This window comes from Dipodomys spectabilis, unplaced genomic scaffold, assembly GCF_019054845.1.
Source record: "Dipodomys spectabilis isolate Male_0828 unplaced genomic scaffold, ASM1905484v1 ptg000019l, whole genome shotgun sequence".
Taxonomy (NCBI): Eukaryota; Metazoa; Chordata; class Mammalia; order Rodentia; family Heteromyidae; genus Dipodomys; species Dipodomys spectabilis.
Window position 1 is genome coordinate 14,860,941 of NW_024870696.1, and position 271,977 is coordinate 15,132,917.

General features: G+C 41.0%; 4 protein-coding genes, 1 long non-coding RNA gene and 1 pseudogene across 10 annotated transcripts; 2 read left to right on the plus strand and 4 right to left on the minus strand.

Moving 5' to 3' along the window:
* Window positions 1-32,312: 32,312 nt before the first annotated feature.
* Window positions 32,313-77,117, minus strand: Tdrd5 (tudor domain containing 5). Of its 5 annotated transcripts, none has more exons than XM_042674678.1 (18): window positions 77,052-77,117; window positions 76,418-76,655; window positions 74,711-75,115; window positions 73,471-73,661; window positions 67,210-67,293; window positions 65,120-65,176; window positions 59,498-59,651; window positions 56,179-56,387; window positions 55,063-55,283; window positions 49,594-49,806; window positions 48,564-48,630; window positions 44,802-45,002; window positions 44,133-44,291; window positions 42,344-42,502; window positions 38,357-38,539; window positions 37,601-37,744; window positions 36,811-36,940; window positions 32,313-33,249 (listed from the first exon to the last, which is right to left on the minus strand). In XM_042674678.1, the coding sequence occupies exons 2-18, from the start codon at window positions 76,647-76,649 to the stop codon at window positions 32,969-32,971; spliced, it is 3,090 nt and encodes a 1,029-aa protein (XP_042530612.1). In that variant the 5' UTR covers window positions 76,650-76,655; window positions 77,052-77,117; the 3' UTR covers window positions 32,313-32,968. The 5 variants fall into 5 exon arrangements, with proteins under 5 accessions (XP_042530612.1, XP_042530611.1, XP_042530610.1 ...); XM_042674677.1 differs by having other exon boundaries at window positions 36,811-37,006; window positions 73,471-73,607; window positions 77,052-77,116; XM_042674676.1 differs by having other exon boundaries at window positions 36,811-37,006; window positions 42,344-42,499; window positions 77,052-77,116.
* Window positions 77,118-86,918: 9,801 nt separating this feature from the next.
* Window positions 86,919-103,781, plus strand: Nphs2 (NPHS2 stomatin family member, podocin). Its single transcript, XM_042674391.1, has 8 exons — window positions 86,919-87,244; window positions 89,522-89,625; window positions 93,804-93,876; window positions 95,556-95,638; window positions 98,007-98,210; window positions 99,929-99,984; window positions 101,619-101,697; window positions 102,900-103,781. Exons 1-8 carry the CDS (start codon window positions 86,953-86,955, stop codon window positions 103,176-103,178), a joined length of 1,170 nt encoding a protein of 389 aa, XP_042530325.1. The 5' UTR covers window positions 86,919-86,952; the 3' UTR covers window positions 103,179-103,781.
* Window positions 103,782-107,148: 3,367 nt separating this feature from the next.
* Window positions 107,149-112,612, minus strand: LOC122103791. Its single transcript, XR_006146834.1, has 2 exons — window positions 112,497-112,612; window positions 107,149-107,420 (listed from the first exon to the last, which is right to left on the minus strand). It is a non-coding gene; the product is annotated as an uncharacterized LOC122103791 (long non-coding RNA).
* A 5-nt stretch (window positions 112,613-112,617) lies between these two features.
* On the minus strand, window positions 112,618-175,210 carry Axdnd1 (axonemal dynein light chain domain containing 1; the record flags this gene model as incomplete). The annotated part of the gene is made up of 24 exons (XM_042674636.1): window positions 175,141-175,210; window positions 174,165-174,337; window positions 171,917-172,020; window positions 167,487-167,607; window positions 165,541-165,626; window positions 163,917-163,973; window positions 163,056-163,158; window positions 161,954-162,075; window positions 156,854-156,994; window positions 155,790-155,894; window positions 149,683-149,803; window positions 146,717-146,818; window positions 143,898-144,061; window positions 143,231-143,306; window positions 141,603-141,837; window positions 134,989-135,187; window positions 130,899-130,992; window positions 128,765-128,973; window positions 127,315-127,411; window positions 123,061-123,171; window positions 119,952-120,068; window positions 116,508-116,612; window positions 113,903-113,985; window positions 112,618-112,846 (listed from the first exon to the last, which is right to left on the minus strand). Coding segments are annotated over exons 1-24 (3,024 nt in total), but the record flags the coding sequence as incomplete, so codon positions are not given.
* A 12,482-nt stretch (window positions 175,211-187,692) lies between these two features.
* On the minus strand, window positions 187,693-238,736 carry Soat1 (sterol O-acyltransferase 1). 2 transcript variants are annotated; one of them, XM_042674579.1, is made up of 16 exons: window positions 238,621-238,736; window positions 231,714-231,839; window positions 220,034-220,092; window positions 205,749-205,900; window positions 204,157-204,216; window positions 201,317-201,424; window positions 199,983-200,265; window positions 199,020-199,098; window positions 198,463-198,544; window positions 197,849-197,894; window positions 195,828-195,957; window positions 194,956-195,053; window positions 192,994-193,092; window positions 190,763-190,898; window positions 189,922-190,067; window positions 187,693-188,635 (listed from the first exon to the last, which is right to left on the minus strand). In XM_042674579.1, exons 2-16 carry the CDS (start codon window positions 231,829-231,831, stop codon window positions 188,579-188,581), a joined length of 1,653 nt encoding a protein of 550 aa, XP_042530513.1. In that variant the 5' UTR covers window positions 231,832-231,839; window positions 238,621-238,736; the 3' UTR covers window positions 187,693-188,578. The 2 variants fall into 2 exon arrangements, with proteins under 2 accessions (XP_042530513.1, XP_042530512.1); XM_042674578.1 differs by lacking the exon at window positions 238,621-238,736 and adding an exon at window positions 235,644-235,667.
* Window positions 220,813-220,891, plus strand: LOC122104014 (annotated as a pseudogene).
* Window positions 238,737-271,977: the final 33,241 nt, after the last annotated feature.

The following is a 271,977-nucleotide window of genomic DNA, read 5'->3' on the forward strand; positions in this document are numbered from 1 at the left end:
CTGCCCTATAGTCTTTCGAATCTTTTCCCACTTGGAACGACTCTCTGGGGCTCATCGCATTCATTGCATTCACATTGCCACATGTTGTCAATCCTTCATTTTATTACTGGGTAGTATTCTAAGATATGGGTGTGCCACTACTTCCTTTATCTCCCCCCACCCTTCCCCTCCTCTTCCTTCTTTTCTGTTGAATCAGGGTCTCACTATGCAGCCCAGGCTGCCTTCATACATGACATCCTCCTGCCTGCTGGAATTACAGGACTGCACCCAATTGATACCACACTTTCTTTATTCATTCATCTGTTGGTGAGCATTTGGGTGGTTGCCCATACCTAGTTTAAGGTAGACAATGTTTGTGCATATAAGCCAGAAGTGGAGTTGTCCAATCATACCATAGTTTAGCTTTTAAGATTTTGAGCAGTCTCCATATCATTTTATTTTGTGGCTGCATGATTTTCTGTTCCTACAACAGTGACCAGATGTCCCAGTATTGTTTCCAGTATTGTTCCAGTTACTGTTTGACTTGCTGATAATTGTCATCATAACCAGGATAAGGAGATATCTCAGTATAGTTTTTGTTGTTGTTGTTATTGTTTTTTGTTGGTTATGGGGCTTGAACTAGGCCTGGGCACTGTCCCTCAACTCTTCAGCTCAAGGCTAGCCCTCTGCCACTTGAGCCACTGTGTCACTTCCGGTTTTCTGGTGGCTAATTGGAGATAAGAGTCTCACAGAGTTTCCTGCCCAGGCTGGCTTTGAACCGTGATCCTCAGATCTCAGCCTCCTGAGTAGCTAGGATTACAGGCGTGAGCCACCTGCACCTGGCTTCAGTATAGTTTTGACTTGTGTTTTCCTGATTTTTAGTGTTGCTGAGTCCCTTTTCACATACCTGCTACCCATTTCTTTGTCTTCTTGGGAGAAATGTCTACTCAACTCTTTTGTCTAAAATTTTAGGATCATTTATCAATTTATGCAAAATATGCCATTGGTATTTTGATGGAGGTAGCATTAAGCTGCCATTGAGCACTATGAACATTTCAACAATATGTACCCCCCCAATCCAGGAACACAAGGTATCTTTTCATTTATTTACATTTTCTTTCATTCATGTTTGTAAACTCATCTCCTTGGTTAAGCTTATTTTGCTAACTATTTTAGTCTTTTGGTTGCTACTGTAAATGGAGTTGTTTTTCTGATTTTTTTTGAAAAAAAGGTTCACTGTGGAAGCATAGAATTGCTTTTGCATGCTGAAACATTACTGAATTTATTGGTCCTATGGGGTTTTTGTATGTGTGGAGTATAGAGGAGTCTTTCTATATATTCTGTTTACAAATAATTTGTTAAACAGATTTGCATTTATTTCATGAGAAAGAATTGTAAAGTGTTTCCTCTTCTTAGGCTGACTCTTATCTCTGCCTCCCAAGTAGCTGAGACTACAGTTCTGAACAACTGTACTCGTTGCATCATGAATGTAATTTTGTAGGATATTTTAAATACTCTTCCCCACAGAGTGCAGCTTCTTAATTTGACAGATTGTTCGATGGTTCTATGTTCTCCCTATTTTCGCATCCATTCTATTTTGCAATATGACCTTGCTCTTTTTCCAGGAAGGGGTCAGGTCTGAATCTGGCTGCACTTACCAACAAAATATGCTGGAAGTGAAAGTGTCCTTGTTTGAGTTCCAAAGTTAAGCCTCAAGAGGCCTTGTATTGTCTGCCCCTTGACTTCTTGGAGTCCTGAGAGCCCCAAAGAATCAGAATAAGAGAATCTAGATTGCAGACCGTGTAAAAAGGACATCACTTCTGCTGAACTGTTCATTAGAAATGAGTCCTAGTGGGCATGGTGGCTCACCCCTGTAATCCTAACCACTCAGGAGGCTGAGATCTGAGGATTAAGGGCTCAAAGCCTGCCCAAGGAAAAGTCCATGATACTCTTATCTCCAATTAACCACCAAAAATGAAACAAAAGCTGGGTGCTGGTGGCTCATACCTATAATCCTCACTACTCAGGAGGCTGAGATATGAGGATCCTGGTTCGGAAACCACACCAAGCAGGAAAGTCTTATCTCCAATTAAGCACCAAAAAATCCAGAAGTTGAGCTGTGACTCAAAGTAGTAAAGTGCTAGCCTTGAGCACAAAAGCTCAGGGATAGTGCCCAGGCCCTGAGTTCAAACCCTGCGGCTGACAAAAAATAAAATAAAGCTGGAAGTGGAGCTGTGGCTTAACTGGTAGAGCACTAGCCTAGAGCAGAAAAGCTAAGTGACAGGATTCAGGCCCTGAGTTTAAGCCCTAGTACTAGCACACACACCTCCCAAAAAAGTGAGTCCTACACCAGCTCTCACCTAAATGCAAGTTCTCCTTTTCCCAGTCACCATACCCTAGAGTGTAACTCCTTTAGAGTCCCAACCCATAACGGGGGAGATTTGACAGCACTCATATCTTGGCTTGGACATAGAATTCAACTTTTGACCTCTAGGCAGGATTACCAAATATCCTTGTGATGCTAAATCTAAATCACCTCTCTGATCCCTGTCTCCTCTTGGGGCTTAAACTAGTAATCCCTTTATTAACTTATTAACTCTTTGATTCTTTTTTATTTTAAACACATTTTTATCCAGTTTTGAAGTTATTTTCAGCTTATCTTTCAAGATGATGGATCGGAACTATTTATTCTTTTATTACCAAAAGGTCTCCAGTTGCATGTGTGCATGTGTTATTTAAGCTGGAAGATCTGAGAAATCTGTAGGGCTTTACCACCCCCATATTAGGGTTGAAATCCTAACTCCCAAGGTGGTAGCAGGAGGAGGTAGGGCAGTGGGAAGGGATTAGGTCATGGGGGCGGAGCTTATCAAACAGGATAAGTTACAGGTGCCTTTATAAAAGAGAGGCCCCTTGGCGGTTTGGGCTTGTTCATTCCTTCACCCTGAGAAGACAGAGCAAGAGGGCAGCTTGTCTCTGAAGCAGGAAGTTGGCTCCCCCAGACACCGAGTCTGCCAGCATCTCGACCTGAGGACCGCCCAGATGACACCATGAGACATCTCCGTTTTGTAAGCTCCACCCCCACCCCCCAATTCATGGTATGGTTCTATCTGCTCCAAAAGACGGGCAGATGCAGATATGAAAAAGAAATATCAGTTTAATTTCTTGTGATTGGCCAACTTTGCCATCTGCCACTCAAGCCATAAATGAAACCAAAGCCAGGATTCAAGTTTCCCTTTTTAAAGATGTCAAGTACTGTTTAATCGGTGATTAAAACCACGGCTTTCTCTAGAGAGGAGCCAGATTATTAAGCTAAAGTGAGGGGCTGTCAAGGTCTTTAAAATTTTTTTATTTTATTTCACTCGTGTTCATTTTGTTGCAGAAACATACTGTTTGCTCTTGCAGACTTGAGAAGTGTGTTACGCTAGTGCACAGGAAATGTTTCAAATGACTTGCTTAAAGCTGGAGAAGGGATTTGAGGTTTTAAAAAACTGCTCAAGAGGCAGGGCTTTGTTGTTCGAATATGAGGAGCAAGAAGAGAAAGGCTGGTGGGTACAGGCGTGAGGGTACAGACTGAGCTGTGTGCAACCTTCCCCCAAGTCTTCAGCACATTTTCGAAGTGCTGACATGTGTTTCTGTGTTTTTGTGGGCATGCAGGAACAGGTGAAGAGAGTTGACTTACCGTCTGTCTCCCTTGTAGATCAGAGAAGAGGCAGGGTGGGGCTGCCTGGGCACAGGTTGAGGGAAATTTAAGGAAATTGGGGCAGGGAATGCCTTCTCTCACAAGGCCTTGGAAACTGATTCTGGTAAGATGTAATCAGTCATCTAAAGATCAGGGCTGTGCTAACCCTGTGAAGGTCTGGATTTCATCTGGGTGAGAAATGTATTTAGCCTTGCATCTTCTTTGGTAATTTCCTCTGTCTCCTGCTCTCCCTAATACAAGTAAATTATCTTTCTTCCCTTGAGACCTAATCGTGCATTTCACAGTCATTTTGGGTGGGAATCATGAATTGCTTAAATGCATTTCATATAAGCATACTGTAAAAGCAGTATAGTCAGTAGGCAAATGATTTAAGTGCTTGAACCTTATAACCAAACTGACTTTGAATCTATCAGACAAAGGGGACATAAAGCCTGCCTACCTCTTACGGGTGTGCCTATGCGAGGGCAGAATGTGAGGCATTTAGGATGCACAACGGTAGCTTTACATAAAGCACAGCATGGATCAATTTCTGACTCCCCTGAATCACTAGTCAAGTGTCCCCCATTTTCATGCTGTAGGTGACCCTTTTCATCTATGATCGGGGCTAGGGTTTGAACTAGTAGCTTGGGCGAGGTCCCTGAACTTTTTTGCTCAAGGCTGGCACTCTGCCTCTTGAGCCATCTCCCCTACTGGCTTTTTGGGTGGTTAATTGGAGGTAAGAGTCTCATAGACTTTCCTGCCCACATTGGCCTTGAACTTCTGTCCTCAGATTCCAGCCTCCTGTAGCTATGAGTCAAGGCCTGAGCCATTGGCACCTGGTTTTGTAGGTGGCCCTTCTGAGCAGGTCTCTGTTTCTGTCCTCTTCTCTGGCTCCCATCCTCAGCAGTTATCAGGACAACACAATCACAACCAGCACAGCTGCTCTCAAGGCTGAATATGGCCTATCTGCTCTGTTGTGAGAGTACAAATGTTACTCATTAATGCATAATGCTGCAAAGTCTAGCCATCATGAAGTATACCTTCTCTGAGTTAAAGTGACTGGTGTAGTAGCAAATATAGGGTTAAAAATGTATGTGTGGCCAGGCGGCGGTGGCTCATGCCTGTAATCCTAGCTACTCAGGAGGCTGAGATCTGTGGATCACAGTTCAAAGCCAGCCCGGGCAGGGCAGGGCAGGAAAGTCCATTAGACTCTTATCTCCAATAAACCACTAGAAAACTGGAAGTGGTGTTGTGGCTGAAATGATAGAGTGCTAGCCTTGAGCTGAAGAGTTGAGGGACAGTGCCCAGGCCCAGAGTTCAAGCCCTACAACTGACATACATAAATAAAATGTGTGTGTGTGTCTTTGTGGGACCATAGTATCAGGGCCAAACCCAATAAAGCGCCACTTAACACCAGAGTTTTAGGGCATCTGTTTCCATATAAAGCAATGCTGACATTCAATTTTCATTGTGGCTTTGTCACTGGAAGATATTTCAGGCTAAACCAGTTCTTGAACACTAAGTCATGAGAGAGCTATAGGGTAATTCAGTAAATGAAGAAGGAACAATTTCATGTTCTGATTTATAACCTAATTGGTTTGTGCAACTGTTTCAAAACTGTAAATCAAAAGAGAATTCTTTTAGGAAATAGAATGAGTTGAATTTCCAGCTGTTTTCAGCCACCCCAAACAGAGATGCCCTGAACATATTTATGTTTTCACAACACGTCACCACAACAAATTCCCATGGTTGGCGTCTTCTCGAGGGAGAATTTCCCCACAAGAAATAGGGTTGTTACTCCATTTTCTACTTCAGAATCAAAGTATGAGGTGGTTAACTCCGAATTTTGCCAAAAGATCTGAACAGACTTGGAACGTTGTCATCAATCACGTGATCTCTCTTTGTTATCAAGGATGTCATATTTGTCTTCAGTGACCTCTCTAAGGACAGATAATTTCAAATACGACTTTATATAGCAGATTTATAAACAGATGGGTGGGCACAAGGGAGAATGGCATTGCGCAATTGGGCCAATGGCATAAAGTCATCATAGTCCCGCCATGATGAAACTGTTGTGAACACGGCCACTTGAGCAGTGCCTAGCTTTGACGGAATGTCCTGTGTCCAGGGTATCATTGATTTTGCCCAAGCGGGGCGCCACAAGTCAATATTTTCTTCTGATACCAGAAATGATGTTAAATGCTCACCACCTAAGTTTGCTTATTGTCTTGCATTTCACATCTTAGAGAGCCAACTGCCCTCTTCCCCCGGAAATCTCGATTGCTTTCAATGCTGTCATCGCCATCTAGAGAAAAGCTATGAATCACTGGCCATAGGTCAGCTCTGCTCTCTGAGGGACGGACTCACATTAGAAAAATAATTTGCTCACTGTCTCAAGGGACTGTCCCCACTTCTCAGTCCCTGCCAGGCTCCTCCTCATCTCCAGTAACACTTGTCATATTTAATAGCTTGTTACCTCATCCATCTACCTTTCTCTCTGCCCAAGTTATTCGTCTCAACTTGTTTCTGACCCCCAATGCAAAATACGTTTGTCCAGCTGATTGTCCACATAACACTAAGGAAGGAAGACAATTAGCCATTTCACTAAAGAGAAGTGTGTCAGGTTTGTATCACTAAAGTGTCTTGTAGGCACCAATATCCAAATTAATTGCAAGTTCATTTTGATTCTAAATTAAAATAATTAAGTGGAAAGAAATTAAATAATAAAGAAATTAAATAAATAGCTGTGGAAGAGACGATAAGGGATCAACATTCACAGTCTTTCTCTTTGCTTTTGTTTGTTTGTTTGTCGGTCATGGGGCTTGAACTCTGGGCCTGGGCGCTGTTCCTCAGCTCTTCAGCTCAAGGAGAGCACTCTACCACTTGAGCCACAACACAGCACCACTTCCAGTTTTCTAGTGGATTATTGGAGATAAGAGTCTAACGGACTTTCCTGTCCTGGCTGGCTTTGAACCGTGATCCACAGATCTCAGCCTCCTGAGTAGCTAGGATTACAGGCGTGAGCCACCAGCTCCTGGCTTTCTTTGCTTTTTGAGCCAGCACTAATTTTGAACTTCACATCCCATCTATTTAGTCATTGTTCATGTCATTTTCAAGATATGCTGGATGTAAATCAGCTCTTTTACACAAAAAATCCTTTAAGAAAAAAAATCTCATAATTAAGAACTTTAAAAGTCACATGGACACTTATGCAGAAACTCACACATGGTGATTGTACATCTAGCTTCGGCAACGAAGTTGTTCACTTTGATTATGGATATAAATACTTTAGAGTCCTTCTATATGCTGTATTTTGTTCTCTGTATGTGTGTGTTGGTTCTGGGGCTTGATCTCAGGTCTTCTACACGGTCCTTTAGCTGTTTTGCTCAAGGCTGGCACTTTAACCATTTGAGCCAGAGCACTTCTTTGGCCTTTTGGTGGCTAATTGGAAATAAGAGTCTCACAGACTTTCTTGCCCAGGCTGTTTTCTGAGATCCTCAGATCTCAGCCTTCTGAATAGCTATGATTATATTCACTGGTGCCTGTGTGTGTGTGTGTGTGTGTGTGTGTGTGAGTGTGTGTGCGTGTGAGTGTGTGTGAGTGTGTGTGTGTGTGAGTGTGTGTGTGTGAGTGTGTGTGTGTGTGCGTGTGTGCGTGCACGCGCGTGTGTGTGTGTGTGTGAGTGTGTGTGTGTGCGTGTGCGTGCACGTGTGTGTGTGTGCGTGCGTGCGTGTGTGTGTGCGTGTGCGTGCACGCGCGTGTGAGTGTGTGTGCGTGTGTGTGTGCGTGTGTGTGTGTGCGTGTGTGTGCGTGTGTGTGTGTGCGTGTGCGTGTGTGTGTGTGCGTGTGTGCGTGCACGCGCGCGCGCGTGTGTGTGCGTGTGTGCGTGCACGCGCGTGTGAGTGTGTGTGTGTGCGTGTGTGTGTGCACGCGCGTGTGAGTGTGTGCGTGTGGGGGGGGGGGCTTTTCTCATTGCCAGTCCTCTGAGACAAGAGTCCGAGTGTTGCTTCAGTCTCACCAAAGCTGCCTAGAGACCAGGCATGCAGCTCATACAGCTGCCGCCTCTGTGGCCCCTGATCATGCATTGAAAGAACGACTTTGCGTACTTGGATGGAGGAGGGGATTCATGAATGCCAGCCCAGATCTGTATTCCCAGACAGAGGAAACACATTGCTTGACTTTGATCTGCTGTTTTCAACCATGTTATGGCTGCCAGCTCTGGCATTCTGCTGGGCTTTCCCCGATGGCCGTCATGGCTTGCACATAGGTGAACGAAGGGTCCGGGTGCTGTGTAAGGTGGCGAGGTCTGTGGTAGTGAGTCACTCCTGGGCTCTTTTCTACCCTCAGCCTGTTTGGCTTGTTGATCCCAATCTTAAACACCACCTTGGTTTCAGCAGGTGCTAATGGGAGGCCAGGCCCCAAAGGTAGGAGGCTGACGCTCCAGGCTCCTAATGGAGCTTGACAGCGGCTGGATTAAAAGCAGGAGTGCAGCAGCCGGGAGCAGCGCAGGGAAGCATCTGCATTCTTGCCAGCCAGGGCTGCTACCTGCGCTGAACCAGAAAGATGAATCTTTTCATAGAAACAGAGGTTGGGGGATACAGAGCGGCACTGAAAGAGGTTTGGAGGGTTGGAAAAGAGGACAGAAGTAAAGTTTGCTGTGAATGTTTCCAGGGGCCAGACAGAGCTGGACTTTTGGGAAGCAGAGTTATTGGTGTGCAAAGAAGAAAATGAGAGTTAGCCTAATGCTACCAGGCTAGTTGGATTCATTTGCAAAAACCAGGCCAACTTTGAAAGCAGCGACTGACTTCTTCTCTAGGGCAGATAACCTAGAGCCTGGGAAGTAGCTGGGCCTGGGCCAGACCCACGCTTCTCCTCTGCCATCCGCCACAGAAGCATCCTGGGCTTATATTTTGTATTTGGCACTAAATTGTCATCTCTTTGCCCTATTTTCTTTTTTTTTAATTGTCTTTCCTCCCCAGTGACATTCTTAAGATCCTTGCAGTTAGAGAAAGGCATTCAAACACTAAAACTATTTACAGAGCAGCTGAAAGGAACTCAAAAGAGATTCCGGGGCTTGCAATTACAATGGGTAAAAGAAGGTACACCAGGGATAGCTTTCTGGCATTGTAAAGCAACTGACTGACTGATGTCGCAGGTCCCTGGAGACATGTAATGGACACACACACCAAGTGGCTTTGGAAGGAGACCAGGCTGGAGAGAGAACAAGGGAGGGATCCGAGAAGCAAGGACTCCTGAGTGGAAAAGCTTCGGGATGCCGAGAGAAGAGGAACAGAAGGCCCGCGTCTGCGCTGCCACCGGGAAGATGAGAAGGCCAGTTCTCTTTCCACCATAGAGAACCGATTAGCCAGCAAGATGCCTTTGCTGGGAAGTTCAGTCACCTGATTTCTTCAGCAGGATTTACAAGCTGCTCCTGTGCCCCTTAACGATGACATAAAGACCGCCTGGGCTTTCCCTCGGGCGGGGATGATTGGCTTTGCCTGCAGGGGTCCAGCTAGCTTTGTGGCTGTATCCCTGTGGCTAAGCTCTGGCTGGGAAAATGTGGCTTCCTGGTGGACAATTAGCAGACACAAGGCCCAACACAAACCTCAACCCACAAGCACAAAGTCTTTCCCCAGTGGTCCCTGGAAGGTACAGAAGTGCCGGCAGACCTGTGTGGAGATGAGGAATTCCCTGGGTGCACTCATTCTGTCTTGTCCTGTGACGGATCATGCTGCCAGCACCAAGTGCGTTCCAAAGGGCACTTCGGCCCACAGCCCTACTCTTCACAGTCCCTGGAAAAGAAATCTTGTCTGTGTTGCTCACACACTTGATCCTTCATAACTGTGGGTGTCTCTCCAGCCACCCTGTACATTCCCACCATGGGAGGAAGGCCTCATCATTTGGAAACAGTTGGAGGAAAATACATTTGAGTAGAGGTAGAAAGGACAGGGTTAGGGAGTGTAAGAATGGCCAGGCCACACGCACTGGGCTCAGCGCTTTCTCTGTGGTAGTTCATGGTATCGGGCAGACACCTTCTGACTGCCTCCCACTGTCCTGCCCCCTCACTGCAAGATCTTGGACCAGTGCCTAACGCCATCTTGTTTCTCTTCATTCTTTCATGCAGTAGAGCCCAGCTCCTCCCCCTATCCACCCATCCTCCTGTTGGCAAATCCTCCTTTCTGTTCCTGAGAAAAATGTAGTGACAGGCATATCTGCTCTTTGCCTAGAAAGTTCTCCCACTTCACCATAGCGTGGGTTCCTTTTTAATATTTGTTTAACTTAATAGCTCTTCCTTGCAGTGGCCTTTCCTGACTGCCTTGCCTAAAGTATTTGCTTACCATCTACTGGGTTTGCCTGTGTTCCCCCCAAAAGTTGTGTGTGGACCTTGAATTCCCAAAGCAGTGGTCTTAAGGTGTGGTGAGATCTTTGAGGTGGTTAGATCATGAGGGCTCACACTTCTAACACTTCTGTGGTGGGGCTGGGTTCGGCTCCTGGGAGTTGGTTTGTCTCTTGAGAGTGGTTTGTTACAAAGTGAGTCTGCCCTTGTGTTCTAGTCTCTTCTGCTTTTTACTGTATTTGGTCACAGCACACAAGCCCCTGGCAGATATAGCCACTTGATCTTGGACCTGTAGCCCCCAGAACCATGGACTAATATATGTATGGAAATATCACAGTGAAAGCCCTTTCTACCGTTAATATGCCAGTGAGGGAAATGTATAGAGAAAGTTCACAGCCAAGAAAATATAGAGGCTGAATGATGCTCAACCTTGTGTAATAAGATACATGCAGCTACACCAAGAGATAAAATTTTTCACCAGTGAGACTGATAAATATGAAAGTGTTTTGAATACTGAGTACATAAGACAGAAACAAGCCTGCTAATATATATTTAGGTTTCTAAATTAGGCACAATTTGATAAGTTCCCCAAATTAAAACTGTCCATTCTGTTTGGCCTAGCAATTTCATTCTTACTCATTTATTCTGCAGCTACACCAAGATCTTTGTACAAAACAATTCATTAAAACATTATTTGTTAGCGAGAAATACTGCAAATGACCAATGTCCATTACTTGAGGATTAAAAGTAAATTATGATGTAATAATCAAGGGTAATATTTGTTAGGCCCCGGCCCAGAGAAATGGCCCCTTCCCTTGGTTCTTGTCCCGGGTACCCTACAATTCCCCACCACATCTGTAAAGTGGGAAAGTGGCATGCCTGGGGCTTGGGGGCCCCCAGGTTCTGATTTCCCCATCCTCTGAGGTCACCTCCACATCTGCTGTGACCACACCCCCTCCCCCTCCCCTTCCACCTGCCATAAACTCTCTTGCTCCCCACACCTCCATCTAGTATGCTCTGTGGTTTGGTCTCTCTTCTCTCAAATAAACCCTCTTCCCCTGAATCAAGTGGGAGTTTTCTTTCGGCAGTCCCCACAATATCATGCAGCTATCAAGAGGAATAAGAAAGGCACTAAGTATAAATTCAAATACATTGTTTTTGTTTTCAAGCAAGAAGCTGGGTACTGTGTCTCAAGATTTTAATGCTAGCTACTTAGAGAGGTAGAGACTGAGGGATTTATGTTTGAGGCCAGCCTGAGCAAAAAGTTGACACTCTATCTCAACCAATGGCTGCATACAATGGTATGAGCCTATCATCCCAGAAATAAATAGGAGATCCCAGTCCAGGCCATCCTGGACATAAAACAACACCCTATCTCAAAAATAACCAGAGCAAAAAGAGTGACAGCTGGACGCTGGTAGCTCACACTTGTCATCCTAGCTACTCGGGGCTGAGACCAGAGGATCAGGGTTTGAAGCCAACCCAAGCAGGAAAGTCTGTGAGGCTTTTATCTCCAATAAACTACACAGAAAAAGCCAAAAGTGGTGCTGTGGCTTAAGTGGTAGAGTGCTAAGCCTTGAGCAAAAGGAGCTCAGGGACAACACCCAGGCCCAGAGTTCAAGCCCCAGGACTGACCAAAAAAAAAAAAAAATGCCTTAAACGGTGGAGCATCTGTTTAGATGCATGGCTCTGAGTTCAAACTCCAGACCCATTACCAAAATGAAGCAAAATATTAAATAGTATATGGAGCATGTTGTTATTTGCTGTTTGAGTTCACACAGACACACACATCTGTGCATGTCCTGAGAAAGGGTGTGAGGCTTTAAAATGAAAGGTATATGTAGCTCCTCCCAGAGCCCAGCCTCTTGTGCCCTGTTATCCTGGTGCTTCTTCCGCTCATGTATTCAAGGACTTTATTTCTGAAGTTATATCTTTTCTCTCACGAATCAACCAATCTTCTGAATTCTTTCACAGATATGGAAACATGCCTTGATACATTCTAAGAAAAACATCCTTTGTTCCACAACAGAGAAGCCTTTCTCCTGGGTTCTCTCTCGGTCTTTTACTTATTTTTTAATCATTATTACTCCCAAAAAGATTTGTTATAGTCTTGATCTGCCCTCTTCAATTGAGCTTTGCATCACAGAAGTCTGCTGGAATGATTCGCACGATCACTCGGTCCAAAGCAAGTCCCTCTCTCCTACTATGTCAGCCACCTTCACGCAGTTCTTGACATGGTGGGCTGCCCCACGTTCCTCCCTGGATAGCAGCTGCTCCTTGGGCTATTTTACTTTTCTCACAGGGTTCCCCAGTACCCACACCTTTCTCCTGTCTAGAGGACAGAGGAGCTCATTGCTCGATCCTGGAGACAGGAACAGGATCTGTTACCAACACTGTTGAGACAAGAAACTAGAGGATTAAAGGCAATGGATGAATGGAGGCCTTTCTCTATAGACTTAAATAATGATTGCACCACATTCCCAAACATGAGCATTTGAAGATCATTTGAGGATCATCTTTCCTTCCTCTTGCAGGACAATGCCTGTTGTCCAGTCTGTGTTATTTTTGGAAGAGGAAGTGATTTTTTAGATCACTGTGATAAGTAGTTAATTTTAGTTTCCTTCCCATCTCACTCAAACACAGATGTATTAGGGTGGGGGGCATTTTTTTTCTTTCTTGGTGCCAGTCCCAGGGCTTGAACTCAGGGCCTGAGCTGCTTTTTTGCTCAAGGCTAATGCTCTACCACTTGAGCCACAGCTCCACTTCTGGCCTTTTTTTTTGGTGCTTAGTCTCACAGATTTTCCTGCCTGGCCTGGCTTTGAACCTCAGGTCTCAGCCTCCTTAGTAGCTAGGATTATAGGTATGAGCCACCAGCATCTAGGGTTAGTTGATTTTTTTTATTAGCAGTGGTCCATAGCCATCCATAGATCTGAAAACGAGCTATTTTCATCAGCCCTGTCGTTTCAGAAAAGCAAGCAGGGGGAGTCCCTGGTGTTAACTGACCTTGGAAACCCCGGCCAGCTCAGGTGTCATGAAACCTGGCTCTGGTTCCTGGCCACAGATGCAAACTTATCTTCCCTAATGAAGCAGCCAGTGACTTTGAAGGGAAGAGAGGTGATTCGTGAGCTCAGTGAGCCTGATGAGCCCAAGATAGATTTGGAGGGTACATGCCTGTCCTTCTGCTAAAGTGCTGCACACAGCCTCTGGTGGTCTGGACCAAATGGTGGAGTCATTACTGAGGCAAAGAGGCCGTAAATCACAGAGTGAGATTGATGCACTCCTCAGGGCTCCCGTCACCAGTCATCCGTCTTCTTTCTGGAACCCACTGTCCTTGGGAAAACCCAGGAGATTTCATGTTGTAATATTTGCCAAGAACGAGGCTGTGAGCCATGGACTTATATAAGCCCGTCAGTGATGGAGATTTCTACTTCCTTTTTTATTAACAATATTATTCTTTATTTTTTCATATTTCATGTTTTAAAGCTACTGTTAGGAAACTTCATTGCTGAAGGTTTGGAGGGGCAGACATCCATTGATGTAATGAAGGGGAAGTGAACAGCCTTTATTGAGGCCCTCTAGATTCTTGATGCAGTGAGACTTTTGACATGAATTTGGGAAAAGAAGGATCAGGATCAATATCATTTGTAAAGAGGTCTTTAGTGAAATGAGAAATCTGGATAGCAATTACCTGTAAAGTATGGACAATAAGGCTTGGCATAAGATCTAATGAGTTATCATGAGAGACATTCAAATTTCCTGATTTTGATATTTAATACTGTTCTATAACAACTGTAAAGTCCTGAACACCAAAACCAGAAAGGGCCAGCCTTACATTTTTAATGAAGTGGGGACAGGGCATGGAAACCGTCATGGAGCTATGCAATTTCTGATGATCCCCTGGGATGATCTAGGCCTGCTATATCCAAAAGTTTGAAAGTGGGTTTGTACATCTTCCTTCTACGCCTCCTGTGGAGTCTGTGAAATACCAGCTCCCTGCTTTTGCTTTCATCCAAAGGCTATTTTTTAAATGAATTAAAAATAACAGAATCGCTTGGGTACTGGTATCTCACACCTGTACCCCTAACTAGTGAGAATCCTGTGATCTGGAGGAGAAATTCTGCATCCACCAGCGGTTGCTCCTCCATTTCCTCTCCCTCCAGGTGCTGGCTAGCATTACTCTACTTTGTCTTATGGGATTGGCTATTCTGGATATTTTATATAGATCCAATATGTATCTTTTTGGCTTCCTTCATTTACATATGGTTGTAACAAAAACCAGTACTTCACATGTTTTTGTTTTGTGTGTGTGTGTGTGTGTGTGTGTGTGTGTGTGTGTGTGTGTGTGTGTGTGTGTGTCGGTCATGAGGCTTGAACTCTGGGCCTGGGTGCTGTCCCTGAGCTCTTCAGCTCAAGGTGAGCACTCTATCACGTGAGCCACACCACTACTTCTGGTTTTCTGGTTAATTGGAGATAAGAGTCTCAGGGACTTTCCTGTCCTGGCTGGCTTTGAACTGCGATTCTGAGATCTCAGCTACGTGAGTAGCTAGGATGACAGGTGTGAGCCACTGGTGCCCGGCTTCACACATTTTTGAGATTGAATGATATTCCATTGTATGGCTATATCACTTTTTTTTTCTTTTTTTGGTGGGTCGTGGGACTTGAACTCTGGGCTTGGGTGCTATCCTTCAGCTCAAGGCGAGTGCTCTACCATTTGAGCCACAGCGCCACTTCCAGTTTTCTAGTGACTTATTGGAGATAAGAGTCTTATGGACTTTCTTTGTCCAGGCTGGCTTTGAACCGTGATCCTCAGATCTCAGCCTCCTCAGTAGCTAGGATTACAGGTGTGAGCCACCGGCGCCCGGCCGGCTAACCACTTTTTATCCATTCATCAGTTGTCATGAGTCATCTGAGTTGTGTTATGCTTTGAATATGAAATGCCTCCCACAAGTTAATGTGTTGAAGTCTAGGTCCTCAGCTGATGGCACTATTTGGAGAGGTTTTGGAAACTTTAGGAGTGGGACCTAGCTAGAGAAAATATATCACTGGGAAGATAATCCTTGGGCTATCTTATCTCTGGTTCCAGTCTGCTTCCTACCTGCTATGGATTGAATAGCTCTTCTGCATGTTCCTGCCACCATGTTCTGGCCAACTAAGTGCATTGGGTTAAGCAACCATGGATGCAACCCTTTGAAACAATGAGCAAAATCAATCTTTCCTTCCCTTTAGTTGCTCATGTGAGGTCTTCAAATAGTCACTGTGAGACAAAAGTTATCAAAATAGAAAGCTGACATTAAAAACAAGAGTTGTTGGGACTAAACACAGTCATGTAGTTCCTAAGCCTTTGGGTATTTTGCAGGATGAACTTGGAAACATTTGGGGAAGAAAGCTAAAGAAAGCCTACTATCCTGTCATGGGAACTTAGTGGGACTTCAAAAGACAAAACACCAGGAAATGTGAACAGTGAAGGGCAGGCTCATGAGGGTTCAAGGGAGAATGAGACCTTTGTTGGGACTTGGAAGAGGCCGTTTATAACAACTTATAACGTCCACATCCGACACCATGAGGGGACTGAATTTTAAAGTTATGGACTAATGAACTGGGCAGAGGAAATGTTAGGACACTATAGCATTCAGGTGTGGTATGGGGATTGCCGGCTGCTTTTAGTAAAATTTATAGTGAGACTTGAGGCTTCCCATTAATAGGAGACAGCTTTTGGGGTTCTGTGCTCACCCAGGGACACCTGGGAAAGTGTTGTTACCAGACTCACTCACATAGGCACTCAAGCTCCTGCAGCCATGGTCTAAGGGGGCCACTACTTAGATGGGTGCCAGGCCTTGGCATTGTCCATATAATGCAGGCATGTGGAAGGCAAGAGCGACAAGGCGATGGAGGCTTCCACTGAGCCATCAAATGAAGCTCCGTGTAGCCTGGCCAGGCAGCAGCCTGAGTGCAGTGTGCAAAGCTGAATCCTAAGCTGCTGGGAAGATAGAAGCTCTACGGAGGATAGCCACAGGCAGCCAAGGAAACCAATGAGAGAGGCTGAGTAGGTGGTAGGACTCGCTGGAGGAAATAAGTCTTACTAGAGGTCGGGCCTTGGATATGTCATGTCCCTGGCCCCTTCCCACCCCCATTCAGAGGGGTGGCTCAGCAGTTAAGTTCCTGCCTACCAAGCATGAGGCCAGGAGTTCAACCCCTGGTACAGAAAAAAAAAATCGCTGAAGTGGATAATGTCAGTCTTCCACATTAGCAACCAGTGAATACACGTGAAGGCTGTGCTGAAATGAGGGGGAAAGAAGAAACAGAGGTTTTGAAAACCTTCTTTCCCCAAGATATTTTCCCCTGCTTTTTGTGCGTTCTAGTATTAAGGAGCAATTGCTTCCCAGGGGCTGATGGCTCACATAGCTGAGGATCGAGGTTGGAAGCTAGCCCAGGCAGGAAAGTCTGTGAGACTCTGATCTCCAAAGTAACCATCTAAAGGCCAGAAGCAGAACTGTGGCTCGCGTGGTCGAGCATCAGCCTTGAAGAAGAAAGCTAAGGGACAATACCCAGGCCCTGAGTTTAAGCTCCAATACACACACACACAACCTATACAGACAATATTGCTCTAATCTATCATTCAGGAAGATTCAATAGTTCAGAAATAAGGTGGGTCAATACAGAGCTATTGAGTAAACATTATTATCAGAGTTCTAATGATTTTTCCCCCTCCTGGGGCTTTCTGGGGGAGATGACTTCTCAGCTGCCAATCTGCTCCTGAGCTCCACTTTCCTGTTGGCGTCAGTGGAGATGAGGCCACAGGCTTCCTCGCTGTAATTCACTGCTGCTGAAGCCCACACAGGGTCACGGAGAGGTTGCAGCACACGGGCCTCTCAAGGCTCCTGCTTAGTATTCACATTGGATTCCTCTTGAGGATTCTCAGAGTAGGAAACAGCTAGTAGGGGTAGGGAGAGTGGTTAAAGGATATAAGGAAATGTGGCTTTTGCAGTGGTGTTGGTCAGTTAGGCCCAATTCCCTTTGATCAGCTAGGCAAGAGCCTCGATGCATTGTGTGCCAAGCGCTTTGTTCTAGCACCTCAGGATACAAGAATGCACAAAGTAGACAACATTCTTTGTGCTTCGGAGTTTAGATTCTGCTGGAGACCATGAAAAGAAGTTCGTCTGTGTGTTAGAAGTTAGAGGGAAAAGGAGGTCAGGGAAGTGTAGGGGCGAGAAGTAATTTTGAAAATACATTTTTTGCTGGAGGTGTAGCTCAAGTGGTAGAGCACCTGCAGGCAAGTATAGGCCCCTAAGTTCAAGCCCCGGTGGAGCCCCCAAATTCCCTCTTTGAGAAGATGCAGCTGTCAGAGGAAGCCAAGCTGGGGTGGAAGGTGGGAGCTACTTGGGAAGAGGTGCTAGCGATGAAGCATCTGTGCTGCCTCTGCCAATGTTGTTTCTTGGATTCTTGTCTCAGGAGTTAAATCAGTAAGATGCACCGACAACCAAAGGTGAGTGGAAAGAACTTCATTCGGAAGTGTCTCAGTCTATGGCCAGCTGCTGCTGCTCTCTACCTAGGTGGCTGAGTCTAGGGGGTTTTATATTCTAAGGTGTGCTCTAATTAGCTCCTCTATTAATAAGTAGGTGTCTGGACGTTGACTTTATCCCCTTGTCATTCTGATTGGTTGTTAATTCCTCATTAGTTCTGCACAACCCCTCCCCAGAATCCTAGGACGGTTATTGAAATTTGAGCTAGATGGAGCTGATACAGAGCTGCGCAGCATGTTGTGTTTCCTGCTGGAATCTCTTTTGAAATAATGTTCTATCATTCACATTCCCCTCTCCCCCCAAACCAGGCCATGCTGCTGTCCACATGCCCTGGGTCCTAACTAATCTACCCCCTTTTTCTCTTCCGTCTGTCCTTCCTGCCTTCTTTCTTTTCTTCCTTCTCTTTCCTTTTTTTCCTCTGCCTCTCCTCTCTCTCTCCTCTCCCTCCTCTCCCTCCTCTTTTTCTTCTCCTGTCTCTCCCCCTTCCCTTCTCTGTCCTTTTGTCCGTTCCTTTCTTGTGCTGGGTTCAATCCCATGAGCTCATATGCAAAGGCCATGTTCTTTTTGTCCTTAGAACTTTTTTAGTGGAGCATTAAAAATGGCATCTATGGTGTGTAGCTTCCAATGTGATTAGGGGTTTCAGTAGTTTTAGAGTCATTTAAGAAGGGCATTTTCTGGCTAGTTGCCTGAAGGGCAAAAGCAAACTTCCAAAGAATTCACTTGAGTTGGTTATTTTTTTTTTTCAAAAATAAAGAAGGGGCTGGATGAAGTGAGCTTAAGCTCCATTCCCTGCAATGCTCATGAAACACCAAATTCATCATAGAAGCCCGCTCAGCAGCAAAGATCTTGTCCTACAGCGCCACCTAGCAGCATGGAAAAAGCAAACCCCAGCTTTTGAAAAGTAACTCCATTTGACTTTTGTAAACAAGTTTAAAAACAAATACAGCTTTGATGAAATATTCCCCTCATCAAGTCTGAGCCAAAGAATAATTAAGTAGAGAAATCCTGAGATACTGCAACCTGGATCTTATTGTCCTGTGTCTAAATTCTTGAATCTCCCTTGCTGGCATTCTTCTACCACATAGGCAAAGATTTACTGTGAGTTTTATAAAATAGAATGGTTTTTTTTTGTTTGTTTTTGCCAGTCCTGGGGCCTGAACTCAGGGCCTGAACACTGTCCCTGAGCCTCTGTGCTCAAGGCTAGCACTCTACCACTTGAGCCTCAGAGCCACTTCTGGCTTCTTTTTGGAGTTGGGTCTCATAGACTTTCCTGCCTGGGCTGGTTTTGACCCGCAATCCTCTGATCTCAGCCTTCTGAGTAGCTAGGATTACAGGCATGAGCCACTGGCACATGGCTATAACAGATTTTTGCCCTATGCACAATGGCGTGACCCCCTTGGTGACCCTATTACAAAACCACCATTTCCATGTGCTACCCAGTCCTTTTCATTGTTTGGGAACCATAAAAACTTAAGACACATCTGTGTCTTCCCACAATGCCTATGCTTATTGAATAACAGATTCACAAGCTATCAACTTCATTGGGTCCATTTGCCAAGTACTACTAATTTTGCTTCGTAGGCATGAGCCAACTGACACACACTTTCTTTTATTCTTAACCTTATATTTCACAATAAGGCTACAGAAAGCTTAGAAAGATTTAAAGCTGCTGGAGGGTTCAAAGAGAATTGAGATCTGATACCAATGCAAAGAGAGTCACTGAAGGTAATGGGATAAGGTAGAGGAAGGAACCTCACAGAGCTAGTGAGGAAGGAAATGAGGTCAAAAGGAAACCAACGCTAAACAGAGCTAGCTCAGCGTATAATACTGGTTCAAGGTGCAGCATTGATTCCAGGATTCCTGGGTCCAGACAGTAAATTTAAGTCGAGAAAGGAATTGATCTGAACAGTAGCCCTGGGGACACCTGTCTATCCTGGATACATAGTCACTGTGTGACACCATAGCCCCGTGTCCTGCCCCCTCCAGGTGAGGGGTTCACATTACTCCTGAGGGTGGTGTGTTCCATTGGTCATGATATGGCTTTTTCTGATAGAGTCCAGGTGTTCTTGATTTAGTTTGATAGAATCAGTCTGTTCTAGGGTTTGGACTGAACCATTGTTCCCTTGCACAGTAACAATTTAACCATTCTGTCTCCACCTATGCACTGAAAATGCAGTGGAATCACTGAAGGCAAGACAGAGCCCGAGAGCCACGGCTCCTTACTTCCACAATTGATTTCATATTCTCTTTGAAAAGAGTGGCCTGGCATGCCAAGGGCACTGGCCAGGGGGTCCGGGTCACACTGTCCTGGGCAAGAGCTACTTTAATTCATCACTAACTACAGTTGAGGCCTTCCAGGAACCAGCAGAATAAGAGAGAGAGCAGGCAAAGGCGTGTAGAAACCTCATTAGACTTTTCTTGGGATTTGTTTTTAAAAAATGACTGCATAGCAATTCATTCTCCACCTCATTTCCACAGCAATGTGTCTGAGGGACAGAGCATTTGATTGGTCCCACACTTCTCCACTTGGACAGTGAAACCAGGACAAAGTGGGTCAGGGGCGGGCCGGGGAGGAAGGCGGGGAGTTTGAAAATATCCGCATCCTAAAGGCCAAATGTTCTCTCGTCCAACCCCTTCCCTGAGACCCACCACCCTGAAGTCTAAAGCTCTGGTGGTAAGGCTCTCCTGGTTGTAGTTTTCTCCTGCATGGGCTCCTCATTCTGCACAGTGGCCCTCGGCTCATTAAACCACAGGAGAGCAATTATCAGATGCCTGGGGTTACGTGGTCCACAGCCGAGGAAGTTTCTTAAAGTTCCCCGTGGAGGAAAGGGCAAGGTTAAACTTGCGAACTGCTTTCGCGGCGGCCGTGGTAATGATTCTTTCTTTTTGGCTCTACTGGGATTGGGTAAGCAGGTGTTGTCAACACGAGCTACTCCTCTCAGATTTGTTTTCATACTTAACACAAAACTGCACGTATTAATGGGGGGTACTGCATAATAGTGTGTATACTGCATGTTTAAATCAGATTATACACATTTATCTCCTTTTTACCACTTTTTTATGGTAAAACTTTGAAAATCCCTTCTTTTGTGTTTTGGAATGCATAATGCATTTTTCCTTTTATGCACTTTTTTAAAAAATTCATTTACTTTATTATAAAGGTGATGTAAAGGGAAATTACAATTAATTACATGAGTATATTTCCTTTTTTTTGGTGGGTCATGGGGCTTGAACTCTGGGCCTGGGCTGTCTCTCAGCTCTTCAGCTCAAGGATAGCTAGTGCTCTACCACTTGAGCTACAACACCATTTCCAGTTTTCTGGTGGTTTATTGGAGATAAGAGTTTCATGGACTTTCCTGCCTGGGCTGGCTTTGAACTGCGATCCTCATATCTCAGCCTCCTAAGTAGCTAGGATTACAGGCGTGAGCCACTGGCGCCTGGCTAGTACATTTCCTTTCATACAGTGTCTTCTGTTCTCACTCTCTCCCAGTATGTTTTTTCTGTTTTTGTTTTTCTGCTGGTCGTGGGACTTGAACTTAGGGTATGGGCACTGTCCCTGAGTCTCTGTGTGCTGAAGGCTAGCTCCTCTACCATTTGAGCCACAGTGCCACTTCTAGCTTTTTCTGAATAGTTTATTGAGGATAGGAGTCTCACGGACTTTCCTGACTGGGCTGGCTTTGAACCACAATCCTCAAATCTCTGCCTCCTGAGTAGCTAGGATTACAGGCATGAGCCACCAGTACCTGACTAAATACTTTTTTTTTTTGAAGGGGGGGTTTAGTTGTGGGGCCTGAACCCTGGGCCTGGGCACTGTCCCTCAGCTCTTCAGCTCAAGGCTAGCACTCTACCACTTGAGCCAGAGTGCCACTTCTAGCTTTTTCTGCTTATGTGGTACTGAGGAATCGAACCCAGGGCCTCAATGCATGCAAGGCAAGGCAAGTGCTCTACCACTGAGCCACCTTCCCAGCCCCGCTTTTTTTTTTGGGGGGGGGTCTTCCGTGGGGCTTGAACTTGGCTTGGGCACTGTCCCTGAGTTTTTTCCACTCAAGGCTAGTTCTCTACCACTTTGAGCCACAGCTCCTCTCCAGTATAATGCATATTGTCACCTGACTCTGTGACAGCCACAAGATCTTGCTCCTCTCTCACTGCAACTCAGTACCCAGTGATCAACTTCCACCTGGCCCCTTCCCATCCCCACCGAGCCGTATCCTTTGGTAGCCATATTGAGCGCTCTGTCAACTTCTACGGAAGCAACTCTTGTATGTTTTTTTTCCTTCTTTTCCTTTTTTCTCTTATTCTCTTCCTTTTCTCTCCACCCCCCCCCCCCGTTCCCTTCTCTCTCTTCTTCCCTTGAGATGAAATTTCACTTATTTTGTCCAGACTGATCTCCACCTTGAAGGCTCAAGCAGTCTCCCTACTTCAGCCTCCAGCAGTACGGACTAAAATGCACTCCATATGCACTTCGCTTTGTTTATATGCCCCGTATTTTGTGTATATGTTCCATATCTGTATGTGTGTATATGTATCATTTTTGTTTACCCACTTGTCAAGTGATGGACACAGTAGACATTTGGTTATTTCTGTTTCTGAGCCATGGTGAGTAGTGCTACAGAGAGCCTGGCAGTGCAGCTGTCTCTGATTTGCTCTGAAGGTATTAGGAGTGCGATTGCTGGATTATATGGTCACTCTGGTTTTCCCTTTTTGAAGAAGCTCCATGTTTTCTGTAATTTACATTCCCATCAGCAGTGCACCAGGTTGCTTACGTTTCTTCACATTGTCACTAGCACCAGTCATCTTTAGTCTTTTTTTTGGTAAAAACCATTCCAACTGGAGGTAATTTTTGTTTTGCTGTTTATTGACAGAACCAGCATTTTAACTGCGAGGCCCCACTTGATCAGCTTGCTCTCTTAACTATCACCCTAGCAATTGAGCCACATCTCCTGCTTCTTGTTGGTTATTTGAGAAATGGAGTTTTTCTTGGGCACAAAACACTACCAAGCTGGCTTTAAAACTCAATTCTCCAGATCCTCCGGCACCTGGCCTTCCTGTGCTTTTGCATTTCTTTGACGATATTGCTGGGCATTTTTCATATAGTTGTTGGCCATGCATAGATCTTTTCAGAAATGTGTATTTAGTATTGTCCATTTTAAAATTGGGTTATTAGGGTACTTTTATAATTTCCTCTTGAGTCTTTGGAGTTTTTTTTTATACATTCAACCTATTGTTAGATGAATAGTTTGCAAATATTTCCTCCCTTTCTATAGGTTGTCTCCACAATCTAATTTGTTTCCTTTGCTGTGTAGAATCCTTTTATGTAATCCCATTGTCTATTTTTAATTTTGTATCCAGAGCTTTGGAGTCTTAAAAAATGTTTTCCTGGACTGGGAAGGTGGCTCAGTGGTAGAGTGCTTGCCTTGCATACATGAGGTCCGGGTTTGATTCCTCAGCACCACATAAACAGAAAAAGTCATAAGTGGTGCTGTGGCTCAAGTGGTAGAGCGCTCGCCTTGAGCTGAAGAGCTGAGGGACAGCGTCCAGGCCCAGAGTTCAAGCCCCACAAAGGACAAAAAAAAAAAAAAAAATCCCATTTCAATATCCTGAAGTGTTTTCCCTATGTTCTAGTAATTTTATGGTTTGGGCATTTACATTTGTAAGTCTTCAACTTTGAATTGAAGTTAGGGATCCAATTTTTATCTTTCTACATGTAGATAGCTAAGTTCCCTACCACTATACATTTAAAATAATTCTCGTGTGTTCTTAGCATCTTTGTCAAAAACTAGTTAGCTACAGATGTATGGGTCTGTATGTCTGTCTGATGCTAATACAAGCTATTTTGGACTTCCATTTTGATTTGGTAGTATGCTTTTGTTCAAAATGGCTTTCACTAGTCATGTTTTTGTAGCTCTATTTAAATTTAAGATTTTTTTCTAGTTCTGTGAAGATGATTTTGATATGGGTTGATTGTCTGGATGGCACTGAATCTTCCACTCTTTGGTGACAGAACACTGGTTCTTTCGATGTGTAAGCATGGTTGTCTTTCCACGTGTGTGTCCTCTTTAGTTTCTTTTTCAAATGTTTTAAAATTTTTGTTGTGATCTATCACCTGTTGGTTCAATTCATTCCTAGATTTTTTTTGTAGCTATTTTAAATAGGATTGCTTTATTTCTCTTCTAGATACTTTATTAGCATGTAGCAGTGCTACCCATTTTATGTTGATTTTTGGATCCTGCAACTTTGCTGAAATCATTTTGTTAGTTGTGAGTCTTGAACTCTGGGCCTGGGCACTGTCCCTCAGCTCTTCAGCTCAAGGTAAACACTTACCACTTGAGCACGGCACTACTTCTGATTTTCTGGTGGTTAACTGGAGATGCGTCTCATGGACATTCCTGCCCTGGCTGGCTTTGAACTGCAATCCTCAGATCTCCACCTCCTGAGTAGGTAGGATTAATAGGCATGAGCCACTAGCGCCTGGCTTGAAATCATTCTTTTAAAAATTTGTGGTTTTGAGGATTTTCTGTATATGAGATCATATCTTCAAAGTGAAATTTTATTTCATTTGCACACTTTGAATACCCACTACTACTTTGTCTTGCCTAATTTCTCTGGATAGGATTTTAAGACCTATATTGAATAAAAATGGACATCATTGTCTTCTCCTATGCAAGATGTTAGCTGTTGGCTTATTATAAATGGCCTTGATTATGCTTACATTCTTTGTAGGCCTAATTTGTTCAGCATTATCATAAAGTATTGCTGAATTTTATCAAATGCCATTTTTACATCAACTGAATGGACCAACATTGGTTATTTCTTCTGTGTTCTAGTGATCATGTATATTGAACCATGCTCACGCCCTTACATGTTCTCACTCAATGATGGTGAATAATCTTTTGTGCTTTTTTTGTTTTTCATGGGACAAACTGAATTTCACTGAATTATATATATATATATATATATGTGTATATATATATATTTTATGTGTTGTTAGATTCATTTTGCTAGTATTTTGTGGAGGGTCCATGTGTCTATGTTCTTCAAGAATATTGGTCTGCAGTCTGCTCTCTTCTGTCCTTACCCCCTTCCCCACTGTATGTTCTTATCTAGTTTTAATATCAGAGTAATTCTAGACTTGAAAATATGTGTGGAGGGCTGGGAAGGTGGCTCAGTGGTAGAGTGTTTGCCTTGCATGCATGAGGCCCTGGGTTTGATTCCTCAGCACCACATAAGCAGAAAAAGCCGGAAGTGGCACTGTGGCTCAAGTGGTAGAGTTGAGGGACAGCACCCAGGAATTGAGTTCAGGCCCCACAACCGACAAAAAAAAAAAAAAAATATGTGTGGAGGGGCTGGGAAGGTGGCTCAGTGGTAGTGCGCTTGCCTTGCATGCATGAGGCCCTGGGTTCGATTCCTCAGCACCACATAAGCAAAAAGAAAAAAGCCGGCAGTGGCGCTGTGGCTCAAGTGGTAGAGCGCTAGCCTTGAGGTGAAGAGCTGAGGGACAGCGCCCAGGCCGAGTTCAGGCCCCACGACCAGCCCCCCGCCCTCCCCCAGAAAAAAAAAATATGGTGAAGTATTCCTGGGTTTTTTTTTTCTCTTTAAATAACAAGAATTGATAGTTGTTCTTTGAATGACTAGTAGGATCCAGCAGTAAAGCCTGCTGGTTGTGGGTCTTGAAATTTTCTTTGGGACACTTTTTGTCAGTGGTGGGTCTTGAACTCAGGTCCTGTGTGCTGTCCCTGAGCTCAAGGCTAATGCGCTACCACTTGAGTCACAGTACCACTTGTAGCTTTCTAAGTTTATTGGAGACAAGAGTCTCACAGACATTCCTGCCTGAGCTGGCTTAGAACCACTATCCACAGATCTTGGCCTCCTGAGTAGCTAGGATTACAGGCATGAACCACTGGTGACCAGCTAGGAGACTGTTAGTGACTCATCCTCATTGTTATTGATCTGCTCAAGTGAATATATACAGGAATTCTAGGTCATCCTTGATCATTTGTATTTCTATGATGTCAATTTTTTCATTAGTCTTTTAAAGGTCTATCTCGCATCTTTTTGATGAGTCAGCTATTTAAGAAATTTAGTCTGTATTTCCTTTATTTTTTGGTATTTTTTTTCCTTCTAATTTTTGGTTTGTTTTTGTCTTTCTAGTTCCTTGAGATGTAGTAACAGGTTGAGATTTTTCTGCCTTTTTTTGGTTGTTTGTTGGTTTTTTTGTCAGTCGTGGGGCCTGAACTCTGGGCCAGGGTACTGTCTCTCAGCTCTTCAGCTCAAGGTTAGTACTCTACCACTTGAGCCACAGCACCACTTCCAGCTTTTCCTGCTTATGTGGTGCTGAGAAATCGAACCCAGAGCCTCAGGCATGCAAGGCAAGCGCTCTACCTCTGAGCCACCTTCCCAGCCCCTTTCTGCTTTTTTTTTTTTTTTAATGATTGAGTGGTATAAAGTATCCTGTTTGTTATGTTGTCCCTGCATCTTCATTTGGTTCAAGAAAATTTCAGTTGGATGCCAGTGGTTTAAACTTGTAATCCCAGCTATTCAAGAGAATGAATGTTTTTCCTGTGTTCTAGTTTTTTTTTTGGGGGGGGGGGGGGTCGTGGAGTTTGAACTCTGGGCTTGGGCGCTGTCCCTGCGCTCTTCACAGCTCAAGGTGAGCGCTCTACCGCTTGAGCCACTTCCAATTTTCTAGTGGTTTATTGGAGATAAGAGTCTCATGGACTTTCCTGCCTGGGTTGGCTTTGAACTGCGATCCTCAGATTTCAGCCTCCTGAGTAGCTAAGGATTACAGGCATGAGCCACTGGCGCCTGGCTTGTTCTAGTAATTTTATGGTTTAGGGACTTATATATTTTTTTTATTTTTAAAATCTTCAATTTTATTTTTTTATTATGGGTTGAAATTAGGAATTGAGGATCATGGTTCAAGTCTGATCTGGGTAAGAAAGTACATTGAGCCTTTCATCTCCAAGTAATTGTGGAATTGTGGCTCAAGAGGTAGAATGCTAGTGTTGAGCAAAAAACCTCAGGGACAGTGCCCAGGCCCTGAGATCAAAACCAGGACAGCACAAAAAAATTCCTTTTTTTAATTTCTTCTTGGTTGCTTAGAAATGTTTGAACGACAAATATTTGTGGTTTCCAGCATTTTCTGTTACTCACTTAACATCATTCTATACTGTCTAATGACATATTAATGCAATTCTTTAATGTTTTGAATTGGTCTTCATACTAAAGTTTGAATAACTTATAATAATTTTTTTGTAGAACAAGTCTGACAGAGATACTCAGCTTTTGTCTGGGAACAACTTTATCATTCTTTCATTTCTAAAGATTAGTGATTCTGGGTACAGTATTCTGTCGACAGTTACAAATGTCATGACACTCTTCTGGCCTGTAAAGTTTCTGCTGAGCAGTCTGCTGTCAGGTGCAATGCTACATGTGGTATTTGTTCCTTTTGTTTTAGAGCTTTGGGAATCTTTTCATCTTTTAAGAGCTTCATTCTATCTTGGGGGTTTGGATGGTGACCTCTGATCGTCCAACACCTGGATACTTGCATCCTCCAAGTTTATTATTCCTTTTGAATAATCTTTTAACCCTCTGGCATTTTTAAAGTTTTCTTGAAAATATGAATATTCTGCCCCCAAAGTTCCTGTGAACTTAAGTCTTCATTTTTCTCCTTTAACTGACTGGGTACTAAGAACCTGTCCTTAATTGAATTTTTCTGTTTTCTCTATCTTACCATTGATGCTTCCTATTGCATTTTATTTCACTGAGTACATTTTGTAGCTGAAGAATTTTTAAAATTGTTTCTACTCTGTGAAGAGTATTTTTGTTTCCAAGACCATTGAATTTCCTTTCAATGCCTGCTTTAAATTCTCAGAGCATTCTCCCACACTAACAGTTTCTGGTACTATTTATTCTGTGAGATCATAACTTGTGGAAATTCTTGATGTAGGTGTGCAATGTTATCTGGGCACTTCCTAATCTGCTTTTCTTGTACCTATCTTTCCAGAGTTTCTAAGTAGGCTGCTTATTTTCTCTATACCTGCACTTACTTTTACATTTCATGCTTGGATGTGTTCATAACCTGAGTTCAAATTACCCTATTGTATTATTCAGAGACAAGACAGCACCTAGCAAGAGTAGTCTGTTGATATTAAATCTCTCTGGTGCCGAGGCAGGATTTTATGATAATTTTACCCTTTCTCAAATCAACTTTTTGAGGCACTCTTGCTGAGCTTCAGAATTCTACTGGGCTTTGGGCAGTTAGTGTGGGCAGACTATTTCCAGGTTTCTGTCATATATATTTATTTTTTACAATCCCATTTTTTCTGGGGGGGGGGGGTAGTCGTGGGGCCTGAACTCTGGGCCTCGGTGCTGTCCCTGAGTTCTTCAGCTCAAGGCTAGTGCTCTACCACTTGAGCCACAACACCACTTCTGGTTTTCTGTTACTCCACTAGGAGTAACAAACCACAGACTGGTGATATCCTGAGTGGTGGATAGCTTTTACACACTGACCTAACTTGGAACTCATTTCCTCTTCTACCATGGATCCCAGGCCTTGATACAGTGGGGCAGGCCTTCAAGTAGAGTCCTTAACAAGTTCCCCCATAAGCCTTTTTAAAATCAGAAATAGCCCCTTCCCTACCCAAGCATGGCCAAACAAAAACAAATAAAAAGGCCTTAGGCCAAGACTTGTGGTTACTACAGGAACTCAGACTCCAAGGTGCCAGGAATTGATAGGAGAGGATGCAAAGCCACTGAAGAGAACCTACTTGTCCCTTTTGCTTTCTCTAAATGGCACTGTGATGGGAGTGGAAGCCACAGGCTCCTCTTCCTCAGGGACCTAGTCTCCACTTCTTGGCTTGACGGTAGAGCTCATGCACATTAAATTCACGAATCACATTCTCCTCAGAGAAGGATCAAGAGACAGCTCATCCTTTCTTGTCTTGATATCAATGTGTCCATATACTTACCACACTCTGAGCCCACAACCTCCTGAGGTAGAACCAAGATCCACATTGCTGGTGGCTTATTGGCCCAAAGCCCCTGCAATAAGCCACAGGTGATATAGGCTGGCATAGAAGTCTGACAGCAAGCCATGTCTCTTCCCCTGGCACTGGAGCTATTCCAGAAGCTCAAGAGAGAAAGGAACAGGAAGACAAGATACATCATTCATCAAAGGCATGCTCACAGTGACCTGCTTCCTCATAATAGCCCATTCCACTGTGACTCATCAATGGATTACATTGATGCTAATACCACAAATACTAAGCTCCTTGGTTGCACCAACAGCTGGAGAATGACATTTTCAACAGATGACCTTTGGGAATGGAATTTTATATTGAAACTGTGTCACAAATGGGTTCTTACAATATGTTGATGACTCAATCTGAAAAGACCCAAAGCCAAGCCAGTATATCATGCAGATACTGATAATTACATGACATTTGATACAACAAATTTGGCTTTTGATGTAAACTATTTTTTCTCTTGTTTCTGACTTGGCTGAGCCTCAGGAGTATGGGTAATGACAACTAGATAACAGTTCCAGGTAGAAGCTGGATAAACTTCATTTAATTTCTTGGAGGTTTTTTTGTTGTTTTTGGCCAGTCCTGGGGCTTGAACTCAGGTCCTGGGCCCAGTCCCTGAGCTGCTTTTGCTCAAGGCTAGCAGTCTACCACTTGAGCCACAACGCCACTTCCAGCTTTTTCTGTTTATGTGGTATTGAGGAATTGAACCCAGGGCTTCATGCATGGTAGGGAAGCAGTCTACCACTAAAGCACATTCCCAGCCCCTTGGAGTTGTTTTTGAAAGTGAAAATTTTCGCAAAGAAGGTTGCTACAAAGCACATTTTCTCTACCTAAGCAGATGCTCTATGACTTAAAATATGAAATGTGTTGCCCCTCTCTCAATTTTTCTCTCCTACTCCAGGACAGTAAAGTTCCTACTTTTCCATTTCAGAAAGGAAAGTTATGCTTATAACCAAGGAAATATGAATACTTGGTTTTGATGTATGGCCAGTGTACCAGTTCATGAAAAAGGAGCCCAGAAGTCAATTATAAGTGTCAATTATAATACTAAATATGGGAGAAGTCCTCAACTAGGCAGATAAGTCTTTCTGTGATGTTTAAAAGTGTTTAAAGTATTGTGGTGCTGGGAGGTGAGTAATACCAAAAACTTGCTAGGCTTTCTAGTGACAGACTACATTAAACATATGTTAGGAATGGGCTTAAATGCAATGTAGATGGGCAGAATTTATTACTTCGGTTAACATCTTAGAAAAGGTCTAGATCTCATTGTGATCTAGGAAATGAAGTATTTTCAATGTGTGATGGCTCCTAGAAATTTAAGAATAAGACACAGTGCATGCCATCTGTGGCATTGAGAAGTATTAATTCTGAAAACATAGAAAATACATTAGCAAAGATGTATTAAGTAACATCAATGTTAGCAGGAAACTTCAGAGAGATTTCTCTAAGATGCTGGCTTCATTCCTCATGGTATTGCCCTCTTCTTCACTGTTGGCTGTTATTTTAATTATTCTATCCATATTCAAGCACGGAAGGTCTTTGGCATTGGTGAGGAGGGTTGATTTACAAAAGTTGTCCACTGTCAAATCTATTTTTTTGGACTAAACTATTAGATCCGTATCTTTGGCACATATCATTTCAAGCATACAAGATGGAGTTGCCCTATTTTGCTGTGGAAAAGGTCCTTGGATAGGAGTCAACAGATACAGAGAGTCAAACTCTGACTTTAGGCAAGCAAAACTTTCAGCCTTCACCTTTCCTCATCAAAACTCTACAGTTCTAAGTTTCAAGGTTAAGAATAGGTTAAATGCAGGCAGAAGACTTTGGTCATTTCTATGCCTTGAAACTGGCAGCTGGCATCATGGATGTGAGGTTCTGAGGGAAACGGGAGAGTATTAGTCTTGACTGTGGGCTACTGGAATTGTGCAACCTGAGTGGCTAACATTTATAAGGGTCAAGAACCAGGATATTCCTCTATGTTCTTACCCTGCTCCCTCTCTCTCAGGCTCTCATTTCCTAGCCAGCATTCCTGAGGATTTTCAATACTAAGTGCTCTTTCACACATGTTTAAAGGGTAGGTGTCAATCCATTTTTAGACAATAAAATGTAACTGTATGTAAACCACAGGGCATCTACATACTTCCCTCCCTCCCTTTTTTCAGATATTCTCATTATGTAGCTGAAGCTGGCCTGTAACTCTCAATCCTCCTGCCTCAATTACTGAGATCTGGGATTACAGGTGGTTTCTTCTGTACACTCATTCCTGGCCTTATACAGAAATATTATTTTCAGATAGCCTACTAAATTTGATGTTTTGGGTGAGTTAATTACCAAACAATGCCCACACTAGGGACAAAATAGGTAAGCAGGTTCACATAGTCAAAGCCAAGTAATAAAAATATATATGTCTGTCAAAGGTTCATTCTTAATTCTAACTTAAGATGTTGCGAGCTAACCACTCACCAATTTGAGATGGCTCTAAGATTCTCTACCCAACAATTTGCAAAAGAATAGGAGCCTGGAAAGCCCGAGTGGAGTTATTTCCTAATTTCTAACTTTCAGAATATACAATTAGTTCCTGTCAGGTTATAAATTCAATTGTCAGATTTAGGCCAAATTGAACATAGTGGCTCTGTCTATGGCCATACCACCCTGAACACGCCTGATCTCCTCTGAACATAGTGGCTCAAGCTTGAAATTCTACTTTAAAGAGGAATTTCAAAAGGCGTTATTTAAACATGAAAAACAGCATTTCATCTCATGAATATTGCATATGGTATTTAACCCTTTAATGACCATACCATTCTCTAATAACAGTGTTTGACAAATAATAAAAATCCCCAATGGGAGCCCACTGAAACTGTTGGAACAACTATTAGTGCTATATCCGGATACTTTATAGTCTTTTGTCAGTGTATCATCATTCTTATATTTATATATTAGACTGAAAAGTAAATCTGGAGTTTAGAGCTTAAACATTCTAAGGATTAAGAAGAAAATCAAGGATTTGGGGTTTGGCTTTATGATTACTTAACTTGCTTTGGCAAGTGTGCTTCTATATTTATTGCTATCCCATTTTCTTTCTTGGCATGTGTATAACAAGCAGTATTCTCATTTTACAAAAAGGAAACCAGGCATGTCACATTATATGCAACATGTTAGCAATTTTATTTTCTCCATGCCAGTTTCTGGGGCTTGCCCACATCTGTTCTGGATTCTGGCTGGCTAACTGGCCTTGAACTGCAATCCTCTAGGTCAGAGCCTCCTGTGCACAGTAAGAAATGATTCTATACTAGAAATAATCTTTATTAAAATTTGGGGATAAGTCTGGCATTTTAGCACAAAAACGTCCCTCAGTTTTACTTGTCTTTGATTTGTCAGTCTTTTGCACACTATAAGAACATGTCTAAAGCCAGGCAGGCGCTGGTGGCTCATGCCTGTAATCCTAGCTACTCAGGAGGCTGAGATCTGAGGATTGCAGTTCAAAGGCAGCCTAAAGGAAAGTCATTAAGACTCTTATTCTCCAATAAACCATTCAGAAAAGCGGTGTTGTGGCTCAAATGGTAGAGTGCTAGTCTTGAACTGAAGGGCTGAGGAACACACCCAGGCCCAGAGTTCAAGCCCTACCACCACCACCAACAACAAAAGTCTAAATGCTTAAAGAATACTACTGCTGCTGGGCATAGTGGGGTATGCCTGCAATCTCAGCTACTTGGTAGGCAGAGATCAGGAGAATTAGTATGAGGTCAGCCAAGCAAAAAATGGGACACCAATCTCAATCAAGATGGTTTTATTGTTTGTTAGTCCCCGCTGCACAGGAAGCATAGACAGGATTGTGGTGCAAGGCCAGCCCCACACACAAAAAAATAGACCCAATCTAAATAACACAAGCTGGAGGCATACCTCAAGTAGTAGAGTACCTGTGGTCATTAGTTCAAAACCCTTGTACCATAAAAAGTGACAAGCAAGGAATTTTAGACATGACTCAACTATGTCTCAGGTATTTATTCTGAAAAATAGCCTTTCTTAATTTTTAGGAATGGGGGTACAAAGTACATGGACAGGTTTAGTTGACATAGTTACATAGTTTGGTTGAAATAAATGGTGCTCTATGATAGAAAACCTAAGATTTTAAAGATTCAAACATTTTAAAGATTCAAACATTCTCTTTCTGGAGATAGGTAAGAATACTTTTGTCTTGCTAAATATGGATCACAAAACATCAGATTTTCGGTTTTCATTTATCAGTGATGATATGTACAAGAAACATTTATAGAAACAAAAACTCCTTTGAACTGTTGCATTAAAAATAAAGGTGAACAAAATCATACACAATGAAATAAAATCATGAAAATGAAATAAAAATCAACATCCACGCAGCTAAGTGAACAGCAAACTTAAACTAGAAGACAAAACCTCACTACAAATGCTATTTCTCTCCAGCCGCCTCCCTGCCCTGCCCCGCATGCTGCCACCCTTTCATACTAGGGTACCAGTGCAAGAGGCTCGTGGATGTAGCCAGCCGGGCAGCAGCTCCTAAGGCAGCAGTGGCTGTGCTTCGAGGAATGTAGAGCTTCTGAGAAATCTGGTGCGTGGGAGACAAAATCAGAGAGAGCTGGTCTATGCCACCTTGACTCTTGTCCTTGAACACAGTGACAGCATCATTACTAGAAAAATCTTCATTCTTTATGCTCCCTGGAGAGCTCTCCACTAAAAATGAGAGAAAACAGGAATCTTTTCAAGAGGTTTTCAAATCAGTCTTTACCAACATGTCGTACAGCCACCATCTGTTAGGTGGTGATAGCAACCAATAGCCAAGCAGAGAGGCTGAGCCAGAAACCAGGCAACAAAAAGAAACATGAATCAGAAGAGTATTTCAGAATTGTAATAAATTCATATCCAGTAAGTTCTTTCAGCACTGAGAAAAATGGTATCCCCTAGGCATTTCTTATTGCCAGTGGTTCCAATGAAAAGTCTCTCTCAATAAGAACAAAATCATACTAGACTGTGTACTAACAAGAACCAGTCATCACATTAAATTATCACCATACCACACACATTAGTGTGTAATGTAGAAATGACCAAGGAAGAGGATGTTATACATTCTTAGAAGGTGAAGTAGCTGGTCTGTGTGCCTGCCACCACAGTGAGAGGAGGAGGAGGAAAGTAGTTCTTCATCTAAGATAACATGCTTCTTATATTAGCTTGGCATAGTGGTACATTCCTGTAATCCCAAATCCTTGGAGGAAAAACCCAAGCTGAAGCAGGAGGATAATGACTTTGATTGAGCCAGACTTGGGGGGGGGGGGAGAGGGGAGAGGAGGGTACCTGCTTTAAAAGATTCAGCAACAGTGCCATGGCAAACAAAGATGGGCACTGCTGTCAATCTTAAAAACAGATTTCAAAACTTTAGAGCAGGGCTGGGAAGGTGGCTCAGTGGTAGAGTGCTTGCCTCGCATCGAACCTGGGTTCGATTCCTCAGCACCACATAAGCAGAAAAAGAAAAAGCCAGAAGTGGCGCTGTGGCTCAAGTGGTAAGAGTGCTAGCCTTGAGCTGAAGAGCTGAGGGACAGCGCCCAGGCCCAGAGTTCAGGCCCCACAACCGGACCCCCCCCCAAAAAAAAACCAATTTTAAAGCAGAAGTAGGCATAGTGCAATCCTTTATAGTTTTTTATGTTCAGTTATGTTCAGGATTTGTTCCATTTGTTAATGAAATTCTAAAGTACAAAACTAATGCTCACAGAGAGAAAAGGAGATATTTCTAATGAAAAAATGTAGTTTTATAAGAGATACTAGATGAGTTCATATTTTAAAAGGTATCTATCTATCTGAATGAATGGAAGCAAAGACAAATGGCCAAAATGCCTACGTTCAGCCAGGTTGAACAGGAATTGTATATATTCTCTCCCCCTACAGAACTAGGAACCTGGAAGGATTGTATGGAGCAACTTAAGACAAGTGGAGGACAGTAATGCCTAAGAGAAGGGAAACAAATTAGAGGCACCTTCACTTACTCCTAGAAAGAATGTTCAGGAAAAGAAGTGCAGGCTGAGTGTGAGGCCTTCCTCAGAAGACAAAGTTCAATATTCAGGGAGGACAGCTATCTAGAATTTGTGAGTATAAAGCTCCAGGAAAGAGCAGCTATAGAGGGCAAAGAGCGGGGGACCTATAGCAAGAGATCTTACACTTAAGACTGAGCAGTGATCTGCTTCCTGTGCAAAAAACTGCTCAGGCCAGCATAGGGTACCACCTCAAAATAGTGGGAAAAACAATTATAAGAACTTGCATCAAGCCCCAACCGTTTTGAATTCTCACCTACTACAGTGGAAATGACATGGTCATACATGTGACATCAAATCCCAACCAGTATCCTGAGAAACAGCAGTTAGTACCCAGACTAAAAAGTCTGTCCCAGTAGAGCCTAATTTAAAAAAAAAAAAAACACAAAGAATCTGGGCAGTTGTGGCTCACACCTCTAATCCTAGCTACTCAGGAAGCTGAGATTTGAGGACTACAGTTGGAAGCCAGCCCAGATAGGGAAGTCTGTGAGAATCTAATTAATCTCAGAAAAAGCCAGAAATGGCACAGTGGCTTAGTAGTAGAATGCTAGCCTTGAGCAAATAGTAGCTCAAGGACAGCGTCCAAGCCCTAGGACTGGCAAAAAAAAAAAATCCACAAAGAATCAAACCAATCGAGACCAAACTGCATGTCATTTATACAAAAATCTATTGATGCAGATAGGAAAAATGAAATATAATCAAAGCAGGGTACTACCAAGAGGGTGAAAAGTCCTAATAAAGCTTCAAAATATTTGAAGCAAAACCTTAGAAAACTGACAATCCACTATAATGGGAAAGTTCAACAATTACATCTTTAATACATGAGCAAAAGTTATATAGAATACAACACTATCAATTGATCGATCTACCCATTTTCAGTTTGTACATTGTTCTATAGAGCATGAAGTAATTAAAAAAAATAGAACCTGCTGAGCGCTGGTGGCTCACGCCTGTAATCCTAGCTACTCTGGAGGCTGAGATCTGAGGATTGTGGTTCAAAGCCAACCCAGGAAAGGAAAGTCTGTGAGACTCTTATCTCCGATAAACCACTCAGAAAACCAGAAGTGGTGTTGTGGCTCTAGTGTTAAGAGTGCTTGACTTGAGCTGAAGAGCTGAGTGGCAATGCCCAGGCCCAGAATTCAAGCCCCACACCCGACAATTAAAAAAAAAAAAAAGAACCTACTCTAGGCTATTAAATTCAACAATTAAAAGGGTATGAGAGAATTTTTTCTTTGATCACAATGAAGTTACTTAGAAATCAATAATTATAAAAAAGTAATGATTGACATCTGGGATGGAGAAAAGTATATTATTGGAAGGTAATAAGGAGTAAAGATGAATGGCAAGTACATGAAAGATTGTTATTGGAAAGTAATAAACAAAGATATGAATGGCAAGTCCACAAAAAGATTGTCAATATCATAGTAAACAAAAATACAAATTATAATACTGCTTCTGCCAAAATTAAAATAGATCAAAAATACCATCTGGTGGCTGGAATGTGGACCAACTGGAACTTTTACTTCTGACTGAAGAAATGTGAATTATAAGGCCATTTTAGAAAACAGTTATTATATGGTCCAGAAAATTTAGTTACAGATAAATGAGATCATAACATTTTGGTAAATGAAAGAAGCCAGACATAAAAAGTATTTACATGATTCTAGGCAGTGACAGGTTCAGAGGCCAGTAAATAGGTGGGGGACCGACTACAAAGAGGTGCAAGGGCACTTTTCAGGTTGCTGAAAATGCTATGAGCTATGCACTTGTTGAGAACCATTTGAAAATGGGCACATTTTACTCTATATAAATGTGAAACCAGCTATAAAAACAGTAGTGGCTCACGCCTATAATCCTAGCTACTCAGGAGGCTGAGATCTGAGGATTGTGGTTCAAAGCCAGCCCAGAAAGGAAAGTCTCCGATTAACCACCAGAAAATCAGAAGTGGCTCTGTGGCTCAAGCGGTAGAGTGCTTACCTTGAGCTGAAGCGCTCAGGGACAGCACCCAGACCCCAGAATTCAAGGCCCATGACAGACCAAAAAAAAAAAAAAAAAAGCCAACAACAACAACAAAAGATAGGTCTTAGGACAAATGTTTGTTAATGTCAGCAATCTTTCAAGAAATGTTCCGAGAAAGGTTAAGTGAAGATTTTTAGCAACACAGCTACAATGTATTTGTCAAGTGTGAGCACACAATTATATGTAAACCTACCAGATGGAGAGAATTTTTCTGGAGAGTCATCCATTGCAGGAGTTGAATTGGACAACTGTGTGGACAACTGACTGTATTTTGGTTGAGTCTTAATGTGTCTAGTTTCAAACTGGATCCCTTCTGTTGATAGCTGTGATGGGCTAAGAGAGATGTAGAGTTCCTCCAGTTTAGGCAGTGTGGAAGAATCCAAAGGACCCTTTTAAGTTTGTTACAAAATGGAGCAAAGAAAGTGACATGAATTAAGTCTTTTTTGTTTCCTTACACCAAACACAAATATTTTCATATAATAAAACTTTCAAAAAGCTAGATGTTCAGATCAAGCTCTTCTCAACATAATAACGTTCATAATAATGTTCACATTACAATATATGCAAATACAATACATCAGTGAGGGGCAGTCAGATCACAGAAATGATCATGAAAGCTACTTAGCCATAATTAAATGATCTAGAGAGGAAATGGTATAAGCTGTTCTGCTGGTTTCAAGATGTTCCTTATATATTTGAGAAACAAATGGATTTTTGCCATGGTTAATGCTTTCTGCCAAAACAGTATGGTACTGGTCTATACTGAGGAAGATACCTAAGTTATGGGAGGAACCTATTTATCCCTATGTGAGTTTAATCAACTTTTTAGTTCTGGGTCTAACACTATCTTCTGAAGGAGACAAACTATATTAAAATTAATTTAAATCCCATTATGTATTTTATGTATCAGTATCCTACCCAAATGCTAAGAGCCATCATGTTTACTCTGAAAACCATCACAGTAACACTCACTACATATTTACCATTTCAATTCTGGCTGTGCCAGTATTTTTTTCTTGAGCAGCCAGCCCTTCTGCTTTCTGAATTTCTATATTCATTCCATTAACAAGGCCTGAATGTTGCCCCGAACCATCCCATACATCTTCAGATGGAGAAAAACACCAGTCCTAAAGAAAGAAAAAAATATGCAACAATAAACAAGTAACAGTGATTCCCCAGCCTAGAACAGAATGACTTGTGCATGGAAGGTAATGTGACTTTTCTCATTGCCTTACTGTACCCAATATCTTAAGCCCTTGAGTCTAATCTCATAAAAATAAATACAGGGTTTACTACCACTTTTCTGCCTAGATGCTTTTTTTATGATTATCTAACACTTAAAAGGTACAGATAAATACTAAGGAACATTTCTAAGGCCTATTTCTTCTTTCTTATAACTGTAGGAAAGTAAGTTAAATTTCAGTCATACAGTTAGGTACAATTAGCAACTATCCTGACTACAGAAACTCCAAGAATAATCCAACAAAAATAAAATTAGAGAAAATAATTAAATTGCTAAAGCTCTGACTAGAGGTCAATGATAAAAATAGAAATCATTAACACTTAAAATGTCAACTATTCAAATAGTCTTTATTCTAGCCTTTACTACTGCCACTTAAAAAACTTTCATAAATTCTTTTTAATTATAGCCTGACGAATCCTCATAGCTTTCTCAAGGCCAATTAAATATGAATTTTCTTTTTCCCAGTATTGATCTGCTGTTATTCTTAGGATCCAACCTTCTGTGGTATTTCTTCACATGATGAGTACTGTTCCTTTCCAGCAAGGCTTGAGGTGAACAGATGGGGGACAGCAGCGTCACCTTTTCCCATTCTAGCCCGCAGTGGTAACCAGTTCTCATCCCAAATATCATCACCTGTGGTCACTGATTCCAGGCATGGCATTCCAGTAGGAATCTCATCCTAGAAGGCATCAGAACACAAAGGAAAACATGGTTTATACTTCTTATATAGCGTAGTTTAAAATTTAGGTTTACAATTTTGTCTCTTAGTAGGGAAGACAATATAAATACACCAAAGTGTCAATTGATTTAAGTTACAAACCCATGGTCAAAAAGGATCCAAAGGAAAAAATGCTATCTGCATCCTGGATATAGGAAAGCAAACAACTAGTTAAGGAAAACTCAGAAAGTGCAATAATCTAAATTCAGGAGAATTTTAGAAGTGAAATTTTTAGGAGTGCAAAAGGGAACTGGAAATTAAGAGCTGTACTATCTAGAGACAGCCTTCGCTAGCCAAGAACTCAAGCACCTACCTCTCTTCCAACTGTGGAAGACCAGAGGGCCTTCTGGAGAGTCAAAAGGTTTCTAAAGGGTAAAACTGAGTGTGACACAAACATAAGAAAAATTTTGGTTGTTACATAGTTTGCCACAGTGATGGAAAGCTAAGAGAAACAATGTAAAAGGAGAAAAAGTTTATTTTGCTTCATGCTTTCAGAAATTTCAGTTTCTGGTCATTTGCATCTATTGCTACAGCAAAGCACAATATACAGCAGTGGGCAAAAAACAAAAAAAACCCACCACCCTTCAAAGACATGCCCCCAATGAGCTATTCCCTCCAACGAGGGAATAGCATCTGAAAGTTTTTACCATTATATTTGATATACACTACGTAAAATTAAACTGCATAACTTGAGGGTAGAGATAGGATGGGAAAAGATGAGGAAGAACACCAGAGAGATGACATTAATCATGATGCATTGTGTTCATAACCTTACTTCTGGAATTGAAAGCCCTTTATACAGCTATTTAATAAAAATATTTTTAAATTACAAAAATATTCAGCCTCAAGATTTTCCTTCCTGCTCCAATCACTCTCCCAATTGAACCCTTCTGTCTGCAAGTTGAGCAGCTTTCTCACTGTACTTCATCTATTGCTATGTATCCACCCACAATCCTTTGTTAGCTATGTAATTTGTAGATAACTGGATTGCCAGATCATTTTTGTTTACTTGTTTTTATTAGTTGGTTTATCTTTTATTCTCTTTTGCTTCTCTTTCCCAGTATATCATTACCTAGACTTTTCTACCTATTTTTAACTGTCATTACCCTACCACCACCTTCTAGTAACTGTAGCTGCTACCTTTTCCTAGTCTTCTAATAGCACATACCTTGTGACAATAATAGGCCTATCCCCCACTCACCATTCCATTACCATGCTTATTATTAAAGGTCTTCTTTTTCACACACGTGCATGCACGCGCGCGCGCACACACATACACACACTTTGCTTCTGTATTTCAACATACTGGAACAGTAGTGATGATTTGTCATTACTAGGAACTGTTGTAATCTCAGGGTGTATATTATCTGACTTCCTCCAAGCTACGCTTCTTCTCCCTGAATAGCACATTGGACCCAGCACTTAATGAGGGTGGCCAAATCTTTGACTACTGAACCATGACCTCTCCCAGGATAGCAATAAGAATTCACCACAACCCTGTCACTACTCAATTGTATCCCAACACTAGGACATTTCCAACCAAAAGATCCTATGAGATTACAATCTCCCCCAACCCAAAACCTTGCATGCAAATGTATAAATACCAACATAGAAATACTAGTAAAACGAAAAAAAAACTAAGGAAACATGTCTCCTTCAGATGCCAACAATTTCACAACTAAATGAAAGTGAAGTGGATTAAATTTCAAACAATGTACTCCAAAGAATGACAAGAATGATAAAAGTGGAGTAATTAAAACGAACAGGTGACAGAATTACAACAAACAAATGAACTAGACAATGTAAAAGATATAGACATCCTGAAAAAAATGAAATTTTAAAAGAAAAAACCCTAATAACCCAAATACCTAAAATCTTGCTAGTAGATTAGAACAAGTTGAGGGGGCTGGGAAGGTGGCTCAGTGGTAGAGCGCTTGCCTTGCATGCATGAGGCCCTGGGTTCGATTCCTCAGCACCACATAAAAAAAAAAGAAAAAAGCCGGAAGTGGCGCTGTGGCTCAAGTGGTAGAGCGCTAGCCTTGAGTTGAAGAGCTGAGGGAAGGACAGCGGCCAGGCCCAGAGTTCAGGCCCCATGACCGGACCCAAAAAAAAAGATTAGAACAAGTTGAAAATGCAGAATAATGATAAATTAGGGAAACCAGCTTAGTTAAAACACAAAGGAAAAATAAATGAAACATGAAAGAGCTATGGAACAGCATTGAAAGACTATGAATTATGGGTATAGAAGAGATAAAAATTAGGCAAGATAGATAAGACAGATATTGAATAAAATTTTTCCTATCTTGAGACTCTCACCCAGGTACTAGAGGTTCTACAGAAAAAAAACACCCCAGGGGCTGGGAAGGTGGCTCAGTGGTAGAGCATTTGCCTTGCATGCATGAGGCCCTGGGTTCAATTCCTCAGCACCACATAAGAAAAAAGAAAAAAGCCGGAAGTGGCACTGTGGCTCAAGTGGTAGAATGCTAGCCTTGAGCTGAAGAGCTGATGGACAGGACCCAGGCCCAGAGTTCAAGGCCCCATGACACACGAAAAAAAAAGAAAAAAGAAAAAGAAAAAAAAACACCCCAGACAAATTAAAATGAGAACAAATAAAGAATATTAAGGCAGGTGCTGGTGGCTCATGCCTATCATCCTAGCTATTCAGGAGGCTGAGATCTGAGGATTGTGGTTCAAAGCCAGTCTAGGCAGGAAAGTCTGTGAGACTCTTTTCTCCATTAAACTACTCAAAAAAGCTAGAAGTGGTACTGTGGCTCAAGTGGCAGAGTGCTAACCTTGAGCAAATGAAGTTCAGGGACAGCACCCAGGCCCAGAGTTCAAGCCCCAGGACCAGGGGGAAAAAGAATATTGAAGCTGCAAAGAAGTGACAGGTTATTTGTATCAACAAACTTAATAGATTTCTCAACACAAACTCTAAAAGAGCAAGGTATATATGAAATGACATCATTCCAGCCCTGAAATATAATTACCAACTTCTAGTGTTTTGTTTTAGTCAGTCATGGGGCTTGAACTAGAAGGCTGAGCACTGAGATCTTTTGCTCAAGACTAGTCTCTACCACTTTGAGTCACAGTGCCACTTCTGGTTTCTGGTAGTTAACTGGAAATAAAGTCTCACAGATTTCCTGCCTGGGCTGGCAACCCCTGAGTAGCTAGGATTATAGGTGGGAGCGACCAGTGCCCACCTCAGCGTAGTGTATCTAGTAACGCTATCCTTTATAGTTGAATTTACACAGTCATAATGAACAGAGATTAAGTTGTAAGCATGTTTCCTCACTGAAGTTTTTTTGTATTTTGTTTTTTCTGTACAGTCCTGGGACTTGAACTCAGGGCCTGTTCTGAGCTTTTGGCTCAAGGCTAAGTATTCTATCACTTGAGCCACAGTTCTCTTCTTCCAGCTTTTTGGCGGTTAACTAGAAACAAGAGTCTCATGAACTTTCTTGCCCAGCTGACTTTGAACCACAATCCTCAGATATATTCGTTGACTTGACTCCCAGCTTCCAGCTTCCGAATAGTAACCTGCACATTGAAGCTAGATAATGCTTTCTCTTTCCTGTGTTATTTTGCATTGCTTTAGTCCTGGTGACTATCAAAGAGAGACTGTAATTCATCTTTGAGAGATGAGGTATGACACCAAAAGTAGTGGTACTCAGTCATTTTATTCTAAGTCCTCTTCGTTTATGAATTACTTATATTAATTACATTTTTAAAAATAAAAAAGATACTACCTTTCCCCTTTCCTTCTCTTACCTCATTGTCTTCCTTCAGGTTGTTTGGCTCCAGGATGGCCCACTTAGGATCTTCTTCACAGCTCTTATGGGTTTTCAATGGATTAAACTCAGAATCATTTAATAGTTCCATTGGCACAGATTTAAGGTCACTTAAAGACTTTTCATTATTAACATCCTGCTAGTAGCACAAAAGAAAAGTTTTGTTTTCAATATTAATGCTGTTTCCAAGCTCTATGTATTTATATATTTTAGAGGGTATCTTTTACTTTAGTTCATAAAAATGTGTGTTATTCTAATTTATCATGACCCTAGGTTTCCCATCTGTTAAAGTATTTCAGGCATTTTTTGAGCATGTATTACCAAATCTCTTAAAGGAAGTAAAAATATAAAGGAAAAGCAATCAGATAATCACAGCGCACAGTCTTCTGAGTACAGTCATCATAAAGATATGCTCAAAATATTACTCAGAGAGAAGGGGAGGTGGTTGAGAAGTTGCAATGAAGAAGATAATGCAAACTGGAAAGACACTTAAAACACAGGAGGAGTCATCAGAGGACTAGGTCTACTACACAAAATGCAAACTGAGGTAACAGAAGAATTTTCTTTCTTTTTGGTGGAAAGGGTAGTCATTTCTAGGATTGAATTATGATTATCTGAAGGTATCAGATAAGGAAATACTCTAAAAATGTTAAATTCTTAAAAAAGGTTAAATTCAATTAACTGAAGAAATATTTTTCTTTAGCAATGATACTTAAGTAAAATTTGGGCTTGTCTGATTTCAACATTAACTAGAAATCTAAAATTCTTATATTTTGATATGTGGCAGGAATAGTCATATTTTATTTGTGATAAGGTTTTTTTGATGTACTGCCCAAGTTGATCTTGAGTTTATAATGCTCCTGGGATTACATGTGTCCTTTACCAGGCCCTAGCTCACACTCTGTCTTGACATTTTACCTTTTATAATTAGTATCTACTGAAATCATACTAATACACACATATGTAATTCATACTGAACATTAATTTTTATTTAAAGAACATACAATGCTTTGTTATATCAACAAACAAAATATTCTTGGACCTCAGCTACCAGTATCTTTTGTCCTAAGGAACACAAGACTCAAGAGGATTGATTTAAAAAGTGGCATGCTGGACAAGCACAGGCCCTAAGTTCAAATGCTAGGCCAAAAAAGAAAAATAGGGAAAACAAACCAGAAACTGGTCATAGTGGTACCTGCCTGTAACTCTAGCTTCTTGGGAGGCATACTTAGAAGAGTTCAAAAACAAGATATAAAAAGGAGAGTTCTGAGGAATGGTTCAAGAGGTAGAGCACTTGCCTAGCATATCCAATGCCATGGGTTCACAGCATGCATGAAAGAAGGAAAAGCACATAAAAAACCCCTGAAGTTTTTACTATGGTGTCACTTTCCCTTTAGCCTGGGTGAATTGTTATGAAGATTAAATTAGCTAATATATTGTGAATGTATGACAATGCCAGTGATGTAATATAACACATCATAATATTACTGTGGAGGGAGAATTGGCAACATTTTACATGACACAAACAATAGTTGAGGAAGACCCTGGAGTAGTATAGAAGAACACATGCAGGAAACAAGGGAATTCAGTATATGGCAGGAGGAAACAAGACTAATGAAAAGGTTAAAACCAGCAATAGTGACAGACTAATTGTTCCTCTTGTGCAAAAGTCCCAATATTTCCTAAGTCTGGAAAGCCTCAAATCTCTCATATATAAAATGACCACTATGCTTAATAACAGTAATTATAATATTTGTGAAACCCCTTACCAAGGTATGTAACATGTTATCTTTGGTTTGTGGACTTTTCTCTGGGTTCTCCTTTAAACAGCGCTGCTGGGAAGGATAACCCAATTCTGTCAAGACCACATCATCTGGCTCTCTACCGGCTTTCGTATATAAAGCTAAAGGGTTTAAGTTTTTGAAACCCTAGGATTAAAAAAAAGGAATAGTATTTAAATTACATAATCAAAAGAGAAAAGGTGAAAAGGTTAACACTTCATAGAAATTTTCAAATGCTATGAAAGTTCATTATCTTCTAAAAATCTCATAGAACATTTCTCCATATTGAAATGTTTTAGTTACAAAAATTAAGACCAATATGTGTAGTGATGTAGCTACCACTCTCAATAATTGCAAAATAAAAGCTCTTCTTCTCTAGTATATCCTTAACTAGGGACTTTGGGATAAGAGAGTATTTGGTCATTTGTTTAATATAAACATATTCACCTCTAAAAGACAATTAGTCAAATTTTTTGCAAAATGTTCATTTATGGTCATCTGAAGGTTAAGTGATGCTTTCCATTAAAAAGCACAAAGTTAATACATGTCTCTAACATTAAAGACTAAGTCAAATAACCTTCTGTACTAAAATTCTCTTACATCCTAAAGTGTTTGAATTAAATAAAAATATGTTAAAATACATCCAGACTGCTCTACCTTAGAAGGTACATTTTCTCGACATATAATAGCATGGCCCTCTGTTTTTAAGACATGATGGAAATAGATGTCTTCATTTGATGATGTATCACAAAGAAAAATGTTTAGGATTCCATCTATGTATTCATTCACCACTCCCACTAATGGCTTCAAACCACACAACTTCTGGAACTGCAAAATAGCTTGGGATGTCCAGTGTTCCTGAAATATCAAGATATTTCATTTAGGTTATACAGTAGATCTAAGCATGAATAACAGTAGTCACTATGAAAATGGATTACTGGGAAGCTAAAGCTTTAAGTGGAAAAATAAAACCATAAAATAACAATAGCACATATGATTTGTTGAGTCAGACTAGATTGTGGAAAATTATAATCATGTCATGAGAAACTCCCATTTTCAGAATTAATGAGCTGGATCATGAGACCGATCTTCCCACAGAAATAAAACCTAAAACTTCTAGGTAAAGTGTTTTTAATGTGTCCCAAAACTAAAAACTGGTAAGTTAATAACAAATTATTTGGTTAGAATCAAAGGTAGGACCTATTTTACTGTAAAGTCACTTGCTATTCTAGGCAAATCTAAACTTTGGTTTTGGTTCTATAAAAAGTTATCCCATACTAGACCATAAATAAGCTACTTTATGTTTTCAAGGGCTGATATTTATCTAGTGATTCATCAATAAATCAATAATTTTAAATTTAATTCAATAATTTGTTTAAGTCAATAATTAACGGTTGAGAAGTGGTCTTGTGAACTTTCTGCCTAGCCTGGCTCAAACCACATTCTAGCTGCCCAAGTAGCTGCAATTACAGGTAAGACCCACAGTGCCCAGCTAAAATTAGAAGAATATTTCAACTAAGCAGTAAAATGTATTAACAGAAAAACTACAACATCTACCAAAAGAAAGGCTAGAAATTAAGAATCTAAGTTTCAATATTGGAAAAAGAACAACAAAGAAAGTAAATAATAAAAATAAGACAAAATGCAAAACACATGCTTCTAAAAAGGACAAGAATAAAAAAATTTTTTTTTGCTTTTTGTTGGTTGTGGGGCTTGAACTCAGGGCTAGAGCTCTGTCCCTGAGCTGTTTTGCTCAAGGTTAGTGCTCTACCACAGTGTCACTTCTGGTTAATTGGAGAGAAGAGTCTCTCAGACTGTTCTGCCTGGGCTGGCTTTGAACTGCAATCCGCAGATCTTAGCCTCCTGAGAGGCTAGGTTATAGGTGTGAGCCACCAGTGCCAGGCAAAAGTTGATTCTTTAAAAAAGCAAAACACAGCTGGGTACTGGTGATTCACACCTGTAAACTTAGCTACTCAAGAGGTTGAGATATGAAGATCTTGGTTCAAAGCCAGCTTGGGCAGGAAAGACCTTGAAGACTTTTATGTCCACTAAAAACTACAAGACAAACCAGAAGCGGAGCTCAAGTGGTAGAGCACAAAAGCTCAGGGAAAGCATCTAGGCTCTGAATTTAAACCTCATGACCAGATCAAAAAAAATGAAAGAAAAAGATAATCAAAATGGCAAGTAACACTCTTTAAATCATAAAAATAATGGCACGTAACACTCTTTAAATCATAGAAATGAGAAATGATACAATTAAATAGTATTTGAGATATAAAAAGAATGCATCATTACAGGTGTAGACATCAAAAGTATTGAAAAAGGGTAGGGTGCTGGTAGCTGATGCTTGTAAATCAAGAACCTGAGATCTGAAGATCATGGTTCAAAGCTAGTCCAGGAAAACAAATTCAAAGGACTCTTGTCTCCTTTGAGCTAGCAAAAAAACAGAATTAGAGCTGTGGCTCAGGTTGTAGAGTGCCAGCCTTAAGCAAAAAACATGAAGCTTAGAGTGCAAGCTTTAAGTTCAAGCTCCAATACTAGTACAAAAAAAATACACTACAACAGACACTATCCAAAAGGGAAAAAAAGCTGGGTGCAGTGGCACACACCTGAAATCCCAGTACTCAGGAAGCTGAGGCAGGAAGCTGGCAAGCTATAGGCTACTTATGGTGACACAGTGAGACTCTGCCTCATACAAACAAGCCTAGAGGATATTATCAACAACTTATGCCAATAAAATTTTAAATTCAAGACACATTCCTTTAAAAATCATTTCAAAAAGGAAAAGAAAAGATTCTGTATATTTGTTGTTTCAGTGCCTCAATTATTAGGCTATTCATGTTATTACCAAGTTAAAAGTTAGACATTCAGTGTTTTTCAAGTTGGTAGTATTTGTATTTCTTAAGTTAATAAATGGCATTAAGACTTTTGGGATACATACAAATCAACACAGGATATACACTCCAAAATATGAGGTCATTATTTTATTTTTAAAAGTTGTATGTTTCTTAAATTCAGAGTACATAGAAATAATCTTTTTTTTTGGGGGGGGGGATCCAGTCGTGGGGCCTGAACTCTGGGCCTGGGCGCTGTCCCTCAGCTCTTCAGCTCAAGGCTAGCGTTCTACCACTTGAGCCACAGCACCCCTGCCAGCTTTTTTCTTTTTGCTTATGTGGTGCTGAGGAATGGAACCCAGGGCCTCATGCATGCAAGGCAAGCACTCTACCACTGAGCCACCTTCTCAGCCCAGAAATAATCTTTTTATTTGCCCACATATTAACCATTTTCCATAATCTTCATTCCTTCCTATAGATGTCAGTTACCATCTGGCTCGGTTTCATTTTCTTTCAGAAATGCAAGAGATTCCCTTAGCATTTCTTATACAACGTATCTTTTGTGTGGCACTGCTGAGGGTAACTCAAGGCCTGGCACATACTGGGCAAGCAATCTAACACTCACCAACCGTGGCCAGGGCCCTGCCCACTGCCCTCCCACTTTTTTACTTACAGCCATGTACTATATAACTACATATACCACTTTGGTTGATGACATACTACATATATAATCGTGTTCCCATAGATTATAAGGAAACTGAAAAATTCCTATTGCATAGTGATGTTGTAGCAGTGCTAGCACATTGTAACACGATATATTATTCATGTGTTTGTGCTGACATTGTAAAAACAAACCTATTGCACTGCCAGTTGGACTGAAAAGTACAGCACTTATAGTTATGCATAGTATATAATATTTGGTAGTTATTGGGGGATGAATTTATTTCTAATTATTCTATATGCCAAACACAATTACAATTTCTCCAATTTGTAACATTTATGCTATTCTACTTTGCCTGGAATGTCTCTTCTGTGTATAGTATTCCTAATCTTCCAAGTCCCACTCAAGTGCCAACCCTTTTCTGAGACCTTCACTTAATACGCTGTTAATTTTGCCTTCAACAGAGTTAGGCATGATTTCTTTAGGTCTTTCTAATCACTGTAAAACCTCTATTAGAGAAAATATGGCATGGCACAATTTTGTGTCCATATCTACCTTGCATCCTCAGGATAATGATATTGGGGGAGGGGGGCTGGTCCCAGTGTTTTGTGTGGTTTTGTTTTTTGGCCAGTCTTAGGGCTGGGCACTTTCCCTGGGCCTTTTTGGGCTCAAGGCTAGCACTTTACCACTTGATCCACAGAGCCTCTTCTAGCTTTTCTGAATTGTTTATTGGAGATAAGAGTCTCATGGGGACTTTTCTGCCTGGCTTCAAACCACCATCCTCAGATCTCAGCCTCCTGAGTAGCTAGGCATGAGCCACTGGTGCCTGGCCCAGTGTTTTATTTTTGTATCTAAGAACTCGGAACTATTCTTGACACACACTAGTCAAATGTCTTCTGATTAATGGGAAACACGCAAACATACCTCAATTGGTCTCACCCAAGCCAAAGAACAAGGGATAGCTTGAGCTGGAAGCTTTGTGTAGCAGCACCTACAGTAGAAAACAAACATGACAAAGGAGGGGGTAACAATGCTCAATAGAAAATGTACTCATTACCTTACTCATGTAACTGTAACCCCTCTGTATAGTATCTTTACAATAAAAAATATATATTAAAAAACATGAGCTGGGAAGGTGGCTCAGTGGTAGAGCGCTTGCCTTGCATGCATGAGGCATGGGTTCCATTCCTCAGCACCACATAAGCAGAAAAAAAAGCCGGAAATGGTGCTGTGGCTCAAGTGGTAGAGTGCTAGCCTTGAGCTGAAGAGCTGAGGGACAGCACCCAGGCCCAGAGTTCAAGCCCCATGACCAGACCCAAAAAAACAAACAAACATATGAACATTTAATATGTGTTTAAACTGAATTTTAGGGAATCTAAATCATTTAATGACTTGTTATTTCCAAGTATTTAATTCATAAAATTTACAATTAATGCCCTGCTAGTTATCATGAATCATGCCTAAATGCTAGTTACTAGGGAGGTAGAGGTAGAAGGATTATGAGTTTAAGGCCAACTAAAGTTAGCATTGAGACTCTATCTTCAAAAGAATAAAAAAGGAAGGGTCTAGGAACATATATTAAGTGGTAGGATGATTGCCTATCACATATAAGGCCTTGGGTTCAATCCCTACATTGAATCAAAGCCTTGTTCTTTAAAGCAAACTTAAACTTTTAAAAAACACAGTAAATGCCTTACAATGCAATTAAAACACAGGTGTGGACAGTACTACTTTCATGCCATACAAATCTCTTAGCATGGTTCAGTTAAGAGACTGAAATTTATTCTTATGGTCAAGTAAAAAAAAACATAAGACTATAATCTGTGAAATTAAGCAACTAGTTGCTAACTCTCCACTAAGAGGGAAAGGTAGGAAGGATGGAAGGGAAAAAGATAAGGAAAGTGCAAGCGAGATCCCAGCTCCAGACTTTCAACACTGCAATTCAAAATCTTACTTGAGGAACCTCAGAGAGGATTTCTGAACAATTCCAATATTTCCAAAGTCTGGGTAGAACACTTCAACTTCCTTTTTACCAAGGATGCGATGGATAATAACTCGATACCACCACTTATCCTCAGAAATCTTTACACAACAGAGATGTCCTGGTTGGATAAAATATTCTGGCATGATGTATCGATCAGAAACCAGCTGGTTGGAGTAACAACGCCTGTAGAATACCATAATAGAGAAACCCATGGGGAAGAAAAAGATTAATTTCTATTCAAGCATCAAGAACAAAGTCTTAATAAAGCAAAGAAAAAAATCTTTTTTTCTGATTTATTAATGCCAGTTTTCTTATTCAAATCATTCATCAATAAACTTCAAAGAGAAAGGATGAAAATTATACACTCATTTTCTTATCTCACATTCTTTGAAGAATCCAGGTAGGCGACTCATGTCTATAATCCTTGCTACTTGGGAAGTAGAGATCCGCGAGATCATAGTTCGAGGCCAACCAAGGCCAAAATGTTTGTTGAAACTTGCTTCCCAATCTTAACCAATAAAAAAAGCTAGACATGATGTTGTACATCTGTAACCCCAACATTGCAGAAACAGGAGGAACATGGTCTCTAGGACAGCTTGAGTATAATGGAAGATATTATTGGGGCTGGGAATGTGACTCAGTGGTAGAGTGCTTGTCTAGTATGCATGAAGCCCTGGGTTCAACTCCTCAGTAACACATAAAAAAGGCCAGAAGTGGTGCTGTGGCTCAAGTCAGAAACTCGAGCCTTAGGTTCAGATGCTGACCTCATCACTGACAGGATGTGCTTCAGCTTCCTTGTTGAGTCTGGAGGCAATAGTAAAAACTGTTCAAATGTGTAAAAATTTAAGAACTGAATATAGTAAGCACTCAAATACTATTGCTGCATATCATCTCATCCATTTTTACATCATCTACTACCAATAATCAATTTATTTTCACTATAGAAAACCTTGCATCCAGGGGCTAGGAATGTGGCTTAGTGGTAGAGTACTTGTCTAGCATGCATGAAGCCCTGGGTTCGATTCCTCAGTACCACATACACAGAAAAAGCCAGAAGTGGTACTGTGTGGTAGAGTGCTAGCCTTGAGCAAGAGAGGCTCAGGGACAGTGCCCAGGACCTGAGTTCAAGCCCCAGGGCTGGCAAAAAAAAAGAAAGAAAATCTTGAATCCTAATCTTCAAAACTTGTTTTGGCAGACATGCTAGTGAATACCCAATATCCACTGACTTTTTTCTTAGTAATAAGAAACCCATATTGAACTGAATATATAACCATTCAGAATTCTCAGGATATAGGTGCAGCGATGTGAATACAAAGTTCTAACCAACTGTAACAAAAAAGCGTATATAGTTAATGGCAAATTACTGAAAAAATTAAAAATTTCAGGTTGTGCCTTTCAAAGAAAAGGTATTTCAAATAAAAGAAAAGGTAGTATTTTTCTTCTTCCTACTGTCTAGAAGGAGCCAGTGGGTATGTGGCAAGCCACCCTGAGAACCATGTGGATTGGCAGTACATTGTCTATCACATGGTGATAGCAAACACTTGAGTCCTTGACATCATAGAGCTACACATTAGCCTGTACCACTTCTATTGGGGCTACTATGGGAAGAAGAAATAAACTTTTTTTGATGTTACTATGATTATGTCTTTGTAACTATAGTAGCAACAAATAGCTAGACACAATCCTAGAGTCACCTATTTGGTGCTGCTTATTTTAGAGGTACCCTGGCTCAAACCTAATCATTCTCTAAGCCAACAATTCTCATATTCTTTTCTCCCCCCTCCTTTTTTTTTTGTCAGTCATGGGGGTTGAACTCTGGGCCTGGGCACTGTCCCTCAGCTCTTCAGCTCAAGGCTAGTGCCCTACCACTTGAGCCACAGCGCCACTTGCGGCTTTTTCTGCTTATGTGGTGCTGAGGAATCAAACCTAGGGCCTCATGCATGCAAGGCAAGCACTCTACCACTGAGCCAACTTCCCAGCCCTCTACCTTATTTTTCCCAACTCCATCAGTCACCTATTTTACTTAGCTAATTTCTCTCTAGTTTATCTCTATCTACCAAAAATGTCTATTTATAAGTAAATTACAATATAGCTAGAGACAAATGTATAACACTACTTCAAGGATTTTTACCTATCACGGGATTCTCTGGAACATAACTGCTGCAATAGGTGAGGGATCACTGTACACAGCAAGTCAGAACTCCTTATAGTATTCAGAATTTACCTCTACCTAGCATTCCAGTTTCAAATTCAGTCTGTTCCCAAGTACTCCTGACACTTCCTGCATTTGTTGTCACAAAGTGCACCACTCCTTTGCTAATAATGCTGCCAGTCCCAAGCCTCAGGCCCTGAACAGGCCCTGAATGTTCACACCTCAACTAACACACTCATTTGTTTTGGAACCTTGCTCAAACTTTTCCTCTGTGAGGCTTTCAACCTTGCCCAGGCAAATCTACTGTGGCCTCCAATATTCCACTTAACCCCTTACCATGTTCACAGAAGCCAATCCATGACTTACAGTGCCAAAAACATCTCATCCTTGAGCAATTATATTATTGAGAACAGCAGTGAACATTTGAGCTAAACTCTTAATTCCCATAACTCTGCAGTAGATACTAGTATCATCCCACTAAGAAGATAAAGAGACTGGGTCCAGGGAAGCCAAGTAACTTCAAGGTTACAGAGATGGTAAGTCTGCCTTAAAATGTATTAACTTGCACAAATAAACTGGAATAAAAATATATAACATAAATTATACATTATATAATATGGTATATACTATATGTTATATATGTATATATTACTGAGTATTATGTAATTAAAGTATGCCCCAAGTTCTTAGGCCTGAATTCAGGACTTTGCATTCTTGTTTAACTTTTTTCACTCAATGCTGACACTCTACCTCTTGCTCTGCTTCCACCTCTAGTTTTTTGTTGTTGTTGTCTGCTGCTTAATTGGAGGTAAGGGTCTCACAGATTTGTCTAGCGTGGCTAGCTCTGAATCCCAATCCTTGAATTTCAGCTTCCTGAATAGCTAAGATTACATGTATGAGCCACTGGCACCCAGCAACAAACTGTTCCTGACTATGATGCAATATAAAACTCAAACATTTTTCACTGGACACTATGTTGAAAATGAACTACAAACTTGGTAGGATGAAAGGGAAAAACTGGGTGAGAACAGGGAAAAGAGTGACATTTTTCCATAAAGAATGTACTCTTTACCTGACTTACATTAACTGTAACACCTCTGTATATCACCTTTATAGTAACAATAAAAAATTAAAAAATCAGACATTATTTATAAATGCAAAATTCCAGATCTTACATAGTTTTTCAGCAGAGAAAAAGAAATGAATAGCAGCAGTTTCTTAAAAGTGTAGCCCATAAACCTCTGGGACCTGAATACCTTTCCAATATCAAAACCATCTGCATAGTAGTATCAAAATCTTATTTGTCCTGATTGCACTATTCTGACATTTGCAGTGATAGTGTAATTCATGAGGGTCAAACTCTAGCTGCCTTAGCTAAATCAAAGCCTTAGCATCAAACTTATAGTCACTTACTTGTCACTGACTCACATTCACTGACAACAAAATACAGCCAATGTTACTTTCAATGCCCTTGAAAACCAAGTAAGAGGCTCATGCTGTAATCCTAGCTACTATTGAGAACAGTCTGGGCAAAATGTTTGATAATTCTTTTCTTAAACAATAGCTGGATACAGTAGCACATGCGTGTCATCCTAGGTAGGTAGGAGGTTGAGATTAAGAGTATATCTGTTCCAATCTAGCCCAGGCCGCACCCCACCCCCTGCAAAAAAGTTCTTAAAACTCTATCTCAACAAAAAGAGCTGGGCTTGTAGTACATGCCTGATACTGCAGCTACAGTGGGAAGCACACATTAGAAGATTGTGATCCAGGCCCGTCTGGATAAAAAAGTGATAACCCATCTCAAAAGTAACAGCGCAAAGAGGGCTGAATATGTCTAGTGGTAGCGTAGCTTCCTAGCAGGCACAAAGCCCTGAGTTAAAACCCCAGGAGTAAAAAATAAAATGCTTATTAAATCTTGCCAAGTGACCAAATTTTCAGTATTCTCTGTGACAAAAATGGAAGTGCATATACTTTCTAAATTATCTCAAGTCATGAGATAAGCCAGTCATGATCTAAACTAACCTTTCCTTTTGGATAAGGGAGAATAATTTTAGTTGGAAGATTGCTAGCCACCTTTTCTTTTTCTTTAATTGAACAGCAGTTTTGCTCAAAGGAACCACTAACAAACTATGATAATTCAGAATAAGGTATTTGACACACTCTTTAAGTGAGCCTTGTTATCAACAAGTAAATTCAAACCTTCAAATCAAAATCCAGATTTTGGAATGTTCCATTTAACATGGGCTATAGATTCCCAAAAGCTCAGGAAATAAGTGTCTTGTTTTAATAATGTGTGTCAACATTTGGAAAATCTGCATAATTCAATAATGTAGTATTTTACAAACGACCAATGCATAATTTTATAAAATTACACATGGATCAACATTTATTCAGAACTGGTTTCATTTGAGCCTATACTCAAGTAGACTCTTAGATTGCTTAAATGCTCTATTATTGCCACATTAAAAAAATCTTAATTTAATGATGTGTGTCTCATTACTAGAGCGTGAACTCAGGGCCTTGCACTCTTGCTTGGCTTTTTTACATAAGGGCCTACCACTTGAGTTATGCTTCTGGATTTTGCTGGCTAACTGGATAAAAGTCTCTTGGAGTTGTCTGCCTGTATGATTTCAAACTGCCATTCTTATATCTCAGTCTCCTGAATAATTAGGACTAAAGGCATGAGCTACCAGCACCCTACTTATACTTTAAGCTCAAGTTTTAAGAGTCTCAGACTTTCCTGCCCAGTTTGGCTTCAAACCATGGACCTCAGATCTTAAGCCTCTTCAGTGGCTAGGATTACCATCATGATCCACAGGTGTCAGGCTAGTAAACAGTTAAGTTTAAAATTTCACATGACTGTTTGCAGCATGATGATTGTGCAGCACCTGCTCCGCCAGGATGCAGATCATCCCTTTATCCATGCTATACATTCTGTGATAATTTATGAATTAGTCATTAAAGGTATGTGTACTTTAGAAACTATTATTTATACATAGGGTTTTGTGTAATACACAACTTAAGGTACTTGTTCAAGGTCTTGAAACATATCCCCTGCTAAGAATATCTCAATGATTGTATAGTCGGATTGGAAAAATGTGATTTTTTTCTTAAAGGTACGTTATTTATAATAACACATATAGGTTCTTTTTTGACATCTGCAGTCTCAATTTCTGCATAATAAATATCAATAAGCAAAAGATTTCTTGAATCTTGTCATTTTTTTAAGATTCAGAGATTGATTAGTGATACATAGAAAAGCATATTGAAAAAAACAAGACTCCTACCGCATTTCAATCATCATGTCCTCAAGTAACTCTGATGAATCTCTGCTATAGATTCGAATGTAGAATTGACTAGGAGAAACAATATATTCCACAAAGACTCCTACAAGAGTGCTGGTATCCAGTGGGGGAAGTTTGCATAATTTCTTTTCCCGGGCAGCATCTGGTGGAATATCATGATTTGCGATTGCCAAGTTGAGCTGTGATTTGTCTGCTTCTACTTGCTATCAGTTAAAGAAAAAGAATAAATTATATCTTTGGGTGACAGTCAAACCTTGTGCCAGTTTTAAAGGTACTTAATGTCTTTATTAAAATTATTTGAAGTTATAAAATGCAAATTCTTGTACTCAGAACAGATTCAGAATACTTGAGAATGGAGCTTATGAGTATAAATTTTAAAACTTCACAAAGTAATTCTTGCTCATTTGCTTTATATCCTAAGAGAACATGTTCAATGCAAAATTGACAACACGATACTTCAAATAACCAGACTGAATAAGGAGGATTGTCATCCTAACCCGGCCTATCAATAGTCAAATAATTTCCTTTATGCCTTCCTTGAATCCTCCAAAAAATATGTCAGGCTCTCAAATATGTTTTCATTCCATGAAAAAGCTAATTTCAGTGAAGAACAATGTACAATGAACTCGTTAGCAACAACAAAATAATGAGAAATGAAAACACTAAAAGGAAAGATGGAAAGATGAAGAGAAAAATTTAAAGGACCAAGTAACAGGATGGGTATACCAAGGCAATTGCAAATGTTGTGGCACAGAGACAAAACAGAGCTCCTCCACTCTCCCTTCTAAAACTGAGGAGTTTCAAGCTTCCACTTTCAAACTCATGGATACTGAATCAGCGATGTTATCAGGACCTAATTCTCAGAACTCAAAATCATCTGGACACTTCAAAATGAGGTAGGAGGGAAAGCTACTAACATAAAAAATTGAAAACTAGAAGAAACCTCATGTAAGATGACTTTGAACAAAATGAGACCATTAATTATTAGAAATGATCTACCTAAAAATAATATTTTCCTTAGAGAATTTTTAGTTTAAAATTTAGTTACTTTCTGCAATGATAAATCTCTAGCACATCAAGACTTTAAACTTCACTCACCAGCTGTAAAGGCTTTACCACCAGATTAGGCTTCTTGCAAATCTTCTGTTCTGGGTCTTTACAAGTTTTCAAGAGGCCATCCCATGTAGTCTCCTTTACAGCAGCAGTAGACAGTGAATTTCTAGGGGGACTGGAGACCCAACCTTTGGCTTCTACTTTCTTAGTTGGTTGAACTAGCCATGGGTTTTTAACTGATGAAATAGTGGTATCTGAAATGGCCAACAAAGCAGCCTATGCATATTTATTAGAGTAATGGTAGAACAATTACTAAGCCCTTCTATGTGCCAGGCACTAGAGAGACAACAAGAAATGAGGAATGCTAACCTGTTCTTACAGATCTTTCAATATGGACAGACTCAAGGGATGCTCAGTACGAGAATCCTAAAGTTTTGTACTGAGGCATGGGAACTTACAATCTGGGAAGACTTCTAAAATTCTAGTTAAATGCCTTTTTCAACACACAGATTTTTATTAATATTCTGTTCCAGTTAAGAAATGTACACAGTGTAGGTTACTTAATAGTCCATAATATAATGCCTTATAATTAGAAATCAACCACACACTTTTTTTAAAATTTACATATGTGTGATACCTATAGACCCGTGACCACAGTGGGTCCTGAAGAAGTTAACTCATTAGAGTTTATTTCCTATAAAGATAGGTCCAAAAATATTTATCACAGGGCTATAGCTCAGTGGTAGAGTGCTTGCTCCATCTCTCAGGCTTTGAGTTTGATTTCCAGTACTCCTCCCCAAATAAATACCGTTTATAATTATATTTTTGTAATGGTGAAATGGAAACAATCGAAATAGTCAACAGGCTAAATGGATTATAGTATGGTTACATAAAAGAATTACAAGCCATGTATGCAGGCTCTTGTCTATGATACTATAATACTACTTGGGAGGCAGAGATTGGGAGGATTGTGGTACAAAGTCAGCCTGGACAAAAAAGTTAACCAAGACCTTATCTCAAAAATAGCTGGTTGTAATGATGCATACTATGATAATACTATTAACATAGGAGGCTGAGATCAAGATCATGGTTCTAAGGCAGTCTGTGCAAAAACAAAACTCATAAGACCCCATCTCAACAGAAAAAGATGTGTATGCCTGTTATCCCAGCTACAGTGAGAAGAATAAAATAAGATCATAGTGTAGGTTGGCCTGGGTAAAGAACAAGGTCTTGCGAGAGCGAGCGAGAGAGAGAGAGAGAGCAAGCGAGAGAGAGACAGAGACAGAGAGAGAGACAGAGGGGGGAAAGAGGGGAGAGAGAGAGGAGAGGTGGAAGAGGGGGAGAGAGAGAGAGAAAGAGAGGCTTGAGTGACAGCTCCAGTGATAGAGTGCCTACCAGCAAACCCTGAGTTCAAACTTCCCCCTCTACTCAAAAAAAGGAAATAGCTAAACAATATTTATATAATATTTCTTTGAGCTGGGTTCTGGTGGCTCACACCTGTAATCCTAGCTATTAGGAGGCTGAGATCTAAGGATTATGGTTTTAAGCCAGCCCAGGCAAGAAAACTCTGTGACTCATATCTCTAATAAACTACTCAAAAAACCAAGAAGTGGCACTGTGGCTCAAGTGGTAGAGTGCTCGCCTTGAGCAAAAAAGCTCAGGGACAGTGTCCAGGCCCAGAGTTTCAGCCCCAGGACTAGCAAAAAAAAAAAAAAGTATACATGTGGTGGTAATTATACTACATAGAAGAGGTCCACAAATATACATACTAACTATTCACATTATTACTTCTATAGTGTTAGAATGGTTTTGAATAAGCTTTCGTGATTTAGAAAAATTTATGTTTATACATACATTGAAAAATATCTGGAAGCTATCTAAAATTCTAAGCATCATTTCTAGGTCACCTAAAATGGTAAATTTTCATTTTATACTCATCTATATTTATTTTTAAATTAACATGAGTTTTAGATCAGAAAAATCAATAACAATATTTATACTTTGGAAAAGTAACTGTGCATTATTACCACTTGTATATGACTGTAAAAAGTATCATTTTCTGAGCCGGGTGCTGGTGGCTCACGCCTGTAATCCTAGCTACTCAGGAGGCTGAGAGCTGAGGATGGCAGTTCAAAGCCAGCCCAGGCAGGGAAGTCCGTGAGACTCTTATCTCCAATAAACCACTAGAAAACCAGAAGTGGCATCGTGGCTCAAGCAGAAGAGCATCATTGATGCGCTCCCATCATTTTCTATGCTTTGCAAAGTGTCACATTTAGCAAACAGAGTTAAAAAAGTGCATGGGAGAAATCTGTATTATTTTTCATAACTGCATAAAATATATTTATCTTGATAAAAATTATTAAAACCAAAAATCAAACAAAAAACAGGAAATCAATGTGGTGACTTGAGTATATATAAAACCAGAAAAAAGACATTAATGGAAAAATTGGTTAACATACAAATAAAGTTTGAAGTTTGCCAAATATATCCTGGGAATGTACTAGTAGTAGGGAAACTGAAAAAAGCTATGTGGAACTGTGTACTATTTTTGCCAATTTTCCATAAACATTTATTAAAAATCTAAGTATGGAGTCCTAATACTTACCTATTATGTATTCTGATTCTCCATGTATCTGTAAAAAAAACTTTTGATACATAATTAAGAGCTACTGAACTACCTTTGTACTATTGATGTATGCTAACTAAAAAAATAAATGAATAAAAATGACCTATTGAACATTTTTTTCTATCACGCTAATCAATTCAGAAAAATTTCTCCAGAATTACCAAAAATTTTTAATTTCAAAGCCAGGTACCAGTGGCTCACACCTGTAATCCTGTCTACTCACGGAGGCTGAGATCTGAGGCTTGTGGTTCAAAGCCAGCCCTGGCCAGAAAAGTCCCTGAGACTCTTATCTCCAATTTATCACAGAAAAAGCCAGAAGTGGTGCTGTAGTTCAAATGGTAGAGCACTAGCCTTGAGCAAAAGGTGCTTAGGGACAGTGCCCAGGTCCAGAGTTCAAGGCCTGGGACTGGGGAAGAAATTAATTTCAAATTGATTTACAAAAATATGGGTTAACCTTGCAACAAATATTTCCAAAAAAGGAGGTTATTATTTTCAACACATGCCATGCTAATATGTGAAGTATTTGAGTTGATGCACTATGATGACTCTTCCTTCACTAATGATTTCTCTTTCTGTATTTAGAAGGACACTAAAGAGAGAGGGAAGGGGTAACACTGTCCAAAAAGAAATGTATAATTTACTTATGTAACTGTAACCCCTCTGTACATCACCTTTATAATAATACAATTTCTAAAGGACAATTACGCATGGGGTTTGCATTAATGTGGTTCAACTCACCAGGCTGTACCGGCCTCATCTCAGCATCAAACACCAGCAAGTCTTGTTCTCCTTCCCTAAACTCAACGCGAAGAATGTCACTAAGAGCTCCAACAAGTTCTGTTATGTTTAAGAAGCCCAATTTCTTTGGTGAAAGCTGTTCTTTAAAAACTATCTGTCACAAAAAAAATTAAATGAAAATATGTAACAGAAATAGATAACATATGCAGATGCCTTTAGACAATGCTTAAATTTGGATTTTGTCAAGCTAAAAGTCAATGGGTCAGTAAACAGAATTGTAAAGGTTTGTTTCAAATAAGGCTCTTATAAACTAAGAGACTAACACTTTTCATCTTGTTAACTTCTAGGTGAAGTCCCATTTTTCCACATTTTTATTCGTATGAGTTTTAAAAGGAGTTTTGTTATTGTATATAATGTACCTTTGGTCAGACATCTCTCCCAGTCTCGATAAGCTTCACCATCCCATTTTCACACACGTACAGAAAGTATTTTGACCATCACACTCCTTCACCCTGTTTGTCCTCCTCACCCCCGACTAGGCACGTTTTACATCCCTGTTACTTTTTAAAATGTATCTTAATTGTTCAAAGAGGTCTTACCCTACCAGTTCACACAAGCCTTATGCTATAATCAGATTAACTCTTAGCTTACTCTCACTTTCCCCATATCTACTACCCCATTAACAAATTTCAGTATTTCTTTATTCCTCATTCACAAATGCAGTGTATTTTAGTACTATTTACCCTCTAATCTCCTAAGTCTCACAACTACAAATGTTCAATGTTTGTAATATGTATATATTCACTCCTATATGTATTTACATATATCTCCCAGGTTTAGCTTCTACATTTGAGAGAACATGCTACCTTTGTCATTCTAAGCCTGGCTACTTCACTTAATACAGTCGTTTTCAGATCTATCCACTTCCCTGCAAGTATTTATTATGGCTGAATATCCAACTGTGTATATACACACTTTCTTGATCCAGTCATCAGTTAGTTGTAGGGCATGTAGGCTGTTTCTACAGTTTGACTATTGTGAATGGTGCTGCAAGTACCAGTATTGTATCCTGACTCTGGTTCCTTTGGATATATGCCTTACATCATATGGTATCCCTGCATCATAATGTAGATCTATTTTGGGTTTTTGAGGAGCTTTATTACTGCTAATTGCACTAATTTACATTCCCAACAACAATATATAAGGATTTTTTTCTTCCATACCTTATCAGCATTTACATTCTTGATTGCCATGCTGACCGGAGTAAGATGAAATTTGTGTTTTTTTCTTTTTTCTTTTTATTTTTTTTTATTGTGAAAATACTGTACAGAAAATACTGTACATGGGCAAGATAATGAGAACATTTCTTATCAAGCATTGTAGCCTCCTCCTTTGTTTTGATTTGTATTTCCTTTATGGCCAGGATACTGAACATTTCAAGTGTTTCTTAGACATCTGTACTTCAAGAGCTGATTGTTCTGTTCATCTGCACATTTATTAGCTGAGTTGAGTCTTTGGGAATGGGGTTTTGAGCTCCTTGTTTATTATGGTTATAAATCTCTGGTCAGATGTATAGCTGGTAAACACATTCTCACACTCTATAAGCTATCCCTTCAGTCTAGTAACTATCCCTTTTTTTTTCTAATTGCAACCAAAAGTTTATTGATTTTACTAGTACACAGCAAATAAATGAATCATCAAGGATCACAGTTATACTTTAGAAACAAATACTGCCCAGATTTACAGAGAAATTAGATTAAGATTAGAAAGAGTAACATCCTCATATTGAGTTTCTTGATAAAACCAGCTGTGATTTTAACATAACAAACATTTAAGTGATTATTCAAGGATTAAAAATCTTTGATCACTCGATCCTGTTAATAGTTTAAAAGCAGCACTGGAAAGTTTCTTCCACTTAATTTGAATATTTCTATTAACAGTTGAGAGATTGGCTTGATCTGGTTTAATAAATAGAACACGGACCAAGATTAGATCATCTCCAGTGAGAAAAAATACAGAATGACTTAGTATACAAAGGACTAATATACAGAGGAAAAATAATACAGAATGATTTAGTATAGAAAAGTCTATATAGGGTTGGAGGAACGGTACAGTTGGTAGAGAAGGCTTTAACACTCCCCTTATAGCTATTTAAGTCTACAACTGCCCATAACCACCTCAGAAACTTTTTACCTGGGCTGTTGGAGGAAAGCTATGGCTCGAAAGCCAATGTCCCTTCTATAAACTACTCCCTCAAACTTTTATCACAGTGAGTCCCTTCTTGGCTTCTTCCAGGGCCAGTAGATTCTCCCAGCCGGCCGTCACTGTAAGGACTATGCCCCCACTGGTCACCACTTTGCCATCCTTAAGAGCAGTGCCAGCATGGAACACCTTTAGTCCTAAGGCTTGACCCTCAGAAAACCCTGTTGTCTCTTCACCCTTGGTATAGGCTCCAGAATGACCTTTACTTGCCATGACAACCGTTATGGCAGTGTGGCTTTCTAGCCAAATGGGTAGAGATGCACTCAGTTGGCCATCTAGGAAGGACTGAATCACTTCATAAAGATCACTCTTAAGAAGTGGATTACTTGGCACTCTGGATCACCAAAACGGCAATTAAATTCCAGAACTTTTGGGCCATCCTTGATCAGCATTATGCCAGCATAGAAAATTCCTCTTTATGGTGTACCCTCTTGCTGCATGCCTTCTACTACCCTCTGCAGAACAGTGTTCTTAACTTCCAGTAACAATCCTTAAGACAGATACTTCTTCAAGATGTTCTTCAATGACAATTGTACTCCTGCAGAGGTCAGGTCTCCAACAATTCCAGCAGCCCGAGGTGCCTCTGGTCCAACAACTACAAATTCAATGTTCTTGTCTTTGCAGAATTGAGCAAGGGCAGTGTGATCACTGATGGGGAGAGCAGTATTTGAATTCTTTTCAGAGCAGGCAGTGCCTGCATTTCCTGGGGCAACCAACACTTGTTTGACATGATCAGACTGTGCAGGTTTCCAGGCCAATGTATGCTCCCTTCTGCCATTGCCAATTACAAGTACTTGGGCTGTCATTGCTTCCTGCAAAGTTGGAATTTAAAAGGAAAACAAATCGTGTCCCGCAGACACGCTGCTTGTATTCGCTGGCCGGAAGTCAGACTATCCCTTTACTGTAAAGATTTTTAGCTTGATGTAATCCAATTTATCAATCTTTGCTTTTATTTGCAAACCTACTGGAGTTCTAGTCAGGAAGTTCTTGCCTTATGTCAATATGTTCCAGTGTTTTCTCTATTCTTTCCTGTAGCACCTTCAAAGGTTTCAGGTCTTATATTAATATGGATCTACTTTGAATTGATATTAATATAGGGCAGCAGATAGGGATCGGCCTCCTACAGGTAGATATCATTTTTCCAGCACAGTTTGTTGAGGAGACTGTTTTCTACAACTTACATTTTGGGGCCCTTGGTCAAAACTCAAACGGCTATGGCTGTATATATTTCTGATTCTTCTGTTTCATCTGCCCTTATGTCTGTTAGTACAAGCATTATGTTATTTTTTTACTATGGTTCTGCAGTATTATTTCAAGTCTGGTATTGTGATACTTTCAACATGGCTTTTTTTATGCTCAAGATTGCTTTTGCTATTTCTGTAAAGAAATATGAGGATTTGTATGAGGATTGTGCTAAATCTTTACATTGCTATCAATAGTACAGCCATTTTCATTCTGCCAACTCATGAGCATGGGAGGTCTTTCCATCATCTTGTTTCTTCACTTTCTTCAAGGTTTTATATTTTTATTGTAGCGGTCTTTCACCTCTTTGAATTTATCCCTATTGTTTTGAGACCACTGTAAGTGGAAATGTTCTAATTTCTTTCTCAGTAAATTCACTGCTAGTATTCAGAAAAACTGATTTTTGTAGCTTGGTTTTGTATCCTGCTATGTTGCCTAAAGTGTTTATCAGATCTAAGAGTTTGGGAGTGGGATCTTTAGGATTTTTTAAGTACAGAATTTCATCTGACCTCTTCCTTTCCTATTTGGAGCCTTTGTATTTCTTTCTCTGACTCATAATTCCAGGACTAGATTGAATAGTTTAGTATGTAGAAACCCTTGTCTCATTCCTGATTTCAGAGGAAATGATTTTGGTTTTTCCACATTTAAAGTGATATTGGCTACCATTCTGTCATGTATACCCTTAATTATGTAGAGGTACATTCCTTCTATTGCTAGCTCTAAAGCTCTTAGCATTAAAGGATGTTCAACTTTGTCAAAGTTTTTTTTTTTTCTGCATCAACTGAGATGATTCTTGTCTTCAATTATGTTTATATACACATTACATTTATTGATTTAGGTATATTGAATCAACCTATTATACCTGGAATGAATCCAACTTGATGATGGATATTGCCTTTTTTCATGTGATATTGAATTCAGTTTGCAAGTATGTTATTGAGAATCTTTGAGTCTGTGTTCAGAGATTGGTCTTTTTGCTGTGTCCTTATCTGGTGTTGGAATAAGTGTAATGCTGGATCTATAAAAATGGCTTTGATAGTATTCCTTCCCTATTTGTATCCTTATTCTTTCTCTTGCTTTATTGCTCTGATGAGGAATTCCAGCATTGGATTGTTTTCTTGATGATTTACCATTCTGACTGATTATAATTTTGATTTCTATTTCCTTTATGGCTAAAGATGTTGAAGCTTTCTTCATGTGTTGATTGGCCATTTGTGTTGCTTCATTTAGGTGATACTACGGTTTGAACTCACAGCACTGTGCTTGCTAGGCAAGTACTCTACCACTTGAGCTATGCGCTCAAGACCTTTTTGCTTGATTTTTCCAAGAGTCTCACTTTTTGCACTGGCTAACCTCAAACCAAGATCCTCCTATATCTATAGTCTCCATGTAGTTGAGATCACAGGCATATGATAGGCTAGGTATGGTGGCATGTGCCTGTAATCTTAGCTGTGCAGGTGTTGTAGATGTAAGTGTAGGTAAGCCCAGGCCAAAAAAAAAAACAAACTGAGGCCCTATTTGGAAAATAACCTAAAGCAAAAAGGTTGGAGGGTATGGTTCAAATGGTAAAGTACCACCCTACCAAGTACAAGACAAAGTTCAAACCTCAGTACTAAAAAAAAAAAATCTTTTATGACAATGATGTTAGAACAGGAAGTGGCAAGAATATCCTTTCCATGTTCAATCAAGTATCAGTATGGATATTCTCAATTTTTAAAATAACAAAAAAAACATTAAAATGCAAAACAAGTGTTGAGAAAGACTCACAGAGGAGGGGGGAGGAGGAAGGAAGAGGGAGAAGGGAGGGGAAGGAGTTGGAAAGGGAGAGAAGGGGGAGGAGGGGAAGGAGGGTCTGAAGCAGGGGGGAGGGGAAGAGAAGGAGGGCACCATAAAAAAATTCAAAGTTGGAAGAGAAGAAAGGTGTGACAGGGTCCAAGAGGAGGAGGAGGAGGAGAGCGCCATAAAAAGATTCATAGTTGAAAGAGAAGGAAGAGGTGACAGGGTCCAAAAGAGAAATGCAGGCATTACCTGAATTGTGAAATGGTAACCCCTCTGTACACCTTAATAATAACAAAGAAAATTATAGTTTAAAAATCCAGGGTTGTTAAAAACATTTACCTCAAACTCTCCAAGCAGTTTAGAAATAAACAAACCCTCTGGAAATTTAGCCACAACCTAATAAATAGAAAACAAAAATAATTACATACAATAGGAATGCTAGGAGACAAAATGTTTTTTAAAAAGCATAAACTTAAATAATAATAGCAAAATTTCATTTATCCACATTAGTGAATAGTAAAAAATATATGTTAACAGTCACATTCAATCAGTTTTATAAAACTTTATAATACCAGGGCTGGCAAGCACTGAGGCCCTGGGTTCGATTCCTCAGCACCACATAAGCACAAAAAGCTGCAAGTGGCACTGTTGCTCAAGTGGTAGAGTGCTAGCCTTGAGCCGAAGAGCTGAGGGCCAGTGCTCAGGCCCAGAGTTCAGGCCTCATAACCGACAACAACAACAAAAAAGACTTTATAATACCAATAGTGATTTCCACCATTCCCAGAGCCAAGAATTTTACAATATTGTAATGCTACAGTTCCCAGAAAGCGCTACAGATTTAGCTTCAATTCATATAATAGTTAATATTTTACTGTGCAATTTTAAGCATTTTAATTATCAGAAAAGAAATGCAATGGACACCATGTACAATTTCATATCATTAAGCAAAAATATGTATAGCCATTATCATCTATATATAGATATAAATATAGATATGTATATATAAGAATATATATTTAATATGGAGATAAGGTCAGTACATATCCATAAATACAGATAAACATTTTAAGGGCTACAAACTCTTCAAAACAACCATTTAAATTTATTTCTTTGATCCTCTATGGCTGTTATTTTTCAGCCTAAGTATTGCAATGAATGTCTTCATACTGGCATTTGTACTAATGATTTTTTTTTTTTAGGACAGGTCCCTAAAATTGCTCTATCCTAGTAAAGTATGGAAAGCTTTGTGTTTTTTCCAGCTTTTTCTAGGTATTGTTTATACAACATTCTAATTCAATCATTAGAGAAGAGATATAAAGTAAAAATTTCAAAACCCTGTGACTTAGAGACAGCCAGTGCTGTACTTCAGAAAGCATCCTTGCAGAATGCACACACCTGGCTCACCTTCCCCCTGACTTTTATGAAAAGACAACACTAAACAAGGTATTCTCTGAAACCCAGGTTTTAGGAGTTCAACAATCTGTAAAAGAGATACTCCTATGTAATCTAATAGAGACATATATAAACTTCCTTACAAGCCACACCAATTCTTTACCCATCAATACTTAATTTTCATGTTTTTATATAAAAAAAAATCATAGTAATTATAAAAACAAAAATGAGAGCCTGTATATGCACCAGAGCTTTGTGTCTCACAGCAAGTCCTGCAGAGGAAATGGGATGATATAAGGCTGTAACGACATCTAGATTACTCAAATCAGAATAGTCCTACCCAAACCATAAATGTACATATCCTTTAGCCCAATACTTAACAGCCAAAGAGCATTACACAGCAAGACCACAAACAAGGCAAAACACACAAAGGGAAATCACACTGAAAAATCTAAGTGACTATTAAGCATATATCAAAATACTTAATGTAAAAAAAAAAAAAATCAACACTGGATGGTGAGACACTTCACTGCCAGTGGAACTGTAAATTTGCTCAAATCTTTTGGATGGCAATACAGCAGTATTTATCATCAAAACATCCAAAGCCTCTGATTGGAAATCCATACTACAAAAAGGTTCAAGGACATTAACTGCAGCACTTTTTTTATAGCTAAGCGCAAAAATCAATCAAAACTCAATCATACATGAAACATGACATAAATGTAAAGAAATACTACACACCATTGAAATGAGATTTGATGTACAGGGATATAAAATTAGAATTGAAAGGATCCTGGATTGTTTGCCAATTATTTAAAGGGGGTAAGGGTAGGAGGAGAGGAAGTAAGAGCATTTACAGAAGAATTTATATTTTCAATTTTACATTTCAAAATGTTACGAGTATTTCATGTATTAATTTTTCTAATTTTAAAAGCTACTCCATTTGCAATATATTATGAAGGTCAGGTATAAACATAAAATGAAAGTACTCTGAGGCATTGAAAAAAAAATAAAACTCAGGCATTGAAAAAACTTACAAATTTTATCTTATGTTTTAGTTCTGGATTGATAGTCCCTCCAGGTCCAATTTGTGCAATAACTGATTTGAATGTGTTCTCCAACTGTGAACAAAAGAAGAAAATGCCAAATCATATCTTTCCTCATGCAAAAGTTAAAGATAAACCTAAACAGTCCAAAAAGATATCTAAAAGGAAATGTATTTTAGTTAAATACATTTTAAGAAATGACAATGTAATATTTCATACCATATAAAATAGGTGTATGGGGGCTGGGAAGGTGGCTCAGTGGTAGAGCGCTTGCCTTGCATGCATGAGGCCCTGGGTTCGATTCCTCAGCACCACATAAGCAAAAAGAAAAAAGCCGGAAGTGGCGCTGTGGCTCAAGTGGTAGAGCACTAGCCTTGAGCTGAAGAGCTGAGGGACAGCGCCCATGCCCAGAGTTCAGGCCCCACAACCGGAGGGAAAAAAAAAAATAGGTATATGGAGTTTTCTAGGATAACATTCTTATAAAACATTCTAGAATCCTTCAGTTAATCAATCCCATACTTACCTAGAAGAAAGTTTTTAAAACTAATTTTTTACTTAAAACTGTATTCAGATGTAGGGGCTGGGAAGGTAGCTCAGGGGTAGAGCACTTGCCTTGCATGCATGAGACCCTGGGTTTGATTCCTCAGCACCACATAAGCAAAAAGAAAAAAAAAAACTGTATTCGGATGTATGTGCATGTATGTGCATGTACCAGTCCTGAGTCTTGAATTCAGGGCCTAGGTTCTGTCCCTGAGTTGCTTTTACTCAAGGCTAACACTACCACTTGAGCCAGAGAGCTCCACTTCTTGCTTTAAAAAAATTTTTTTTCAAGCAGGTATTAACAGAGAGCAGCCCTTTTTAAAGTGGGGGGGGGGGGAAGGGCGGGTGGCTTGGCAGGGGAGGAAGCGGAACCAATCACTGTCAAGGTCACACCCTATCATGCACCTAAGCTTTCACGGGCTGGTTACGCATGGATCACACTGATCGTAAGGCATATGTTTTTAAAATGTTTTGTTTATTGAAGATATGGAGTCTGGGGACGTTCCTGCCTGTGCTGGCTTTGAACCTTGATCTTCAGATCTCAGCCTCCTGAGTAGCTAGGATTACAGGTGTGAGCCACTGGCACTCAGCAATATTCAGATATTTAATTGAACTCTCTAATGCTGGGCAGTTATATACAGACAAGTCCTAACCAAGATCATGGGCAACTATTAGTTTGTAAGAAATCACTTTATTAGGTATAATTGACATAGAAGGACTATTGGAGCATTGCTCAAGTACACAGCATTTATCTAACACAAGGCCCTGAGTTCATGGAGAATGGTAATGCACTCATTTACCATAAACAAATCAACAGGTTTTCCTAAGTATATGGCTCTGTAATTAAGCATCAATACAGATATGATGTAGAGGATGTCCATCGTTGTAGAGGATGTCCATCGTTTCAATAAGGTTTTTCAGTGTTTTGCTTTTTTTGCATCAGCAGCTAACTAGTCTTTGCCCTGGGAAGACAGTGACTTATTTATGAGTTTTTTTTTTCTTTTCTACCATTCCATGTAAATGGAATTAACAGTTAACATACAATAGAAAAAAAAAAAATCCAGCAGGAAGCACAGGTGACTGTGATGAGAAACCTAGCGTGGCGCACATCCATGCTGCAGGCCAAGGGAAGAGCTACAGCAGAGGCACACTGCTGTAGAGAGCACAGAACATGTTCACTCAAGTCATTGAAGTTAGAACTTTAAATTGAGCTCTTTGAAGATAAAAACTTTAAAAAGTCACAAAGCCATAAAGGAAAATACAAGCTATTTGAAATCCTATCACCTAGACACAATCACTATGAATTTTTTTTCCTGCTGAACATTTTTTTTTTTTGTCTGTCATGGGGCTTGAATTTAGGGCCTACGTATTGTCTCTGATTTTTTTTTTTTTTTTTTTTTTTTTGCTTAAGGCTAGAGCTCTACCACTTTGAGCCACAGCATCACTGCTGGTTTTCTGATGGTTAATTGGAGAGAAGAGTCTCATGGACTTTCCTGGTCAGCCAGGCATTGAACCATGATCCTTAGATCTCAACCTCCTGAGTAGCTAGGATTACAGGTGTGAGCCACCAGCACCCAGCTCTGAACTTTTTTAAAATAGTCTTTTCACTTGCCCTGTCAAAATTATAATCTTTTGGTCTCAGCTTCCCAGTCTCTCACAGGGTGGTGTGAAAACTAAATAAGGTAAGCAACCAGTATAGGGTGTGCATTCAGTATAACCCTGTCCTGCTTCTTCCAGCATGGCAGTGTTTACCCTAACAGCATTTGCTAAAAGATTGTGGGTGGGAAGACAGCTGTAATTATAGAGGGAAGAGCTATAACTATGGAACAAAAATTGGGAGGTCATCAATGACTGATATGGCCAAGTGATCAAAAGGCAACCCTGATTTCAACAATGCTTTCATATTTATAGATGCCTACAGATTAAACACAAAGGATGGTCAATCAAGTTAATGAGACAGAATAAAATGGAAAATAAAAATATAAAGTAGCTAAGAAAATTATATATTCAGAATAGGAGCCTACAGAACCAAAGAAGAAATGTGAATACATCAGAGCTGGAGGTATAGCTCCACAGTATGGACAGCCAATTTAGTAGGCATGAAACCTTGACTTTAATGCCTCAGTCCTACACACACACACACACACACACACACCTATATTCTACGACTATCCAAGAATAGCAATTTTTTTAAATCACATAATAAAAGTCTGCAATTCAACCTCCAATAAATACGTATTAGTAAGATACTTACAAGATACTAAATAACAATCAATTATATGTACAGAGCATACTCTATGTGATTCTCACTGCAATGAATGCTGGATATACAGGGGTAAATAAACTTTCAAAGCAATTCAGTATTTTCTAGAAATATGCCAGCTACCTGCTGTGGTCCTAATGTTTATGACCCTCTCTTAAATCCTTATGTAGAAGTCCTGTCACTTTTTGGGAGGTGATTAGGTCTTAAAGGCCCTTATGAAAGAAACCCTAGAGTCATTTACACATATTACATGACCAAGATGATTAATGTAAATACAAGAGTGAAACATCTGTGCTGGAAATGTGGCTTAGTGGTAGAGTTCTTGCCTACCATGCATGAAGCCCTGGATTCTATTTCTCAGTACCACATAAACAGAAAAAGACAAAGTGGCACTGTGGATCAAGTTGTAGAGTGCCAGCCTCAGGCAAACAGAAGCTCAGTGACAGTACCCAGGCCCTGAGTTCAAGACCCAGGACTGGCAAAATAAAGAGTAAAATACCATAGTTAGATCCGGTGAACAATTATCAGACAGCTAACAGAATGGAGGGAAATCGAGAAGCTAAACCATGTTTTAAAGGAGGAAGGCTAGTGGGAGAATGGAAAAAGGACTATTGACAAGTACAGACATAATACATATGCATTTATGAACAAGGAAGTGTGAAGCTGGATGTGACAGGAAGGGGTAGTGGCAGAGGGAGAGGGCAGGAGGATGAGGCAACGGGCGATTCTGATCAAGATGCACAATGCACATAGTGGACATGTTAAATTGTATCCCCCTGTATAGCCATTTGAAGATAAAAAATGAAACTGTTAAAAATGCATTAAAGAAACACATAGAAACTTTTACATGTTCACTGTATGAAGATATAATGAAAAGACTTCCACTTGAGAAGGAAGCAGTCCCTCACTGGCAATATCTGTCAGTACCTTAAATGGATGTCCCAGACTTCAAAAGCTGAGATCTGATGTTCACAGTGCAAAGCCCACCCAAGCTGGCTATCCTAGAGTGAAAGCTAAAATACAACACCTAGAGCCTGAGTTGTTCATGCCAAAGGACACACACACACACACATTTCATTGCAAACTAAGATCAGTCCTTATATTCATTTAAGATCTAGCTTTGAAAGAGGCATTCTTTTCTAAAGCTGAATTTGCTACTTTAAATCTCATGACTAATGTTAAACCCAGGATCCACACATATCAAGCAAACATTTTTACCATTGAAATAAACTCCCAACCCCCAACCCACTTAATCAGAGAAAACATTTCCACAAAGAAAACTCTGGGTCACGTTTGCTTCACTGATGAAATCTGTGAAATATTTAAGAGGAACTAATATCATATGAACTTACAGAGTAAATAACTAAAAAGAACTTCCCTCTCATGAAGTCTGTATTATCATTCCAAAACCAATAAAGATACCATAAGAAAACTACAGAATGATATACTTTATGAATACAAACACAAAGATACTTAAAAGTTAGTAAATTGAATGCAAAATATAAAAAAGGCTAAAACATGACCAAGTACAATTCATCCAGTAAAGAAGAAAGACAGAAGTTTAATAACATATATTCAAATCTTTGCTCTGCAAACCATGAAACACTGCTAATATAATTTAAAGACGTAATAAATGTACCATGCTCTTCAATCAGTTGACACTATCATCATGGTATCACTTTCCCCAGAACTTGTCAATACATCCAGTGAATTTTTTGTTATGGCATTACCTCATTACATAGTCCACACTGTCCTCTTCACACTTGCCTTGTAGCTGAGGCTGGCATCAAATCCATGATCCTATCTCTACCCTCCCTAGTGTGCTACCACATCCAGCTTATCTTCATTCTAGTCTAATAAAAATGACAACCTAGTTTTCTACATGAACAGATTTAAACAGATATGTCAAAGATCACATAAAATAGCAAATATACATATGAAAAGATGTCCACCACCTATTAAATTATCTAACTAAAAAATGAAATGGTATAAAACTACATACCCACTCAAATAGCTAATATTTTGAAAACTGACAAAAACAAATCTTAAGATGAGCAACTAAAATGTGAATGTTTGGAATATAGCTATTTCTTATAAACAAGTACATACTATATGAGCCAGTAACCCAACTCTTAAGGATTTATCCAAGGGAAGTTTATGTTCATACAGGTGGTATGCAAATATTCATAAAGCTTATTTATAATAACCCCAAACAGGAAAAAAATATAATGAGGAATAAATAACAAACAGGAATATCAGTATAATGGAATAAAACTTGAAGTGAAAAAGGAACAATTTACTGATACATGAAACTTTGATAAGTCTCAAAAACATCCTGCTAGGTTAAAGAAGCCTGGCATAAAAGACTATTGCTTGATTATATATGTGTGTTGTGTATCATTTTGTCAAAACTCAAATTGTACACTTAAAAGGTGTAATTTTTACTATGTCCAAGTTGTGTTACTATAGTTAATTTTCTTTTTATGTGCCAATCCTGGGGTTTGAACTCAGGGCCTGGGTGCTATCTTTGATCTTTTGCACTAAAGGCTAGTGCTCTACAACCATGAGCCCAAACTCCACTTGTGGCTTTTGTGGTCTAACTGGAGGTAAGAGCCTCATATACTTTCCTTCCTGGGCTGGCTTTGAACTTCAACCCTCCAATCCCAGCCTTTCCAGTAGCTAGCATTACAGGAGTGAGCCACTGGTGCTGACCTATGGTTAGCTTTTTAAGTTACAGAAATAAGACACTTGAACAGTCTTGAATTTGATTGCTATGGCTTATTCTGAGTTTTGCACACGTTGTCATGCTAATTTGGGGCCTTGTACTTGAAAATTGATATTATGGTGAGCTACACCTAAAATAGGCAAGTGCTCTGCTACTTGAGCTACACATCCAGCCCTTTTATGCTTTAGTTATTTTCTAGTCTGGGGGTGGCCTTGGGTTGCAATACTCCAATTTAGGCCTCCTGTGTAGCTGGGATTATTCATATGAGTCTTATTAAAATAAGGTCTTAACTTTTTTTCTCAAGCTGGTCTTGAAGTACAGTCTACCTGATCACTGCCTCCCAAGTAACTAGGAGTACAGGCATAAACAAGTGTGCCATGCTAGTTTTTCTTCAGCCCTTCAGCATTATAGTCACAGCAAAACACTAGGATTATGGTACTCAGGGTGAGCCATTCAGGTGAAGATATTCATAAGGAAGCTACAAATATGCTTCTATCACTCTGGTGGAAAGCTGGAACTAGAGACACACATTTGGGAATCATTACCAAAAACAACAGAAACCAGAGAATTGCTCAAACTTTCATCTAACTGTCAGCTCTCAAATCTAAAACAAATGAGTTCAATTTTTTAAAGGTCAGCTTCTCTATCATATTTAAGTGGTAACACCACTGGACTTAAAACCATATTTTTGATTTGTTGCTATCTCCAAGCTCAGGAACCTTACCTGGTTTAATTTTTCAGTGTGGTTCAGCCTTGAAGTTTCCATTGCATTGAATGACGTCTTCTCGGGGGCCAGTATTTGCTTTGGTGATTCCATGTTTGAAGTAGGTTGTAAAAAGGGTGCCTTTGCAACTGGACAGCCTGTGGGATATGCCCCCTGCTGTTTCATTCTAAATGGCTGACTAAAATTTTTACCTTTTGTAAGTAACAGAATAAAAAAAACTATCACTATTAAGCAATTGCTTATTTGATTGAGAAGTAAAGCTTGAAGAAAACTTACATTTTTATAGTAATAAAAAAGTACATACAAGTTGTTAGTCATACATAGAAGAAAACCAAGAAATCCTAACTATGTTACAAAAAATGATTGGCATGTTTGAAACTCTAGATTATCTAGACGGCAGGACTATACAGGTAAACACCTAAAAGTTGTACCGAAAATTCTCCCAACTATGGAGTGTGCTTAGAATTGTGCTTCTCATATCAGCAGCTGTGGTTCACAAGAATAAATCTTAAAGACCAAAAAAAAAAAAAAAAAAAAAAGAATTGTGCTTCTCAAACTAGATGACCGTTTCATAGTATGGGAGAGGGAGAAGGAGGAGAATCTACAAAGCAAAGATTATTGTTTGTTTTACTCAACTCAACCTCTGCAAAGTCTAATAGCATAATTTAGTCTTAAGTTTGAGCACGTGAAGAATATTGATGCTGAGAGAGCTACACCTGACAGTAGCCTCCACGGCTTTCTGTGACTATGGCAATCCTTCTATCATCAAACTTCTAACTGGCCAATTTAGACACTGTTTTGGAAACCCATAGCACATGGAAGAATCTACATACAGATTTTGGGGAAAAAAAGAAAAATCACTAATACAGTTGTAAAATTCAGAGTCCTCTTCTGCTCAATGTTAAATTCTACCTTGTTCAGGGTCTAGGGAGATGATGTATGAAAGACTGCATTGGCGTTAGTCTTGAGTCTTTATAGTGACTACTTGTTACAAGCTCTTTACAGACCTCATCTCATGTAAGGTGCTCAGCACAGCTCCTACGGACAAGTACCTCTAATTCTGAGATGGGGAAACATGGACAGATGGGAGTAACTTGCATACTCTTGTTTGCAAGGGGCCTAGAAAGCTTTTTTAACTTTCACAAATTCAAGGAGCTTAACTCCTGATTGTAGCACATTTCTACGTGTCATGATTGCTCCACATGTGCTTCTCTACAATTATTATTGCAAATATGCTTACCTGCTGGCCATCCTCTATGCTTTTCCTCAGACATATTCTTCTTTAGCATCAGTAAAGAACCTGCTCTGGTCTGCTCTACGGCAATGATATCTGAAGCTGCATTCAACACTTCAAACATAGAGAGAAATCCATACTGCACATATTGAAATGATCGTCCAAATCGCTTGACAAATGCCTTTTCAAAATCAGAAAGGAGAACAGGAGACAATGCCAAGAGGTCTTTCAACTCACTCTTCACAACAGCTGGGAGAATGGGAGGCACCCTTCCCCGGTAAGGCACTCGACGAGAGGTTGGCCCAGAGCAAGCACTGGCTCTTCCCTTTTGTATGGAGTTTCGAACCTTAGTGCTGCTCCTCTGTTTTGCAACTAAATTTGCTATTCCTTTTGTGGATTCATCTGGAATGGCTAAGGAGAGGTGAAAAAATAAATATCTAAGTGAATAACATCCTCCTTTTATCCTTGGTATCTGAAGTTATACAGAAAATATTCAACTCCCCAAGGAGCTGTTTATCTAAGTAGTAGAATACACATGAAGTCCCTGTTCCATCATTTCTTGCTTTTGGACAACAGCATGCTAAATGCTCTAAGATGAAACCTATTGTATCATAATTACTCCTAATTGGCTCCTGAAAAATTTGAAACTCTTCAGATGGACAACAATCTTTCCTACAATGATTTGTGTGTATGCTTCAAAGAATTTAAAATGAGTTCTTGCTGGGTACTGGTGGTTTGTGACTGAAATCCTAGCTACTCAGGAGGCTGAGAATTGAGGATCTCAATTCAAAGCCAGCCCAGGCAGGAAGTCCATGAGACTCTTAAAAAAAAACCAGAAATAGAGGATTTGGCTTAAGTGGTAGAACACTAGCTCTGAGCAAAAGAAGTGCAGGGACAGCACCCAGGCCCTGAGTTCAAGCCCCAGGATCAGCACAAAATAATTGTAATTTCATTGTTGTTTTTTCCTGATTTGAGGTAAGAACCTGCAGTCAGGCTCTTATGCTAATGTTATTTTTATAAATGAACATTTTGCCAGCCACCCGTAGCTCACACCTCTAATCCTAGCTACTCAGGAGGCTGAGATCTGAGGGTCACAGTTCAAAACCAGCCTGGGCAGGAAAGTCAGTGAGAGTCATCTCCAATTACCCACCAGAAAACCAGAAGTAGCACTGCGGCTCAAGTGGTAAAGCGCTAGCCTTAAGCTGAAGAGCACAGGGACAGCACCCACGCACAGAGTTCAAGACCCACAACCAAAAAAAAAATTTAAAAATAAATAAAATAAATGAGCATTTTTCTGAGAAATGGCTTGTTATTATTATTATTAGGTGGTACTGGAATATTGGGGTTTGAACTCAGGGTCTGATGCTGGCTCGGCTTGTTTGCTGTCTGTCCATCACCTAAGCCACACCTGTCCAGCATGTTGCTAGTTAACTGGTAAAGGAGTCTACAGAACTTTTTTCTGCCAGGCTGGCTTCAAACCCAGATCCTCCAGATCGCATCCTATTGAATAGCTAGGATTACAGGTGTGAGTCAGCAACGCAGGGCTGGCTTCTTTTAGAGGTGTTTCACTTTGCCCACAAACGTAAAGGCACCTGATTCTTTCAACACTCAAATTAAAATCCACTGCCTGGATAACCGTCGAGGTAGAACAATTCTATACTGTGTATTTTTAAATGACAAAACTTAAGAGACCCTGAGAACTCTTAAACCTACCTTTCAGTATTATGGTACCATTTCCACAGGGGCAGACACTGACCACATCAGGCATGTCTAACACCAACTCCATGGTGGACCGATACCCCAGGATTCGGAGGGGCAGGTGATTGCCAACCATCAAAAGGTACTCCTTTTCCAACTGCTGCGGGGTCAAACCATTTTTGGTAGAAATAAGAAGTGATCTTATTTCTTTCCTCAGACATTCCTGTATACGCTCTTGTTCAGACATTGTACCCTGCAGGATTTAAGACACGAATATAGCTCATTGCTCATTGGCGGGGGGGGGGGGGGGGGGGGGGGGGGGGGGGAGCAGGGGAAAATACCCTTAACCGACCCATAGTGAAACGATCAGTCATAAGCCTAAACTTGGATGCAGCCGGGGCTGCAGAGGTGGACACGCGCCCCCTCCACTCAAGCCTTACAAGTCAAGCTGTGGGGCAGGAGCCCCCGGCTCCCCGCCTGGCTCGGTTCAGGGGATCACTGGGACTCCCTTGGGGGTGCTACCTGGTATCCCAACGACTCTCGGGGAACGGGGTGGGGCTGGGCTGGGAAGCCAGGACAGTTCCGAGGAGGGAGCCGCCCCTGGAACACCGTGGCCTACAGTTTCCAAGCCCAGACCGCTTCCCCTTACCTCAAGGCAACGACGTCTCTCGCCAGCCTGGCTCCCCCTCACTAGGCCAGAGTGTTGGGGTCCCGCGCCCAACGGCCCCTGCTGTCCCTGCCCCCCACCCTGGCGGAACTGAAGAGCAGTCCTTCCACCCGCCTGGGGGCTCTCGGGGGCCTAGGCGGGGAACCCGGATGTGGAGCAGGCCTCACGAGGCCTGGAGGCCGTTGACCAGCGTGTCCTCCTGAAGCCCGCTGGTGGCTGCACTGCGCATGCTCACGCACCGCCTTTTCCGGGACGTTTGGCTTGGGGTGCGTGCTGCTGCGTGCGTGGGTGGGACGGTTGGGTGGGACCCGCTGCTGCGGAGGCCTGCCTGGGCTCCCTCATCCGGGTCACTCTGCTTATCTCCTCCCTGGGAGTGGAAGCAGCCAGGTGGGACCACGGCACGTGGGGGTCCTCTGCGTTAGGGGAGGGAAGAAGCCCCCCACCCCCCTTCCCTGGAGGAAGCACCTGATCAGAAACAGCCCAGCACACGAGGCTGGGGAACCTGGCTCAGGTGGTAGCACTCCTGCCTCGTAAAGCGCAAGGTTCCGAGTTCAAGCCCCAGTAGCCCCACAGATGTTTCTGACCAGCAGAGATTTAGAGGAAACTAAAATTCCTGATAGAAAACCACTGCGAGTTTGGGTGGAGAACATGCCGGGCTCCACTACTTATAGGGGACTAAAGAACAGAAAAATGCCAGAAAGAAGTAGAAAGAAGCCAGACTTGCAGGGTCCTTGGCAAATAGCCACAGTAGTTCGTGAGCGTAAATGGAGGCATTCTGAGCTAAGGGGAAGTGGCGCTGTGGCTCGCGGGGTAGCGCGCTGGCCTTGAGCTGAGAGCTGAGGGACCGCGCCAGGCCCAGGGTTCAAGCCCCACCACCGGCAAAAGAAAGAAAAATGTAAAAGCTAATTAAACAGGACAAACCAGCACCCGTAATCCCAGGGCTTGCGAGGCTGAGCAAGAGGATCTCAAGAACATGGAGTATCTGGTTACATGGATAAGCCCTTCATTAAAAAAAAAGAAACCTACTTTCTTCCTGAAGTCCCATGTTCTATGTTATAACCAAAACCAAAATATTCCACCCATGAATGAAGAATAGTAACAAGAGGGACAAGATTTATAGCTGGTTTGTAGTAGGATGAGTGGGCCTGAGTATTAAGTCAAAAAGAAAGTACATGGACGATAAATGCACATGCTGCAACACGAATGACAGAAGCTATAAAATAAAACTGTAATGAGGGTAGTGGTAGTGAGGTTTGGATAGTTTTAAATGTGGACAAAAATATCTCCGGATACAAAGGGGGTGTATAGCCAGCATGGCCCCTGGGGCTGGCCAGAGGGGGTGGGGCGTCGAGCCCCTCACGGTGAGCTGTTAAGTGATTGGGCAGTGGGCAGCTTGGGCGAGGGGCCTGAGTGACAGTTGGAAATAATAGGCCGATGAACCCTTGCGGCCTGTGGGAGTGGGGGAGAGGCACGGCCTATAGGCTGCGCGTGTTCTGAGTGTAGAGGCCACAGGAGGGGAAATCAGACAAGAAGCACCTACCGGAGCAGGGCAGGGCAGGGCAGGGCAGGGCAGGGCAGGGCAGGGCAGGCCTGTGCAGAGTGGAGAGGCCTGCAGAAAAGGAGGAAGGAAAGAAAAGGAAAAAGCCTTCCTCTTTGGAGGTTTGGAGGTCTGGGGTTTGGAGGTTTGCAGACCAACTAATAGCGGTCGGGGCTGCCTTTTGGAGGCTTGGTGGTCGAGGCTGCTCTTGGTTTTGGGTATCTAGCTCAGGGCAAGGTAGTCGCAGGCCCCCTTTCTGGTGTAAATAGTGTAAATAAGTTTATTATCTTTAACTGTGCCTCGATGGATGGTCTCGCTCTTGAGAGGTCATAATTGGGGCACACGGAGTCCTTAGAAAAATTATTTTTTTTAGAATAACCTTAAAAAAATCCCCCAAATAAATGAAACAAAATCCCATCTTAAAGCGGTTTTTATATGGAAATTAGTTGCAAAGAAGATATAGCCAATAACTTAAAAAGACAGCCTACAGAATGGAAGATTTTGCCAGCTACACATTAAACAATAGCCTAATATCCAGAATATACGGAGAACTTATAAACTCTCATGAGGCCAACAACCTGTTTAATAATAGACAAGTGAGCTGAGACTTCTCAGAAGAATCAATAAAAATGGCCAATAGAGGGCTGGGAAGGTGGCTCAGTGCATGCATGAGGCCCTGGGTTTGATTCCTCAGCACCACATAAGCAAAAAGAAAAAAGCCAGAAGTGGCACTGTGGCTCAAGTGGTAGAGCGCTAGCCTTGAGTTGTAGAGCTGAGGGACAGCGCCCAGGCCCAGAGTACAGGCCCCACAACTGGACCCCCCCCCCCAAAAAAGGCCAATAGCCACGCACAGAAATGCTCAACATCTCTGTCCATAAAGGAAATGCAAATCAAAACAACATTGAGAATACCTCACCCCAGTTAGAATGGCCATTATCCAGAGAATAAGTGCTGGCAAGGATGCAGCCAAAAGCAAACACTAATACACTGTTGGTGAGAATGAAAGGTATTCAACTACTCTGGGAAGCAGTATGGAGGTTCCTCAAAAAAAAAAAAAAAACCATAGAGCTACCCTATGTTCCAATAATTCTAACCCAAAAGATTATAGGTCAAAATTCAGCCAAACCACCAGCACAACCAATTATATTCCAGCTATTCACTTGGTAACTAGGGCCATAATCACTACATGAACTCAGTCCCACCAGCCTCCATCTGAATGTGAACTTGGACTAAAATTCAGTTTGTCTCCAAACCCTATCAGTTCAAAATGTTAATGGCAAACAGGGACATCTTGGGGGACCAGAAATGGGTATCTGTTTGTGAATGCCAAGTGGTAGTCACTAACAAGTTTGGATATTTTCTTTTCTCCAGAGAAATTGTACATAAGGGATTAGAAGTATGAAATGAGTTTGCCATATTAGGTACAGTGTTTCCGCAGCATCCTTCAAGACAGCTATGTTCAGAAATGGCTATGGATCTCTGACATTGTTTATTGCTAGGAATCAGATAACACGTTCTATCCCTCTACCTCATGAGAGGGCTCTGTTCCTAAGACTCACAGCCTGTGGGTTTGGTGTTTTTGTTTTTGGCCAGTCCTGGGGCTTGAACTCGGGGCCTGGACACTGTCCCTGAGCTTCTTTTTGCTCAAGGCTAACACTCTACCACTTGACCACAGAGCCACTTCTGGCTTTTTCTGTTTTTGTGGTACTTGGGCTTCATGCATACTAGGCAAACCTCCTACAACTAAGCCACATTCCCAGCGTGAGCCTGTGTTTTAAAGGGTTTTGTTGCTCCACAAATCAAAAAGGCCTGTTAGTGAACTGTTGGGTTCATTCCTTGGGATCCTAAAATTAACTATAACCAGAGGACTCTGTGGGTTAAACCAATATGATCCCCCACCATCTGTTTACTATGATGATCAGGATCTGTTTCTGCTAGTAATTACCTGCCTCCAGCTGGTCTCCTCCCAGCTCTGCTTATATCTGGGAGTATATTTTAATTACAGCTGTTCCTAAAAGCATTCTTGACTTACAAAAATAAGAGTTTTGCTTATGTTTCTAAAGTTCCTAGCATTTCAATATATGCTTTATGACAGGAATGAGGAAAAAAAATTGCAGTGTTGGGGATAAAACCCCCTGGCCTTGTGCAAGATAAGCAAGCACTGTATGTGTGAGCAATATTTCTGGCCAAGAGAATCTTTTGAAGACCAGAGGGAAGGAGTGGACAGTTAAAAACACACGATAGAATCAACACAGCATTCCTGTCTTCCAAGATCTTGAATATTGTACCTAGTTTGGGGTCATTCGATATTGTTGATCAAGCCTGTTGCCTACAGTTATTGCTCCAAGTTTTTGCCATCTAACACTTCTTTCCCAGGTCCTGCCCTACCATTAAAAATGACTTTGCTCCCCTCTATTGAAAATGGAAGGACTTATACATGACTCCCTTCAACTTCCAGGTCAAGACTATTTATTAACCTTATCATATCTTTCCTTCTAGCATCCACGTGAAGGAGTCATCCATCTGTTCTGATTCTGTCCCCCAACACAACTAGGACAATGACCTTGCCCTTTGGTTATATTATATGATCCTCTATCCTCACCATCTCTTTTCAGATTCCTTTCATATAACATCATTCTCTGATGGTTTTTATCCTATGTACTCAGACCCAGGAAGAGAAAGAGAGTCAGGGAGAAACAAACACTTCCCTTGACCTACATTGGCCTAAGCCTCTCCTTCCCAACCAAATCAACTTTTTCTACTTTCTCTTCCACCATTTACCTTTTAATCCAAAGCAATGAGCCCACTTCTCAGGACATCTTTTTTTTTTCTGTTATTTTTACTGAAATTAATGTCAGATCTTCACGTTGACAATTTGTATGGATGTGTCAATAATTTTATCTTAGATTATCTCTGCCCTTTACTGTTGGTATTCTCCAAACCTTTCCCTCAAACATGTAATCCTAGCTTCTCAGGAGGCTGAGATCTGAGGACTGCAGTTCAAAGCCAGCCCAGGCAGGTACTTCCGTGAGATGCTTAGCTTCAATTAAGCAGAAGTGAAGCTCCAATTCAAGTGGTAGAGCAGTATCCATGAGCACAAAAACTCAAGGATAGTGCCCACACCTTGATTTCAAGTCCAGGGACCACCACACACATACATACACACAAAATCCTCTGGTCAAAGGACATTACACACACACACACTTTTTCTTTGTCTCTCTCTCTCTCAAACATAGATGAAGAAAACAAAATGAAACACACCAATCACTATTTGAATAAGGGGGAGGAGGGAGAGAGATTAAAGAAACATAACAGATGGAATTAATTTATTCAGAGTACACTGTGCACACCTATGTACTTATCACAATAATTAATGTAGCTAATAAAATGTATGATAATGTATCCTAAAAAATATGCTAATAAAGATTTTAATCCTGTCTGGGATTCTATGAAGAGGCTTCTTGGAGCCTGTTTCTGTTACTCTATTCAGTGAGCATGTACATTTAGTAGATCTGATCTTTTAACTCTTCCCCTTCTACCTAAGTGTTTGTTTTTTTGTTTTTTGTCAGTCATGGGGCTTGAACTCTGGGCCTGAGCACTGTCCCTGAGTTCTTCAGCTCAAGGTGAGTGCTCTACCACTTGAGCCACAGCGCCACTCCCCCAAGTGACCTCTTTAATGCATGGTTTCAACTTTGGTGTTGCCTTCTAAAAGGCATGTTCACTCAAACAAACGTCTACTATGTGTCCTAGGAGATAGGACTACCACAGTGAGCAAAGTAAAGTGACAATCTGCCTAGATAAAACAAAGACAAGGGGCTGGGATGTAGCTCAGTGGCAAAGCTCTTGCCTAGCAAGTGCAATGTCCAGGGTTCGATCCCCAGTACCAAAAAAGACAACAAAAATACAGTTAAAACAAAGACAAGCAATATTAGATAAATACATAATGCCCAGTAATGATGATTTTTATTTTATTTTTTGCTGGTTGTGGGGCCTGAATTCTGGGTCTGGGCACTGTCCCTCAGCTCTTCAGATCAAGGCTAGCGCTCTACCACTTGAGCCACAGCGCCACTTCTGGCTTTTTCTGCTTATGTGGTGCTGAGGAATCAAACCCAGGACCTCATACATGCAAGGTAAGCACTCTACCACTGAGTCACCTTCCCAGCCCCATGAAGTGATTTTTGAAAGCCCTGAATTACATGAAATATTCAGAAAACATGTTTAACCCTTTTCACAGTAGTTCTCTAAGTATGGTTCCAGACAGCAGCATCACCTGGAAATTAGTTTAAAAATGCAGATTCTCACTGGATACAGTAGCTCAAGCTTATAACCCTAGCTCCTGGAGAGGCAGCTATCAGGAAGATTTATGGTTTGAGACTAGCCCAGGCAAAAAGTGCACAAGACCCTCACCTTAATTAGTATAAGCTAGTGGTGAGCACATCACTAAACAGGAAATATAAATAGGAGGATCATGGTCCAAGGTGGCCTGGGGTAAAAACTAGACCTTATTTGAAAAATAATGCAAACATCATTGGAAGTATGTCTCAAGTGGTAGAGGGTATCCCTGCAAGCACAAGGCTGTAAGTTCAAACCTCAGCACTACCTAAAGAAAAAGGAAAATCCAGATTCTCAGGTTGCACACACATAGGGAGGGAGAGAGGGGTGTGGGGGAACGTGTGTAGAGTCTAACAATCTTATTAAGACCTCTAGGCGATTTTGATACGTGTCCTAGAGCAGCTTTCCACAGTGCTGTGAATAGCTGTGTATTCTAATACTGATTTTCTCAGCATGTCAAGGAAGGCTGGGGTTAGTGCAGAAGGGAAGTGCTGGGAACCCCAATTTTAAAGTAGCCTTCCCCCAGACTTTGTACAAGGCACTCAAGTAATCAAGTGGGGTCAGCTGGCAGGCTCCGGGATGGCACAGTTAAAGCCATCTACCCCCTGCTTCTCCAGGAAATGCATTGGGAATGCTTGGAGTCTGTATACTAAGAAGCCAGAAGCCAGCTGCAGTTATAACCAACTGCTCAGCCTAAGATGGAAGTCTCCATTTTCCATCTTTCTCAGGTCCTGTCCTATAGTCCCGCAAGATCACCAGATTCTGCTAATTCTCACAGATTTACTTTGGGAATCTAGGACATCCCTCCTGCCGAAGCCTTGGGTCAGGCTCTTATACATTACTTCCCTACACCACTCCTGCACAGACCCACAATGTCTCTGCCATCCGCAAATTGAGGTCAAAGTTAACAAATTGTGAATTGTTTCCAGCTCTAAAATGACAAGGTTCGCAATATCATCTACTGATGCCTGTGATCATTAAAGTTTCCATTAAGCAGTCAATTTACAAATCAATATTTATTCCATTAATCTATGTGAATTTCAACATAGAATAACCATAATAATTTTTAACATCTTGCCTTCTTTTAGGACCTTCCTTCTTGAAAACAAACCCAAAAGTCAGCAACTTTACTCGGTCCTCTCCTTCACAATCCTATTCCCACAAGCAGCATAGGAGTTAGAGTTTAGCAATGTGTGCAGAGAACACTTTCAATTAAAAAAGTATCTAAAAGAAAACAGCAGCAACATTGTAAGAGTAGAAGAGGCCAGCTGCACCCACATGCTGACTGCCGCACACTTTACTCCCCAACTTCTCCATCTTTCAGAAATGCTGGGTTGGCCTTTTTTCCATGGAATGTGACGTATTTTCTCAGATATTATCCTCGTCATTCATAATCCCAACCAACTTGTTTTGTAGGCGGATTTTTCTATTTTTACATAGATATCGAAAATGAAGCAATGATTAAGGAGTTTGCCTGTGGTCAAATGAACAAGGAGGACTGAAAAAAAAAGTGCCTAGCAGGAAGTTCAACACTCAACAGCACCTGCTCTCATTGCATTTTCTCTTACAAGAAATTGCTCTTATTGGTGGACAGCATAGTTTGAAAGATATCATCTGGCCAAATATTTGTCCTCCTTTACATAATCTGTGAAATTATCAGTTTTGAAGAGGTAAAAATAAAATTAATTTCTTAACAGTTAATTACTATTTCCAATGACCTAACTTGGGCCTGTGGAATAAGCTAGTGAGATAGTTTCTCTAGATACAAATATTTTGGCTGCTCAGTCTTTAAGACTTTTGAGAGAGAAAAAAACTATCTCTGTGTATACTCAATAAACACTAGAAAATAAAAAAGTGAGTATTATTGTCACTAGCACAAGATCTGAACTATTTGAGTAGAATCTTAAATCTTGCTTGAAGACATCTAGATCAATCTCTCTCCTTCAGTGAAAAACAATTTATAATAAAGTATAAGAAAAATCTACTGAATGTCTCAAGTTACTCCTAAATGGTCATTAGTTTGCTGTTAGAAGTAGCCTAACCTGTGAGTCTTGAAAAAGCAAAACAGAGCCACACACTGGTGGCTCAGATCTGGAATCCTCACTGCACAGGAGGATGAGACCAAGAGGACTGAGGAACAAAGCCAATCTAGACAGAAAAGTCCATGGGACTCCATCTACAAAATAAATCGCAAAAAGCAGGGCTAAAGCATGGTTCAAGTGGTAAGATTGCTAGCCTACATAGAAAGCTGACAGAGGCTCTGAGTTCAAACCTGAGAGAGAGAAAGAAAGAGAGAGAGAGAAAGAGAGAGAGAGAGAAAGAAAGAAAGAAAGAAAGAAAGAAAGAAAGAAAGAAAGAAAGAAAGAAAGAAAGAAAGAGAAAGGAAAGAAAGGAAGGAAAGAAAGAAAGGAGGGAGGGAGGAAGGAAGGAAGGAAGGAAGGAAGGAAGGAAGGAAGGAAGGAAGGAAGGAAGGAAAAGAAAGAGGGTTGGGAAGGTGGCTCAGTGGTAGAGTGCTTGCTTTGCATGCATGAGGCCCTGGGTTCAATTCCTCAGCACCACATAAGCAGAAAAAGCTGGAAGTGGCGCTGTGGCTCAAGTGGTAGAGTGCTAGCCTTGAGCTGAAGAACTGAGGGACAGTGCCCAGAGGCCCAGAGTTCAGGCCCAGGACCGACAAGGGAGGGAAGGAGGGAGGGAGGGAGGGAGGGAAAGGAAGCAAGGAAGGAAGACAAAGGAAAGGAAAGGAAGAAAAACCAGCTTTCAACCTACCTACATGGGGACAGGATGTAGGTCTAGGTAGGACAAAAGTGACATTGTCCTGAAAACAGAAAATTCAAGAAGCATAACATTATCACCAAGAGTAAACATTATTGGCTTGTTGGGGTGGCTCATGACTATGACTCCAGCTAATTGGGGTGGGGAGGGGATCCAGAGGATCAAGATTGGAGGCCAGCCCAGGTAAAAAGTTAGCAAGACCCCATCTCCACAAAACAAACTGGGCATGGTAGTGTGTACCTGTAGTTCCAGCTATGAGAGAGACCTTAAATAAGAGGACAAAAATGAAGACCCTACTTAAAAACTGAAAAGCAAAAGGACCAGAGGTGTGCGTCAGTGGTAAAGCACCTACCTAGCAAACATTAGGTTTAAGAAAAAAAATGTAGGAAGTGGTACTGTGGCTCAAGTGGTAGAGTGCTAGCCTTGAGCTGAAGAGCTGAGGGACAGCACCCAGGCCCAGAGTTCAAGCCCCATGACCGACAAAAAAAGAAATGTAAAGAGAAAAAAAAGAGTAGGACCACCAAAAGTTATCATTACGAGATCATGCACTGTACCTTGTCTTTAGCCTAAAGTTTCTGTCATATAATAAATAAAAATAAGTGGTGGGGGGGGGTGAAGGAGGGAAGAATCAGCTAATATTATTACTTTAATACATTGGGAGAAAGAAAAATCAGACTGATATAAAAATAAGAAATAAGCAGAGAGATGGAAGATGCATTCTTGGAAAAACAAGGGGGAAACAAACAGAGGGCTTGAGGAGAAATAGCTAATTCCACCTACTTCAATGACATTTCCTAGTGCAATGTCCTAACCCTAGCATTCCAGCCCAGGCATCCCGTGTCTACAGAAAGACAGTGGAAATATCAGGTGTTCGGCCATCTGACCCCACCGTGCTAGGCTAAGAGTCGCACCAGCCCCTCTGGGAAATGCTGTGGGTTTTCCAGTGAGTAGACTGGGCCTCTCACCCATCCCATCCCAGGCTCCACGCCCTGCTAAGCCGTCGGCCCCTTGGGCATCGCCCGCCCCGCCCCGCCCCTCGGGCATCGCCCCGCCCCCCAGGCATCGCCCCGCCCCGCCCCTCGGGCATCGCCCCGCCCCTCAGGCATTGCCCCGCCCCGCCCCTCGGGCATCGCCCCGCCCCTTTCCCTGCCCTGACCCCGCCCTCCCGTCCCTCTTCAGGGGCCAGGTCGGGCTGCACTCTCTGCCGGCCTCACCTGCCCCGCTGCTGCCCTGCATCTGAGCATGGAGAGGAGGGCGCGCAGCAACTCCAGAGAGGCCCCGGGAAGAAGTGGGAGATCCTCCCCCAAGGGAGGCAGGAGCGCTAAGGCCGAGAAGCGCAGCCGAGAGCCCGGGCGCCAGGATGCGGGGCACCAGCGGCGGAGCCCCGGACGGTCAGGAAGCCCCGCGCGGGCTGCGAGCCCCGGGGAGCCCCGGGTCCCCGCCGCCACCGTGGTGGACGTGGACGAGGTCCGCGGCTCTGGTGAGGAGGGCACCGAGGTGATGGCGCTGCTGGAGAGCGAGCGACCTGAAGAAGGTAGGACCGAGGGGGCTCCGGGGACCTGGAGCCGGCGTGGGGAAGCTAGCAAGCCCCGCGGGCATCCGGAGAACCGCAGCTAGACGTCCCGGGGCTCAGGGCCAGCCACGCACTGAGGCCAGGGAGAGGCGAGAGGGGCGTGTGCTCCAGGACCAGCAGCACGCGACCCAGCCAAAGGCGATGCTCCTGGCCGTGGAAGGGCCGATGGAGACATAAAGTACACTGAGATGCCAATGGGAGCTTCGGGTCTTGGTTAGGCACCCCCACCCCGCAGGCTTAGCTAGATACACTTCATGTGTTCTTCGGGTGGGCATTCTTTCCAAAGGGCAGAGCCAAATAAAGAAAAGACAGGCCTAATTTAAATATCAACCGTGCAATTCTAGTTAAGCAGTATGAGAATAAAATGAGATGAGCTTGGGGCAAATAAGATGTTCAATTGCTGTTGACTCCTTGTAGCTAAACAAGAACATCAGCTCCAAGGAGGGAATGAATGCACAAAAAAGTGACCATTTCACTTCTGCAGGTGAAGCAGTTTCTTAGAAACAAAGGCATGTAATGAATGGAAGACATTCATTATACCTGAAATAGGCGGATGGTAGACATTGAAAGGAAAATAAGGAATAGCACATTACATACATAGCTTTCTGCTGGCTATATTTTCACATTCCCTTATTATTAGCAATGTGATATATGCCAATTCATAGAAAGCTACAAGTTGAGGAAAACTCCTACAATTGGGATGTAGTTTCAATGGGCTGTATTAATGCCAAACCAATAACCCTTTGTTATTAAGGATGGTTGGGTTCAATGCTACTGTAGCAGGTCACAGAAGTCAGGTTGGCGAGGAAAGGATCCTCCTCTCTTCTGGAGCCCTTTCTATATGCCAGGCACACACTGGCTGTTACATTGTTTCAGAGTCCCTTATCACAGATGAGGAAACATATACTGAAATTTTAAATAATTGGTCCAAGACCTCTGCCTAGGAAGTGGAGAGTGGGAATTCTGGAGTAAAGCCATCTGACTCAGGTGCCCACCCTTATGGGTGCTGCTTCTGGTTTCTGTCATGGTATCACTGCTAACTGCTACCAACTAGCCATGGCCTTGGGTTAACAGCATCACTTCTGTGGGTTTCCATCTCCTTAGCAGCTAGAACAGAAGACACCTAAAGTGGGGTGACAAGTCCCCCAGGATGAGGCAGTTTTGCTGAACCCTGGCCAGGGAAGTGTCTGAGGCTCCCAGGAAACAGAGACCGCATTCTCTATCTCAGCACCACACTCCAAAATCAGGTTGGGGGGGGGGAATAAAGGGTCACCTCCCACCTTCCCTCCTTTCCTCCCTTCTTTATTCACTAAGTATTTATTGAGCCGGTATGTTGTATCAAGCACTATGTTAGGCCATGCGAACACAAAATAAAGGAAAACCTGCAAGACCTTGTGTCCCACAAGGTTAACCATCCTTAACACTATTTCATTTACCATCCTGCAAGTTCTGCATCCAGCTCCTTAGCACTTGCTTTTGCAGATGCTCAATTACACCATGTTCTGTGGTTTTCATAGATAGAAATCAATGAAGGAACTCTAGTGGAGGAATTTCAGACTTCAGAGCTGGTAAGGGATTGGGGAAGTTATTTCATGGAAGGTAAGACCCTGAGCTCTGTCTTTATCTGTACATGTGATTTCAGCCTTACATGATATGAGACATTTAGTATAACTACCTCATTGTACAGATGAGGAAACTAGGTTTAAAGAAGTCCTCTGAGCCAGGTGCTGGTGGCTTATGCCAGTAATCCTAGCTACTCAGGAAGCTGAGATCTGAGAATCGCAGTTCAAAGCCAGCCTGGGCAGGGAAGACCGTGAGACTCCTATCTCCAATAAACCACTAGAAAACAGGAAGTGGCGCTGTGGCTCAAGTGGCAGGGTGCTCACCTTGAGCTGAAGAGCTGAGGGACAGCGCCCAGGCCCAGAGTTCAAGTCCCAGGACCGACAAAAAAAAAAAGAAAAAGTCCTCTGCCCTGCTAAATGTCATTTGTGGACATGAGACTTACTGGGACTCTGGTAGTGTTCCGGGCTGCCTGTCCCCAGAGCCTGCTCTACCATCCACCAGCCCACATGGACCACACACCCTCAGTCTTGAGAACTCTGAGCACTCTTATGTCTGCGTTCATTCCAATATTTCTGAAACCTCGCCAAACTGATCTAAGGCTGGTATCAAATATGTACTGACAAGTGAATACAGTGAATATAGGAAGGTTTCAATATAATTCTTTTTTATTTCAAGGAATCAAGTCTTCCGGTTTAGGGGCCTTCGAGTGGCTTCTTGTCCTTACTTCCCTCCTCTTCATCATCCTGACTTTCCCCTTTTCTATCTGGTTCTGCATAAAGGTGAGTTTCCATGATGATTCAACAAGTAATTTCCTGGTGCCTCTTACTGACCAAAGCAGGCCACCTTTGCTGTGGCTCTGTCTGGGATGCCTGTGATACTACCTACCCTCCATGAAACTTTAGTTCCTTCAAGACCAGGCTCAAATGTTCCCATGAAGCCTTTATGAGTCCTTCAGACTGACAATCCCTTCCCTGTGCTCCTGGGCCACTTTGACCCCCACTCCTCCATTTGCCACATGCATATTTACTGAGAGCTTGTTATCACCCATTAGACTGAGAGGCCCTTTAGGGAAGGGGTCATGTATAGTTCATCCACACCTGGTGGTCCAGAATAGAGCGTGACACCTACTCATCCACTCCTGACATGGAAGGAAACTTCTCAGGCAACTTCTATAGCTCATGGACATTCACCCATGGCAATGACACATGCCAGTCCCTGAAGTTAACAAGTCCCAAGGCAGTTCAAAAAACACATACTGAGGTAGAATTAGAAATGCTGGGTATTTATTGGGAGGCATTGCCTAAGTAGTTGAGAGACAAACAAGACTAGGGAGGAAAGACAGGGAATATAGATTTTTATATCTATATTCATAAGATATATGTATAGTTTTCTTGTGGTAGCTCTGACTTGTTTTGGTGGCAGGGTAATAATACTAGCCTTAGAGATATCTCAGGAAGACTTCTTTGTGCTGCGGTTTTTTGGGGAGGAGGTGGGGAATTTGAGAGATGTTAATAATTTTTCATCTCATCAGGTATCTGGCAGAATTCACCAGTGAAGCCAATTGGTCTTGGATTTTTAGTGGGAAGTTTCCATTTTCTTAAAGTTGTTTTTAATTTTTCCAGTTTTATTGTGATATACTTGAAAAGTAAAAATTATGTATATTTATTATACAATGTGTTTCTTTGTGGTGCTATACTTATGACCTCTGAAAAGCAAGACCGTCCATCAAGGCACAGTGAAAGGTGGACAAAAGAGGTTTGCAGGGCTGGGAAGGTGGCTCAGTGGTAAGCGCTTGCCTTGCATGCATGAGGCCCTGGGTTCCATTCCTCAACACCACATAAGCAGAAAAAAAAAAGCCAGAAGTGGTGCTGTGGCTCAAGTGGTAGAGTGCTAGTCTTGAGCTGAAGAGCTGAAGGACAGCGCCCAGGCCCAGAGTTCAGGCCCCATGACCGGACCAAAAAAAAAAAAAAAAGTTTACACTATTTACACCAGAAAGGGGGCCTGCGACTACCTTTTCCTGGGCTAGATACCCAGAACCAAGAGCAGCCTCAACCACCAAACCTCCAAGCCTCCAAAAGGCGGCCCCAACCTTTATTAGTCGGTCAGCAAACCACCAATTAGCCAGTCTGCAAACCTCCAAGCCCCAGACCTCCAAAGCTCAAAAGCTCCAAACCTCCAAAGGGGAAGGCTTTTCCTTTTCTTCCCTTCCTCCTTCTCTGCAGGCCTCTCCACTCTCCACAGGCCTGCCCTGCTCTGCGCTGGCAGGCTTTCCCCTCCTGCCGTCTCTCCCTCCACTCCTACTGCTGTCCATCCCTTCCTTCCTCAGGACTAATAGTTGATTCCCACCCCCATCCCCCATGGTTTTCCAACTGCCATTCATGCTCCTCCCCCAAGCTGCCCACTGTCCAATCACTTCTTGACAGCTCACCCTGTGGGGCTCGACGCCCCACCCCCTCCTGCAGCACGTCCCACGGTGACATCTGCCTCTCAATGTCCTGCTCTGTCCAGTGACCGGCTCTGTGGAGCAGTGAGGCCCGCCTGTGCCCCGCCCCTGTCAGCAGGCCGGGCCACAGGGCCACGCAGATTATTGGGCCCCACGCCGGTTATTACACTAAGAACCTAACCCAGGGCTTTCACATGTTAGATAAGCATGCTACTCCCACTCCCCAGACCCAATATAATGCTTTTACATCATATCTACTGTGAAATAACCATGATCATCAACCTCTATTACTTCATAGTTACTATTTGTGCATGGTGAGAACACTTAAAGATAATCTCTCAGCAAATGGCAAATTTACAATATAATATTAACTGTCATCATCATTCTGTACTTTAGACCCCAGAACTCATTCATCCTATATAACTGAACCTTTATCCCTCATTAAACTTTCCAATAAGCCCAATAAGCACGTGCTATTCTCTGCTTCTATGAATTCAACCTTTTTAGATCCCACTTGAGATTATGCGGTAGTTAATGTTCTGTATCTGGCTTATTAATCTTAAATTATCTTCCAGGTTCAGAATAGGGAGGGGACAAGGGTGTCCTAGGAATCAGAACAGTTAGTTCCTGTTTCCACCAAACATGGTATGCTATGCAAATGAAGATTGGATGAACCAATCACACATCTATTGTTGGTAAAGAACCCTCCCCTGGTTGGCCTGGGTAGAAGTGGCAGTTATGACAGTTGATCTTCTGATGTGCCAAAGCACCTTTTGAAAGGGTGCATACAAAAAAGACTTATTGACAACAGTACTGTACAGTAGTTGACAAAATTCAACTTTCAGCAGTGTGCTGGTGGCTCAAGTGTCTAATCCTAGCTACTCTGGAGACTGAGATCTGATGATTGTGGTTCAAGTCTATCTTGGGCAGGAAAGTCTATGAAACTCTTCAATTAATCACCAAAAAAGCCGAAAGTGGATCTGTGGCTCAAATGGTAGAGTACTAGCCTTTGAGCAAAACAAGCTCAGGGACAGTGCCCAGACTCTGAGCTCAAGCCCCAGGACTAGCACCACAAAAAGAAGAAAGAAAGAAGAAAGGAGAAAGGAGGAAGGAGAAAAGAAGGAAGAGGAGGTGAAGGAAGAGGAGGTGAAGGAGGAGGAGGAGGAGGAGGAGCAGGAGGAGGAAAGAAAGAAATCAATTTTCAAAGAGTGCTTGCAAAACAGTATCATACAGAATCATTCTATGTTGCTGCTTTAAGGTGAAAGAAAGATGAAGGAGGAAAGTGGACTTGTCTATGATCCCACATTATTTCTTCATTCAACAACGTATACTGAAAACCATGTTATCAGGCTTTTTTTTTTTTTTTTAGCCAGTCCTAGGGCTTTAACTCAGAGCCTGCGCACTGTCCCTGAGCTTGTTTTTGCTCAAGGCTAGCACTCTGCAACTTGAGCCACAGTGCCACTTCTGTTTATGTGGTACTGAGGAATCAAACCCAGGGCTTCATGCTTGCTAGGCAAGCACTCTACCACTAAGCCACATTCCCAGCCCCGTATCAGGCATTTTTTAGGTACAGAAAAAAGTCTATATCACAGTCTGATGGGTATAAATAAGTAGGATCAAATAATTTGGGAGAACTCATATCCTGATACTGGGCCAAAAAGTAGAATTGGGGTTTTTAAGATATTTTTTCTATTGTACTAGACTGAGTATTCTACACAGATAATCTTTTTGTCATTTCAAAATATCTCTACACATTTTCAGGGTGCTCAGCTTATCAAGGTCCGTGAGAACTGGCAAATTAAAGTCCACTGGACCCCTCTGAAGCAGCCTTAGAAGAAACTGAAGTTTGGAACAATTGTGTTATCAAGATATATTCTCTGTGTTCAGTAGCTAGTGGGGGATGCATAGAAAAGCTAGCAATGCTAAATCACTGCAAGGTAGAAGCTCAAAGAAGTTCTGATAAGATTTGCTTTTGGGAATTCAAATTGGAAGCATTTTAGACCATAATTAAGTTTTGAATCAAAATTCTGCCTGCAGACTCAAAAATTAAAATTGGTCATTATACTTTTTCCCTGAAATTCTACAGGTACTAAATCTAGATGTTAGAATATCAAGTAGTTAGACGGGCGCCAGTGGCTCACGCCTGTAATTCTAGCTACTCGGGAGGCTGAGATCTGAGGATCGAGGTTCAAATCCAGCCCTGGTAGGACAAGTCCGTGAGACTCTCATCTCCAGTAAACCACTAGAAAACCGGAAGTGGCACTGTGGCTCAAGTGGTCGAGTGCTCGCCTTGAGCTGAAGAGCGCAGGGACAACACCCAAGCCCAGAGTTCAAGCCCCACAACCGACCAAAAAAAAAAAAAAAGACTATCAAGTAATACAAATTTATTTTGAGTTCTCAGAACAAATTATTTCTGATACTTAGGCTTATTCTCAAAAGGGTGGTGCCTTTGAAGATGTTATTTTTTATCTTGACATGATTTGAGAGAATTGCATTTCCCACATTTCCCTTTAGGTTGTACAAGAGTATGAGAGAGTAATTATTTTCCGACTGGGACACCTGCTTCCTGGAAGAGCCAAAGGTCCTGGTAAGAAAAAAAATTTTTTCTTTTTAACCCACACCCTCACTCCTTAATTTTTGATTTCTCTAATCTATATACACATAACACAGAGCTTAGGTTACATGAAGCTACTTGATTCATGAAATCCATATTCCTAATCTGTTATAAAGTGTGGAAGTTATTAAGAGACTGTTCAGTCATAACTAGCAAGTTCTAGGTGCAGAGCTAGAGTATGTATACCAGGGTCAGGCTGACTGGAATAGCAAGTCAGCTTGGGAGCCACATCTGGACAGTGGGCTGAGGATCGTGGGTGTGGTTGGAGTCAAGTGACTTCTCAGAGAAAAGCTGAACTAGTCCAGAATACAAGGGACCAGATTAAATCATGGAAGACAAAAAAATAGTAGTTTGGAGATCTGAGTCAGTCATGAAGGTACAAGAAGGAGCAGAGTATAGTGGCTCATGCCTGTAATCCTAGCTACTCAGAAGGCTGAGGTCAGGAAGATTGTGGTTTGGAGTCAGCACAGGCAAAAAGTTCTTGAGAACCCATTTCAACCAATAAAAATCTGTGCACAATAGCATGATCCTCTCATCCCAGCTACATAAGAAGTATAAATAGGAAGATCACTGCTCAGACCAAACCTGGATAAACAGGAGACTGTTAAAACCAGAAGATAGAGCTCAAATAGTATAATTCTTTAGAAAGACTAAGCCAAAGCCCAAGAAAATAAGTACCAGGGAATGGGTACTTGAAGGGGGATGGGCAAGGGGAGAGGAATGGATGAATGAAGGGGGGAAGGGAGAGAATCCAATCAAGAATCATTGTACCTACCACAGAATTGAGAAAAAATAAACAGGGTTTAGCGATTCACAACCCAATAAACAGGCCCACACAGAAAGAGAAGCGTACCTTGTAGCTCCAGGACATGGGCCATCTTGCTCTGACCCTGGTGTTCAGGAGCCTTCTCCACTGAGGCTGAGGAGACCTGGTAGCTGAGTTGCTCCCTAGATAGATCCTGAGCTCTGTGAGGTTTTGCTGATTCCAACAGAGTTGTGATTCATACAGAAGCCCACAATAGCCAAGGGATTTGAGAAAAATCTCAATCCATCTGTAGGTGTTTACTGTACATAGCAGTGGGTAGGTGAGGACCAGCTAGCTAGCTAGAATGCTACTAGCATCATGGCACTGCTATTCTGATTACCTCTGGGGCTTGCAGTTTAGGAAATAAATGCATGGAGATTGCTGGTTCTAAAGTGTGACTCATGGGTAAAGCATATAAAACTATTTCCCAGAGCACTAAAAGGCACTAAACTATTTCCCAAGATTAACAGTGAGGCATATGCTACTATACTTATGGAGCTCAAATCTGGAGAAGGGGCAGGTATGTGGTTAGGTCTAGAAAGGTCAGCACCATGACCAAAGTGACCTATTATGCAGTAAGCTAAGAAGAATCCCTGTTTACCTCTATGGTCCTAAAGTAAGTTGGAATAAAGCTCCCCTTTAGCCTCCAAAGTGTCTCAGATTGAATAAAAAATTATATGATTACATCTTAGCTACAAAAATAGACCACTGGAACAGAGGTGGAATTTCACAGTGGTCTCTGTGTAGTTGGCAAGCATTGCAGTGTGCATTCTGATTCTGAAAAAGTGACCCTCAAACTGTCTTCACACTTGTTACTCACCTGTCCCTCTTCCTCTCCCTCTTCTAGGTTTGTTTTTCTTTCTGCCCTGTCTGGACACCTATTACAAGGTTGACCTCCGTCTCCAGACCTTGGAGATACCCTTTCATGAGGTAAGGTGAATGGTGGCCTCTGCTTTTTCCCCACATTTACATGACTATGCTCAAAAGTAGGAAAAAAAGTAGAGATGTAGACATCGGAATTAAAAACAGTTGTGTAGGAAGGATACAAGCAACAGAATGGAAGGCAACCTAGGGAATGGGAGAAAATATTTGTAAATCATGTGGCTTGTAAGGGATAAATATCCGGAATATATAAAGAATTTATATATATCAACAACAAAATAAGCAAAGACCTGACCCAAACATGGATAAAGAACTTCATGATTATTCATCTTATTTATCTACTGAATGGTCATTTAGCCTACATTTAGCTAAACACATTTGGATGTTATTTGGTAAGTCATTTTTAGATGAAATTAGAATTTAAGTCTGTAAACGTTGAATCAAGAAGGACTAGAGACATAGCTCAACACACACACACACACTCTCTCTCTCTCTCTCTCTCTCTCTCTATTCGTTCTATTTCTTGAGAATCTAGATTTGAATAGAAATTTTTCCAACGAAGATATACAGATGGCCAACAAACACATGAAAATATGGCTGACATCACCAATTGCTAGGTAAATGCAACTTAAAATAAGAACATACCATTTCGTAATCAGTAAAAGAGCTAGTGTAAAAAAAATCACAAGAGAGCTGAGGGCATGGCTCAAGTGGTATAGCACCTGCCTAGCAAATGTGAGGCCCTGAGTTCAAACCTGACTACCGAAAAAAAAATTTTAAACCAAAAATAACAAATAGAGAGGAGGATTAAGAGTGACTGGAACATGTGTGCATTGCTGATGGGAGAACAAGATGGTGTCACACCATCTCCAGAGGACAGCTCGCTGGGCACCGGCTACTCAGGAGGTTGAGATCTGAGGATCACATTTCAAAGCCAACCCAGCCATTAGAAGAAAATCACAAGTGCTGCTGTGGCTCAAGTAGTGGAGCACTCACCTTGTAGCCTGCTCTTTACCTAACAATATATTGTTATTTTTTTCATGTTAGCTCTGTTTCTAGCTCATTATTTTACTTTTTTGTGCAAGTCCTGGGACTCACATTCAGGGTCCAGATGTTGTCCCTAAGCTTTGTTCCTGAAGGCTAGTGCTCTAGCCATTGAACCATAGCTCCACTTAGGATTTTTAGTGGTTAATTGGCAGTAAGAGGCTCATGGACTTTTCTGCCTGGGCTGGCTTTGAACCTCAACCCTCAGATCTGAGTCTCCTGAGTAGCTACTATTATTAGAGGCATAAGCCACCAGTGCTCAGCCTAGCTAAGTTCTTTATAATGTCCCTATGATTAGTCTAGAAGTGGAAATGTTGAGCGTACAGCTTTTGAAGGGCTTTTCATATGTACCATCAAAATGCCTTCTAGTGTACAACCAGCAGGTGCTGTACTACTATTTTTGGTTTATTTTTGAGATTGGGTATTGCTGCTTCCTGCTCAGACATGCACCTGGACCACAGTCTTCCTGTTTTTCACTTCCCACTATACCTGGGATGACAGGTATGCAGCCACCATATGCAATTTCTCCCAGGGAGATAGTATCATGAACTTTTCTGCCTAGGCTGCCCTTGAACCATGATTGCATATCTTAGCCTCCCACATAGCTGATGGGTCATTCCACTCTATCCGTGCTATGTGAGAGTACTACTTTTCTAGAACATGCCTTTCTTTTAGTAGATTTGTTGACCTAAATTTAGAAAGACCTGGTGTAAAACCAATTGAATGTTTACACCCCAAATTAGACTTTACTGCTTTTTTATTAAAGGAATTACAACAGGATTCCTTTAAATTATGAGTTCTTTAGTGCTGTATCTTTTTGGTTTTGTATTTTTTCCAAACAGGATCTCCGATGCCTATGCTAATTTTGAGTGATCCTGATCCATCATCTTCTGTATTCTTGCCCTATAACCACCAGCTGGCATATACAGCTCTTTAGTGTGTACAGCTCTTAGTATAATTTTAAAAACAGGTTTATTTTGGTGGTATAAGGATTTGAACTCAGAACCTAGTGCCTTTTGGCAGGTGCACTATCACTTGAGTCATGCCTCCAGCCCTTTTCATAGCTGGGGTGACAGCTACATCACCACACCCAGCTACTTATTAAGATGAGGTTCCCCAAACTTCACCCCAGCAGACCCTCAAATGATGACCTTTCCAGTATCTACTCCCTGAATAGCTAGGATTATAGATGTGAGTCACCAGCACCTGGCTAAAATAGGTCTATTTTGAATGAAGGATAGGCTAATTTTTCTTTTTCCATGCTATACTTTCTCTGAGAAAAAAATCACTTTGAATATCTTTAGCTCTCCACCCACATAGGGAAGGAGTCCAAGAACCCAGCCTGTTATCCACACATTTTTTTTCTGCCTAGGTTGTAACTAAAGACATGTTTATAATGGAGATAGATGCTGTCTGCTACTACCGCATGGAAAATGCCTCTCTTCTCCTACGCAGTCTTGCTCATGTGTCCAAAGCTATCCAGTTCTTGGTGCAAACTACCATGAAGCGCTTGCTAGCACATCGCTCCCTCACTGAAATTCTTCTGGAGAGGAAGAGTATTGCCCAAGATGTAAAGGTAATTAGCATTCGTGGTTCAAGATGCCATCCCTTAGGGGACAGAGAGTTAATTAAGAGGTTTCCCAGTTGGCCTCTGAATCAATTCTAGTCTCTAGTTGAGCCTCTCAACACCACGTCTACAGTAACTCCATGGAGTGCACACTCCCTGTGAAGTAGTACTTGGTATGAAGTTTGGGAGTGGCTGCTGGAAGGAGAGATGGAACTGCCAGGGCTGGGTGGAGGGGCTGCTGAGATACCAAGGTGACTGCACCTGCTTCCTAGGGGCTTAGAGGCTAGCTGGGGAGAAGCACAGTTAATATGCAGTTAAAAAAAGATAGCTTCAAAGACTTGGAAAAAATTATATTAAGTGAAGTAAGCCAGGCTCAAAGAAACATAGGTCCCATGGTTTCCCTTATTTGCAATAACTAGTATATGTCTGAGTCAAGCAGAAAAGGTCAGATAAGTCGATGTTAGGTGAAATGAACCCCAAGATAAGTATTCAAATGTTTTTTCTTTCTTGAGATTGTTTCTAACATATTTATAAGATGATTTCTTTGTTGCTTTGTATGTCCCTCCCCCACAGTATAACCCCTGCTTTGATTGTATTTGATGTTGGTATAATTTGTGGAGGGGAAGGGAAAAAACAAACCGTTTAAATAGGGACACATGTGGACCCACTGCAACAAGGAGATGTACAAATCGTTATGTCGAAAACGAACTTTACAACTTTTGGGGGGAGAGGAGGATGGGAAGGGGAAAAAAAGGATGAAGCAACAATGCTAGATAAGAAATGTACTCATTACCTGGCCCATGTAATTGTAACTCCTCTGTACAGAATTTCACAATAAAAAAATTGAAAAAAAAATAAGGATAGTTTCAAGTAAGACTTTCAGAGGTTAAGATGCTGCTCAGCCTTCCATGATTAATCTTACAGTGCTTTGTCTGGATTTAATTGGAGTTCAAGGAGAGAAAAGTGAACACTGTCCCCAAGTAGACTCATGAAAGAAAACACAAGAACAAAGCAGAATTCCAGACAACTGGCCAGTCCAGTGCATTACCACCAGTGACTGACTGTATCATTGAAACCACGGGGCACCTAAGCCCAGAACAGGGTCAGGAGGTTGTAAATCAGATGTAGGAAGGAGAACCTCAGATATTAGGGCACTAAGAATCAGAGGAACTGCTCGATGACTGCATTATGCAACCTGAATCATCACTAATTTTAAAAAGACGCAGTATCCAAATATTTGTGATGTGTACAGCCTAGGAGGTTTGGGGAGAAGAATCCAATCCTGTGCCCTTATCAGCATCTTGTCAGCCCTGCCCAGCCCCTTTTTCCTCCCTCCATCTCCATAGTGCACTACTCCATGCTTCCCCTTCAAGTCTGCCTTCCTCTTAAAAGACACCTGTGATTATATCTGGAGCCCACCTGGCTTATCCAGATATCTTCATTTGAAGGGCCTTTGACTTTCTCTCATTTGTAAAGTACTTCTTGGACTAACGTTCATAAGTGCTAGGGATGGGGACATGGACATCTTTGGGGGCCACCGTTCAGCCGAGTGGCACGCTGCAAGTAAAACAACTCTGCACCATGCACTGTGAGGCTTAACCAAGGCAGGCAAGCAAGTAGCATCCTCTCAAAGGAAGGGTTCTTAATATAGAACGGTGGCCGTCAGGCACAGGTTGCTCTTCTCCTACCCAAGCCTCTCACTGACATCCCAACTCTTCCCTCCACAGGTTGCCTTGGATTCAGTCACCTGCATTTGGGGCATCAAAGTGGAGAGAACAGAAATGTGGGTAGGAAAATAACCATGAAGATCAGTACAATAAGGGAAGATATTCTAGTTTCATTTTCCATTTGAAAATTTATTTTGAGTACTCTCTCCATCTTGGCACAGGCTTAGAAAAAGAGAAAAAAAATACCTAACATCTCATAGCCAATATACACACACTGTAACAATTGGACAAATTACTCTTGGTTCTTTTCATTATGTATTAAAAAGCCCTTTTTTAAAAAGACGAGGTTGACATAAAACTACAATTTAGCCATTTAAAGTTGCACAGTTGCTGGGTGAGGTAGCTTACAGCTGTAATCCTAGCTACTCAGGAGGCTGAGATCTGAAGATCAGGTTCAAAGATAGCCAGATCAGACAAATCTGAGACATTTTTATCTACAATTAGCCAACAAAAAGTCAGAAATTAAAGCAAAGTTCATGTGGTAGAGCACCAGCCTTCAGCAAAGAAATTAAGCAAGAGCTCAAGGTCCTGAGTTCAAGCCCATTATTGGCAAAAAAAACCAAAAACCAAAATCTGTACATCTTAGGTGCCTTAGCATATTTATTCATCACTACCATCTAATTTCAGAACACTGCAAAAGAAAACCTGCATTTATCTAGTAGGAACTCTCCCTCACTATCACCCCACAAGCCCTGACAACCACTCGTTTCTTTCCATGGACCTACCTATTCACATAAATGTGATCATAGGATGAAACCTTTTTTGTCTAGCTCCTTTTCAACTTAGCACAATGTCTTCAAGATTTAAACCCATGTAATAGCATGGACCAGCACTTCATAACTTTTTTTGTTGTTGTTGTTGGTCGTGGGGCTTGAACTCTGGGCTTAGGCGCTGTCCCTGCATTCTTCAGCTCAAGGCGAGTGCTCTACCACTTGAGCTACAGCGCCACTTCCGGTTTTCTGGTGGTTTATTGGAGATAGGAGTCTCACAGTCTTTCCTGCCCGGGCTGGCTTTCAACCGAGATCATCAGATCTCAGCCTCCTGAGTAGCTAGGATTACAGGATTACTGGTGCCTGGCATTCATAACTTTTTAAAATCAAATATCCATTCATCACTCAGCCACATTTTGGCTGTTAGGAAGCAATGCTGCAACTATACTCATTAGCAAGATTTTCATGTGAATATCATTTTCCACTCTCTTGGCTAAATTCCTAGGAGTAGAATTACTGGACTTTATGGTAAGCTCTAGAACTTTTTGAGGAACTGCTAGGCTGTATAAGCATTAGATATAATCAGGGCAAGAAGCCAGTTTGGTACCTTTTATATTAAGATTGTTCTTATTTAGTCAGACCACTTCAAAAGTAGTTCTTTTCTAAACTTAGGCACATTCCTGTTCACTTTGATATAAATTATATGTCTAGTCAAGGCTGTTTTGCATTGTTCATATGGAATGGCTGGGATGTAGATTAAATCTTAAGTGGAGGAAATGCCAACCACCTGTGAACGCCAACTACAAGGTGTAGGGAGAGACCAGCAGCACCTCCCTGCAGTTCCTGTTTGAGGCACTGATCCCCGCATGTTCTTCCCAGCACACCCCATTTGCTGCTCATGGAGGAGAGTAGAGAGGCTGTCAGGAAGCCCTGGATGTCAGCGTCCAGTCCACACCCACCTGCCCGCTTCTCTCTTTCAGTAAAGACGTGAGGCTGCCGGCTGGGCTTCAGCACTCCCTGGCTGTGGAAGCCGAAGCGCAGAGACAGGCCAAAGTGCGGGTGAGCCAGGACCGGGCACCCCACCCTCCACTGAGCTGTTTCTTTGAGAAACACCACAGAACCTAAAGGCAGGCCTGCTTGCTCACCTTCCCTTCATGCCCGCGCTGGAGGAATCTGGCTTGCATCCCCACCACTCGGCTGAAGTTGCTCCCAGGGTGGTCACAGCCTCTGATCTGTGAAAAGCCTGCCCCTCTCCCCAAAGCTGCTGCCAACAGTGGCTTCTGCCCCCCCCTTTCCTTAGAAACATCTCCCCCCCCCCCATCCCTCTTCTCACACAGGCATCTCTCCTTGAGTACTCTCAGCCACCTGTTCCTGCTAGGTACAGGAATAGGTTACAGATGAAGGAATAAAGGGAGGCAGAGTTCTCAAAGGGAGGCAGATTTCTCTCAAAGAACGGAGTAGGTGAAGGAGAAAAATCCCTAACCACAAGGGAGAGCCGATCACTTTGGGACACTATGAGAAAGTGCAGAGAGAGGTGTCCTCTGGCAGAGTTGTTTCAAGATAACTGAGCGTCATCTTCCCAGCCTGTTTCCAGGTGACATTTGGCTACTAAGTTATCTATTTGTTTGGGGGAGATGGGGATTGGGGCTTGACACTAAGAGCCTTGAGTTTGTTGGTCAAGTGCCCCCTTGAGCACCCCGTGTTTTTTTTGCTTTAGTTATATTTTTTCAGATAGTGCCTCATGCTTTTGTCTAGATCAGCCTTAAATCATGAATCTTTCAGCCCACCTCTCAAGTAGCTGGGATTATAGATGTGAACTCAACTTTTTTTTTCCAGTAGTAAGTTTTAAACTCAAGACCTCGTGCTTGCTGGGAAGGTGCTCCCAGCCATGTCCCTGTGTCCTGCCTATTTGTTTGGACCAAGTTGAAATGAACCAATTCACGTTCCAGGCCTTTGCCTGAACACTAGCCAGCTTTTCTTCCAGACAGCAAAATTCTACTTATTTTTCAAGCTCACTAGACATTAGTAATTCTTCTAACACTTTGCTTTACTTGTCATGGCCTTGGACAAACTGTCTTAAGTTGAACTGATAACAGTATCTTACCACTCCATATCCTTCTAAAAGGATGCTGACTGAATTTGTTCCTCGGTGTTGCCACCTCAGAGATGTACAGTGCTTGTTGGCGGAATCACAACCAATAGTGAGTGAAAGCTTCACGAGTGAAGCATAATCACTTTGCCTTTCTTCTTCTATTTTTCAGATGATCGCTGCAGAAGGAGAAAAGGCTGCCTCCGAGTCCCTAAGGACGGCAGCTGAGATTCTGTCAGGCACCCCAGCTGCCGTCCAGCTTCGATATCTGCACGCCCTTCAGTCATTGTCCACAGACAAACCTCCCACTGTGGTTTTACCTTTGCCATTTGATATGCTAAATTTCCTGTCTTCTCCCAGCAACAGAACTCAAGCAAGCATCCCCTTGCCAAGTTCTCCCAAATCTGTAGAGCCACTAAATCCCAAGAAGAAAGACTCTCCCATGCTATAAAGCCACACCCGAGAGGCAGCATTCAGTCCTCCTCCTCTGCCCTTCTTTGGTTACCAAATGGAACATTCTCACGCATTATGTCACAATGTGGCCAGTACTAAGAACACAGTGACATAATGACAGAGAAGCAATCTAACAAGTTTAGGTCATCCTGAAAGAATACTTCTGGAAAGATCTTTGATCGATATTCTCATCTGGACAGATTTTAATGTCTAAATGTAGTTCAATTTTTACTGAAGACTTAGTTCAGGTATCTTTTTGACTACTAGATATTCTTTAGCCTCTTTAACAGCCCCTTTGTAGCTGCCACAGCCCTGTCTCTGAGCCCTTACCACAAGATGCTTAAGATGTAGGCTTCTCCCAGTACACTCCCAATTTTTCAACGTCTTGTCTAGTATGTCCTCCTCTCACATGCAGTCTATGTTCCTCATCCCCAGCGCTGATAGTCTCACTGCAATGACAGCTCCTCCATGGACACAAGAAAGAGATATACAAAACTTACACCTGACTGGAGAATGTAAATACAGTTCTTTGTATGGGCTTTGCTGTGTCAAATAGAAAAATCAATAAAAGGACAAAAAATGTCTTATATTGGTGCTTTAAGATGTGAGGAAGAATCACTATAAATAGGTTGTGTGTATATAATTTATCAGATTGCCGTCAAATCCTTGAAGTCAGGTGGGGGTAAGGGAAGTTGGTGGACCTGCTTAGCAATCTCAAGTGAAAACTTGCCTTGAGGTTCTGAGAGATTGGCTCACCATATTTGAGGCAGGGAAGTTCCGATGAGCTCTAGGTGCTGCTTCCTATCAGTGCAGCTAGAGGGCACCAGCTCAGGCTTGGATAGCAAGCATTTCAGTTTTGTAGGTAGGCAGGCTCTAGGGTGTAGGCTACAGCAGCTATCCTTATAGTATGTGTGTGTGCGTGTGTGCCCATGTGCATATGTGCTATACTGGGGTTCAAACACAGGGACTGGGCAACTGTCTCTTAGTTTTTTTCTAAAGGCTGGCACTCCACCACTTGAAACACAACTCCATTTCTGGCTTCTTAATGGTTTATTGTAGGTAAAAGTCTCATGGACTTCCACGCCGACTCCAGTGGAGTCTGCTTAGCATGGGAAACCATCTATCAGACCTAAGATAGGGGCTTCAGAGACCTATCTCTGAGTTTTGGGACTTCACCGAAGTCTACCTCAGAGAATGGGGCTTTACAGAAACCTATCTCCAAGTTTTGGGACTTCACCGAAGTCTACCTCGGAGAATAGGGCTTCTAAGAGGCCTACTCCTGGAAAGGCTGGCAAACCCCTGGGAAAGATGTGTTTCTGCCTTTCTTTTCCTCATAAGAGTGCCTATTAATCTTTTACTGTTTCTGCTGTTCATTGTACTTACTCATTGTCAACATTCCTTTATTCAAAGCTCTTTCTTAAGAGTGTTGACAACTCCAATATCTGATGAGTGTCTTAAAAATATGACTAACTCACCAGAGTTAAGTGCTAACCTAAAACCCCTTATGGAGGCTAGTAGACAAGTCATAAGTAAATATTGGGGGTTTCACAAAGTCACTTCAGCAGAAGGAATTGTTTGTGAGAGATTTGCAAGAAGCTGTAGGCGCGGCTAGAACAGAAAGAATGTATGGCAATTGCTGAGATAACTACTTAGGAGAAAGAACTTCCTGTTACTCTCTTTCATTTACTAAGAGACTTGCTAGATCTAGGCCTCCGTGACCTTACTATTAAAGAAGGAACAGGAAAAATCTTGTGGGATAATTAAGGCCTCTAAAGAAATAAGGTAATGGTTAGTTGGTGACAAACATCGAAACCCATTATATTTCTTAGAGATAAGCCGGAAACAAGTGCCTTTCAGGCGACCATCTGGTGACCACCTAAGAATGAAGCCCTGCAGCAAGATTGTGTAAGCTTTTGCCTTTTCAGGCGACCAGCTGGTGACCATCCAAGAATGAAGCCTTGCAGCAAGATTGTGTAACCTTTTGCCCCTTTCTTATGAAGACTTCTGTTATAAAAGTTTGTTATCCTCTGCATTAAATCGCACTCAGCACTCAGCATCCACTCCTAATGTGTGTGAGTTGTCTGTTTGCCATCTCCCCATCCTATTCCAGGTTCCTCCCTTAGGTGTCCTCCGTCGTCCCGACAGAACCTGGTCCGCGGCAATGGACTTTCCTGCCCAGGCTGGTTTTCAACTATGATCCTCATATCTCATCCTCTTGAGCAGTAGGCATGAGCTACTGGCACCTGGCCTATCAAGTCCCTTGCTTCATGTGAGAAAATGCTGGTAGGTGAGATACTATTTAGGAGACCAGAAATGGGCAGACTGTACTCTAGAGCTTTGGGGCCTACAGTAGAACTGGTAGCTAGAGAAAGCCAATGCTGTGGTTTGAATGAGTATCCTCCTAAGGTCCATGATCCCTAAGGCTTAATCCCAGGGGTGGGAGTCACTGGGGGTTATAGAACCTTAGGGCCTACCGCATTATGCTATTAAAGGAGGTTGTAGGGCTCTGGTCTCTTCCTGTTCTTTCTCTTTTGTTTTCTGGCTCACAAAATGAATGTTCTAGGGTCATCAAAGGCCCAAAGCAATGGATTACTCAATGGATTGGAACCTCCAGAACTGTGAGCCAAATGAATCTTTTTTCTTTATAAGTTAATTCACCTCTAGCACTTCACTTCTAGTAGTGATGGAAAACTATGCAGCCAAGAATATGAGAAATTGTGTGCTACCAAGTGCCACACAAGTAACATGACCACAGTCAATTCCCTGTGCTTTTCCAAAATCCTTTCAATGAGTTGAGCTGGCAAGAGTGGGTTCCTGTGGCTTGTAACCAAACAACTCCAACACAAATACCTCATTCTAACTGAGCTAGTAGTGGATATAGCTCTGGCATTGACACCAAACCTTCTACTCAATGGATTGATGTAGTGTTTGACACATCCTAAGGGCAAGGAAGGCTCTTGTGTTTAGAGATGGTAGCTACTGATTTGGATAAAAATGACTACTCATTCCCACAGACTGGGAAATTAATTTTAAAAAATCTGCAGTCATGTAAAACAAAAAAGTTCCCAAATCTGCTAGAGCCATAGTGTTGCCTGTCAGTTAGGCCATGAATATAGCCAAGTGTCTAAAGGGGGGCTGGGAAGGTGGCTCAGTGGTAGAGCGCTTGCCTTGCAAGCTCGAGGCCCTGGGTTCGATTCCTCAGCACCACATAAGCAAAAAGAAAAAAGCTGGAAGTGGCGCTGTGGCTCCAGTGGTAGAGCGCTAGCCTTGAGCTGAAGAGCTGAGGGACAGCACCCAGGCCCAGAGTTCAGGCCCCACGACCAGACCCCAAAAAAAAAAAAAAAGTGTCTAAAGGAGTCCATGCTTTCTTTCCTCAGAAGGAAAGGATAGAATTGCCCTAATTTATCCAGCAAGTATTGCTGAGGTGGAGCCTAAGCAATGTTGAACCCACCTCTCACAATCTGATGATGGCCAGGAGAGGCCTAGGCAGGCAGATGTGAATTTGAAGCTGGAGGTAGAAGTGAGCCCTGGCTGTGTGACTTCCCAGCACATCTGTTTGTCATTTGCAACTTTTTTCTGCAGGAAAATCAATTCTGCATCCCTACATGGATTTGGAATGGTGACCAGAACAGACAAATAAGGTGGTAAAATAAAGGAAAAAAAGGAATTCATCTGAGCCAAAGCATAGTAGCTTTTGCTGTTGTACAACAGTCTAGCTATGAGTCCAGCAAACTGTACGCTCTGGCACCAGTCAGCTCTGTGGCCTCAGTGAGGCTTCAGTTTCATCTTCTGATTTCCCTGTGTATTCATAGCATCACTGTGAAGATCAGAGAAAAAGTATAAAGTTTTTTAAATTTTATTTTCCAGACTTCTCTATGGAGTTCAAAGTCTTCAAAAAGACATTATCTTCTTCTTCGCAGACATTTGTCACAAACCTTTCAGGAAGTCAAGCAAAGAGGCTAGCAAACTTTTGCATAAGCTGTTTTTAATCTGGGAAGCAAACAAATACACTATCTCCACCACAGTCATGGCTGTTCTTTTAAAGAGGAAATGCTCTTGGCTTGTATAGTGTGGCTTTGTAGCTGTTAAAAGGGAGTCTGCCCTGCTGTGGAGCAACATCTGGGTATGTTCAGGGGTCACAAGCCACTGTGAGCCCCAAGGCTCACTGCTTACTACTTGGATTTGGTCTTGTTACTGGATTTAGAATGGGATTTTGATTCACCCACCTTGCGTGGTCCTCCTATAAAAAGATAAAGACAATTAGAGTATTGTAGTAATAATATCTCGACTAAGTGCTTTTTAACTTTATTTTTGCTGGTCCTGGGGCTTAAATTCAGGGCCTGGGTGCTATTCCTGAGCCTCTTTGTGCTCAAGGCCAGCACTCTACCAAATGAGCCACAGTGCCACATCTGGCTTTTTCTGAGTAGATTTTTGGAAATAAGCGTCTCACGGACTTTTTTTTTGCCTGGGCTAGCTTCAAATTGCAATCCTCAGATCTCAGCCTTCTGAGTAGCTAGGATTACAGGAGTGAGCCACTGGTGGTCCAGCTAGCTTTTGTTTTTCAATTCCATTTTGTTGAGTAACCCAGAAGATACAAACAAGCCAAAACTTTTATTCTAAATTGATTATTGAGATACAGCAGGCATTTCACAAAGTTTAGGTGTTCTAATTCTTTATCCTGCAGTGGGAGACTATGTAGTCACACAGCAAAAAAAGAAAGAAAAAGAAAAAGACTTGCTTGGTGGGAAAAGATCCCAATAGTTTTCAGAAAATTCTTTAGTCTATTCCTGGACCCCTGCTATCCCCTATTCTCTCTCTCTCTCTACTCTCTCCAGCATATATATATATATATATATATATATATATATATATACATATATATATATATATATACATATATATAGAGAGAGAGAGAGAAAGAGGTTAGATGGATAGATAGATAGATAGATAGATAGATAGATAGATAGATAGATAGATAGATAGATAGATTATACTTAAGCTCCATGCCTGGGCTGGGCTCTGGCCTCTGGCCCAGGAGCCTGCGCTCCCTGGCCAGGGATACAAAAAATAACTCTGTAACACCAGCTTTCCAAGTTGAACCCTTCAGACTGATTGCTGCCACCTCCATCTCACATTAGTCACCTGTGTCTATACTTTTAGGATACTTTTCCCATTTCCAGTTGTAGGCCCAGTGAAAAATCATGTTCCCTTCAATTCCTTTCTTCATTCATGGCTGGCAGCACAGTGATTTGCTGATTATTAGAAAGACTGACATAAAAACAAAAGAATTATGTTCCCTGGTCTGCCTGATCTCTCTAAAGTCCAGTACTTACAGTGTCCTTTTTAACCACACGTGATTTTCCATTCCTTCACTGAAATGGAAAACAGTTTTCACTACATGGACCCATACAAATATAGCAGTGTCTGATATAGCTGTGCTTCTCAAGGGGCTACCTGCTAAGATAGGAGTCTGACTTGGGGGTCTCCTAGAAACTGTTCTAGTCATCCACATGGCCTGGAGATTCCCTTGCTTGGGCCAGCTCTCCTTAAGCTTCATAAAGCTTCTTACCTTTCACTTTTGAAGCTTCTGAAATGACTTTGATGGTGTTATCTGGAATGAATGACTTAAGGTGAGGTGTTTATATAGGTCATTGCTTGCAGCTAAGGAGAACTAGATATACTTATCTACCTTAACTCAGGTAAGAGCTTTGTGGAAATGGGCAATATTAAAGTCCCTCATTCCATAGTGAGGTAACTTCTCCAGTAGCATACAACTTTTTATTTTTTCTTTTTTTTTGGTCCGGTCATGGGGCCTGAACTCTGGGCCTGAGCACTGTCCCTCAGCTCTTCAGCTCAAGGCTAGTGCTCTACTACTTGAGCCACAGCGCCACTTCCAGCTTTTTTCTTTTTGCTTATGTGGTGCTAAGGAATCGAACCCAGGGCCTCAGGCATGCAAGGCAAGTGCTCTACCACTGAGCTACCTTCTCAGCCCCATATAACTTTTTTTTATGTGGTTTGCATACTCATCTCTCTAAATCTGGAAATGGTCTAGTTTTCAAATGATCAGGATAATTGACTCAATGATTCTACTGCATCCAGAATTTGGGAGAATGGAATGTTTTAAAATTCATGAAAACAGTTCACCAATATTCAGAACCTAAAGCTAAAGGACTGTCACACTTGAATAAATAACATTTCACCAGTTCAAAGCTGACAGAAGAGAAAATGGCCTCACACTCCTCCTCTACATTGGCACCCTCTACCTGGGCCTGGAGACTGTGAGTTTGGCTCTCTTCTTTGCTTTTGCTGGAGGTGAAATAAGAACAATAGGAGAAAGCTGAAGTAGATATTTCCCCCTTGAACCTGGAGCTGTTCTGGGAACATACCATAGTATGGGGATGAAAGTAAAAATCAAAACTATAATCTCTAACATTTGAGGTACTGAGTGAGAATTACCTGTAGGCAGACTACAGCACTAAATAGAGGTAAGAAAATGAAAAGGTTAATTCCTTTCCTGCAGAACTAGAGTAGGTTTTCTTTTAAAAAAAAATAGACAATCCAACAAGTACCAAACCATTAAATAAGGACGAAATTCTCCATAACCTTCATTACCCAGAGACAATGTCTATCACTGTTTGTTCATGTTTCTTTCTGGTATTCTTTGTAGCCCTAAAAAAATTGTGTCATATTTTATTTCTTTCTTTCCTTTTTCTTTTCTTTCTTTTTTTTTTTTTTTTTTGTGCTAGTCCTGGAACTTGAACTCAGGGCCTGGGTGCTGTCTCTGAGCTTTTTTACTCAAGGTTAGTGCTCTACCAGGTAAGCCACAGCACCATTTCTGGCTTAAAAAAATATTATTAGAAATAAAAGTCTCATAGACTTCCCTGCCTGGGCTAACTTTGAACTGAGATCCTGGCACCTGGCTCATATTCTATTTCTGCATGGGTGCGTGTGTGTTTGTGTACGCATACACGTGCATGCACACCAGTAGTGGGGGTTGAATTCCAGGCGCCATATCTTGGGTTTTTCACTCATGGCTGGCCCTTTACTACCTGAGCCATGCCTTTACTTCCAACTTTTTAATTTGGTTAACTGGAAATAAGTCTCAGGGATTTTCCTTTAGAGTTGGCTTCAGCCTCCTGAATACTTGTAATTACAGACATGAGCCACCAACTCCAGGCCATATTCTAGTTGTTATATTATATTATATATATATATATATATATATAATTTATTATTATTATTTTTTGTTGGTTGTGGGGCTTGAACTCAGGAGTCTGGGCACTGTCCCTCAGCTCTTTTGCTCAAGGCTAGTGCTCTGTTACTTCAAGCTACAGCTCCACTTCTGGTTTTTGAGTGGTTAATTGGAGATAAGAGTCTCTCAGGGATTTCTTGGCCTGGGCTGGCTTCAAACTCTGATCCTCAGATCTCAGCTTCCTGAGTAGCTAGGATTACAGGAGTAAGCCACTGGTGCCTGGCTGCATTTGATATTTTAACAAAAAAAAAATCCTGTTATTACAAGCTCTTTGTAAAATCATTGTAATAGTTGTATGGTATTCAAGTATCCTGACAGAAAAAAAATTTCATTTAATCTTTCTTCCATGATTAAAAAAGTAGGTTGTTTCTATTTTTGCTATTACACTTAATACACTGAACACTCTGTACATTAATTTTTTTCTTGTATTTAGGATTTTTTTCTGCAGTGCTGGGGATCAAACCCAGGACCTTGACACTCATGTTAGGCAAGTGCTCTACCACTGAGCTATATTACAGCTCCTAAGATTGTTCAATTTTACTTTATCGTATTCTTTGAGATGGTATCTTGCTACATTGCCCATACCAGTCTCAAACTTGTTGACTCAAGCATCTTCCAGCCTCAGCCTCGAGTAGCTTGACAGTAGATGCACATCATCCTGCCCAAGTATTTCTTTTTTCTTTTCTTTTCCTTTTTTTTTTTTTTTTGGGTCTGGTCGTGGGGACTGAACTCTGGTCCAAGGCGCTGTCCCTCAGCTCTTCAGCTCAAGGCTAGCGCTCTACCACTTGAGCCACAGTGCCCCTTCTGGCTTTTTTTCTTTTTTCTTATGTGGTGCTGAGAAATCGAACTCAGGGCCTCATGCATGCAAGGCTCTACCACTGAGCCACCTTCCCAGTCCCTGCCCAAGTATTTCTTTAGAGTCTAGTCTCAGGACTGAAGTTACTAGATAGAAGTATATGAACACTTTAAAGGACTATCCCGCAGACTAACGAATTCTATTCTAAAAGGTTAACCTGCTTTTCTTCCCATATGTATTATCTGCAAAACCATGTCGCGCCACTTGTGTGTGAGTATGTGTAGTACTGAGGTTTGAACTCAGGGCCCTGCACTTTTCTAAGGAGGTGCTGTACCATCTCCAGCCCTTTTTTGTGCTGGTGTGGATGTACCACAATGCCAGGGTATAAAACTATGCCCAGGTATTATTTGAGAAAAGAGTTGCACGAATTTTTGTGTCCAGACTACCTCAAATTGGGACCCTCCTAAGTAGCTTGAATGACAGGCATGAGCCATGGTGCTACTTCTAAGTTGCTACTTCTGATAAGCAACTTTCATTTTGAAAAATCTCTGCCAGGTTTTTTTCTTATTTTTCTTTGGTTCTTAGTTTTCTTATTTTTCTTTGGGGAGGGACAGGGGGGCAGTACTAGGATTTGAACTCAGGGCCTAATGCTTGCCAGACAGATACTATACCACTGAGCCATTCCTCCAACAAAAGCTATTGCTATTTATTATTATTATTATTACTAGTATAGCACTGCAGACTTTGTACTTGTTAGATAGGCATTTTGCCATTTAAGCCACACTAGCCATCTGGCAATTTTTAAAGTACAGACTGTATTTCAGTTAGTTTATTCATCTACAATTGTGAGTTGTTTTTCCATTTTGTTAATTGTGTCAATAACATAATCAAATGTATACACCCACCTGTGGCTGCCTTTGAGAAATACAGACTAAGACCATCAGCACTAAAGTCACAAAAGCTCTTTTAAAATATTTGTGTGTTGGGCTGGGACGGTGGCTCAGTGGTAGAGTGCTTGCCTTGCATGCATGAGGCCCTGGGTTCCATTCCTCAGCACCACATAAGCAGAAAAAACAGTAAGTGGTGCTGTGGCTCAAAGTGGTAGAGCACTAGCCTTGAGCTGAAGAGCTGAGGGACAGCGCCCAGGCTCTGGCCCAGGCCCCACGACAGACAAAAAAAAATTATGTGTGTGTATGTATTTGTGTGCTAGTCAAGTTTTATCTCATAAATAAAACCTAAATAAAGCAAAATAAGAAAGCAGCTCTTACCTTTCTTCTTACGTTTTGCGCAAGTTTCTAGTGGCTTGGCTCCTTCATCTTCCTCCTCCACTTCTCCCTCGTCCTCCTCAACTTTCACTTTCTTAATTTGTTTTGCTTCTGTGACTTCTTTTTCTTCGTTGTTTTGTTCTTTCTCTTCTTTTTCTTCGTTGATTTGTTCTTTCTCATTTTCTTTTTCAGGTACTTTTTCAGGTACTTCTTGTATCTCCTCCTTTTTAGAGCTCATGACTATTTCCTTTAGTTCCTTCTCCAAGTTTTTATTCCTTATGAGTGTAAACTGAAGCTGTTCATTTACCTTATCAAACTTTTCCTCTGCCTGTTTGGCTCTGCTTTCAACCTCTCTGGTGTGGATGAAGTTCAGTGAAACACAACAAAATGGAGACGGGTGGAAATATGTTTGATATAGAAACTCATTTTGTAAAAACCAACAAAAACAAAGCAGTGGGGACTAGATGAATCTTTCTAATGGGTACAAATACAGAAAGCAAGAGTTTCACTGATTAACCAAGAACAGAGGTACCAGAGTTACTCTTGTTACATTGGGGTTGACATCATGCTATGATTTAAGAATACAACATATTTATCACTTCTTATGCAAATCTGACTTTTGGGTATTTGAAATTTTCCATGAATAGCCAGGGAATCCCCTTTCAGTAGTTAACTTTAGCTTCATGTAATTGATGTGATCCAACAAACTAATAGTGTCCCTTCTTCTCAGTACTTTTAAAACCAAAGTTTTATATGTCTTATAAAAACAAGCATAAAACCAAGTTTTATAGTTCTTATACTCCAGAAAAGATGCACTACCTACCTACTTAAGTATGTGATATATGTCTATGTGACCATATTCTTCTCCTAGGATCCTTAGGAATTCTAACTGCCTATTAGTATTTCCCCCTCCAGTTCCATTTATTTCAAGTAGTCACTTAGAAACATACTGAAGCCAGGCACTGGTAGCTTCATCCTGTAATACTTGCTACTCTAGAGAAGGAGATCTGAGGATCAATGTGTAAAGCAGCCTGGAAAGGAAAGCCAGCCATGAAGCTGTGGCTTAAGGATACAGTACCAGTTTTGAACGCAAAAGCTAAGGAACAGCACATAGCCTCTAAGTTCGAGCCCCAGTACTGGCACAAAAGAAAATAAATATGCTGAAATGGATTACTCCTACTCCCTCAACATAAACATATATACACCTTGACTTCCTTCATCGCTACATCTCTACTGTAAGGATAGATGTTCCTATGATAATAGTATAGTTCACTGCCTCTTGAAGATTCATAAATACCCATCCCCAAATAAAGCAAACAGAACAGACAAAAGTAGGCCAATAGTGCAGTTTTTCAGCTAAACCCTCTGGCTAGCAGTCTTTATCCTCTGACCATTGTGATCATACTTACATTAACTTCACCTGCATGTGTTCCATTACAGCCATTAATTCAATATACTTTTGGGCCAATGTGCCTTTGCCAGCCGCTTTTCTCTGACAAAAGGAAATACATGACACAAATGAATCAAGAGCCCAATATTAATATTTTACTTCTAAATGTCTGGGGTCAAGCCCTCCAATATACTTTCTTTACTCATAATTATCGAGTAGATCATTAAGCTCATTTTTAACAACCAAACTAAAAATAGTTGGATTGTGGCCAAATCATACAGTGGCTTCCAAGTTATTTATAACCACAGTGTGACACAAATTTGTTGTGTTGTTCATTCAATTATCAAAATGAAGTAGAGAAATCAGTACGAGCTAAAAGGAACAAGGAAAAAATGTTTTAAAATAAAGAGAAGGGTGAGTACCAGTGGTTCATGCAACAATCCTAGCTACTTTGGAAACTGAGATCTGAGGATCATGGTTCAAAGCCAGCCCAGGGAGGAAAGTCCATGAGACCCTTATCTCCACATAAGTACCAAAAACCAGAAGTGGAGCTGTGGATCAAGTAGCAGAGCTCCAGCCATGAGCAAAAAATGTTCAGAGACAGTGCCTAGGCCCTGAGTTCAACCCCTAGTACCAGCACAACTACAGAGGGAGGGAGGAAGAGAGGAAGAAAGAAAGGGAGAAAAAGAAGATAAACACTTTTCTCTAATAAATAAAATTAAAAGTAGGTGCCAGAGGCTCATGCCTGTAATCCTAGCTACTCAAGAGGCTGAGATCTGAGGATTGCTGTTCATAGCCAGCCTGGGCAAAGAAGTCCTCGTAAGACTCTTATCTCTAATTAGCCACTCAAAATCTGGAAATGGGGCTGTGGCTCAAAGTGGTAGAGCACTAGCTTTGAACAAAAGAACTCAGGGACTGTGCCCAAGCACTCAGTTCAAGCCCTGCAACTGATAAAAAATAAGTAAGTAAAGATTGGAGCCTAACTATACCTATCTTCTTATTATTTATTTATTTCATTAAGCATGTAATATTGCAGAAACAAGTACAAATTTTAAACTCCTTAGGGAAAGTTCAGTTAAAGTATACATCTTGTTGGGAAAGATTTATTTTGAATCTAGATATGGTATTGAAACAAAATAAGAGCAAAGTGAGAGGAGAAATTGGAGGACAAAAACATATAAGCATATTTTCAAATAAACATTATATTTCCCCAGAACTTTTAAAAATTACATTCATAAACTTTAAATTGTGCCCCTCGGTGGCATGAAGTTGCATGTCATTCTGTTCTTTGTCCATGTATTCCTTGTAGCCTTCCTATTCTACAACTCGAGTCTCAGAGATATATGGCAAATTACACCTGCAGACCACAGGCTTTTGTCTCTCTGCCCTTTCTTCCGTCTTTCCCTTCCTTCCCCATCCCCCCATTTCCTGGCTCCAGAGCCTCCCTCTGATTCCTGCTGTGGTTGGCTCAGCAAGGTCCTAACTTCGGCAAGAGGGCTTTGTCTGGGACTGGTGATTCTTTTTTTTTTTTAAGACAGGACTCATGATACTTCATTCCATTTATACTGTTTCTCACATCTTTGACTCACAGTCTTAATGACTGGCATACTAATATATTATTTTTAAAACTTGTTTAAAAAGGTTCTACTTTGGGAAATGTATTTGTAATGCCCAACTTGTACAAATCCTCACTCCAATCTTGCTCTCCACATAACTACTTCTTTCTACCAAGATTGGATCACATCGCCCATAGCCTCCCTGGGTATACATCAGTGCAACTTGTTTCTACTTTGGGACTGACCTCAACCTAAGAGATCTGGCTGCTATTCACTGCTACTCTGTCATAGTCACCACCTATATACCACCACCTCCCAATATAAAGGACCCTTAACAATTTTAATGGCTCTTAACTTTAGAATTGATAAAAAACCTATTCACCTCTACCCTCAATTCAAGAAAATACACATGAGCATACACATAAAATGTTGCATTCAGTTTCTGCAGATTGATGGAATGAGGCAAATCTACAGACTCCTAAAAAGCAGCTTTCTGTGGAGAACCTGATGAGCCTGACAAGTCTACCATTGACCTAAATGAAATTTCTATGGGGAAATTTAAAATCTTGTTTATCACTAAATTCCCACAGCAGTAAGTTTCTGTACGTTTCCAAAATCCCAACAACCTTGTAGTTGGTATGTGTTATCACAGCTCTCAATAAAACCTGTTGAATGGATGTCTTTGAAAACTGCTCAGATATTGACCAAAAGATTGTTAAACTAAAGAGAGGAATGAAATTCTGATATTAAAATAAGGTTTAAAGATTAAAAGTTTTTGTAAAGTTTTTGTAAAGTGAAAGGTTAAAAAAAAAAAAAAGGCTGGGGGGAGGGTTGGAGACATGGCCCCAGCTCATTTGAAGAGTGCTAGACAATGAACAAAAAAGGGTCAGGTACTGAGTTCAAGTATCTGTTTCAACCAAAAGACACAGAGAGTTTTCCAGGGATTATGCAAGAAGGAAAAACTGTAAAATGCATTATGGAACTGAATGTTATGTTATATTCACGACACTGATGACACCCATGTGTTAAGTTCACTTTAATTTTTCTAGTTGGGTTTCAGATACATACCCAGGATGTCAAGACATCTGCTGCATCTAGAAACTTGGAATGAATATTTTTATCTTTGCCAAGGAATCGAACAGTTCTTTCCTTGTTTGTAGATGTTGAAGGTTCCTATAGTACAGAAAACGAAGGACCTGTTAGCCAGCTTGACAAAAGCATGTCAAGTAACCTGAAGTTTCCATTTTGTCTGAAGCTTTAAATGTGCATTTGCTTTCATCATTCTGCAGATGGTTTGGTTGCTGCTATTTTTGTTTGGTTTGGTGTGGGTTTTTTTACTAGTAGTAGACCTTGCACTATCACTCAGCTTTTTCACTCTTACCTGGCATGCTACCATTTGATCTATGTCTCTAGTTTTCTAGTAAATTGGAGATGGACTTTTCTACCTGGCTGGCTTTGACCCATGATCCATAGATCTCATCCTCCTGAGTAGCTATGATTATAGGCATGAGTCACTAGCACTGACCTTCCTTGGGCCTTTTTTGAAGGTTTGCCCAACCAAACACTTACATATTGAGGGCGTGGGGACAGCAAGAGATGATTATTGGGATAATAAAGAGGATTTCTTCTACAACTTTGGAATTGATGGTATATTAAGAGAGAAAGATAATAAAATACTCATGTACAATATGATTACTGTTAGCTTAAAGGTATATTCCAAGGGATGTGCTCCCAGAAAAGGGCCTTACATTCTTCCAAGAAATGCCATAAAGTGCTCAAAGAGAAAATAATATTTGAAGACCTAATAGAGAAGGGCCCAAACTAAGCCCACAGATAACAATATTAATAATAATAGGAGCAGTTATTATAACATTAATATCGAATTATTCTATTTTGTATATAATTAATAACAATTAACAATATAATACATAATTATCATATGTGATAGTTATTAGATGTAATGATATATAATAGCTATCTCATAATTATATGATAATTATTGTATATATATTATAATGCCTTTAAGGTATTCTGTAAATAAATGGAAAAGTAGTATTTGGCTATCTATATGCTAAGCACTGTACCAGGATAAAACAGAAGATACTGTCAAAAAAGAACTGGGGGTTGTGTAATAACTTTATTCTGCTGTCCTGCCTTTACAGAGAGTAAGGTGGCCAGTAACAGCCTGGAGGCTTGTAGCAACTTTTAAGCTACATGCAGAGAAGAAACACTAGGAAAGTAAATCAAGACACTTGAGGAAGCATTAGGCCAACATAAGTTCTGAAAGCCAAAGGTAGTAGCAGTCAGTCTAGGCATTAGCAAATGCTCTTCTTCCAATCTCATTGGGGTTTGAGTGTTGGTTCTGCTATTGATTTGAGGTACATTGCTCTTTCAGAGCTTAGGTATTCTGTAAAATTAGGGTAATTTTTATACTTTGTTGTTGTATTGTGTAGATCTGAAGGAAGGTGTAGAACATAGAATTCCTGATAGAAACACAACTATTGCTACTTATTATTGTATAGCTATGACTACTAAATACATGTGCAGAGTAGAGAGAGTAAGAGAAAGAGGTGTGAGGCTGCAGGTGGGAGGAAGGGGAAAGGGCAGCTCAGGAACAGGAGCTGAGGCAGTTGAGACAAGAAGTAAAATCTTATTTGAAATGTCTGGCAATGAAGGGACAAAGAAACAGTACCACGGTAATAGGTAGATTGTGTAAATAGGACAGAAGCTTATGGAAAATGATCGAATTTATAAAGGAAAAGAGACCCTCGTTCATCAGGGGGGAAAAGTGACAAAGATAAGTATACCTGCAGGTGTGGTTCAATCTGTATGAGAGAAGGAAGTCCAAGAACTGACTACACTGACATAGTTCTAATTTCCATAGCACTTATCTATCTATTCTTTAAAAGATTCAGGGAGCAGATGTCAGTGACTCATACCATAATCCTAGCTACTTCGGAAGCTAAAATCAGAAGAGCCATGGTTCAAGGCCAGTACAGACAAAAAAAAAAATGCAAGAGAATTTTCTTTCTATGTAGACAGAAAAAAAAAAAAAACAGATCCAGTGTTATCCTAGCTGTGGAGGAAAGTATAAATAAAGACAACCATGGTCTTGCAGTTTGGGCAAAATATAAGACCCTATTTCAAAAATAAAGCAAAAAAAGTTCTGCCAGGCGCCAGTGGCTCATGTCTGTAATCCTAGCTACTGAGGAGGCTGAGATCTGAGGATCACGGTTCAAAGCCAGCCCGGGTAGAAAAGTCCGTGAGACTCTTATCTCCAATAAAACCACTAGAAAACCAGAAGTGTTGCTGTGGCTTAAGCGGTAGAGCACTCGCCTTGAGCTGAAGAACACAGGGACAGCACCCAGGCCCAGAGTTCAAGCCCCACAACCGACAAAAAAAAAGCTCTGGCCATGTGACTCAAGTGGTAGAATACCTCCTTAGCAAGCATGAAACCCTGAGTTCAAACCCCAGTACTAACACCACCTCAAAAAAAAAAAAAAAAGATGAAAGGAAAGGAAATAATCATCATCATCATTATTGCATCTTGATTTTTTTTTTTATTGTGAAAATACTGTACAGAGGGGTTACAATTACATGAGCAAGATAATGAGTATATTTCTTATCAAGCATTGTAGCCTCCTCCTTTGTTTCCCCTTCCCATCCTCCCCCCACACCCCCACCCAATCCTCCTCCTCCCCCACCAAAGTTGTAAAGTTCGTTTTCGACATAACAACTTGTACATCTCATTGTTGCAATGGGTCCACCTGTATCCCTATTTAAACGATTTGTTTTTTCCCTTCCCCTCCACAAATTATACCGACATCAAATACAGTGAAAGCAGGGGTTATACTGTGTTGGGGGGAGGGGGCATACAAAGCAACAAAGAAATAATCTTATAAATGTGTTAGAAATAATCAAGTGAAAGAAAAAAAACATTTGAATACATATCTTAGGGTTCATTTCCCTAACATCAACTTATCTGACCTTTTCTGCTTGATGTATCTTGATTTTTGTCTTTGTCTGGGACCTGGCTATGCTGCCATGGACTCAGATGATTTTCCTTCTTCACATCCATAAAATAATTTTACTTCTTTTATTCAGTGAAAAAGATAAAATTTATTAGGAAAGAGATACACATTTTTTTTTGTCAGTTGTGGGGCCTGAACTCTGGGCCTGGGCACTGGCCCTCAGCTCTTCAGCTCAAGGCCAGTACTCTACCACTTGAGCCACAGCACTACTTCTGGCTTTTTCTGCTTATGTGGTGCTGAGGAATCAAACCCAGGGCCTCATGCATGCAAGGCAAGCACTCTACCACTGAGCCATCTTCCCAGTCCAGAAATACACTTTTAATACACAGAAAGCAAGTTGTCTCTAGAGTAAAAATGATACCTATTTTTTATAATGTTTATTCATTCTTTATTGTGGTAAGAAACACCTTTATTGTATTAGTCACTAAGAAGACACTGTATATACTCCCATGTAGTCATTATATGAATGATACAATCTTACCTCTGCTACTTTCTCTATTGTCTCTTCCTTTTGAGGTTCCTCACCCATTTGGTTTCCTTCTTCATCCTCTTTGAAAAGATCCTCTAGTTCAGATTCTGTAAACTGTTTTATAACTTCCTGTGCAACATGACAATATTATGATTAGTTTCATGTATATAAATATTAGCAGTTATTTATTCAGATATTAAATGAGCAGTTGAGTACTGTGCTAGTAAAAATAATAACACAAAGGTTGGTAAGAACAGTCCCTGCTTTTAAGGAGCTTACAGGTTTGTAGACAGTACAATGCTATGGATATAGTCAAAGAGAAAAAGCACCAAATCTATATGATAGACACAGTGAAAGAAGAAGTTGGGTCATGATAGTTCACTGGGTTCTTACAGAGAGTAGAAAGAAAGGAGGATTCATGCAGAGGATGTAGTGTGTATATGATGAGTGGATCTGAGAACAAGAGTAGTCCAACAGGAGAAATCTTTAACCTCAAAGGTCTAGAAGCACAATCCTGGTGGAAAGCTGGATTGACATGCCAGAGCAATTGGATTTTACCCTAAGACAATTAAGCAAATTGATCTGCTTTGCATTTTAAGGCAACCGCTCTAACAACAGGAAATCCAATTAGGGAAAGGAAAGAAGGGAAGAGAAAATACAAAGAAGGAAAGAGAGAATGAAGAGAAGACAAAGTCATAGGGAAGGAATGAGTAGCATGGTGGTTGTGGGAGGGAAGGAGAGAATTCAAGAGTGATTCAAGACATGCATGACATAGTGACTGATGAGAGGAACAGGGATGGTGAAGGGAAGCGCTCATCTCTGCTGTTTTGAGATAGGATCCCACTATGTAGCCCAGGCTGGCTTCAAACTCTCGATCTTCCTGCTTCCATGTCCTAAGTCCTGGGATGATGGTACCATCATCCCAATATCAAAATGCACATCTTGCTAGGCACCAGTGGCTCATGTCTATAATCCTAGCTATTCAGAAGGCTAAAATCTGAGGATCAAAGTTCAAAGCCAGCCCAGGCAGGAAGGTCCAAAAGACTCTTATCTCCTATTAACCAGCAAAAAGCCGGAAGTAGAGGTATGGCTCAAGTGGTAGAATACCAGTCTTGAAGGGAATAAAAAGCTAAGCAAGAGTAAGAGGTTGTGAATTCAAACCTCAGTTCTAGCATACACACACGCACACACACACACATACACACACATACAATACATCTTTAGTGACACACGATTTATGGTTTAGGCCACAAGACATATGCTGATGTCATTTACAGAAATGCTGAACAACTTGAATAAGCAAATTTGGGGAGAGAGCTGAACTCAGGTTAGATTGTGTGTATTTGAGGTATCACTTAAGTGTCCAATTATAAATATCCAGTAAACTGTGGGAAATATATGGAGTCTAGGAGAGATGAGGGCTAGAGATCAAGATTTGACAGTAAAGCCAATACAGTAAATCACATATACAAATTGAATTTAGAATGGTATAAGGACAAGAATTTAGGATGGGAAGCTGGATATATACAGTAGTAAAGAAGATAAAGGAGTCTACAAAGAGCCTCAGAAAACAGCCTCACAAGCATAAGAGGCCACTAGTAGAGTGGAATGAAAAAAAGGAAAGGAAGAGGAGCTTATTCAAGTTTGACTAACCAATGTCCATGTACATTAGAGTGAGGTAAAAATGCCAAAGGAAAAAAAGACCTTAAAAGTGGACAAAGAGTGGAGATAGATTAACTACAAAGGGACTGACAACAGAAGCCTCAATTGTCAGTTGTACAATTATAAACTAAAGAAAACAATAGAAATAATATTGTCAGTGTGCTGAGAAGAGATAATGCCATTATAGAGCTAAGTGTGTACCCAACAAAACATTTAAGAATGAAAGAAAGATATTTTCAGACCGAATTTGAGTAAGTCTTCACTAAACAAAACACTAAAGGTAAGGCAGGAGAAAAGTATCCCCAGGTAGAATGGTTGAGATACCTGAAGGAAGAATGAAGAAATTAAAATCATTTAACCATTGAATCAAGCTCACTGACAAGTTTTACTTTAAGGTAAATCACGACAAGCATTCCTACTAAAGTCAGAAATAAAAGGATACTTGCTATCATCATTGTTATTTAACATTGGACTGGAAGTCATTAGAATACTATTGGACAAGAAAAAGCAATTAAATTATCAGAATAAGAAAAACATAAAATTGTTTCTAATTACAGATGATTTGATTCTAGGTTATCTCAAAGAATTAGTTGCAAAAGATAATTTAGTAAATCTACAGCATATGAAAATAAAATACAAAAAAATGAACAAATATATAGAAACCGTTAACCATTTAAAAATATAATGAAAGATATTTTACTTAAAACAGCAAGAAACAGACAGGCATGGTGGGTTACACCTGTACTCTCAGCTACTCAGTAAGTACAGACTGAGAGAATTGCAGTTCAAGGCCAGCCCATGCGAAAAGCAAGACCCCCCCCTCTCATGTAATAAGCCATGTTTAGTGGTTTCAATTTAGGGTCTCACTTTGCTTACTTCATTTGTTTGTCTCACTTTGTTCAATTTGCTTACTGGGGTGGTGTTCTACCATTTGAATCAGACCTCCAGTCTAGCTCTTTTCTGGTTATTGTCTGAGATGGAATCTCGGCTGTTTTAAACGAGGTCTTCTGGATCTTAGCCTCCTGAATGCTAGAATTGAAGCTGTGAGACAGTAGTGTGCAGCTACACCAATACACTTGATCAGTCAGAATACTGATTGGAAAAAGTTGCTGAGACTTATCTATTGAAATGCAGGAAGGATTTGAAGGCCTTTTCTTTTTCTTTTTCTTTTTTCTTTTTTTGCTGGTCCTGGGGCTTGACCTGGTCCTGGGCACTGTCCCTGAGCTTCTTTTGTTCAAGACTGGCGCTCTACCACTTGAACCACAGTGCCACTCCCAGCCTTTTCTGAGTAGTTTATTGGAGTTGAATAGTATCACAGACTTTCCTGCCCAGGTTGGCTCTAAACCATGATCCTCAGATCTCAGCTTTCTGATTAGCTAGGATTACAGGCATGAGCCACCAGTGCCCAGCTACCATTCATTTTCTTATAAACCAAATAATGTGAACATGTGGTATATACCTCTTCTCCAAGTAGTTGAACAATTTCTTCATATGTCAATAATCTTACATTTTTGCCTTTGATATCAGAGAGGAGGTAAGTACATGTGCTGATCCACTCAAAACATTCTCTCTGAGAAAGGATAAAAGATGATTACTATGTGTGTGTGGGGGGGGGGGGGGAATCAGACTATACCAACTTACTCACTTACTCAATCCTATGGAGGAGACTTCCACAGCCTCTTCTGAGAGACTAGGTCCCTTAGTCAGTATAGAACCCAATATTCTATTTGCTCTCACCACTCCCTGATGCTTTCGGGGGTCACCTGAGGCTTGCATACTTGCAGCTCATGGGAACATAAACTCTGCCCAGCCCATAGGTTCCAGAGACACAGCCAGCAGCAGCTCCCAGATTACAATACTTCTGAAGCAAAGATCACCCAAAAGTGGACAACAAACCTTGTACAAGACTAGTTTACAAAAAAAAAATTTAAATAGGCCAAAAATTTCAATGTAAAGCCTGAAACTTTGAAACTATTAGAGAAAAACATACAGAAGACCACTGACAATAGAAGCATAGGTAATACTTGTCTGAATGGAATTCCAACTGCTTGGGAAAGAAGAACAAGAATTAACAAATGGCATTATATCAAATGTAAAAGTTTCTGCACAGCAAAGGAAACAATTAACAGAATCAAGGGACAAAATCTACAGAATAGGAGATGATCTTCCTCAGTTATTCATTACCAAGTGGAACAGGTGAAATATACTATTCATAACTAGGCACAGCAGCAAGGATCCTTGGAACCAAGTCCTCCTAAAAGTTGGTCTTCTGCTTTTGATCAGAGATCAGTATGTGATATCAGACTGGATCAAATATACAAGGATCACTGCCTTGTGGTCTTGAGAAACTACATAATCCCATATCTTCTTGAAAAATCATTGTTTTTAAAGAATTATTTTATCTAGAATGTTTTGTTGGCAAAGTGGAGTAATAGTGATCAAACTCCCAAAATTTGTTTGAGGTCTCCTGTGTCAGAACCCTGTCCAGAATCAGGCAAATCTTTTTTACTGGAAGGGAGCCAAGAAACATTAGATTGTAGAAACCTATCTCTAATGTCTTCTTCATTTCCACCTGGAAAGTTTGCAAAATGTACTTCAAGCCCTGGAACATGGTGTCTCTTAACATTGATGTAATCCACATTAGACAAAGTTGCTCTGGAAAACAGCTTCCACTCTACAGCATAGGAGATAAAACTATAGAACTTCTGGGGAAAAAATGTAAGGGGACAATCTTTGTGATATGTATACAAAGATTTTTCTTGGATGCTGTATCAAAAGCAAGCTCCAGGCTGGGAATGTGGCTTAGTGGTAGAGTGCTTTCCTATCATGCATAAAGCCTTGGGTTTGATTCCTCAGTACCAAATACACAGAAAAAGCTGGAAGTGGCACTGTGGCTCAAGTGGTAGAGTGCTAGCCTTGAACAAAAGAAGCTCAAGGACAGTGCCTCAGGATTGGCACAGAAAAAGAAAAAAAAAAAGCAAGATCCATAATGACAGAGAGAGAGAAAAAAAAAGAAGGCTAAATTTCACTAAATTTAGAACTACCTATTAAGGGAGATATATAAATACAATAGAAGTATACTATATACATCAGGAAAAGCATAATAAAACCCATTAAAATTGGTTTTCAAAAAGGGAAGTGAGAGAAAGTGTATATTATCAAAGTACCATATATCAATTCATGAAAGTATCATGAAGCATTCAAGTAATATGTGTAAATTTAAAAAATACTCCTCAAATTAAGAACTGCCTAGCTTTCACAGTCACTATTAAGAAAATAAAAAATCACAGACTAGGAGAAAGTGTTTTTAAACATATGTATGTGACAAAAGTCAGATATATTTAGAATATATTATCATATATTCAGAATTTATTATATATTCAGAATTTTTTAAAAAACCACTCCTGAGCTAGGTGCCAGTGGCTCACATCTATAATCCTAGTTATTCAGAAGGCTGAGATCTGAGGATTGTTGTTCAAAGCCAGCCCACGGAGTAAGTTTGTGAGACTCTCGTATTTTCTGTCTTTAATTAACCACCAGAAAACCAGAAGTGGTGCTGTGGCTTAAAGTGACAGAGCACTAGCCTTAAGCAAAAGAGCTCAGGGACAGCACCCAGTCCCTGAGTTCAAGCCCCACAACTGACAAAAAAAAAAAAAAACTCCAGAAAATCAATAATAAATAAAGATGTTAATAATATTTAATGAGCCAAAGATTTGAACAGCCATTTCACCAAAGAAGATACATGAAATCAAGCCTGTAATCCTAGCTATTTGAGAGGCAGAGTTGGGAGAATCACATTTAGAGGCCAAAAAAAAAGTTCACAAGATACCATCTCAATAATTAAAAAAAACAAAACCACAGTGGGTACGGTGACATGCCCATATCTTCTCAGCTAAGCAAAAAGCATAAACAGGAAGATCAATTTCTTTTTCTTTTTTCTTTTTGGTCGGTTGTGGGGCTTGAACTCTTGGCTTGGGCGCTGTCCCTGTGCTCTTCAGCTCAAGCTGAGCTAGCGCTCTACCACTTGAGCCACAGCACCACTTCCGGTTTTCTGAGTGGTTTATTGGAGATAGGAGTCTTACAGACTTTCCTGCCCAGGCTGGCTTTGAACCAAGACCCTCAGATCTCAGCCTCCTGAGTAGCTAGGATTACAGGTGTAAGCCACCAGCACCTGGCCATCGGAAGATCAATTTCTAAGCTGGCTTAGGCATATAAATGAGACTTTATGAAAACAAGAATGGTGGGGAGAGTGGTTCCAGTTGTAGAGTGCCTGCTAGCAAGCATAAAGCCCTGAGTTCAAACCCTAGTACAACAAAAAAGCATAATCAAAGATGTTTGGCACTATTAGTCATTAAGGAATGCAACTTAAAACCACAATAACATATTACTACCCACCTTTTAGAATGCTTGCAATTTAAAACACTGGGCACATCAAGTATGAGTTCAAATGTGAACTCACACTTATTTACTGTTAGCAGGAATGCAAAAATGGTTTAGACACTTTAGAAAATGTACACACTCCATTCTTAGCTATTACCCAAGAGACATGCAAATATAAATGTTTCTTCCAAGAAACATTTGGTGTACAAAAATGTACACCAAATCTTTGCTTATAATAATAAAAACCTGGAAACAATTCAAATACCCATTAATGGAGGATTTATAAGTAAACTATGTGCATCTGTATTAAAAAAAATTCTGTTATGGTTTGGATATCAAGTGCCTTCCCCTTAAAAAACAGGCTTATCTTGGGCTGGGAAGGTAGCTCAGTGGTAGAGTATTTGCCTTGCATGCATGAGGCCCTGGGTTCGATTCCTCATTACCATGTAAGCAGAAAAAGCCGGAATTGGCACTATGGCTCAAGTGGTAGACCACTAACCTTGAGCTGAAGAGCTGAGAGCTGAAGGACAGCACCCAGGCCCAGAGTTCAGGCCCCACAACTGACAAAAAAAGAAAAGCTTATCTGTTGAAAGTTTGCCCTTCCCCGCCCCCCAACTGGGTACATTGAAAGGTGATTGGATAATAAGGGTGTCAACTTCATCCATGAACTCATTCACTGATGTGTTCATAATGAATGGGTTGGGTATAAGCGGGTGGGACCTACTCCCTATATCATCCTGGCCCCTTCCTGTCTGTCTTCTTTATTTCTAGGCTGCCATAAAGTAAGCAATTCTGTTCTTTTACACCCTCTCCACCGTGATACTCTATCCTCACATCAATGGAGTTGGCTGACTATAGCCTGAAACATCTTAAAACATGAACCAAAGTAAGTCCTTTCCTTTTATAGTTTGTTTTCTTGGGCAACCTGTCACAGCAATGAAAGAGACTCACACAACATAAAACAAGTTCATTACTTTTTGATAAAAGCACAATGCATGTGATTTTCAATTATGCTTAATCAAAAAATTTAGACCAGAAGAATATATTCTATGATTTCAGCTTTAGAAATTCTAGAAAATAAAAAGGAATCTGGCTAGAAAGGGGGTCAGATATTGCCTGGGGACAAGACAAAGCTGAAAGAATTTACAACCTATCCAGACTTTTGGTGTGTTGGATATATTCCCCATTTTTATTTTTAGTCATTACTTTTGTAGGTATGTGTATATTTTGGGACTCATAAAATGGTATACCCAAAACATGTGCAGTTTGTTTTAAATAAACCAAACCTTGAAATACTGCTTAAAAAAAATTAAGGTAAAGAAAGAGCTCTTACCTTTAACTTTTCCAGTTCTTGACGTTCCTTAGAGGCATCTTTTTCTAAGTGAGCTGCTTTACTCAGAGTGATTGCTGTTACCATCACGTTGCAACAACTGTGAAAGAAGGAAGAAGGAAGGAAAGAAGGAAGGAAGGAAGGAAAGAAAAAAGAGAAAGAAAGAGAGAGAAAGAGAAATTAAGAAAGAAAGAAGGAAGGAAGGAAGGAAGGAGAGAGGCAGGGAAAGAAAGAGACAGAAAGAAATACAGAGAAAATAAAAAAACACATAGACTCAGTACTATGGTCTGTATATGTGCCCACCCCAACAAAGCACATATATTAAAGGTTTGGTTCCCTAAGATGACACACCAGTGGGATGTGGTGAAATCTTTAAGAGGTGGAGTCTTGTAGAAATCACTAGTCATGACAACGAGCCCTTGAAGAGGATGTGGGAACCCAGTCTTTTTGATTCTTCCCCTTTTCCTGACTTCTGGAGTCCTTCCACTTTGCACTCCTATAATGATGTGCTGCCTAGCGACAGGCTTGAAACACTGAAGTCAATCAATCATGGACTGAAACCTCCAAAACCTACACAAACCTTTTCTCTTTCTAAGTTAACTATCTTGGCTGGGAAAGTGGCTCAATGGTAGAGTGCTTGCCTTGCATGCATGAGGCCCTGGGTTTGATTCCTCAGCACCACATAAGCAGAAAAAGCCACAAGTGGCTCTGTGGCTCAAGTGATAGAGCACTAGCCTTGAGCTGAAGAGCTGAAGGACAGGGCCCAGGCCTGGCGTTCAGGCCCCATGACTGACAAAAACAAAGTTAACTATCTTAGGTATAGAGTAATGGGAGGCTGACTAACATTCCTAGCATGGTCTGTTTATTGTTGGTTCCTCTAAGTGTTTAAAATCCTGCCCAAATGGAAATTTACCATAACTCAGTAACTTAACAAAGGAGAATAATTTATCCCTTTCTAAAATTCTTTTTTTTCAGTCCTGGGACTTGAAATCAGGGCCTGGGCACTATCCCTAAGCTTCTTTTGCTCAAGGCTAGCACTCTACCACTTGAACCACAGTGCCACTTCCAGCTTGTTCTCTTTATGTGGTACTGAGCAATCAAACCCAGAGCTTTATGCCTGCTAGGCAAACATTCTACCACTAAGCCACATTCCTAGCACTCTAAAATTCTTCTCTTCTTTTTTCCATGCCTTTCATCCTTGACCATTAGTAAACTCAAAATCTGTGTTTATATACACATGTTTCACTATGCTAACACTGCTTCCAAAAGAATATTAAGGCTACTGGGAGAAGAGAAAGTCTCATATTCCAGTTGGGTACAGTGTTGAAGGTAGCTGAAAAACTCTACTCAGATTTCTTTCAAGGTTTTAAAGTAAATCCTATTATATTGTCTTTTTCTACCTTATGTCCATTTTATCATCAAATGGACAGCAATAAAACAACCAGAGTTTCACCTGGCCAAATAGCAGGAGTATTGGGCCAACTTTTTGGACAGTTCAATCGCATTTAGCTCTAATTCTGCAATTCCTACATCACGTTGCTTAGTACTTTCAATAATGTCCTGCTCCAACTTTGGAAGAGTGTCCGGGTCAGTTAAGTCAGGAACCATTACAATCAGCAAGTTTACCATCCACTGGACCATAACTATATGCAACGCATCCACCTGTTTAAAAATAATTACAATACAAATGACTCACTTGACATAAACAGTAAAAGCCATTAAAAATTTAAAGACAGAAAGGATCATACCTGTGTCCAACTTTCAACTATAAAATCAACTAATCATTACTAAACCAGTGTAATCCTATTTCTTTTTGCTTACTATCCTACAAACTACTCTATTCTTTAGCTTTGCCAAGATTAATTCATTAAAGCTGTACTTTCCAAGGCTGCTAGTGCTCCACAGACATTCACAAGGTTGCTATGGGATTTTTAAACTGAGGGGAATGATGATATGAGACATAGCACATCACAAACTTATCAATCATATGCATATTTTATCACCTCATACATTTCCAATCTTTTTGATATTGTGAGATAAAACCCATTACTGTGTGAAAATAAATGTTGAATGGGAATGTAGAAAGTACTATCCAATCTGATTCCTTGCTTAAAACAAACTCTGTAGAGCTCAACAAACACATGTATTCCATTAGTGAGTAATCTTGATTAAATGAAAACTGTTATTGGTCATCAGTACTATTAAAAAAAATATACTTGTCATATGGACTGCCCTGATATTTAAAGCCTGCCTATTTCCATTTTTATTAACTAAATGAGCACTAGTGTACATGTGAGATGCCCTTGAATATTATGGCATGTCTATCTGGAATCATTGGCTCTACTCCCTAACTTGCAAAATATGTAGTTTTTATTTGTATCACTTATGTATTCTTGTTACCTTAGCTAAGATGGGCTCTGGTGGCTCACATCTGTAATCCTAGCTATTCAGTAGGCTGAGATCTGAGGACTGAGGTTCAAAACCAGCCTGGGCACAGACACCCATGAGGCTCCAATTAACCAACAGAAAATTGGAAGTAGTTTTGTGGCTCAAAGTGGTAGAATGCTAGTCTTGAACAACAACAACAACAACAAAAACCGAGGGGACAGCACCTAGGCCCCAAGTTCAAGCCCCATGACTGACAAAACAAACAAAGAATCCCACAACTTTGCTCCAAAGGAAAAGCTAAATTAACATGTATATATGACAAGGGACTTCAGTCAACCATGGGCAGTTCATGGGCTGGTGGACCATTCTAAGAAAATTGTCCAGAAAAAAGTTTAGAGAAAAATTTGTTCATATAAGAGGGCAAATTGTCAGAATGTAATTGGGGTCACTTGTGCCAGCCCTTCCAAAACCAAATAAGCCAAGAAGTTTAAAAGATGTTGTTCTCGCATGTACATGGATATCTGTCATTAAAGACATTCTAGGCAAACTCATATTTTTGGCCAGAGTCTTCTAAATAAGTAGAGACAGAAATGACTATTTCTACTAGTCCATGCTTATAGAGTCAGGAGGTCTACACAATTTATTTACTTGGATGTCTTCTTTTACTCCCTCTTGTATTCTGCTTATATAATGGTGTTGTAAGCTTAAACCAAGAAATTTGTAAATCCAGATAGGCTAATTTCCTTAAGATGGAGGAATGTTCAAACTTAAGATAGGAGCTGGGCACCAGTGACTCATTCCTGTAATAACAGCTACTCAGGAGGCTGAGATCTGAGGATTGAGGTTTGAAGCCAGACTGGGCAGGAAAGTCCATGAGACTCTTCTTATCTCTAATAAACTACTCAAAAAAAAACCAATGTGGTACTGTGGCTTGAGTGGTAGAGTGCTAACTTTGAGTAAATGGAGCTCAGGGATTGTTGCCCAGGCCCAAAGTTCAAGCCCCAGGACCGACAAAAAAAAATAAAACTTGATAATTTCCTAAACTATATTTTTGACATGTTGAAAACCATTTGAGTAACTATCATAGAAGCTTCCATTTTGTTTTTCCAACTCCCTGTTTCAGTTGGCCTGCTTCATCCTTGAAGAAAACTACCAGGCAAGGCAAAGATAACTTCACCAAAGCCTTATAAGTTACATACATGGCGCCGAAGTTCAATGTTACCATTGTTAATTTCATTTCCTATCTTCAAACTCAATTGTTGAATCATATTAAATATATGATCTTGAAGTGACCTGAAGGGAAAAAAAATCAGGCAAAAAAAAAGAAAAAGATAGGTGACTTGCTTAGCATCTATTAGTAACTATCAGCTAAAAGAAAGGGTTTTATTTGGTTGGACATAATAAACTTAGGTGTTGACAGTTTTCCAAGAACTTAGGCAAAAGTCAATCCAAGACAAGCACTGATAGCTTATGCCTGTAATTCTAGCTACTCAGGAGGCTGAGATCTGAGGACTGCAGTTCAAAGCCAGTCTGAGCAGGAAAGTCCATGAGACTCTTACTTTACCTCCAATTAACCAGCAAAAAGCTGGAAGATGAGCTATGGCTCAAGTGTTAGAGCACTACCCTTGAGAAAAAAAGCTTAGCGACAGGGCCCAAGCCCTGAGTTCAAGCCCAGTACTGGCACATACGCAAACACACACATACATACGCACATACATACGCACATACACACACACACACACACACACACACAAATCAGTGCAAGCTTTATCAAAATAGCTTTCTAGGTAGGTTGTATATGTCATAATATATTTTTGGACAATATATATTTTACCCTCAATATTAGCTCTCTACTATAAAACTCATTTACAATCACTAGTAGGTCCATAGAGTTATATGAGAATATAATAATAGTGAACATTAAGTCCTCTTAATTGCTTCCAGCAGGACAATAAGAAGAGAAAGAATGCTCCATTCCCCAATGAAACTGGTTTAGTGTCTTCACCAGTTTAAATTTGTTTAAATAATTTAAATAAACTATTTGAAGCTTCTTGAAATGAGAAAGAGAGCAAAAAAGAAGTCAAAGAAACCATGCCTGCAAACATACTAAATGTACTCAAAAACAGAAACTGTTAATCAATAAAGAATTAGAGAACAGGGAAAGCAAAACAACTTAGATAAATTAGATGAAATGGTTCAATTCTTAGAGAGAGAAGGAATACTACTAAATTCATTCTATGAAGCTAGTATTAGACATTCTAAAAGCAGACAAAAATATAACAAAAAACAGAACTATAGACCAATTTCTTTCATGCACATTGAATAAAATACTTGCTAATATAATTTAAGAACTAATCATAAAGATTCTACAACACAATTAAGTAGGTTTCATTCCAAGTATTGCTGGTTCAGCATACAGAAATCAGTGAACATTATACACCATACAAACAGAACCAAGACCAAGAATCACAACTGATACAGAAAAGGCTTTTGACAACTTTCTACATTCTTTGTGCTAAAAGCTCTTTAGAAATTTAAAAGGAAGGAATATTACTTAATATAATAAAGGTATATATAGCAAACCTATAGCCAATATCATCCTAAATGGAAAAAACTGGGACAATTCATTCATAAAAGAAAAAAAGGAAAAACAAGGGTCTCTACTGTCTCTACTACTATTCAATACAGTACAAGAATTTCTAGCCACCAGCAATAAGACAAGAATAAGAAATAAAATGGATCAAGAGGGAGGGAGGAGTTGTAGTAAAAAATTCAATGCTACAAAATTAAGGAAAGTGAGGGGAAAGATGGGTTGTAAGAGTGAGAATGCTGAGAGGGGTGATATTGATCCACACGTACTGTACACATAAAGTGCTTTGTCAAATGGCAATTCCTTTGTACAACTACTTAAAAATAAAGATATACAAAGATATACAAAGCTGTGCCAGTGACTCATGCCTATAATCCTAGCTACTCAGGAATCTGAGATCTGAGGAGCACAGTGCAAAGCCAGCCTGGTCAGGAAAGTCCGTGAGACTCTTATCTCCAATTAACCACCAGAAAACAGGAAGTGGCACTGTGGCTCAAGTGGTAGAATGCTCACTTTGAGCTGAAGAGTTCAGGGACAGTGCCCAGACCCAGAATCCAAGCCCCACGACCGAGCCCCCAAAAAAGATATACAAGTCAAAAATTTTTACCTACAAAAAAATAAAACGGATCAAAATGGAGAAGTAAAACTATCTCTATTTACACATGACATTATCCTATACCTAAACACACCAAGGATTCCATCCCCAAATACTCAGAGCTAATAAAGACCTTCATCAAGAATACAAAATCAATATATAAAATCAGTAATTTTTCTGTAAACCAACAGCAAACAATGAGAGGGGAATCAGGAAAACATACTCCATTCATAGTAACTGAAAAAATAAAATAAAATACCTAGGAATAAATCTAACCAAGGACGTGGAGAGGACCTCTGTAATGAAAACAATATAAAACTGAAGAAAACACAAAAGGTGGAAATGTTCTTAGAGTGGTAAGATCAATATCACAAAAATGTCCGTACTGCCAATGACAATCTGCAAACTAACATCATATCCACAAAATCCCCAAGTTTTTCTTCACAGAGATAGAAAAGTCAATCTTAAAATTCATATAGAAACACAAACGCCTTGAACAACCAAAAAAGTTCTGGGCAACAGGGTTATCACAAGAGGGGAATGCTGGTTATCACAAGTTTTGTATCACAATACCAAACTTCAATTTATTATAAATCCATAACAGCAAAAACAGTTGGATGCTGGCACAAAAACAGACCTGAGGCCAATGGAACACAAAGTGTTTGATCCACTTTGAACTGATATTAGTATAGGGTGAAGATTAGGGGTCTAATCGCAGTCTTCTGTATGTGAATATTCAGTTTTCCCAACACCAGTTGTTGAAGAGGTTGTCTTTTCAACATATCTTTTTAGCTCCATGTCAAAAATCAGATGGCTGTAGGAGTGTGAGTTCATTTTTGGGTCTTCTAGTCTGATTCATTGGTCTTCAAGTTTGTTTTTGTGCCAGTACTAACTTGTTTTGCTTATCATGGATCTGTAGTAAAGTTTGAAGTTTAAAACTGTGAAACCTCCAGCAAATTTTTTTTTTTTTTTTGCCCAGGATTGCTTTGGTTATTTCACTATGTGACTCCATACTAATTTCTCTGGGTGTGTGTGTGTGTGTGTGTGTGTGTGTGTGTGTGTGTGTGTGTGTGTGTGTGTGTGTGTGTGTGTGTGTGTGTGTGTGTGTGTGTGTGTGTGTGTGTGTGTGTGTGTGTGTGTGTGTTTTGTCGGTCCTGGGGCTTGAACTCTGGGCCTGGACGCTGTCCCTGAGCTCTTCAGCTCAAGGCAAGCCTCTACCACTTGAGGCACAGCGCCACTTCTGGTTTTCTGAGTGGTTTATTGGAGATAAGAGTCTCACGGAGTTTCTTGTGCAGGCTTGGCTTTGAACCACGATCCTCAGATCTCAGCCTGCAGAGTAGGTAGGATTACAGGCGTGAGCTATTGACGTCCGGCTTCCATACTAATTTTATGATTGATTTCCCTATCTCTCTAAAGAATTACATCAGGATTTTGTAGACTGACTTTAGCAGTATCCTACTTCAGAATATTAAATTTGACAATCCATGAACATGGGAGGTCTTCCCACTTCCTGATGCTTTCTTCTATTTCTTTCTTCAGAGTTTTATAGGTTTCATTCTATAGGTCCTTTATCTCCTTGATTAGGTTTATTCCTATCTTATTTTGAAGATATTGCAAGCAGAATTATTCTGTTTTCCCTCTCCATCTCCTTTATTCTTGGTCTAAAAAGGCTATTGATTTTTGTGGGTTGACTTTATATCCTGCTACTTTGCCAAAGGTATTCATCACCTCTCAGGGTTTGTTAGTGAATACTTTAAAAGTCTTTAGGGGGCTGGGAAGGTGGCTCAGTGGTAGAGTGCTTGCCTTGCATGCATGATGCCCTGGGTTCGATTCCTCAGCATAAACAAAAAAAAGCCAGAAGTGGCACTGTGGCTCAAGTAGTAGAGTGCTAGCCTTGAGCTGAAAAGCTAAGGGATAGCGCCCAGGCCCAGAGTTCAAGCCCCATGACCGACCAAAAAAAAGAGTCTTTAGGTGTCCCTATGAACATAATGAAAATTAGTAAATTGTATACTTTACAAGGGTGAATTGTATAGTAAGCTAAGTATATTGCAACAAAACTCTTACAAACATTCTTTCAAAAGGAAAGAGAGCTATGGAAACTTACAGGCCAGAATCCAAAGTCATGTATTGTGGAACATTACCAATAAAGCGTAACAATGCATCCAATTGAGATTTCATTTCATTGATTTTTTCATTTATTTCCTCCCATTCTTCAAGAGGATTATCTGAAGATTCTGCCTTTTCCAGCTTGTAAAAACAGACGTCAAGAGAAGCAATCAAATTTGGAATAATTTTAGAGATACCTAGGAAGGTATTAAATTAAATATTAAATTATTAAATAGTAATTAATATGAGTATAATCTATTTAATATTAATTATTAGATATTTTAAATTATTTATGAGACTGTAATAGAAACAGATACATAAATATGCTCACAACTATAGTTTTAGCCCTTTAACTATTTAAATAAAATGAGTTTGTGTTCTAAGTTTATTTTCTCAGGTTACAATCAAATGTACTAACCCCCCAAACTATCAATTACAGTTTCCTATAACATGAATCAATTTAATAAATCACTATATGAAGGTAACAAAGGAAAACAACAACTTTCTCATGGAATGACCGAAGGAACAACTGAAATTAAACAAATCAATATTGTTTTAAAGTCATTTTTAATTTAGTAGTTTTCAGTCCTGAATAAAGTTTTGAGTATGGATCCTAATGTTGATCCACTGGACTTAATCACTGAAAGATTACAGAGAAAATACCCTATTAGTAAACTTTGATTGGCAAACAAGATTATTTAAAATGACCTGTTAATTTCACCAACTTTTAGCATTTTGAATTCTTCATTACTTTAAATCATTTGCTATCTCTTTTTTTTCTGTTCATCTTATGCTCTCATGGGCAAATATTGCCATTGTATTTAAAATGTTATCGTTGAATATTATGATTGTGTTTTCTCACTTAGTTTTATATTGAACAACAATGACAGTCAATGGATCAGGGTTATCTGCAACTTTTTACTAGGAAGCACTGTTAAAGAATACATGACAGCCAGGCACCAGTGGCTCACACTTATAATCCTAGCTACTCAGGAGGCTGAGATCTGAGAATCTCGGTTCAAAGCCAGCCTGGACAGGAAAGGCCATGGAACTCTTATCTCCAATAAACCACCTGAAAACCAGAAGTGGTGCTGTTGCTCAAGTGGTAGAGCACTGACCTTGAACTGAAGAGCTGAAGGCAGCATCAAGCCCAAAGTTCAAGCCCCGTGACAGACAAAAAAAAAAAAAAAAAAGAATACCTGACAGTAGATAAGAATGCTTTGATGGATTTCTAGGACCTCTCAAGCATTTGGGAAGACAGAGTTTTAATATCTTTCATGGCAAGTCGGGATATTAGGACATTGTTTATCCAGAGATAGAGGAAATTGAAGTGTATGAAGGACTAGAAATCCTGGTAAACAAAACAAGTTTCATTGGGCCCCTGAATCCCTGAAGAAAAATCATGGAACGCAAATAGACTAGTCTTCACCAAGTCTAAAGCCAGACTTCATTTCAACTGAGTTCCAGCTTAAATGGAGGTGATCTGCCCTCACCAGAAGAAAAAGTAAAAACTCATTCTTGTAGAAAATAGTACATCCAGAGACTCAAGTTATTTCTAGAACTTTCCATACACAATGTCCAGCATTCACTCAGAATAAAACATGTAAAAAAATGGAGTCAAAAACATGATCAAATGCAATTATTTAAAGCCATATAGGAGAACCAGATATCCAAGTATGAGATATAAACTTTGATATAAAAAGTTGAAGTCAGGACTGGGAATGTGGCTTAGTGGTAGAGTGCTTGCCTAGCATTCATGAAGCCCTGGGTTTGATTCTTCAGTACCACACACACAGAAAAAAACTGGAAGTAGCACTGTGGTTCAAGTGGTAGAGTGCTAGCCTTGAGCAAAAAAAGCTCAAGGACAGTGCCCAGGCCTAGAGTTCAAGCCCCAGGACTGGCAAAAAAAAAAAGTTGAAGTTGTTACTACCAAGGATGTGGCTTGATGATAGAGAACCTGCCCAGTGTGCTAAAAGACCCTCCATTTGAACATTAACACTGTTTTTTGGTTTTTAGTTTTAGGGTTGTTGTCTTTTTTTTTTTTGGTCAGTCATGGGGCTTGAACTCTGGGCCTGGGCACTGTCCCTCAGCTCTTCAGCTCAAGGACAGCACTCTGCCACTTGAGCCACAGTGCCACTTCTGGTTTTCTTGTGGTTTATTGGAGATAAGAATCTCATAGACTTTCCTGCCTGGCTGGCTTTGAACAGCGATCCTCAGATCTCAGCCTCCTGAGAAGCTAGGATTACAGGCATGAGGCACCACCACCCAGCCATTAACACTGTTTTTAAAAATTAAAGTTATTAACTGATAAGATAAAAAATTTCAAAGACCTAAAAATTCCAAGACTGAAAAATGCAATAACTGAAATGAAGAATTCAGTGGATGTTCAATAACAGATTAAAGTATGGAAAGAAAGTTGATGTTGCAGTAGGGTTTCTATATATGGATAAAATAACTTAGACAAAAGGAAAATAGCTGGGCACTATTGGATCATCCCAGTAATCCTTACCACCCTGAAGGCTGATCTGAAAAATCATGGTTCAAGTCCAGCATAGGCAGAAAAGTCTGAGACCCCATCTCCAATTAATTAGCAAAAAAATATTGGACTGGATGTGTAGCTCAAGTGGTAGACCACTAGCTAGGCAAGCAAGTTGAGTGAGTGCAAGGCCTTGAGGTCAGGCCCTGGTACTGGGAACAAAAAATTCTCCTAATATCTGATATATATTTATATATCTATATATCTTGTATGTAAGGTTTAGGAGCCTTAGTAAAACAAAACATTATAAATATTTGGAAACTACTTGCAAAACTAAACCTAGATCCTTATATATCACCCTGCACCAGAATCAACTCCAAATGGATCAAAGACCTCGGAGTCAAAGTAGACACTCTGAAAACATTACCGGATGGAATAGGAGAAACCCTCGGTCTCCTTGGCACAGGCCAAAATTTTCTTAATAGAGACCCAGAAACACAACATATCAAAGAAAGGTTGGACAAATGGGATTGCATGAAATTGCAGAGCTTCTGCATGGCAAAGGACATAGCTAGCAAGATCAATAGAAAGCCCACGGATTGGGAGAAGATCTTCACTAGCCATACAACGGACAAGGGTCTCATATCTAAAATATACCTGGAATTCAAAAAATTAAATCCCCCAACAACAAATCCTCAAAGAAACAACTGACCAATAAATAAGTGGGCGAAAGACTTAAAGAGAAACTTCTCTGAAGAGGAAAGAAGGATGGCCACTAGACGACACATCAAGAAATATTCAACCTCTCTAGCCATAAAAGAAATGTAAATCAAAACAACATTGCAATACCACCTCACCCAGTTAGAATGGCTATAATCAAGAACTCTAATAACAACAGATGCTGGAGGGGATGTGGACAGAAGGAAACCTTACTGCATTGTTGGGAGTGTAATCTTGTTCAACCACTTTGGAAAGTAGTATGGAGGCTCCTCAAATGACTCCACATAGAGCTCCCCTATGACCCAGCAATCCCACTTTTGGGCATTTACCCAAGTGATCACTAACAAGACCATACTAAAGCTACCAGCAAAACTATGTTTATTGCAGCATTATTTACCATAGCTAAGATATGGAACTAACCCAGATGCCCCTCACTAGATGAATGGATCAAGAAAATGTGGTATATATACACAATGGAATTCTATGCCTGCATCAGAAAGAATGACATTGCCCCATTTGTTAGGAAATGGAAAGGCTTGGAAAAAATTATATTAAGTGAAGTAAGCCAGGCCCAAAGAAACACAGGTCCCCATGGATTCCCTTATTTGCAATAACTAGTATATGTCTGGGACACGCAGAAAAGGTCAGATAAGTTGATGTTAGGGGAAATGAACCCCAAGATAAGCATTCAAATGTTTTTGCTTTCATGCGACTGTTTCTAAAATACTTATAAGATGATTTCTTTGTTGCTTTGTATGTCCCTCCCCCACGGTATAACCCCTGCATTCACTGTATTTGATGTTGATATAATTTGTGGAGGGGAAGGGAAAAAACAAATCGTGTAAATAGGGATACAAGTGGACCCATTGCAACAATGAGAGGTACAAATCGTTATGTCGAAAAACAAACTTTACAACTTTGGGGGTGGGGGGAAGGGAAGAGAAGGGGGGAGTTGGGAAAGGATGGGAAGGGGAAATAAAGGATGAGGCAATAATGCTTGATAAGAAATGCACTCATGGGCCGGGCGCTGGTGGCTCACGCCTGTAATCCTAGCTACTCAGGAGGCTGAGATCTGAGGATCGCGGTTCAAAGCCAGCCAGGACAGGAAAGACCGTGAGACTCCTATCTCCAATAAACCACCAGAAAACCGGAAGTGGCGCTGTAGCTCACGTGGTAGAGCGCTCGCCTTGAGCCGAAGAGCTGAGGGCCAGCGCCCAGGCCCAGAGTTCAAGCCCCACGACCGACAAAAAAAAAAAAAAAGAAATGTACTCATGGGCTGGGAAGGTGGCTCAGTGGTAGAGTGCTTGCCTTGTATGCATGAGGCGCTGGGTTCGATTCCTCAGCACCACATAAGCAGAAAAAAAAAGCCGGAAGTAGCGCTGTGGCTCAAGTGGTAGAGGTGAAGAGCAGAGGGCCAGTGCTCAGGCCCAGAGTTCAGGCCCTACGACTGGAACCAAAAAAAAAGAATTGTACTCATTATCTTGCCCATGTAATTGTAACCCCTCTGTATGGTATTTTCACAATTAAAAAAAAATATTTGGAAACTATAAATCATTTATGATTCATAATTCAACTCTTTTGAGAATTATGTCACGAAGTTTGTCATTTTTTTCATGTAAATCTGTGCCACTTTAAAAGTAAACTTTTAAGGCATTTATAGGTTTAATCACTAATGGACTGTTAACATCTTTTCCATTTCCATTTTTAGGTTCTTCATTGTTCAAGGCAATAATGACTTTCATCCTTGAAATTCCCTAGTTGATTTTAGTCTTTTTTTTCTATGATACCAAATCTTCTAAGTTTTTAACTATATTATCAGCACAAATTGCCACTTTATCTTTTCTAATGTTCACATTATTTTTTTATTTTATTCTATTTTTCTATTTTCCAGGATGCTAATAGTTTTTGTTTGCCATTTATGATCCTATTTTTGCCAATCCCAGGGCTTGAATGCAGGGGCACTGTTCCTCAGTTTTTTGGCTCAAGGCTACTGCTCTATCCCTTGAATCACAGCTCCACTTCTGGCTTTTTGCTGGTTAATGGGAAAGAAGAATTTCAGACTCTCTTGCCGGGCTAGCTACAAACTGCAACCTTCAAATCTCAGTTTCCTGAGTGGCTAGGATTACAGGTGTGAGCAATGGGCACTCAGCTCTACTATTGCTTTTTAATTAGTGGTTTTGCTTTTAAATGTTTCTAAGGCTATTTAATTTTGACTTTTTGTTAGGAATAATTGTTACATTTTAACCAAAAATTTCAGCATCCTTTTTCTTCTAATATATTTTCTCTTTCAGTATTTTGATGAAATGTAATGTGCTGATCTATTTCCTAATGCTGAATCACTCAAATATTTCTGGAGTCAACCCTACTTGGTTTATAGTGTTTCAATTTTTAATCTCTGCTATATTGCACTGATTTTGTTTATAATTTTGGCCCTTATAGTCATAAATGAGAGGTAGCCTATGAGTTTATTTTACACTGTTATGTTTTTATATTTACTCTAAGTTCATAAAAGTTAGAGAATTCTATATAACACCATGAATTATTTAGGAAGGTTGAAATAATGTTCTTTAAAGCTTAAATAAAATTTAGCGTTAAGCCCGATATTGGCTCTTCTCTAACTATTGGGGAGGCTGAGATCAAAAGGATCACAGTCCCAGGTCAGTCCAGACAAAACACTTCACAAGAATCCTTCTCAACAGAAAACAATGGGCATGGTGGTGTGTGTATATCATCCCAGTTATGGTGGAAAGCATAAACAGGAGGATTGTGGTCAAGGGGAGCAGAAGCAAACACTGAGATCCCATCTCAAACATAACTGAGCAAATAGGGTTGGAGATACGGCTAGAGTTGTGGAGCATTTGCCTAACAAACACTAAAGCCCCAAGTTCAAATTCTAGAACCACTAAAAAAAGAGAAAGTTGGGGCTGGGAAGGTGGCTCAGTGGTAGAGCGCTTGCCTTGCATGCCTGAGGCCTGGGTTCGATTCCTCAGTACCACATAAGCAAAAAGAAAAAAAAAGCCGGAAGTGGTGCTGTGGCTCAGTGGTAGAGCGCTAGCCTTGAGCTGAAGAGCTGAGGGACAGCGCCCAGGCCCATGACCAGACCAAAAAAAAAAAAAAAAGAAAAAGAAAAAGTTTTGTGCTCTTACCGAAAACTTATCTACTTCTACATAATCATATTGTTGTTGCCAACACATTATTAATCACGAGTCAACTGCAAATCTCAAAAATATGTAACCCCTTGTCTCCATGATTCAGCTATTCTTTTGCTTCTAAACATTCTTTTTCATTTGTGCCATGTAATAAACTCATTCATTTGCTACTTTTATTTGTACTTTTAAATATTACTTGCATTCAAAATAATCATTGTCGCAATGCTTTATAGTGTCAAGAAATCTAGTATTGTAGTTTTCTCTTACCATTGTCCCCATTTATTCTTATTTCATATTCTTTGTAGAGCTTTTTTATGTACTGCATTAGTTCCTCCATGTACTGCAGCTCTGGTGGCATCTGCCCCTCCAGACTTCTATGGCGACGAAAGATCCCAAATCCAATATCTGCCCAGTTTTCATGTAAGTGCTGAATAATCTTCAGAGTATCATATCTGCACAGTAGAGTATCCCCAGAAAACTTTGCTGATTCCTCACTCAGCATCTAGAAGGTGAAAAGGATGGAGTAACATTTTCCTTCATCATATTAATGTAAACATGATATCTATAATTAATTAAACTTATTTTCAAAAGATGTTTTTAGTTGGGGGCTAGTGATTCACGCCTATGATCCTGCTACACTGAAAGTGAAAATCTGAAGATAACTATTAAAAGCCAGTGCAGGCAGTAACGTCTGTGAGATTCTTATTTCCATTTAACCAGCAAAAAGCTGGAAGTAGAAATGTGGGTCAAGTGAATAGTACCAGTCTTAAATGAAAAATCTAAGCAAGGGTGTGAGGCCCCAGGTTTAAGCACTAATAGACACACACACACACACACACACACACACACACACACAAATTAAATTTTAAAAAAAATAGTCTTAATGGTAAAAAAGATATAGTGTCTGCTTATTTATGTATTTAGTGTTTATCTATATATATAATATACTTAATGCACATGAGGAAATATTAGTCAGCCTTAAAAAGGAAGGAAATACTGACACATAGATGACCTTGAGAACATTATGCTAAGGGAAATAAACCAATCATAAAAGAACAAACATAAGATTTTACTTTGGTGAAGTGACTAGGATAGTCAAATTCATAGACAGGAAACAGAATGAGGATCACTAGGACAATAGGGAAGGCAAAAATGGAGAGTTATTCTTCAATGGGCACAGAATTTCAGTCTTAGAGGCTGAGGGACTCTGGAGGAGGATGGTGGTTATGCTGAACAATGTCATGAATATACTAATGCCTCTGAACTATATGCTTAAAAAGGGCTAAAATGTAAGTTTTATGTTAGGCATATTTTGTCATAACTTAAGAAATGTTATTATATTTCAAAGTCTAATTGATCCTAAAGGCAAAAGCCAGAGGCTGGAGAGATGCACTCATTATTCTTGGCAATTAGATGGACAAGTAAAGAACCACACTCACTTCTACATGAGCATCTTCTCCCACTTTTTTTTTTCAGGTAGCCTAACTTTTTTGATCTCCCAAATTTGCATTTTAAAAAGCCTCTAAGAGCTTGCTGTTTTGTCTTTAGTAAAACTTTCAACGTAATTTTGAAAGAATGAGATGTGAGGGAGCTATAGGTAGGGACTGTCACATAACAGCACAGGCGCTGGTGGTTCATGCCATAACCTAGCTACAAGGAGGCTGAGCTCTGAGAATCAAGGTTAAAACCAGCCCAGACAGAAAAGTCCAAGAGATTCTTAACTCCAATTAGCAAGCAAAAAGCCAGAAGTGAAGGCATGGCTCAAGTAGCAGAGTGCCAGCCTTGAGCAGAAAAGACAAGTGGGAGTATGGAGGCCCTGAGTTCAAACAAACAAACAACTAAACAAAAAAGACCCTAGCATTTTGATTACCAACTTGTGTATTATAAAGTCTTACCCTTTGCCATTTCTTGAGCTCTGAAGGAAGTAAAATCAGTGTATTTCCCTTCAAAAGGGAGAAGATACTTTTTTTACTAAAATAAGGGGGAAAAAAGCAAGAGAAAGGGCTCAGAACAAGGTAAAACAAAAGAAAATGATACATGCATATTCTATAATAAGATTTGTTTCTCTTCCGTGATTTTCAAGTGTGCCTCTCAGGTCTAGCCCTCTACCCACAAGCATTTATGTTTCAATTTACAATATTAATATAAATTAACATTCTAATCAACCAAGTTCCAGGGCCAGGAACCATGATCCATCAAATCTGTTTTAAAGGGTGGGCTTTCTAGCTACTCAGGAAGCTGGGATCTGAGAGTCAAGGTTTGAAGCCAGTTAGGGCAGGAATGTCCAAGAGATTTTATCTCCAATTAACCACCAAAATACCAGAAGTGGAATGTGGCTCAAGTAGAGAGCCAGTCTTGAGTGAAAAAGCTAAGGGACAGTGCCCAGGCTCTGAGTTCAAGCCCCAGTCCCTCCAACAAACAGACACACAAAAAGGCAATGTTAGAATAATTACAAGGTAAGAGAGAGGAGACAGGAAAGAAGGGAGGAAAAGAAATGAGAATTGACTTAGTCATCAGACATGATCCAGTATAATAAGGAAAACACTATTCTTGGAGACACACGTATTCTCCATGAAGAAGGGCTGCCATTTGAGAAGGCCATCCTTTACAATCTGTGCTTTCTCCTTCACGGACTCTTCAGTGTGTTCCACCTCCATTTTAAATTTGTCCAGTAAGTTTTTCCACTTTTCTGTCAACCTCTCCAACAGTGCATGGTCTGCAGTGTCCTAAAATACACAGCATCACTTTATTCTTTTATTCATATAACAAATATTTATGAATACACACTAAATCATTACTAATATTGTAGGACTAGAAAATCCATTAAAAATGGATTAAAAATTGAAACATGTAGCCCTTCCTTCAAAATGTCTTCATTAACATTGTTTGATGATGAACTTCCTATGGTGTGTGAAGTATTAGAAGCAAATTGTTTGGTTGTTGTTGTTGTTGTTTTGTCAGTCATGGGACTTGAACTTGGAGCCTAAGTGCCATCCCTGAGCTTTTTTGTTCAAGGCCAGGGCTCTACCACATTGAATCACAGATCCACTTCTGGATTTCTGGTGATCAATTGGAGATAAGAGTCTCATAGACTTTCCTGCCCAGGCTGGCTCTGAACTGCAATCCTCAGCTCTCAGCCTCCTGAGTAGCTAGGATTACAGGAGTGAGTCACCAGCATCAGGCACAAGATTTTTTCCTGTAAAGCATGAACCCTTTTAGGGTGGTACACTGGATAGAACAGGAACCATGAAACCACACAAAACCAAACATGAATCCAAGCCATTTACTGGCTTTGTAACCTTGGATGACATTATTTAATTTCTTTTTGAAGTTCTTTTTTATTATGCAGACCCTAATAAACATCCTGCAGGATTAAGAGCTAACTGGTGTAAATGGTTTGTCTGGGCTTTTTTCTCTTTTTTGTAGTATTTAAGTTGAAATGTAAGACTTCATGCTTGCTAGGTGGGTACTGTATCATTTGAGCCATACCTAATAACCTCTCTTGCTTTGGTTATTTTTGTCTTTGTTTGTAAATTGTTATTGCCTTGGTTACTTTTGAGGCATGATCTTGCTTTATGCCCAGGTTGGTGTGAGGCTGTGATCATCCTATTTATGCTTCCATTCATGCCTGGAGATGGTAGGTATGTGCCAATGTATCTAGCTATTGTGTTTCCCCTGTATCTAGTGTAATAGTTGTATATAAGTGAGCTCAAATACTGGTTGACATGCAGTCTCTCGAACTTTTATGCTCAGGCTGGCCTCAAACTGAGATCTCTCAATCTCTGCCTCCCAAATAGCTAAGATTGCAGACTTGAGATGTAACCTGTGGCTTTGGTATAAATAAGTAGCATCCTCTTTTTCTCTTCAGGGCACTCAATGAATTGACTCATGAAATGATGAAAGCGGTAACTCATCCAGATGCACTGTACTCACAAACTGACATGTTGAACTGAAATCCCTCTGTTCAACTACTTAAAGATCATTTTAAAAAGAAAAAAGAAAGGGACAACTGCTTTCATGGCCCTGCTGCTTACATGGTCCTGCTGCTCACTCTTCTAAGTGGCCTTTACTTTTGCTTTGTAAAATAAACTCTTTGTTACCATGTGTGTGTGTATATATGTTTTGTTGTAAAAAAAAAAGAAAAGAGAGGGCTGAAAAGAGAGGGCTGAGAAGGTGGCTCAGTGGTAGAGCACTTGCCTTACATGCTTGAAGCCCTGGGTTCGATTCCTCAGCATCACATAACCAAAAAAGAAAAAAGCCGGAAGTGGCACTGTGACTCAAGTGGTAGAGCACTAGCCTTGAGCTGAAGAGCTGAGGGGCAGCGCCCAGGCCCAGAGTTCAGGCCCCACAACCGGACCCCAAAAAAAAGAAAAAAGAAAGAATAATATGAACAAAATTCCAAATAAAAATTTTAATAACATTGCCGAAAAATAGTAATTAATTGATAATGCAACAATCAATAAACACAGTTACTTGTTCTTTGTTCTGTTGAGACAGGGTCTTGATATATAAACCAGGATAACCTGGAACTCACTTTATAGCCTAGGCTGTCCTGGAAATTGATTCTCTTTTCTGATTCTCCCAAGTGCCAATAAATAGCAGAACTATGAATAATTTTGTAGTGTTACTAAATTTAGATAAACAAATACAATGGAACAAAATATAGGAAATTACAGCTTTTACTCATATGCCTTTATTTTTTCATTCTGATCAAAATAAAACACAAATGTAAACCTAAAAGTGGCTTAGGCTTAGTAGTAGAGCGCTTGCCTAGCATACATGAAGCCCTGGGATCAATTCCTCAGTACCACATAAACAGAAAAAGCTGGAAGTGGAGCTGTGGCTCCAGTGGTAGAGCGCTAACCTTGAGCAAAAAAGAAGCTCAGGGACGTTGTCCAAGCCCTGAGTTCAAGCCCAAGGACTAGCAAAAAAAAAATCTATGAGCTGGGCGCTGGTGGCTCATGTCTGTAATACTAACTACTCAGAAGGCTAAGATTTGAGGATCATGGTTTGAAGCCAGCTGGGTCAGAAAAGTCAAAGAGACTCTCTTTGTTGTTGTTGTTAGGCCCAAGGCCTGTACTTGAACTTGGTTCCAGATACATTCACTCACTAGCTAGTGACTTGCCAACTAAGCCACGCCTCCAAACCCTCTATGAGACTCATCTCCAATTAACCACCAAAATGCCAGAAGTAGCAGTGTGGCTCAAGTAGGAGAGTACTACTTTTATGTCAAGGCCCTGAGTTCAAACCCCCTCATACTGGCACATACACACAAAAAATCAAATGAAAAAATTTTAAGGCTATAACTATAGAAAATTCAATGGTCTCCACCCTCAACATCTGCAGTCATTTTTACATAATTAAAGTGAGTTAAGCTTTACCTTGGTTGAGAGCATGGTGATGAAATGCTTAACGTACTTATTCCAGGCTTTTTCATTGAGGTAGAGTTGTTTAGCCATTATGACTCTATTTCTTATGATTACCTACAAAAACAATGTGCTATAATCAGGACCCTACAACATTAACAGACCACTACATTAACCTGGGTTCACATATCCATTTCTTCTTCTTCTTCTTTTTGTTGTTGTTTTTGTTGTTGTTGTTGGTCATGGGGCTTGAACTCTGGGCCTGGGCGCTGTCCCTGAGCTCTTCACCTGAAGGCTAGAGCTCTACCACTTGAGCCACAGTGCCACTTCCAGCTTTCTGGTGGTTAGTTGGAGATAAAAGTCTCACAGGACGGGAGCTGGTGGCTCATGTCTGTAATCCTAACTACTCAGAAGGCTAAGATCTGAGGATTGCGGTGAAGCAAGCCTGGGCAAGAAAAGTCCATGAGACTCTTATCTCCAATAAACCACCAGAAAACCAGAAGTGCTCAAGTGATAGAGCACTAGCCTTGAGCTGAAGAGTTGAGTGACAGTGCCCAATCCCAGAGTTCAAGTCCCATGACTGACCAAAAAAAAAAAAAGTCTCATGGACTTTCCTGCCCAGGCTGGCTTTGAACCATGATTCTTAGATCTCAGCCTCCTTAGTAGCTAGGATTACCGGCGTGAGCCACCGGAGCCTCAGGTTCCATTTCTTCTTGAATCACTATCCCATACAAAATTTGCTGTTTAAACCATTGACTACTATGAATTACAATTGCTAAAACTGTTTACCTGGAACTAAAAGTATAGTATATAACAGAAAGTCTTAAGTAATTTGAGTTTAAGACTTCCCCTTACACTTAAGACCTCTTTACTTAAAAATCACTATGAAATTGAAAATACTCATCTATTTATTTAATTTTTATTTTTGTTTTGCTTTGGTTTGTTTTTAGTCAGTTGTGAGGCTTGAACTCAGGGCCCAGGCACTCTCCCTGAGCCTCTCTTTGTGCTCAAGGCTAGTGTTCTACCAACCAAACCACAGCTCCACTTCCTTTATTTAATTTTTGTTCCAGAACTAGGTCTTGACCCTAGGGCCTTGCACTCTTGCTTGGCTTTTTTGTCATACTCCTAACAACTTGAGGTACATTCCCATTTCTAGCCTTTTGCTGGTTAATTGGAAATAAGAATCTCACAGACTTTTCTGCTTGGGTAGCTTTGAATTGTAATCCTCAAATGTCAGCCTGCTGAGTAGCTAATATTACACCCACAGCACAGCTCAGTGTTTTTATTTATTTGAATTGTATCTATTGATATTTTTCTTGACTTACGCTTCAATTATCTTATTATTTTTTTTATTTTTTGGGTCCGGTCGTGGAGCCTGAACTCTGGGCCTGGGCACTGTCCCTCAGCTCTTCAGCTCAAGGCTAGAGCTCTACCACTTGAGCCACAGCATCACTTCTGGCTTTTTTCTTTTTTGCTTATGTGGTGCTGAGGAATCGAACCTAGGGCCTCAGGCATGCAAGGCAAGCGCTCTACCACTGAGCCAACTTCCCAGCCCAGCTTCAATTATTTTAAATATGCATATATTTTAATATATTACATATTAACAGAAATAGCACTTGTATGAAAAACTGTATTTTTCCAAAAGTATGAGTAAAATATTCCATTTTGCTTTTTTTTTTTTCTGTCCATTAGGGGCTTGAACTCAGTGCCTGGGTACTGTCTCTGGGCTCCTTTTTGCTCAAGGTTTGCACCCTACCATAGCACAGAGTTCCTGAAAGGGAACGGCTTCCTCTTAATTATCCTGTTATAATTCTATATTGAGATGGGACATTATATCTTAGGTAAAGTCTTCACATTGCAGAGTATCTGCCTTCCTCTATTCTCTTTACTTTCATCTTGTATGTGCCTAACTTGGTTTTATAAGTGTCTACATGGTTTTATAAACTGTGCAGTGAAGTGTAGTAGTCCATGCCTGTAATCCCAACTATTTAGGAGACAGACCCAAGGAGGATCCCAGTTTCAAACCAGCCAGGGCAGAGTTAGTGGAATCCTATTTCAATCAATAAACCAGGTAATAATAGCATGCATTTGCAATCCTAGCTAGGTGGGAGGCATAAGCAGGAAGATGTCAATCTAAAGATAATTCTAGAGGTGAGGGGGACATGAGACTCTATTCAAAAAATAACAAGCGTAAAGAGCTAGAGACATGATATAGTACCTGCCAATACTTTTAAGTCATAGAACACTTGCCTAGCAAGCATGAGTACCTGAGTTCAATCCATCATAGCACACATATACATAAAAATCTCATTTAATGGCCAATGGCCTTATAGTAAAATAGTTATCATTTCAATGTCAACGGCCTTTTTATTTTCTATAAAGCTGCTTTTTCACTAGGTTTTCTGAACCTTGTCTATTTGTCCCAAAGACAGTAGAGCAAAGTAATTGGGAGTTCAGAATTTAGGTAAGCATCAGTGGCTCACCCCTGTAATCCTAATTGCTCAGGAGGCTGAGAGCTGAGGATCATGATTTGAAGCTAGCCCTAACAGATTAAGAGTCTAAGAGAGTTTAATCTCCAATTAAGCAGCAAAAAGCCTGAAGTAAAGCTATGCCTGAAGTGGCAGAATACTAGCTTTGAGTGAAAAAAACTGAGGAACAAATGCCCAAGCCCCAAGAAGCCCCAGTACTGGCACACACAAAAAAGAATTTTTTGCTCCTACTTTATAGTTCTAGTATAAAGGAGAGAGATAGACAGAGACAGAACAGATACACAGAGAGAAAACTCTACTGTGCAATGTCTAGATATCAAAGGCAAAAAATAAAATTTTAACTTTCCATTTCAAGGTCTATCAAAGGTCTATCTCATTCACCAATAAATATATTATCTCTTTCTCTTTTTAGTTTCGTCTAAATTATTAAAAATTATAAAATATAACTTTAACCAATAATGAAGTTTGAATTGAAGAAGCAGATGATCAAACCTTTAGGGCCAATTCATATGTGGCTGAGCTCCAAATATCTCTTTCATCCATTAGCTGTTTAATGTCATTCTCCATCCTTCCTCTTTGTAATGAATACAAATCATGGTATTCTTCAACAATTCTAAAAGAAAAAATAAGAAATGGTTGTAACAACACATTTTTAAGAGAACTTTGTTATAACCTGAGCAAATACAAGAGAATGGAGATAACTCTTTGCATCCTATCTGATCACAATGGAATTTCAACAAAAGATACTGCGGAAAACACTCAAACACATGGAGTCTGAACCACGCACTGCTGAACAATAGGGGGGGTTACTGAAGAAATAAAAGAGGAAATCAGAAAGTTCTTACAATTCAATGAAAATGAAAACATATATTGGAACCTTTGGGATATAGCAAAAGCTGTGATATGAGGATAGTTTGTAGCTCTAAGCATGCGCATAAAAAAAACAGACGTGCCTCTGATCATATAAAATAATATTTATCAAAACGGACTCCAGAAAATGAAAACAAAGTTTTTTCTTTGTTGCTCTTTTTCTTTTCTTTTTGTTTTGTTTCTTCATTTATATGTTTTTGGGGTGGTATGAGGGAACACAGAAATTGAGGGATAAAAGGTAAACAAATGCAGCAGTGATCCTTACAACTTGTGGTTAAAACCTGGGGAAAAGAAAGGGGAAAAAGAGATGTACTAACGTAACTATAACTATTCTGTATATCACCTTTATAATAACAAATAAAAGTTGTTTTTTTTTGCCGGTCGTGGGGCTTGATTATAAACTTATCATAAGAAAAAAACTCATCATAAGGTAATTATGGTATAACTGCTGGATATATTGATAGCAAAACATGAAATATTCACAAAAGTATTGGCAAAACTTACAAAAAGTCATAACAAAAGTAGAAAGTCCAGTATAATGGCCCTTGCTCTAAACACTTTATATTTTATTCTTTTTTTGGTTGGTTATGGGGCTTGAACTTGGAGCCTGGGTGCTCAAAGCTAGTACTCTACCACTTTGAGCCACAGCTCCACTTCCAGTTTGCTGGTGATTAATTGGAGATAAGACTCACATACCTTCCTACCCAAGCTGGCTTTAGAACTGGATCTTCAGATCTCAGCTTCCCAAGTTGCTAGGATTATAGGGGTGAATCACCAGCACCTGGCTTCAATTTATTCTTTCTTTTCTTTTTGGGGGGTCCGGTCGTGGGGCCTGAACTCTGGGCCTGGGCGCTGTCCCTCAGCTCTTCAGCTCAAGGCTAGCACTCTACCACTTGAGCCACAGCACCACTTCCCACTTTTTTCTTTTTTGCTTATGTGGTGCTGAGGAATTGAACCCAGGGCCTCAGGCATGCAAGGCAAGCGCTCTACCACTGAGCCACCTTCCCAGCCCCTTCATTTTATTCTTTATCACAAAACTTTTTACAGTATTACATTCTAATAGTATAACAACACTGTATTTGATGAAAACTTCAGAACACAAGGAACAGTACTGCCACAGTTTTGTTAGGTTTCTTGTTTATGAAGTTAGGATTTATTTTTCATTTGTTGTTTTCATTTGTGGTGCCAGTACTGGGGCTTGAATTCAGGATCTGTATGTTGTCCCTGAGGTTTTTTTGCTCAAGGATGGTGTTATACCACTTAAGCCACACCTCCACTTCTGGCTTTTTGCTGTTTAATTGGAGATAAAACTCTCAAGCTTTCTATCTAGGCTGGAACCCCAATCCTCAGATCTCAGCCTCCTGGATAGCTAGGATTATAGGCATAAACCACCAGCACCCAACTGATTTAAGATTCTTTACTAGTCATAAATCCCAATAATTGTGAGTCACCACATTTTAAAATATTTAAAATTAATACAAGATTATAAGAAACTCCCTTCTGGCCACCTGAAAGCCTAAATTAAGCACTTCTTTTTATTTCTTCATGTCTACCAGAAAGTGTCTTTTTCCTTCTGATTTACATGGAAACTCTTCTCAGAAGTTGTAATGTGACAAGTAGTATTAGACAAATCTTCGGATACTTCTTTGAGGGATGTTATCACTGGTGCAAGAATTAAAAATCCTCTACTCAGAGTTGTCCATGTGTTTAAAATAAATGAGGAGAAATCCACATAGGTGAATACAAGTATATAAATTCAATTAGCTGAATCTATACTACTTGTATGAAAATTAGATAACAATTTTTAAATGACCCAATTTTTTTTTTTTTTGTCAGTCACAGGGCTTGAACTCTGGGCCTGGGTGCTATCCCTCAGCTCTTCAGCTCAAGGCAAGTGCTCCACTGCGGAGCCACAGCGCCACTTCTGGTTTTCTAGTGGTTTATTGGAGATAAAGAGTCTCACAGACTTTCCTGCCCGGGCTGGCCTTGAACCGTGATCCTCAAATCTCAGCCTCCAGAGTAGCTAGGACTACAGGCGTGAGCCACCAGCGCCCAGCCCAAAATGACCCAAATTCATAACAATAAAAAGTTAAAAATTCAGAAACAACTTTAATGCCCCAACAAAGGAGAGACTGACCAGGTAAAATTCAATTTTTTATGTTATAAAATGACCCAAAAGCGGGGCGCCTGTAACCCTAGCTACTCAGAAGGCTGAGATCTAAGGATCAAGGTTCAAAGCCAGCCCAGGAAAGACCGTGAGACTCTTATCTCCAATAAACCACTCAGAAAACCGGAAGTGGTACTGTGGCTCAAGTGGTAGAGTGCTAGCCTTGAGCTGAAGAGCTCAGGGACAGTGCCTAGGCCCAGAGTTCAAGTCCCATGAACCGACAAAAAAAAAAAAGATGACCCAAAATGCGAGGCCCTGGTGGCTAACACCTATATCCTAGCTACTCAGGGGGCTCAGATCTGAGGATCAAAGTTCAAAGCCAGCCTGGGAAAGAAGGTTTGTGAGACTCTTATCTCCAATTAAGCACTCAAAAAGACAGAAGTAGGGTTAACTCAAGAAGTAGAGCTCTAGTTTTGAGCAAAGAAAGCTCAGGGACAGCACCCAGGCTCTGAGTTCAAGTACTAGGACACATACTCATACACACACACACTCTTTCTCTCTCATTTTTTTTCTCTCTCTCTCACACATACACCACACATACACCACAAAATGACCAAAAAAGTAAAATTAAATATTCAATTTGATTTTACTTTTATAAATAATCCATAAGTAAAAACAAATAATAAAAATATTAATAATAGTTAATTCTAGAAGAGTTACCTATGTTCATTATTTTTCTATTGTGCTTCCATATTTTCAATTCTAAAATTTCAATTCTTTTTGTTTTTCTTTTTTGCCAATTCTGGGGCTTGAACTCAGTGCCTGGGCACTGTCCCTGAGCTTCTTTTGTTCAAGGTTACCACTCTACCACTTAGCCACAGCACCACTTCTGGCTTTTTCTGTTTATGTGATACTGAGGAATTAAACCCAGGGCTTCATGCATGCTAGGTAAGCACTCTACCACTAAGCCACTCTCCCAGCCTGGTCCCCTGCTTTTCTATTCTCTATCTTTTCTCATTTCTTTGACTCCATTATCCCTTCATGCTGTCCCAGGTTGCAAGTAGCAACAGTGCTCAATAACGCAAAAGAATTCTCATTTAGTTAGTTAGCTAGGTAGGTAGGTAGGTAGGTAGTTAGATGTCAGTCTTGGCCCCTACCCCTGAGCTCTTTTTCCTCAAGGCTAATATTCTACCACCTGAGCCACAACTTCACTTCCAGCTTTTTTGTAGGTTTTTTTTTTTTTTTTTTCTGAGTATTTTATTGTAGCTAAGAGTCTCATGGACTTTCCTGCCTGAGCTGACTTGTATCTTCAAATCTTAACCTCCTGAATAGCTAGGATTACAGTATGAGCCACTGGGCACCCAGATGGCTTATTTTATTTTTAAATTCCTACAACAAGTCTGTTTAGTGTTCTTTCTATGACAGGCACTGTTAAGAAAACAAAACAGGGCTAGGGTTTGTAGCTCAAGTGGTAAAGCACTTTTTTTTTTTTGCCATTCCTGGGGCTTGAACTCAGGGCCTGAGCACTGTCCCTGAGGACTCTTACCACTTGAGTCACAGCACCACTTCTGGCTTATTCTGGTTATGTGGTACTGAGGAATCGAACCCAGGGCTTCATGCATGCTAGACAAGCACTCTACCACTTCCCAGCCCCAATATGGTCAAATAAATCTTCACTTTTTTATGTGAAGCAACAATAAACAATTAGAAAGGTAAAACATATTAAGTACCAATAGTGTAGTCAGACTAAATATACAGGTATGGTGTAATTTTAAATAGGGCCATGAAAATATAATAATGAGAAGATAACATTTGAGCAAAGAAATATCCAAAAGAGAGAGAAGGATGCTACACAGCTCTCTGCGTGCTCAAGAATCAGAGCCAGGCCAGTATGTCTGAAACAAAATAAAGAAAGTCAGAAAAGTTAGAATAGTAAGCCATTTTCAAAACATTGTCTTTCAAGCTACAATGGGAGGTACTGTACAATTTTGAGCAAAGAAATAACATTCTGAACTAAAGTAGATCATGTTGGCTAGTGTGTTAAGAATGAATGTAGAGGTTAGTATAAAGGAGAAAGACCTTTCTGAAGTTTTGGCAATGAACCAGACAAGAAATGAAAATGACGATAATAAAAGGGTTGAAGATTCTATATGTTAAGAAAGGAAAATTGGGGGAAGGAGGGAGGAGTTAGGGAGGTGGGGAAAAAAGGGATGGGTAAGGGAAAAACAAAGGGGGGTTAAAATGCTCGACAGGAAATGTACTCATTACCTTACTCATATAACTGTAACCCCTCTGTACAGTATTTTTACAATAAAAAACATTTTTAAAAAAAAGGAAAATTGAGCCAAGTTGTCAGTGGCTCATGCCTGTAATCCTAGAGACTGAGGAGTCTGAGATCTGAGGATCATGGCTCAAAGCCAGCCCTGGCAGGAAACTCTGTGAGACTCTTATCTCCAATTAAGCACCAAAAAAAGCTAGAAGTGGAGCTGTACCTTAAGCACTACAGTGCTAGCCTTGAGCAAAAAAGCTCAGGGACGGGGCCCGGGCTCAGAGTTTAAGCCCTAGTACCGGCACCAAAAAAGAAAAAAAAAAAAAAGGAAATGGATCAAATTTGCTGATGGAAATATCTGAGAGATTAAGGGAATCAATTAAGAATGAGTCAAGGATATGGAAACAACCCAGATGTCCCACCACAGATGAATGGATCCAAAATTGTGGTATCCAAACCCAATGGAATATTATGCAGCCATTAGAAATGACAAAACAATGGCATTTGCAGGGAAATGGATGGAGCTAGAAGAAATCAGGTTGAGCGAGGTAAGCCAAGAGCAAAGAGACAAAAGGTACATGGTCTCCCTGATAAGTGGATATTAAACCCAAAATGTTAGTTGATACGACAAAATTAACAGGACTTAAGAAACAAAGGACTTCCACTCATGTATGGTATATATGTGCACACCGGAGGGGAACCAGGAAGATGACACAGAACTAGAGGGAATCAGGGAAAAACATAACAACGGGACCCATCAGCAGCACTGGACATTGACCAAAATGAACTAAGCAACCTAATGGCAGTGATGGGAGGGAGGGAACAAGTGGGAAAGAGGAGACAGCTGACGCTATGCAAAACAAAAGAAATGTACATATCACCCAATGTGGAAGAAATAACTGTATCGCAAAGCTCATAGAACTCATAAATGTTAGACCGTGATAGACAATTTGCTCCAGTAAAGTTAGAATGTGTTTGTGACTTTAACTGAGCATCACTATCCCACAATACTGTGAAATTTGGGAAATTATGTAACCACTTAATCACAATAAAAAAAATTGAAAAAAAAAAAGAATGAGTCAAGGATTTTGGGTCTAGAAACTGGAATGTAGACTTGCCATTAACCAGGAAAGCAAAGACTGCAATGCAACAGGATTGGGGATAAGAACAGAAATTCACTGGGCAGTTCCACTTAGACCTCTAATTGAAAATGCTGAGACTTGATTATATGAATCTGAAATTCAGGGAGAAAATTGAAGCTGGAGAAACAAACTCATGTTTGTAGAATTCAAAAAGTTAGTAGCATACCCGTTTTTTCAGAAGTCCCCATAAAATACACTTAAAGTGACTCACTTTGCATTCTTCTCAGCATCTAAAATAGCCTGTTCCAATTCCTTGCGGGCTTTGTCTGCTTCCTTTGTTAATTTTATATCATGTGCCCGAACCAGACAAAGTTCCCTGAAATAAAGGTAAGAAATTTCAAAATCTGGGGATTTCCAATAGTTTCTAACCAGGAAATTAGACTTGCCCTCAGCCCTCTTTTCAGTTCTAATATGTTAAAACTTCCTACTTTTTCTATCTCATAAATCAAATGAAGAAAATCAAGGGAATGTCCTGGATGAAATCTTGCCAGGTATGACAATGGAATCACACTGGTAGAAGGAAGATCCTTTAGAACCATCTAGAACCAAAGCTGAAGCCCACTTTGCTCTACCTGACTCCTCCATCTGCTTTCCTGTTCTCTTTGTTTTATGTCTCTTCCTATCAAATATATACAGAGCTTTAATTTTGTGCTAAGCCATGTCTTCCATTTTTCCACATCAGTGTCTATAGTATTCAATTTTGTGTTTTTTTGTTTTGGGGGTTTTTTTTAGGGTTTTTTTTGGTCAGTCATGAAGCTTAAACTCTGGGCCTATGTGCTGTTCCTGAGCTCAGCTCATGGCTAGTGCTCTACCACTTGAGCCACAACACCACTTACAGTTTCCTGGTAACAAATTGGAGATGAGAGTCTCACAGAGTCTCTTGCCTGGGCTGGCTTTGAACCACAATCCTCAGATCTCAGTCTCCTGAGTAGTTAGGATTACAGGCATGAGCCACCAGCACCGGGTTAATTTTTGTTCTTTTGAGACATCCTTGGCTGATTGCTCACATCTGTAATGCTAGCTACTCAGGAGGCTGAGATCTGAGGATTGCAGTTCAAAGCCAGCCTGGGCAAGCAAGTCTATGAGACTTTTATCCCCAGTGCACCACCCGAAAACCGGAAATGGTGCTGTGGCTCAAGCTGAGGGAGAGCACCCAGGCCCAGAGTTCAAGCCCCATTACTGACAAAAAAAAAAGGAGACATGCTTGTGAATTTTTTGCATTTAGGACAATCAATCAGTTTTTGTGTGTAGGATAATTACAGTCATAGTTTCTACCTGGTCAATTCTTCAATAACATGCTTGAAATTATACAGTTCTTCTAAAATGCGCTGGTCCATCACTCGTTGAGTCACCAAGTCTTTGTAGAAGTCAATCATCTGCCGGGCAATCTGGTCAAGCATCTGCACATACCTCTGTCTGCATGAGAAAAGAGGGAAACAGGATATTAGGCAAAAGGAAAAAAAGAGGGAGGCAGAAAATAGGCATGAAAGAAAGCAATGTTAGAAAACCAACATCCAAGCCGGGCGCCGGTGGCTCACACCTGTAATCCTAGCTACTCAGGAGGCTGAGATCTGAGGATCACGGTTCAAAGCCAGCTCGGGCAGGAGAGACCGTGAGACTCTTATCTCAATAAACCACTAGAAAACCGGAAGTGGTGCTGTGGGGCTCAAGTGGTAGAGCGCTCTCCTTGGGCTGAAGAGCTGAGGAACAGCGCACATGCCCAGAGTTCAAGACCCATGACCAACAAAAAGAAAAAATGCAACTTTTTTTAAGGTTCAAGACTGGGAATTGGTTCCTGTTGCTTTTACTTACTGGCTAGGCACTCTACCAACTGAGCCATGCTTCTAACCCCTAAAAACACCTTCTTTAGGTCTTTTTCTTCCCAACAACAACAACAACAACAGCAACAACTACAATACATACACAAATATTTTATAGATTTTTTAAAGTGTATGTTGCCAGGCACTATTGGTTCATGCCTAATCCTAGTTACTCAGGAGACTGGTATCTGAGGATTGTGGTCCAAAGTCAATCAAGGCAGGAAAGTCTATGAGACTCTTATCTCTAATAAACTACTTAGAAAAGCTGGGCGCTGGTGGCTCACGCCTGTAATCCTAGCTACTCAGGAGGCTGAGATCTGAGGATCTCGGTTCAAAGCCAGCCTGGGCAGGAAAGTTTGTGAGACTCTTATCTCCAATAAACTACTAGAAAACCCGAAATGGTGCTGTGGCTCAAGCGGTAGACGCTCACCTTGAGCTGAAGAGCACAAGGACAGCACCCAAGCCCAAAGTTCAAGTCCCACAACCAACAAAAAATAAAAATAAATAAATAAATAAACTACTCAGAAAAAGCAAGAAGTGAAGGAGTGGCTCAAGTGATAGAACACTAGCCTTGAGCAAAAGAAGTTCAGGGACAGTCTCTAAGCCCAGAGTTCAAGTCCCAGAACAGCACGCACACACACACAAACACACACACACAAAAACTATGTTATGTGATGCCAACCATATATCATTCTGAAATTGACAGAAGCAAACAAGCTGGACACAATGGCTCAAACCTGTAATCTTAGCTACTTGGGAGGTAGAGATCAGGTGATGATGGTTCAAGACCAGCTTGGGCATAAAAGTTCATAAGACTATGGGTGATATAGTTCATGCCAGTCATCCCAGTGACAAAGGGAAGTACAAACAATAAAATTGGCCTTAATGAAAGAATCTAGATCATGAGTATCTGTTTTCACATCAAGAGCCTTTGCATTTTTATATTTGAAATTTTTAAACAAAATACTAGAAATGAAGTGAAATAAAGTCAAGTAACTCTAGTGTAAACCAAAAAGAATTATAGTAGTACTCCTATTTCTATGTAATGTGAGAGTTTGTTCAGCTCATATCCAATCTAAGAATTGTGCTTCTTCCTATAAAAATGTTCTCTATTCATGTGTTCTGTGAGATGGGAACATATGCTTGCGTTTGGGAAATTATCTATCCAAATTCATTTCCTACTTTCCCTCAAATAGACTCTCCAATCTAACTTGTGACCTGAATAAACCTTACTGAACAGGGCTCATTTCAGTTTCTTTCTAGTTCATTGCTATATCTCCCAAAGCCTCAGCTCATCCATTTAATCATTTGTTCAACAAATTAGTAAGCAAATGATTATCTCTGAGCTGAACACATAAGGGTTCCAATCAATGCCAAGTTACAGGTGGATAAGGTTGAGACTCCCAAATCTAGAAGTAGTGGCTGACTCCAGATAATTACAGGAGAAAGTCCTTGGTAGAAGAAGCATAGACATTCTGAATTCCTCCTGTAATGATGTGTTTGCCTGAGAAACACACATACAAATTAGAAAGCACTCAGAGATAGAGAGGAAGCTACAGTAACAAGACAGAGAAGACCTTATTGGCAGACAGCAAGTATTCTCCAGGGTCTGGTGTTACCATTGGCTGGGGACTTCTACTGGATGTTCATAACCATCTTGTAAACAGGGAGGATTCTGCAAATGACAGGATGTAGAAGAGCGGAAATCCTCTCCACTGAGTACTTCCTAGATCTTCAAAAGAGCTCCTACAATGAGGAAATGCTGGGCTCTGCAGAGTGCTTCACCAGTCCATGAAATTATCATGAATTTTGTTGGCAATAACCCTGATATCACACTGCTAATTCTCATTTACTTTGTACTTTAATCCCATCTTTACTCTAAATCTTAGCTTTTAGAGCACTTGTATCTCTAGTACTTTGAATTTAGCAATTTTTAAAATTGGTCTCTCTGGCATCTGGCTGGATTTTTCTTTTCTTTTTTTTGGGGGGGGGGGGGGAATCCGGTGATGGGGCCTGAACCCTGGGCCTGCGTGCTGTCCCTCAGCTCTTCAGCTCAAGGCTAGCGCTCTACCACTTGAGCCACAGCACCACTTCCAGCTTTTTTCTTTTTGCTTATGTGGTGCTGAGGAATCGAACCCAGGGCCTCAAGCATGCAAGGCAAGTGCTCTACCACTGAGCCACCTTCCCAGCCCGATTTTTCTTATGTTTGCTTTGATTTGTCTGTCCCTTTCTATTTAAACTTTCTGAGATGTGACTCCACCCTATTTTGGCCACTAAAACTTAACTCCTGAAATCAGCTGGAATAGTCCTCTCCAAACCTGCCCCTTATGAGGGGAAAGTTTGTACTTTAATTTGAATGGTAAATACTGCCCCCCCACCAGGCCTGTGTGTTTAAAGGCTTGGTCTGCAGTGTGGTACCCCAAGGAGGTAGAAGAATCTTTAAGAGGTGGGGCCTAATGGAGGCCTTTAGGTTACTGAGCATATGCCCTTAGAGGGGATAATGGAATCCCAGCCTCTTCTTTGTCTCTTATGCTTCCTAGTAGGACATATGTTTTTAAACTACCATGCACTCTGCCATGGTGCACTGCCTCATTATAGCTCCCCAAACAAAGGGGCCAACCAATCATAGATCAGAAACTATAAAACCGTGAGCCAAAATGAACCTTTACCCTTTTATTTTTATTTTTTACAGTATCAGGGTTTAAAGACAGGGCTGATATGCTTGTTAGCCATGCCTCCAGCATTACTTTTTGCTGATTATTTTGGAGGCAGCATCTCATGGACTTTTCTGCCCAGCCTGGCTTCAAATTGTAATCCTCTGTATTTCAGTCTCCTGAGTAGCTAGGATTATAGGCATGAGCCATCAGCACCCAGCTGAACCTTTATACTGTCACCCACCTCAGGTATTTCATTATAGTGGCAGAGAGCTGAGCAACACAGCTGGTACAGACTGTTTGTCATATATTTCTTTTGCCTTGCTTCTTCATCTATCACTCTTGGTTGTCCTTTGACTAACAACTCAGACCTCAGTTGTTCCTATTCTCATTCTTATTCAGCACTTCTCAGCTTCTAGTGATGTTCTAACTATACTCATTTCTAGCTAATCTTAACCATGCTCTTATTAATGGCTTTGTTTCTAAGCTTCCAGAACTCCCAGACTACAGCAAAACTGACAAGGTTAATTCCTATTTAGAAGAAACTGATATTCAGAAAGATCTAGTAATGTCCCTCTATTTTGACAATTTAACAAAGGTATCCTTATTCTGCTATTTCTTTTATCATTTTAGAGAAAAATTATAGTAACAATACTATTTATCATCATCATTGATAATAGTAACATTTATTGAACAACTTACTGTGATTTCATTTAAACCTCATTATAATCCTGTGAAACATGACATTACTTGGCACATACTTGGCATTCATTGATTTATAAATGAACAAATGGGTTAGTGAAATTGTCCTAGAAGCTATAACCTTTACTTACAGATAAGAAAAACCCAGCCTCTTTCCAATTGAAAAAGTAAAATCGTCTATAAAATGCAAATTATGAGTGGGACACTGATGGCTTATACCACCGGCTACACAGAAGGCTGAAATCTGAGGATCACAGTTTATAGCCAGTCAGGGCAAGAAGTCCAAGAGATTCTTATCTCCAATTAACTACCCAAAAGCTGGAAGTGGAACTGTGGCTCAAGTGGTAGAGCACCAGCCTTGAGCAAAAAAGCCAAGGAGGAGCAGAAGTTCAAAAACCTCCCCCCCCTCTCAAAAAAAGGGGGGGGAGGGGAATTACATCTTTTTTTTTTTTTTGCGGGGGGGGGGGGGGGATAGGGGGAGGTCAGTTGTGGGGCTTGAACTCTGGGCCTGGGTAGGGTCCCTCAGCCCTTCAGCTCAAGGCAAGTGCTCTATCACTTGAGCCACAGCGCCACTTCTGGTTTTCAGGTGGTTAATTGGAGATAAGAGTCTCACAGACTTTCCTGCCTGGGCTGGCTTTGAATGCGATCCTCAGATGTCAGCCTCCTGAATAGCTAGGATTACAGTCGTGAGCCACTGGGACCTGGCTACATTTCTGATCAGTAAAACAAAGAACTGTATTTTTGTGGACTTCTCAAAAGTAGACATAAACACAATTGTAATATAAAACTCAAAACTATGTGTGTGGAAACATACAGTAAATCTCATTCTTTTGCATAATGAATTTGTGTTAATAATTGTAATTGCTGCTGGTAGCTCACATCTGAAATCCTAGCTACTCAGGAGGCTGAGATCTGAGGATCATAATTAGAAGACAGCCAGGGCAGGAAAGTCTGTGATACTCTTATCTCCAATAAACCACTCAGAAAATCGGAAGTGGCGCTATAACTCAAGTGGTAGAGAGCTAGCCTTGAGCTGAAGAGCTGAAGGACAGCTCCCAGACCCAGAGTTCAAGTCCCACAACCGACAGATCTCAGCCTCCTCAGTAGCCAGGATTACAGGTATGAGCCACCAGGTCCCAGCTTATAATTGCAATTTATAATATACAAAGGAGATAGGAAGATTCTGATGATAGTTCAACCTGATCTTGGATAGCAGCTCTCCCCTGTCTGCACAGTCCACACTGACTTGTCGAATAAGTTCATGAAACACTGTATTGTAAATGGCCTGTTCCTTCTTCAACACATGTAGTAGCTGGTGCATCTGGGAGAAGATAAAGTAATCAGCACTTACCACAGTCTTACCAGTAAAAATTGTCTTACAAACTAAGTACACCAAATGTGAACACGTTTTAGTAACATCTGATTTACTTCACTTCATTTAAAAAATTATATAATGTTTTATTCTATCTAGTTTTGTACATTTTAATATGGTGCCCAAAAAGGGTCACATTACCACCACTATGTTATATCTGCCCTAAGAAACAAAACTTGCCAGGTGCTGGTGGTTCATGCCTATCACCTCGCTACTTAGAAGGCTGAGATTTGAGGATCATTGCTCAAAGCCATCCTGGGAAATTAAATCCATGACACTCTTATCTCCAACAAGGCACCAAAAAAACCAGAAATGGAGCTGTGGCTCAAATAGCAGAGTGCTACCCTTGAGCAAAAAGTTCAGGGAAAGTGCCCAGGCTCTGAGTTCAAGCAATACAAAACCTGAATCTAATCTTGAGTATATAGACAAACAAAAACAGAAAAACTGAAAACTGGCTGTGTAACTGCAAAATATCAAGGTCGAGAAAATTAAGGAGACTGGCATCCATGGCTCATACTATAACCCTAGCTACTCAGGAGGCTGAGATCTGAGGATCGCAGTTCAAAGCCAGCCCCGGAAGGAAAGTCTGTGAGACACATATCTCCAATAAACCACCAGAAAACCAGAATTGGTACTGTGGGTCAAGTGGTAGAGCACTAGCCTTGAGCTGAAGAGCTGAGGGACAGCACTCAGGCCAAGTTCAAGCCCCACTACCAAACAAAAACAAAAACAAAAAAGATCCCTACAAAGGGATAAACCTATTCCTAGTATTCTCTTTAATTTACCGATTTAGAAATTGAGACAGAAATACATTAAATGATTTGCCCAAAGTCACTGTTAATAAATGTAGAGTCAAGATTTCAATCCAGGCACTCTGCCACCAGAGAACAGACTCCTCACCACTAATTTAGTTGCACTGAGTTAGTTACCTTGGTTGGTCCTGTGTATTCCTTACTTTCTATACCAGCTTTCTCTAGCATTGAGTCCATCACATCATTCAGCTGGATCACTTCAACTCTTTTATTAGGTTTCCTGGAAGATTAAGGTGGCAGACGGATATAATTAACATTACATAGATATTCCACAAATAGAAAGAATATAGTATGTGTAAAGCAAATATATATGCTACGAAATGTTAATGGAATTTTAATGGTAAGAAAACTTGGCAGAGCTTTATTAGGTAAGCAAGCAAACAGACAAGCAGGCAAACAGACAAGCAAAAAGGCAGGGGCACACTCTAACAGAGTATGGGTGCTCTCAAAGAGAAAGACCTGTTAATGGTATTTTAAAGCATGGGAAGGTGGCTCAGTGGTAGAGCACTTGCCTTGCATGCCTAAGGCCCTGGGTTCGATTCCTCAGCACCACATAAGCAAAAAAGAAAAAAGCTGGAAGTGGTGCTGTGGCTCAAGTGGTAGAGCACTAGCCTTGAGCTGAAGAGCTGAGGAACAGCATTCAGGCCCCACCACCGGACCAAAAAAAAAAAAAAAGAGAGAGAGAGAGAAGAAAGGAAAAGATTGTGGCAAAATGGAGAACTACTAATGGTTAAGCTAAAAGCATTTCATAGTATATAAATACTGCACTATATAGATTTGAATATAACTAGACACATGGAACCACTGTAGATGACTGCAGTGTAAATCACTGCATTTATTATCTTTGTTCTCTTCTACAATTTTAAGATTTTTTTGTTGCATAAAATATAACTTTTGTTTAAGAAATTATCAAAAAAGAAATATAAGTACACACAATTTATTTTTTCTCAGAAATGTTTTAGAAAACAAACTACTTACATAGATGGGAAGAGTAACAGTCTGTTTTCACTATCTGTGAGAAGAGTTGTGTATTTACTACAATAAATAAGAGGAAGTAAGTATTATTTCAAGAAAATATTCTGGGAATCCCCAGCATCCCAAAAAAGGAAGGCAGCAAGGAAAAAAAGGAAGGAGGAAAGGAAATACTTTGGTATGTTTATCAGCACATCTAGTACTCAGAATCTTGATTTCTAAGTACTATTCTTCACTAAAAGTATTTCCTAAAGACATGATTTATGGTAAACTTAAGCCCTCATGAAATTAATAAGGTTGGAGGCAATCAAAAAGGTCCATCATTTACATGTAAGTTCATACATACCTAGATATCCACAGACATCTATAAACATAGTTACAATGATATCATTTTGGAACATTTTTAGGTAAAAAGGAAAATTAGTTATATTCCCTTGTATGCAAAAATATAAAAGTTTCCTGATTCATTAAAAAAAAATCTCTTTCAACCTTTTTAAAAGTGGAAGGACAGAGGGCCAGGTGTGGTGGTACATGTGTGTAATACCAACACATTAGGAACTTAAGCAAAAAGGTGGAGAGTGTAAAACCATTCTGGGCTGCATAGTGAAATCCTGCCTCAAAAAAGAAATAATATAGTTACTCCCCAAAAATGAGTTCCATGTAGTTGTCTTTGGCAAAAACATTGGAAATGCTATATGACACACATCGGATACAATCTGGAGAAAGAGAAACTTTGGATACTTTATTCTAAAACCTAATCTTAAAGTTCCATTTTTATGCACTTTGAAACATCCAAGTGTTGTTTCAAAAAATAAAGACAAGATCCCATACTGGATTCCATAAACAGGAACCAATGAAAACAATATGATTCATCTGCAAAAGTACAGCATGTATTATGAAATCCTGGCGACCTTCTGTAGAATCTATGTGTGTTCATTGTTTCAAAATTCTTTTTAAGGAACATAGTCCAAGTTTTTATTTTTTTATTTTTTTTTTGGGTCCGGTCATGGGGCTTGAACTCTTGGTCTGGGCGCTGTCCCTCAGCTCTTCAGCTCAAGGCTAGTGCTCTACCACTTGAGCCACAGCGTCACTTCCGGCTTTTTTCTTTTTGCTTATGTGGTGCTGAGGAATGGAACCCAGGGCCTCAGGCATGCAAGGCAAGCACTCTACCACTGAGCCACCTTCCCAGCCCCTAGTCCATGTTTTTAATAAGTTCCAAAAATTCAAAAGCCATTGTCATGAAAAGATAAAGAACAATTTAATTATGAAAATTCTGAACTCCTCTATTGGGAGGTAGCACTTGAGTTTAGATCTCAGGGCAAATATTCGATCACTAGAGTCATGCCTTCAGGCACTTTTTGCTTTTTAGTTTTCTCAGGGATTTGCTCTTCCATTAAGGCTGGTCTCAGATTATAGTCTTCCCATCTAAACCTCCTCTGTAGCTGGGATGACAGGAGTAAAGACACTACACAGGAAGTTTTCAGTCCTTTCCGCAGTCTTTAATATCTTTCTAAAGTTGTGTTAGGGCATCTAGGAACCCATGAACACAAGTGTACTGCCCATGGGCTCCTCTATGCAAGGAAAGCCAGAAATAGCAGATGAAATATTCGTTATATACCATGGTACTTACTCATCGTAACACTCCAAACCTGAAACTCCTGTATTTGACACAATATGAAATTCTTCAGGAATCAAAGTATCTGTTAATGTCTTTGGCTTAAAACAAACAAATAAAAAATACCCTGTTAATACATGAAAAAACTGAGTTACACAAGTCCTAATTTTGGGGTGTGTGTGTGTGTGTGTGTGTGTGTGTGTGTGTGTGTGTGTGTGTGTGTGCGTGTGTGTGTGTGTGTGTGTGTGTGTGTGTGTGTACTGGGCTTGAGCTCAGGGCTGGGGCATTGTCCTTGAGCTTAAGTTAGCACTCTACTCCTTGAACTACAGCTCTTCTCCCCAAAGGATATTATTTACCAAGTAGATTTTGATTTGAGAACTAACAATATTAGCAATATAGGTCACAACAAGTGACCAAAAAAAAGCTTTAAGCAGAAAATGCACATTAAAAATAAACACAAACTTGAAAACTACCTTAGTTGGAGTATAACTTTCTTGGTGTCTGAAGGGTGGTCTGGTTCTAGGACCCCCATACATATACCCAACTCTGCAGATGATTCAGGTCCTTGTATAAATTGGTACTGTTTTTAGAGATAGCCCATACACTGACTCTCATTTACTTTAAATGGTCTCTAGGTTACTAACATAAAGTAAAACTTTGAGAATAATGACAAGGAAAAGCGCAATACAGATGCAACTGTTTTTCAAATATTTTCCATGTATAGATGGTGTTTGAGATAGAGGGCAAGTTGTATTCATTAACTCTTTGCCTTTTAAGTTCAGTACGAAGCTTACTATCAAAGATAAGAATTCAACCATCTTATATATGGATTTCTACGGAGAAGGGGTATCTAATCTCTCACACTGATTAAAGCAATAACTGTGAGTTGAAAAACAGTTTAAATATCTTTTCTGCCAGATTTAGTTCACTTTATTTTTTAAATCGTGTTGTAAAGGTGATACACAGAGGGGTCACAGTTATATAAGTCAGGTAATGAGTACATTTCTTTTTGAGCAGTGTCACCTCTTCCCTCATTTTCTCCCAGTTTTTCCCCTCCAAACCCCTTTCCCCTGCAGTTTGCATGGCTGATTCCCAACATAGTGCAGTGATTATCACTGAAGAATTGGTTCACCCTTTGTCCCACTGTTTCTGTGCTCCTCTTTTCCTCCCCAGATCAGACAGACTTATGTACAAGACAAAGGGTACAGAAATAAAAAATATCTTTGATCTTTTCCTGCTAAATACTCTTTTTATCCAGGTACAGTGGCTTATGCCTGTAATCCTAGCTACTCAGGAGATCTGAAGATCATAGTGTGAAGCCAGTCCCGGCAGGAAAGTCCACCAGACTCTTATCTCCAATAAACTACTCAGAAAAATCCAGAAGTGGCACTGTAGTTCATAGCTCAAGTAGTAGAGTGCTAGCCTTAAGCAAAAGCAGCTCAGGGACAGACCCCAGGCTCAGAGTTCAAGCCCCAGGACTGGTAATAAACAAATACTCTTTTTCAGAAAAAAAAAATTAGAGCTAGAGGCATGGCTTGAAGGATAAGGCATTTAGCTATAAACATGTAAGCCAAATGAGAATATAAGGACCAGAGTTGAAGTCCCAGTACCAGCAAAAGGAAAAAAAAAGAAGGAAAGAGGGAAGGAGGAGATAGGTAGACATATAGAGATGATAGATAGACAGACAGAGACAGAGACAGACAGACAGACAGACAGACAGACAGACAGATAGATAGTAGATAGATAGATAAATAGTAGATAGAGGCTTGGGGTTCCAGGGCTAGCATGATTGCCTAGTAAGCATGAAGCCCTGAGTTCAAATCTCTGTGCCACACACAAAAAAAATAAAGAGTTAGAAAACACTATAAAGACAGATACGCAATGTAGACTGTCACAGAATTATTTCTTTATCTTGGAGAAATTATTTAAAAGGTAGAGAAAGTTATTGTCAACTATATTACCTTATGAGGCACAATGACACCATCATGTGACTGTATGGACCGGCCAATACGTGGGGGACAAAGTTCATTCTCCTTAGCCACTCCTTTTACATACTTAACATCATAAAGAAAAGAAATATCTCTAAAAATAAGAAAAAAGTATTTTAAAAAGTAAAATTTCTAAAAGTAAGATACCCACCTATCCTACTCGTGGGCAAAATGGTCATTTAAGTGAGCCCATCTGACCTCCTTTCCTAGAACTTCGTACTTCACTGAGCCATTAGACATGAATTTCCCTCACGTTCTAGCTCTTCTCTACACACAATTTCCATTCACCTCACAAGCTCTTTGCCTTCAGTCTCATGGTTATTCCTTCCTTCCACTTACATGCTTGATTCTATCTGGCTCACCTCCTCAGAGACCTCATTCTACTCACTAAAATTTCTAAAACATTCCTCTTGATCATAATAAGTATTTTCCCTTTCTAAAAAGTGTCTCTTGATCCAGGAGCAGTGGCTCATGCTAGTAATCCTAGATACTTGGGAGGCAGAGATTATAAAGAGACCAGCCAGGGCAGAGAAAGTTCCACTAAAGTTCCAATAAATGTTGGGCACAATGATATGCACCTACCATCTCAGCTATTCATGAAATGTTAATAGTATCAGAATCCTGTCCAGTCTGGGCAAAAGCAAGACCCTATCTGAAAAATATTTAAAGCAAAATAGGACTGGGGAGGTAGCTCAAGTGGCAGAGCATCTACCTGGCAAGTATGAGCCCCTAAGTTCAAATCCCAGAACCACACACACACACACACACAAAACTTTCCTTCATCATGATTGCGGTTGTGATATCACTTTCTACTAAATGTCAATTGAAATTTCGTTGCCATTTGATGTCTGCCTATACCTCCCTTCTGAAATCATTCCCCAGAAGGCTGATAATGACTTTTCCTTGACAAGTCAAACAATCATTAGCAATTCCGGTCTACTGCTCACTGTCTGGTTGTAACAGAAAAGACCAGCAAATCTGTGTACAGCCTTTTTTCCCCTTAGAATTGGGTTTGAAGTCAGGGCCTTGAAAACATTAACCAACTATTCTACTATTTGAGTCATACCCCCAGTCCAATTTACATATATTTTTTACTTGACAAAAACCACCCGCAGCAAATTCAAAAAGTTAAATCTACAAAATGAGAAGATATATTTCCAGGCCAAATCACTAACAAAGAGATGGATTCCCTAAAAAAGTCTTCTATAACTAGAAATGGACCATCAATTCAACAGCAAACTAAGCAATTTCCAAAAAAAAGAAACATAAATACCTCTTAAACATATGAAAACATATTCACATATAAGCAAATGCAAACAGATCTTAAACAAACAGAATACTGTTGACTTGTGCACTTTAAGAGAAATATAAATTAAAACAATCCAAATACAAATTTTTACCCAATAAATTGTCAATAATCATCAAAAATTATTTTTTTAAAAAATTGGCAATGAAAAAAAGGTTGGGACAGCCAGGAGGAGTGGCTTAAGGGTATAAATGCTATTTGGGAGGCCAAGATAAGAGGGTTTAGGTTCAAATCTAGTCTAGACAAAAAGAAAAAAAAAGTTTTCAAGACCCTATCTCAACCAATGGCTGGGCATGGTGGTATATACCTATAACCCCAAGTTACAGAGGAAGCACAATGGTTAGTGTGGTTCTGTATCTTATCATTTCATCAACACTAGTGAAATAAGGACAGGGGGTCTGACTAGCACCATCTTAGCAATGTAGTGGATGATAGAGAATTGGTTCTAACCGGCACATTCTTGTCTTCTTGGTGGATGAAGGTGTAGTCCCACCCTCAGGTGATGGGCATGCCTGAATTCCTAGAGGTGGGGCAAGGACTTGATCAATAGGCAACTGGACCTACCAGTCCTTGCCATGAACTCAAGAAACTCTCAAGCTCCCTGTGACTCTGCCCCCGATCATGAGCCTATTTAGGTGCAGACCAGCTCAGCTGCCACTTCGCACCAGGCCTAGTGTTTCCTGACTCTCCTCACGACACCATGCCATCTGACTTCAGCTCTCCATTGGAGCTGATCAGGTTTGTTGGGACTGTTTTTCTGCTCTTTCTTTACCTTCCTATCCTCATGGCTGTTTCTAACAAGATTAAGTATATTTGAAGCTGCAAGTTTTGGGGGATAGGTGTCCACCTGCAATCACTGGCTTTCTAATAAAGACTCTCGATTAGACCTCTCAAAATGTGGCTTCTCTATATCTAAAAATGAATTGCAGAATAACACTAGGAAGCACGAATAGGAAAATCACAGTTCAAGCTGGCACAGGCACAAATCAAGACCCTATCTTGAAAATAACCGACACAAAAAGGGGTATGTGGTGGCTCAACACATGGAGTGCTTGCCTAGCAAATGTGAAGAGCCCTCAGTTCAAATCTAATACTGCCCAAAGTATGTATGTATATAAGTATATATGGATATATGTATGACTATTATATGCTATGTATCTAATATGTTATATTTACTACATAAGCTAGATGATATTTGTTTTGTATTTTACAGCTGTGCTCTGGTCCTTTGAGGTCATTGGACAAGTTACCGCTTAGCATTTACTATCATTTGTGCGTATGTTTATTAGTCTTGGTGCCATAACAACTTACTCCAAACTTAGCTTAAACAATAAATTTTTCATAGTTCTGCAAGTCACAAGTCCAAAGCAGGTATCATAGAGCTAAGATTAAGGTGCTAATATGCTGTGTTCCTGGGTACACTAGAGAAAGACCCATTTCTGAGCTCATCTGAACCGATTTGCTGCCTTGCCCATTGTAGGATTGAGATCCTTGCTTTCATGGTATTTACCCCTTTAGTTGTCATAGGAAGTCTCAGCTTCTAACATACAATTGTATTTCTTGGCTTGTGGCATCCCTTCTCCCTCTTCACAGCCAGAGATGGAAGGTGGAACCCCTCCTATGTTTCAAATCCCCATCTGCTTCTGATACATCTCTGTGACTACTGCTTCTTTTCCACTTTTAACCAGGTAATTAGGATGGGTTCACTATGACAATCTGGATAACCCCTCTCTTAAGGTTCTTAACTTTTACCACATCTGCAAAGTTTTGTTGGCCATGTGAGGCTTGTGCTCATAGGCTCTAGGACTACAATAAGACTAGTAGGAAGGGGTTCTTATGTTTCTACCTGATCTTCACTTTTTAAAAAAAATTGTTTACAGTACTGGGGCTTGAACTCAGGGCCTGGGCACTGTTTCTGAGTTTTTTGGATCAAGCAGGTAGTCTACCACTCTAGCCACAGTTCCAGTGCCAGCATTTTGGTGGTTAATTGGAGATAAGAGCCTTACTAATTTTCCTGTCCAGATTGGTTTTAAACTTCAATCCTCAGTTCTCAATCTCCTGTATAGTTAGATTTACGGGCATGAGCTACCAGTGCCCGGCATAAACTTCATATTTCAAAACATACCAGTCAGGAATATTGACATTAAAACCTTTGTGTGGATTTTTTGTCACATTTAGATAGACCTAATTTATTTTTCAAAGTACTCCAAACATCTTGTAACTAGTAATTATTATCAATAACAGCCATGTTTTAAAGGCACAGAACAAAGTACAGATACTTGAGAGCTAAAGCCCCAGGACACAAAAGTCAATAAGTCAAGTTCTAGCCACTCTTTCTAGAACTGCCACCACTGAGTAGTCAGACCCCATACTTAATAGCCCTTTAAGGATTTACAGGCTCTTTTCCATTCATTACCTCACCTGTGCTTCTTAACACCTAGAAGGCATGCAAAAGTGAGCAAGTCTACTGTTCTCTCACGATAGATCAAGAAAGTAACTTCAAAAAGACTAAACAACCTACCCAGGTGAAAGATACAGAAGAGCAGAGACACAAGGGTCTAAAATGATAAATGGACAATGTTTAGAAAGTATCCAAACATTTTTGACAATTAGAAAATTCTTATGAATTATACAAAAACACTATTTGATCTGAACATGTCTACAGTGGCATAATGGCGATGAATTCCCTCTGAAGAGAACCAGGAACCAAGCCCCAGTTCTCCAAGGTTTTCCATATCAAGAAGCTATGTTTCCTCTATGATGGACAAATAAACACCTTCACAGACAAGATGCTGGGAGCACTAAATTTTGTCCCTCTTAGAAGGGTACAATAAGGAGTAGGAGTACAGGGGCAAAAGCATGCAAAAGCCCTAACAGATTTAAAGGTATGGACAGTCAGAACCTACAGATTTTATACTATTAATAATCATATACAAGAAGATAGTCCTTTACCTTACAGATTGTACTGATTTAACATAGATACTTTAAGTTTCATAATTCATGATTCTATAGTTTTTCCAATCTTGCCCCTCCAAAATCTATCATGCAAAACGAGAAAATGACTATCTGTATCTATCCCATCCTCCTCCTTCTTTACCTTCCAGCTCCAGTTAGAGAGACAGGATGATCAATCAGGTATTTGAATCTATTCCTTCGAACAGGGTGCTGCCAGACATGATCTGCAGTACGTGGAAGGGTACACTGAAGGAAAAAAAAATTCACAAAATTCCAGAAGAGGGCGCACTAGTCAAATAGAATCAACCAATTTTTTTTTTTAATCTTAGTTACACTAAGAGGTTACTATGCAACATGTCAGTTGATAAATACGATGTATCTTGATCAATGTCACTCTTTTCATCGTTCTCCTTTATCTCCCTCATCCTTCCTAACCATACCCCTCCTCACAATTTTCCTAATTTCATAGAATATGCCCTAAATATTATGACTATGAGTACACTTGAAATATGGATTCTGGGTCTAAGTAAAATCATCTTGTCCTTACCACATCCGGGAGTCTTAATAGATGATGGGGACTTTTCAGCCAGTTCAGAACTCTAAAGGTGAAATAGTTCATTCTTTGAATTGCATGTTTAGCAATGTCGTTGAGCTCCAGGACAGTTTTGCTCCAGAGAATACTTGCTCTTGATTGCCCGATTGTTCACCTAGTTTGCTTTACTTATATCTAACACTTTTGTTAGGTTTAGTCCCCACCCCCAATCATGTGGTTTTTGCATTTATAAGCTTTGTGCCAGCTACATTCAGGGATACTAGTTTGTATGTGGGGAGGGGCCGGAGGGGCAAGAGTCCACTTGCAGTTGCTGGCTTTCTAATAAAGACTCCTGATTTGACCTCTCAAAATGTGGCTTCTCTGTATCTGATCAAATTCCAGTATAACACATTCCCCGCCCCACACACACACACATTCCTCTCTTTGTTAATCCACCCCCTCTCACTTGGCTTCTCCCACATGTAATAGTTGCCAAAAGGATACAACCACATGGTTCAGGCAGAAAAGAGTTTATTGGGAGAGCCAGACAACTAGGGTGCACTCTAGGGTAGGGTGTAGCACCTCAAACTAAGGGCAGAGAGAGACTATATAAGGAAGGGCAAGAAAAAGGTGTGACCTCAGCTCATAAGGAAGTGACTTCAGAGTCTAGGGGACCTCCCACTAACACCCAGCTGTGCAGTGACCAGTTACCTGGGGTTACAGGTACTGGGTGGGGACTTCCAGGGAGGGCCACAGGCAGTTTTTCAGAGAGAGAGAACAAAGAGGAAGGGGTCTAAGTATGGTTTCCCACGGAGAGAAAACAAAGAAAAGGGGCCATTTCCCCAGAGGACATACCACATAACTCTCAAGTGCCAGCTTCCTGGTAGTTATTTTGAACATTTTATATTAAGGGCATTGGTATATTAAGAAAACAGAATTTTTATTCAGTAACATGGGGAAAGACTGAAACTAGAACAATTCTATAGGAATGAAAATAAGACCAAAAGAACAGTAATGATCATTTTAGTAAATTTACATTAAAACACATAGAGTTTGTAAAGATAGTAGAAAACAATGAAAAGGGTAAAACTGACCAACAAACATGGTACTCATAAGGTGACTTGAAAAAAAGGACAAAAAAAAAACAAAACCCAACCCACATTTGTGAAAATACTCAAAGTCTTGAGAATATTCCTGCATAAGATCTGAGCTTTTGAGATGGGGAGGCTAAGTCTAACCGACACCTTCTTGGCCCCATAGCAGATAGGGTATTGGGTTTAACTGGCGCCATTTTGTCTCCATGGTGGAGGAAGGGGAAGTCCCACCTCCCAGTGATGGTGTGCCTGAATTCCAAGAGGCAGGGGCGGGGACTTGGACAACAGGTTACTGGACCTGCCAATCTTTGGTCATGAACTCCCAAGCTCCCTGTGACCCTGCCCCCTGATCTGACCCTATTTAAGCACAGACCAGCTCAGTGGCCATTATGCCATGCCACATGTCTTTGGTGTCTTCCTGTTCCTGTCTCCTGGCTCTCCTCTGGTCAATGTGGCGTCCCACTTCAGCTCCCCACTGAAGTTAGTCTGGTTTGTTGGTACCGTGTTTCTGCTCTTTCTTTCCTCTCTGCATCTCATGGCTCAATTTTCTAACAGTGTTAAGTGTGTTTGCTGTGCTGCAGATCTGTGACAGGAGTCCATCTGCAGACCACCAGCACTCCAATAAGGGCTGCAAATCAACCTCTCAAAATGTGGCATCTCTGTGTTCTCTTACCATACAACTCTTTCATTTTAAAGTTTAATACTGTCTAGAATATAAAATATATATTATATATATCAAATATTCTATATAAGTACATAGTCACCTTTGGAGTTTTAGTTTTCTTAGAAGGCAATAAGTTTTCAGGACAGGGGCCAGCATTAGCTGCAGAGGTTAGAGAAAGAAGAACTTCCTCGGGGATGAATTCATTCTGGAGAGAAGTGGAAAACGGTTTGGAATTATCCACATTATTTGTTTTCTCCTTTAGCTCAGGAAGTCCTACAAAAGTAATGGGAAAGAAAAGTTTTTACTGTAGTATTTTGGAGAATTAAATGGAACTTCCTAGACTGCCTCATTGATCTCATCTGTATTTTTCTATCAGAGGGAAAGATGGCTTCTAGGGAATAACAGTAACAATATCTAAATCACTGAATACCATCTTGTCAAGAATAATGCAATCAACTTTTCCTTCCCTAGAAACATTGCCTCAAACATAGGTTCAAAATCTCAAATATACAGGTGAACCTGCATTAATACAAATTCAAATATAAACTCAGTTCACTAACTCAGTTATTGGAATAGTCTTAAGATGACTCCCTTGATGTGGAAATGATAAATCTCTCCAAATTGTCATGCTACTTAGTAATATTCTTTTCTTATATAAAGTCAAAAGTGGGAGCCAGATGCTGGTGGCTCATGACTGTAATCCTTGGCTACTCAGGAGACAGATCCAGAGTGTCTCAATTCCAAGTCAATATGGGCAGAAAAGTCTGAAAGACTCCATCTCCAAAATAATCAGTAAAAAAGGTGTAGGCATGGTTCAAGTGGTAAAGTACCACCCGAGCAAACAAAGCTACCAAAGTCCTTGAATTGAAACTCCAATACCACCATTAAAATATAGGTGAAGGTGAAGCTGGAGAGAGAGCTTTAGCCTCATCAAGGTAAAGATGACTTTGAGACTTAGTCTGAAACAAATTTGTATTCATTTGTACATAAATGAAAATCTTAAGCAATTATTCTTAGAACAAGGTCTAACCCCTGATACAAATAGACATGTACTAAATTGCATGTGTTTAGCTTACCTCCACTAATTGCCTTTTTAAAAGTTTCTTTAAAGTCAAAGACCAGGTGCCAAAACAGATGCTGTTTCATGCAATTATTGATATTTAAAACAATATTAAAAAGTGTATACTTGAAAAAAAAAAGTATAAACATAGTCCTTAGGGGGTAGTAGTGAAACAGGATTCTGATTCAAAAAATACTATACAAGTTATGGTGTTTTATTTAGACAAATGTGGCAGGAAGACATAGATAATTAAGATGCCCTGAATTTCAGACGAAGAGAAAATGTGAATGGGCTGGCATAGTGACTCACACCAGTAAAACCAGCACTAAGGAGGCTGAGACAAAAGGAGATTGAGATCAAGGGCAACCAGGGAGCCTGTTTCACCCCACTCATACCCCTCCCCCGAAGAAAACACACAACAAAAACAAACAAGTGGAGGGCTGGGAAGGTGGCTTCCTGGTAGAGTGCTTGCCTAGCAAGCACGAAGCCCTGGGTTCGATTCCTCAATACCATATACACAGAAAAACTGGGAGTGGCGCTGTGGTTTCCGTGGTAGAGTACTAGCCTTGAGCAAACGATGCTTAGGGACAGGCCCTGAGTTCAAGCCCCAGGCCTGGCACACACGCACACACCAACCAAACAACAACAAAAGGGTACTCCAGAAAAACGGTGGATGGTGAGTTCTGTTCATAACCACGGCAGTTTATGTCGCAGGATCCTTTAGGTTTACCTACTGACTCCTTGTCGACACTTTTTGACTTTTTGCCATCAGATGGCGATACCGAGGGCGGCGTGGTGGTGGGGCTTTTCAGGAGAGACATAATAAAACAATGGCTCCTTTTAGTCTTCGCACTCTGAAATATGCTTCCAGAAAGTTAACTGGGGAACAAATCGGCCTCCTACGGGGCCTCCTACGTTCAGGATGCCCCGCTGTCCTGGAGGCATTACAAGCCAAGACAAAGGAACGGACCGAGGAGAGGCTAGCTAAGGACGTGAACGCAGGCCGCAGCCGGACGCCTCCACGGCTGTTCTCGGCGTCGGGCGCGGGGCCGGAGACGACCCTCAGCTCGGTCCGGGGGCTCAGGGCAAGTCCCCAGGCTCCCCCACAAACAGTGCCCGGATGCACTGCCGCTCCATACACTCCGGGCTTGGGCAGGACGAAAAGTCCTTTCTTCCTTAAAACCAACGACAAACGGACACCCGCGGCCCAGACCCGCAAGTTGTGTTTCCCGCCAGGTATCCGGCCGCCCCGCCTCCTACTGGAACGTCTTTGCGTAGTCATAGAAACGCAGGACCCCCCTCCGCCCCCCCCCCCCCCCGCCCCGCGCCCGAGCCACGCTCTGTCGGGGCTGTCTATGGCAGTGCCTGCAGGAGGGGAAATTCACAGATGAAACCCAGTCCCACCCGACCCTCGCCCGGGCTTCCGGTGTGTTGTAAGTCCTAGCAGAAGTTCCGTCGCAATCAAAAAGAAAAATATTGGAAAATGTCCAGAAATCGGGCCGTGTCTCCCCGCGAGGGGCTTGGGGTTGTGGGCGGGGCAGGTGCGCAGGTTCTTCATGATATAGTTCTTGTTTTTGTTTTGTTTTTCTAAAAGCCAAACTCAGGAAAATTGTGCAACCAAGGCTGCAGCTCCGAGGTAGAGCAGGCTGTAGAGAAATAAAACAACACACCAAAAAACACCTTACTTTCCCATTAATCCAAGTTTTCCTGCTGAAGTGGCTTTGCTGTCACTTGGTGCTTGGCTTTCCCGGACCACCAGGAAAGCCTTCCTGGATCCATTCCCTCCTCTCCCCCGTGGACTGAGTGCCACTGTTCCCTTTGATCAAAGCCACACAGGTAAAGCCGTGGCCGCTCCCGCCCTATGGTGCTCAGGGCATTGCAGTGAGTTCATTCCCACCCAACTGCCTCTCAGAGATCTATTTGCACTAAGGCCCAAAGGTAATATCAAGTGAAGCCCAGTGGAATCGCAGTATCTGCAGGCCTTAATTTTCAGAAGAGAAGAAAGATCAATCATATTGATCAGTACAAAGCACCATGGGTGGACAAACACCTTCTGAAAGGCTTTCCCAAGAAAAATCACTAGGACACATGGTCACATACAAAGGAAAAGGATTTTTTTTTTTAAAGGAGTTTTTAATTTTAATGGAGTTTTAATGACAGGCTACCTTGTGGGCATAGTAGCAGCTGGGAGGAGCTATGAGCACAGTTACAGGGCTGGGTTCCTGTGGAACGGGAAAGCAGGAAACTGCCTAGTGGAAGAGGTTAACATTTACAGTTATAGCCGCACAAACGAGGGAGAGGGAAGTTGCATTTTGAGGAGGGGCTGCCATTTAAGATCGCACCTTCCTGCATCACTTGTTTTCAGGAATAAAAGCCTGTGGCACCTGTTTTCAAGGAAAGGCAGTTTTGTTTTTGCCTAATGTCTAAGGTAGCGGACTCGGTAAGAAGGTGGAGGAGGAAAGGCTAACATCTTCAGTAGGCTGCCTGAAAAATCATAGTTCTGCTTTGTACTGAACAGAACTAAGGTTTTGATTTCTAGAGTCATTGCAATGAGAAATTTGGTTAATTGGTTCAAAGCCACGGAGGTTCCTAGAGTGCATAAACCCCGTGTAGTTTCATGGCACCCATGCCAACTGAGTTTGTGACATTTGTCACAGAAATGAATTTGTCTTAGCCTAATTATGTAAGGTTATAGGTTTTCTTTCGCAAAGCAGGAAAACAAGGCACATCCTCATTGGGCACATGAGAAAGGCGAAGTAAGGCAAGTAGAAGGCTCAATGTAGGGCCTAAAAAGGTGCACTCGCTTTCCTTTTGATCAGCTTATGATGTGGTTTGTGTGTGTATGTGTGTACTCAAAGCCTGGGTGGTGTCCCATAGCTTTTTCATGAAAGGGTGGTATTCCACCACTTGAACCACACCTCCCCTTCTGACTCTTTGGTGGTTTGTTGGGAATCTCAGATTTCTCTACCTTGGCTGGCTTTGAACTAGGACCATCAGATTGCAGCCTCCTGATTAGCTAAGATTACTGGTGTGTGCCACTAGCATGTGGTTATATCTTATTTTTAAAAACGAGTAAGTTTGGGATTCCTGGAAACCCAAGTTTCCTGGGCTAGGACTGTGGCTTAGTGGTAGAGTGCTTGCCTAGCATGCATGAAGCCCTGGATTCAATTCCTCAGTACTACATAAACAGAAAAGGCCAGAAGTGGCATTGTGGCTCAAGTGGTAGAGTGCTAGCCTTGAGCAAGGAAGCTCAGGGATAGTCCCCAGGCCCTGAATTCAAACCCCAGGACTGGCAAAAAAAAAAAAAAAAAAAAAAGGAAAGAAAAAGAAAAAAAAGAAAAAAGAAAAACCTAGTTTCCTTACTTGACATGGGTGTTATATGTCTGAATCTCCCAGGTACTTAGCGGTACTTAGAGAAGAAAGGTTTATTCTCCTTTATTGAAATATCCCTTATTTAAAAAACTATTGGGGCTTAAATTCAGGTCCTCATGCCCTTGATCTACTGGCTTGCTCATGGTTGGTGCTCTTACTTCATGAGCCATTCCTACAGCCCAGCTTTTCACTAGTCAATAGAAGATGAGGATCTCTGGATTTTTCTGCCCCAGCTGGCTTCAAAACTGAGATCATCCTGGTTCCAGCCTCCTGAGTAGCTAGGATTACAGATGTGAGCCATCCACACCCTGCTCAAATTTTTTTCTCTTCAGATATTTACTCTAGATATGGTTATCTAGAACTCCTGGCAAATCATTACTGCAATATTAAATATTGCTTGGCTACAATAGCCTAGCTAGGGCAGATGTAACCTAGTTGTGAATACAGTGTTCATGCCTACTACCTACCTTTTAGTTCACTTTTTTTCATGCTCTGGATTTTAGCTTACTTCTTAGAACTTTTTCTCTCATCTGCTCCATTTTGAACTTCATCCTAACAATTCAAACAATCCAAATGCATATATACAGCATCATAGAGTTCCTATGTAGTTCATCTTAAGGACTTATGATCATCAGAAGTAACAGGTGTAATTGTAAGGGAGCAAAAGAAAATAGTACTTTCCCTGAAGTTTACCTTTCTTTCAACTCACTGATGTCACATTATCATTTGAAACCATAGCTACAGTAGTAAAATTCAGAGCTACCAAAACCCATGTCAGCTCATACAAGAACAAAGCAACACATATTTCATATTAACCTTGTTCAAAAAAAATCTAAGTAGATAGACATAAGTGAACACATTCAAGAAATACATAGCAAATAAAATCTGTAGGACTGGAAAGTAATTGGATTGGTAGTGCGAAGAAAACATATGAAGTGTTACTTCTCTTGTGGGTACAGGAGCAAGTGCCTGTAGTCCTGGCTACTTGGGAGACACGCAGAACACTGGAGCCCAGGAGTTCAAGGCCAGCCTGGACAACATAGCAAGACCTTGTCTCCAAGAAATAATTATTTCATCTTTAAACTTGTGCAACAGTAATCATACCTTTCACAAGACTGGGGAAAATAGGAAGACCAGGTTGTAGGAGGCCTTTGAAGAGATTTTTGTTTTTTAATGTCTTATGGAGATACTGACTTGGCAGTAGCATTAAGATATCTGAGGGGAAATGGGAGATAACTATTTGATTAGATATCTGGGTCTGAGAATCTCAACAAAGCACTGAGAATACAAACAAGAATACAAGACAATCATTACTGAAAAGTGCAATGGCTATTCTTGGGGACAGTCCTCCCATATTTTGAATTATACCAAGGGAACCCTAAAATGTAGTAATAATTGTTGAAGTCTTTGATGGAAACTTTTTTTTTTTTTTGTCAGCCGTGGGCTTGAACTCTGAGTTTGGGTGCTGTCCCTCAGCTCTGCAGCTCAAGGCAAGAGCTCTACCACTTGAGCCACAGTGCCACTTCCAGTTTTCTAGTGGTTTATTGGAGATAAGAGTCTCACGGACTTTCCTGCCAGGCTGGTTTTGAACTGTGATCCTCAGATCTCAGCCTCCTGAGTAGCTAGGATTACAGACGTGAGCCACCAGTACCCAGCTTTGATGGAAACTATTGTAGATTGCAAAATCTAAGATAGCAGATAAGAATTGCCCTACTTAGGTAAGTCAAGATACTGAAAGTGAAGTGTCAAAGTTAGAAGCAGGGCAAATTGTGCTTGTTGGTGGGGGCAGATTCCTGTAGCTACTTAACCTCAAGGAGCATTGGGTCTTGCAGAACTTCCCAGGAAGTATCCCAGAAGCCAGTGCAGCCACCACACATGCATTGAGCTGGGGGAAGAAACTATGAGTGTGTTTTTGTAGCAAAGCGCACTTTTGCCAATTCAGTTTCTAAACATGTTGACAGGGAATCTACACATGTCCACAGACATTAGGGCTTACGAAGCTCCCTGAAGGATGCAATGTATAAACTCATCGGTATGTGTGTTGAGTGTAGCAAAGAAACTAAGTTTCAATTAGAGACTGGCACTCTACCACTTCAGCCACAGCACCACTTCCAGCCTTTTCTGTTTATTTGGTACTAAGGAATCGAACCCAGGGCTTCATGAATGCTAAGCAAGCATTCTACCACTAAGCCACATTCCCAGCCCAAGATACTTTGTCCAGTGGTTTTGTGTTGCAGTGCTGAAAATTAAACCCAAGGCCTCATGCAACCGCAGCCCCTGTGTAGGTTTGTCTTTATTTAGCACTCACACAAGGTACTGCAGGAGGAAACAGCTTTTATCTCCAAGATTGATCTCCATTGCATGACACTGTACTTGTCACATAACACTGTCTCTGAGATTAAATTCACCTTTCTTATCCTAGAATAACTTGGGCTCATACAAATGGCAAATTCAGATATCATGCCAACCTTGAGTATGGCAGTTGACAATTGATGTCTCATGGTAAATCTGTAAACTGCTATGTATGCCAGCTTTATAAATCAGATGCATAAACCTGATTGAATACAAATGCAAGTTGTCAGAGCAAGACCCTAGACTTTTCTAAAGGTAAAAGAAAAAAAAAGCCACATTGCTATGGCGCATTCCTATAATCCTAGCTACTCAGGAGGCTGAGATCTGAAGATGGTGGTTCAAAGCCAGCCCTGGCAGGAAAGTCTGAAAGACTCTTATCTCCAATTAAACACCAGAAAACCATAAGTGGAACTATGACTCAAAGTGGTAGAGCTCTAGCATTGAACTGAAGAGCTCAGTGAAAGCATCCAGGCGCAGAGTTCAAGCCCCACAACCGACAGAAAAAAAAAAAAAGTTACATTTAATTTCTGCAAAAATGGATAGGTAGTTAGGTGGTGACAGAGGGTAACTATAGTATTTCTTGCCTGTTATGTGCTTCAATGGTAAAAATGTCAAATTCTAATCCCAACAGGTTCCTGGAGGAAAGGTATTTTAATTTGGGCTGCTGTAACAGACTGAGAAGTTTGAAAAGACAGGCATTTATTTCTCACACAATGCAGATTGAAAAGTGGAAGATCAAGGTGACAGCAGGTCGTGTTGTTGGTTGAGGGCTATATCCTCTGGAGAGGAGGATGTGTCCTCATTTGGTAGAAGGAAAAGGAGCAGAAGAGGCAAATGTGTGTGATGCACCTTGTAAGGGGCTTAGTGGCTTTCATGAGGAAGGCATCCCTGTGGTACAATTATCCCTTAAAGGCCCCATCTCTCTTCATACTGAACAAGAGGGGATATATTTGAACTATAGCAAAGGGATGAAATCTATCTTGTTTCAAAACTGGTCTATCTCTCTGTGTGTGTTGGTATCTGGATTTGAACTGTTAGTTTTTTCTACTCAAGGCTGGTGTTCTACCACTTTAGCCACAATTTACTTCTGGCTTTTTGTTGGTTAACTGAAAATAAGAGACTCATGGATTTTCCTGCCCAGGCTGGCTTCAAACCTTAATTCTCATATCCCAGCCTCCTGAGTCGCTCTGTTTACAGGTGCGTGCTGCCAGTCTCAGATCCTCAATCTTCCCTTGAAAGGCAATGGTGGCTGCCACAATGATCAGGAGGATCATTGTTCTAAGATAAACTGGACAGAAAAGTCCAAAAAACCCTATCTCCAAAATAGCCAGCAAGAAGTCAGGGAGGAGGCATGACTCAAGAGGGAGAGCATCAGCCAACCAAGCAAGCCTCACAAACATAAGGACTAGTGTTCAAACCTTGGCATTAGAAAAAACAAAAAAGCATACCTCAGTCAGGTATGGTGGTAGACACCTATAATCCCAGCACTAGGGAGGCAGAGGCCAGAGGCAGAGAGAAAGATAGAAAGTTCAAAGGCATCCTGGACTATGTTGCAAGACCCCCCTGCTCAACCTCAAAACAACACAAAATAAAAAACTTTTACCTGGCCAACAGATTTTCACCTGTTTTGGAAGTACTAAGGACTGAATTTAGGGCATTGTGCTTGCTAAGCAGGTGCTGGAACACTTGAGCCACAACTAGGGTTCCCTTTCTCATTGGTTACTTCAAGGTATGGTCTTGCTGAGATGACACGCTCCACTACATGCAGCCACTGTGCTTCCCTCTGTATTGCTTGAGATGGAATTTCCTGAATTGTTTTTATGCCTGGTCTTGAAACAGTGATCCCCTGATATCTTCCCTAAGTAAATTTTCATGTTTCTTTAGACACATGTCTATTTCTATCTCCTAGGAGGAGGGATCTGGGGTTTCTTAGAACCCATTCATATGTTTTAAAAGACCAAGAACAGCAAGATGCTAGTGGCTCGTGCCTATAATCCTAACTACTCAGGTTGAGATCCGAGGATCAAGGTTCAAAGTCAGCCTGGGCAGGAAAGTCCATGAGACTCTTCAATTAATAATCAAAAGGCTGGAAGGAGCTGTGGCTCCAGTGATTGAGCCTTGAGCAAAAAAGCTCAGGGCATTGATCAAGATGTGTTAGACTTATAAACTGCTTTGTTAAGTGCTAACTTCTCTGTACAAGTACTTTTAAAAAATAAGCAAATAAATAATAAAAAGCTCAGAGACAATGTCTAGTCCCTGAGTTCAGCCCCAGGGCCAGAACTAACTAAATAAATAACCGCCAAGAGCATAAGGATTAAACAGTAATGAGCACAATAGAGGTGGCTAATGACTTAGTGTGTCACTGATTTTCTTGATACAAAGTCACACTGAGCCCCATATTTATTTCTTTGTAACCTATAGCACCGCTCTCTCCATTGTCTTGGATAAAAGAAAAAAATCTTATTCAGTTATTTGTCTTCTCTTTGGGACATAAAGCTGCCTGAGATGAAGAAGAAAGGCACATACAAACATAAAAATAGTTAAAATTTAACACACAAGAAGTTACTGTTAAGCTGGGCACCGGTGGCTCACGCCTGTAATCCTAGCTACTCAGGAGGCTGAGATCTGAGAATCACAGTTCAAAGCCAGCCCAGGCAGGAAAGTCCGTGAGTCTCTTATCTCCAATAAACCACTAGAAAACCGGAAGTGGCGCTGTGGCTCAAGTGGTAGAGCGCTCACTTTGAGCTTTAGAGTTGAGGAACAGCGCCCAGGCCCAGAGTTCAAGCCCCACGACCGACCGAAAAAAAAAAAAAAAAAAAGGAAGAAAAAAAAGAAGTTACTGTTAAAACAGACACTAGGGGCTGGGAAGGTGGCTCAGTGGTAGAGTGCTTGCCTTCTATGCATGAGGCCCTGGGTTCGATTCCTCGGCACCACATAAGCAGAAAAAGCAGAAAGTGGTAGTGGCTCAAGTGGAAGAGTGTTCACCTTGAGCTGAAGAGCTGAGGGACAGCGCCTAGACCTAGAATTTTCAAGCCCCATGACCAACAAAAAAACAAAACACAATAAAACAAACACTAGGTTTTTCTCAAATATATTTATTTCCCACAATCGTCATGAGTATGGTATTTTTGTCATCTTATGTGTGTCTCTGTGTGTGTGTGTATGTATAAAAATTACACTAAGCTGGGCACTGGTAGCTCACACTGTAATTGTAGCTACTCAGGAGGCTGAGATCTGAGGATCAAGGTTCAAAGTCAGCTCGGGCAGGAAAGTCCATGAAACTCCAATAAACCACCAGAAAACCAGAAGTGGTTCTGTAGCTCAAGTGGAAGAGCACTAGTTTTAAGCTGAAGAGCTGAGGGACAGTGACCTGGCCCAGAGTTTGAGCCCCATGACCGACAAAAAAACAAAACAAAACACATTACACTAATGCTAATATAATGCTTATTTTAAACTCAAACTGGTTATTAGACATTGCAGGGGTGGGAAAGAGATTCAGGAAAAAAACAAATAAGAAAAGGTGTCTTTAATTATAGAAAAAGCAACTTTTGATTTCTGTAGGTTTTCTGCTACTCCCAGACCACCACCGTTCCCAGTATTAGACGTAGCTGTAGAAACACAGAAGCTACTGCCCTAGCTCAAAGCCTTCACCAGGGCTCCAGCTCTCTTTCCACACAGCAACAGCATAATGACATGCAATGCAAAGTACATGACTGGGCGGTAAACCACCTGTTTCTTTTTTTTTTTTTTGCCGGTCATGGGGCCTGAACTCTGGGTCTGGACGCTGTCCCTCAGCTCTTCAGCTCAAGGCTAGCGCTCTACCACTGGAACCACAGCGCCACTTCTGGTTTTTTCTGTTTATGTGGTGCTGAGGAATCGAACCCAGGGCCTCATGCTTGCAAGGCATGCACTCTACCGCTGAGCTATCTTCCCAGCCCTAAACCACCTGTTTCATAGGTATTTAGAACTAGTCTAGTCAGCTGCACTTCAACAAGCAAACACACCACCACAGAGTGGCGCAGCAATACCTGACCTGGCGCAGCACTGCTGGGAGACATGTTGAAGCCCTAGAGGGAGCAATGTAAAAATTAAGGTGAGCATTTAAAAAAAGGAATACATAGGCAATTTTTTATTTTTATTTTCTAAAAAGCATCTACAATTTCTGAAAATCATCCCCTTTCTCTCAAGCTTCATAAGCCCATCTTGCCAGGTGCATTGGTGGCTCACACCTGTAATTCTACTCAGGAGGTTGAGATCTGAGGATACAGATCAAAACCAGCCCGAGTAGGAAATAAACCCATGAGACTATGAAAAAGCCAGAAATGACACCGTGGCTCAAAGTGGTAGTAGTGGTAACCTAGAGGACAAAAACTCAGGGGCAGTGCCCAGGTCCTGAGTTCTAGCCCCAGTTCAAGTGTACAACCCGCCCCCCCCCAAAAAAAAATACACCTATTTTTTGCACCATTGAAAAGGTCTATTTATTTATTTGTTGGTCTGCTCGAGGATAGTGCTCTGCTACTATGAGCCACAGTATTACTTCTGGCTTTTGGGTGGTTAATTGGAGATTAAGAGTCACACAGACTTTCCTGACAGGTCTGACTTCAAACCATGACCCTCAGTCTTAGCCTTCTGAGTAGCTATGCTTACATGCATGAGTCACTGGCACCATACACACATACTTTCTTAACCTGCTAACTTTTACCTTGCAGACACTGAAAAGTTTTTCTCCCACTCCTTTTGCTTCCAGATGTTGTAGCTGACTCAATTGTGTAATTAAATTTGAACAGGAGACAAGCAATTTACCAAGGCAACTTCAGGTCCTCTATCTACCACCAACAAAACTTTGTTGCCTTTATCTAGTAAGCTTTCAACACATTTCTCCCATACCATAGAGGTACTAAGAGACCAAATTAGATATCTCAATAAAGGGTAAATTAGTATACACAGGGCTTAGTTGTTTCTTGTAGGATCATCATACTTCTTACAGAAAAAATACTTTAAACCTACAACTTTTTAAAAGGAATGAAGTATTTGAAATGGAAAGTTTTATCTCAATAATGAAATGGGAAAAAAAAATTTAAACTTTTGAAACACATCAACAACAGGTTTTAGGTTTTTTTTTTTTTTTTTTCTTTTGTTGGTCATGGGGCTTGAACTCTGGGCCTGGGTGCTGTCCAGAGCGCTAGCCATGAGCTGAAAAGCTGAGGGACAGTGCCCAGGCCCAGAGTTCAGTCCCAACGACTAACAAAAAAAACAAACAAACAACTTGTATCCTAAACAGTGTGACTATTATATTACATTATCTTCTGAGATTCAAACTGACTTGAAAAGACTTCCTAAAACACTGGATAGTTGTTAGAATACTGAGAAAGTGGCATTCTAGTGGTGGATCAAAGCACTAATCATTTGAATAAATTCCTAAGTCTCACTTCTTTGCATAAGAAAGTGAGTGGCATGGTCTCTGACATCCATTACTTTATGCAACCTTTTTGCTATTTTGTTTTTCCAGGTAGTACTAGAGTACTGCATTAGGACAGTATTATTACCACTTTGGCCATGCTCAGTCCTTTTTGCTTTAGTTTTTCAGATAACATCTTGTTTCTGCCTAGGGTCAGTCTTGGACCTTGATCCTGGTCCTCCTGTGCACCACTACTTCTGACCCAGTGGAAAATGATATAATCATACCTTATGCTCAGAAACAAAATAATCCCTACATACCACACTGCACTAAGAATAGACATCTTGGGCTGGGAAGGTGGCTCAGTGGTAGAGCGCTTGCCTTGCATGCCTGAGGCCCTGGGTTCGATTCCTCAGCACCACATAAGCAAAAAGAAAAAAGCCGGAAGTAGCGCTGTGGCTCAAGTGGCAGAGTGCTAGCCTTGAGCTGAAGAGCTGAGGGACAGTGCCCATAGTTCAGGCCCCAGGACTGGACCCCCCCCAAAAAAAAAGAATAGACATCTTGGGAAGGTTGCTCAGTAGTAGAGTGCTTGCCTTCCATGCATGAGGCCCTGGGTTTGATTCCTCAGCACCACATAAGTAGAAAAGGCTGGAAGTAGCACTATGGCTTAAGTGGCAGGGCACTAGCCTTGAGGTGAATTGCTGAGGGACAGCGCCCAGGTTCCAGAGTTTAGGCCCCATGACCGACAAAAAAAAAAAAAAAAAAAGACATCTTGGCCGGGCGCCGGTGGCTCATGCCTATAATCCTAGCTCCTCAGGAGGCTGAGATCTGAGGATCACAGTTCAAAGCCAGCCCGGGCAGGAAACTCTGTAAGACTCTTATCTCCAATAAATCACTATAAAACCAGAAGTAGCACTGTGGCTCAAGCAGTAGAACACTCGCCTTGAGAGCTGAAGAGCACAGGGACAGCACCCAAGCCCAGAGTTCAAGCCCCATGACCAACAACAACAAAAAAAGAATTGACATCTTATAACCTGAAAAAATCACATAACAGAGTACATGTCTTTCAAAACAATCACAAACTGGTCACCAGTGACTCACACTTCTAATCAATCCTAGCTACTTAGGAGGCTAAAATCTGAGGATCAAAGCTGAAATTCAACTAGGCAGGAAAATCTGTAAGACTCTTATCTCCAATTAACCACAAAAAGCCAGAAGCAGATCTGGTGAAGATCAAGTGGTAGAGTGCTAGCCTTGGACAAAAGAGCTCTGGGTTAGTGCCCAGGCTCCAAGTTTAAGTCCCAGCACTGGTGCGCGCACACACACACACACACACACACACACACACACGCGCACACACACACACACACACACAAATTTATTTGTTTCATCTAAAAATATATTGTTAAAAAATAAAATGACTGAGCAGATGCTTCAGAAGCCAGCTTCTGGATGTTTAATGATCACTTTATTAATGCAGGTGATTAATACTTACAGACTGTCTAGTCTGCAAAAATCAGTCAATATTTAGCAGAGAATAACAGTTATATCAAAGAACACTTCTAAATAACTTCCAAGAAATTATAACCTTAAGAAAATATCTCCCATGTGAGTTCCATAATATAATTTAAGCACATGAGGAAATGCTTTTGCTTGTCTTGTGCTACTTCCCTCTTTTTTCCCTTCTGACTACAGAATCCCTCAAGATGTGCATGGGATGACGGTGTATCCATGGTAGAGCACTGCTGAGCATGTGTGGGACCCTGGGTTTGATCCCTAGCACAACCAGAAAACAAAACAGTTCCAACAAATAAATGAAATAGATTGTAAAATGAGACTATCTTTGGAAAAGAGATATATTTTTTCTAATAGAAACAGAAAAAATGGTTCCATTTTAATTTGCTTTCTTCTACAATTGATGGTAGATTAGCATACCTTCCAACAGTATGGTATGTTACGATATGAAACCAGAGGTATGTAAATGAGTTCTTCACATTTTGGCCAATTTTCAGTGCCAGAAAAACATGATGTTTAGTCCCTTGATTAAATAGAGTGAAGAAACAAAACAAAACAGTTATCAAGGCTTGAGCTGAGATGACCCAGCAAAAGCTTGCCATTACCTCAGCCATCAGTTTCCCGTCTCAAAAAGGGGGAAAAAATGCCTGTTATGTGAACTTCCCACAGCACAGGCTCAGGTGAAGTAGGGAGGTAGTAGGCCATCTGGAAAGGCTGGAGCAGTCCAAATAGCACAGGTAACTTCAGGAACAGCTGGCTCCAAATCAGGCAGGATAGTCAATCTTCTGTGGCAAGGAAAGAAATGAAGTCCCAGCTTCTAAAACACATAGCGACAAGTCCAAGAACGGGGCCGGATGTAATCCAGAAACGTGGGCTATAATGAGGAAAAAGAATGAGAGAGCAGTTCATTTGTGTCCACTGTGCACATGAGCTAGGAGAGGCAGAGTGTTAACGTTCCATATTCAACATGTCCAAGCTGCTTCTCAACATCTCGGTGACATTTTAAGAAGCTCACTAATTCAAAGGATTTTTAATATTTCATTTTACAGTACCAACTTATTTATATGCTTCACAGGAAGTTTCTGTAATTTTGTGAACTCTACAATGGACTGGCCAATTGCCTCTTTGGCATCTTGCCTTTTTTTTGAGACAGGGTCTCATTATGTAGCCCAGGGTGGCCTCACACTCACAGTCTTCCGCCCATGTACTGGCATTCATTACACACCTGGCTATGCATCTTCTTTTACATCTTAATAAAGAACTGTATTGTTTTTAGCCTAAATTCTAAGCACTGGTACATTAAGGATGATAAAATATACACAAATATATACAAATAACTATCATCCAAGGTGGCATATTACTGAATTGTTTGAAGAAAGAGATGAAGTATTATGGGAACAGTAATCTGAAAGTTTCAGGGAGGATCCCAACTGGTTTTGGTGGAAGAATAAAGTCTAACATGTGAGGCCTGAGTATAAAGACCTGTATGCCTATGCATAGTGTCTAAAGTGAGGGGCGGTCAGTTCAAATGCACAAAGAGAACTCACTTCCAGGAGGAGGGAGAACTAAAGAAGATGTATTGAAAGAAAGCATGAGGAGAGGATCTGACTGATTCAATTATAGACCTCTTCAGTTACAGGTACTTGGATAAAATGCCAGGTTTATATGGCACAATGACATCTTACCCTTCATTCTTCCCTCTCCCCCTAAAATTTTGAAGTTGTCCTAAAACACAAAGCATTAGAGATGTACCTGAACATAATCATTTTTAAAAAGGGGGGAAAGCAAAAATAAGAAACACAGGAAACGGACTCCTAGGCTTATTGGTATTAACTGCCATTTTTTATAATTGTTTATTTTAAGAAGAATACACACTTGTATAATATGGGCATATATTCTATTGGAAAAACTGAAGAATTCCTGTAAGAGGATAGAGAAACAACAGACAAGTAAAAAAAAAGAAAGAAAGAAAACTAAGAACTAAAAAAGTTCAATGTAAAGAAAATTAAAGAAGTAAGAAATTGCAAGGATGAGATTAGATGATGATCTAATGCTTTTACACCAAACTTCCCTCTTTTCAAAAATGCATACTCTCCACTTGTACCCCTTTCCCAATCACTAGACATAGCTACTCGAACTCCAGTTCAACTGGTGACTCACATTTTTCAGAGGACAGTGCTGACGTGCATACCATTCTTGGGAATAAAAGCACAGAACGACTCCATGGCCCAAGAAAAGAGAGGTCCACATCATAATGTTCCAAATCGGCCTTTTCCGACCATCATTGACGATGAAGTTGAAAGCCACTGAAGTTAAGAGAGAAAAAGTATATAGTCATCAAAGAATAGACCATCAGGAGATGATAGGCCATATATACTTGTTCAATCAAGCGAGCATTATATACCTGCTTTATTCTGATCAAAAGTCCTATAATTATTCAGATCAAGTGAAAATATAGTTGATGGAATTACTCATATCCTAATTTGTCCCTCTCCACCCACACCAAAAATGTTTTCTGTGCATGTTTAAGGGTATTTGTGAATGGACGAGTTGTACACAGGTTTATCATCTACAACTCTTCATGCATTTCTCCATGTCAAAGTGTAAACACCTTGAGACGAGCTGTATATAATTATTTAAAGTCAGTATTTTGACCATTTTGAAATGGTATTACTATCTACTATTTCTACATTGATTTTCTTTCTGTCTAGTTTTCTCTTTGTTTTGTCAGTTGTGAGGCTTAACCTCAGGGCCTAGGTGCTGTACCTGAGCCTCTCTGTGCTCAAGGCTAGCACTCTACCAGTGAAACCACAGCGCTACTTCTGTTTTTTGAGTAGTTAATTAGAAGTGAGGCTCACTGGGATTTTTCTGTAGGGACTGGCTTCCAACCATGATCCTCAGATCTCAGCTTCCTGAGTAGCTAGGATTACAGATATGAGCCACTGGCACCCAACTTTTCTTTTAATTAATACTGAGTACCCACAATGTGCCATATACTTACTTCCAAAAGACATGAAGAGCACAAAGAGCACGGGATAGAAATAGCTCAAGCAAACAGCCAGGGCATACTCATGCACTACAGCTGACATAGCGAAGACCGCTAACATGGCCGCAGATTTGAATCTCTTTGTGAAAAACTACGATGAAAAGAAAATATTAAGTAATTTAAAATTTGTAGGGGGATTGGGAGGAAGAAACTAGGAGAAAATGAGGGAGGGGGTGACACTGTTCAAAAAGAAATGTACTTATTACCTGACTTACGTAACTGTAACCACTCTGTACATCACCTTTACAATAAAGTTTAAAAAAAAAAAAAGTACTAAGCATGTCCTCTTGTAAGACATAATTACCGCATGCTAAAGGCACCTATTTAATTATATTTTTACTTGACTTTCCTAGTTCTTGTATTAATCTAAATCAAAATAATTACAAAAAGAAAAAAAAAACAGCCAAAAATCATGCTTGATGTATGTATGGCTCAGTGGCAGAGTGTCTGCCTACTAAGTGTGAAGTCCTAAGCTCCAACCTTAGTACCATACACACACAATTACAAAAATTAATCCTAGGCACATAAACACCTTTTTATTCAAATAAGGCAATTTCCAAGAAGTATTCAAAAGTCTGGGCATAGTTGTAAAAATATCAATTATCTTTATTTACTTTGGGACAGGATCTTGCTGTATTGCCCTCGTTGGCATATTCGTGATCTTCTTACCTCTGTCTCCTAAGTAGCTAGAATTACAGGCATCTGCTACTTCCATTAATTTTTAAATTAATAGAATTTATATTTGTGAGCTACTCTGATGCAAAAAGTTTTAATGTATTCAAAAAACACTACTTGAAGTGGAGTTGTGCTTCAAAGTGGCAGAATCAGCCTGGAGTGAAAAAGCTAATGAACAGCAACCAGGCTCCGAGTTCAAGTCCCAGTACCAACACAAAAAGAAAAACCAAAAAATGATAGTGTCCACACTTCAGACAAAAAATACAATACAATTTCCATTGTTAGTTAGTGATACTGTTCAATAAATAGGGCTTATCTGGGCTGGGAAGTTGGCTCAGTGGTAGAGCGCTTGCCTTGCATGCCTGAGGCCCTGGGTTCGATTCCTCAGCACCACATAAGCAAAAAGAAAAAAGCCAGAAGTGGCGCTGTGGCTCACGTGGTAGGGTACTAGCCTTGAGCTGAAGAGCTGAGGGACAGTGCTCAGGCTCAGAGTTCAGGCCCCACGACCAGACCAAAAAAAATAATAATAATAATAAATAGGGCTTCCTCTACAAAACCAAGATTTAGCAAGGCTAAGAGTTTCCCCTCTATATGGGAAACTGCACTTACAAATGAGAGAACTAAAACTTACAAGGTGCTGTCACTTAGCCAAATTTCCCCTTAACAATAGAATCCAACCCAGAGTATTAAAATTACTTTTCATCAGACTAAACTAGAGTCAAAGAGCTAGTGGGAAATTATTTATTAGCAATGAGATTCAAAAGAAAGGGTCTGTTCAATTGGGTGGGTCACTTCAACACTTTCAAAGACCTCCAAGAATTCTTATTTTATTGTTTGGTTTTTTTTTAACTGTATTTTTTTTGTCTTTTCTTTTTTGGTACTGGGGATCGAACCCAGGAAGTTGCGCTTGCTAAGCAAGCGCTTTGCCACTGAGCTACATCCCAGCCCTTTTTTTTTAAACTGTATTTTTTTTGTCTTTTCTTTTTGGTAGAATTCTTATTTTATAATTGGGTAGAATAATATTCAGGTAAAATACATGGCATTAAATTTAGCACTGGGCATAAGTACTATTCAAAACATAAAGATTCTGTTCTTTGTAGTGGTGCTAGGTTTTTTTTTTTCCTAATAGTAAATTATTTTTATTTACTTGCAAAGCTATTAATCATAGGGAGAAAGATATTTCAAGAGTTGACAGCAAGCCAGGCACCGGTGGCTCACTCTTATAATCCTAGCTATTTAGGAGGCGGAGATCTGAGGATGGCAGTTTGAAGATAGCCTGGGTGGTACTGGATTTGAATTCAGACCCTACAATTGATGGAAAGGCATTCTATCGCTTGAGCCACACCTCCAGTCCAAGAGTTCTTAGATATAAAAATGTTTTAGAGAAACTATCCACCTTTTTTCATGTGCAAGTAAGTGATCTTCTTCCATCTTGCACTACACTATAGTAACACTTTGTGGAAAAGAATCTGATTTCTCAAATAGTATCAAATAAATATCTTGCTACTTACCCACAGAAGGTCCTTGTATGCATAGTAGTACAGCCAGTCATGGACCACCACATTCCAGGTCCTATAGTAGTTGGAGTATGATGTGGAGTTCCACCAATCCTGAGGGAAAAGTATAACTATAAAATTGCACACACACACAGTCAAAGCAAAGTGCCTGAATATTGCTTAAGAACATAATACATGGAGGGGAGGGCAGGGATGGTAAGGGGAAACAAAGGAGGAGGCAACAATGCTTGATAAGAAATGTACTCATTACCTTGCTCATGTAATTGTAACCCTTCTGTATGGTACTTTCACAATAAAAAATTTATTAATATTAAAAAAACAGAACACAAGATAAAAAGAACATAATACATGATATAAAACCAAGACTATAATAAATTGTTAACGCATATATCCATGTCAGAAAAGCCTTAAAAGACATTTCCGTTATTAATGTTCAATATATTATTCTAATAGTATATGTATGTATATGTTTATACATACACATACCCCTAGGTTCATTGTCTCACTATCAAACAAATTATGATGGAAAATACAGAAACATATAGAATCACTTAATACAAAGATCACTTGAATAGCAATCAGTAAACCCACTTCCTACCCTATTAAAAAATAATGAAAGAATTGTAGGTTTCAAGACTGAACACTAACACTAATACACTGTTTGGCAGTTTCACAATTGGCTAAATCTAATTGCATAGAAGTGAGATAGTGGCTTCCTCCATCCTTTTGTATTTCTTGCTCCCAATTTTAAGATCAGACAGCTCAAAATTTGTATTCCATGCTATTTCTTTAAAGAGAATGGCAGACTTGAGTACTGCCAAAACAACAAAACCTAAGGATCTTAGGCAGCATTATGGAATGTTCTGAACCACTCTGGTTCTAGTCAAGAACTTAAGTACAACTTCAGAAGAATATTGTTTTGTTGTTGTGGTTTGGAGACAGGGTCTCACTATGTAGCTCAAGCTGGACTCAAACTTATGACCCACTAGCATCTGCCTCTTAAGTGCAGGCCCATTTTAGAAGTATAATAAGCTGGGAAGGTGGCTCAGTGGTAGAGCGCTTGCCTTGCATGCATGAGGCCCTAGGTTTGATTCCTCAGCACCACATAAGCAAAAAGAAAAAAAAAAGCCGGAAGTGGCACTGTGGCTCAGGGGTAGAGCACTAGCCTTGAGCTGAAGAGCTGAGGGAAAGCGCCTAGGTCCAGAGTTCAGGCCCCACGACCAGACCCAAAAAAAAAAAAAAAAAAGAAGTATAATAATATAGCCAGATGCCAGTGGCTCATGCCTATAATCCTAGCTATTCAGAATGAGATTTGAGGATGACAGCTCAAAGCAGCCCAAGCAGAAAAGTCCGTTAGACTCTTATCTCCAATATACTATTTGTAAAAGGCAGGAAGTGGTGCTGTGGCTCAAGTGATAGAGCGCTAGCCTTAAGTACAAAGAAGCTTAGGGACAGCACTCAGGTTCTGAGTTCAAGCCTCAGGAACCCCCACCAAAAAATAAAAAGTATAATAATACAACGATAAGCAAAATTAGTACCTTTCAAAATTAAGAAGGGAAAAGTTATTTCCCTCAGAAGTTGCTCAACAGTCTTAAAGGGAATAATATGCAGAGGACACTTTTACACAACTAGACTGCCAATTTCAAATAAACACTCAAGAAAGTCTCACCAAGACCTTGGGATGAATGTGTTCCCACCATATCACCCATAAATATATCCTCACAATATTCAGTAGAAACTATGTGCCACATTAAAGAGATAGGAGACAAGATCATGTTAATTATATCTGTCAGAATTTCAGACATGTTGGTAAACCTTGTGGAAAATTATTTCACAATATTTGTGTCAAAAAAACCCTGGTAATAATAGCCAACAATGCAAAAAAAAAAAAAAACCCATTAACAATGACTAAAGAAATAAAATATAAAAAGAAATATAAAACCAAGTATATATCACCTTATAAAACATCCTGTCACCAAAGCGTAACATCTCAGCAAAGGCATTGAGCCAGCAGTGCAAAAAGGCAAAGAAAGTAAGGAACAGTATCAGCACACCTAAAAACAAGATTAACAAAATGAAGAGTCTTTCCAAAGTGCTCATATACCAAACCATTAAGCATCAGTAAAAACCTAAACTGTTATTGTAGATAACCCATTCCAAAGATACAGTATAAGTTTATTTTAATTTAAAAAAGCAGTAACTCCCAAGTTGGTTTAATAGACAACAGATGACTCAGTCTGTTTTTAAGAAATGCCTTGATATTCAGGTTAATTTGGAACCCAAGGCTTTTTAAAACCTGGCCCCCATATCTTCCCTCTAAATCAATGGAGATTTTGCTCCCTCTCCCTCTATAAGACATTTGGCAAATCTGGAGATGTGTTTATGTGTGCGATGTGTGTGATCGGGGGGGGGGGGGGGGGGGGGGAGGGCTCTGTGTGTGTGTGTGTGTGTGTGTGTGTGTGTGTGTGTGTGTGTGTGTGTGTGTGTCCTGGTGCTTGAACTCAGGCCTGGACGCTGGCTGAGTTTCTTTGCTTAAGACTAGAGCTCTAACTCTTGAGTCACAGCATCACTTTTGTCTTTTTGGGTACTTAATTGGAAATAGAGTCTCACAAATTTTCTTTCCCAGGCTGGCTCTGAACTGTGATCCTTAGAGCTCAGTTTCCTAAGTAGCTACAATTACTGACATTAGCTACCAGTGCCCAGCTAGAGTCATTTTTGATTGTTACAATGGGAAAGAGATTTACATATATATGAGTATAAATATATACATATTTATTTTCCTTCAGAGCATAGGAAGAATCAGATTAGCAATGCCCATGTTACCTTACCTGGCAAGATGGAGTTAAACACACACAGGACCAGAACACGAGCGCTGAAGGGCTCCTGTTTGATGTTCCGGAACAAAGGGGCACAGAGCCTTTCAAAGATGTAGTACACATAAAATAGGCAACCAAAGACCTAGATATAACAAAGATGATAATGATGATCGTTTAATACAGAAAAATGGACTGAGACACAAAAGAAAGTACATGTATAATCCTTAAATTACTTTTTACAAATATGTTCCTTTGCCTTCAGAAAATGACCTTTACAGTCCAACAGTGATATTCACTAGACAATACGTTGAAATGAACTAGACATCTTGTGGGCGGGGATGGAAAGGAAAAACTGGGAGAGCGCAAAGGAAGGGGTGATACTGTCCAAAAAGAAATGTACTCATTACCTGTCTCATGAAATGGTAACCCCTCTGCATATCTATACCTTTATAATAACAATAAAAAATACTTGATTTTTTAAAAAAGGCCTTTTTAGGGGGGTGGGGCTTAAGGCCTCATTATATAGCTCTTGAACTTAAAATGCTCAGCTGGTTTAGTGGTTGTTTGATAGAACTACAGTTTGAATTTAAGGTTGCACACTTGCTAAGCAGGTGCTCTACTGCTAAACCATGTTTATAGATAGCCCTTTTTGCTCACTGTCCAGACTTGCAAGAACTTCAGTCCCCCTATTTCACTTCCTACTGTGGCTAGAATAACAAGCGTGCCCCACTGCACGCAGCTATCAGTTGAGATGGGGTCTTATGAACTGTTTGCAGCATAAGCTAGCCTGGAACCGTGATCCTCCTAGTAGCTAGGATTATAGGATTGAACCACCCAGGCATGGATCTGCCTCAGTCTCTACAGTGCTGGGATCATGAGTAGTATCGTGCCCAGCAACCAAATGAAATTTTTAAAAGACCACCTAAAAAGCCTGTTTCTTCCTCTATTACATGAAGCCTATAATAACTTATTTTATGAAATAGAATTTTACTGAAAAAGAATTTAAAATGAAATACTTTAGGATTTGTAATTCTGATAAAGGGGGTGGGGGAAGAGTCAGGAAGTGTCAGACCACAAATATACACACATATGCCTCTCATCAAAGAAAATAGGAGCAGAAATTAATGCTGAAGCTTAGGAAAAGAACCAAACAGGTGCAGGTACCTTACACCTATAGTGCGTGCTACTTACAAGGCTGAGACCTGGAAAGTCAAAGTTCAAGTTAGTCTGAACACAAAACTCTACAAGACTCTATCTGCATCTAACCAGCAAAATTCAGGATTGAATGTGTGGTTCAAGTGGATGAGTGCTATCCTTGAGTGGCAAAACCAAGCTAGAGTGTAATGTCCTGAGCTCAAGCCCCAGTACTGGCAGGCGTACGCATGTGTCTGCGCACACATACACAGAATCTCTGTCAATAAAATAACATTTTCCTTATTGAAGAATGTTATTTTGAGGTTAACAAACAAATACTAGCTACCTAGTAGACTGCGATCTGAGTATCACAGTTCAAAGCCAGACTAGGAAAAAGGTTCATGAGACTGTTATCCCCAATTAGCCACCCAAAAATCAGAAAAGTGGAGCTGTGGCTCCAGTAATAGAGTGCTAACCTTAAGCAAAAAGAAGCTCAGGATTCAAGCCCCAGGAATGGCACCAAAAAAATGAATAAATAGGGGCTGGGAAGGTGGCTCAGTAGTAGCGTGCTTGCCTTGCACGCATGAGGCTCTGGGTTTGATTCCTCAGCACCACATTAGCAGAAAAAAACAGGAAGTGGTGCTGTGGCTCAAGTGGTAGAGCCCTAGCCTTGAGCTGAAGAGCTAAGGGACACCACCCAGGCCCAGAGTTCAAGCCCCATGACCAACAACAACAACAACAAAAAACAATAAATAAATCATCATACACTATACTGGGAAGTTTTGGTCTCAACATATTTTTTAACTCCCAGTGACATAAATTTACCAACATTTTAAATAGATTAAATAGGAATCCCATTTCCCATGAATAAGCACTCATTAAGAGGTAAAAATTTTTACCTGTGTGAATTGCATAACAACATAACGCCATCTTACAGTGGGAGTTCTAAAAAAAAAAAAAAAAAAAAGAAACAAGTTTTCTAAAGTTAATTGAATTATAAAAATAAAAACCTGTATTTTTTTCCACACAAAACATCACTTATAGGCTGAGAGTGTAGCTCAGTGGTAGATCAGTCATGTCCTAAATTTGATCCCAAACACCAAGGTCTTAAAAAAACAAAACAATAGCTGGGCGCTGGTGGCTCACACCTGTAATCCTAGCTACTCAGGAGGCTGAGATCTGAAGATCGCGGTTCAAAGCCAGCCCGGGCAGGAGAGACTTGTGAGACTCCTATCTCCAATAAACCACCAGAAAACTACAAGTGCCACTATGGTTCAAGGGGAGAGCGCTAGCCTTAGGCTGAAGAGCTGAGGGACAGTGTGCAGGCCCAGAGTTCAAGCCCCATAACCAACCAAAAAGAAAAAAAAAAGATTTGAAGCTTGAAGTTTCCCATGCCAGAGAGAAATTGAGAGTACATTTTATTTTTTCTGTAGCCTACACTAACCAGTCCTCACACACACACACTTGTACCAGGGCTCTGGCATTACACACAGTCCTATCTAGGTGCTGTTACCTGGGATAGCTGTCACGGTAGATGAGGGTGGGCGCAAACAAGAAATACAAGTACTGGTTGACTGTGGGTATTGGAACTGTACCTACAAAGAAAACCTACATTAGATAAGAGGCACTTTGATTTCTTGCTGCACACTACAAGGGTAAAATACAGAAGCACAGATCAGGAAAGAAGGCATGATCTTCTTGCTGTTTCTTCTTTATCTCATAAATGACTTCTTATTCTTGCATTAACTGATATTATCAATCTGAGTCATCTGTAACTGAAGGAACTTCTGGAGCTTGAACCACAATTTGCAAAGAGTAAGCAAGCATAGCTATAATGAGTCTATTGACATTCCATGAATGCTAAGCTATAAAAGAGCCTAAAAATCATTTTTTTAACTTAAGGACAAAAAAGGGATAACCAGAAAACAGTAAAATGGTCTTCCAAATCAATATGGATCCCATATACTTAAATTCAGGCATAATCTATACAGAATATAATCCTTCATCTCAGTAAACACCAAAAGCCAAACTTCCCTATCACTAATCCTTCAGTGTAATGGGGACACATACTTGACTTTTCTTTGGCTGCATTTAGTACTCGTGGTACATTCTCTCTGACAAATGAGTGGGCCTTCATTACCATTCGAATCTACAAAAGGAAGGAAAACAAAAGATTTTCTGTCATTGACTTGTCTCCTATAAGCAACTCCAGAACAGCAACAGACTATGCTCAAACCACTTTTTACTTTTTCATATAACAACCAAGCTTACTTGATGGAATAGAGAAAATTTATAATAATAACTTCGAAAGAAGTACATGTAATTATTCAAATTATTTTGCATTTGACCACATGATTACAGGCATATTATAAATCAAGAAATTAGTGTTCATGGGGTCTGGGAAGTTGGCTCAGTGGTAGAGTGCTTGCCTCACATGCACGAGGCCCTGGGTTCGATTCCTTGGCACCATATAGCAGAAAAAAGCCGGAAGTGGCGCTGTGGCTCAAGTGGTAGAGTGCTAGCCTTGAGCTGAAGAGCTGAGGGACAGCACCCAAGCCCAGAGTTCAGGCCCCACAACTGGCCAAAAAAAAAAAAAGGCCTCCTGAAATCCTTCTATCAGTCAGAATTTCAAGCCATCAATTTAAGTAAAAAAATTCTGAAGATGGAAATAGCTACATGATAATGATTAACCCTTCAAAAGTGGAATTCTTAATTATAAAAATATTTTATAATCAAATCACTTCTATGAAGTATCAGAAAAAAATTAATTTATCCAGAATAGTTTAACAGAATTTACTTCTATGTCTAACACCAGAGGAACAATGACACTACAAAGAATTCTAAAAGATGAATGATCTAGAGTAACACCTTAATTTTGCAGATCATGGCCCAAAAAAGCCATATGAATAAATGAAAATTATCACAAAAATCTATCTAAGTTAATAAAGCTAAAAATAATGATGTCAGTTAATCTATCACTATTGTTATTTTAACTAACAAACTGCTGTGTTGGGTTAGCATTCCAAACCTTACCTGCTCAAGTATAACAATGAACCGGGAAGCTGGTGGCAATGAATATGTTAATGTGATATATGTTGGTCCAAAACCTATAATCCCCAGCTGGAAGACTATGAAAAACAAGCCATGGATAAAAGTACTGATGAACCGATGAGAACTCTTGCTGTAGCCTTTGGCCCAATGTTGAAAGAGGAAATAGGGAATTGAAAGTGTGGAGAGGAACATGAGGCACCATGTCCAAATTACAGTAGAAAATTTGCCAAAGGCATAAGACATGAGGTTGAACTCAGGCACCAACCTGGGAAGAGATGGCACAAGAACAGAGAAGTGAGTGGAAGGAGCATGCGTTGAATTCAAAACTTCCACATCCCTAGTTTTCAAACCTGGGAGGCTGTAACATTAATACACTGAGGTCATGGATATAATACTTGTTGTGCTAGATAATGACCTTACTTCTAAACTTTGGCTTTCCTCTGTAATCCTAGCTACCCAGGAAGCTGAGACCTGGAAGATTATGGTTCAAAGCCAACCATGTCTATGAAACTCCATGTCTAGTTAACCAACAAAAAGCAAGGCTGGAGGTATGACTCAAGTGTTAGAGTATCAGCCATGATCAAGAAAGCCTCAGAAGAGTACACTGAATTTAAGCACGCCCTGGTAAGGGTAGCTTAATGAAATGTCTTTCTCTTTAATTACATTTTTTAGGAGAGAGGAATATCATTCTCAAATCAGATGCTTAGGGATTTTTTTTTTTTTAAGCCAATGTAAGCAGGAAGCTGGTGGCTCATACCTGTAATCCTAGCTACTCAGACCTGAGGATCTGAGGCTGAGATCTGAGGATCACAGTTCCAAGCTAGACAGGGCAGGAAAGTCTGTGAGACTCTTATCTCCAAATTAACCATCCCCAAACCAGATGTGGAACTGTGGCTCAAAGTGGTAGAACATTAGCCTTGAGCCAAAAAAGCTAAGGGACAAGCCCCGTGCTGGTAGCTCATGCCTGTAATCCTAGCTACTCAGGAGGCTGAGATCTGAGGATCTTGGTTCAAAGCCAGCCCGGGCAGGAAAATCTGTGAGGCTCTTATCTTCAATAAACCACTCAAAAAGCTGGAAGTGGTGCTGTGGCTCAAGTAGTAGAGAGCTAGTCTTGAGCGGAAGAGCTGAGGGACAGCGCTCAGGCCAAGAGTTCAAGTCCCATGGCCGACCAAAAAAAAAAAGCTAAGGGACAGTGCCCAGGCCCTGAGTTCAAGCCCCAGGACAGACCAAAAAAAAGCAAATGTAACAAAACTATCTACCAAAATCCCCAATTTTCTATGCTATCATCTACCCAACCACCCATTTTGTTGTCTTACCTTCCTTCATCAATGTAATCTACTACAGAAGTACTGAGGATAAAGATGAGGAGGAGGGCAATAAACATGTGATAAATTGTTCTGATATGGTCCACTTCAAACAGTTCACTGAAATGTAGGTTAAACAGAACAAATTAATAATCATTGTATATTTGATTGTGAAGTATGACATGCTAAAGGATCTGCTTTAAAGCATTTAGAACATGCTAAATCCACCTTCAAAAACATCTAAAAACTAGTAAATACATAATATTACACCCTAAGTATCTAGATCAAACAAATTCAACATCTTTGGAATAAGGATCTTCAAATTTTAATAAAATCATCTAAGCATCAGAAAGTCAATTCTACTTCCTTAGTTAAAATTTTATTTTATTTTTAAAGAATATTTTAGGGGCTGGGAAGGTGGCTCAGTGGTAGAGCGCTTGCTTTGCATGCATGAGGCCCTGGGTTTGATTCCTCAGCACCACATAAGCAAAAAGAAAAAAAAAGCCAGAAGTGGCACTGTGGCTCAAGTGGTAGAGCACCAGCCTTGAGCTGAAGAACTGAGGGACAGTGCCCAGGCCTAGAGTTCAGGCCCCACAACTGGACTGCCCCCCCAAAAAAAGAATATTTTAATTTTTATTTCTTATACAGTACAATATTAAAAATCACAATTACAAGTAGATGAAAATAATTGTTTTATCTGCACTTTAATATGAAAAGCCTGCATTTCCCCTAGATATAAATGAAAAGACCAGTCTCTGTAAAATAAACTTTCTCACTGCATGTTTTGAAAGCTTCAGTTTTCTTATCAAAGTTAATAAACACCAATCAATTTGACTCATAAATTTAGATAAACATAAGGTACATTTATACAACTACTCAAAGATAACAAAAATACTAAAATTTAAAATGCCTGCCGAGCATGCATGAAGCCCTGGGTTCAATTCCTCAGTACCACTCAATTCCACTCTACCATTTGGCATGGAAGCTCACGTGGTAAAGTGCTACCCTTGAGTAAAAAGAAGCTCAGGGACAGTGCCCATCCCCTGAGTTCAATCCCCAGGACTGGCAAACAACAACAAAACCCCAATGTCAGCAAGTTCCATTGTTCTTTTTTTTTTTTTGTAAAGCATATGAAGACACTCAATGTAAGTTTTCAGTAACTCAACTATTTCAGAAGATCTGCACAAATGCAGGCTAGATTTCACTAGTGTTCCAATAAATTAAATGAGTAAATAACCTCAAAAGAAATACTCATCTGTTATCCAAAACCCACATGTTATAAAGTCACAACAAGGAATTTACATCATGTAAATTAAAATAAGTGAAGAACTTTGAAAAAACTATTAAGACTCATCACAAAAAAAAAAAGGAGAAGAGATGAAAAACTACATATAGGGCTGGGAAGTTGGCTCAGTGGTAGAGCGCTTGCCTTGCATGCTCGAGGCCCTGGGTTCGATTCCTCAGCACCACATAAGCAAAAAGAAAAAAAAAAGCCGGAAGTGGTGCTGTGGCTCAAGTGATAGAGCGCTAGCCTTGAGCTGAAGAACTGAGGGACAGTGCCCAGGCCCAGAGTTCAGGCCCTACGACCGGACCCAAAAGAAAAAAGAAAAAAAAAAGAAAAACTACATATACTAATAAGCAACTCTAAAAGTTTCCCAAAGTGGTTTGTCTAATTTTAAAACTTTTGTTGTAATTCTTTTAGTAAACAACTCTTCCCAGTGGTAGAATGCCAGTTGGTAGACCACTAGCTGTACTTAATAAAGACAAAAGAAAGTCTGAAGCCCTTAGCCCCACTATTGGTACCAAAAACAAAACAAAAAACAATTTTCTACAGGAAAGCATGAAGTTTATGAGAAGGCATGAGAGTTCTTATCTCATATTCTTAGGAGTGGAAAATAAAGGTGCAATGCCTTTGTGTTCATCTGATTATATAATATTTGATTATATAAATAATATTTACTATCTGATAATGTAAAATAATATTTATTGAAATGAATTCCAGAAAATGGAAATGAGGTCTGTTCTTCATTGCTGTTTTTCTTTTCATCTTGTGTGTTTATCCGTTTGGGGGAAGGTAAGCAGGGCTACAGAAATGGAGGGAGATAGGGTGAACAAATGCAGCAGTGGTACTCACCAGACACTAGGTTGAAAACTGAACTATACAACTTATTGGTGGGATGGGAGAGAAAAACTGGGAGAGAGCAAGGGAAGGGGTGTCCAAAAAGAAATGTACAATTACCTGACTTATGTAGCTGTAACCCCTATGTACATCACCTTTATAATAACTTTTTTTAAATCATTAAGGAAATTTTTAAAAAGGATACTGAACAAATAACTTATATAGAAAAAAATGCATTATCTAATTCTCTTCCTTTGAAGCTAGATAGCTAACCAGAAATTTAACAGCTAGGAACAGGAGACCACACATATACTAAAGTAATATCAAGCTGGGTACTGGGGTTCATATTTGTAAGAGGTTAAGACCAGTAGGATTGCAAAAAGTTTGAATGACTCCATATCAACAGAAAAAGCTAGTTGTGGTGGTTCTGCCACAGTGGGACTCAAGTTAAGAGAACTGCAGAACAGGGTGGCCTGGGCAAAAGGAAAAGGCTCAAAAATAACAGGGCCAAAAGGGCCCAAATGGTGAAGTACCTGCTAGTGAGCACAAACTTGAGTTCAAATCCTAATACTGTCAAGGAAAAAGAAATGTAAAAACTAATGATTTATATGACTATAAAATAAACTCACTACGCATCAGACCAAGCAGTGATGCTATCAATGAGGACAGCTTTTTTTCTTTTAAAACAAATAGAAAAAAGAAAAACTAATGAGCAAAAACAAGTAATACTTACTCTAAGAGAGATCGTCTTGCAATGAAAATCTTTCCTTGTTCTGGAGGTGCTCTCAGATCCCTAAGTAGGAAAGAATTACAAAATATAGGTAGTCCAAATATCGTAAGAAACTTAATACTATCAGTAAGAGAAAGAATATAGCCAACCATAACATCAAGTCTTATCTACCTATGCCCTAAGATCAGGAAGGACAGGAGGGATTTTACACATGCTATCATGGCACTTCTTCTCAACAGTGCTGAGACAGGTACATGTATTTAGGATGGAAGAGCTGTTCCATTACCTGATTGGAGAAGTGCTCCAGAGACCACCCCCCATACTTGGGGACAGTATTCTCTGCATGTCTTGTTAACAGCTTGTCCTAATTCTGCAGAGCCCCAGAAGTCATGGACAGGCCTCAGGTCACAAAAAGTTACTGGTTTTTTCCTCCAAAACACTCTTTTGTTTAATATGTACCTCCCAATGTTTGAGGATTTATTTTACAATTCCCAACAGCCTCTTGATCTTATTAGCTGTCTCCAGGAACTAAGAATTCACATTTTAACACAGAGTATATCATCTTCTTTAGAGCTCTTTGTAGTACTGCAGTACTGCTGTTAACTATCACTGTTCAAAATTCTTCTCCAGAGGAGACTAGCAGGAGATCACAAGGCGTAAAACTGAGAGCAGCCCAGAATATAAACATTAGTCTTCAATAGCCTCTCTCTTTTATTCTGAATGACCAACTAGAAAAATATACACTAACTGCACCATACTTAATTGGAAGTTCATACTGTATAGAGTACAATCACAGTACAGAACGATGTGGTTAAGAGCAAGAACTCCAGAGCCAAATTCTGGGTTCAAAGCTCTGTGCACACAGAGACATTTAAGTGCACTGCGAACTACTCTGTATTGTGTATATGGCTATAGTCTCTACTTTATAGTGAAAGACACTGCTTAGTTTAAATATGTTATGCCATGCAGAATACTCAGTAAGCATTAGCTCTATTTTGTTAGTAGTTTTAAGAAGTCTGCATTTATCTCATAATCCATGGGCCAAATGCCCATGGCTCATGCTTTTAACCCTAACTATTCAGGAGGCTGAGATCTAAGGATTGTGGTTTGAAGCCAGCCAGGTAGAAAATTCCATGAGACTCTCATCTCCAATTAAACACTAAAAGCTGGAAGTGGAAATATGGCTTAAGTGGTAGAGCATTAGCCTTGAGTGAAAAAGCTAAGGGACAATGCCCGGGCTCTAAGTTTAAGTCCCAGTACCAGCGAAAGAAAGAAAGGAAGAAAGGAAGGAAGGAAGGAAGAAAGGAAGGAAGGAAGGAATGAAGGAAGGAAGGAAGGAAGGAAAGAAGGAGGGAAGGGTAGGAAGGAGAAGGGAAGGAAGAAAGAAAGAAAGAAAGAGAGAGAGAGGGAGAGAGGGAGAGAGAGAGAGGGAGGGAGGGAAGGAGGGAGGGAGGGAAGGAGGGATTCACCCTTAAAGGCATACAACATACAGCAATAACAAAATGGCAAGAGTTTGCACTGGAGCATTTTTGCTGCAGTGCACTCCACTAGATTGCAATAGACATTTATATTCAAAGAAAACACAACATACTCACTTAGCCCGATGGTTGTTTTTCATTTCATCAAGGATGGAAAAAGTGGTGAGGGCACACCCACCATTGTCTAATGATGCGGATTTTTCAATGAGGTTGGTCACAAAATCATCAAAGTGACTGCCAACTTCCTTCAAAAAGAGTGGCTTCAATTCCTAGAGTTTCAAATCAAATCAAGAAAAATGTGAGTAACAAGCACATGCTGTGAATCACTGACATTTTCCACAGGTCTCTTTAGGGTGCTGGTGTAAATTCAAGTAAGTGAATTCACCAATGGAAAGCAGAAAAATAATTTCTACAGTTGACGTGCAGTTCCAGAAAAGACTACTGAAGAAATAAAGCAGTGATTATATCCTTTGAGAACAATAGCCATAAAAAATAACTTCTAAGCATAAATTAAGATACCAAAGTAATCATTTAATAACTGAATTCCTGCAAATGGTACAAAGATCTAATGTGGAACAATAAATGAGACTATTCTGTACATATTCTTTAGAAAACATTTTAACATATTATATAATACCATATATTCACCATAATTTGAAGACTTTCTCTAAAGTAATTTTTACCCCAAATAACTACCATTTACATTTTCTAGCATGTCAGTCTATATCATACCTCCATTTACATGTTTTTTCCCACTCCATTACTTTGTACTTACCTAACCATAAAAATGCAGGTGCATGTTTGACACATATGCACACACACTTTCATCAACGTGTTATAAATATGTGTGTAAAATCCATCATAGTAAAATGATGTATATATATGTATGCATATGTTAGAACTATTGTTATACTTCTAGTTTCTAATTATCTTAAAAGAATCTGTTACAAAGTATGAAGCAAAAGGCCTCTCTTCTCATGTTAAAATAAGCCATGATCTGTGGATATCCCAATTATAAATGTGAGTATTAAGTGTTATTCACTCCGTCTTCAAGGAAAAGTATTTTTTTTCTCCTCTGACTCAATTATTTAAGCTAAACGTCAAACACATGAAGTAGCATTGTTCTAGATTCTGTTCTATCAAAAGACTGGCCATGAAAAAAAACAAACCCAAAGCCTAAAAATACTTGCAATGTATTATGTGAAACTTTTCACATGGTGTGTGCCCTGCAGTGTCCCGTGTACCATGGTTCTAGCTTTCACAGGACATAGGATGTCGCCTGAACAGGATAACCATTGACAGCTAGAAAAAACGTGCAGGAGCTCAGCGATCCAGCAAGAGTAAATGGCTAGAGGTCTTTGTGAGCTGAAACCTTGAAGAGTATGACAAACTAAAGATTCAATCAGCTGAAAAGTAAGAGAAGGCTGAGGAAGGGCAGATGAAGCCCCAACACCGAAAGAAGGCCAAGGAAGAGGCAAACGGGGATATAATAGAGAGCACTATTTCCATGGAGGGAGGAATCGTTTGTAGAAAACTCACATTGAAGTTATCTAGTAAAATTAAGTTCCTCTGTTCCATTTTCAATTACATGTCCATCCTTGTTGTTGTTGTTGTTGTTGTTTTTCTTTTTTTTGGGTCCGGTCGTGGGGCCTGAACTCAGGGCCTGGGCGCTGTCCCTCAGCTCTTCAGCTCAAGGCTAGCACTCTACCACTTGAGCCACAGCGCCACTTCCGGCTTTTTTCTTTTTGCTTATGTGGTGCTGAGGAATCGAACTCAGGGCCTCAGGCATGCAAGGCAAGCGCTCTACCACTGAGCCACCTTCCCAGCCCCCATCCTTGTTTTGAAATCAAAAGGGATCAAATACTCCATGCCAAATAAACCACAGTGACAAAAAACAAAAGTGGTTCTTTTTTCTCATTTAATCTCTAGAGCTAGCCCTATGAACAGAGTTCATGGAGACATAGACTAAAAGTGCTATGGAAAGAAATAAAGCAGAAAGGGCTGGGAAGGTGGCTCAGTGGTAGAGCACTTGCCTTGCATGTCTGAGGCCCTAGGTTCGATTCCTCAGCACCACATAAGAAAAAAGCCGGAAGTGACGCTGTGGCTCAAGTGGTAGAGCGCTAGCCTTGAGCTGAAGAGCTGAGGGACAGTGCCCAGGCCCAGAGTTCAGGCCCCATGACCGGACCCAAAAAAAAAAAAAAAAGAGAGAAAGCAGAAAGAAAGCTATTGTTTTTCAAACCTGACAGTGGAAGAAATTAAGAGGGTATGTCAGTGGCTAAGTTACCACTGTGGGAAGAGTTCCAGAAGGAAGCTGGAATGTTTAATGCCAAGTTTAATCAACATTAGAGAAGCCTGGAATCTTGAGATGTAGCAATTATATTCAAGCCACTTCTTTTAACCAGCATCCCCATACTCTGGCACCAGTCTGCTTCCTAATTAACTGGGTAAGCACACTAGAAGCATGAAGAAAATGAAATGGGTGTTATTTAAATGTCAAAAAAGGCTGCTGAAGAAGTTCTATTGCCCATAGGCGAATGTACAGCTTTTGCTCTAGGTAGACAATGAGAAAAAACATTAAATGAATTATTAATGGTGCCATAAAGGCAGCAAAGAAAGGAAAGTTCCGAGTGACAGGAAGACAGAGACAGAAAGTAAGGAGAGGAAGTCACAACAGTGTGTGGGCCAGTAGAAGAAGGTAGGTTTGGGGTGTCATTGTCCATTTCTTTTACACCCTCCTTCCCTCAGCTCTCTGATACCCCAACCTCCGATACCCTACACGGTGCAGACTCTGCTTGCATACGTTGAGCTTGTCAGAGGATTAATTACATCTTTTTTCTGTTTCTCCTTGAACTAAAATTTGTATTTAAATGTCACCATTTAAATCTACCACATTCTTCTACAGAGCTTTGTAATTTCCCTTCTTTCTTGAGGAATTAAAGACAGAAGTTGCTGCAAATGAAAGAACAGGAAAAATTCTGTTATAGTGGAGACCATTAAACTACTTTACGCTCCATTGAAAGATCTCAGCACCAGTCTAGAATGAGTTTATCTGATTTGGGGAAGGGAAGAGAAATCACAGAAACAGTGGGACAATGGGCGAACCAATGCAACAGTGATACTCACACTATGTTGGAAATGAATGTTACAATGGGGGAGGGGCATAAGGGGGAGGGAAAACAGGAGAAAACGGGGAAGGGGGTAACACTATTCGAAAAGACATGGACTCATTACCTTACCTATGTAACTGTAACCCTTCTGTATATCACCTTTACAATTAAAAAATCAAAGACATGTACTCATTACCTTACCTATGTAACTGTAACCCTTCTGTATATCACCTTTACAATTAAAAAATCAAAGACATGTACTCATTACCTTACCTATGTAACTGTAACCCTTCTGTATATCACCTTTACAATTAAAAAATCTGCCGGGCGCCGGTGGCTCACGCCTGTAATCCTAGCTACTCAGGAGGCTGAGATCTGAGGATCCTGGTTCAAAGCCAACCCCGGTGGAGAGTCTGTGAGACTCTTTTATCTCCAATAAGCCACTAGAAAACCAGAAGTGGCACTGTGGCTCAAGCAGTAGAGCACTCGCCTTGAGCTGAAGAGTGCAGGGACAGCGCCCAAGCCCATAGTTAAAGCTCCACGACCAAAAAAAAAATCTATCATTCAGTTGGACACCAGTAGCTGGCTCAAGCCTGTAATCCTAGCCATTCAGAAGGCTGAGATCTGAGAATTATGGTTTGAAGTCAGCACAGGCAGGAAAGTCCATGAGACTCTTATCTCCAACTGACCACCAAAAAGCTAGAAGTAGAACTGTGGCTCAAGTGGTAGAGTGCCAGCCTTAAGCAAAGAAGTGCCCAGGCCTGAGTTCAAGCCCCATTACCAGTACAAAAACAAAACAAAAAATACTGTCATGTACTTTGTACAGGAAAAATAGAAAAATATAGAAAAGGAAGTGGTCTGTTTTTGCCTTCCTCCAGATTTTTCTATCACATGAAACTACCCAAGGTAGTTTCACAAAATGTGATCACAAGAACTGTAATGTCCAAGCCAGGCGCCGGTGGCTCATGCCTGTAATCCTAGCTACTCAGGAGGCTGAGATCTGAGGATCACGGTTCAAAGCCAGCCTGGGCAGGAAAGTCTGTGAGACTCTTATCTCCAGTAAACCACTAGAAAATCGGAAGTGGTACTGTGGCTCAAGCAGTAGAGTATTCGCCTTGAGCTGAACAGCACAGGGATAGCATCCAAGCCCAGAGTTCAAGCCCCACAACCGACAAAACAAAAAAAAAAGTAATGTCCAATATAAGTGACCTGAAAATGATGTTGAGCCTTAGGCTTTCTGATTGGCTTATCCTCTCAACTACATATATTTATACTAATTTCATCCACTCAGTGGGCCATGCTGGACAGATGGATATGATGGAAAACGTGAGGAGGTAAGCTAACTAACTAGAAACCAGAAAAAAAGGTGCATAGATAATTTGATAAACAGAAGCACTGTATTTTAGCACTCAAAAGAGCCTCTTATTTAAAATAAGCAGCTGGTGAATTGTTCAGGGACAGCTCCCAGGCCTAGAGCTCAAGCCCCACAACTGACCAAAAAAAAAAAAAAAAAAGAGAAATCTTTCATGCGATTGTTTCTAACATATTTATAAGATTATGTCTTTGTTGCCTTGTATGTCCCTCCCCCATGGTACAACCCCTGCTTTCACTATATATGATGTTGGTATATGTGGAGGGGAAGGGAAAAAACAAATTGTTAAAACAGGGATACAGGAGGACCATTGCAACAAGGAGAAGTATAAGTCGTTATGTCGAAAAACGAACTTTACAACTTTGGTGGGGGGGGGGGGATACAAAGGAATGGGAAGGGGAAACAATACTTGATAAGAAATGTACTCATTATCTTGCCCATGTAATTGTAACCCCTCTGTACAGTATTTTCACAATAAAAATATATATAAAAAAATAAAATAAAATAAGCAGCTGGGCTGATGGTGGCTCATCCACAGGAGACAGAAATCTGAAAGACAGGTTCAAGACCAGCCTGAGGAAAATGTTCTGAAGACCTTATCTCAACCAATAAAAAGTTGGGTATGATGCTCATACCCATCATCTCAACTTCATAGGAAGCATCAATGGGAGCCACATAGTACAGGCCTTTCTGGACATAAACATGAGATTCTATCCACAAAATAATAAAAAGGCAAAAAGGATAGGTGTTAGGTTTTTTAAAAGAGGTAGCCGAGTAACAACAGCACCATGCACGTGGTATTCAGGTAAGGGGTAGGTTTAGACTTGCTGGGACCAGGCAAGGATGGCATTCTTCGCTGCTGGCAAAAGAGAGTGTCTGGCCCTGGGTTAGGCCTTATATAGGGTAGGGGCGGGGAAAGGTGTGTCCAGGTAAAGGGAAGTGGGACCAGGTGGAAGAAAGGTGTGGCCACGGGGCTGGGAAGGTGGCTCAGTGGTAGAGTGCTTGCCTTGCATGCATGAGGCCCTGGGTTCAATTCCTCAGCACCACATAGCAGAAAAAGCTGGAAGTGGTGCTGTGGCTCAAGTGGTAGAGCACTAGCCTTAAGCTGAATTGCTGAGGGACAGTGCCCAGGCCCAGAGTTCAGGCACCAGGACTGGCAAAACAAAAACAAAAACAAAAAAAAGAAAGGTGTGGCCACATCAGATTAAAATGTGACCTCAGCGGATGCAGATGTGACCTCTTCCAGGTGTCCCAGTTGCCTAGGTAACGCAGGTACTGGGCGGGGTCTGTTCGCCATCCAGGAATGGACCTTACAATAGTTATGTGACTCAAGTGGTAGAGTGCTTGCTTAGTAAGTACAGGGCCTTGGGTTCAAACTTCAAATCCCAATACTGGGAGGGAAAGAAAAACCAAACAGCTGAATTAAGTCACCTCTAAGATTGCAAGAATGATACAAGGACCCTGTGGTTAGAAGATACAATAAAGGCGCAAGTGATCAGAGATAAGACTGGAAAACAAGTAAGGAAGACACAATATAAGGATTTTTGGAGACTGCTAGGAGACAATATTTTAAGCACAATATTTAAAAAGGTAGGGCCAAGCTGGGAAGGTGGCTCAGTGGTAGAGCGCTTGCCTTGCATGCATGAGGCCCTGGGTTCGATTCCTCAGCACCACATAAGAAAAAAGAAAAAAGCCAGAAGTGGCGCTGTGGCTCAGGTGGTAGAGTGCTAGCCTTGAGCTGAAGAGCTGTGGGACAGCGCCCAGGCCCAGAGTTCAGGCCCTACGACCAGAGCCAAAAAAAAAGAAAAATGTAGGGCCATCTGGGAATAAATGAAAAAATTAAAACATAAGTTGAGAGAAAGAAATATAAAGTAACAAGCAGTTTATAACAGCAGTTTTAGCTTCTTAAAAATTCAGGTTGCCAGGCACCAGTGGCACATGCCTATAATCCTAGCTACTCAGGAGGCTAAAGTCTGAGGTTTGAAGTTGGCCTGGGTGGAAAAGTCCCTGTGAGACTCTTATCTCCAATTAACCACTCAGAAACCAAAAATGGCACTATAGAATGCTAGCCTTGATCACAAAGAGGCTCAGGTACAGCACCCAGGCCCTGAGGCAACTCCCACAACCAACAAAAGGAAGGAAGGAAGGAAGGAAGGAAGGAAGGAAGGAAGGAAGGAAGGAAGGAAGGAAGGAAGGAAGGAAGGAAGGAAGGAAGGAAGGAAGGAAGGAAAGAAGGAAGGAAGGAAGGAAGGAAGCAAGGAAGGAAGGAAGGAAGGAAGGAAGGAAGGAAGGAAGGAAGGAAGGAAGGAAGGAGTTACTTAACTGGGGGCCTATAAATCCTAGCTGTTTAGGAGGCTAAGGTCTGTGGATTGAGGTTTGAAGCCAGCCAAGCAAGAAAGCCCATTGAGACTCTTATCTCCAATTAACCACCAGAAAACTGGAAGTAGTGCTATGGTTCAAAGTAGTAAAGTAGGGCTGGGAAGGTGGCTCAGTGGTAGAGTGCTTGCCTTGCATGCCTGAGGCCCTGGGTTCGATTCCTCAGCACCACATAAGAAAAAAGCTGGAAGTGGCGTTGTGGTTCAAGTGGTAGAGCACTAGCCTTGAGCTGAAGAGCTGAGGGACAGCACCCAGGCCCAGAGTTCAGGCCCCACAACTGGACCAAAAAAACAACAACAACAACAAAAAACAAAGTAGTAGAGTACTAGCCTTGAGCAAAACAGCTCAGGGATAGCACCCAGGCCGAGTTCAAGCCCCAGGACTGCCACATACACACACACACAAAATCAGATTACTTGATGACAATTTTTTCAAAAATGAGTTCAGGAGCAATTATATAATGAGCCCACATAGTCATATCACACTCATCTACAGATTGCTTGTTTCTCCAACTCAAGGCCTGGTGCTACACAAGGAAACTTTCAACCTCAGAATAGCGGGCAGGCAGCCAGAAACCTGACCTTTCTGGGCAAAACAAGCACTACAACAAACAGCTATCACCGGGTTTTAGTTCCTACTCTACACTGACTCCTCAAAGGGGTCTCCTTGATAATTCACTCGCTCTAATGTCTTTCCTACTCTCCTTCACTACGCTTAATACTATTTGAAAGTCTATATATTTTTTACCTTGTGGCACTTTCCTGTCTACCTCCCCAACTGACTTTAATTACCATGTCATTTTATTAACGGTGCATACAGCACTCAGCAAAGTGCAAATGACAAACCAACCTGGTATCAAACTCCTAGGCATACCACATCTAGGTTACTGTAAAGTGTACAGTAAGTAGTTTTAAGCCCTGCATTCAATGCCCAGGATTGCAAAACAGAGAGAGAGACAGACAGACAGACAGACAGACAGACAGACAGACAGACAGACAGACGAGACAGAGACAGACAGAGAGAAAAACAGAAAGAGAAAGAGAGAGAGAAAGAGAAAGAAAAAGAGAGAATATTGCCTTGATTTCTTTCTGGAAGTTATGAAGGTGAAGGGACTAAAAATTACTATAGCAATTGTTGTTTATTGAATGACACCTATATGCTAGGTCTCTGTCAGGTTTTTATATATTATTTCTAGTCTCAAAACAATCTAGCTTAGTAGCAGAATGTTGCCTAGCATGTCCTGGATTGGAGCCGCAGCATTGGATAAAAAGTTTTAAAAATTGGGGCTGGAAATGTGGCTTAGCGGTAGAGTGCTTGCCTAGCATGCATGGAGCTCTGGGTTTGATTCCTCAGTACCACATAAAGAAAGAAGGCCGGAAGCATCTAGCCTTGAGCAAAAGAAGCTCAGGCAGTTTCCAGCCCCTGAGTTCAAGCCCCAGGACTGGCAAAATAATTAAATTAAATTAAAAATCAAGTAATGTGCACAATATCACAGAGTTGTAGCTGGAGAACAAAGAACATTGGAAAGTATCCAAATCAGTCACTGTTATTTTTTTGCTTTTTTTTTTCCTTTTGCATGTCCTGGGCCTTGAACTCTGGGTCTGGGCACTCTCCCTAAGCTCCTCTTGGTCAAAGCTAGCACTCTATCACTGGAGCTACAGCACCATATCTGACTTTTCTTGTGATTAATGGCAGATAAAAAGTCTCACAGACTCCAGTCTGACTTTAAACCATGATCCTCTGATCTCAGCCTCCTCAGTAGCTAGGATTACAGGCGTGAGCCATCAGCACCCAGATTTCCTATTCCTCCTTCTCCTTTTTTTTTTTTGGCCAGTCCTGGGGCTTGAACTCAGGGCCTAGGCACTGTCCCTGAGCTTCTTTTGCTTAAGGCTAGCACTCTACCACTTGAGCCACAGCGCCACTTCCAGGCTTTTCTGTTTATGTGGTACTGAGGAATTGAACCCAGGGCTTCATGTATGCTAGGCAAGCACTCCACCACTAAGCCACATTCCTAACCCTCACTGTTCCTTATTCACCCCTTTTGGTGTTTTCTAACAGCGTAAGGACAGATCCAGCACCTACCACTGTGCCACACAGATAAAGGCCAGTTAACCATTTTGATCTGTATTTCAATAGTTCCCATCTTTAACTGAGCTGTTTGATATTTCTAAGAGGGCAACAGGGTAGGGATGATAAAGGAACAATGAACTCACTTCCCCAAAAACCTTCAAAGTAGACTAGAGTCTCATTCTTCCACGCATTTAAGTAAAATGAGAAAGAAACCATCAAAGGAAGGTCAGACTTGTATAGACAAAAAAAGGCAGCAGAAGACCAGGCAACAAAGTAAAATAGACAGCTCTAGCAGAAACTGTTAGCTGTCAATCCTATCACCTCCTGTTGCCTTCCTCAGATGAAAAGTCCTGATTTTACATGGGCACGTGACTGTCTAGAATAAATGTCTAATCACTCATTACAGCTAGGTTGCCAATAAGAGTACACGTGAAACTGGTCTGTCAAAACCTTCAGACAACTTCCTTAAAAGGTACCCAGTTCCTTGTCCCTCTCCTTCCCTATCTCAATGCTGCTGCCTGGAACTCAGGTGAGATGGCTGGAGCCATTTGGAAAATGAGGAGGGGGAAGGCAATCTGAGTGGTGAAGCAGGGAGCCGAAAGGAACCAGGTCCCTGAGGACCAGGATGTGGACATACCAATTCTGGACTTCCCACCCCTAGGAATGTGGAGGTGAGACAGAAATATACTTCTAGCTCGTGTAAGCCACAACTGGCTTTTTGTTCATTTTTACAGCAAAACCCAATCTTAATTTATGCAATAATCACAATTTCTGGACAGAAAATACTTAAGACAGCTGGGTGCCAGTGGCTCACACCTATAATCCTAGCTACTCAGGAGGCTGAGATCTGAGGATCGGTTCAAAGCCAAGCCTGGGTCAAAGCCAAGCCTCGCAAGAAACTCCGTGAGACTCTTATCTCCAATAAACCACTTAGAGAACCAGAAGTGGCGCTGTGGCTCAAGTGGTAGAGTGCTTGGCTTGAGCTGAAGAGCTGAGGAACAGTGCCCAGACCCAGAGTTCAGGCCCCACGACTGACCAAAAAAACCCACAAAAGTATCTATTAATAAAAGCTCCACAAATGGTGACAGTGAAGCCACTTCTTGCCCTTCTACCATCTTCACTTTTCTCGGGAATCCACAATCAAGAGATAAGGCTAATGACTAACCAGGCTAGAATGTGCCATATGGCCTTGCCCTTCTAGCCAAAATTCAATTCGTTCTCCCATAAATCCAAAGTCCTGACCTTTGAGAGTAGCAACTTTATTAAATGAAACATCAGGAACTATCTAAATTTTTCCTATTAAAATCTCTACCCTTTCAAGATACTGAACATTTAACTTCTAGATTCTATGAGTTACATTAATATCTTTCAAATACATTTTATACTTAAAGAAATCAGAGTAGGGGCTGGGAAGGTGGCTCAGTGGTAGAGCGCTTGTCTTGCATGCCTGAGGCCCTGGGTTCGATTCCTTAGCACCACATAAGCAAAAAGAAAAAAGCCAGAAGTGGCCCTGTGGCTCAAGTGGTAGAGCACTAGCCTTGAGCTGAAGAACTGAGGGACAGCACCCAGGCCCAGAGTTCACTCCCCACGACTGGACCCCCCCACCCCACAAAAGAAAATAGTAAAAAAAAAAAAAGAAAAAAAAAAGAAATCAGAGTAGCCAGGCACCAGTGGCTCACACCTGTAATCCTAGCTACTCAGCAGGCTGAAGATTGCAGTTCAAAACCAGCCAGGAAACACAATGAGACTCTTATTTCCAATAAACCACCAAAAAACCAGAAGTGGCACTGTGGCTCAAGTGGTAGAGCGCTAGCCTTGAGCTGAAGAGCTGAGAGGCAGTGCCCAGGCCCAGAGTTCAAGCCCTATGACCGACAAAAAAAAGAAAAAAGAAATCAGAGTAGATTTATTATTTATAACAAAAAATTGTGTAATCCAATATTAAAATTATTAACGTAAGTTATTTGGTTTTAATCATTTGACTCTCCTTTAGATTGTTTAAAGTCTTTTTTTTTTTGGGGGGGGGGGGGCGGGGCCAGTCGTAGGGCCTGAACTCTGGGCCTGGGTGCTGTCCCTCAGCAATTCAGCTCAAGGTTAGTGCTCTAGCATTTGGGCCACAGTGCCACCTCTGGTTTTCTGGTGGTTAATTGGGATACGAGTGTCATGGACTTTCCTGCCCTGGCTGGCTTTGAACCACGATTCTGATATCTTAGCCTCCTGAGTATCTAAGATTACAGGCATGAGCCACCAGAGCCCAGCTAGGATACACCATTTTTTAAATTAGTTTTATTAATATTATTTTTTTTTGGTGGGTCATGGGCCTGAACTCTGGACCTGAGCGCTGTCCTTCAGCTCTTCAGTTCAAGGATAGTGCTCTACTACTTGAGCCACAGCACCACTTCCAGCTTTTTCGGCTTATGTGGTACTGAGGAATTGAACCCAGGGCCTCATTCATTCAAGGCAAGCGCTCTACCACTGAGCCAGCTTCAGTCCTAGATACACAATTTTTATGGCCCCATTAATTTCACTCTAGCAAAGTCCTCACATGCCTTCCACCCACCACTTCCTGTCAGACTGAAGAGCTGCTCAGTCAGAATTTGACAGCCTTCTTTACTCCCTTCCTAAATTGAGCTCTACTATAGATCTAAATTTTCAGAGTTCTCTGTACGTTTCTAGAGTTGGTGAAAGCACAAGTTACTGTTATGTCTGTCTGATAAAAAGTAGCTTTTTAAATCTAAGCATGTCTCAAATATTGAATGATGACTAAAAAGGTATTCACTGGCTATCTGTTAAGTTGTACTACTCAGCTGACAACTCTAGTCTGTGGAGCTATAAGAGCTAACCATTCCCTTTATAATAGGGAAAAATGAATTCTGGGCACCAGCTTTAGTTAACTACATGTGACTACTTCTAAGCAACACTTCCGGTCCCACGCTCACTGTTTATTAAGCAGACTGTTCATCAATAAGGTATCTAGTCAAACTATTATTCTGATGTTCAAGTTCAAAACAACTTACAAAGGCAGATTGCATATAGTAAGACCAGACAGGAAGCTACTGTAATAAAAATAAGCAGGTTTAGGTAGGAGAAAGGAACTATATTTATAACATTATTAAAAGCCAGGCTTTATACTAAGTGCTTTATATACATAATTGTATTTGCTTGACATCAACTAACATAAAATGATCATGTAAGAATGTCAGCCTTGTTCAGAGCCATACAATTTGCTTGTTTTCATATAATATTTCTCTTAGAATTTTGCCATTAAAAAAATAAATAAATGAAAGTCAGGAATCTTTGAAGTCATCTGTAATTTGGTATCTTACTCCAGTCCAGTTCTTGTACATTTTCCTTGATTGCTATTCCACTAATTTTAAAGGAAAGTGCATTGGACTACTTTTCTTCAAGGTCCTCTTTATATGGTTTATGTCACAACCATGTAGCTAACTAAAACTTTTCCTCAGAAATTCTTTTATTGTAAAGGGAATGATCAGCTGTCATAGCTCTACATACATACATAACAGAATGTTTAATCTAATGAAATAGAAACTAACAGCCAATACAAACACTTCTACATCAAATCATGGGTTCACCAGATACAATTGGGTTGTTCATTCAGAACAAAGCACTATTTAATAAAAAGTTTTCAGATTGCATCTCAACCAATGGCTGGGTGCAGTAGCATGCACTGATTATCCCAACTACAGAGAAAGCACAATGGCTGGCCACAATGAGTGGTATGTCCTTATCTCCAACTACATGGGGAAGCATTAGTAGGGGAATCAGAGCCAAGGCCAGTCCTGGCATAAAGTAAGACCCTACCTTGAAAACTACCACACAGAAAGGGCTGAAGGCATGGATAAAGTGGTAGGGCCTGCTTAACAGGTTCCAGGCCAAGTTCAAACACCAATATGGAAAAAAGAAAAAAAGAAGAGAGAAAAAGTTGCCTAACAGTCAAATCTTCAAATAGTTCCTTAAAAGAGCAACAAAATACTAATCAGGAAAGGCTTTGTCCAGAAAGAATTATAGTTTTGGAGGCTTCTACAAGCAATCCAACAGAATCAAGAAAAAAAAGATGAGAGGCTGGGAATGTAGCTTAGCGATAGAGTGCTTGCCTAGCATGCATGAAGCTCTGGGTTCGATTCCTCAGTACGACATAAACAGAAAAAGCTAGAAGTGGTGCTGTGGCTCAAGTGGTAGAGTGCTAGCCTTGAGCAAAAGAAAAGAAGATGAATAAAATTTAATTCCCTTTTAACTAAGAACCAACTCACAGTTTTAAGTATCAATACATCTTTTGCATACCATTTTATAAAGCAAACCAGTTATTACATTATAGATATCACAAATAGCCCTACAGAATAAAAGGGGAAAGTAATCTCAATGTTAAACAAACAGATTATTGGAATTAATAACCTTGGACTTAAAAAATGCTGTATTTCAAACAAACAAGATGAAAGGGGAAAGATATGTCCTTGGCCTTGGAGAGAAACTGATAATAACAAAGATCCTGCTATCTAACTAATATAAATAATCTTATACTCTTTTAGGGAATATTTTTAAATTTGCTGAACTTACTCATTATAAATATATATGTATGGATTTATACATCTAATTAAACTAATAACTAAAACAGGCCTATTTCATCCTCATCATTGAGTGTTAGATATTGATTATAGATTCAGTCTGGCCAATAACCTTTGGAAATGGTCTTCCATTAGAAAGAGAATTAAGGGCTGGGAAGGTAGCTCAGTGGTAGAGTCCTGCATGCCTGAAGCCCTGGGTTCGATTCCTCAGCACCACATAAGCAAAAAGAAAAAAGCCGGAAGTGGCGCTGTGGCTCAAATGGTAGAGCACTAGCCTTGAGCTGAAGAGCTGAGGGACAGCGTCCAGACCCAGAGTACAAGCCCCACGACTGGACCCCCCCCAAAAAAAAATTGTGGATAGAAAGGGAATTGACTTAGATTTGAAATCAACTTACATCCAGGCACATGTTATTAGATTACGTTTGTTTTCTTTAAAAGTATTCTTTGTCCTCCAGAATTTCCTTAAGGTATTGATAATTATACAATCTGTAGGCCAGTTTGTCCTTACTTGAAACAGTTCTCTGTAGTAGTTTCTGAGTTATTTTGACTTCTCTGACAGGAAATATACTTCTTGATTCAGATTCAACCTTTACTGAAGGCCTAGTGACTATGAACCATGAGAGATAACTCCATCCGTCATTCAAATACTCAACTCTCTCAGCTCTCCACACAGTTCACTAAAATCAAGATTTGCTGAAAGAGTCAGAAAATCTTAGGCCTGTGACAGGAGACAAAAGGCAATGTGTACTCTTCTGCAAGATGGCAAAGCGGCAGGTTTTATTTTCTTGTTCTACGGCAAACTATTATCAACCAATAAGGAAAATATTCTCTAAATAACATTCAAATCTATCCACCTACAATTACATTTCAGAGTCTTAAGTGGAAGTTACCACTGACCTCTGCCTCTGCTGCCAACTGTCTCTTCTTTGCTATCAGCTGTTTTATGTCAAGTTGACCTAAGAGAAGAAAAATAAGAGTTTTAAGTTGATGCATGATATAGTTACTTAGCAACACTACTTAAATCATAAAATTGAGAAACAAGCAAATATAAAAGCTGACCCTGCAAACTTCAGTAAAACCAAAAAATATTAAACCATCTCTAAAAATGTAAATGGAAACATACCTAAAAATAGTAAGTATGAGAAAACAAAACTACTAAACATATACACAGTAATGACAAGTAGTCAGTTGTGATGGTATAAGAAATGACATTTCCTAAATAGATTCTACAATTGAGATTAATAAGATATTGGGTAAAACTAAACATTTTTAAAAAAAAAGTTTTAAAGCTGGGCACCAGTGGCTCACACCTAAAACCGTAGCTACTCAGGAAGCTGAGATCTGAGGATCAAGGTTCTAGACAATCCAGGCAGGAAAGTCTGCAAGACTCTTATCTTGTGTTTGCTTCGGCAGCCCATATACTAAAATTGGAACGATACAGAGAAGACTGGCATGAGCCGGGCGCTGGTGGCTCACGCCTGTAATCCTAGCTACTCAGGAGGCTGAGATCTGAGGATCACAGTTCAAAGCCAGCCCGGGCAGGAAAGTTCGTAAGACTCTTATCTCCAATAAACCTCTAGAAAACCGGAAGTGGTGCTGTGGCTCAAGCGGTAGAGCGCTCTCTTTGAGCTGAAGAGCACAGGGACAGCGCCCAAGCCCAGAGTTCAAGCCCCACGACTGACAAAAAAAAAAAAAAGATTAGCATGGCCCCTGCACAAGGATGACACGCAAATTCGTGAAGCGTTCCATATTTTTTGGGATCGCATAAAATTGCAGAGCTTCTGCATGGCAAAGGACATAGCTAGCAAGCTCAATAGAAAGCCCACGGATTGGGAGAAGATCTTCACTAGCCATACAACGGACAAAGGTCTCATATCTAAAATATACCTGGAACTCAAAAAATTAAATCCCCCAACAACGAATCTTCAAAGAAACAACTGCCCAATAAATAAGTGGGCTAAAGACTTAAAGAGAAACTCCTCTGAAGAGGAAAGAAGGATGGCCAATAGACGCATGAAGAAATGCTCAACCTCTCTAGCCATAAAAAAAATGCAAATCAAAACAACGTTGAGATACCACCTCACCCCAGTTAGAATGGCTATAATCAAGAACTACTTTCACAGTGTGGCACAACCGAAATGTCTAGAGCCTGACATGATTTTGGCATTTAAGGCCATCTGAGAGTCAAGGACCCCAAAGTCACATCATCAGTAGACTGGACAGAAACACCAACAGAAAAAGCACAGGGAGGAAATGCATAGACTGTACTCTGTCTGGAGAAGACAAAACATTTCCTCTGGAAACATAACTCTCTAAATACCTTTTGCAACCTAAAGCCACAATATCTATGTTATCTGAAGAACCTTAAGACACACATTTTTAAAACAAAACCAAGTTGTATCCTGAGACTACAGTCAGATAAAAAATGGAAGTTCCTTCCAGATAGGTTATGTTATCAACCAGGACCTACAAGAATTCCAACAGATAATGTTCCAAGAAAAAAGAAGGTCAGAGTTAAAAAAGCATAAAACCATAGAAAACAAGACAACACAAATGGGAAACCATAAACAAAAGCCAATATGAGTTGTCATTTACAGGATGTAAAATAACAAATGTTTAATATGGTAAATAAATAAATAAATAAAAAGCAAAACTCAAAAATATAAAATAAGGAACAATAAACTAACTGGCCAAATATATTTTTAAAAATAACCAAGTCAAATTCCCAAATGTAATATAAAAATTAGAATTTCAAACTCAATGGATAGATGGATTAAACAACTCTGAAGAGATGGACATGGTAGTACATATCTATAATCCCCTACCTCAGAAGATTAAAAGTTCAAGACCAGTCTGGCCTACGTAGCAATACTCTACCTTTAAAAACTAAAAATAAAGAAATGTGTTGGGCATTGACACAAACCCAAGCTACTTGGGAGGTAGTAGTGTTAGGATTGTGGTTTTAGGCCAACCCAGGCAAAGTTAGCAGAACCTTATCTTAAAAACAGGCAAGGAATGATGGTGCATGGCTGTAATCCAATTGATAACTTACTTATTCTTTCTGTTTACAAGCTTACTTATTCAAGAAAAACCCACAGAAGGACCCAGTATATATAAGGCATGGGTATGTACCTCAAACTCTTCGTTTAGGATCCAGGAAAAACATATAACCAGAAGATGACAATATCCACCAGAGACATGGGAGAATAGATAGTCTGGTACAGAAGTCAGTATTGGAGCTGACGAATGCAGCTCAATGGTAGCACGCTTGCTTAGCATGCACATGGCCCTCGATTTGATCTCTAGCACTGTAAAAGAAATTTGAGCCAACTCTCAAAGGATAAAGAAAAATGACAGTGAACCTATGCTGAAAATATTCTTCTGGAAAAATAAATAGTATGAAGGCTTGCTGGGCTTTTGGAGACTAGCCTGGATCAAATGCCTACAAATACCAAGCTCTCGTTGCTTTAAAATACTGTATTTAGGAACTGGAGGTGTGGCTAAAGTTGCAGAGCTACATCCATGAGTGAAAAAAGCCAGAGCACAGTGGCTCATGCCTGTCATCCTAACTACTCAAGAAGCTGAGACTTGAGGATTGAGGGTTGAAGCCAGTAAGGGCAGAAAAGTCCCTGTGAGACTCTTATCTCCAATTTACCACTCAAAAACTGAAAATGGAACTGTGGTTCAAATTGGTAAAGAGACCACCATGTGGGTTGGGCAGAAGAGCTTATTGGGAGAACCAAACTGCAGGCCTGTACCAGATGTAGGTGTGCAGAGTGCGAACTATTGGCAGAGAGAGAGTATATAGGGAAAGACAAGGAGGAAATGTGGCCACCGGGGCTACAGAAGTGACCACAGAGGATGAGGAAGTGACCTCAGAGCCTGGGGCCCTTTTGCTGACTCAGAATCAGATGACTGACAGTAAGGTAATTAACAGTTACAGGTGATTACTGGTTTCAGGTAGGTAGTTTCTGGTATGGCTACGTGCTGTCCTACGTGCTGTCCTACGTGAAGAGGAATGAGGGAAGAGTGGGCAGGAGCAGGAAGGAACTTTTCTCCCTCCGCTCCCACCTAACACTAGTCTTGAGCAAGAGCTCAGAGACAATACCAGGCCGTGAGTTCAAGACTCATGACCCACCAAAAAAAAAAAAAAAAAAAAGAGCCAGAGCTTGCAGAAAAATAATGAACACACAAAAATAAGAAATAAAATATTCTACTTAATAGGATTTTTCCAAAGGGTCATTTTCATTTACTTACTTTCTGGTTTATAATCACATTCTGGATCAATACTGTCCAACAGAAATATAAATCACATGTGTAATTTTACATTTTCTAGGACCCATATTATAAAGAAGAGAAATAGCTGTAAGGAGCAAAGGGCATGTGAAGAAAAAAAAACAAAAAGGTGCAAACAAAGTCTTTGAAGTCTGATGTATATTTTACACTAGGGCACCTAGATTCAGTCAAACAAATATGAGGTGCTCAAACAGACCATTATACACTGCTACTCCTACTTACCCTCCCCAAGCAACTGAGATTACAAGAGTGAGCCCCTGCACCCCTACACATGACTTATAATTTGACATAGCTATGGGGGACACATTTGGTTGCTTCATTGTTTCACTGTCCTTGCCAGAAACTAACTTCAGATTAGAGGCTAGAGATACAGCTAGGTGGTAGAGCACATGCTGGACATAGGTGAATCCCTGTGCTTAATCCCCTGCACCACAAAAAACAAGGAAGAAAAAGTCATTTTTATCAGAGTACAGCAGCTTATTGATGGGTTTTCTAAACTGTGGCAACAAAGTAAGAAAAGAAACAAAGTATATTATAGCAACCCTCAGGAAAGCTGTTCCCATCTGAAGTCCTGAAGGAACAAAGAAGAATCCAGAGCAGAGAATTTGCAGAGAAGTATTGGAAAGGTGTGGTGGCTGCCAGGCAGGCCGAGGACTAAAGTGCTGAACACACCCACCTTGCTCTTCACCCCTGATCTCTAGGCGATGGCAGCCATAGGCCAAACACTGTAGGAAACCCCAGAGGACTTAAGGTCAGCCTCCCCGGGCACAAAGTATAGAAAAGAGTAGAGAGAGTGACATGGTCTGTAATCTAATCCTGGCCACTGAGTCATGAGAAGTACGTCAGGGAACTCCTAGGAAAGGTGCCATTGCTCCAAAGCAATAGGGAAAGTCAGTCTACCTCCTGGAGATGGGAACTATTCTCCTTCTTACCTACTCCCTGACATTATTTCAGTTTTTCCCTTTTACTACACCGATTTTCTAGACTTGCCTCGCCCCATACCAACACCAGCTATCTACTTTCGGATTCTACGTTTTGGGCAGTGCAAAAATAACTAAGAACACAAGCCAAACCGTTAAGTCTCAACCAGGCCCAAAATGAAAAGATGCAACCTTTGCCTTTGTCTTTTGATGAGTTTGGTGTTTTGTTTTGTTTTTTAACATTCCTCACAACAGTGGTTTTAAGTCAGACTCTACTGGCTCTACTAGCTACTCAGGAGGCTAAGACCTGAAAGACAGAGGTTCAGAGCCAGCCTGCGCAGAAAAGTGACCTCCAATGAACCAGCTGGACCAGAGGCATGGCTCAAGTGGTAGTGTGCTAGCTGTGAGCAAGAAAGCCAAACTGAGAATATTAAGTACTGAGTTCAAGTCCCAATGCCAGAAACAAAGAAAAAACAACAGTGGTTCAAACTTTTTCATCTTCAAGTCCCAACCAGCTCTACCACAGGTGTCCATGAACTCAGGACCCTCCTGCCTCAGCCTTCCAAGAGCTGGGAGGACAGTCAAATGCCATAACGGTAAACTCTTCTACTGCTGTTTAAGTTTTCATTATATATTATCTTCTTTTCCAATGTTCTTGTGCAAGAAAAACGTGGTCTATCCTTTTCAAGATCCACTCTTCAGATAGTCTTCATTCTTCTCATAACCTTTAAGAATTTGTCCTAGGGCTGGGAATGTGGCTTAGTGGTAGAGTGCTTGCCTAGTATGCATGAAGTCCTGGGTTCAATTCCTCAGTACCACATAAAAAGAAAAAGCTGGAAGTGGCACTGTGGCTCAAGTGGTAGAATGCTAGCCTTGAGCAAAAAGAAGTTCAGGGACAGTGCCCAGACCCTGAGTCAAACTCCAAGACTGACAAAAAAAGGGGGAGAGGAGGAGGAGGCAGGAGGAGGAGGAGGAGGAGAAGGAATTGTTCTGAAAGTTCCCAGTGCAGTGAGTCATTTATATTGCTACATAAAGCCAAACTATTCTCTAAAAGCTTTGTGTCAGTGGAGAAGGTGGCTCAGTGGTAGAGTGCTTGCCTTGCATGCATGAGGCCCTGGGTTCGATTCCTCAGCACCACATAAGCAGAAAAAGTTGGAAGTGGCACTGTGGCTCAAGAGGTAGAGCGTTAGCCTTGAGCTGAAGAGCTCAGGGACAGTGCCCAGGCCCAGAGTTTAAGATCCACAACTGACAAAAAAAAAGTTACAAAATAGGCCAGCCATTTGGTGGCTGATGCCTATAAACCTAGCTAGTCAGAAGGCCAAGAAATAAAGATCACAGTTCAAAGCTGGCTTGGACAGACTCTTATCTCCAATTAAATGAAGAAGGAGGAGGAGGAGGAGGAGGAGGAACAGCAGCAGCAGCAGAAGAAGAAGCAGCAGCAGCAGAAGAAGAAACAACAACAACAACAACAAAAAAACAGAATTGGTGCTGTGGCTCAAAATGGTAAAGCACTAGCCTTAAGCAAAAAAGCTCAAGGACAGTGCCCAAACCCTTAGTTCAAGCCCCAGGACAAGCACCAAAAAAAAAAAGTTATATAATAGTACATTTGGTACAGTGATAATAACAAACCAAACAAATTGACCTGTGGGGAGCAAAACTTTAAAACAAACAGTGGCTCTTTCCAATAATCCATTCATTCTCAAACCCATTTTTGCAACTTACATTCTCTTTGTGGTCATAGGGGCTTCCAAGTTGCTAAGGAGTGAGCTTTAAACTAACTGTAATTTTAATGTACATAATGTATTCATTTGAGATGACAGATATCCCAATTACCTTGATCAAATCACTGTATACTATACATATAAAGAACTGTTGCATTGTATCCATAATCATATAATCGGGCTGGGAAGGTGGCTCAGCGGTAGAGTGCTTGCCTGGCATGGAGGCCCTGGGTTCCATTCTTCAGCACCATATAAACAGAAAAAGCCAGAAGTGGTGCTGTGGCTCAAGTGGTAGAGTGCTAGCCTTGAACTGAAGTGCTGAGGGACAGCACCCAGGCTTAGAGGTCAAGCACCATGACAAAAAAAAAAAAACAAAAACATAATCATATAATCTCTGCATCAATAAAAATGACTTAAAGTATATGTCCTTTATGAACTAATAATTTCATCTTTATAACCTAGTAAACAAAGCAAGATAGTTACCATATATATCTATAAGACAGAAATTATTACTGGAATCAAAGAAATTAAACATCTTGCACATTGTTACATAGCAAGTAATTAAGCCTAAAGAAAACCAGGTCTTGGGGCTGGGAAGGTGTCTCAGTGGTAGAGCGCTTGCCTTGCATGCATGAGGCCCTGGGTTGGATTCCCCAGCACCACATAAGCAAAAAGAAAAAAAGCCGGAAGTGGCGCTGTGGCTCAAGTGGTAGAGCGCTAGCCTTGAGCTGAAGAGCTGAGGGACAGCGCCCAGGCCCAGAGTTCAGGCCCCATGACCAGACCCCCCCCCCCAAAAAAAAAAAAAAAAGAAAACCAGGTCTTCTGACCCTTAGTCATGCAGCAGTTTTTTGAAAAAATGTAAGCTACTTAGAGTGACTATATTTCTAAAGATGACTAAGAACTACTAAGCAGTGACTAATAACCACTTTTTAGGCTTCAGTTCTTGTACCAAACATTTTCTTGGGACTAAGAATGTGGCTTAGTGATAGATTGCTTGCCTCAGCATGCATGAAGCCCTGAGTTTGATTCCTCAGTACCACATACACAGAAAAAGCCAGAAGTGGTGCTGTGGCTCAAGTGGTAGAGTGTTAGCCTTGAGCAAAAAGAAGTTCAGGGAACAGCACCTAGGCCCTGAGTTCAAGCCCCAGGACTGGCCAAAGGGAAAAAAAAAAGAAACCAAACATTTTCTTTGTTACTTGTAGCAAATTCAGAATTGGTTAAAGTGTGAGCACACAGTAGCAGGTTTTTAGTGCCTGCAGAAGTCTATTTTTAAAAGTTGCTAACTTGGCCAGTGAAAAACAATATAACATATAGCACAAATCTGCTCAAAATTGTGAGGTAGGAAGCTTTTATTCATTATTTTTCTTTAAACACCCTTTTCATACCCTTCACTCAATTTTATTTTAAGTGGTAAGCTATACTGCCAAGAAAGCAGGAAAATAGTGCACACAGAAGTATGAACTGGTGTTAACATTTTTGGAAGAAAATTTAGTAACATCTAAAATTTAAATGCAGAAACACTGATCCAACCATCTCACCGTTAAGAATACATCTAGGTGTGTGCTACTACTTTACTAAAATTCACTAACTCCTTTTCATAGCAAAGGATTGCTTTGTTTCAGAATCACCACCACTAACAAACTTAGTAGTACCCTGCCTTATATAGATCAAAGGTGCTTTCCTGACTGAATTAACACAGAGGGAAATAGAGGATGTTATTGCAAATTGGAGGGAAAGAGATCCTTATTATAGGACATAATTGTGTTCATCCTCCTTTGTGGAAAAATTGTGTGTGGTGAAATTAGACATCTGACACGTGCAATGATGAAGGAGCTGCATGGCTTCTCTTGAATTCTTAACGATGAAATTTACAATCCACCTAAGAAGATCCGAAGTAGATCTTAAAATCTGAAAACTACTCAGCCTGGTTAATAACTCTAGCTGTAACCCTAGCTACTCAAGAGGCTGAGATCTAAGGATAATGGTTCCAAGTCAGCCCTGACTGAGAAGTCCTTGAGACTCATCTCCATTAACCAAAAAGCTGGAAGTGAAGCTGTGGCTCAAGTGGTAGAGTACTAGCCAAGAGTGGACAAAGCCAAGCAAGAGAGCAAGGCTCTGGGTTCAAAAATCAGTTCAGGTCCCTGTTGGTGGCAATGAAGCAGAGGAACAGTGGTGGTGTAGAAGCAGAGAGCAAATAGCCAGGAAGGGACACAATAGGAGACTGAAGGAGGACATGTCAATGCACTATTCTCCTGGCTCCCACTGGCTTTCAGAGGTGGGTATGAGCTGTGGCAGCCAAGGTCACAGCAGCCTGGGGAGGTGAGGCTTGCCTGTGGCAACTACTGTGGGCTCCATGAAGTTAATAAAATAATAATAATAATAATTAACAACAACAACAACAACAGTAACAAACTCCAGTTCAGGCAACAAAACAAACAAACAAAAAAAGCGGTTATGAAGAAGCAGGATCTCAGGAGACATTGACAATGCCCTGACCATACACTGCTCATTTCTTTCTTTCTTTCTTTTTTTTTTTTTGGTTCCAGTCGTAGGGCCTGAACTCTGGGCCTGGGCGCTGTCCCTCAGCTCTTCAGCTCAAGGCCAGTGCTCTACCACTTGAGCCACAGCACCACTTCTGGCTTTTTTTTTTCTGCTTATGTGGTGCTGAGGAATCAAACCCAGGGCCTCATGCATGCAAGGCAAGTGCTCTACCATTGAGCCACCTTCCCAGCCTGAGACTGCTCATTTCCAGAACAACATTTTCTTTGTTTTGGCCAGTCCTAGGGCTTGAACTCTGGTCCTGAGCACTGTCCCTGAGCTCCTTTTGCTTCATGTTTCTGTGCTCGTATGTTACCCAGTTTAAGATTTTTTTTTTTTTTACAGCAGCCTGAACAAACTAAGCGTGCCACAGGACCCCAAATTTAAATTTTATCAACAAAGATCTTCCTTGTATTTTTCATATAAAGTAATTCTCGTACATTCTAGGTTTCAAGATGTGTGTGTTTTGGGAGGTGAGGTATTTTTCATCCTACCATGAATAACAAATATTCCTAAAACTGACATGGATAGCCACATTCAAAACAATGAAGGTGAACTCTAACTTACACTATATCCAAAAAATGACTCAAAATGGATCAAAGACTTAAATTACAAAACTCCTAGAATATAAAGGGGAGGCTACATGATGTAGAATTTTGCAATCAGGGCTGGGAAGGTGGCTCAGTGGTAGAGCGCTTGCCTTGCATGCACGAGGCCCTGGGTTCGATTCCTCAGCACCACATAAGCAAAAAGAAAAAAGCCGGAAGTGGCGCTGTGGCTCCAGTGGTAGAGTGCTAGCCTTGAGCTGAAGAGCTGAGGGAGAGCGCCCAGGCCCAGAGTTCATGCCCCACAACCGGACCCAAAAAAAAGAAAAAAAAAGAATTTTGCAATCATTCCCTACATATGACACTAAATTCACTAGCAATGAAAAAAAAAAAAGTAAATAGAACTGCGTCAAATTTTAAAACTTCTAAACAAAGGATACAACCGAGTGAAAAGAACTTTATTGAATTGAATAAAATATTTTAAAATTCATTTAGTTGATGAGGATTTAACATCTAGAATACATAAAGCACTCCTATATTGAACAATGATATAACCCAAATTAAAAATGGGCAGGAAGCTGGACACCGGTGGCTCTCGCCTGTAATCCTAGCTACTCAGGAGGCTGAGATCTGAGGATCGCAGTTCAAGGCCAGCTCAGTCAGGAACGTCCGTGAGTCTCATCTCCAATAAACCACTCAGAAAACTGGAAGTGGTGCTGTGGCTCAAGAGGTAGAGTGCTTGCCCTGAGCTGAAGAGCTGAGGGACAGAGCCCAGGCCCAGAGATCAAGCCCCACAACCAACCAAAAACAAAACAAAAAAAAAGGGCAGGCAAAGGGCTGTCAGGAAATTTCATGTTCCACCTTAAACATTTATATTCCTAATGAGCTTCACCTTGTGATACTTATAATTAATGTAGGAAAAGCAAAAAAAAAAAAAAAAAAGTTTCTTTATGAGAAGAAGCCCCAGGATCCCAAAGACAACCTACCTCTAAAAGTTCCACCTCTATTTGTTAACCAAACAAAGCTCAAATTTCAAATCCCTATTGAAATCAAACCTACAGAAATGTCATTGCAAAAATAAATAACTCGATGCAACCGATGACACAGACTACATTTACAAGGCTATTGTTTTTATATAAGCCTTGACCTTAACGAGCATTAAGTCATTCTCTTTGTGCACTAAGCAAAAGTGGATATAAAAACTAATAAAACACCAGACAAGACAGTAAGCCGGCTACTTGGGAAGAAGCAGAAATCAGGGGATCAAGGTTTAAAGGCCAGCCCAGGTATATCAACTCAATGTCTGGGTATAATGGTGTGTGCCTGTAATCACCAGCAATATGGGGAAGCACAAGTAGGAGGATCACAACCCAGGCCAGCCCCCGAATAAACCAAGACCTGTACAATAAGAAATGCAAAACAAGGCAGGCACTGGTGGCTGACGCCTGTAATCCTAGCTTCTCAGGAGGCTGAGATTTGAGAATCGCAGTTCAAAGTCAGTCTGGGCAAGAAAGTCCATGACACTCTTATCTCCAATTAATCACCAGAAAACTGGAAGTGGTGCTGTGGCTCAAGTGGTAGAACACTAGCCTTAAGCTGAAGAGCTGAGAGACAGCACCCAGACCCAGAGTTCAAGCCCCATGACAAAGGAAGGAAGGAAGGAAGGAAGGAAGGAAAGAAGGCAGGCAGGCAGGCAGGCAGGCAGGCAAAACAGTTCTGGGGGCATGAATCAAGTGGTGGTTCCTGCTTAGCCAGATTAAGGTTCTGAGTTCAATCTCTAGTACTGCCAAAATAAAACTCTCTTATCTCTCCCTAAGATGTATAGCTCAATACAAAATTTATGTACCTTGTTAATTATGCTAGAATTTACTTATATCTATTCTGAAATTAACAATATTATGAGTATTACATTCATTTGCAATAATCAAATTAAATGTGTAATTTTTTTTCCAGTGTTGAGGTTCAAGCTTTCACACATGCTGGCCAAACGCTTTATCACAAAGTTACATCCCAAGCCCTGAGAGTGTTTTGTTTTACCATTCACTTAACCTGGAGCTCCACAAATGCAAATATGTCTGTATTGATCAGTTCTGTAGCTATGGCATCTAACAGAACTGTTCAATAATGACTAGGTGGCAGAATGAAAGCACAATGACTAAAACAGAGGTCACGTTCCACAAATGTTCGCTGAACTAAATAACAATAGCTTCCTTGCTAATTTCTTTGTAACCAGAGATATAAAACTGTCGATATTCATTTACAATAAGGGATGGAAACCTACTCTAAAACATTAAATTTGTTCTCTACTTAATTCATCTCAAAAAAATTTTTTAAATGACAGGTACCTTATAATCCTGTTTACTCAGGAGGCTGAAATCGGAGGGTTGTAGATTGAAACTAGCCTGGACAGAAAAGTATTACCTTCAATTAACGAGCAAAAAGCTGGAAGGGAGGCATAAATGGTAGAGTACTAGCTTTTAGTGAAAAAGCCAAGAGCACAAGAGCAAACTCAATCCCTAGTACTGCCTCGATCCTCAAAAAAAATTAAGTGCCTCACCATTTCTGTGTGTCTCCAGAGATTCCTTCATAAGGTTTCTCCGGTCTTCATCTTTCTCAGGGATTTCACTGGACTTTGTCACTCGGTTTCTTAAAGCCATCTTCTCTTCACCCACCATGGAGTTGCCTAGGAAAGATGCAAAAGCTTTGAATGGCCAGAAGATTCCAAATGCTCTCAACAAAAAGAAGTGACATATATTTGAGATGACTGCTGTACTGTCCTGATTTGATCCTTGTACATTATATACATATATGGTAAGTCACTATACATTATTAATATGTATAATTATGTATCAATTTAATCTTAAAATAGAAATGCAGATGTAGCTCAGTGGTGGAGTACTTGCCTAGCACAAAATTCTTTTTAATTTCAAAATTTAGAAACTAAAAGCATGAACTAAGCACCAAACTTAGTTACTTGTACCGTACCACCATGTTTTAAAGTAAAAACTGAAATTGTTTTCCTTCTTCCTTTGGTTTGACTTTAATCACATTTAAGCATTTTCTAAGTATAAGGTATCACTGACAAATAAGTAGAAATTAGCCCCTCTGAAATGATTAGTTAAGAAGGTCAAAGACCCTTTTAGAGTAATCCTGGAGATATCATAGTAACTGACTTCAAAATATATTACAGACCCATAGCAAGAAAGTAGCATAGTGCTGGCACAATAATAGAGAAATACATGAGCAAAAGATACAGAAATAAACCCAAGCAGGGACTGCCACAGGATTCTTGACAAAGACACCAAAGAGACAAGAAAAAAAAACCTCTTCAGTCAATACTGCTTTGACTGAAAATAGATCCTATCTCTCACTTTGTACAAAAATAAACCCAAACTGGATCAAAGACCTTAAGAACTGCTGGGCACCAGTGACTCATGCTTGTAATCCTAGCTTCTCAGGAGGCTGAGATCTGAGGATGGAGGTTCAAAGCCAGCCCAGGTAGGAAAATTCATGAGGCCTTTGTCTCCCATTAACCAACACTCAGTCTACTTTACATTTTATCTTGACAATCTCACATATTATCCTCAGTATGTTAAATAAAAATGTCCCCAGGTGCTAGTGGCTCATATCTTAATCCTAGCTACTCAAGAAGACTGAGACCTGGGACTGAGAAGTGAAGATGGCAAGTTTGAAGCCAGCCTGGGAAGGACAGACCATGAGACACTCATCTCAGAAGCAGAGGTGTGGTTCAAGTGGAAAAGCATCAGCCTTAAGGAAAAAAAAAAAAAAAAGCATTGTTTCCAAGTCCTGAGTTCAAGCCCCAGTACTGATACCAAAAAAAAAAAAAAAAAGGGGCGGGGCTGGGAAGGTGGCTCAGTGGTAGAGCGCTTGCCTTGCATGCATGAGGCCCTGGGTTCGATTCCTTAGCACCACATAAGCAAAAAGAAAAAAGCCGGAAGTGGTGCTATGGCTCGAGTGGTAGAGCTAACCTTGAGCTGAAGAGCTGAGGGACAGCGCCCAGGCCCAGAGTTCAGGCCCCACAACCGGACCAAAAAATAAAATAAAATAAAATAAAAGCTACATATCTACTTTATCTCTTATATGTTAAATGATAATCAAACATAAGTTACAGTTCAACTTCTTCTTGTGTACGCTTTTAGATGTAGTTGATAAATCAAATGACATAATTATATGCTCTTCAAATGCAGTTGAAACAAACTAACTTTGTCTTCTATACAGATGTGTAAGAAAGAGATCAATCACTGAAAATGGTTCCTTTCAATTGTAACCAAGTCTTCCTATCATGTAAATTCTAAGATGAAGTCTGAGTTGAGCTCTTCCTCCTCGTATGCCAGCTAATTATATAGCATTGTTTATTCAGGAAATGGAGGTGATCCTCGGCTAAATTCTTCCTCTTCTAGGCAGATCACGTTGGCCCTCGTGCAGAAACAGAGCACTGTAAACACTGAGAACAAGCAAAGGAACAGTGTGCAGAGCACACACCATCCAGGTGAGATACCAGCCAACTTACCTTTTTGACCGCCACATACAAAAGAACCTGTGTGCATCCATCCCCTTAACCAACCTAGATAGCAGCAGGGCAAAACAAACTACTTCAGGTGATGCAAAGTCAAAAATTCAAGCTGAAGCCTGGTAATTGTGGCTCATGCCTATAACCCTAGCTACTCAGGAGACTGAGATCTGAGAATCCCTGCTTGAAGCCAGCCTAAGTGGGAAAGTCTGTGAGACTCTTAACTCCAATTAACCACCAAAAAGCCAGTCATGGATCTGTGACAAGGGGCAGAGTGCTAGCCTTGAGAAAAAAAAAAAAAAACCTAAGGGCCTGTACATCAGTGGCTCATACCTGTAATCCTAGCTGCTCAGGAAGCTGAGGTCTGCAGATGGCAGTTCAAAGCCAGCCAGTGAGAAAACCTTGTCTCCAATAAACCACCAGAAAACCTGAAATGGCGCTGAAATTGCTTAAGTGGTATAATGTTCACCTTGAGCTGAAGAGCTCAGGGACAGCACCCAGGCCCAAATTTCAAGCCCCACGACCACCACCAACAACAACAAAAAGTAAGGGGCAGAGTCCAGACCCTGAGTTCAAATCGAGCCCCAATACCAGCACACATTCAAACCCTCAAACCAAGCACTCAGAAGGCTGATGCAGGTATACACATGTATGTGCCTAAAGCTATATGTGTGTATGTATGTTCAAACTACATAGTTAATGTTAAATGAATTTTAAGTGCTAACATAGATCATTACCCTATGTGAGGTGAAGCAGTCTTGCCCCTCCTATTAATACAGGGCCTGAAGTGGGAGTTATTATGTATTACACTCCCATATTTTCTATTACTTCAAGGTCAGCCAGGTTTGACACTTGTCCTTGTCTTCAGATATAGTTTTACTGTCACACTCATCATTTACTGAGGATCAGAATACTCCACTCAGTCCCCTTGTTCTTTCTGCTACTAACTCTTCTGTATTTCTTTTAATTGGATGCATTTTTTTTGGGGGGGGGGGGGGCCCGGTCGTGAGCCTGAACTCTGGGCCTGGGCGCTGTCCCTCAGCTCTTCAGCTCAAGGCTAGCGCTCTACCACTTGAGCCACAGCGCCACTTCCGGCTTTTTTTTTCTTTTTGCTTATGTGGTGCTGAGGAATTGAACCCAGGGCCTCAGGCATGCAAGGCAAGCGCTCTACCACTGAGCCACCTTCCCAGCCCTGCATTTCTTTTATTTCAACATCCATACATACATCTATACAGTGCCCTGGCTCCAACTACAACTTCTTGCCTCCCACAGCTGTTCTTACATCAGTCACGCCTTCCTCGGTCTAGACAGTACTGTTAACCCTCCCACCACCGGGGTCAGACTTCTGTAAGTACATGCAAGAACTTAACATTTCCATATAATATTTCATAGACTTCTCCAACATGGCAAAACTTGAAACACTGACATACTTGCAACTCTAGTTGCTGTCTTCTCCACTTCAGCAACCATTTATTTGCCCATCTGCTGCTATTCACTTAGGAACCACCTTTGATTAGTTACCACTCTCATCTGACCCCAACAGCATGTCCATTTCACATTACCTTCAAAATATATATAGTTCTAATCTCTGACTTATATCTGCCGCTTTCACTATAGTGTCTCCTAACTAGTCTCCCTTCCCTTTTTATTCCTCTCTTTAATTTTTCTTTCAAACACAGCACCAGAATAAGACTTTCTTTTTTTTCCTTCCGGTTGTGGGACCTGAACTCTGAGCCTGAGCGCTGTCTCTCAGCTCTTCAGCTCAAGGCTAGCCTTCTACCACTTGAGCCACAGTACCACTTCTGGCTTTTTCTGCTTATGTGGTACTGAGGAATCGAACCCAGGGCCTCATGCATGCAAGGTAAGTTCTCTACCACTGAGCCACCTTTCTAGTCCCAGGACTTTTTAAAAAGTTAGTCAGGGACTAGGAATCTCGCTCAATGGCAGAGCACTTACCTGGCACATATGAGACTCTGAGTTTGATCTCCAACATTGAAAGGGGGAAAATAAACTAAAAGAAGCAACAGAGATTTTTAATCAGAGAGTGACCCAGTATTTATCTTTAGGAAGATTAACTCAGAAACAAAGTAGAAGATATGTTAGAGAAGACAAGATTGATAAATACAACAATGAGTTCACACACAAAGGCCTGAAGGCAGGCTCATATGACATGTATTTATTAAAATAAGAAGAAAAAGATAAAGGAAATGACATACATTTACAAATATTAACCTCAAGAGTCTAAGCTATCCAGCTGCTCCATGGAGATCCCAAGTGAGTTTGTTAACTCACTGACAAAAGCTACAGATGTGTGATTATGCCATGTAATTATAGGTGGAAGAAAAAGACAAGCAGATCAACTATTACATGCCTGTAGGCTAGCCTAGTGACTATGACCAGCTGAATACACAAGTCAGGGCTAAAGATAGAGATTTGGGATTCAGCAGTGAACTGGAAGCTAAGAACTCCAAAGAAGTGAATTAAGCACTCCTCCAGAAGTTTCCTAGGAAATAACCAAACTGACATTTACATAACTCTTCTTTAACAAAATCCATGCCCTAGATAGGACTACTGCATTTTGTAGGCAGACAAATAATCTTCCCAATACCCAGGGGCTTTCAAAGAACTAAGTAAAAAGGAAAGGCATAGAAGAAATTATAGAAGAAGCAGGAAGAAATGACGGTAGACTCAGAAACAAGCAATGCTAGAAAACAAGAGGATATGAAAGGGGTTATCTAGAGTCAACACCGTGGAAAATTCAAGAAACACACACACTCACAGGACACGAGAAGGACATTTCACAATAGCTATGCCTTACTTAATTCTACATACAGTTTCAGGAAGAAGGACAAATATATTGGTGTAGATTGCAAAATGAGTGAAAAGCAATCATGAAACTAGTCTCTTAAGAGCTCCAGCAGTGAAGGAACTGGAAACTAGAGTTTACCAAGCCAGCACCATTTACAAGGCTGAGTACTACCATAGTGTCCTACACTTTATTTACCATGTCCACTCTATTTTCAAAAATGCAGGAGATTTATGAATGCTAAGAACCTTGTTCAGTCACACAGCCAGTGAGTGGCAGTGGAAGTATCTCCCCAACACACTGATGTAAATTGGCTGGCTGGATGAAAAAAATGTAAGGAGCCAATCTGTGCATTAGATAGATCCTGTTCTGTGCTGTCGAACTTATCTTCAAAAGGCATGCAAAAAGAATTAGTCTGAGGGGCTGGGAAGGTGGCTCAGTGGTAGAGTGCTTGCCTTGCATGACTGAGGTCCTGGGTTCGATTCTTCAGCACCAAATAAGCAAAAAGAAAAAAGCCGCTAGTGGCGCTGTGGCTTAAGTGGTAGAGCGCTAGCCTTGAAGTGAAGAGCTGAGGGACAGCACCCAGGCCCAGAGTTCAGGCCCCACAACCGGACCAAAAAAAAGAATTAGTCTGAGAAACACATGAACTGTGTTTCCAAAGGTCTATAAAACCATATTGTGAATAAATATTGTCTACTTCAGGGAAGAACTTTGCTATATAATCCTGAGGGACTTCCCTGAAGTACAAGAGAAACAACTGTAAAAAAAAAAAAAAATGAACTGTCTCCCAAAAAATACTGGCCCCAATTATAACCCTACTGCTTGTATAGCAGACTAGGTCACAATGTCAGCTTAACTCCAAATGCATTTACAACTGTATGATTAATACAACCATTTACCCAAGATGGCAACCAATCCCAGAGGGCAGGCAGTCTTCTGGGCCAGACCCTGAGAAGATGACTAGTTCAATTTTCATGAAATTTCCTAGATCTCCTTAACCAACACAACTCATTACAATTGATAATTAACTGATGGCAGCATGCTAGGGAAGCTAGGAATGACTGTCTTCCAGGGGAAGTGTTATCTATGCTGATACCTGAGGGGTCCTCAGGGTTGGCAAAACGAGATTGAGAAATGGGAGAGAATAAAGGCCAGGAGATCAGAGGTGTCTGTAGGAAGGAGACTGGGGTTATTAAAAAAAACAACAACAAAGCAAGTGTAAGCCTTGAGCCTGGAGAGGCAGGAGGAAAAAGCCTTGAGCGGCTGGCTGGACACAGAGGAAGAGTGAGCTCACTCCCATCCTGGTCTTTATCCCAAAGACAATGTGAAACCTTTACGGCTTCCAACCACGTGATGTACCCAGACTCGTGCATCTCTCCACGCGGACTCTTCCCTCCACCCACTCCCGGGCCACCCCAGCACAGGTTTCCTTCGCAAGGGAGTCACGGTGCAGCCCAGCAAAGACAAGCGAGATGAAACAATTCTCCCAAGGTGAATTCTGCATTAAGAGGAGGAAGACTCTGAGAAGAAGAAAAAGTAGTTTAAACAAGTGGCAGCTACTTAAATATTAAAGAGACAGTGCATGTAAACTTTCTAACTATGCATGCCTCACCAACGACACTGCTGTGGGCATTTAAAGCCAAAGATAGTGACCAGCCTAAGACTCAAAGACAAAGCCTGATGTGTTGGATTGAGGGATCGTCTCGGTACCCGCCCGTCCCTTCCCACACTTTCTTTCCCCTGAACCCAACAACAGCTGTCTTCCCGCGTCCATGGCTCTGCTGTTCAACTTTGGGAAGAATAAACCGTCTCGTAACCCATCAACTTTCTCCGGCGCCAGCTCAGAGGTGTCACTGGACTCAGGGGACACCCAAGGAGCGCACAGGGTTTCAAAGGCGGCCAGCGATCCGGATGCCCGAGGGGAACTTTCCCGCCCTTCCCACTCGGAGGGGCCTTCCCGCCCCAGGCTGCTGGGGGCCACGTCGCCTCCGCGCAGGCGAGGACCAGGCCAGGCCCGCACAGCCTCCACCCGTCCCGCTCCTTCCAGGCAGAGGGAGAAGCCGAGGGGGGCAGGAGGGGAGGCGATCCAGGCCCGAAAGAAGGGAGGGAGGGGGAGCATCAGGTTACCTGGGGCCAGAGAACGGCTGCAGGAACACAGACAAAGAGGGCGGCCGCTGCGGCCCGCTGGAGAGAATGCTTCCGAAAGATGTCCCAGCGCCCAGGGCCCAAAACGCCAGCCAGCAGCGCCCGCCGCGGAGGAAGATAAAGCAGCCGACACCGCCCCCTCACCCCCTCCGCCGCCCTCCGCCCCCAGCCTCCCAGCCCGCCCGGCGGCGTCACGCGCACGGCCCTCGGGCTCGGGATGCCATTGGTGGTCCCGCGAGCGCCAGGCCACGCCCATGGCCACGCCCCCTCCCCGGCCGCGCGGGTACCCGGAGCCCCAGCCCAGCGCCGGCCCCGGCCGCAGGAGACGCGGGGGCCGCGGATCCCCGCGCGTGCCGGTAGCTCGCGCGACACGGACACAACGGCCTTGCTTTCCACTCCCACCCCGGCGATCGCGTGTGCGGAGGGCAGAGTCGCGGCCGGGACAACTTCCCGCAAGTCCGAAAGGACAGGCCGCCTGGACCGCTGCTTCTGTGGACCCCCCGAAGCCCGTGTCTGGGGAGCAGTGGGGCGGCCGAACCCATCGTGCAGGAGCAAAGCTGAGGCGGTTGGCGACAACTTGGGCCTTAGGCCGCCTTGTATCTAAAAACTGCACTGGACCTTGACCTTGAGCAGCGAGAGCACTAGATAAGGAGACCGAAGTGAATCCCGTGAAACGCTGGGGTGATGTAGTCGTTGCAATTTAGGGTTCTTGGAGCCGGTGGCTGGCTCAGGAGGCTGAGAGTTCTGAGGGTCGAAGTTCGAAGCTAGCTGGAGCAGGAAAGTCCGTGAGACTTTTACCTTCAGTTAATAACAACAAGACCGGTAGAGCTGTTGCTCCTGGGGTAGAGCACTTAGCCTTGAGCAAAATCTCAGGCCCAGCGCCCAGACCCTGAGTTCAAGCCCCAGGACCTGCACACATACATTAAAGAGACCCTGCTGCTCATTACTGGAAGAAAAATGATGCAGAAAGATTTAGGGCGTAGATTAGATCCGAGAAACGGCTTAGATTTCACGAAGGCAAAGGTGTCAGTGAATTGAGGATAAAGATAGGTGAGGGAGAATGCTGAGAAGCAAGATTCCACTGTCACACAGTGAGTGCTAAGCAGTGTCAGCTAACCTGGCAGGTTGGTCACTCCATTCCTGCTCTGCTGGATTGGTCCTTCCTGACCAGATCAGACTGCAGTAACTACTCTTTTTTTTCTTTCTTTCTTTCTTTTTTTTTTTGGCCAGTCTTGGGGCTTCAACTCCGGTCCTGGGCGCTGTCCCTCAGCTCTTCAGCTCAAGGATAGTGCTCTACCACTTGAGCCACAGCGCCACTTCTGGCTTTTTCTGTTTATGTTGTGCTGAGGAATCGAACCCAGGGCCTGCTGCATGCGGCGCAAAAACTTTACCACTGAGCCTTCCCAGCCCAGAAACTACTCTTGTAGGCCTTTTAACCATGTGTATTTTAGGCAGGGTGTTGATGGCTCGTTTGTATAATCCTAGCCTTTCAGGTGGCTGAGATCTGAGTTCAAAGTCAGCCAGGGACTTGCGTAAAAAAGGTAAGGGAGAGTGCCTTTTGTTTCAGTTAAAACAAAAACATGTGGGGCCCAGTATGGTGGTTCAAGCCTGTGATCCTAGCTGGGCACAGATAAGGGAAATGTAAATTCCAGGTTAGCCACTCCCCCGTCAAAAAAAAAAAAAAAAAAGATCTCAGGAGTCCTATGGCAACCACCTTCTGGGTGGTGACAGGTGCCTGTTATCCAGCTATAGAGGAAGCACCACAATGGGCCCCGTGACTTGGGTCTGTCATCCCCAGAGACATAAAAGCGTGAAGTGGAATCCTATTTCAAAAATAGCCAGCGCAAAAATTGGCGAAGAGAATGGCTCAAGTAGTAGAGGCATTTACCCACAAGCACAAATAACACATATGCACATTCACCTAGTGGTTTCGGTGCAAGGGGTATTGCAGTGGGTCTAACAGTAACCTCTACAGGAGAAACATGAGAAAAAAATGGGAGAAATAAGTAAACAAGATAATTGCAGGCTTGATAAGTGTTAAGAAAACAAAACATTCCTTAGAGCAGGATGTGAAACCATGGCAAAAACATCACTAAAAGCCTTCTTGCTGTTTCTTAAGGAAAGGTACAGTGTGTTTTAGGACATAACTTTGATACAACAATTAATGGGTTAGATTTGTAAGAACAAAGGTATACAGGATTTTCGGAGGTGACCTAAGCTTAGACCTAACGTGGAAGAGTCAGCTGTGCCAACTATAGGAAGAAGGATCATTCTAGACAGGATGGTAAGTGTGAAGACTTGTGCTGATCAACTGAGGAACAAGAGGCTGGAACACACTGGAGCCCAGGAGGAAGGGGGGCTGAGGCTGGAGCATTGAGTGGAACCCAACCACATTATTTGTTGAGAAGTGCAAAGGAAAGATCATAAAGGATTTGGGGGTTTTTTGTTTGTTTTTGTTGGTCATGGGGCCTGAACTCGGGCCTGAGCGCTGTCCCTCAGCTCTTCAGCTCAAGGCTAGCACTCTACCACTTGAGCCACAGCACCACTTCCACCTTTTTCTGCTTATATGGTGCTGAGGAATTGAACTCAGGGCCTCATGTAAGCAAGGCAAGCACTCTACCACTGAGCCACCTTCCCAGCCCCTTTGTTTTCTTTCTATAAACCTGTTTTACAGATGATAATTTGGAGAGGTACATGATGGAACAAAGAAATGACAGGAAATTATTGGGCAAGCCCACTGGATGGTAGTTAGCCTAATTAGATTAGTAGCTGTAGAAATAAAAGATTTCAGGATACTTCCCTGAGGTGCAAGTGGGAAGAAAGTACACAAGGTAACTCTAGGACATTTACCTTAAGCAATTGAGATAAAAGCCATTTAGTGCAGAGGTGAAGATGTATGATCGGAGAGAGTCCACAAGCCTCTGACCAGTGTGTCTCACCAGTGTCCTGAAAAATCTCACATTCAGTCCCTGGGGTCAGGGTTTAGGTCAATGCTAAAAGATATATGTAAAAAATGCCTATCAAACTGGCAGGTGCTAGACAGTGATCAAGTGGATCAAGTAGTAGAGCACCTACCCAAGAAAATGTGAAGCCATGAGTTCAATCCTCAGTCCTTCCAAAAAATAAAGTACCTAACAAATAGGACCATAGTTTATATTAAATGAGTTAAGCCTTTCAAAGTTTTACATACAGATCCCCATTTAATGTGTGCAGCGATTCTCACACGTGACTACTAGAAGCTCTCTAACTGAGAGCTACCTGAACTTAGTAGTTTAGTTGGTAGGATTGGGAGGAACATGGCAAACAAAGGAAAAAAGTCAAAAGGCCAAAAGACCAGAGTCATCGAGAAAAGATGCACAAGGCCAAGTATTGTTAAAGTACTAAGAGGTATGACACATTCTGATTCAGGCTCTCTTAGACAGTGGGGAGCCAGGAAAGGAAGTTAAGTAGGAAGGAGTCATGGCTCAGGAGCTCATACTGGAGGAAGATGCATCTGGAGGTGGATACATTAATTGAAAGGTAGATGTGGTAATAGAGGTGGCACATGACAAAGACCTAAACTCAGGCAATAACCCAGGTGGATACAGATGGGGGATGGGGGAGGATACCTGAGAGATATTTAAAGTGACAGCTGACAGATCGTGTTTGGCTCTGAAGGTTAAGGATGTATTCAGAATTACCAGAAGGCGGCCAGGCACCGGTGGTTCATGCCTGTAAACCTAGCTATTCAGGAGGCTGAGATCTGAGGATCATGGTTCAAAGTCAGCCCGGGCAGGAAAAGCCATGAGACTCTTATATCCAATAAACCACTCCAAAAACTGGAAGTGGCACTGGGGCTCCAGTGGTAGAGTGCTTGCCTTGAGCTGAAGAGCTGAAGGACAGCACCCAGGCCCAGAGTTCAAGCCCATGACCCACAAGAAAAAAAAAAATGACCAGAAGACTGGGTGACTAGAGTTAATAACTGAGGTAAATAAAAATATATCCTAGAGAAGGAGTAAGAATAAGTTTTATACCAGTTCATATGTAAACTCTTATTACTTCCCCTATTGAAACATGAAGGCTTTTTGTTTTATTTTACAAATAAGAATCAACCAAGCTTTATTTTCATAATACTTTTTTTTTCTGTCAGTCAAGGGGCTTGAACTCTTGGCCTGGGAACAATCCCTCAGCTCTTTAGCTCAAGGCAAGTGCTCTACCACTTGAGCTACAGTACCATTTCCGGCTTTCTGGTGGTTTATTGGAGATAAGAGTCTCATGGACTTTCCTGCTCTGGCTGGCTTTGAAATACAATCCTCAGATCTCAGCCTCCTGAGTAGCTAGCATTACAGGCGTGAGCCACCGGTGCCCAGTTTAGCTTTTTTTTTTTTTTTCTGATTATGTTAATATGCACACTTCTTGCAGAAAAATAAAATCAAATACAGAAAACTACTAAGCTTAAAGCCATCTGTGGTATTTTCCTCAAAGATACAGCTACATTTTGGTGTGGAGAAGGAAAGAATGGCTGGAACCTGAATTCTGGGCCCCACTGCCAGAAGGCTCCATGTTCTAACAGAGAGCCTAAAGGGGGCACTGAAGAGGAACCAAGTCAGATTTTAAAACACGAACTCACCTCACTTTCTCAAAGGACCTCATCTCCCTTAATGATGTCACACAGGAAATAAGTCTTCATTGCATTCCACTGGCAGGCCAGCAAGTGGGAAATAGAGAAGAGTCTAAACCATAGTAGAGAGCTTAGATTGAAGAGATCCTGAGAACCTGGGGAACTGGAATCCTGCCTTGTTTGTGTATTCCTGAAGCACGATACCTGTATATCATCTGATAAATGTACTGACAAAAATTTTAGTCAACTGTAAGTAACAGGCTGGGGTAGGAAGATCAAGAATTCAAGCCCATCCTGATAACAGGGTTTCAGTCCACTGGGCTAAGTAATGAGACCTTGTCTCAAAAGCCACGTAGCAGTGAGATTGATTGGAACTATACTATAAACGTGTGACGAAATACCACAGTGAAATATTTTGTATTACTAATATAAACTAAAACCTATGTAAAACAAGGCTGGACATAGTGACATACACCTATAATTCCAGCTCTGCCAGTGGTGGAAGAATTGCAGACCAAAGCCAGACTAGACAAAGCACAAGAGAGCCTATCTGAAAAGTAACTATAGGGTGGGAGAAAAAAAAAAAAAAAAAAGGAAAGCTAAGGACATGGCTTAAGAGGTAGAGTACCTGCCTATCATGCAAGACCCTGACTTCAAACCATAGCAACACAGTAAATATAACAATAAATAAATTAAAACTTAAAAAACGAGTTCATGAAACAAAGGCATAAGGCCCTGTAAGTCTGACAAAATTATACTCCTTCTTTCAGTGATTCAGTCATCTTGAAAGTTAATACATCATGTCTAGTGCTAGTGGTTCACACCTGTAATCCTAGCTACTCAGGAGGCTGAGATCTGAGGATCACAATTTGAAGCCAACCCAGGCAGTAAAGTCTGTGAAAGTTTTTTTGGTCTTTTTTTTGCCAGTCCTGGGGCTTAAACTCAAGGCCTGGGTACTGTCTCTGAGCCTCTTTGTGCTCAAGGTTAGTGCTCTACCACTTGAGCCACAGAGCCACTTCCAGCATTTTCCTCAATAGTTTATTGAAGATAAGAGAGAGTCTCAAGGACTTTTCTTGCCCAGGCTGGCTTCAAACTGTAATCCTCAGATCTCAGCCTCCTGAGTAGCTAGGATTTCAGTGGTGAGCCACCAGCGCCTGGCTGTGTGAGATTCTTTATCTCCACTAAACCTACCAAAAAAAGCCAGAAGTGGAGCTCTGGCTCAAGCAGTATAGCCCTAGCCTTGAGTAAAAGAAGCTCAGGGACAGCACCCAGATCTTGAGTTCAAGCCCCAGGATCAGCACACACACAAAAAAACTAAACAAAAAACCCTGGGAAGGACACAGTTTGACCCATTATAACAATGAGATGTACAGGACACTATATTGAAAACAAACTTTACAACTTGGGGTGGGGGTGGGAGGAGTTGGGGAGTTGGGAAGGTCAGGAGGGAAGGGATGGTAGGGGAAAAACAAAGGAAGAGGTAACAAAATGCTCTATAGGAAATGTACTCATTTACTCATGTAACTGTAACCCCTCTGTAAAGTATTTTTACAATTAAAAAAAAAATACAAAAAAAACCCACAAAAAAAAAAAAAAACCTGGGGCTGGGCACCAAGTGGCTCATGCCTGTAATCCTAGCTACTCAGGAGACTGAGATCTGAGGATCATGGTTCAATGCCACCCTGACCAGGAAAGTCCCTGAGACTCATCTCCAGTTAACCACCAGAAAACTGGAAGTGGCACTGTGGCTCAAGTGGTAGAGTACTTGCCTTGAGCTGAAGAGCTAAGGGATAGCACCTAGGCTCAGAGTTCAAGCCCCATGACCAACCAAAAACAAAACAAAACAAAACCTGGGTTTCTATTTCCTGGAATCTGTTTCATTAGTATTTTAAATATTCAGAGGAGTTATGTCCTTTAGTCCTTTAGTAAATGCCTACAGTCCTATATAAGTATGTCAAGTTGTATTTCAGATCTAGCTTCTACATATAAAACAGGCACCATTTGTTAGAAAATATTTTTTAAGGAGCTGAGTAGAAAGTCGAGTTGACAAAATAAAACTAAATGAAATATTTACAAGAGGGCCTTAACAGTTTTTAACTATCAAGAGAAGGAATTAGCAAAATTGGAGTTAAATCAATAGAAATTATGCAAACCAAAAGAGAGAGGGAAAAACAATTAAATGAAGAAACAAGAAGCCTTGGGGCTTGGCAAGGTGATAGATACCAGTAATCTCAGCTACTTAGGCAAAGATTGGGAAAATCTTGGTTCAAAGCCAGCCAAGGCAAAATGTTAGTAAGAACCCATCTCAGTAATCTGAATGGAATGATGCCTAATTGTGGTCCTAGCTTCAGGGTAGGCATTGAGGTCCTAGGCCAGCCTTTAAGCAAAAACAGGAGACCCAGTATAAAGAATAAGTATAAAAAGGGATTAGGGGCATTCATGCAAATGATAGAGTATTTGCCTAGCAAATTTGAGGCCCTGAGTTCTAACTCTAGTTAAAAAGAAGCCTCAGAAAAATGTGACACCAATAAGTACATTAAGTAAGGAGAGTACCAGGAGAAGAAAGAGAAAAGGAACAAAAAAGAAAAAAATCCAAAGATATAACAGTTGAAATGTTCCATATTTTGTAAGACACATGAATCTAAATATTCTTAGGTTCCAGATATCCAACAAACTCCAAGTAGGATAAATGCAAATAAACCCACATCTAGCCACACCAGAGTAAAAATGTTAAAAATGAACACAGAGAAAATCTTGAAAGCAACAAATTATAGAGAACTATAATGAAATTACTACCTAATAGCTCTCTGGAAACAATAGAGGCCAGGCAGAGTACTGAGAAAAGAAGTCAACCCTAAACTGTGAATTCAGAAACACAAACAAGAAGTTTGTGGATAGTAGAGTCTCCTTACCAAAACAAGGAAAAGAAGTTTACTAAGAGCTAGAGACATCACTCAAGCATTCCAATCCATATTAAAATACAGCAGTATAGAAAAAGTACACAATTACCAAAGACAGTACATTTCTTCTCTGACCTGAGTTATAAGGCAATTACTAAAACTTATATTTGCATTGTATTTCTAAGACAAAAACAGCAGAAGTATGTATATGACAGCAAAGTTGTCCTGTGCGGGTCATTCTGGATTCTACAAGAACGCGTGGAGATAGATGGTAAACAACAAGTTTAAAATAACAAAACTCTACCAATACATACTGCTCTCCTTTCAACTTCCAGGTACAACTGGTATAATTTGTATAACAATATTAACAAAAAGAGGGGAAAATACATTTATCTTACTGGCATGATGTTGTTATAAATCTGAACAAGATACTAATCCATTAACGTTCCAATAGTAAACCCTGAAGCAACCACTAAGAAAATAACTCAAAATAAGGTGAAAAAATTTAAAGGAAACAAAATGATAAGCTCTTACTTAGGAAATAGTTAGGGAGTAAGAGAACATCAGAAAACATAAGACATAGATGGGTGTTTGTGGCTCACAAAATCCTAGCTGCTCTGGAGGCTGAGATGTGCGAAGCCAATTTCAAAGACAACCCTGGCAGGGAAGTCCATGAGACACCTCCAATAAACTACTAAAAAAGCCAGAAGCGAAGCTGAGGCTCAAGTGATAGAGCACTAGCCTTGAGCAAAGGAAGCTCAGGGACAGTGCCCAAGCCTTGAGTTCAAGCCCCAGGACCAGCGCATGTGTGAGCACATGCACACCCCCCCCCCACTCCCCCCCCCCCCCCCAAAACAAAACCATGAGACACAGAAAACAAGAATTTCAATGGCAGGCATGAATACAGTTGTGTCAATGGTATAATAGCCAGGTATAATAGTCCCAGCTACTTGGGAGGCTGAAGCAAGAGAATTGTGAATTGGAGTCCAGCCAGGCTATTTATTTTTCTTATCTCAAGAAAAATGAAAAACCAGTAAGAGATAATGAACAATCCAGTCAAAAGAAAATAAAGGTCAGATTGCAGTTATAAACAAGATCCCAGTGATACCATAACCCTCCACTGGAAGAGAGAGAGCCTTACCCATTCTTGATTTCTCCTCGGTGGTATCTCTCACAGTGATAACAGGCACTTACTAAATAAGTTTGAATGTCACTGAACTACATATATAGGAAGTGAGAGGTAATATGAATATTCTCCTAGATATGGCGAACTTAAGAGATCTAACAGACAGCAATGAGCTGCTGAAACTCAAACTTCTTATTCTCAGACATATAAAGCCTGAAATAGTGAGCAAGTTTACCCAACCTTCTACACTGATCTGCATCTTTTGGCATAATAGGCTGGAGGATTCATGTAGGTGAGGAGTCACTGGCTCAGAGTTGGTCTAGCCAATATGTAGTAATAGGACATAATGTCTTCTTAGTATGATATCTATCTATCTATCGATCTATCTATCTATCTATCTATCTATCTATCTATCTATCTATCTATCTATCTATCTCTTTCTCCCTCCTTTTCTTTCTCTCTTTCCCTCTCTCTCCTTCCCCCCCCCCCCTCCCTCCCTTTTCCCCTAATGCCAATACTGGGGCTTGCACTTGGGGCCTAGATGCTGTCCTTAAGCATTTTCACTCAAGGCTGGTGATCTACCATTTGAGCCACTGCTTTACTTCTGGCTTTTTGATGATTAATTGAAGGTAAGAGTCTCAAGGACTTTCAGGCTAGCTCCAAGAGGGGATCCTCATATCTCAGTCTTCTGAGTAGATAGAATTGCAGGTGTGAGCCACCAGCACCCAGGTCTTAGTATGATTTTGAGTGTAAAAAATGCGAAGTCATGGGGCTGGGAAGGTGGCTCAGTGTTAGAGCGCTTGCCTTGCATGCATGAGGCCCTGGGTTTGATTCCTCAGCACCACATAAGCAAAAAGAAAAAAGCCGGAAGTGGCACTGTGGCTCAAGTGGTAGAGCGCTAGCCTGGAGCTGAAGAGCTGAGGGACAGCGCCCAGGCCCAGAGTTCAGGCCCCACGACCGGACCCAAAAAAAAAAAGGGAAGTCATGAAATTTTATACAGTCTATATAAATTCCTTTTGGCAATATTCTAATATATATTTTTAATTTCCCTTGGAATCTAACTGTGAAAATTACCAGTAAAAAATTCAAGTGACAAGCTGGGTGCCGGTGGCTCATGCCTGTAATCCTAGCTACTCAGGAGGCTGAGATCTGAGGATCACAGTTCAAAGCCAGACCGGGCAGGAAAGTCGTGAGGCTCTTACCTCCAATTAACCACCAGAAAACTGGAAGTGGCGCTGTGGCTCAAGTGGTAGAGTGCTAGCTTTGAGCACAGAGAGGCTCAAGGACAGCATCTAGGCCCTGAGTTCAAGCCCCAGGACTGGCAAAAAAAAAAAAAAAAAAAAGAATAGGTTAAGCAACTTGGCAAGACACTTTCTCAAAATAACAAAATTAAATGAAATTACCAGGTACTGGTAGCTCATGTCTGTAATCCTAACTACTCAGGAGGCTAAGATCTGAGGTAGTTTCAAGACAGCCTAGGCCAGAAAATCCATGAGGCTCATCTCCAATTAACTACCAAAAGAGCTGACAGTGGAGCTGTGGCTCAAGTCGGAGAGTGTTAGCCTTGAGGATGAAACTCAGGTACCATGCCTAGGCCCTGAGTTCAAGCCCCCAAAAGATGAATACATACATATACACACATATGATTTATCATGGTTAATCTAAAAGTTCTAGCATCCAAAACGGACTTAAAAAAAAATCTCTTTAAGGAATGAGAGAGAAACCTGAATGGGAGAGAAAAACTGGGAGACAGTGAGAGAAGGAAAACATTGTCCAAAAAGCAATGTGCTCTTTACCTTTATAGTAACATCACCTTTATAGTAACCAGTATCTTAAAAACACAAATAACCTCTAGGCACTAGTGGTTCGTAACTATAATCCTAGATACTGAGGAGGCTGATATCTGTGGATCTTGGTTTGAAGCCAGGGCAGGGAAGGAAAGTCCATCAGACTTTTATCTCTAAGAAAACAGAAGTGGAGCTATGGCTCAAGCAGTAGAGCACTAGTCTTGAACAAAAACTCCCAAGAACACCCAAGCCCTGAGTTCAAGTCCCAGGACACACACACACACACACAAATAACCTATCATTGAAAATGGTTTACTGATCTGAAATAGGCATCTCTCCAAGATAATGTATTTGTGGCCAAGAGATATTCAGCTTCATGAGTCCCTGGAAAGATGCAACTCAAAATAACGAGATATCATTTCACATCTATCAGTATTTCTGTAATAAAAAGATAAACAGTAACAAGTATTGGTGAGGATCTTGAGAAATTAGAAAGCTTCTACATTGTTGATGGGTATATAACATTATGTAGCCTTCTTAGAAAACAATTTGGGAGTTCCTCAAAAAGCTATACCAGGGCTGGGAAGGTGACTCAGTGGTAGAGCGCTTGCCTTGCATGCCTGAGGCCCTGGGTTCGATTCCTCAGAGCTGAGGGACAGCGCCCAGGCCCAGAGTTGAGGCCCCACTTCCAGACCCCTCCCCCCCAAAAAAAGCTAAACTAAAGTTAATAATATGTACGCTTGCATTTCTTGGTTCTCCTCTGAGATCCAAATCAGTGTATTCTTCCAGAAATTTGATTGTTTTTCTACCAGATGATTTTGTCAGCAAGAGCTGTATGAACCCAAGATCACTTTTAAACTAAATTTGGGACTGGAGATGTGGCTCCATAGTATATAGAATATTTATCTAATATGGATAAGACTCTCTGTTTGATCCCCAGCACCAACAAATCAAACAAATAAAAAGTAAGCCTCTATTAGGGTTTTTTTTTCTTTCATCTTGTATTGTGTAAGAATTTTCACAAAGATACATTTCTGCAAGAAAGCTTAGGTGGGAAGAGACAGGAGGTTTGACAAAGTACTTTTCCATGTGTTTTTTTCCCCCTAATTATTTGCAAAGATGAGGCTTCTTTTGGGAAACTCCCACATTCATGTAGGAGTCTTATTCTGATCTCTAAACACAAGGGCCAAGTGCTAGATTTTTCCTTGCTTGTTGTACCCATTAGAACTCAAACTTTTTTTTTTGGTCAGGGCTTGAACTCTGGGCCTGGGCACTGTCCCTTAGCTCTTCAGCTCAAGGCTAGTGCTCTACCACTTGAGCCACAGTACCCCTTCTAGTTTTCCGGTAGTTTATTGGAGATAAGAGTCTCATTGGGGCTGGGAAGGTGGCTCAGTGGTAGAGCGCTTGCCTTGCATGCTTGAGGCCCTGGGTTCGATTCCTCAGCACCACATAAGCAGAGAAAAAAAGCCAGAAGTGGCTCAAGTGGTTGAGTGCTAGCCTTGAGCTGAAGAGCTGAGGGACAGTGCCCAGGCCCAGAGTTCAGGCCCCATGATTGGACCCATAAAAAAAAAAAAAAAGAGTCTCATGGACTTTTCCTGCCCAGGCTGGCTTTGAACCATGATCCTCAGATCTCAGCCTCCTGAGTAGCTAGGATTACAGGCATAAGCCACCAGCGGAAAGCGAGAACTCAAGCTTTAGCGTAACCAGTGATATTATCAGAGTCCCAATGGAGTAAGCTACTTGTGCATGTCCTTTCAAAAGTAACTAAAGGGGCTGGGAAGGTGGCTCAGTGGTAGACCGCTTACCTTGCATGCATGAGGCCCTGGGTTTGATTCCTCAGCACCACATAAGCAAAAAGAAAAAAGCCAGAAGTGGCGCTGTGGCTCAAGTGGTAGAGCGCTAGCCTTGAGCTGAAGAGCTGAGGGACAGCGCCCAGGCCCAGAGTTCAGACCCCACGACCGGGTCCCCACCCAAAAAAAAAAGGTAACTAAAGCTAAGAAATTTTAAGAAATGGCTCATAAACATGGCCTGTCTACTCCCAACTTGACCGAAATTTGTACCCTGCCCTTTCATTTATTTATGTATTTATATATTTATTTATTTATTTAGTCAGTTGTAGGGCCTGAACTCAGCCTGGGCGCTGTCCCTCAGCTCTTCAGCTCAAGACTAGCACTCTACCACTAGAGCCACAGCACCGCTTCCAACTTTTTCTGCTTTATGTAGTGCTGAGGAATCGAACCCAGGGCCTCATGCATTCAAGGCAAGCGCTCTACCACTGAGCCTCCTTCCCAGCCCACCTTGCCCTTTTTTTTGGGGGGGGGGAGGGTCCGGTCGTGGGGCCTGAACTCTGGGCCTGGGCGTTGTCCCTCAGCTCTTCAGCTCAAGGCTAATGCTCTACCACTTAAGCCACAGTGCCACTTCCGGCTTTTTTCTTTTTGCTTATGTGGTGCTGAGGAATTGAACCCAGGGCCTCATGCATGCAAGACAAGCGCTCTACCACTGAGCCACCTTCCCAGCCCCACCTTGCCTTTTCTTAACTCACTATTTCTGTAACTCCAGAGAAACCCACATTCCCCATCTCCTTATTATATATATGTATATATAATACTATAAATTATATACTTATATAATTGTTTATTAGACTTACATATGATATACATTATATAACAGTTTTAACAAGTTTGTTTCCTCGCCTCCTCAGGCTTAAGCGCTAACTCTGCTATACTCTGAGGCATAGATGAAACATGGGGGCCTGGGAGGTGGCTCAGTGGTAGAGCGCTTGCCACGCATGCATGAGGCCCTGGGTTCCATTCCTCAGCACCACATAAGCAGAAAAAGCCGGAAGTGGCGCTGTGGCTCAAGTGGTAGAGTGCTAGCCTTGCGCTGAAGAGCTGAGAGACAGCGCCAGGCCCAGAGTTCAGGCCCCACAACCAACAACAACAAAAAAAAAGAAGATGAAACATGGATAGCCCTGGGTATCCTAACCATACCAAGGCCACATATGCTCTGATTAACTGTGTTTGTATTCCAGACAACCCAGTCAGTGTAGCTGAGTCCAGATCAATGCAATGTCTAACTTGGCTCTAAACCTGGGAAGCTCTTGTCCTTTTGGTCTTCTAAATTCACATGGTGAATAAAACAATAGTGCATTAGTATTTTTGTCTGCTTTTAGTCACTTGTTGGGAAATCTAACTCTGGTGCAATTTACTGCTGTAACACACTGACCCCACACTGTGGCTCTCTGTGTTCCCACAGCCTGACTCCTCCCTTGATACAACTACCACTGTGGTTATCGCCAAAGGGTGTGCTCTTCTACAGGGGCACCTGGATCATCCAAGACCTACCATCTCTGCTGCTCTACTCTTCCCATCCACATTTTTAAAAAGGGGGTGGGGAGTAGTATAGGCATGAGGAGAATAGAAAGCTTATTTAAAAGTCAAATTTGCCAAATGCTGAGAGGAAAAGCCTGTGAGGGGAGTTGAAATAAGGCTAAGAATGAGGTTACAGTAGCATGCCACAAGTCCAGATGCATTTGTTGACTTGAACCACAATGAGCTGTCGTGATTTCACTTCCTTGTCTTCTCTTATTTATTTCTTTTTTTTTTTTTTTTTTTTTTTGGGTCCAGTTGTGGGCCTGAACTCTGGGCCTGGGCGCTGTCCCTCAGCTCTTCAGCTCAAGGCTAGTGCTCTACTACCTGAGCCACAGAGCCACTTCCGGCTTTTTTCTTTTTGCTTATGTGGTGCTGAGAAATCGAACCCAGGGCCTCATGCATGCAAGGCAAGCGCTCTACCACTGAGCCACCCTCCCAGCCCTCTTATTTATTTCTTGATGTCAGAGGTGAAATTATTTGGTATGGACTGACTAGTTTGACGAGAATATTTGTGACTGAGTAAGAGAAGGGACTGTCCAATTTGTCTTCTTCGTTTATTGTCTACTATAAGACCCAGTCATAGCCAGCACTAGTAGTTCAGACTTTTAATCTTTTCTGGCTACTCAGGAGGTTAAGATCTGCCTGAGATCCAGCCCAGGCAAGAAAATCTGTGAGACTCTGATCTCTAATTAACCTCCAACACACACACACACACACACACACACACACACACACACACACAGAGTGGAACTGTGGCTCAAATGGTAGGTAGAGTGCCAGCCTTGAATGACAGCGCCTAGGCCCTCAGTTCAAGCCCCAGTACTGGCATTAAAAAATAATAATAATAAAGTAAAGGTAAGAGACTCCTGGTATAGCAGGGAGTAGCCAAAGATTGACTTTTGCTTCTCATCTCCTAAAAGATTCCAAGGTCTCAAGTCCTTGAATGGGGATTGATAGGTAGCTGTTAGTCAACAGTGATGGGAAAATGCAAAAGGGATCTAAAATGAAGAAAGATCACAAAGTCTCTTACAAAACCAAACCCAAAGCACTGTAATTAAAATTTCCAACTCAGGGACAGCCAGCCTATCAGCTTACATAGCCCCTAAAAGCCATAAGACATCACAAGATAGTCTCACCCACCAGAGATTTAATAAAGGCTTCATTCTGCCCTAAGGTGGGTCAACAAATCCTAAAACAAGAGATCCTTAACCTTCTCAAGACATTAAGCCATGCCCTAGAGGGCAAATGATTCCATAAACCTCCCACAACTTTGCCAATCTGCCTGTTAACTGTTCCGGCGAAGGACCTCCAGGCTCCAAGCCCCTTCTTTATTTCTTTTATTTTTTACCTTTTACTTTTTGTCTGTTGTGGGGCTTGAACTCAGGGCCTGGGTTCTGTGCAAGGCTAGTTCTTGACCACTTTGAGCCACAGGACCACTTCCAATTTTCTAGCAGCTAATTGGAGACAAGAATCTCATGGACTTTCCTGCTCTGGCTGGCTTTGCACCCCAATGCTCAGTCTCAGTCTCCTGAATAGCTAAGATTTTTTTTTTGGGGGGGGAGGTCCGGTCGTGGGGCCTGAACTCTGGGCCTGAGCGCTGTCCCTCAGCTCTTCAGCTCAAGGCTAGCGCTCTACCACTTGAGCCACAGTGCCACTTCCGGCTTTTTTTCTTTTTGCTATTTGGCCACAGTGCCACTTCCAGCTTTTTTCTTTTTGCTTATGTGGTGCTGAGAACTTGAACCCAGGGCCTCATGCATGCAAGGCAAGTGTTCTACCACTGAGCCACCTTCCCAGCCCCTTGAATAGTTAAGATTATAGGTGTGAGTCACCAGTACCCATTCCTTTTTTCATAAACCTTCCTATCACTAACACTGTAGGGGGGGGAAAAGAATACAAAATTTAGGTCCCCTATATATTTGAATGTCCCCAGATTAAATAGCAACATTTCAACAGGTTTCATTGTTGTATTTTTAAAATGCAAATAAACTACTTTGATCATTTTCATCATTATTTACCTCCTTGTTAACCCTCCCACCAAGCAATGGTGCCCACCCCTACATCTGAGCCTACAAACAAACCTTTTAAAAAATGCTGATGTTTATATTTTAACAGGTGTGTGTGTGTGTGTGTGTGTGTGTGTATCTGTGTTCCAGAATTTTCAGTTGTTGTATGCCAGGATGATCTCTGGATAACTAATCTGCCATATTGTCAGAATGAAAATATGATAAAGCAGTTTTTGCAAAACACAATTTGCAAAAGTTAATACATCTCACTCCTACTAGAAAATAATCTTTAAGAAAACACTTATCTATGGGAAAATATTACATTTTCATCTGGTGATTTATTGTTATCCCCTAGATATTCTTGCATCAATCATGGTGGTTTAAGAAACCATGAGTGCTGCAAGTAAAAGATTAGATTGGAAAGGTCACAGTCATAAGAGTCTTACATGCAAAAGTTGAAACATAGAATATTGAAATTTCCCAAATGTCATTTTTTTGTGACTCATTAAACTGAAAATTCCAAGGTAATAGTTATTCCACCTGGTAATAGTTATCTTTCTTAAAAAAGTTCTTGCATTCAAACTCTTGAGCTATTCTTGTGTGTCCAACACTGTTTGATACTGGGTAGGATAAAAGACATAATGACTCACGTCTGCCTGCAAGCAACTTAGAAGTAAATCTTAGAAATATCCCTTGGATGCAAATTATTACTATATAAATAAAAAATGTGGCAAGTGCCAAGTAAGTAATGATTGTTCAGAGCACTAAAGAAGGTCAGAGTAGGGACTGGGAACATGCCTTAGTGGTAGAATGCTTGCCTTGCATGCATGAAGCCCTGGCTTGGATTCCTCAGTACCACATAAACAGAAAAGCCCAGAAGTGGCTCTGTGGCTCAAATAGTAGAATGCTAGCCTTGAGCAAAAGAAGCTCAGGGACAGTGTCCAGGCTCTGAGTTCAAGCTCCAGGACTGGCAAAAAAAAAAAAAAAAAAAAAGGAAGTTTAGAGGGAACAGTTCTTTTTTCCCCCTCCCTCCATGTTTGTATTAGCATCAGTGAGTTGTACAGGGGAGTTGCATTCTGACATGTCCATAGACACATACAATGCATCTTGATCAGACTCCCTCGCTCCACCACTCTCCCTCATCCCCTTTCCTAAGCTGATCTCAGCAAGCTCATTGCTTCAGTTCCACACAGGTACACAAAGTTATTTTGACACATTTGATCATGGTGTACATCTTTTTGTGTGTTATTGAATTCAGTGGGCAAGAATTTTATTGAGAATTTTGCATCTATGTTCAGCAAAGAGATTAGTCTAGAATTCTTTCTTCCTCCTTCCTTCTCCTCTCTGTGCTCTCCCTCCTCTTCTTTCTCTTCTCACTTCTGTCTCTTGTTTCCTCTCTCTCCTCCCCACACTCTTCTCCCCTCTTTCTCTCTGTTGTGTCCCTGGCCAGTTTTTGGAATAAGTGTAATACTGGCTTTCTAGAATGAGTTTCATAGTGTCACTTCACTTTCTATCTCGTGGAAAACATTAAGTAGTACTGATTTCTGTGGTAGTTCTTCTGTGCAGTTCTGGTAGAAAGCAGTAGTGAATCCATTTAGTCTTGGGATTTTCATTCTTGGGGGATTCTTTGTGGCTGTATCAATCTCACTGCTTATTCCAGGCCTATTTAAGAGATTTATATAGTCTTGGTTCAATTTTGGTAGGTCAAGTCCATCTAGAAATGCATTTATTTCTCCTAGATTTTCCAATGTATTTAAATATAGGTTTTCAACATGTGAACAGTTCCTCTTATTTGGAATGTAGTCAGGGTGGGCAACGGTCAAGATTTGCATTTGCTAGCATAATCAACTTGTGTTACTGTGACAGAACACCTGGAATAATACATTAATCAGGCAAGATTTACTTTGGCTCACATTTTCAGAGCATTTAGTCCATGCTAGATGGCTGCTCCATTATTTTGGGTGAGACAGTTCATCATGGTGGAAGGGTGTGATGCTCACTTCATGGCAGCCAGGAAGCAAAGAGAGAGAAAGGGTATCCCCAGTGCCTTATTTCCTCCATTGAGCTGTAAACTCTTTTTTTTGGGGGGGGGGGAATTTGGTCATGGCGCCTGAACTCTGGGCCTGTCCCTCAGCTCTTCAGCTCAAGGCTAGCGCTCTACCACTTGAGCCACGAGCTGTAAACTCTTCAATGGATTAACCCATTGATGGAGTTAGTACCCTCGAGTTACAATCATTTCTCAATAAGGCCACCAACTGGGACCAAATCTTCAACACAGAGTCTAATCGATATACTACTGTTAAGTCTGAAATTCTACCAATTCTCTTTAGTAAAACAAGCTGCAGATCTACTCAGAACTTAAAATTAATTCTTTTAATTAATTTGCTTCATCGTAACTACTGTTAGGAACTCTATGACTGGACATTGATATTAATGGGTAAGGAAGAACTTTAATGAGGCTTTGTACTGAAGGGTGAACAGAAATATAGGTATGAGGGTGTTTAGAAGAGTTGAGCTACTGCAGATATTGAGAAATAGGAGACACCTGGGGTAGGACAAAGGCAATATATGGAAGTAGGAGGAGATGACACAAGAGCCATGAGAGGCTATATACACAATCAACACAGATCTGGAGGCCTCGCCTCCAGCTACTCTGAGGAAAGGCTAATTAAAAACAGGAAAACCCTTCATAACGTTTTATAGAAAAATAAGATGACACATGAATATGTCAGCAGGATTAATTTTCTTCTCAGTTTTGTTGTACAGTTGTAACATATAAAGAGTTATTTTTCTGGAAGTGGTGCTGTGGCTCAAGTGGTAGAGTACTGGTCTTGAGTTGAAGAGCTGGTCTTGAGTCGGACAGCGCCCAAGTCCAGAGTTCAAGCCCCACAACCGACCGAAAAAAAAAAAAGTTATTTTTCTAAATGCACAAGCTAGCTGATTCTGGAGGAAATGTCTTTTAATAAAAATTAAAAGAGGGCTGGGAAGATGGCTCAGTGGTAGAGTGCTTGCCTTGCATGCATGAGGCCCTGGGTTCAATTCCTCAGCACCACATAAACAGAAAAAGCCGGAAGTGGTGCTGTGGCTCAAGTGGTAGAGCGCTAGCCTTGAGCTGAAGACCTGAAGGACAGCGCCTAGGCCCAGAGTTCAGGCCCCACGACCCACAAAAAATAAAAAAATTAAAATTAAAAGAGACAATGTTCAGGAAAGACTGGAGAAAGATTCACACATAAGTATAGAGCTAAAGGAACGACTTGAGAATGGTACTATTGGATGATGAGTCAGAATATATTTCTGTCTTATGGATGAGAAAACTAAACACAGAGAGGTTTAATTGGCTTACTCAATGACAAGTCATTAATAAAATCCATTGGACTTAAATACAGTTCCGTGTGTGTGTGTGTGTGTGTGTGTGTGTGTGTGTGTGTGTGTGTGTGTGTGTACTGGACCTTGGACTCATGGCCTGATTAATTAGAAGTAAGAGTGTCAGAGATTTGTTGGACCAAGCTGGCTCTGAATCTCTATCCTCAGATCTCAAGCTCCTGAGTGACAAGATTTTAGGTATAAGCCACTGTTGTACCGTGATTCAAGTGATTTTGACTAATTTCCATGTTCTGAGTTCTTATTGTTTTTTTTGTTTGTTTGTTTTTTGGAGGGTCCGGTCGTGGGCCTGAAATCTGGGCCTAGGCACTGTCCCTCAGCTCTTCAGCACAAGGCTAGCGCTCTACCACTTGAGCCACAGCACCACTTCCGGCTTTTTTCTTTTTGCTTATGTGGTGCCGAGGACTTGAAACCAGGGCCTCATGCATGCATGGCAAACGCTCTACCACTGAGCCACCTTCCCAGCCCAAGGCCCATATAATTTATTAGATATAATCAAAACCAAAATAAATCCAACAGGAGCTCTTCTTTTTTTTTTTTTTTTTTGGTCAATCATGGGGCTTGAACTCAGGGCTGGGGGCACTGTCTCTGAGCTCTTTTGCTTGAGGCTAGTGCTTTACCACTTTGAGACACTTCCAGTTTTCTAATAGTTAATTGGAAGTAAGAAACTCACAGACTTTACTGCCTGAGCTGACTTTGAACTGCAGATCTCATTCTTCTGAGCAGCTTTACAGTTGTGAGCCTCTAGTGCCTGGCTAGGTACTCCTTTTGGGAAGAAAAACGTAAGCCTGGTTTATTCTGAAATTCCTCTAGCCACCATAGTGTATTCAAGGCCAATGACTATCTCTACCCATCTTGGTTCTTCTTTGCTTGTTTTGTTTGGCTTTTGTTAATCTCATTATGTAGCCCAAAATGGTCTCAAATTCACAATCTTCATGCCTGAACTTTCTGAGTGCTAGGATTACAAGCCTGTACCATCGTTCCTAGTTTGCCATCTTAGTTCATAATTGGGGTCTTCAGATAGGTCAAGGAACCAAATTGAAACAGACAGATTGAGAGACAAAAAGTCATAACTTCTTGTTGTTGTTGATGATGATGGTGATGATGATGATTGCTAGTTCCAGGATTTAAACTTAGGACCTCAAGCATGCTAGACTGATGCTCTGTCAATTGAACCATGCCTTTTACTGATTGTTTTGGAGAGCGTATCAGACTTTTAAGCCCAGAAAGGTTTTCGATCATGACCCTTGGATCTCAGCTTCCAAGATAGCTAGGATTACAAAGTGAGCCACAGTGCCCAGCTAAGTCTTATTAATGTTTATAGATACATGGAAACCTTCACAATAGAATCACGGAGCCAAAAAATAAAAGTGACCAAAACAGTCTTTACACTTTTCAGACTGAAATTATCCAGCTTTTCATTATTATAACAAAATAGCTGAGACAGGCTAACTACTGAGGGAAAAGAGGTTTAGTTAAATATCAGTTTTGGAGGTTCAAAGCCTAAGATCATAGGATCCCATTAGCTTGATCTCAGGTGAAGGTTAAACACAAATAATAGCACATAGTAGTAAATGTCCAGGTGGGGATAAGGTATCACATTTCAAACAGGAAACAAAGAGGGTAGGAAAGTCCTACTTTTACAGTCACCCTGAGAACTGTACCAATCCCTGGAGTGAACACACTCCCCAGTGACTTCCTGGTAGGCCTTCCCAAGACCAACATGTTAAGGACCAAACTTCTGGCACATGGACTCTTGGTGGATACCCAAGCCATATGCAAACCATTGCAGATTCACTGTAGTATGGATTCCCAATCACTGGTGTTTACGTGTCATTTTCTCACCTTAACACAGAAAGACATCTTCCCTGTGCAAATTTTATGGCTTCCTTTAAGTAAGCAAACTGTTGCTTCTCAAGTGCTTCAGTTCAAAATAATCCATATGCTAGATCTGCACATTGTGAGGTGACTTGTCCTTAACTCCCATCATTCACTTCACCAGCAGCAAATACTTGAGAGAACAACTCCAAAGAAGAAAAACATGTTCTTTTGTCTCATGGTTTTGGAGGTTTCGGTCCATAGTTGAAGTGCTCTGATTGCTATGACTGGTGGTGAGGAAGACATAATGGTAGTGGGAATGCATGATGGAGGGGGCTGCTCATCTCATAACAGTCAAGAAGAAAAGAAACAGTGTAAGACACACCTTTCATGGCAGGCCTCAAGCCCTACCTTCTAATAGCTTATTCAGCTATGAGCTCACCAGTGGGTTAATCCATTAATGAAGTAAGTACTCTCATGATCCAATCATTTCTTAAAACTGCCATTAGTAGAAACCAAGTCTTCAATAAATGAATGTTTTGGATAAAATCAGATATGTAAGTTACAACACACACATATTCTGTGTCTTAGTTTGGACAGCCAAACCCAAAAATATTCCAGTCATTGAATTCCATGTGTATTTATGTTCCTATAATCTTTCTATATTCTTAATCATTTTCAATAATTGTATAACCATGACACAAAGGCAGCTTTCATTCTGTTTTAACTCCAGCTAAGAAACCTTAAAACTGAATTTGTTATACAGAATGCAATAATGCCTCTCAGTAGATTCAGAGGAGTCTAAATAAAATAAGCTTCTGCAGGTGCAGGAACAATCATGAAAAGAAACTATAAATATTATTCACATTGAAATTCATCCATCAGTATTTAAAAATAAATGCAAATATTGCTTCCTAAGAAACCACAAAGTAGGGCTGGGAAGGTGGCTCAGTGGTAGAGCGCTTGCCTTGTATGCCAGAGGCCCTGGGTTCGATTCCTCAGCACCATATAAGCAAAAAAAGAAAAAAGCCGGAAGTGGTGCTGTGGCTCAAGTGGTAGAGCGCTAGCCTTGAGCTGAAGAGCTGAGGGACAGCGCCCAAGCCCAGAGTTCAGGCCCCACAACCGGACCCAAAAAAAAAACAAAAAAAAAAAAAAAAAAAGAAACCACAAAGTGTATGATAAATTTCAGTAAAAAAAAAAAAAACAACAGATATGAGGAAAACTCTCTGTGCTTAAAATTCTGTTTTTGCCTCATAAAGAATTGTAATTACTCGGCTGGGAAAGTGGCTCAGTGGTAGAGCGCTTGCCTTGCATGCTCAAGGCCCTGGGTTCGCTTCCTCAGCACCACATAAGAAAAAAAAAAAGCCAGAAGTGGCGCTGTGGCTCAAGTGGTAGAGCACTAGCCTTGAGCTGAAGAGCTGAGGGACAGCACCCAGGCCCAGAGTTCAGGCCCAGCGATCGGGCCCAAAAAAAAGAATTGTAATTACTCTTTTCCTCTTTTACAAATGCTTGTTTTAATTAGCTTCCAATAATATGAATAGTGTTCAGAATCTAAAAACTCAGGAATCCTACATGTCGAGGCACAGAGTTCAAGTGGAAAAGAAAGACTGCCAAATTTTTGTCAACTGCTACATACATCTTCACTAGCCTTCCTTCTACAACAGAAATCACTCTGATTAGCTTATGAATATATTTTGTGCTGACTAAAGATTTACTAGAGTTGGGCACTGTGGTCCATGCCTGTAATTCTAGCTACTCAAGAAGCTGAGATCTGAGGATTGTGGTTCAAAGCCAGCCCAGGAAGCAAAGTCCATGAAACTCTTATCTCCAATTAACCAGCAAAAAACAAAAAAAAAAAAACCAAGGTGGGGAGATGGGAAAGGATGGTAGAGGAAACAAAGGAGGAGGCAGCAATGCTTGATAAGAAATGCATTCATTACCTTGCCCATGTAATTGTAACCCCTCTGTACAGTATTTTCACAATAAAATACTTATTAAAAAAAACAAAAAACAGAAGTAGAGGTATGGCTCAAATGGTAAAACTCCAGCCTTGAGTAAAAAAGCTAAGCAAGAGTGCAAAGCCCTAAGTTTAAGTCCCATTACTGGTGCATGCAGACCTCTAAAGGGTCAGGTATCTCATGATGTTGAATTGGCTAACAAGAGACTGCATATGTGATGAGGATACTGGAACCTTATGTAGGCTAGTAACATCACAGCTGACTTCAATTGCATAAGTACATTTGGTGATGCTTGCGCAATGGTGACATTAACCTATGAGGCATTTCTCAAAATGTATCCCCATCACTGATTAATGAATGACTGTACCTATCCTTACCAGAGCAAATAAAAACATGGCCATAGTTGGAAAGTTCCTTGTGTTCTCAGAAGGTTTTCATGATTACTCTCAAGCACAGTCCTAGATATTATTTCCTATTGGCTAAGATCCTCGAGTAGGCCATTCTGTGTGTGTGTGTGTGTGTGTGTGTGTGTGTGTGTGTGTGTGTGTGTGTGTGTGTGTATGTGTGCGCATGTGTTGAGGACTGGGACCAGGACTTTGTACATGATAAACTTACAATTTACTGAATTAAATATCAAGCTCCCTAAGGTGGATGTATACACACACACACACACACACACACACACACACACACATACACACATACATATATATCTATATATGTGTATATGTATAATAATTTTGGCAGTACTTGGGTTTGAACACAGGGCTTTGCACTTTCTAGACAAGCATTCTACTTCTGAGCCATCCGTATCTCCAGCCTTTTTTGTGTGTGTGTGCTGGTTTTTAGATAGGGCCTGGACTTACTCCTAGACCACAATCTGCCTATTTTAAGCTTCCTCTTGTAGCTGAATTGACAAGCACGTGCCATCATGCCCAACTTCTCCCATGAAATGGATTCTTGCAGATTTTCTGTCTAGGCTAGACTTCAACTATTCTCAGCCTCTCAAGTAGACAGAGTTACAGACCTGAGTCACCAGTGCCCAGAAAGAGCGAATCCTGATGGTTCTTCGAAAAGATTTGCTTTCTTCCTCCTTCAGATTTAGCTTGCATAATTTCAAAGCCTTGGAAGTTTTCACTTCTGCCCTTCATTAATAGTGAGATAACATCATTTTTTTCCTATGGTATTCATTAGGAATGATTTTTTTTGAACAAAAATTTTAAGAGTAGATGATATCTTTTAAATTTTCAAAATTGGGAGGTTTCTTCTAGTCACAATTTGTTTTAATCAGAAAATTTGAGAATTCTATATTGTCAAAAATCTTGGATATTTTTGAAGTTCTAAACTTTCAAATCTCAATACATGTAACAACATGGATGAATCTCCAAAGCATCATTCTAAATTAAACAGGCCAGGCTCACAGTGTTATATGCTATGTGCTCCCATGTATAGAATATCCTGGAAAAGAAGCATAGGGACTGAAAACATGACACTAGGGCTCTCAGTTCAAGTCCCTCTACTGGCACACACACACACACAAAAACCCACAAGTACTTACAGTTAGAAAAGTATTAGTGAATGGATGGACTCTATTGTATGATAATGTTATAAACATCACTTAGTTGTCATCAATAAATTTACTTACTTTTAACAATGAAAATGATGAGCCAGACGCTGGTGGCTCACATCTGTAATCTTAGCTACTCAGGAGGCTGAGATCTGGGGATCACAGTTCAAAGCCAGCCCAGACAAGAATGTCCATGGGACACTTATCTCCAATTAACCACCAGAGGTAGTGCTGTTGCTCAAGTGGTAAGAGTGCTAGCCTTGAGCTGAAGAGCTCAGGGACAGTGCCCAGGCCCAGAATTCAAGCCCCACGGCTGACCACAAAAAAAAAAAAAAAAAGATAGACTGAGGATGTAGCCTAGTGGTAGAGTGCTTGCCTAGCATGCATGAGGCCCTGGGTTCAATTCCTCAGTACCACATAAACAGAAAAAGCTAGAAATGGTGCTATGGCTCAAGTGGTAGAGGGCTATCCTTGAGCAAAAGAGGCTCAGGGATAGTACCCAGGCCCTGAGTTCAAGCCCCTGGACTGGCAAAATAAATAAATAAAATTCAAAATAAATAAACAAAAATGAAAATGTTGGCCTTCTAACAGGTTTAAAATTTCGTGCCTATAGCAGGATATGTACTCCGGATCCTATGCTCTCACTTGACCTTTTCTGCTCTGGCTTTTCCACTCAATAGCTGGAATTCTACTACTTGAGCCATCCCTCCAGTCCAGCATTTTACTGGAGATATATATCTTAGACGTTTCTGTCTTGTCTGGCTTCCAACTCCTCCAGGTCTCAGTCTCCTGTGTATCTAATATATATATATATTTATACATACGCTTTATGCCATCTGATTTATATTAAGAATTTCCACACATAGGTTGGAGGCATAGCTCAATTGGTAAAGCACTAGCCAATGAGCAAAAACATCAGGGTACAGAGTTTGAGTGCCAGTCTCAGTCCAAAAAAGGAAGGAAAGAAAGAAAGGAAGGAAGGGGGAAGGAGAGAGAGAAAGAGAGAGAGAGAGAGAGAGATTCCTACACAAGCTGGACTTTAGTGGCTCATGCATGTAATCCTAGCTACTCAGGAGGTTGAGATCTGAAGCCAACCCAGGTAGGAAAGTCTGTGAGACTTATCTCCAATTGAAAAGCCAGAAATGGAGCTGTAGCTCAAAGGCTAGAGTGCTAGCCTTGAGCTAAAAAGCTCATAGACAGCACTCAGTCTCTGAGTTCAATAACCAGTAATGGCACGCGCCCCCCCCCCCCAAACACTCCCACACAAATAAAAGTTGCCAATGCCCAGTGTCTGTTCTCAATTTTTCCATTGGCAATCATATACATGCCATTGACCCTACTGGAAAAAAAATATATCCAAAAGAGTAAGAGGAGAAAAACTTTTTTTTCTTGAGAATGAAATGTTCCCTGTCATTATGGATTCTGAAGAATATTCTCCCAGCATAGGACATGCTAGCTGGAAGACTTTTGGCATAATTGTTACATGTTTGGCATGTATTGCACTTAGGTTGGAGCCTCCCAAAAAGCCAAGCAGATAAGCTCCTCTTTCCTCATGAAAAGCAGCAAAAGCTACACACTAGAATGCAGATCTCTTCTGAAGTTCTGCCCCATTTTTTGTACCAGATGCTGGAAGGTGAGTTTGTGGATTCGCTCTGTGGACTTTTTATAACATCTAATTTCACTGATTGCCAGTCACCAGGCAAGTGATGACAATTCCTTCATTCCTCCACTAGAGGGCACACACTCCTTTTTCTGTCCATCGTGGGACTTGAACTCTGGGCCTTCGCGCTGTGCCTCAGCTCTTTGGCTCAAGGTTAGCCTTCTACCACTTGAGCCACAGCACCACTTCTGGCTTTTTCTGCTTATGTGGTGCTGAGGAATTGAACTCAGGGCCTCATGCATGCAAGGCAAGCACTCTACCACTGAGCCACCTTCCCAGCCCGGGGGCATGCTCTTGTGGGTGTCATTTGTGTTGTTTTCTGGGTGCTTTAGCCATGTGGATTTGTGGGCAATCTGCTTAGATAATAAAAACCTTCTTATCTACCCCTCTCTTCCCAGACCTCCGCAAGCTACAGGCAGTTGCCTGTGTTGGTGGTAAGGCATCAGTGACTGCAAACATCTACTCTATATTTGATTGGGTTGCTAGTCAAAATGATGTATATTATACAGTTTTAGTAAAGAGTGTTACTTTACCCAATCGTATCCTAATGGGGGGAGGGAGGATACTGGGTTTTGAACCCGGGACCTTCTGCTTCCTAAGCATGTGTTCCACCACTTAAGCCAACATTTCCAGTCAAGATTTTGCCTAGGGCCATTCTCAGACACAATCTTCCCTCCTGTAGTTAAAATTACAAATGTGCACCACCATGACTCGCTTGTTTGTTGAGATGGGGGGGAAGGGTGTCTCATTAACGTTTTGTCTGGATTGGCCTTGAACCACAGTCTTCCTCATCTCTGCTTCCCAATAGTGAGATTATAGAGGTGAGTCACCACACCCAGACTGCATATCTTAATTTTTTTCACTTTTTTTTTTTTTGTCAATTGTGGGGCTTGAACTCTGGGCCTGGGTGCTGTCCTTGAGCTCTTCAGCTCTACCACTTGAGCCACAGTGCCACTTTTCCGGTTTTCTAGCGGTTTATTGGAGATAAGAGTCTCATGGCCTTTCCTGCCCGGGCTGGCTTTGAACTGCGATCCTCAGATCTCAGCCTCCTGAGTAGCTAGGATTACAGGCGTGAGCCACCAGAGACTGGCTTTAAAAAATTTTTTTAATGGACAAACATTTTCCCAAATACTTGTTAAGAACCTACAATACTTCATTATTCATAAAGGTATATTCCACTCAAGAGACATCAGTAGCTTTAAGGCTACCACATCTGGAGTGTTCTATAAAATGGATTTGCCCTCTTCTAGTACAGACTCCTTAGGTAAGACTGCAATTTGTCTTGATTGAAATTTCATTGGTTTCTTTCCCAGAAGTAGAAAGGTCATTCTCAGCGAAATCGCTCTTCTACCTCAGGCTGAGAGCCATTCCCACAGACTGTTGCAGCAGAACATGTTGGAGGTGTTTCTGGTGATGTGCCCAGGTTTGGGGCAACTAGAGTTTTCTTGTATAACAAGACTCGCAACAGTCCATGCTTGAAAGAGAAAAAAGTGTTGGTGCCAGATGCTGTTGGCTCGCACCTGTAGTCTTGGCTACCCTGGAGGCTGAGATCTGAGGACTGCAGTTCAAAGCCAGCCAACAGAGGAAGCTCTTATCACCAATTAACCACAAGAGAACTAGAAATGGTGCTGTGGCTCAAAGTGGTAGAGCACTAGCCTTGAGCAAAAAAAGAGCTCAGGGACAAAGGCCAGGCCATGAGTTCAAACCTGATGACCGACAACAACAAAAAGAATTGTACTCATTACCTGATTTATGAAATGGTAACCCCTCTGCATAATAATAGCAATAAGATTATATTTTTTAAAAAGAAAGTAAGGAAAGGCGGGAGAGATAGAAGGGGGGGCAAAGGAAGAAGGGGAAAAAGAGGAAAAGGGAAGGTAGGGAAGAAAATCCCTAAAAGTAATCTTATCTAACAGCTATAAAAAAGTACTCCCAAGGTTAGGGATTTGCAGCCTGATGTTTATGAGTCATTATTCTATTGTTTTGTCTGTCTGTCTGCTTTACAAGGAAAGTAACTTTAAAGTGACCAATCTTTGTTCTTTGTTTCTGCTTTTTAAAACAATTATTTTGTGTTATTTTTGTCTTTTTTTTTTTTTTTGTCAGTCAAGGGGCCTGAACTCTGGGCCTGGGCGCTGTCCCTCAGCTCTTCAGCTCAAGGCTAGTGCTCAACCACGTGAGCCACAGTGCCACTTCTGGCTTTTTCTGCTTATGTGGTGCTGAGGAGTCGAACCCAGGACCTTATGCATGCAAGGCAAGCACTCTACCACTGAGCCACCCTCCCAGCCCCTGTCCTTCTTTTTCTAATATGGTAGTTTGAATTCAGAGCCTCACACTCCCTTAGGTTGCATACTCATAACTGATGCTCTATTACTTGAGCTGTATCTCCAGCCTGGCTTTTTGCTGCTTAATTGAAAACAGGATCTCAAGAACTTTCTTGTCTAGGGCTGGATTTCAACCTAGATAGATCCTTCAGTCTCAGCCTCCTAAGTAGCTAGGATTATAGGTGTGAGTCTAGCTCTGCTGTTATGTTTTTTGTTTTGTTTTTCCATTTTCATTAGAACACTTGTATTTTCATGAGTCAAATATCACTTAATTCTAGAATAAAAACTAAAGTCTATTAAGATCTTTAAACAAAGAAAAAATTTAACTTCAGTCCTTGCATGTACTAGGCAGGTGCTCTAACCACTGAGATATACCCAGCAAACAAATTGCAATTTTGTCCTTAGATACTACTTTGGGGGATTTATCTAGTTAGTCCTGTTGTAACTGGGAATTAATATATTCCTGAGATAAGAACTTTAGTAATGTAAACTTGTTCTTTATAAAATACAAGATAATTCAGATAAAAAAATACAAGATACTTACTCAAATAAACTATTCTGGTCCCAATTCCCCATTATCTGGAAGTCTAGTATCTTCCTCGTAGGCTCCCTCCTTCCCCTAAATTTCATAGAAATTTAAAGCCTTAAAAATGCACAGCTAACACCCACCACTCCACCCAACTTCCAGCATTCCCTACGCTCAATGCCCACCTTCCTCATTCTGCCAGCTCTTGGTATTTGTTCTCATCATACCTCCTTTGGACTTGGGCACTGTCTCTGAGGTTTTTTGCTTAAGACTAGCATTCTACCACTTAAGCCACAGCTCTACGCCCAGCGTTTGGGGAATTAATTAGAGATAAGTCTCAAGGAATGGCCTAGCCAAGCTGGCTTTGAACTGTGATCCCCAGATCTCAACCTCCTAAGTAGTTAGGATTTATAAGCATGAGCCACCACACACAGCAAGAAAGCAACCTCAAATTGTTTCTCCATACATCAACAATAATAGACCCACATACTGTAAAACAGTTAAATCCAAAGCTCATGCCTTCTATCTGCAGCGATCATGGCACCTAATGCCATCTAGCTGGAGATGGCTTTGATGGAGATGGCTTTGATGGTCCAATAGGCAATGTTTTCTCACCCTCCTGTTACCAAATCTGTGATGACAAGTTTTTCCAAAGGGCTTCCAGATAGAATAACAGGTTTGGCAGTGGGGCAGGTTCTAAACAGCAAGCTAGATATTTGATGACCAAAAGAGCTGACTGTGCTAGAGTCCATTCCTTCCTTGGACTGTGTGCTAGACCATATTTCCTAGCCTTTGTTACTGCTACGTGTGGCCTGTGTCTGAGTAACCAAGTAACTATTAAGCCTATCAGTCAAACCTCCCATGGGCTGGGAAGGTGGCTCAGTGGTAGAGCACTTGCCTTGCATGCCTGAGGCCCTGGGTTCCATTCCTCAGCACCACATAAGCAAAAAGAAAAAAGCTGGAAGTGGTGCTGTGGCTCAAGTGGTAGAGCACTAAGCCTTGAGCTGAAGAGCTGAGGGACAGCGCCCAGGCCCAGAGTTCAAGCCCCATGACTGGACCACCCCCCCCCCCAAAAAAAAAAAAAAAAAACTCCCAGTAAAGTGGCCTTCATGTTTTTCCTTGCTTGATAACAACTGGAAGACAATGGTTACCAGAGCAACCTTGGAAACCTGGTTTTAAAGATAGCAGAAGCATGGATTGAATCTTGGGGACCTTCCTCACCATTCAGAGAAGGGCTGCCCAAGAGAACCACTTAATGTAAGTGAAGACTAAGTTAAGCTAGAGATTTAGACAGTGGATCCAAAGCATGGTTCTCAAAGTGTGGACTCTCAGACCAATAGCATCACTATCACCTGGCAATGTGTTAGAAATACGGATTTGTCATTTCTACTCTGATCTACTGAATCAGGAACTACATGGGTGAGGCCCAGAAAGGCCTCTGGGTGATCCTGATAGCACACTGAATGTCATTGGTCTAAGAAAATAGCTAGTACTAACCAATAAAATACTCAAGTGTCCACCTCTTAAAGCTGAGAAGACTACTGGTACCAGGTGTCAGGGGTTCCTAGTGAGTACCACTCTAACTGTGCTGTCAGATGATGACCCTGGAACACCTTTGTTGTTGTTGTTGGGAGAAGGAATGTCAGGGGTTGAACCCAGGACTTCATGCCTATAGTGGGCAAGGCATTCTCCCATCCCTTCACATTCTCCTGTACCTTCTGGAACACTCTTGAGTGATCTCAGCACAGGCCAGGGGACCCTTTGAGGAGATTTTTTTAATTGCTGCTAAACTCATCTGAAGTTCTCTCTCTCTCTCTCTCTCTCTCCCTCCCTTCATCTGTTTCTTTTTGTCCTCCGTCCCTCCCTCCCTACGTCCCTCCCTACGTTGTCCCTCCCTTCCTCTCTCCCTCCCTCCCTCCCTCCCTCCCTCCCTTCCTTCCTTCCTTCCTTCCTCCCTCCCTTCCTTCCTTCCTTCCTTCCTCTTTCTCTTTCTTCTTCCTTTTTTTTTTTTGTTGGTCATGGGCACTGGGCCTGGGCACTGTCCCTCAGCTCTTCAGCTCAAGGCAAGCACTCTACCACTTGAGCCACAGTGCCACTTCCGGTTTTCTAGTGGTTTATTGGAGATAAATGTCTCACGGACTTTCCTGCCCAGACTGGCTTTGAACCGAGATCCTCAGATCTCAGCCTCCTGAGTAGCTAGGATTACAGGCGTGAGCCGCCAGCGCCCGGCTCTCTCTTTCTTTTTCTCTCTCTTTCTCTGTTTCTTTCCTTCTCTCTTTCTTTGTTTCTTTCTTTCTTTCGTTCTTTCTTTCATTCTCTCTTTTTCTTTCTTCCCTTCCAATTCTGAAGACTGAACACAGGGCTTCGCACTTGCTAGGCAAGTGCTCTTCCACTGAGCTAAATTCCCAGCCCCTCTTTTTTCTTTTTCTTTTCTTTCTTTGTGGCACTGGTGTTAACTGATGGCCTCATGTTTGCCACTATTTGAGTCATGCCTCTCAGCCCATTTTGCTTTAGTTATTTTTCAGATAGGATCTGACATTTTTGCCTCAGATGGCATTCCTCCTACCTGGTCCTCCCTCATAGTTGTGATCACAAGCATGAACCACCATGCCCAGCTTTATTGGTTGATATGACATCTCACTAACTTGTCCAGGATGCCATTGAACCCTAATTCTCTTGTTTTTAACTCTTGAATAGCTGGTATTAGAGGAATGAGTTGCAATGCCCAGATGAGTTTGCTTTCAGTGGAATTCAATTAATGCTTCATTTTCTCAGGTCTTAGCTTCTACGACTTCCTAGGCCACATACTACAGAAGGACTATGTCAGGGTGAAATGACTCGTCATTCACTAACTAACCGTGTGCTAACATTTTGTGTTAGCACAATAAGTCCCATGTCCCAGGAAACTCCCAGTCCTCTACACTCAAGATCTTTGGTCATTTTTGTCAGTGTTGCTTCTCCCAAGAGTGGGTGATTCATGGCTGAACAGAGCATGCAACGTTACTTTTGGATTTTAAACACAGAAGCTCCAAGTTATATTAACTTTCCCAGACAGACAACCCACTCATTTTTTAGTCCAGGCGTCCCAATTGCTTCCCAGGTCTCAGTGCACTCACCTTGTGTGTGATTGCAGAGGAGCGGCAGTCATTTTCCCTACCAGAGGATCGTCTGGCTTCCCAAAGGGGGCCAAGGTGACTGGCAAGCACTTAACTTTCCTGATGCAGAGGGGACAAGGACACACATCTTTCTGGTAAATAGCTCCTCCATATTTAAGCCTATGATAGAGGGTATGATATATATCCTGACTTTATACCACAGAGGAAAATATTAGTTCTGGTTTGAGCAATATACAGTGAGAGTTCGGACTAGGAAAGATGAGGGTTTCACTTAATGTGGATAGCCGCCCCCCCACCCCCGCCTTAGGGGGTAAGAGGGAGGGTAGTGCACCAGAGACTTATAACTATGAGCCCAGCCATTCTGAAGGTGAGGACTGGGAGGATTGTGGTTCTAGACCAGCCTGGGGAAAAATGGTCAGGATGACTCATCTCAACAGTAAAAGAGCTAGGCATGGTAATGCATGCCTTCCTCTTCACCCATCCCCGAGCCCCTGATTCAGGTAGTCTGAATCTAAAGGAACAATGGACAGCTCTGCTCAGATTCACAGCCCATAATGTGCCCGTGGGCTCTGGTGAAAGTTGAAAAAACTATTCTATAAAGCTATACTAGGATTTGTCATCTGTTTTTTGTTTTTCTTTTGTCGGTTGTGGGGCCTGAACTCTGGGCCTGGGCGCTGTCCCTCAGCAATTCAGCTCAAGGCTAGTGCCCTACCACTTGAGCCACAGCGTCATTTCCAGCTTTTCTCTGCTTATGTGGTGCTGAGGAATCGAACCCAGAGCCTCATGCATGCAAGGCAAGCGCTCTACCACTGAGCCAACCTCCCAGCCCTACACTAGGATTTGTTACAGAACAAAGAACACCTTCCACTGCCTCAATCTCCGTGCCAAGTCTTCACATAGACCTGAGAATGTGACCCAGCAACGTGTCATCTGAGGACTGGATCCCTATCACGGACCCAATCAAGTTCACAGGCTCTGCTGTGGCACTCAGGAGCCTGATGCACCTCCATCCCATTTGGAAAGCATTTATGAAGACAAGTCCACAGACACTGACAGCTTTGCTTATCCTGATCACTGAGATGGTCTGAATGCAGTGTCTCCTTCAGCACGGTCTCACTGCCCAGGCCCACCAAGCCAAGTCCCATAAAGGCAGAAGTTGGGAGCAGTTGTGCCCTGGCTAAATCAGAACTTGAATGTCTCGTCTT

Coding starts and splice junctions, on each gene's coding strand:
- Soat1 (XM_042674579.1), bottom strand. CDS start 231,831: ATGGTGGGTGAAGAGAAGATGGCTTTAAGAAACCGAGTGACAAAGTCC. Junction 197,895..198,462: donor TACCGTGACAGCTATCCCAG/GTAACAGCACCT, acceptor TTTTTTTTTTAG/AACTCCCACTGTAAGATGGC. Junction 190,068..190,762: donor GCTCTTCATGTCTTTTGGAA/GTAAGTATATGG, acceptor TCTTAACTTCAG/TGGCTTTCAACTTCATCGTC.
- Nphs2 (XM_042674391.1), top strand. CDS start 86,953: ATGGAGAGGAGGGCGCGCAGCAACTCCAGAGAGGCCCCGGGAAGAAGT. Junction 93,877..95,555: donor TGGAAGAGCCAAAGGTCCTG/GTAAGAAAAAAA, acceptor TCCCTCTTCTAG/GTTTGTTTTTCTTTCTGCCC. Junction 95,639..98,006: donor TGGAGATACCCTTTCATGAG/GTAAGGTGAATG, acceptor TTTTCTGCCTAG/GTTGTAACTAAAGACATGTT.
- Tdrd5 (XM_042674675.1), bottom strand. CDS start 76,649: ATGTCTGAACAAGAGCGTATACAGGAATGTCTGAGGAAAGAAATAAGA. Junction 75,116..76,417: donor TGGTACCATAATACTGAAAG/GTAGGTTTAAGA, acceptor ACCTCTCCTTAG/CCATTCCAGATGAATCCACA. Junction 33,250..36,810: donor AGAAAAATTCTCTCCATCTG/GTAGGTTTACAT, acceptor TCTCATTTTTAG/TGGAGAGCTCTCCAGGGAGC.